This window comes from Homalodisca vitripennis, chromosome 4 (assembly GCF_021130785.1).
Source record: "Homalodisca vitripennis isolate AUS2020 chromosome 4, UT_GWSS_2.1, whole genome shotgun sequence".
In the NCBI taxonomy this organism is placed as follows: Eukaryota; Metazoa; Arthropoda; class Insecta; order Hemiptera; family Cicadellidae; genus Homalodisca; species Homalodisca vitripennis.
In genome coordinates this window covers 95,336,456-95,615,164 of record NC_060210.1, presented here as the reverse complement: position 1 = coordinate 95,615,164, position 278,709 = coordinate 95,336,456, and the positions used below count along the sequence as shown (strand labels likewise).

General features: G+C 35.1%; 1 protein-coding gene and 1 non-coding gene across 4 annotated transcripts; both read left to right on the top strand.

Annotated features, from left to right (window-relative positions):
• Window positions 1-39,390: 39,390 nt before the first annotated feature.
• LOC124359811 (mannosyl-oligosaccharide 1,2-alpha-mannosidase IA) lies at window positions 39,391-274,560 on the top strand. Of its 3 annotated transcripts, none has more exons than XM_046812859.1 (9): window positions 220,963-221,303; window positions 241,107-241,684; window positions 245,955-246,173; window positions 248,149-248,328; window positions 254,588-254,801; window positions 260,562-260,786; window positions 265,672-265,955; window positions 268,440-268,556; window positions 271,705-274,560. In XM_046812859.1, exons 2-9 carry the CDS (start codon window positions 241,124-241,126, stop codon window positions 271,828-271,830), a joined length of 1,926 nt encoding a protein of 641 aa, XP_046668815.1. In that variant the 5' UTR covers window positions 220,963-221,303; window positions 241,107-241,123; the 3' UTR covers window positions 271,831-274,560. The 3 variants fall into 3 exon arrangements, with proteins under 3 accessions (XP_046668814.1, XP_046668815.1, XP_046668813.1); XM_046812857.1 differs by lacking the exon at window positions 220,963-221,303 and adding an exon at window positions 238,914-239,201; XM_046812858.1 differs by lacking the exons at window positions 220,963-221,303; window positions 241,107-241,684 and adding an exon at window positions 39,391-40,093.
• Trnaa-cgc lies at window positions 75,602-75,673 on the top strand. The gene has a single exon. It is a non-coding gene; the product is annotated as a tRNA-Ala (tRNA).
• Window positions 274,561-278,709: the final 4,149 nt, after the last annotated feature.

Genomic DNA, 278,709 nt, shown 5'->3' with positions numbered 1-278,709 from the left:
GGCGGGAGGTGGTCGCCGCGGCGAGCAATATCTCTAAATCGGATTGGGACGAAGTAATGACCACCTGACAGGCTGTTAGGGTTTATGTGTTCGCTATAACCTGCCCAGTCCCAAGCCTACTCCGGGAACCAATTCGTTATAGTTTAACGTAGGTGAGTAAATGCCACCTTTATAGAGCTCGCTGATTTCCTTCATCTCTTAACTTCATATAGACTGTTGTAACGTAATGTTATGTTTCAAAACTTTTCTATGACATATTATATCTAAGACTTAGACATTTCGCAACTATTAAAAACTAACTACCTGTCATTTGCGGCTTCCACGCAATTTTATAAATCGAATTATACTGCTTAGTAAAATCACTTTTGTTGTAATATAAAGAGTTTTATAGAAATTTTCATACGTAAGTAAGCATACATTTGGTACATATTATTGCAGTGTTCATAGTTAAGAGGATCAGAGTTTAACCTGCATATTATATCATGTTTTGCACAAGTACGAGCATTTCTGCTAGAATCAATTACACAGTATTTGCCACGCCATAGCTGGGTTTGCCTTATTGGCCCGATCATAAAATGCAAATATATGTAGTTTCCAGAAACCTACTTTCGATAACTTTTAGCCCTTAACATACACTTTTGGTCTAAGAAATTTCCGGTACCATAGTTATTTGTCTTGTAGTTTTGATGAAAAAATATAATATACATACGTAGTACTAAGGAGTCTACTTTCTGCGTTTCAATTCAATTGCGGTGCTACACTTGTTTATCTTATTGCTCCGATAAAGAAACTACAATATAAGTATGCAGTTCTCTGAAATCTACTTCAGACAAAAAGTGCCTACTTTCTGCGTTTCAATTCAATTGCGGTGCTACACTTGTTTATCTTATTGCTCCGATAAAGAAACTACAATATAAGTATGCAGTTCTCTGAAATCTACTTCAGACAAAAAGTGCCTACTTTCTGCGTTTCAATTCAATTGCGGTGCTACACTTGTTTATCTTATTGCTCCGATAAAGAAACTACAATATAAGTATGCAGTTCTCTGAAATCTACTTCAGACAAAAAGTGCCTACTTTCTGCTCCTGTAATTTAAAAGATATTTCCAACACCATACTTGATTTTTAAACTTAAATCCCAACAGTATATAGGTGAAGGAATCATGATTTTTCCGGATATTTGCTATCGTTCAGTGAAACAAAAAATGTACTGGTTCAATCACTTCACTAGACGCTTTTTTATTTCATTTTGCGCTTCTAATAAACCTTCTTTGAGGTAACCATGAACGAGCATAGAGGGAAAATGTATTTTTAAAATATACTTTATATCGTATATAATTTTGAAACCATGCACATTAAGTTTTACAATACTCCTTGATACAAGTTTTTTAAGTCTAAAAAGAAGAAATACAGAAGCATAATTGAGTATTTGCCGGTCCTAGAAATGTTGACTGATTCTTCAAAGCATAAAATATTTTTTTTTATCTCATAATTCATTCTTCTAAATATTTCATGCACAAACGTTGTCAATCGATCTGACGAGCAAACGCACTATCGCAAGTTGATAAGGTTTTGCTATGAGAACGCATCTTATATTAATTCAAAATAATTAAAACGTCGGAGAGATGAGGTTCAAGTGGGAAGTTAGCGTGAGTACGTGACACTCAAAATCAACATGAGCGGATGCTAACCTTATTATGGTAGGTATAACAGGGACGGCACGGTGCGTCGCCCTCCATAATGTAGTTCGCTATGAAGTTTGATGAAGCCGGGGAAGTTGTGTGGTGTGGTTAAGTAAATTATTTTGTTTTAATTAACCTTTAGGGATTCAGAAATTAATTATGGAACATAGTCATCGGCAAGTGCCTGACTATTTATTCAACCGATTAAAACTTTCAAACTGCTGTATGTGAGTTCTAATTACATTACTGTTGTACACACTGTATTAAGTACTCCTTGTAGATATATAGACGTGCCATTATCATCGGTTAGTGACTTAAGTGCATTATATTGCACAATAGATTTTGAGTGCTGTGTAGATCAATATCATTACATTGTAACTTAACCTCAATATGTCTCACAACCTTTTGAATAGTCATTACGTCTATACTTCAATCGAATTATTTTACAGCTTTCCTTCAGTTTAGAAACTGAAAAATTAAAAGAATGTCACTTTTAGCACAGTCGACATAAAGTTAGATTGTCATGTGTGATTGTCATCGAATAGGAATCAAGGTATGTTTCGAAGGTATATAACTGTGTACAACATTAATGTAGATGTGAGTTAATTAACGTACAACTCTTTGTAAAATTTCGAAACTATAATTTTTTAATTACAATTGATTTGTAATTGATTTTTAACTCTAAAAGAGAAGAAAGAAAACACTATAGTATTTAAAACTCTTCTTTACTAATTGTTGTTCTAGTCTGTATTTATGTCTGTGTATGTTTTTTAACAAATAACTTTTTGATTCTACTTAAGATATTGCAATCTTCTGGAAGCCTACTAAATCTGTAACGATCAAATTCTCCACATAAATGTATTCCTTCAATATATATATATATATATATATATATATATATATATATATATATATATATATATATATATATATATATATATATATATACACAGGGTTATCATTAAAGAAAGGTGCGGTTTTAGTAATTCGTAGGAAGGTAGTAGGGAAATGTCTAGATACCAATATATCTCTGAAAGCCTCCAAGACAAAATTTTGTTTATAAGCTGTTCTAACCACATAATCAGAGTTCTTTTATTGCTGTTGCTGTGAATTTGTTGTGCGTTTTATTGTTGGCTGACTTAAAATCAGCAATTTTAGTTCAACGTGCGTTCCGACGTGAATTAGGAAGAGATCCACCACACAAAAATTACATTACACGGTGGCTTAAACAATTCGAAGAAACTGGATCAGTTAAGAAACAGAAATCAACTGGTAGACCAGGTGTACCAGACGAAACGGTTGAACTAATTAAACAACCGGCAATTTAGAAGTCCTGGGAAGTCTATTCCTCGTCGAAGCGTTGGATTAGGTATTCCAAAAACAACAGTTCACAAAATTTTACACCAAAACCTCAAATTACATGCTTATAGATTCCAGATACTGCAGAAATTAAAACCTAACGATGGTGTAAACCGATAAAATTTCACTGTTGAAATGTGAATTAGACAGGAAAGTGAAAACGAATCATTTTCAGATGATATAATTGTTACAGACGAAGCTACTTTCCATGTAAATGGATTTGTAAACAGACAAAATTCACGAGTATGGGGCTCTGAAAACCCCATGTAAGTTTTGGGAAAGAACGTGATTTGCCTAAAGTTAATGTTTGGTGTAATGAAATATCGCATAATTGGCCATTTCTTCTTTGCTGAAAAAACAATTAATTGAGTTGTGTATCTTGACAGGTTAACCAATTATTGCTTTCCTCATCTAGATAAACTCGAAAACATTCATCAACTTCATTTCCAACAAGATGGTGCTCGTCCACACATAAGTGCATTGGTCAAGGACGCTTTGAACGTAAGATTTGGAGATCGGTGGGAAGGCCGGCAAGGACCGATGCTGTGGCCTCCAAGGAGTCATCTTATGATTTTTTTTTTCTTGTGGGTTACATCACAAGCGTTGTTTATTCACAAAACATTCGCGACCTGAATCACTTAAAACACAGGAATAATGAAGCAATGACAACCATAACCGAAGAAATGTTAATAAATGTTTGGAGAGAAGTTGCGTACCGTTTGGACATTTTTCGAGCGACTAAGGGCGCACATATTGAAATTTATTAATTATGAATAAAAACACTGTTTTTGATGACAAATTAGATGAATAAACAACAATACCTGTAAGTATTCGGGTTTTCTTTAAACCATGTTTGAAATCGCCCCATTCTGTTATGATAACCCTGCGTATCAAACTCAGGTATTATTCTTAGTCATGGAGCTTTATGTTGAAAAATGTTGAAAAAAATTAGATGCTTCATACAGGAAGAATCAATAAGAACTTTACCGTGAGAATCAAAATATTTCAGTTCTGCTTGTTATTAGCTGTAATCCGTGGTTCATTATAAAGTCAGAACCGATTGCGCAATGCGCCTGCACAATCTGACATCCGTTCAAGATCAGTCGCGCTTGATTGTGTGCTTATACTGTTAAACATGTCGCTATGTTAATCATTACTCCCTCCGATTGTGAATTGCGCTCAGTAATTCGGTTTATAAATGCAAGAAAAGTTTGTCCCGCTGAAATTCACCGGCAGCTTGTTGAAGTTTATGGGGAGGGTGTAATGAATGATGAAAATGATGTAGCTTTTTAATGAAGGAAGGGTAAATGCTCATGACGAAGAAAGGGCTGGGTGACCTACTATCGTGAATGAAGACACATACAGACAATGAGAAAATTCGCCAAAACAGAGATTTCACTATTGACGAACTTCATCAGACATTTCCACAAGTTTCAAGATCTGTAGTTTATAATATTGTTACTGACACACTTTCTTACCAAAAAAATTTATGGGAGATGGATGCCGAAAATGTTAACAGAAGAACATAAAACAAACGTATGGCACATTCTTTGTCCTTTTCGGAGCGTTATCAGAAGGTTGGTGATATGTTCTCTTAAGTCACTGGATGAGGATTGCGTACTACGCCCCAGAGACTTTACGTCAATCCAGTGAGTTTTATCACCCATCTCTCCGACGAAGCTACGGAAATCCAAGTAAGAACATTCAACAGTGCAAATGGCCGCAGTTTTTACCGATTCAAATTTAATGTAATTTTGTTGAATAGGTTTAGATTAATGTTTTCCGATTAATTTTACTTTGTGCTGTTATGAATAAAAGTGTATTTAATCAAACATCCCTTCACTTTCTGTGTACTTTATTGATATCGTTCTATTCAAAATAAAATGTTCTACAAGTTATGTTAAAAAATTGTATATGTTTCTTTGTGAAAGTTATTGTAGCCCAAAGATGAAAAATGTGTTTTCCATTTTGCATTGGACAATGGTTTTCTCAAAAACTACTTATTTTACAGTTATAGAACCTGTTTTAACTTATCAGGTCAAAAGCCATAAGAAATTATTAAATTCGCCCTTTAATGTACCTTATCAGAATTTCAGGAATACATACTTCGTTTTACACGATGAGCTGAAATCTGAGCGAAATCTCTAACGAAGTATTTCAGTGCCCATGTTTATATACACTTTTCATTAAGTTTACATCTAGAATGAGCTCCCGAAGTTTCTGCAAATTTTTGAATTACCCTGAATATTAGAATGACGACCAGTCAGTCCGGAAGACGTGCCGGAAAGTCATTGTAGCCGTTGTGCGATAAGAAGGTTCAGTGCACTGGCGCCGCCTCTTATCTCGTCCCACATAAAGATTGGTTGATGCGCTCACGTGGTCAGACCTTACCTTGATACTACCTGAATTCGAGCACATACTGCGTTAGCCCTCCAATTACAATGGGCATTACATTGACTTATCAAAAAGGGGTAACGGTACATTTACACTTTAGCCTCGCCAGCAGGCAAAGAACAGGCCGTGGTGGCTTCCCGACACATATTCTTGTGTTTTTTCTTGTCTAAGGTCTGACTGGTTGCCATTATAAAATATTAGAGAAATTTGAAGTTAACTTAATAATTTTTCATAATTACCAAGAATTTTATAATAAAACAAAGAAAAATTGGTGGCGACAATGTTAGAAAAAATAAGAACAGAAACCAACATTAATTCGGTGTAGTATTAAATGAAAACCGATAACTCTTAATGCAGGACTTATGAAGTCTGACTCACAAATTTCACTAACACTGTATCACAAAATTTATTTACAATATTTATTATTGACGTAGTCTATTAAGTAACGTAGTACCGTAGTAGTGGTATGTTATATTAGGTACGTCTAATTGCTTGTTTGGGCACACATATTCGATGACAGCTAAGGACTATTTACACACTCACTGTATTTCAATAAAATAACTACAAACATTAAAAGAACGTCAAAAACTACGCCAAAGTAAAGAAATTGTTTGTTTGAAGCCAACTAAGACAGCTTAGAACCTCGAAATACAGCTTAGTACTTCAAATACAACATGTCAAACACGTCTATAACGCATTTGGTATTGACTATTAAAACGTCAATAAAATTCAAAATGCTATTAAACATATTTTAAAATATAGCATATGTCCAATAAAGTTGTCCGCTCCCAATACGTACAGGGAATTTGACAATATACTGGCCACTCATACGCTCACGCAGTTATTGGCAGTGAATAATATTGTCCGCCCGGACTAAAAGGGAAAACTCGTATCTGGTTTGCTTTCCGATATCAAATCAGACATTTTGTCCGCAAAAATATTATATCCCTATATAATAAATTTAAAGTTTCTGTAGGTGTCTTGAAGCTTTGTACCGCTACTACCTAGAAATCTTGCGAAATGTCAAGCAACATGTAACTGTTGTAGATTACAAACGTATTCTAAAACAAGTTATATGCAAGTAGTATATACATATTAATCAGTAGTAGTGTCTCGTAGCTAAGGTAGGAAGAGTTGATACAAAGCGGATGTTGAGTTTGCTCCAGTTCAACTTCCTCTTAATGCAGCATATGAAATTTGACATTGTCACAGACTTGACTTCTAGAATCTGGAGTCATGTTCATCTAAAGAGATCAAATAAGAAGTAAGTGAACTCACAATTCACAAGTATTTAAGAGCGAAATTACCATTTCGACCTAATAATATAATTCAAAATTTAAATTTAAATTAACCATAATATTCCAGATAACACCATCTACTTTTATATTTGTTCAAGTTGCATTTCATGATATTTTGTTGTGTTTAGCCATAAATTTTGCAAACGATCTTTTTATAAACACAATAATTGCATATAGCATTGCTATAGCATGAATTCAGAGTAAGAATTTTTTAAATTATTCTACTATATATTTTATTAATGTCAGCTGATGCTAAACATTTATTGTATTTACATTTTGTACAGTTTGTTTATCTCTAACACATTATAGAATATACCTTTTACAAAATTTACCCCCTACCTAGTACCTATATATATATATATATATATATATATATATATATATATATATATATATATATATGTCGTCAGAGGTTGAAGGATAGTCTACGATAGTGACTGCACATATTTAGCCAGCAGCAGAGAACACTACTTCAGTTTAACATCTCTTCACTGAAGATGACTCTCGACAGCGAGACTGAAATATTCTCAAAATTAATTATGTTTGCTGTTACCACTCTTTTATGCCAAACATGTGAATCAAACTCTTAGATTGTGATAACAGTTTATGAAGGGCTAACAATATTTACTAAATACGTGTTATTTTTCTGTAAAATTGATTTTTTGTGAGTTAATAAAGTTTTCGAAACATCTAGTAAAGACTAGCATGGACACAGCATGCCAAGATAATAATACACATTTTCAAGTTATAACACTGTCCTCTATAGTATTAGTAAATAAAAACTGCCTCGGAAGGGTCAGGTAATCTCTTCGCTCGTACGCACCTTCACACTCACGAGAGCAGTGAATTGGGGTTTTCTGTATTAGGTTATTCAGTAATACCTACAAACATAAGTAAGAAATACACTGTGACACTTCTAGTACATTATACTTTGTTTGGTATCATTCTTTTATTCATGGAGTTTACAACCTATAAATATATACCAACATTTACCCGCGGATTCGCCCTCAATTTTTCTCCATTACATTGCATCTAACATTTCAGTAACACTGAAACTGTTTTAGGCCGATGTGAAGAAACGCTAAAGTCGAAGTTCTTAGCTTTGTTAATGAAAACATTACGATACAATGCGATGGATTGAAAATTGGACGCAATATCTTTCAGCAATGTTATGTTATTCAAAAAATTGCACATTTGTAGGTTCGCACATAATTTTTTAGGCTTTGCAAGTGCATGAGCACTTCTGGTTCGAGTCAATTACATTTCCAACGGCAATGTTGGGTTGGCCTAGTTGCCACGGTCAAGAAATTCTGTCAAAAGTCTATAGCTATGGCCATTGTAATTTACTCTACCAGCGAAACGTCGTACTACTGGGGGATAGTAGCGGATTGAGTACGTTTTGTATCTACCATATAGGTATGCCTAAAGCTCGCCATAACCTCACCGCGACATCTAATTCGTAGTAGCGCCTGTACTCCTAAATAAACCATTATCCAAGTGTCGTCGGGCGCGGACTGTATTACTATTTGGTAAAAGAAACAGTTAAAAGAATAATTTTACTAACCCTTTTAATTTTCATACCTGGATAGTTTATTACACTGTGCTAACAGCGATTACAGAAAGATTAAAATAAAAGTTTTGTTACTATTACGCTTGCTCTATGCTTTTACACTATGAATATAAACAAATTGAAAATTGTGGTTAAATTAATGAAAGCATATGGTTATGATCTCATATAGCCAGAGATCAGTTTGTTTACAATTAATACTTCACAGCTTCAGTAACCAAGAAGGAATTTTTCGCTACTTAACAGACCAGTGGGGCGTAGTCCAGAGGGATTTTCGAAATAAGAATAGACCTATATTCATACCGAGACCGTTAGAATGTCCAAAAAAAAAGTAAGAAGACTGAGTAGAATAGCTTACTCGTGAAAGCAAAACAAACAAACAAACAAAGGCACTTTCGAATTTATAATATTACTAAGATTAGGATAATGACCACTTCAGGATAACATTACAAGTAACAAAGATCTGGGTTTGATTCCGGAAGTTGACTTGGTTACTAACAAGGAAATGCGGCCAGTTCTAATCACATGCAGTTGTGTGTGCGGTGTCTCGCGCGTGTGGGTGTGAAACTACCTGGATCTAACCGCAGTCCCTGTTTGCTAATACAATAGTCGAGCGTCTAACTTATTGGTTAATTAAATGTGAATCTCAGACCATGCCAAGTTATATGTCTTTTTGCATGACCTGATTGCAAAACCTAATCCTTGTCTGGTTATGATTCATACATGCTCTTAAAACTTCTTTTTTGTTTCATTGAACACCTCTCAAACTCCAGTAACAATATGAGACAACGTTTTGCAAATGAGATCAATCAGATTTTTACTTTCCTATTCAAGCTATTCAGAGGTTTCTTGTTCAACAACAGGCTCTACTGTCCAGGAGCCGAGATCCAATTAGAACTGTATAGGTGCACATCCTAAAATTGTTTTATATCGATAGAGAAATTTCCTCTAAGAAATAAATCTATTTTCAGCCGCTAGGAGATTGAAACAGCAGAGTGTCAAAATTGTTTAATTATTTGAAATGATTTTTTCATATTATATTTTTTTGCCTTTACACATTTAAAACCAACTATCAGACATATAATAAGTTTTAAACCAGCATTAACTAACAATAAACAGCCCTTAAAGTGGCAACTTTAAACCACTTTTATCTAGTTATCTGACGATGCTTTACCGATGATGACTCCTAGATTAGTTTTACTGCAGTGTGAAAGAGATAACTTCATATTGTTGTTATACACATTGTTTATCCGTTCATAACAAAATTTACTTCAAAACAAAAATGTTGGTGTGGTCTACTGTGGAATATTGCAACAATTATAACTTCAATAATTATTATGAATATTGCATGATTAACCATGATACATATCCACTCTAGTGTTTAAATAGTTATATATCATATCTCTCGTATAGATATCAACTATTCTAAATCCATATCTTCGCTTAAGCTCTTCATGTTCTGGGCGGAGACATGACAAACATTTCCCAAATAAACTGTTGACATTCTATCCATTTGACCTGGAAATGTGCTCTTAACATTGACAAACATTGCATGTACACTAGATGTTCCTTGTCGTAGAAGATGATAACATCAAGAATTATCTAACAACATTAAATATTGTTTTATATTTTATTGACACTTCCTTGTAGTGGACCATAAGATTTGTTTTTAATTTGAGTTATTTTCACAACTCAACAATAGGCTTGTTAAAAAAGGTTTAATCCAAAACAATTATAATAGTACTAAAAATAGCCTACACCTGCCACACCGCCACATAATGGATGGAAAAACCGCATAAAGAACTGTGTAGCTTTCTTCATTATCCTCCTGTAACAATTTTAACAGGAACCAAAGAAGCAATCAGTAAACAATAATAAATGACAATTTAAACTTAAATATGACTTACTGTTCGTCATAGATTATAATACAAAGATTACGCTACGCCACAATACAGGCATCGCTGGGGGTACTTTAAATCAAAATGTTAGGTTTATAGCTCACTTCTTTCTCGAAATGTCCTGCGAACAAATAGACAAGCAGGCGATCATACTGAAAGGAAACGATTACATCACCTCAGCAGAAAAAAAACTGAGTCAGCTTTCTAAGCTCCAATGGACATGCATCACTATAAAACTCATTCTTTTCTATTTATGCATAAGTGACGATACATTCATATTTTGTTCATTAACTTAGGATTCACAAAAGTCTATAAATAATAAAAGTTCCAGTGAGATAGGGAAATTTCAACAAATCTGAAATCAAGAGTGTGCTGAAATCAAGTGTTGTTTGCGATTTTTAAGTTTGACTTTCCACTCAATTATTTGTTTCTGTTTGAATAAACCTTTTACGTATTAATGGTTTTTTACTCAGTTTAATTACAAAATTATAAATTTACAGAATAACTGCGAATTTTTCGCATGCTATCTTGGTTAAACGTAAAACCAATGTAAAGATCTTTACTACCGTAACAATTAGCAAAGTCCCATAGAATGATAAATGCCATTATAGAATTCAGTATTGCCTAAATACAAAAAGAGCTTCATGGAAAAGCGAGTTTATAAGTCAGTTCGCGTTCGAGCTATTGCGTGTAAAGATAGACATATAGACGAGGAAATAAAACGTCTCCAGCTTCTCGAATGATATACTTTGCTAACGCTCAGTCAATAAAATACACTTGACAATTACTATTATAAATTTTGTTTCAATAAATAAAGTGTGTATACGATTTATAATCGTAAACAATCTATGCAACTTGGGGCGAATTATGAGCCGTAAAAACATTTTCAATCAACTAAACTTTATACTCCAGAGCTCTTAAAACTTATTAAGAAAGTTTGGCCTCGATAAAAGTGGTTTGCAGATATTAAATACAAATAAAAATAGACTCTCTACACATAAAAAGAATTTAAATTTAACCTTATTAAAATCTGCTTGTTGCATCAGTTGTAAAACATTAAAAGTTATATATTGAATATATATAAATATTGAAAGATTATTTAAGCAAACAAATTTAATAGGTGCATGAAAATGAAAATGAAACTATTTAAATAACTTTTATTTGTGTATACTGAACTATACATTTATGATATTATAAATTACATTATGTAAACAAACCTAGAGGAATTCCTCTGAGACTACATAATAACGTGAGTTGAAGGGAGATAGTACAGAAATCGATAGCCAATGTGTAATGTATGAGTACAAATCTAGTAAAATCGATATTCTAAACACGCTAAAGTCGGTCGGTTCAGTTAAACGTAATCAAATAGCCGTCTTTTTGGGATAACTGGCAAAAACGCCCACTCAAATGCGTGATAAAGATCACGCGCAGAATAAACGTTTCTCATGTTAAAAAGTGCACTGCTTTCTAATTAGTAAACTAAGCTGTAAAATAATTTAGCCACATTATGAGAATATGTACGAACCATAGTTAAATAAAACTGCGTTGCCACTGATGTGTGAATAAATGTCTTTGTTACATCTAAATGTGTAAGAGGAGGCTGAAGAATTCAGCTAGCTGGTTGGCTGCGTTTACTTAGCGTGTGTGCCCACTGATGTGTGAATAAATGTCTTTGTTACATCTAAATGTGTAAGAGGTGGCTGACGAATTCAGCTAGCTGGTTGGCTGCGTTTACTTAGCGTGTGTGCCCACTGATGTGTGAATAAATGTCTTTGTTACATCTAAATGTGTAAGAGGAGGCTGAAGAATTCAGCTAGCTGGTTGGCTGCGTTTACTTAGCGTGTGTGCCCACTGATGTGTGAATAAATGTCTTTGTTACATCTAAATGTGTAAGAGGTGGCTGACGAATTCAGCTAGCTGGTTGGCTGCGTTTACTTAGCGTGTGTGCCCACTGATGTGTGAATAAATGTCTTTGTTACATCTAAATGTGTAAGAGGAGGCTGAAGAATTCAGCTAACTGGTTGGCTGCGTTTACTTAGCGTGTGTGCCCACTGATGTGTGAATAAATGTCTTTGTTACATCTAAATGAGTAAGAGGTGGCTGACGAATTCAGCTAGCTGGTTGGCTGCGTTTACTTAGCGCGTGTGCCCACTGATGTGTGAATAAATGTCTTTGTTACATCTAAATGTGTAAGAGGAGGCTGAAGAATTCAGCTAGCTGGTTGGCTGCGTTTACTTAGCGTGTGTGCCCACTGACGTGTGAATTCATGTCTTTGTTACATCGATCGATATATATAGTTGGTGTGTGTATTCTTGTTTACATGAATGCCTTTCTACATCCAAACTTAAAGTCAAGATTCCGAATTCTGGTAGCTAGATGGCAGTGTTTACTTACTGTTTGTTAGAGCACTGAAGTAAACGTAAAATCACCTAGCTGAAACTTTAAAAAAAGCTTTGTTCCATCCATGCACAATTTTTACCCTATAGGTTAGTTCGAACATACAGACACGGAGGCAGAAGTGTAATTCTTCTAGCATCTCAAGTACTAGGCTTCGCTAAAGCTCAGCCAATGATGCTTCGTTTTTATCGCTGACTATTAATTTTGAGCTAAATGGCATTGGATATATTTGAATTAACAAACCTGTATATTAATAGTGGAAAAGATTATTATATCAACAATACATTTTAAACTAATTTATTCCAGAATAGTTAACTGATTACAAACATCTCGTTGAAAGAATAACAACAGAAATTTAAATGACTTCTTCTATCCCAATTTACTGGAAAATGTTTAATTTGAAAAGCCAAATTCGTTTAAAAAAATAACCAAAAATAAAGCTACACTGTTTATACAGCTAATTGTTCAGAGTGAGCGATACTCAAACACTGTTGCAAATTCTGCTTACATCAGGGAACGCTGACTAGGTACACATGTTCCACCGCTTCAATCGTGTAATACAAGTGTGCTGGAAAACAGTACCGGTACGTGTTCCAGTTTGCTCCTTTTATTGGCTCTTATTAATTTAAGTCTCTCTCATGGTTGGTTTGGAAACGTATGTATTTTTTTTATTTCCAAAGATACATACAGAGCATACTGAGAACAAAAATTTTAAATTGCAATTATATTACCTTTATACAAAGAAAATAGTAATCAAGTTTTATCATTCTACTTCCAAGAGAATCTCGCGTCTTATAGAAAGTGAATCGGTATGCTTTTCTGTGTACATTTTCAAGACATTGTTCACATTTACAGCGTTTAAAGAACGACAATATTCCTTATGATTCATTGATAGACGAAAAAAGCGTTGTATCATATTACAGTACAAATAATTGTGTTTTGAAAAAACTTCAAATTTTGCGGTGGGTAGCCAGTTGAAATGGAACAAAATCACGAGTTTACATTTAAAGTAAGAACGAGTTCGTCTTCAAGTGCTGTAAGATAATAATACAATACTCTAAATGTTACATGCATGTATATATCAGTTGTCATGGGACCGGCAAACGAACACAAGTAGGTAATACTAAATTGCACAGACATGTGCAACTCTTTCTGTTCCAAAAACGATGAAACTCAATCCCTGTAATTCAGTGATGGAATTGAGACAGTTACATATTGATATGAAATCTTAAATAATTTAAAACTACAAGACGTAAATTATATTTTCACTGTGGATGTTGGACAACATTACATATTGCACTGATATTCATTGATATAAATGCTGTTCTTGTACTTATCGATTCACCCTCCCCCCCCACGCATTATTAATAAGATCCCCGCACCAACCAGTGACACTTAAAGATGGGGAAAATAAGACCAAAGATTGATTCTTTAATTTAAAAAAAACTGTATTGTTTGCGTCTATTTGTTTTCAGAAAGATCGTCTGTCTATCTGACCTCAGGACTGCTCCAGTTATGAATGAGTTATAGATTACATATTTGTTACAGATTAGCGACGTTTGTTACGCATTACGTGGTGTAACGGCAATGGCCAATGTTATCTTATTCTTTAAAATTGATGAAAAATTGCGACACTACGTTCTACACTATGATAGAACACGCCGGGAAAGTGACGTATTTCTACCGAAGAATGAAAAGTTGTTAAAACGAAGAGCTGTCTACTGTTTTATTAAAAGCTCACTCACGTTCCCACGTCTATACAGGGTGAGTTTTAAAAAACCATGCCCTCCCCCTACTTTTTCCACATTTCTTCAGATATTTACTCCGGACTATAGCTGAATATTGTTGAGTAGCAACTACTTCATTTTTATTTGTTTATTTTTTGGTCGCCATCTTGGATCCGCCATAATAGAATTAGATATAATTTTTTAATGTAAAAGTGGTGTCGTCATAATGATTTCAATGTACTTTTTGTACTATACACGATCCGCAATCAGTTCCTTAATGTCTTTGTTCGTTTTTAAGATATTGGTACCTTTGGCAATAACAAAAAGGTTTTGATCAGCACTTATTCTACGGTGGCTACTTAAATCAAAATAATTATAACATACTAACTGTTTCCCATGGCTTCGCACGCTTTTCGTAAGCTTAGCCCCTGTATGAGCACTTCTGATTCAGTAAATTATATTTCCAACGCCGATGTAATTGCTTTGTTGCCACAATAAAGAAAATATGTCAAAAGTGTATATTTATAGCCATTGTATACATACATGTACTTTAGTATAGAGTGGTCTATCACTAAAGTTTTAAGTTCAACCAGAAAATTATTTTAAACATACATATACATAAGCTTAGCGACTACAATTAGTGTTTGGCTATTAATTATACGTAACTGTTACATAATTGCAGTTTTTAATGAGAATGCAATTTTAAAACTTTTATCTGTTGTTGTTTATCTGTAATATATATATATATAAACAGCCTTCATTTAAGAAGATGTTCATAGTTTCCTCCAACATCTTAACATTAATAAGCTATACTCTGTCCACAAAGACTGTCTTTAAAGTGCACCTTATAAAGTAAATTACTTAGTGCAAAAAATAACATTAAAACCACGTATCACATCACTGTTACATTAAAACGTTTGTATCTACCTAATTTAAATAATGCCGATCCAAGATTGCGACTGAAAATGTAACTCAGTCACAATTAAGTACTTGTCATTCATGATCAGCAGCAGGTTGAAGTCAAGTTCTGAAGAGATGTGAGAAAAGTAGGGCAAGACATTTAAACGTCATCCCGTATATGGAAACCTTATAGAAATGCCTCTTCACATAAGGAAAACACCAATCGATTTTTATTATTGCAGTTTCAAGAAAAGGAAACTTCTAAAGGAAATTATTCTTTGGAAATGGAAGTAATTAAAATTTCAAACTTTTCAAAAAGAAATATGTATTACTTTCAAGAAGATTATTAAGAGACATTAAAAAAAATAAATGTATCTAAACAATGGCCTCCAAATGTCTTTAAAAATATTATATGACCGCCATTTAGAACTATAATACATTATTATGTTTTTCTGAAGTTCCTTTTTAAATTGGGTCTTAATTGGACCAAATATTTTGCAAGGATTAAACGTGATACGGTAAAATAAACAAAATAGTACTGTCTATTCTTTATCAGACATTTCTTACTTATTTTGACCTTAAAAATCAAATGGTAAAATTATTAATAAACACTCTGTATAATGTACTTTTCGTATTTAGTTTTGTCAGATGATGAAATGTAAACAATCTTATTGACTAAAAAAACTCAAGATAAGTCACAAATAGAGATTTATCAATATTCAAATCATTCATATGTATAGTAGTGTTTTAAGCACAGAACCAATGGAACTGATTTAAGTTGTATTATAGACTATAGAATAAAAATTAAATTTCTGGCTTTTATTGTGCCCACCATCATAATGTATATTATTTTACCGGTATGAGAGTGAAACAGCTTTGGAGTTATTGTATTCATCTTACTATATGATCATCATAAACAAAAAAATACGTCATTGTCATATTATAGTATGATTTGTTTTCTATATATATGCCTTTTACTCAAAGTAATTTATGAAATTTACAGCACAAGATTTGTGAGCTTTTTTATTTAATTATTCCGTGCAAAATATGAGTAATTTTTGTCTCAATAAAAGATTATAGACTTTAGAAATGTATTTGAATTGACCTTTGACCTTTCCATGTATTTTTTCTGGATTGCCGTTTCTTATTTCAAGGGAAAATACGAACGCTTTATGTCCGATCGTATGAAACTGAAGTGCTCAGGATTCCGTGCGGCTAGTTAATAAATCTCGATTTGAAAACATTGGTTTTGAAAGGCTATCGATACTGACTATCTTTACTGCACAGGAATCTGTGATAGTTCAGTTGACAATAAACTATTCGAATACGGCTCACCTTACTACCCTCATATAAGTTATTTCGATCGTAATCCACTCATAATGCTGAATGCACTGATCACAAAGAGCTGTCGTCATATAGAGTACATACATGAGTTATTACGCACAGTTTGCAAGCATTTCTGCGCCTGGCAATATTAATATTACTGGTAAAACTTTCTACCTCATGGTGCTGTAGATAGATCGAGAGGAGTGCTACATCTGTTTGCATAGTGCATGAATAAAACATCAGCTTGGGTGAAGCTGATCCCCACATGTGTGGAGTAGAATAAATCCCCGGATGAGGATTACGCTTTAAAATTAAGAAAAGTAATACCAGGTATTCTCCGTGCTGTGTGAATGGTTCAGTTAAAACTTTTGCTCATCGCTTTACTTATTATACTTTAACAAGGAACGTAGCCTTGTAGTAAAGAATTTCTACAGTTGCGTTTGCATTTTCGATGGAGTATACTAGATGGTATACTTATATGGAGTGAGATGAGTATACTATAACGATTCTTTTATTTCAATGTTGTACAGAATAAAATATATTATAACTGTTATTAGTCATACGTAACAGAACACACGTCTCATTTCTGTGTTGTAATTTATTGTAAAGCAGTATAAACCCAAAGCATACACACATTTAGATTAGGACTATTGCATCTGTATGAGGGCAATACTGATAATACAAACCCTTTCAAACATTTTAGATAATAGATATGATATCACATTGTTAAATGCCATCTATATCTCAGAAACGACTGCCCTTCAAAGTTTCGAAAGGAAGTTGTTATATGTGTTATTTCTCATTTTGTATTGTAAAACAAAACGGGAAAGTGCTTTTAGTCTAAGACCTTGAGCCAATTTGCAGTTTATAAGCACAAAACCTTTTATTTATTTAAATCGAAATAGAATTTACTCCTAATAGAGTCTGGTTTTAGTGTGGTTCAAGAAAGGAAAAACGATGTTTGTATACGGTGTTTATTTGTTTATAAGTATTACGATGAACGCACATTCCATTTTACACAATAAACTATTACATTTTGTTATAAAAAATATAATTTAGTAAATTGATTTGTTTATTGTCTCGTGAAGTCTTCATGTGGTTGCCATGCACAGATTTAAAAGTATACAGATTTAAAAGTACACTGTAACTTCGAAGCAATAAAAGTGAATACGAGTAAGTTTGCAATGATCATTTCGAACTGTTTGCACAAAAACCAAGTCTAAATTTTAGAAAAACTTATTTATTATATTTAAACCTTATAATTACTTGCAAATAGTATATGTATTTAATATATTAAACTTTTGTGAAGTATTACATGTTTTTTAACATTGTAACCATTATGACTTTTGATGTCGCTATTGGGAAGGATTGATTTTCATATTAATAATATTATAAATGCGAAAATGCATTGTTTGTTTCTTTTTTCACGCTTTATCTTCTCAACCGATTGTTCTAAAATGTTATATGGAAATTCTTACGGTTCCTGATATGAATTCATATTTCGAAAATCCCTCTTGGCTATGCCCAACTGGTCTTTAAGGTACGGTATCGAAAAATCCCATCTCTAAAGTGGTGTAATATTAATTTAATGAACCTGTCAACTGTCAAATATAAATGTTTCAAGTGCTATGTGTAAACATTGTTTATCATTTTCAATTTGTCAACAATATAAATGAGTAAATTATCTAAACAAAACATAATTTATCACATAGTTTTAGCTTTTAGCGATTAGGTAAGTACTAATATACTTTAAAAATGTTCTAAAACATAAGTTCTAACTTCGAAGACTCCCTTTGAAGCAGTCGATAAGAACTACAGCCTACTAGATTAAATTTCGCTTGACTGTCCTTTTGAACTAATGTACCAATTCCAGTTTTAAATGTTCTAAAATATTAAAAACCCTATAATTTTAAGACTGATTACTATAAATACAAAGTCTGATATAAAACCCATCTTAGTTTCCTATTGACAGAAGTAGGCTTCTCTGATATGTGATGTATTTTCTTGATCGGGAAACAAAACAAAAACAACTATGGAACAAAACATACTAACAACAAAGTTAACGTATTTTCTTGATCGTGGCAACAAGACAAACCAGCAGTTGTCATAAACGTTCAACGTCTTCTAAATTGCGTGCAAAGCAGCGGGTAACTGCTAACTGTGCAGATATAAGAGACAATGTAGTCCTATTTTTATATGTATATTTAAACACTGTTATGAAACCTATCTAAGTTATCTTTTAACAAAAGTAGGCTTCTAACAAAAAGAGCTGTGTGTACATATGTATATGCATGTTTGTGACATCTTGTAACTACAACATAACCACATAACAACTAGGCCACATAAAATCTGCTAAAAATTACAGGATATTTATTGGTTGAGAGTTAGCGAAGACTATCTCTTGAAGGGCTGGACATTTGCATTTCTATCTGTATGTCTGTCCGGACAATATCAAGTACACGAATTGACCTGTTCATTGAAAATGTTGCATTAAACTTAATTTCTACAGGCAGCACTAAGTTCGATGATGGTGAGAACATTGTTACATTGGTCTTATGGATAACATATATATATATATACAATATATATATATATATATATATATATAATATATATATATATATATATACAGGGTGAGTTTTTTAAAGTGATCCAATAGCTAACTTTTTAATTACACGACTTAGCACCACACTTTAAATTTGGAACTTGCTCAATTTTAAGTTTCACTCAGGGATACACTTTCAAATTTTTTGAAGATGGCCGCCATTTTCCAATATGGCGGTCAACTTTAAAATCTCTTATGGAACACCCTGTATTTTATGTTGTTTTTAGATTCTACTCAACAAAATAATACATTTTTGCTTTTGAGAGTTTTTCAATATCTCTAATGGTTCAGGAGCTACGTGGACTGGAAGTTTTCATAATTTTTGCCAATATGGCGGCCAACTTTAAAATATTTTATGGAACACCCTGTATTTTATGTTGTTTTTATATTCTACACTACAAAATAAGACATTTTTGCATTTAAGAGTTTTTCTATATCTCTAATGGTTCAGGAGCTACGTGGACTGCAAGTTTTTATCATCAGTCCGAAAAAATCCGAAAACTTGCAGTCCACGTAGCTCCTGAACCATTAGAGATATAGAAAAACTCTAAAATGCAAAAATGTCTTATTTTGTAGTGTAGAATATAAAAACAACATAAAATACAGGGTGTTCCATAAAATATTTTAAAGTTGGCCGCCATATTGGCAAAAATTATGAAAACTTCCAGTCCACGTAGCTCCTGAACCATTAGAGATATTGAAAAACTCTCAAAAGCAAAAATGTATTATTTTGTTGAGTAGAATCTAAAAACAACATAAAATACAGGGTGTTCCATAAGAGATTTTAAAGTTGACCGCCATATTGGAAAATGGCGGCCATCTTCAAAAAATTTGAAAGTGTATCCCTGAGTGAACCTTAAAATTGAGCAAGTTCCAAATTTAAAGTGTGGTGCTAAGTCGTGTAATTAAAAAGTTAGCTATTGGATCACTTTAAAAAACTCACCCTGTATATATGAGTCGCCAAATGCCAAAACAAGCTAAATCCACTCTGCAAGTTTTTTAGATAAATGCCAAAAACTGATTGCTTTTCTCACATCCATTACATTTTTATGATTTTTGTTTAAAAAAAAAGGTTAAAAAATTAGTTATATTGTTTTAAAATTGCTAAAAAATGGTACAAAAGTTATAATTACTGCAGCCGATTAAATATATGGCATAGCTTGTTTTGGAACAGTAACTATAATTTAGCTGCTTTTGGAAACTTACTCTCCGCCATTTGCTTTTTAACTTTGGTTCCAAAACCAGTTAAATTGCGTTTACCATTCCAAAATAAGTTAAAAACAGAACCTTATATTATTAAATCCTTTTTTCTCAAAACATTGTAGCCTATATTGTTAGGTAAAGTTAGGTTAGGATTAATGAACACAATCGTATTCATTTTCAATACAAAACCATGAATTTATTTATCTACAGAGTTTATAAAATAAATGTGTCGTTTATTAAAAATATTTTCACTCAATCATAGGCTCATCCTCTTCATTTATTTCAAAATCATCATCATCATCTTCTTCGCCTTGATTGGTGGTAGGTAGCTGGAATAAGTCCTTGAAAAACTTCAACTTTGGCTCCCGTTGCCAGTCATTTCCATAGTGGAGATTTAGCAAGCATTTCACATCATTGATTTTTACTTGTTTCACTGGGTGTCCTTCTTGTATCACTCTCAAAACTGCATTGTCAAAATTTTTCCCCCTTTTCATTACTGACTTACTCTCGCCGATTTCAAATACATAGTTTGCTTCTCCTTGTACCAGGATGGAGTTTGGATTACTTTTACTTCTTGAAAAGATAAATTTCTTGGCCTTTTGAAATTGAAAATGCCATTGTCCTGGTTTTTTTAGAACAGCATCGGTTAGAGTTTTCCAATCACTCACAGGGCAATCCGTCCCAAGTTTCACAACAGTACAGTGCTTTTCAATTATTTCAGTGTACTCATTGGGATTGTTGATTACACTCAGATCTTGAAATTTCCTTTCAAGTACTCCAAACACTCTATCAGGGGGAATGAAAGAATGGCCGACTACCGGAAAGAGTAGTACAACTTTAGTAACATGTTTAGGTGCATCTTTCAGGAGCCAATGAGCAATCATACCGACAACAGTTGTGTTCTTGTTTTGGCCACCACAGCCGTCAGAGAAAAGTTTGACTGTGGTGACATTTTCCATGTTAGCGCTTGTTAACCTGTGGTAAACAGCAGATGCAATTTGACTGGACCCTTTTGCATACTGGTTTTCAGTCCAGAGGTAAGAAAAGGTGTTTTCTGAATTCAAGAGGACTTTAGAATGTCCCTCACAAATCACAAAATTATATAGATATAGCTGGCGCTTATAGTATGCGGCTTGGTCCGGTATTTTAGGAAGGACAAGATTTTTCTGACAATCATAGCTCAGAATAAGCTCTTTATCATTATTTTCTTGCAAAAGTTTGTAGAATTTGTCTGCACGGACTTTGTGGGCTTTTAGGTTTAGCTTTAGTGTTTCACGCTTGCCTGCATCTTTTTCTGTGGCTAGTTCACACTCAAGCCTTGTGCAGGTTGAACACTTATCAGTGTACGGAGCGTCAAAACCAATGTTAAAGTTCTCAGAAAAAACCAGCCTGAAAAAGTCATACTCACACTTTAATTCTTCAGTTGGATGCTGCTCAATATACATTTTCCACATTTTTGTAATGTTAAGCTCACTTGGAAGGTATTGCCTATGCTTGTTTTTCGCTCTGCAATAGTGTTTTTGTACTGGAATAAATGTTTTAATAAAATATTTGATGCTGTCTTTCTTTATATTATATTTATCAACTTGGCGTGCTCCTCCACGAGTCTCCAAAGGTACGACGCCTGTTTCCAGGTACTTTTTGCAAATCAATTGCACTCGGTTTTTACTCTCTTGCAAAATTGTAAGTAGTGCTGCCCGACATACTTTAACATTCTCAGTTTTGTTGTTCCTCATTTTAGGTAAGAAAAAGTCAGTACTTACATTTCTTTTTGATTTGATACCTTCTAGAAGACGAGTCCTTTTTGCTGAGGAAACAATGACGTGCTGAAGAATAAAATTCTTCTTTGATTGAAGGTCAGCGTCTTTATAGTATTGCTGATGTATCTTTCTAACATCCTGCAGGGAAAGTTCTGCGCAGCGGTACTTACTTTTGGCCGAATGTTTACAACTAGGCATCTGTGGAAATCCCTTCGGGCGGTGTCTAAAACAAAATAGGGATTATTAGTTCTCCTATACCTTTAAAAAAATACTAACCTGTAATAAAAACAAATTATAGATCGCAAACGTTGTCAAAAACTGTTGTAGTTAAGTTAGGGCCTAAGCTGAATTACTTTGATTTTGAAGCATTATTTGTACATATTACCAGTTTGCTTCGTTTTTTGGACCTTTTAAATGTGGAGTGTAAAAATAAACAGGACGATCTCCAGGCTCTAAGTGCGGAAGTGAAAGTGCTAGAGTCAAAACTCAATTTAGAGAAGGACGTAAGACAGGAGAAAAGGATACGTCTTTTCAGAATCCAGGACCAAGCAGCGCGTCAGAAATGCGTTCACTGAGCCAGCGCATTGAGACACTGCAGGCTTCTCTGAGACAGCGGGATCTGCACATCTCATCCATCACTGCCGAAAAAGACTCTTACAAAGCTTAAGTTAGATGACAGGTCTAATAGTATTAAGACTCTTAAGTTTGAAAATGAAAACAAAAATAAATGTATAGAGAATCTGAACCTAAAGTTTGATTTAGCAAAGAAAGAAATTTCTAATCTTAAACAAATGACAACTGATAAATGGTTAGATGATAATATCATCCATGATTATTTCTCATCTATGCAAAGTAGTGTAGGTGATATGGGTCAGTGCTTATTTGTCAGTCCCTCCGTGTCACATCTGATTAAAAAAGACAGTAACACTGGCTTTTGGATCTTTTAAAATCTCCATCTTATCAGGCATGCAATTATGTGTTTGTTGCTGTTAGTGATATCCTGGGTGAGGCTAATGGGGGGAATGGTTCTCACTGGTCTCTTGTTTTTTATTGACAAATCTAGACACCAGGCTTATCATCTAGATTCTCTAGTAACATTTAATGACCTTCCTGCTCTTACAACTGTTTACCAAACTTGAAAAATCCCACCTGAAAATTTGATTTCTGTTAGTTGCACTCAGCAAAACAATAGTTATGAATGTGGGATAAATGTAATCCTAAATGCAAAGTTCATTTTCAACTATTTTTGTTGTTCTCATGTACAAAAACCATTTCTCGAATGGTTTCCAATGATGGGTCGAGTTTGCCTGATGACTCTGTAAATAAAACTGATGTAGTTGATCTTCCTGTAAATAGAAAAATCTATCTGTCAAAGAGCTGATAGCTTTAGTGATAATGCCGAACAAATTGTAAGTCCTGTAATACTCAAGAAATCAGCAGAAAATTGCTGGAAGTTAGTTAAAACAAAAAAAAACTAAAACTAAAGGGAACGAAATAAAACTCAGCCGGTTGCAAAGCAGTCAGCTCGCTTTGAATGTAGTAATAAGTTTAGTAGTTTAGGTTCACAAGAACCACTTGATGTACAAGTTTCTTACATAAGAAATGTATCTGGAACATGGAAACAAAAATCTCAAAGTTCAATGTCAAAGCATAAAAAAATTTTCAAGAAAGACCATGTTTAAATTAATGCGCCACACTAAAACTCAGTCTGTGACTGAGAAAGAACAGGTAATGACTCCTATTACAATGACTAAAAATCAGTCTACTCTTCAAAGTGAGTTGTTGGTCGAAGATGTGAGTAACGGAAGTAACAAACTCTAGATTTAAATGAAAATGTGTTATTAATAGGTGACTCAATTATTCGATATGCAAGTGAAATAAGCTTTAAGAAGGGAGCAATAGTGGAACTTTGTCCGGGTGGCAAAATTAAGGATATAAAAGAGAAATTGTTGAAGTACACTGGTGAAAAAATTTCTGTCATATATTTTCATGTGGGAACAAACAATCTTAAAAGATGGTATAATGGAGGGTGCTGGCTATAACGGTGGCCATGGAAAGCGTGAGGCCCTCCATGACATGGCCGACCTTTTGTTCACCCACCAAAACCCATTTTCCTAATACTATGGTTTTTGTTAATAGCATATTAGTAAGGTCTGATATAACATATAGAGCTTTGTTTGATTTTAATGATCAGCTGGATGTCATGTGCAACAATTTTGGTGTAATGTTTGTTGAGGCAAATTGTTGGGTGAAGAAGCAACATCTTGCCAGAGATGGTAGGCATCTGAATAGCAAAGGTAGCCATCAGCTAGGAACTCTGTTTTCAGAAGTGTTTTCTGTTGCCTTCGGTCTTAAAAAGGGATATGACACTGTTAGTGTAATTCCTGGGCTTGGAGGAAAATGCCTCAAAAGAGCCAATTCTGCCCGAGGAGGTTCCTTGCAGTCCATCTGATATCACCCAAGGAGAACATTTTTTAGAGGATCTGTCTCAAATGACCCTACCACTGTAGCTGAGCACAGTTCACCTTGCCAAACTAAAGATAGTTCACCATAATGTTCAGGGTCTTTCAAGTAAGTTTTGACCATTTTCAAATGTTCATTGAATCTGAAGATCCAGACATAATTTGCCTTTCGGAACACCATTTAAGAGACTTTGAATTTGAAGTTGCATCTTTCTACGGATATAATGGCATCACAGCCTACTGTCGAAAAACTCTTCATAAGGGAGGTGTATGTATTTATAGTAAGTCTTCAATCAAATCTGAGGTAATAGATGTCTCACGTTTTTTGTCTGGAGGGCAGGTGCGAGCTTGCTGCTGCCAGGTTTCACCTTAGTAACACCTCATTTTTGATAATCACTGCTTATAAGCCACAGCCTTTTTTCGTCCTCAATACAGGAGCACGAGACATTTTACAGGTGTTTATTTATCAGAATGTCTGGAAAAATTATAAGTCCCAGATATCAGAACCATTGTTGTGGGCGACTTCAATGTCGACTTGTCTGTGTCTGATGGTAAAGTTGATGACTTGATTTACACCATGGCTTCTCATGACCTTAAAAATAAGGTAAAATCTTATACCAGGGAATTTAAAAACTCCAAGTCCCTGATTGACCATGTTTACACCGATCTCTCTGATGACGTTTGTAGTTGTTCCGTTTTAATTACTGCATTGTCCGATCACCATGCACTGGTGATCAGTGTCAAACTACCCACTTCAAGTGACTCAAGTCATCCTAAGTATTATCTCAAGCGATCGTTTTCTGATGATAATATCCGTATTTTCAAATATCTAATTGACAAGGAAACGTGGTCTAATGTTTTACGAGGCTGGACTATAAATGATAAAAATGCGTCTATTCCAATCTTCAATCTCCTTTTATTTTGAACAGGCTTTTCCTGAAAAGAAAGAAGAGTTCGCAAAGGTGCCTCACGCAGCAAAGTGTCCTTGAGTGATCACCAATTGAAACTTAGAGATATGGTTCTCCAGTGGTATTGCTTCACTAAAGATTTGGATTCTTCTGATCTGAGGAGAAAGCAATTACTTATCATTGAAGAGAGAATACAAGTCTTGTGTTAGGCTTGCTAAGTCATCTAAGGTGCTTGATGTTATACAAAAATCTTCTAATAAAGTCAAAACTATGTGGGAGATCGTTAATGAAAGTAGAGGGAAGAATCAGTCCCCATGTAATGTCCCCCGCACCGTCAAAGATGACAAGGGAGTTGATATCAGTGATCCAAAACTGGTCTCAAACATGTTTAACAAATTTTTTTATTGATGTGTCTAATAGTGCATCAACCTCATCCAGTATTCCTCATTCTTATGTGCAGCCTGGATTGTGTACATCTCTTCATTTTTCTTATCACCCAGTTACTAGGAGAGAGATAAACAGATATCATCAGGTCTTTTGAAGCCAAAGACGTCTTCTGGCTGCGACAGGATATCATCTAAATTGCTTATGTCATGTAGTGAATGTTTTGTTGACCCACTCGTTCACCTTATTAACTGTTCATTCGAAGGTGGAGTTTTCCCAGATTTGTTGAAGCTTTCTGTTGTGAAGCCCTTGCTTAAAAAAGGAAGAGTGGATGAACTCGATAATTTAGACCAATATCTATCACATCAACGTTTTCAAAGATATTTGAAAGGGCAGTCTTAAATAGATTATGGTCTTTTATTAATCACAACAGTATTTTGTTTGAGAATCAGTTTGGGTTTGTTAAAGGACGGTCAAACTGTCAATGCAATGTTTACGCTCATCAACAAAATAGTAAATGCCTTGGATAGAGGTAGGTCTGCTTCCGGTGTCTTTTTCGATCTTCGGAAGGCTTTCGATGTGGTTTCCCATGACATCATGTTGGAAAAGCTCGAAGGCATTGGAGTTCGAGGAGTGGCGAACCAATGGCTTTCATCTTATTTGAGGGATCGTCGACAGGCCGTAGAAGTGTCCTTCATCGATGCTGCAGGCACTGTGAGGCGATGCTACTCGGATGTGCTGAGGCGTTAAGGCGGGGGTGCCACAGGGCTCCATACTCGGCCCTCTTCTGTTTATTATATATGTAAAACGACCTCAGGAGTTGTAATGCGGAGGCCCAGTTGTGTTTGTTTGCAGACGACACGTCCATCGTAATGGAAAACCAATGTCGTGAGGCCATGAGGTTAGCACTTTTGTGGAGTCTAATAAGATTGTTCAATGGTTTAGGGAAAATGGTCTAGTGGTAAATGCTGCTAAAACCGCAATTGTTGAATTCGCAATCTCATCTAATAGCATTAATAAATCTCAGCGTTTGGGTCGATGATAAGGAAATCCTTTCTGAACAGCAAGTTAGGTTTTTGGGATTGTCTATAGACAGAAACCTGAATTTTTCATCCCACATCGATTATGTAGCACGTAAGCTTTGTTCTGGGAATCTTTGTGCTTCGTAGACTGGCACCTTTTAACAAACGCTGCGATCCTCTTAACAACCTACTACGCTCTAATTGTCCCTTATCTTTCGTATGCGGTGACAATCTGGGGATCGGAAAGTTGTCGTACAAAACGGCTTTTTGTCTTGCAGAAGAAGGCAGTGAGAATAGTAGCTGGCATCCGTCGAATGGAGACTTGCAGGCCTGTTTTTAAGGAACTTAAATTGCTTACCTTCCCAAGCATTTATGTTTTTCAGACCTTGATTTTCTTACAGCAGAACCATGGTGTTTTCCGGTCCCTTGTTCCTCAGTCGGGATACAGTCTTCGACAAAAACATAAACTGAATATTCCTTACCATTCCACTACTTTTTTTAAACATCACACCTTTTACAATGCCACGTCCCTTTTTAACGCTCTTCCTGATGCTCTTAGAGCTGAAAAGGATTTATTTTTGTTTTAAAAGAATGCTTAAAGCTTATCTTATTGAACACTGTTTCTATTCTGTAGATGACTACATTAATAGCAATACATAATTTATTTAGTCCTTCCTATGTATTTTGTTTCATATGTAAATTGTTCTCTACACATGATTGTACTAAGTTGACGCAAACCAATGCATTGTAATATGTTATATGGAATAAAGGATGTTTTGATTTGATTTGATTTGATTTGACTTTAGGCTGGTTGAGATTAAGTAGTTTAGTTGCGGTTATAGGTTAGTTTAGTTGAGGTTAGGTTAGCTTAGTTGAGGTTAGGTTATTTTAGTTCAAATGAGTGTTAAGATTAGGCTAGTTTAGTTTTCTTTACCAAATGTTGTTAACTTACCTAGCAACTTTTGCAACAGTTTTCTTCCATGCTCTTTCGTTTTTCTTCCTTTTCTTTGCCAAAGGGCCAGGCATCTCTTCTACCAACTCTACTTGTTCCACATTTTGTGGAGTTTCCACTGTTATGTCCATTATATTGACATTTTCTTGTTGAACAATTACAACTTCAGCATTTATAATATCAATACCAACGCCTTCACTACCTTCTAAAATACCTCCTGTATGTTCAGCCTCCATGTTTATGACACACAACAAATCAGGAGCTTTTAAAATAATGTTAAATAATTGAGTGCTATTGCTTCTTATAACACTATTTTAGCCTTTGAAATTTAAAATTAGCCAACAAAATAAACAATTAATTCAGAAGGAAAATGATCAGCAGTTCCCTATAGGAAAAGTCTTTTGGGATTTAACTTATTTTGACACAGAAACATGAAACATTGTAAGTTATTGTAGTTTGATATAGCTGGTTTTGGAACATTGTCATCTGTGCAGATATGACTGTTTTTGGAACCGAATGGCTATAGGATATAACTGATTTTGGAACAACCTTCACTTTTAAATATTAATTTTAAACAGTTTTTAACTGGTTTTGGAACATTTTGAAGTGACAAATCTGTAGCCTAGGTAATACAGAACTCAATGTCATCAATATCTCAACTTTTTTAAATTTTGGATTTAGCCTGTTTTGGCATTTGGCGACTCATATATATATATGTGTGTGTGGTGTGTGTGTGTGTGTGTGTGTGTGTGTGTGTGTGTGTGTGTGTGTGTGTGTGTGTGTGTGTGTGTGTGTGTGTGTGTGTGTGTGTGTGTGTGTGTCAACAAATAAACAGATATTCCTTGTATTCGGTAATAGATTGTCATGCCTATTGCATTTGTTTCCTGCTGGTTTTAAATTAATTTCGAAACAAAATGAGAGCCTGATTTCAGGGATTTTAATTTTACTTAGAGGAGAAGAGTATATCAGCAGTATTGTTTTATATTAATAAAATAGGTTTAAAACTAATTATACTTGAGAGTGCAACGAATTAATACATATTTTGTCCATAAGCAGAGCGAAAGGCAAGAACTATCTTAACCAAACCGTTCCTATTCAGCCATGAACGATCATTTTTCGACATTACCTGTTCTAAGGTTGTAAAGGAGAGTTAGACGAAAAGCTACGTACGGTAATGTGTGTCATTTTCTGTACTAACGTACTTACCACGATCAGTGTGTTACAAACGCATGTATTCGCGCACGCACGCACTTTCTGCATTCCTCTTTAATCGAAGAATAAACAATGAGTACAACGAGCAGTATATGGTCAATGAATGAAATAGGAGAATAATATATCGTATCTATTCGCTTTAACGCTTCTTAAAATTTAAAATAACAACATAAAAGTGTAAAATTAGATCCTCTGGGATATTTCATTTTGTTTGATGAGTCAAAGACTTTGAATTATTCAAGTCTAGAGATAAGTAAGATTAGTACTCTTCGCGTAAAAGTTGCAGGAAAGTTTGGAACTCGTAATCTGCAAAGCTCTTTATCGACTTTTTAGCTTGTTGAAATTAAATTTTCAGTTCCACTCGAAACGAAAAATGGATCTAATTTATTAATATTACTACCGATACGTTTAAATACCAACTGTATTATAATATTTATTAAGTGATGCGTTTTCTTTTTCAACACAATCCAAAAATATATCATATTTTTATGGCATTTGGAAATGTTCAAAACCTTAACAACCGCTGCAATCTGTGGTAATACCTGGAAGCATTACAGCCAGCCTGAACCTTTTATTAGTGGCTCCTATTAGTAGCCCACCTCTTAAGAGTGTTTGTATTATGTCCCAGCATTTTCCTAACTATTTTATATTTTCTATACACTTTCTAAATATTATAACTTACTTACTAACTAATTCAATTAGTGTCATCGTGTCGATTGTAAACGGTTTCCTAGAACCAACTTGATCAACAGCAATAACAGGACACCGTAAATTTTCACGTAATATTTCAGTACAATCGTCCAGATGTTTTTACGCGAATGAGTAACGCACACACATCTGGATATACGATTAGATTTTTATAAAATAGATTATATTATTGAGTTTTTGTTTGCCCTTTTAGTCGAAATAAAACCAGTTTATAATAATACTTTTGTTTTATTCAACAACCCTTCATTTCCAATTTTTCCTTCTTACTGTTTCCCTCCCCCTCCCCACCATGACAGTCCCAATCAACCCACGATCTTCTTCTGATCATGGCTGAAGATTAATTGATATCATGTACGAGGAGTTCAAAGTGTACGGAAAATAAAGTTTTAATGCTGGTTCCTACCAAAATCGCTTATTCCATTCCATTTTCATTTTAGCTACTTCTATGGTACTGTCATATTTCAAAAACACCTTGTTTTCCAGGATATATTCTGTATTAAGCATTAGAAGACGAGAACACGGTAAAATTGTATTACACCATCTTAAAGCATAAAAACAGGGAGGCTTTTTTTCTGAAACTGGCCTCTTCTCATGATCTACCGTGAAGTCAATAGGCCTCTCGTATATATTGTTACTTATTTTACTCTAAACTTAAAGTTATAGCCTACTTCGCCACTTTTTTGTGTAATAAACTTTCCTTTATTCCTATGTGAAATATTATATAGCTTTCAAAACGTATTTGTAAAGCGACAAAAATGTTATTAAATAATGGTGAAAACAAAGTGTAATTTAAGAAAAAAACATGATTTGTTTAAAAATAAAAATTTCTATTGGTTAAAGATGATTGGTGTAAGGAAACGTTCGCATTTTTGTCACTAATAATTGATATTTTCACTAATTGATATAATTGAAAAATTGTTAACAGTAACTTATGTTCACCTTTTATAGCATGGCTATAACTCAAGTTATTCTGAAAAACATTTATGTACTGAGAAACGCTTAAAAAATAAATGCATTTTATTTATTTATGATCTGTGAACCTGTTCTAGATTTATATATATATTTGTATATGCTTCATATATTTATGAAAGTAAATTAGTTTTACATTTAGAAGAAAACGCGTTATCTAGCCTACAGACACAGTCCGCTACAAAAGGTACATCGAAGTGCACTCACAGCGTCATCGTAAATGCTGTCACAAAATGTTTACCTTTGATAAGCGAGTGATAAACACACAAGCCATGTATTAAAAGCCAAGCATATTGATAGATGAATGATGGTAGAAAATGTTTTCTCTTGTTGCAATGTGTACAAAAATAGTTGATTTATTAGTAGTAAATAGCTAAACGTTTAGAAAGTTGATTAAAATCTAATTATCATGCATAAATATTATCATTGTATCCATGATTACATGATAAACGTTCTAGCGACAGTCTAGTATTGACGTCCTTGGTATGTCCTTCTGTGATTAAACATTTACCTGAAATGTATTGATACTGCGTCTAATATTCCATGATATCCAAACTATTGATCTAGAGAAAAAAATTACCAATTTGGACAGTTAGCTCTAACTTAACTAAAGAATAGGCCTAAATAATATAAAAAATATATATATAATATATATATATATATATATATATATATATATATATATATATATGTTTTAATACGATAAAATGAAATTTAAGAACATTACTGGGAAAACGTAAGCTTCTTAGTGATTATTGATAAAATATTGTTATAGATTACTATTCCCATGGAACAGGTATTGTTGAATATTAGTTAAATAAAGGACATTCACTCAACAGTAAAGTTCTATACGATTTTATGTAGGCCTTAAAACAGACTATAAAATGTGTAGGGCACGGCAGTAAAGCTGAAAGGAATTGTCATTGGGGGATAAACTACGCACGCTGTTCAAACTAATAAATCATAGAAGAAAATACATTCTCCATAGGTTTATTGAGATGTAAACAAACCACCAACCAGACCTACTGTACTCGAATTTAACAAGATAAAACTATTATGTACGGAACAATTAAAATAATCAATCTCCAGCTATGAAAATATTGAGTAGGATAAATTTTAAACATAATATATATTGCACAAGTTGCAGGCTTATGTCATATGAGAGTTAGTACATTATTTATTATAATGTGAAGCTAAAATCAATATTTTCTGTGATATTTACAGTCTCACCAATACCAGTGTGTCACCACCACTTTGATTTCAAGTGTTTCACTACCCGAATCACTTAATCTTTTCGTTGACATTTTCTAATATTATGAATATACTGTGTAAATGTAATTGTTTTAATTAGTTTTAGTGTACGTAAGCTATAGGCCTACTTTAGATTAAAATTTTACAATGCCGTATATGTTGTTCTGTTACTAGCATGAGAATGAAATAGTTCAGAGAAATGCCGCAAGAGTGTATCCTGCTCTTGATTGTGTACTACGAAAGCAGTACATTACAATCGTGATCGGTAATACAGTTTTTGTTTGAGCACAAGAGATCGAATTATTATGCTATCTATAGGCTAACTGCTTTATATTTTTTATAATTTCTGCAAAAAGTTGTTTTCCATGAGGGGATATAACTGTTAAAATATATCTCAATCTGATACAATCTTCTGTTGAAATATATATTGAAATTTAAAGTATTAAGCTGAAACAATGTAAATAATGAATTCAATTTAACTGTACCTATTGGACTTCCTTATCCCACATTATCCTACTGGTATGAGTATAGAACACCTCAGTAATGCGTGTTACTGTCTTTTAGTCATGATTTTCTCAATAATCTACAGGCACATGTGAGTTTAAGTTATAGTTCTAAATAAAGTTATATGTACTGTGTGTTGCAAATTTTAAGCACACTGAAGGGACCTTGGAAATTGTAAGAGAAACAGCTTATTTTACTATAGCTAAAAAGCTGGCCCGCACATTCACAATACTTGGCGCTATTGGATTTTTTAATAAATCACCAACAAAGATTCATATGCATAGAGTAACACGCAGTGTTGAAGTTGTTGGAGAATATGCATGCTATAAATATGTTATTAAACGCATTTTGTAAACTAAAAACTAATTATTCAAAACACTGAGATTCACGTTTACATTCCTATTAAAATAAAACATTTGAGCTATTTACTATTAATAGTAATATAGTAAATTATTAGTTGGATTCTTTTTTAGTTGGAATAAACTTAGTTTTGTTATAATTTAGTTAGGTTGTTAATTATTTTAATCCACACTCCAACGTTTAACAGTTCTAAACTACGCGCGCTGTACTAGTTCTACGACACTCCGCTTGGCGCTGCTTGCCGGTCACTAATAACGTGTGTTTCTAGTGTTACCCGCTAGGTGGTACATACAAGTATGCCCAGGGATTTCAAACTGGTACAACTTATAGCACTAAAATGTTTATATTAGCACTAGCTGACCTGGCAAACGCTGCTTTGCCATATACATTCTTATTAGTATGTGAGAATGTGGTGTATGAGTGAAAGAAGCATGGAGCGTTATATACGATGACGGAATATAAAAGTTACAAAACATTAAACATGCATATTTTCTCATTTAATATAATTGATTCTGTATAGATAATTATCATATATGATAATATTACTAATTACAACAACAACCCCTTAACGCAATGGATTCTACAATATTTTTTGCTAGCCAATCTTTAGGTAACGCTAACTGAACAGTTTGCTTACTCAAGAGCATGCCACATATAATTGCCCGTGTGAAAAGCAATACTTCACACGGATGCTTTTCTAAAACCTACGGTGCAAACCTGTATGAAGACTTCTGGTTCGTGTAAATTATATTTCCGACGCTAATGTTGAGTTCCCCTTCTTCCCAAGATCAAAATTTTAAAACTGGTTTATTTATGGTCATTGTAATTTACTTTGAAAGTATATTTTTCTATTGCTGATTTTGCCTCTTTTCTGACCAAAAAAATATATACATACACCGCTCTAATAACCCCACTTTTGTAAAAAGACAAATAATTTAGGTTTAATAACAATGTTTAAATGTAAAGTAAATATCAGACTACATTTTATTTTATATATCTACTCCTAGCAGTTACCCGCTACTTTGCAAGCAATTTAGTAGGCGTTACACGTGTATGACCACTACTGGTTTGAGTGAATTTTATTTACGACGCCAATGTTGAGTTTGCCTTGTTGCCACGATCAAGAAAATATGTTAAAGTTTATATTCATGGCTATTCTAATTTACTTTGTTAGATAGTAACACTATCTTTTAGATATTACTTAATAATGATTAAAATGCACAGCTAAAAGTACGTTAACAATGACACTACGCGATTGTTCTCTTTTTAACTGAAAAACATGGTTAATATTTTAGAACATTTAGAGATGGAATTAGTACATTAGTTCAAAAGCACAGTCCAGCGAATTTTCATCTGGCATAGTTCTCGCCGACTGCTTCAAAGGGAGTCTTCGGTGTCAAATTCTGACCATCTTATGTTTTGGGATATTTTGTGAAGTAGATAAACTCTAAAACGACGTTAAAAATATTTTCACTCATTATAAACAAATTTAAAATGATTAACAGTGTTTACACAGAACGGTTGATAACATTAGAACTACTCTTTTACTTAATATTTCAGAACTTTAGAGGTTGCTACTTTAAAGACCAGTGGAGCGTAGCCCGGAGGGATTTTAGAAATAAGAATATGCATATATTCATCTCAGGGACTTTAAGAATCTCTATGGCAAATTTCATCGCAGTCGTTTGAATAGTTTATGGTTGAATAAAAAGTCAAGTTAATTTTACAGACACACAATCATTCAAGTAACGTTTAATAGATAATAAAAATTACTTACTAATGGTAATTACTGTTCATATTTAAAAATTGAATGATAGAAGATTAAAATCTTTTTGTTGGCTGAGGTGTCCTGCGAGAAACAACAAAATTTAAAAAGTCGCAAGGTACACGTACATGTAATTTAGTATAAAGTGGTCTAAAATTCAAGCCTTATGTTGAACCATACATAATTTATTTTAAACACAAATATACATATTAATAGTGTTTGACTATATAACAAATGAACCTGTATTTGCATTTTCCAATATGCAGGCGTTTTGAAAAATGTGATCTTCTAAATTTAATTGGTGGATCACCCTGAACACTTCGGGGTATAAAAAATAGATTGTATCCGATTCTCAGAACTACTGAATATGCATATAAAATTTAATAAAAATTAGTAAAGCCGTTTCGGAGGAGTAAGGTAACTAACATTGTTGCACGAGAATGTTACATATAAGATAAGGATTCATAATTACTAAGTACCAAGTATGCTGAACCTAACAAATAAAAGTTAAAATTTTTATTAGGAAACCCAAATAAAACTTTCGGGAAATAGTGCAACTAGAATATTGGAATATTTGTTTCAATAAGACAGACACTGAGAAAGCGTTCCCTTAATTTACAAAAAAATATCAGTTTATAACAAACAAAAATGGTTAAATCACAAAATTAAAAATAACAGACAAGAACTTCAAAATACTTGTATTTTACAGGTTTATAGCCCATGAGAATGAAAGAATTTTATAAATTAAAGAAGTTTGAACATAAAACTTTATTGTTTGAGTAAAATCCGGCCATGATATTAACTCGATTGTTTCCAACCGCGGCCCTTTCAGGGTAACCTACAAAATTATCAATAATTAAAATTATAATCTTCGTCATCTAACCGCGAGGTGGGTGAATTGAAATTCAACGGAATATCATACACAATCTCCAAGAAATGTCTACAGAATTGCTTTATCAAGAACAACTCTGGTATATTAAAATATAAATCCGCTTCTTCCAGCAAACAGGCCAGTCTTACCACTTATCAATCTACATTTATGAAATTTGTCATTACTAATTAATATGTTGAATTCAATTCCTTTCATAAAATAAAGTTCTTTGGCTCTCTGGATACATTTATACTTCTCAAAAATAGTATTACAACTGATTTTTAACTTGTCTCCTATACTCGTCAAAGAATATTATTTTATCTATCCCCTATGTTTACTCTTTTGTTCAACTCCTGTATAATTCAGAGTGTTTTCACAACAGATTCGAAGATTATTAAAGCTATACTCGTTCTAAAAATATATAAATTTACATTTTTACAGCATCAGACTAATATCGATTGCTCCATTTTCTTTAATATTTAAGGAAAAATATGCTCCTGAAATCGTAAAATCTAATGTGCAATGTGCACCTATTTATTATAGCTCACTAATTTCGTTATTACTGTACTGTATTACCTTCTTAAAACCATTAATATAATATGTTCATCTCAATTTAGGTTTCATCATGATCTCTCCACAACCTTCGCGGTTTCTTTACTTCTTCGAAAAGCTGTTGCTTCCGTTAAGTCAAAATGAGCACGTTAAGTCAAGGCAGAAATATAGTATAGTTTCCTGAAGATTTTTTTTTTCAGAATTTCAAATAAGGTTTTTATGCGTATGTCTTTCGGATGGTCTTGGATCTTGGGCTGCGAGAGAATAGTTTTCGGCAGATAGTGTCAACACTCCCCTCATTATTAATTTATCAATGTGTTATTTATTTTTTATTTTATTTTCAATAAAGACAATGTATTTAAAACTCCAGGTGATTGTTAGAAAATAGAAACTAAAATCTTAAAATGTATAAACATTCAGTCCTTTACTTTGATTCTAAATAATATTAATTTAATTCTCTTGAAAAAAAAACCACTTCAAGGTTACTATTATTTAGGATCACCTCAAAATTTACTTGCTAATAACCCGTGTAAGAATATTATTATTATTACAAATGCCTTATTCCTGTAATCAGTATACACAATAACGTAATGTTCTTTTCTGTAAAATAAATACGTTTAAAGAATACAAACCTCAAGTCAAATATTGCTTAATAGACTACGATTTTTCCTTACTTTACTTAGGTTGTGTACATACAATTTTGCGAAGGTTTGATTATTATGTTACAAAATCAATTAAACATATCATTGTTTAACTTCCAACATATCGGCAGTTATTTTATTTCTGTAGGTATGTCAACTCTAAATTACTATTTGATAAACATCTAATTTGTTGTATGTCAAAGTTAGACAGTTTTGGTAGAAACTTGCCAAAAGATGTAACAGTAACAGCACTTGAAGTAATAGTTTTATATTAGTAAAATCGGAAAACTAAAGGGGTTGGAACTTTTATTTTATCGTTACAACTAATATTGTTGACAATTATTCTTAACAAAGGTCACTACACAACTAACGTCAACAACAACAACAGAGATAAGAACGATGTTAAGACTATTAATAACTAGTCGTTCAACATCGATAGGTCCTCATTGCCATTTACTCGTCGTGTCGTCCCGTCATCATTCTCGCTCAAAGCGAGTGTACAAAGTGTACAGATTTTATTGTATTACTCTATCCATACGGGTTTCACATGGACTCTTCATTCTCCAAAAAATACGAGACAGAAGTTTGTGTTGTGCTGTCTGTTAGCTGCTTCACATAAAATATCAAAACAAATAAAAGCGAAACTGAACTATGAACATGGTTTGATTACGAATATAATTTCAATCTAACGCAAGTTAAAATTTACATAAAATAATGTTAACTATGGAGGGGGATACAACCCGCATATCCCTCCAACTGGATACGTCTTTGATGGCTATCAACATAATATTCTGAGGACGATTTGAAGTTCTAGCCTGTAACCTTTTATCGCATTACGTTAGGCTCGGCTCAGATGATTATGTTAGAGTACGAAATGACATGTCCGAACCAAGAAACTGGTTCCTTGGGGTTACAATCAACGAAACATTATTGTAAAGAACAGACTTCTCAGAGGCTTAGACCTACTAGAGGCCATAAGCTCCAAAGGCCAGGAATGTCAGAGGTGGGGAGCTGCCAAAGAGGTACTAGAAGCTTATAGATCCCAGAAGGTCTGGACTTTGGAGTTTGTACAGAAGGGCTAAATTTGCCATAGGCCAGCAGGTTCTAGAGCAGCGGTTCCCAACACGTATTTCCCCATTAACACAATCCATATTAACTTAAATAATACAATTACATGGAGAATTAAGAATATGTCTGATAGTATTGACCTTCAGTCGTTGACAAATAAACCAAAGCCTCTCGTTTTCTATTCTCGTCGATGAGAGCAATGACGTTTCCAATTAATTGTGAAACTAATGCTGTTAGGTATTACAAGGCACTTGAATGGTAACAAGCTTAAGGTTACTGCTATGCTATCCCTCACTAAAAGATGTAAAAATAAGGACATTTAATACTATTTAATTTTTTGCTAAAATTTAATTGAGTGGGGAAAATTGTTGAGGCATTTGCGTTGAGGGCGGAAAATCTATCCTGCCGTTACAAAGGTTTCCGAGGTCACATCAAAGAAGTACCTACTCATATTGTTTGGAGGCATTACGTTATACGTACATAACATCTAGTTTCAAAACGCTTTTCTAATTCAATGAATGTTGGATTATTCTGCAAAAATAGTTAAATTTTATATAGTTCAGTGAAACAAAAACAAGTTTGTTTAAGTCGTTAAATAAAGATATGTCTGATAGTAATCCAACAAGTTTCTTTTTGGAAAAAGTTTTCTCAACATTACTAAGATGAGTAAGTATCTCATTAATGCAATGTCCATCGTGCAGTTTAAATTCCCTCGTGTAGGTGTATATTCAAAACTGTATTACGTAAATGAATATTTTTTATAAGATATTACTCCAATAGCTTTATGTTCCATTATACAAAAAGTAATTTTAATGGATTGATCTAAAAGATTTCTTAGAAATAGGAGGCAATGTTGTCTAGGCCATCGGTAAGATTCATTTATCAGGATATTCCAAAGCAAATATTAAAACGTTCACGACAGAAAAGACATTTACTGATTGAAACATTATACGCTAAAGCCCATTTTAGTAGGACAAACAGGGTTAGTCAAATTATCAGTATACCAGCAAAAGGTATGCCAGTATACCAAGAAAAACAACCTTTCTCCTCCAAGCTTACTGTAGCTTAGAACCAGGTTTATTAAATCGTTCGCTGGGTAAAATGTGGTGAAAGTACTCAGAGGTTTGAAAAATACTATCTTTTCCTTATTTATCATTTGTCTGCAAGATAAAATACGACCAGAAATGTCATGTTCTCTTATTACGTCTCCACAGAAGAAATAAATGTATGAGTTCGAGTATTCAGCGGAGTATAAGACACTTTGAAAATTTTAATTTTATTAGATTTATAGAAGGAATATAGGCAACAGAAGTTGTCCTCCGAGGAGTACTTATGTCCAGGAAGGTGAAATTGTTGACCAATCATAGTCTGAAGAATACAACTGTTTATCAAGGCTTTGAAAATTATAAGAAACCATTACTTCTAAAAACACATATTGAATTATATTTAAGTTTTTGTCACTAAAAGAATAAACATCATGTCAATATGTTTGGAACTTAATGTATTCCATTTGATATCTGGTAATTTTTATACAGTAACAAAGTTTCTCTTTCATAAAAATCATTAAAGACGTATGCTATTTGGTGTTGGTAAGTTGTCGTTCTGAAACCTCCCCACCACATAGCCAACATAACCAAGTGACAAAATATAATAGTCCAAAAAATGGCGTGAGTGTGATAGTACGTGGTAGGTGTGTGCTGATGTGTTTCTGTCATAATGGCAACAACAGGAATTTTGCCGTCTTATCAGCGGTTTTTAAATGGTGCTCCAGTACCCACATCAACTCGTAGATCCTTCAGACCTCGTGAAAAATATCTTATACTGTTAGTATTTTTGACGTTTGGTGTTGTATGTTTTGGTGCTTTCTTTTTCCTTCCTGAATTTAGGGGTGCAGGAACTGTAAATAGTGTTTATAAAGTTTACAGGCATATGCAGAAAGCAGGACCTGAACTTTTAATTCCGCCACCCCCTCATGGAGACGAAGCTAGTGAAACTCCCGGAAAACTAGCCCTTGGCCTTTTGAGACATAACATAGAAAGTCAGCAGGACCCTCACAGACTGGAAGATAGGGCCAGGCTCTTAGCCAAAATAGAAGAGGAAGACAGAAAAAATCAAAAGGTTTTAGAGAGACCTGATATTGCTGATTCATTGAACAAAGCAAGTGTTAGCTCATCAACAAAGACTGGAGAGTTCATGAAGCCTATGATAGAGAGTGTAGTTGATATGGCAGAGATAGCCCCTAAAATACAAACTGTGCCTCCCTTAGAGAGTGATCACTACCCTGTTATATATGGTGGAGAGGATAAAGATCCAACAGCTAGAATTCGCAGGGACAAAATAAAAGAGGTAAGTCTAACAAGCTAAGTTTATCTCTTATTAATACTAAGAGAGATGTTATTAGGGCTGCGATATAATAAGCATCCGACACTCGAATGGCCAGAATGATTTCCGATCAGTACTTTCACAATACTAGATCATGCCCTAAATCTTGCAACGTGATCAACGTTAAAGAAGTTGGACAATCTGGGACGGAATGTGAGGTCAGGAAAGTACCGATCATTGTGTGGGCTCTTTGGCGCCACCCTGCGCTTTTGGCAAAATAAGAAAACCATCCCCCGAGATAGCTCCCAAATGCAAGCTCAGGTCACGTGAGCGCTTTTTAACGTTATCTATATCTTGTTATATATTTATAATGGGTTTGTATGTATAAGCTAATAATAAATAGTACATAAGGACTTCGTAGTAACGAATAATTGTGTTGTAAAGTCAGATTTGAACTAAACTGTTTCATATTATTGATCACTCAAGCATTGGACGCTTATTATACTGCAGCTTCCATTAGTCTGATTAATTTTATGATTATCAACAGGCAGCAAATTGAATGTTGTTCTGAACATCTTTACTGTAATATTATGACACTGTGGGATAGTCTCTTTAGAAAACAATTGTTTTTTGCCAGGAGCATTGGACTTATTACCAAAGCTCACTCTTCTGCATTTTCCGATCAATATTTTCTCATGCTTTGATCACATTCGACCATATGGTGCAGAAAATACAGTGTCATAAATACACAAAACATAATTTAATGAAAATTCACTTTAAGGGTAGCCTAACCTAACTAAGTACAACGGACTTGCCCAAATGTCTACTGTCCAACTCAAGGACCATCTGACCTAGAACCTGAGAGTAATGTTTAGAACTTAACTGTTCTAACTAGTGCTAACATAATGAAAACTCATCCAACCTAGTTACTTGACTACCGGACCTACCTACCTAAGGACCAATTATTCTGGTGTACCTGAAGATTAACTGAAGTCTACCTAAGGGTCGATCAGACTATCCGAGAGCCCAACTGGCTTACCAAAGCCAAACACCATAATGTCCTAGTAGTATAGAAGTCCTATGTGCTTGAAAATACCAAGAGGATAACTGGAGGATTAGTGCAGAAAAATAGGGTGTCTAACCCTAAACAAAGAGAATAGGCTATTTAATTTATCCACTTATCATTATTTGTTTCTTTTTTGGTTTTTTTTTAAGAAAATGCTTAGGAAGTATGAGTTAAGAAAAGTCAGTAAACAAATACAGAAAGTCTAAAATAGTTAACAAACGTTGAAAAAGCTCAACTTCTCTAGTTGAATGCGCTGACATTCCGGTGTGATAACACATTCCAAATAGTCCATCAATGATTCGGAAGTATTCATGATCAAACCTCTCAGGATTTTAATATGTTTCTGATAAGTACTACATAACCTACTATTTGAAGAGATGGTTTTTCGTTCTTGTTATGTTGCTGCAGAGCAACATTAGCTGCTGCTGCAGCTCATGCTGTGGCTGATAAACATTACAAGTCAGCCAGTATTTAGTAATATATATATATATATATATATATATATATATATATATATATATATATATATATATATGAAACAGTAGGCTAGCCTAGATACGTACTGTGACAAACATTTAAAACAGGTACAAGAAGAAGTGCCTGAATACATGCATTGTATCAAAGGACAAGTTGTAACTAAGTTAGGCCTATAAGATTCACAAAAAATGTCACCAAACTATGTTCTTCTTCGGTCAAAGGAAACATAAATTAGAAATTTTGTGTCACTTTAGCTTAAATTTTACTTTTAACTGATAATGATTTAGTTTTGGTGCTTTGATGGGGACTGGCTTGCACACATGCTTTTAGATTAAGTTAATGTTGCTCAACAAAAGCCATGTACCCTATATGGCAAGCTGGTTTTGCTGTCATACTATGACCTTGAGTGTTCCACGTAAAACAATGTTGAACCTCATGTGCCTTTTACACCCTTATATTTGATAATAGCGTTATGGGTGATGTCTCATTTGAAAGATATAATTAAGGCATCCAAACGCCTTATTGGTACTTTTTTTTAAGTTTATTCCTATACTTTTGGAATATTAAAATGACGAAGTACAACAAAGTTTAAAATTAGTTTCTGAAGAACCCATAAAAATATTGGAAAAACTAAAAAAAGTTCAGATAGGTAATAATTATATGTTTAAATGAGACATCTTCCATTAGACTAATTGTACGAGTAGAAATATGGATGTAAAACTCCATGAGGTTTAAAATTGTTGTTATGGAGAAAAACTCAAGATTCAGCTGGCTCTTAATGATCAAAATTGTATAAATGGTCTTTTAAACAGAATTTAATTTCTCAATAAATCATGTGAAATAAAAGCATTTCTCTACTACATGCTGCTTTTTGTTAGTAATCTGAACTAAGTATGAACACCATACGATTACATCTTGATAAATAAAATCACGTAGGAATTACTCATATTTCAAAATATTGCTTCATTTAAGTAAGCAACATCACAAGCAAACTTCAATCTACAGAGTTGTAATTAAAAGACATTGTCGCGGTATTTTGTAATACTTAATTTTCAATCATTAAATACAACTGCACTGTAACTTAAACATGTCCTCAATTAATTTTACTTATTCCTCAAAGAGAGAATATTTAATACACCTTATTTAGTTTTGATTGGTTTAGATTTGTTTTACTTGTAATATATAAACAAATTTGACATAGGCCTAAGCTGAAAAATTTTACGTTTTTCTATATACTTGTGACACAATTATCCAATAATGTTCATGGGGTCTATTTCTGATATGCCTGCTATTAAACATCTACTGGTGTTGACATATCTAAAAACTGAGCACTGATATAAAAAACAAGACTTTGGACCAAAAAAATCGGCGTATTAATATTCTGTATATACCCTAGTTTTGTATTAAGAAAGGCTTTGGAAAATTCTGCCTGTTTAGTATACTCAACATATCTAAAAACTGAGCACTGATATAAAAAACAAGACTTTGGACCAAAAAAATCGGCGTATTAATATTCTGTATATACCCTAGTTTTGTATTAAGAAAGGCTTTGGAAAATTCTGCCTGTTTAGTATACTCAACATATTAAAAATTAAGTTGATGTTGTACATGTTGCCTACATCAATTTGATGAAGGAGCTGGCCTACCATTCTTCACATTATCTCTTAAGTTTAGTACTTACTGAGAACTTTTAAAAATAATTTTTAATGGTTGTAGTTAAAAAAATCAATAGTTACAAAATTCCCTCAACCTCATTGATTGAAAAGTCCTTTTTAAATTTACTAATGTGTAGTAATACATGGCATTTGAATTTTGATAGATTTTCTTAATGGTAGTAATTTATTTTTGGGTGTAAATATAAGAATATACTTAAATCTGAAAATCTTATTTATCCTCAAAATTACTGTTTGTGAAATTATTATTAATATTTTGTTAATGTATTGTTTGCAAGCCTAAGAAAAGAAAAGATCATAGTATTCACGGTTAAATTGTTAAATGGTAAAAAACTGCGCTTTTGCCATAAAACTCCTTAACTTAACATTACTGACCTTATAGTGTGCAACATTTCAAAACAATCAAACTCACTCCAAGTTTTTCCAGAATGTAAGCTGATTGTTTGGAATTGTACCAGGATAACTGTTGCTGGCGAGACCGGTAGAGTAATTCTAAAAGGAATCAACACACCACTCCAGAATTGAATGAAATTTGTTATGAAGGTAGTCCTATTATTAGGAAAAATGCCAATTTCTCCAAAATATTTCGAACACTTTCAAGTTACAACTATGTAAAGTTTCTCAAAATCCACAAAAAAACAGTAACCAACATGTTTTGAAATCAACATAGCTTTTCGACTAATTGAGCTTGAAAGATGGGAGTCGTGTCATTTTACTCAGTTTTATATGCTCTTCTTTTGCTTGATTAGGAAAAAAGCTATGGTGATTTTAAAATATGTTGGTTCCTAATCTATAAGAGGACTACCTTCATATCAAATTTTACCAAACTCTGAGGTGGTCATGTTTATACCCTGTGTTGATTTGATATGGAGTGATCCTGTACAGCAATATCCCAGAAACCTGTGCTGATTAAGTTAAGTTAAAGCCTGTATTAAATTATCCTATTTTAGCCCATTGTTGTATATTTATGTCACATAAACATGAGAGTACACCTTAGTAATGTCCTAATAGTTGATGTATTTTTTTGGACTTAGGAGATGGAATTTCATAAGAGTGAAACTTCCATTTGAAACATATGGAATATGGTTCACTGCACTTAGGTGAATGCAGTGTTAAGTTTATGGTAGAGAATGACAGTGTAAATAATCCGGAAAGTCTTTGCGAGGTTGTTTTAGACCTAAAGACTGAAGGATTTTACCCAGGCGTATATAATGTGAAATGTAAAGAAACACCTCATCTCAGCGAACAATTTGATCCTTATTCCTAAAACAATTCTGCAATGTACATTATATTATTGTATTGTGGGGATACTGAGGCCATTAAGTAACAAACTTATCGATTCTGGATTGGATCCAGAAGACATTATTCACCATCCTGTTAAGATTCCACAATATCTTAACAAGCCAGGAAGTTTATCCTACACTCTTGTGTTTGAAAGCTAACTAAATCTCTAATAATGATGCCATGGTATGACCCTTCTAAACTATACAATGACACAAGACTGCAAGTCAAAAGTGCACCCAAATATAGAGGCTATCATATACACTGGCTGTGGAACAGATGAAATAGTCTTCATACCTTGTATGTCCATTATTCCTTCAGATTATCAGTTCCAATTTAAAGGACTACAGTTTCCAGCACAACTCTGTTTTTTTGTAAATAAAATTTGTGTCAAAATTTTTCAGTACTTTTTGGACATCCCTGTATAGATTGTTTTGAATCACAATTTCCACCACCATCACCACTATTTTCTTTACTTACGCTTCCACCTCCTGTTTTAAGAGAAAAATTTTTCACCTTGATACGAATTCTCATATCGACTCGCAAAAATCAGACATGGACTTTGGGCCACAGGTAGCATGTTGTAAATATAAGAGAATAGCAACTTTAAATTCTGCAAAGAAGTGTAACTGACAAACCTCTATTTAGATACAGTACACAGAACTGTTAGAATACCTATTACTTAATTAAAAGCTGATAATGAGATCCATGTTTTTAAAAACCCAAAGCCAGCTATCTGCTATCGTTGATTGATTCAGATTAGTTCAGAATTTCATACCTTAACATCATATTAGAAAAAGCAACTTGTAAATTGATGTAAAGAATATTCATCCAACACAGAAAAGTTCCTGGATTTGAGGCACCAGTCAGACAGTTTTTAAAAATATGACATTTTTCATGTTTTACTTTTAACGTTAATTGTACTTTATTTATATTATTAATATTATTTTATATTATAACCTTTATATTCTTTTGTATACTTAAATTGTTCTTGGATGAACCTGAAACTCCATGTAGAGCCACTCAAAGTAATCATAGCAGAGGTAAACCCTAACATAATAGTTCCTACAGAACATATCAGTATTAGGGATTCAATGGTTCCTGATTATTCTTGCAAGGGTCTTCTGATTATCAAGAAGTGGTGTGATAATTCTGGCAGAAGAAGGGCTGGGGAGAAAAAGTTTAGATCTGCTGCAGTAAATCAGCTGATAGAGAGTATGAATGCAGTGTTTCAGTGTTGAAATTAAAAGCAGAGATATGTTTTTGACAGGTGTATTGCATACAAAATACCAAACTTTAAAAATAATGAATTTCTGGGCAAGCTAAGTAATTTATTTGAAATTCTACAATCTAAACACAATAATTTATTCATTGGGTGATTTTAACATTGGAACATTCTTCCACTTCAAAATGTTTTAATACGTCATGGAATACAACACCTAATAGACTTCCAACCAAACGAAAGTAACAGATAATTCTATAACTATATAACAAACAAATATAAGCAAACTGTTTGGGTGATCAGCAGCTTTGTCACTACAATAGTCAAATAGTGAATTACGTGGGACTCCACAATGTAAAAATAGTAGTGTATTGTTAAAAAAAATTATCACATAATGATGTTCTACCAGTTGTTAAAATATTTATTACAAAGGAAAGATTGAAGCTAATTCTATTGTGCATTAATACATTAAGAATTTTACATTAATTTCATGTATTACTTTGATTTGGTTTTAACAATAGTTAAAAAAACAAATTCAGAAATGATGGACTAAAAGATGAGTTAAACTCTGGGGAAAGAGATTTTACTATTTTATAAATAAGCAAAAGAAACATGCTTACAAGTACCAAACAATACATTCAAAATTTAAAATAAACAATACATATGCCTTCTAACTTACACAAGAAAATCTTTCAAAATAAAATTAAAATTCAACCAATGTTTGTAATACAGCTTGGGATTTGATCAATAAGGAACCAAGGAAAAAGAATAATACAATTGAAAATAACTAAACCATTGATATTGGTTGTGGGCAGACCAAATATTCTACTGATATCAATAATGTTTTTAACGAATACTTGTAAATGTTATTGATGACATTCTTAATAAGAACTTAGCAGACATGCACTAAATTGTAACCCTGATGTTCAAGATTCCTGGTGTAACTCCTGGTGAGTACTGATCAGGTGCCCTACTGTAACTGAAATAGAATTAGGAAAATATCATAGTATTCTTTAAAATAATTCTTCCATGTGGGTAATTATGTTCCAATAAAACTAATGAAATTTTCAAAAGTAGTATTGGTATCGGAAAACGAGTTCCATCTTATAATATAAACTCATAATTATTTTATATCCAGTATTGTCCACAAAAATTTAAAACTACCAAAGCAGTTTACAAAAAGGAAAAATTACAAAAGTTATAATTACTGCTCAATTGCAATCTTAAACTTACACTATCAAACATTTTTTTATAACCAAATTTCTGGTAGAATAAAAGAACATTTAGAACACTGTAATTTTTTTGATCAGGTACAATATGGATTCTGAAAAAAAGCATCCACAGGAAAAACAAAAAGACTAGTAAATGCTGAATTAAATTTAGAATCAAGTGACAAACAAGTTAAAATGTATTTTTATGAATGTATCGTTATGCTCAATAAACTATAGTATTTAGATATCAAAACGCAATTCCTTGAATTAGTTCAGGTCTTACTTTTCTGACAGACAAAAATTTGTTGAAATGTAATATAACTAATAATAAGTTTACAAAACTAATATATACAAAGTCAATAAAATATGGGGTCTCACTGGGATTTATATTGGTACCTTTGTTATTTACCTGTTGTATATAAGGCATGCCTAAAGTCTAAATTAACCTCAATTAAATGAAGTGTTAACTCTGTCTTTATGAAGATGGCTCAAATATTGTCAAATCAATAAAAACTTAAAATGAACCCGAAAGTGGCTGTTCGTACACAACTGTCAAGTCTTCAGCAATGTTTTATAGACAACGATTTGGTTATGAATGATAATAATATTATTTTTTAATAAAACAAAACAGACTGTTTTTGAATCATATATTTTTTTAGAGATAATGATAGTAGTACCCAATAACTTAGTTAATAAGATTTTTGGGTCTGAATTAAAATATTTTAAATTTCTTTGATGGGACAAACATCGAGTGCGTTGTAGGTAGGATTAACTACAGACTGTATGTTTTAAGACGTAGGTATGTATTCTTTTTCTGTGGTATTCGGTTTTTTAAGACTTCTATGCAAACATTCAATCCATATTTCATGTGATATCTCTACTACTTCTTCAAATTTCGGTAAAGTGTTTTAATTTTACAAAAAAGGGAAGTACAAATAATGTTAAATCTAAAGCAAGATACTTCGGTGGAACAGAACTCTTCAGATCTAAAATTTATTACACTTTATATATTTTATAATGTGTTATATTCCTAAAAACAACAATCTACATAACACAACGTACATTCACAATGAGTAACATACATACAGTTTAATACGAGTATTAAAAATACATTGTAACAATTCAACATAATCTTGAATTTTATCGTGAGAGCCATTATTGTTGTTGTGGTTTGTTATTAATTTTAATATTCTGACACTAGTCAATGTAGCCTACAGTATGTGCACAGATGAATAAGGATTATTTGTGTACTGTCTAATTGAGCAAAACTATATTGCATTTTTTATATAAAAGTGGATTTCATGAATAGTTGAGGTCTTTATAGTCCACCCATTAATAGGCAAAGAAGGCAGTATAAACTGTTTTTTCACCATCTAATAGTGTTATTCCAGATGCAGTGGCCAAAGCAATATATTTCGTGCTTCTAACCGTAGACAGAGACGTTTGTTAATGAGGAATGTTGTACCTGTGTAGCCAGGTGCATCCAGTAAAAATATTTTTTGTAGTACCAGACTCGCATTCTTGGGTTAGAAAAGTCTCCTCAGGAGATAATTTTATATTAAATAACTCTTTAATTTTGAATTATTTCCCTGCATGTATTCTCTGTTTTCAGAATTATCTTCATGTATTGTAGGTTTAGCCAGTTTAAGTAGTCTATAATCAGGTAAGCAGTAACTGAATCTTCAATAAGATTCTAGCACAGATTGTGTTCATCGTCCGTACTTAAATTTACATAGTTTTTTAAATTTTTTATTTACATGGAACATAATATTCTGAAAACTCTTATTTAATTTCGTCCCAAAGGTTTTGTGGGTTGGAAGTAATGTAAAACACTAAGATTACTAAAAAGAGTAAGTTGGAACGCCGAAAAGCTTACAACATCATTATATATATTATGTTTCTATTGTTTATCATCTATGAGTAAGGTCATGCAAGCATCATATTTTTTTTCCATGCTTGCGTCTGGTAAATACATAATATGAAGGAAATACCAAGTATAAAGGTAGAGTCATCAGTTTGACATCAGTAAAAACACCAGAAGGGATATTGCTGAACTAACAAGTTGGTCAGCAAAGTTATCTTTGTTGAAGTACACATTTGTTTCGAGCCACATGTGTTACTGTTGGATATCCATCATGAATAGTCAAACCTAATATTCTCCAAACTCCTTCTGAGGTGCTGATGTATCTCACAGTAGGCCTATCACATGTTTCAGACGCAATGCAAGAACTGTCTAATCACCTTTTGTAATACATTTACATGTGTACTTGTCTTTACAGAGTTTGCCATTTCAACATTGACGTTTGCTTTAAACGTACTAGCCAAAATTGTGATAGTCCTATCCATCTGTTCCACTTCTACTTTGTTATGATCCAAATGAATCTTGAACAAGAACTCATTCATTCGTCTTGAACTCTTCTTTAGTATGAGGACTACCCATCTTCTCCTTTTTGTTTCTCTTGGGCGAATGATCGAGGATATTTCTTTGTGCAGTTACCATCTTTCAAACATAGAGGACTTCTATTTAATCTTGCACAAGCCACAAGTCATATTAGCCGTAATATCATGATAAAGAAGAGGATCACATTGGGGATCTGGGATTACGCCGTAAACAGCTTTATCAGTCATATTGTTAATTTGATATACAATGTTTTAATACACAACAGAAGGTGTGTATATTTTGCAAACCACACTTTTGTTATTCAACAGTGAACATGTGACATCGCACTTTACCAAATATATGTCCTTTAATTAATAATTATGAAATACATTAATTCTTTAAATATTAAGTGAAATAGTCTTGCAGTTATACTGCGATACTGATAATATTTTTGTTCAGAATACATTTCTATTTGAATTTCTTTCAACTTAGGATTACATGTAAATGTAGTCTAATAAACAAATCTGACCTACAAAAATGTAATGGGATATATGATGAAGATAATTACATTTTTCAGTGTTTATTCTACCATATTTGTTTACCAAGAATCAGCTTAAGAGAGCACAGTAGTGAAGTACATAATTTTCTTCTCCATCTCAGTAAAAACTAAAACTCAGTAGAAGAAACAGTTTCTCTAAGAGGTTTCTTAGTTTATTTACTAGCTTTATAAGTTACAGGATCTATCTGTAGCATATCGAATACCCATCTTCACCATAGCAAAACATAGTGGTAGTGTAGAGCATCATAAGATCAGTGATATTCACAGATATGTTTGAGTTTGTTATCACTGCTTTCGATTACTGTATATCTCCTCTGGTAAACTACAGTCCAACAATAACCAAAAATTACCTTGCTGGTAGGGAGTGCATTGTAGTGTCCTTAATTTAACTTAGCTGAGTTTTGATCAGGATTATACTGGTGGATTATAATTTTATATTTAGAAAAAGTTTTATATTTGATGATTTTCAGTTTGGTGTTAATATTGGTATTGGTATAAGTATTGTGTTGGTATTTTTTTGGTGAACTTCTGGATGGTTGTTTTGACAACTGCTGGCTGCTACTTTTAGTTGATTCTTTTGTATATTGTAGTATAACTTTAACTTTTGTTTTGTTACAACTTGCAGATGCTGAAGTAGGCCTACCTATAGATATTATTGTTCTCATTAGCAGCAGTAGAGTTGTCACTTTAATTTGTTTTAGAGAAGAGTCTAGGACCCTACCTTAGTTCTAAAAGGACCATAGTGTATCCCATCACTTTCATTTAATGATATGTAAATATCGTGTTGCTCTACAAAGATCTCCATTATAACGTAATCTGTTAATAGGATTAATGTCAGATCTGTACTACTTAAAATTGAAATTGCCAGAAGCTTCAAAGCTTCAAATTAAAATGGAAAAAGTTATCCAACAGCTTTTAACTTACGTAATCCACCATAAGTATAAGGTTGGACCATGTCAGCAAAATATTGATATGCACTCCCGTGATTATTACCATTAACTTACTGTCATATGATATAATCTAAAATCTACTCCAAAGTTCAAAAACATAATTAGCAATAGTAATTCATACTTCTGCTGACGTCACCTCGGTCTGGTGTATAATGTAAGAAATCGAAGTACCACCTTTAATTTTAATTAATTTATGAGAGAAATCACCAGCATGTTTTGTTTGTCTATTCCTTCAAACTGTTGCATTTTCTACAATCTCCATAAATAAAATAAAAAAATATCCTTTAAACATTTTTTAGAAGCTAACTTTAAATGTTGTCGTCCGACAGGATCTGATTCACATAATCCACAATATTTTCTACAACCCTCATAAATAAAATTAAATATACCAGTAACACATTTTATACCCTTGTACTAAACCATTTTTTTTATATTGCACCTCATTCAAATTTCATATCATCAATATCATATATATGATTATCTTCCATGGTTATTGCTGGGTGCTGATGAATATTTCAGTCAGTATATCTCCTTGGAAATACATAGATAACCTTTATACATGTATAGTCTCATAAGTGTAGTTGAAAACAATATTTTAATACAAAGTGAAAGTAAAATGAAGAAAAATTGAGAAAACATACTCTAAATATATTTAAGTTGCCTTATTGTGTTGTCTATTATCTTACAATCCCAGCATATTTCAATACTCGTCGAAAGACAAAATAAACTGAATATATAACCGTATTACAACAAAATAAGAAATGTAACATTTTCAAACCACTGTTGCTTTTTATTAAATATACTGAAATAGTGAAATACGGTATTTGTTTTAAATTTTAGTTGTAAAGGAATCATGGGTGTAAGGAATTAAGGGGGGCTCAAGCCCTCCCCCTCAAAATTTTAAAAGACAAAGTTTGTTTAACATTAAAATTGCATCCAGTAGTTCGTTATAAACTAGAACACATAAGGTCCTAAAGCTTAACAATCCCCGCCCCCCCCCCTCCTGTCACAGCTCCGAGCCCATATCTGTGAGGGATATGTTATGCTTACTAAACACCCAGTGTGAAATAATTATTTTCTATATACACCACTGGACGTAACACTGTTAATACCAATTACGACACTCTGCTGTATTCACATAGTATCACGTTACTCATTAAATCTAAATAAAAAAATATTGAATCATTAGCCACATCACCTATTTACACCAATGTTACTTGTCATAAATATTATTCATATACTTGCATGGTCTCGGTATTGTTCCGACAGACCATCTCCATCACAAACGTAAAAGTGCCTTTGTTCACTGTACAGATTTAACATGACACTTCTCTGTAGGAAGTACAGTAATACACGAGTGAAACTTAATTTAATTTAAAGTTGTACAACTCCCAGTGATTCACCCACCTGATTACATATTCATGTCTGTATTTAATTTAAGAAGTCTTCATACTTTGTTACACGAAGCTCATTTCGCACGGACTGTAAAACACTCGACTGCGCGTTCATTAGGTATTCATTTTAAATGCACAAACTTTGTCGTCGTGTAGGAACGGGGAGAGACAAGTTTTTTGACAAACGATACAGTGTCGGTTTTATTATAGGGGTTGTCATAATAAACGGTGATGGTGACGCAAGCCAGTGTGATATGCAAGAATGTGAGTGTGGCTCGGCGATGGTCGGCCGTTAGCAATTATGATGTCCTGCCAGAGCCCACGTCTGATGTCTCGGCTAGATATGTCCACCGGTCCGACTACTGAAGGTTGCACCGCTCGGCTGGCTGAGCTCTGCGACTCTCAAACGTTCTGTAATAAGTCATTTCGATGAAACAATTTCAGGAGCTCGGCCGGTATGCTAGGCAGTTAACTTGCAACGGCCTGGCAGGATTCTATGAAATCAGACTCGGGCTTAAAGATCCAGTTCTGATAATGAGTTGATTGAAATTCAAGTCGGTGTAGAATTTTAATATCATTATTTGAACCTTGCATGTAATATCGTTACCCCATATCTTCAAACACATCTTAAATCTTAATGAATTCAGTTACAACATTTATTATTTATGAAATACGTTATGTCTAACAGAAATAGCCTGTGTGTATGTTGTGAAAATATTCTGGCACTAAACCAATATGCACGAACCATATTTGGACTTCATATTATTCCCATATATTTTATATGCGATAGGAGTAACTAGGCTTTATGCGAATTTTTATTATAATTTTACAATTTGGCATAGCTTATGCAGATTTTTAATGGAAGTATAGGTTATTTAAGACTTTAGTTTTTTAACGATGCTCATGAGGGATTCTCTTTGGCTTGTGCGAGTACAATGTCAAAAGTACTGAAAAAAGTGGTACGGTCTTAGAAAGCATTTCACCTGCGCATCTGTAAAGTTTTGAGTTCGACAGTAAAAATTGCTAAACTCGCGCGGAAGAGTTCTTGCGTGCGATATCACGACCAATGTCCTATAGTTGTTCGAGCCAACAGGCATATCTTGTTGGAGAACAGTGTCGCATAGTAAAATTTCAACTCTACATATTGCCGAGATATCTATATCGTGGGTGAATAAATTTTGCATTGATCCCCCGCAACAACCAGCAACAAGCAGCTGTCGCAGGTATTCATGACTAAAATTGCTTAACCTTTATCTCATCAGATAGTTATCACTAACAGCAACTAACAACAGTTAACTAGCAAGTTTGCTAGTTGTTTGGTAGTCACACACGATAGTGATCTCGACAATGCTTAGAATTAAAACTGTACTGTGCGACACTGCTCTCCATTTTTCGCGTTCAACTGTCCGACAGTGGTTGTGACAGCGCTCGCGAGAGCTTTTGCGCCCGTTTAGACTAGCAATGTTTGCTGCCGGACACAACACTTGCATTGTAACCGCAGCCTAGGCCGGAGGCCACCGCCCCTCGTGTTATTAAAGCGGTATGGTTTATATGCTATGTTTTGTAAACATTTTTCATTGTAAAGACTTCATATAAATCATAAACTTTTCACTTTTTCGTGTTAATTTATATTGTCAAAGACCGCGTTCGTACCGCGGACCATCCCTGTGCAAGTTATATACTTTGTTCTTCTCCATGGCCAGCCATACTTGTAAAGTAAAATTATCAAATTTCTTCGAGGTTGAGTGTTTCCGTGCGTGCGTGTTTATGTATTAATAAATTTGTGTTATGTCTAATTCTATTTATTTTGACAACGTCTTTGATTTTTAACACCTTCACTACGACACGAGTAATGCACCGACTTAAGTACAGCGGGAATAGTAATTTGTGCCCGCCGCAGTCAACGTGTGTTAACCACTTGACGACATGATTTGTAATGGACACCGCTCACGAACTATAAGTGTTTACAAAAAAATTAATTACGCCTTGAATTATTAACTTACTCTCAATCTCTGGTACCTATGTCGTTCTTCAAGAGACAACAAATTCTGTAGAAGATTTTACTTTTGGAATAATAATGAGTTAAAGTGGAGAAAACTTAAATTTTAAACATAAAACCGTGTTTTCTCAAAATGTTCCGTTATCGTCATACACAGTATGACACTAAATATTTTTCTTTTACTTAAATGCATGGATGAATACTTCAAAATCAATAAAAAATTATCTCCAAAGTAAAATAGTTTTATATTTTAATGTGACAGAAGTTTGAAGCGAGATGTTTAGCGTGGGAAAGAGGTTGCCGGGAAACGGCTCCGTCAGAGATCTTCCCTAGAAAAACATACTCTAGTCATCATTAAACGAATCAAGTTGGATTGGCGACGGAAATATACGTAACCAAATTTATTTAATTAATACTCTCTAACACTCACACGGAGATGACTTATGATTAAATGCTAACGTTTTAGAAATATTTAGCACCCCCCATGGCTTGATTAGTTACAGACAACTCAGTGTAACGTTTATCACTTAAGTTATGACACACGTGTTCTGTAGCAGAAACACTCAAGCAACATTCTTGGGTATCAAGTGATAAACGAGACAGACATCCAGAGATTTATAGTATACAAATGACTTATAATTAGCTTAAAGATACTATTATAAATTGTAAATTTTGCATTCTATGTGGAATCTAATTAAATAGCTTACAATTAATACAGTAAGCACACTTAACGTAAGCTCAACCCTATAGAAAAGGTAACAGTAACGTTAGTCTTACTGAAGTTCCTGTCCTAAAATGTCATGTTTCCACGTCCGGATGAAGGTTGGTAAATGTTTGTAAAAGAAATAAAAATATTTTCTCTGTATAACCCTTTTTATTTAATCATAGGTTCATTGAAAATATATCAGTACAATGATTAAGGTCTTTACAACGAACTAATCAGTAAATTGCATTCTTAAAATTTGGGTGACTATGCGGTTGATGAGTCTGTGATAGACTTGCATTTAGAGGGATCAGAAATAAACAAAAACCGTTTTGCAGTAATGATCTGTATTTATTTCTCTTGTACAATAATGAGCGCGTTATTTAATCTGGAACTGCCGGTAACATTCCTCTCATTGGCGGCGGAGTGTCTTTTGTACACTGAACTTTGCCTTGTATTTATTTTATCATCATCTTGATATAAAATAATTTATTGTATACCATTTTACTCAGGAATGTTGAAGGAACATTTCCTTTACAAATAGTAAGTATATATGTATTTTAAATGTAGTCACCGCACGTTTGAAAAATAAAAAAATCTGAATTCAAAGTTTCTGATCGAAGTTTACAAAAGATGGAACATTTAGTTTTGAGGAAAACAAAAATGAGTAAAAGATTAAATTTCTTACATGTTATTTTAAAATAAAAGAAAAACTTAAGTACAGATGGTCTAACCGCAACTTGTCAAAAAATTAAAACTTCAATGTTCTCGGGATCTATTTGGCATAGAACATATTATGTCCTAACATAATTATAAGTACCACTTTTACCTCAACCACTCAACCAGTGAAATCCAAAATCGTAAAAACTTGAATCTGTAGAGCTTTTCTTCGGTATTTACCGACCGGAAGTGATTTTTTTCTCGATAATTATATAGGTAGTCGAGTACAGTTTAATGATAACACAAAATCGTCGTCCTAACTCAATCAACAATACCACGTTTACCTCAATAACTGAAGTTCTAATCATTAGAGTTTTTCAGGTGTATTTTGTTTCCGACCGAAAGTGATTTTTTTAAATTTTCCCATAATTAGGCCCATATACTCGCCTACAGTGTAATACAAAAAATCGTCATTATAACTCATTCATAAATACCTCAATCAGTGAAATCCAAAGTAGCCGAATTTCTAATCAGTAGAGTTTTTCCGGTCGTTAGTTTGATCTGTACCCGAGCAACGCTCGAAAATTGCACTCCTTTTCTAAAGGGTTTTCGGCCGTCAGTGGCCAATGTCCCCGAAGGGTTATTTAATTTTCTCCACAGAATATAGTTGTGTCAATTATACGCTAGAGTGAAGCTCCGGTTTGTTCTTTTTCTTTCTTATCCAGTGAATCCAACATCACTTTGGTGTCTTCTACTCGGCCAGAATCGAACTTCGTAAAGTTTCTGTAGCTATACAAGAAAATTTGTGGTACTAGAGTTGCTGTGAGAGTTGAATTTGCCTATTACATCTTTCCACTTTCTATAAGGCGTAGTTACTAAAGCTCCATATTTTTGGTATTTACCTACCTTTTACCAGTGAACTCATTGGCAAATAACACACAAAACGTCCCCCGGATCCCACGGTTTCGGACCCCCCCCCCGAACGAAATTTCTGGCTACGCTACTGATGTGGAGCCCCAAGGAATTGGAGGGTAACAATTTGAGAATTTTAAATTTAAGTTACAATGGTTTTACTGACTATCTACAAATAAGCAAAAAACAATAATGCAGAAATTCCCCATACTAGGCGTAACGTTAACAGAATCTATGACTCATTAAACTACAAGTGTATAATCAATACATTGATACGTTTCACAATGTATCAATTGACTATAACCTAATTGTTACTGGATGGAAAATTTAAGTTGATAACTGAGCTAGGTGTGTCCCTATAGGAATATGTAATGTGAGAGCACTTAGAGATAACATGCCATGTGCCATGTGAGTGACTTTTTCTAAGTGTTTTAACTGGACTTTGCACATATAATTAGTTTATTGTTGATACCTCAGTATTACCTTATGGAATTTTTACTGTCGTAAAATCCTTCAAAATAAAAAATCACTATTAAGTACAAATAAAGTACACACCCAATGTAGTTTTTAATTCTTTATATATTCTTAGAGATGAATGGCACAATTACAAAACTACTATGCTACTATTTGAATTTTTATATGAATGTACAGTCATACACCCCTTCCCAATAACTTTCTGGGTTGAGTTTGGCTCAATAAGATCTCTTTTGTTTTTAATTAGTGTATTTTAAACTTTATCGTTTTCTTATATATATTATATATATATATATATATATATATATATATATATAATTTTTTTTGTTTCTTATATATATTCTTATATATATTATATATATGGATATAAGATAAAAACTATTTTCTAAAAATCGATTGCACTACTGTAACCAACCTACCAACCAAAGTAAGCCCATAAAATAAAATTTACTTACTGGTTGACTTTTTTTAAAATTTAGAAGTATATTTGGTATCCACCTTCTTGGATTTAGATTTAGGCCTAGCATTTTAAATATGAATAGGGTTGTGTTTACATTTTTGTCATTACTTCTTTTAATTTGACTTCAATTGTGCAAACTGAAATTTAATCTGTTTAAAACGTTATTAAAAAATTAAAATATTTATTAGTAATTTTATATTCACAGTTTACTAGTTAGGTTCCGTACCTACTGAATTGTATTATTTAGCCTAATAATGTTTAAATTGTTAAATATGTAAATATTACAGATTTGAGTTGTTATATGCCACATTGCTTTACAATTGGAACATGAAACTTGCGATAACAACATTTAAAATAGTAAGTAAGCTTCAAATCAAATATTAAACCCTAATTTATTTATTGTGTAACGCATTGTAGTGAAAGTTAATAATGTATTAGAATGTTCACTGCAATATTTATTTGATAAGAATTCTTGATAATAGGAATTACACTGATAACTTCAGTATATTCATAGCACTTTTCCTTATCACTTTGTTTTGTTTAATTTTCAACCCGTATTACAAGTGGTCATTTTTATCTCAAGTGACTCCATTTTTATCTTGTGTGACTTTTCAAATAATTTTAAAGTACTTCCTCATTATTTTCCTCCGTAGACTAATGGTTATAGTCTCGGCTCTCTAACTTAGAGATCACGGGTTCAAATCCCGGGGAGTGCCAGTCATGCGTACATATGATCAATATAGTGAAGAATAATAAAAACAGCGTATATCGAAGCCGGCATAGCTAACATTAAGGAGTAAAAGAGAGAAAAAAGTTCCTCATTAAACCTGTGTCGAGAGTCCGCTATAGAGAATGACCGTGAGTTTTACCCAATCAGAACAATTGTAAACACTTTTACGTTCTTAATTGTATTCTCACTTTAAAGACATAATTAATCCACATTCAAATATTTCATAGGTTTTGTTTGTAAAATGTGTACCCTTTGAATGTTCGATTAAATACAAAAACAGTTTTTCAGACATTTTTCTGAATAATCAAAAAGTGTATTGAGAACGTTGGGAAACGTAAGTTATTAATTATATTATAAATTAAACAATAATAAACCTTTGAATACTTTTGTATTTGTATTTTATTTGTACAATGTACATTTCGGATTCGAAGAATCCATTGCCAGGTGCTTGTAGGAACCTAAGGTTTATTATTGTTTACTTATATTATAAACTATCTAGGCTACATTTCTAATAGTATTAATTATATCCTTACAATGAGATACTGTTCAAACGCCTAAATGGAAAGCCGTAAAAGTGTTTGACATTGTTGTGTGGTGCTAAACTCAAGATGGCCGCCAGTTTCGTGTTAAAAAGTAATTTGGCACTACAGTTCCGAACAATAAGAACTTCAAATTAGAAAATTTCACTTTTGGTAATAATTCGCATTTATTTGTATCGTTGAACTCGAAATAAAAAAATAACTAAAAATCACATATTCAAATTTAAAACGTTAGCCTAAATCCAAGATATAAGATGATTGCCAAATTCAAAACCAGCCAAATTAAAAGTCAATTTTACTTTATAGACACTACTAAACTGATAATTATAAATTAGTAAGTTTTAATATCTTCCACATTTTATGGACACACTTTATACCCTGTCTTAAGTGAAAACATTTTTAAACCGGTATTGAGGTCTTTATTTCTTGCACAAGTTGAAAGCGTTGGTAGAATTTCTACTAACAAAATCACGCCTTTGTAACGTAAAATTCAATTAAACAAGGTTGACGTACACGACACCACGTGTCACGTAACAGGCATCCCTCACGTTGTATGAATAATCAGTCTATAGCTACATGTATAATACATGTAGTAATAATTACTGTCATGTGTTACAATATCATATGATTTTGTTCAGTTTGTTTACTGATTTATTTACTCTGCGACTTATTCGAAGCCGATAAGAACAATTTAAAAATGTTCACTTCTGATAAGTCCATGGAGTGAAATGTACCATCGAATTCGATATTATTATATAGCAATGAAGGTTGCAAAGATCAAGTCTACAGTTCAGTTCATTCTCAAGATTCTCTACGGACAGACAGACAGAAGTGATCTTTTTCCAGGCTCTCAAGTGATAGGCTTCGCTAACGCTCACCATTAATTTTACAGACAACTAATAAAATGTTCTTATATGCAGCCTACTTGAAAATTGTGGTGTGCGTTTGGTTAAATCTATTTGACTTCTACTATTTATAAACGCGTAATAGCGTAAATCGTTCAATTATTATGATCGTAATAATTGTATTGTTCTAAGACGTCTTGTCCTTGGAAAGATCGTACAGCAGTTTTGTATTAATTCCCTCACTATCCAACACAAAAGCTAAAAGAAACATTATATTGACTGTAAAACCCGTGTTTATTGTTGATATAGGAAATTTAAACAACTAAACGTTTCGTGTTAATACCACCCCGACGTCAAGTTTAACATAAACAACCCCATCTCTAAAAAATTAAGTACACAAAATAAACAGAGCTTCCTCAACCTATTTATTTATTCAGTCCTAAACCTGACTCTGTAGTCCTCTTGAAAACGGGTAACGCTCTTCACACTATAGAATCCGGCAAGAAACTGTAGGGTAAATTGTGACTCCGACTGTGTTAAATCTCTGAAACATGATCTCAGACGTGTGTTGAATAGTTATCAGTTTAGCGAAGGGAAGATGGCATTCCAGTGCCTAATGACATTGGGTTTTGTTGGAACAACCTCTATTAACTTCCATTATACGGATTATAAATGGACTCCACGGAACTTGTTTGAGGATTTGTTTTATCCGCTTCGTTCCTTTTTAACTCTGGAAGTAAAACTGGATTTAATCCTCATTTTATCGATAGTAATATCTCTTGGGTATTTTCCAGCAATTTAGCGGTGGCCTCCTCTCGTCGCTTCAATAGTCTGGCCCCCCAGTTGTATAATTCTAAAGAGTATTTATTACTTGTGTATCAGTCCTTTATTGTTGTGGCGGGAACGTAATTTTTATGTTATACAATTTAGCGGTTGCCTCCTCTCGTCGCTTCAATAGTCTGGCCCCCCAGTTGTATAATTCTAAAGAGTATTTATTACTTGTGTATCATTCCCTTATTGTTGTGGTGGGAACGTAATTGTTATGTTATAGAATATAGCGATGACCTCCTCTCGTTCTTTTGATTGTCTGCCCAGTCTTATCAGTCCTACAGACTATTTATTACTTGTGTATCAGTCCCTTATTGTTGTGGCAGGAACGTAATTGTTATGTTATACAATATAGCGATGACCTCCTCTCGTAGCTTCGATTGTGTGCCCCCTCCACCCGGTTGTATCAGTCCTACAGAGTATTTATTACTTATGTATCAGTCTATGTATTTTTTACAGTTTTGTTGTGTTGGGAACGTAACTGTTATGTTTTACAATATAGCGATGGCCTCTTCTAGTCAATGGTCTTCACTAGCCTCACTTCTAGCCTCCTTTGTATCACTCAGTCCTGCTGAGTATTATTTTACAAGTACTTAAGCATTAGTCCTAATAATTATAGTTTTCATGAGAGGAATTATGAATGTAATTCATAAAAACTGATCTAACTTATATTGTTGTTATTTTGCTTGCTATAAACATAATTCCTGAATCGAGTGTCTGAAATAACTATTGTATGGCTTATTTTACCAATATTTAAATGACATGCAGTCAGATTGCTGCCTCTTCAGTAACGTTTCAAACAGATTATATAAGTAGCCTAAATATAAGTTTCAGAGTAAAATCAATTCTGAATTGTCAGAATAAGTGTTGGAATTTCTGCCATCGGTGAAAGTTTTGTTCTTTTTCCTCTTGGAGAGAGGGGTGAAGTAAATGTTAACATGTAAATTCCATTGATTGAATTATTTATTAGTAGCCATTTAACAGATGTAATAAAGATGACATTCTTTGCACACTAAAGTATAGATTGTTTAGTGGTTATCATATCACTTACCATTTCAGATAGCGCTATATCTGCTAGATAAAATGCAAGATTAAACTGACTTCTTTGTTAGTAAAGTATAGTGTGTTTAATTTCGGGCACTTCCAATACATTACAGTAACCAAGTTTGTCATTAATATTACAGCACACCTACTACACACAGTAATATTACATAAGGCACTTCTAAGTTAAGTGGAATTAGGAAACATTCGCTTCTTTTGGAAGTAGAAAAAAGGCTAACATGTTACTATTGTAGTACTAATATTAATATTACATACAGTTAAGGGCAAACATAATGTAACGCATGTTCTTAATAATCAGCATACAATTAAACGGGGAGAATAACGAATAAAACTGGATCGTGTAGTGAATAGCGAACAAGGTTATTTATTAAACCATGCACGATTCAAAACGTCCTTTATGACTAAATTTAAGGTGATTTCTTAAACGTTTAATAAAAACTCTCTGTCAACGTTATTATTTATTCGAAATTGTCAGTATCGACTAACTCGTAAAAAAATATTTAAATATAAAATATTAATTCAACTTGTGATCTTGTTCGAGATTGGCCACATGTATTTTAATTGCATATTGAACTTTTTCTGGTGTTAGTTTTGTGATTTTAATCCATCCGAATGTGGATAGTAAAGTTGTGACTTAAAACATTGGATATGCTGCTGGAAGGGATCTAACATTTGTAAGTATTCAGGATTTCAAATGCCATTGTTACTTCCCTCTTGAATTACGTCATCAAAGTGAAATATATGTGGACTGTTGTTTGTGACAACCCTTTACACTATTATATAAACATTCATCTGTGGCTGAACGTGTATTGCAATTGTGTTCTTTACCAGTTCCAGGAATGATCGACATTTCATCATGTAAAATAAATGAGTTATATGAGTAAATTCCACTTATTTGCTGCGATGTTGTGTGCGGATGGTTTATAATTTTCTACGAACATCAACCGATCAAAGTATCTATTGATCTGATCCACTTTAACTTTACCAGCGGATTGAAATATTCTGTCTGGTCAGCCTTTGTGGTTTGTCCCCGCCGAACAACAATTATTATTTTAAATACTCGCATTCATTATTCGTGCTACAAGTTATTACAAATTTAGCCGAGCCGCAAACCGGCAACTGAACACTGTTTGTTAGTTATGTGTGCGCTAACTTATGACAGCAATTAAACTAAACCAACTGCGCTTTAGCGTTGATAAACATTCCACAAAGTTATAAGTGTTCTGTTACTAGCTGTCGGTATTTTATGACCAAACATTAGCGTGCAGCGGAACAAAGTTTCTTCGTCCGCTCAGTTTTAATGTTTGTCCGGTTTTGAGTTCTTAAACAAATACTTGGACTGGCTCCCAGGGACGCGGTTCGGTGTGCACTGTTACGTCCGTAACCCTCATTAGCATTCGTACCAAGTAACGTGGAAGTTGGGCAGCACTTCATCCGATAACGTGTCTTACACTGGTGGACAGGTTTTGGAAGGTTCTTTGTTAAGGTTACGTCCAAAATAAGTGTAAAGCATTTTACAGTGGGTGTGAATATGTCCTGGGGTTGGAGGGAGAGAATCAAATTTGAAGATCTTGATGAAACGTCAACGGTAATGTTAGAACACAATGTCAAATATCTGAACGGCAACCTAGGCAACAGAAAGAGTTCACCCGCATGTTATATACGTTTATTACATGTTTCGTTATTTAAGTACCTAGTTAGCAAAGTTTGTGGAGAGACACGGTGATATATTTTTGTGAGAGAGAGCGGAACGGATTCTTGATTAGTGTGGAGCTAACTCGGTTGTTAAGTCGAAGCAACCTAGGGTTATTTTCTCGAACAACTACAACACGACTAGCCGAGGTGCAGGTTCTGTAGGGATCTTTCCAATTTGTGTGCGCCGTGTGAGCTAAGGAAAATAAATTTAACTATGGTAACCGTCGTCCTTCATAACATTTTTTTCCTTTTTCTATATGTAATCAACGACATGTGATAGTATGTAACTAACATCTACCGATCCTCAGATATGTAATGTCCCCTTTATTGTATACTCCTTATTGAGGATCCAACATATTCTTTAATCCCTCTCTGGCACTTAATCTGGTGTCCTTCCGAACCAGCACCAATGGCCGGGCAGGCAAAGACATGATCGCTCAGCGGCCAACTATCCAAGCAGCAGCCACGCTCGACCTTGCTTGACTCGGTTATCTTGCGATAACTTCCGTAACCGCTACACATCGCCATTGGCTATTGTCTGTCTTTCCGCCAGTGAGATAATTCTTGATAAAAATATCGTACAAACTTGAAATCTGGTAAATTGGTTTTTCTTGATCGAAAGTGAACTCTGATGATTTTGTCGTTTCAATGTCAAAGCTGTTTTGCCGTAAGTTTGTTACAATAAAGACTTGTTTTTCAGTTTATTTTTAACGCTTAAAGAAAAGAAAATAACTGTTTGACAGCTGTTGAAAGTATACCCCTGTCAACCGTTGCCCAATCTGTGTTCGGCCCAGCTTGAAATTAGCGCTTTTGTTGATCCTTGTCATCTTTAATTAATGGCTTCGTTAATAAGCTAATTAATTCAGTATATTATCACGCATTGTTCCTCTCGCCGATGCCAGGGCTGTAATTTTTGGACGCCATTAAATGCAAAAGGTTGTTTAATTAAGGACGTTTTCGTAGGTACCAAAATAGTTGTTCAGAGAATAAATTACTGTGCGCGATGGTCGGTTTAGTTTATCGTGAATTAATCATTGCTGTGATTCTTCTTTTCAATATATTTCCTACTAAATTTCTGTCTCTGTAGCCACTGTTACTTGTATGAATTCTTTAAGTTCTGAACGTGATTTATAAATTATCTGAATGAGCAAATTGAAACAACCACTAACATTAAGGACAACCCAAACGGAACAATTTCAGTAACTAGGAACAGGGGTAGTGATGTTCAATACCTCGTTAATGGTGGATCCTAGGACTGGCCGTTGGATTGCGCTTTAAACAGGATTATTCTGGTGGTCTCACATTCCACAATGCGTTAAGTAATGGGGACAAAATCTGTTGCAATTACCCTACTTTTTTATACCAACCACATCAAAATAGTCCGACGACACTTGAGACAGTGTTGCCGTATTGCTGCTGACCACCAGCTGTTCGCGCTGTGACATGTCTATAGTTACTACTGTCTGTTCGATTTACACTTTGGGCAACACATGAATGAACTGAAACGTACATGCATTTGGTTTTGGTAACATCTAATAATGGTTGCTTATTGGAACAGACGTTGAGAAGGATCAGAAATGTTTTATACACGTAAAACTGGCAACAGTGTTTTGGAGAAATTATTTTTTATTTATACCTAGAAACGAATCTAATTTGATTTGTATTACTTTTTGATGAATCCACCACTATTTTCAAATGCAACTTTAATACCTATCCAAGATAGTCAATATTATGATTTATAAATGCATTCAAGTATTATTGTTTTACTTCAGTTCCACTAATACGACAAATTTTGTGTGTGTAAATGCTCAATTTGAAAATAATGCTCTCTACAAAAAATCGCCAAAGGCAGTTAGACAAGTGCACTTCGTACTCACGAGATATCTCGCATAACTAAATAAGCACGGTTTAAGAGTTTACGCTCTTCTAATGGATATATCTCAAGGTCGTTACAGTAAAGCCGGTTCTCTGTTGCCTCTGTGGTAATGTGTCTGTTCTCTTTCCAGTAGGTGTAATAATATAGTTCATATCGAAAATGTAATGAAATCTCTTGTACGTTTATAACTGGTTCTGACTCACGGGGTTTTTTACGAGGGGTTGACAAGGGATCGTACCCACACAGAAGTTTGAACATGTAATTCTAGATCTACATGAGAGAACATAATATAGACGCAGGTCCCGCCCTGTGGAATCGTGACGTCAGGAAACCTGGTGAAAAACTATGTGTGGACCTAGAGTTCAATAATCAGGGTTGAAAGTAGGATCGGTAGTCCACGGATATCGGCGTGGACTCACGGTCCCTTCCTGTAGAAACGTGACGTAAGGAAGCCTGGTGAAAATTAGGTGTGTACCTACAATCCTATAATCAGGGTTGAAAGTAAGATCGATAGTCCACGTGTCTGCGTGGTCAAATTTAGGCGTGGACCTACAACCGAAATTTCATCACTTTTTACCTATTGATTATTTATTTGAATTTGACAGATATATTTTTGATACGTTGGTAATTTCGTTTCTTATTAAAATGTGAGTGTTTTATAAATAAAGCGAACTAACAAAGTATTGAGTGATCTGTACTGTACTGTACGTGATGGTACGTGGTGGGCTTATCGTAGCTAGCTACAGAGTGGTGTTTTAGCGATAGCTTAGCCACCTCTGTCAGTTTATTGTCACTTCCTCATTCACAGTAATAGGTCATCTCGGCAAGTTTTTATGGTCCATTGACAGCGCCATAAGATAATAACTAATGGAAGTAAATAGTTATTTGGACTAAGCAAATAATGATTTACTACTATTTTTGGAAATACTAAATTTGTTTCCGTTATTCCAAACAAAGACATTAGGAAGTAACCATGATCAACAACTCGTGAAACAAAATTATGAAATTTTTAATTTGAAAAATGCTGGTCAACATCGTTGGACCCATTGTCAGAAAATATGCTTCATTTTCATTTGACTTAATTTACTTTGTACTTATGTAATTAGATTTGTATTACTTAACTTTCGTGAGTATTTAAATTTTTTGTTGGAACATCGCCAAACTGCTTGTTGGGTGAATTGATTACAATGTTATAATTTAATAAAACACGCTTTTCCAGTGTTTTAAACATGACGCGTGTAACAACAGAAACAGGACGCCAGAACTTGTCACTTAACATCCGTTCAGGCGTTTGCGTAACCAATCCTCACTATATGACTCGTTACTTGCTGATTGACAGTTAAATGGGGGATCCAACATTAAATCGGTGTTTTTTACGTTTTATTATTTCTTGGAGGACGTAGCACTTCAAAGGCTTTGTTTATTTGAAGTGGTCTTTATTTATTATGAAGGAGCCGATGTGTCATCCTGCGAAATTGTGTGTCGTCTATGGAAATCAATTTCCTCAACACAAGCTCGTACACTTCTTTGTTGGAGAACTGCAGAAGTTATCGACTAAGGAGTTGTTATCGTATGTAGTTGCAAACGAATTAATTTGACTTTATTTATTTTCTGTGTGTATTGAGCGGCTAGTCATACATCATTTGCTTTTGAGAGTCTAATTATAATTTGGATATTTTTTACCTATGAATGTGAATATTTGTTGCACTGGTAGGGATCAAGGATCAATGTTTCAGGCGGACATTTTGATTTCATCTCCATAAGTACAATGATATACAGCAAACACTTTACGTCCTTATTTTAGGTTGTAGAGTGGTGCAAGATGCATAATTTTCAAAATATGCTTAATATGCATCCAAATGCTTTTAGATTTTCGATATTTGTAATGAGTGTCAGAAAATTTCTTTCTGTGACCTTCTACTTTTGTATGGATATTCAAAAAGCGTACACTTGAAAAGAAAAACTAAAAGGTCGATTGTTACGTATTCATTATTTAAAGGAGAATATTTAAAATGAGACATCTCCGACTATAGTGAAGCGACTAAAAAATAGAAGCGTGAAAAAGTTTCGAATTTTTTTTATATGTTTAGGTGGTAAAACTGAAAATAGTTTTACTACAGCTGGTTCTTAAGATAGTCTGGGCTACAATTGCGCCCTATGATGCTTATACTGTTTAAAATGTTATCATTAAAGCCCGGCTCGGCGTGACGACGTGCAGCGGCGCGTACTGTCTGGGGATTATTCAATTTCTCCTTAGCAAACAAAAGTCAGTGGCCTTCGTGTGTACTTTGTGCCAAGTTTGGCAGAGCTCGGAAATTTCAATCATGTATGCGTCATATCATCCAATTTTTGAACACGTTTTTTAAAATTATAATACCTGTAATGTGTTAATTTCATTGTGGTTATTAAAAAAATTAATATAACGTTTTTAATCCATGATACCAACTGTAATAGTTAATCTTAGACCAGTTAATGGTTTCTTTCGAATTCACAATATTGTAGATCACATTTATTTATAACTTATCACCCAATAATAATTACTTATAAAAAATCTTTCAAAACTACTATTAGAACAAACAGTACAATAGTAGAATAGTAGTTCTGAACATGAATTGTTTATGGCTTCGTAGGTAGTTGTTATTGAGTGATAAGATAGTAATGAATGCCATATTTAAAAGCTCTGGCAAAGAGGCCTGTCGTGTTGTATAATACAATTTATTATAAAAACATAGATGCAGATAAAATGTGTTTATTGGTCAACAACATACAGGATCAGTTTTCACATTAGATTGTCGTAAAATTTAAAAATTGCTTTTTAATATATAGTATACTGTTTGAGATAGTTTACCTATTAAATGATGGCAACTAATACTGAAATTCTGGCCCAGGTTCTCTTGAAAGTGTGCAATATCCCTTCATAGCATTCCTGAAAGCATGTTGGTAACTTCTTGGGTATTTACCCAGTGTCCTGCACTGGATAATTTTGTTTTATGTATTGTTGACGAATTTCGTGTTAGAGTTCGTACTTTTAAAAAAAAACATTGCCTAACCGTTAACTACCTCTGACCGCTACTGTATCATGATCGAAACTTTTATCCGGAGAAAGTGGGGCCAATTCGTGAAACCATGAAACAGTTTGGTCCAAAACGACTGAACCACACCCTATACCTCTCACCAGTCTCTCCCAATTCCGTGATAATTGTTTTCTGGGGTTACCTGAAACTATAAACCAAAGACTATAAACATCTCTTAGAAACTCCAAAGAAATCAATTACTCAATTACTAAGAAATTACCAATGTTCTTATAGAAATTACACGGAGGTCTAGTGTATTGCGATCTTCTGACAGTCTGACAGCGTGTCAACATTGCCGACCGTCCTTAACCATGTAATTTTTATAAAAGTGAACTTAAATCTAAGAAATGATTTTATAAATTTTGAAGCTGATATGAAATAATATTTTATTTACCAATAAAAATATATAGTTATTCAACCGGGCCCCTACATTCTTTTGATACATCCGCATTAAACATTAGCGCACCAATATTATCTTGACAAAATTGTCACCAACTAAGTTTGGAATTGATTGAAACATTCCACATCACACTTTGGAAAATGTGGTATCTGTTGAGACTGTTGATTTATTACCCTCTATTACAGATACGAATAACTGTACAATTTTTACTAGCAGAACTATGTAGATCGGGTCGGAGATGTAGATTTTGGTATCTAGTAATGCAATGCAGAGTTTTTCGGATGAAATGAATTTTCATATAATATGTGTCAGAAAATCTCTCTTTTAGAGATTTTCTTTTTTAAGAAATTATTTTGTAAAGTGGAATTATCTATTTAAAAAGCTATGAAACAATTTTAACTTGTGCCATCTTGTATGAAATTACTTATAAATAATATATAATTTAAAATAGATTTAGTATTGTTAACACGGCTAGCAACATATAAGTTCATGAGATCTACTTATATAATATATCTACTCAACTTATATAGGTCTAAAGACACTGTGGTTCTTTAATATTATTATTAAGAATACAGTAGACTGTGTTTCATTTACTGTTTCGTTTTGTACTAAACATTGTTATTGTGCAGTAATTGGTAGTTTCACGCACATAATAGAGACACTAATAAATGTTTATTTACCAAACAATGAACATACAATTACGTGTATTATATGGAGTATAACAGTCGTCTACCTGAAGCACCTTTACATGCAATAGCAAAGCATAGGGATAGCGCTTAACAGAGGTAATACAGATCCTTTGACGGGAGAAATTAGATGCCATGTCAGCATAAAAACTTGGAATGTCTAGAAACGATTTTGTAATTTGTATTTGTTGGTATTATACGTATAGTTTGCAAGAAAGACACTTAAGTGAAACAGACAGAAGGGACAGGAAACGGAATTAGTTGCGAAATCACAGGGCACTGCAACTCACACTGCCGACCAAAGGTGGCAATCGGCTTTGATCGTTACTGACTTCTATCGGAGACCAGATTTTAAGTTGCATACTCTTAAAATCGTCCTGCAACCACCAGAAGTTGCAGTGGTTTTGAAGCGTTCTTTTAAACATTTCAGAGAAAAGTCGCCAATTTATGTTTGCAGCTCGGGTGTAAACGCGGCTACAACTGTGCTCTCTGAGACTCGTACATTGTCGAGCTCCAGGATCTGTATTACCTGTTGGTATTACGGCGTTCTCCACGAATCTCGAGATCCTGCGCTACAATCCGTCTGACATCAATCATCTAGCCTCAGCCGCGATGCGGTCTGTGATGAGTTTGTATTTGTAATACATGAGACTGTTCTGTCTGTTGCAGGTGAGTGACAGGTAGTGAGAGGTAGCGACTCCAGAACCGTGAGTTTCCCTTGTTCTTTATTACTTCTGTAACGAGCACAGTTTATGTGTGAACTGGTTCCAACTGGCCATAACGGGATCTCTGACGGATGCCGTGATCTTCACTATTCCGGACCTCTACATTGTCGAGATATCAGTAATAGCTATCAAATACCTTCTTCTCTAATTCCTGTGTCGGTTTATTACCTTCGTCTTGTTCCTCGGGTACCACTTTATGATGTAGGCCTTTAGTACTCGCCGTGTACGGATTAACATAATATACAAATTTTCAGAAACTAGGAAATCTTGTTTGAAGGATGGTGCTTTTACATTAGAAAATAACTGCAGCCCTGATAATTGTCTGGAAATCTGATATTCAAGATAACTGTTGATGGAACTGAGTCTCAGAAAGTTCAATAAATGATCCAGTTTTTAAAAGTGAATTTTTTAACCTGTACACGCTAACATGTAAACGCAAAGACGAGTACAATTTGTAAACAGTCGTTGGTTCAGTATACTTGTATACCAGTTAATTTACTTGTGTTCAAGGCAGTTCAGTCTGATTATGTGACAATGCTGTGTCAATTTGACTCATTGCACACGAGTAAGGACTTCATTTAGTATGTCTGTGGTGAAACGCGGACAAATTGAACTCAAAAACAATGTAGAAATGTGAAATTTATTGGTAAAAATATTCTTGTCCTACGTGTTTTAGAAGAGAACTGTGGGTTACAAAACTGTGTAACAATATTAATCGCAATCAAGGTACTCCATTTAGTTTAAAATGGTTATATTTTCACCAAAATAATTATGTTTAGTATTTAAATTTAAATAAATCAGTTGTTGAATGTGAACGAAATTCAGACCATAGGAAGAACATTTAAGAGGAATAATAAATTACATTTTCAAGAAAAATTATAAATATTAGATGTAAGTGTTAAAATTAAAATTGAAAACATGAAAGACCCTTGAGGAAATAATTCTTTTTGTTGATATTCAAACACATCATAAAATCCCCTTTTTTATTGCCAGTAACAAGATGCGTCTACAATAAGACACAATGATACCTGGAGCTCTGATTTTCTTTACTATCTCACGTTTGTTTTCTTACATAGTTATTGCCTAAAATAGGTACATTATGATCGATTGTACTCAGCGCTACACATTAGTCTATACAGTTACGATTTTGTTTGTAAATAGTGATACTGATGTGTTGTTATGCGATATACACCCCTTATTTCGGTTATAGTGAAGTAAGTTAGTTGTCATTTTTATTAAAATAATCTTTGTGGATATCAGGTAGCTACATTTTCAAGTTCCTTTTTGTAATACTTGTTTGCCAACGAGCGAAGGCTAGTTCGTCGTTTAACTATGATGTAACGTAATGCAACCGGATACATTATTGGTATATTACTCGTAATCGTGTGCCAATGCAGTTCAAGTTGTTCAAGCCTGTAGACATCGCTTCATAATGTCATTATATATTTCAGTATTTTATCTACTTTGGCTCTTGCGCATCTTGAGACATCTAATCAGACGTACACTACATATAATTTGGAGGCGTTTTTTAATTAATCGTTTTCACCAACTGTGGTAGCAATAAGCAGATAGTGTAATGTCTACATCCCAAATGAATACAATTGACTTTTTTAAACAAAATTAAATAGTCTTTTATCAGTCGGTTTATTGTCGATTTGACTGTCTGTGTGAATACAAGCGAAAAATATGTAAATCAAACAGATTAATTATTTTAAAAGGTAGAATTGTTTGAGTAAATCTTTGAGTTACCACATACTAGTTACATTACAGTTCAGTTTTTTATTTCTGTGTTTATACATATAAACTAAATTTACAAACAATAACTAAGTTTTTATGTCGGGAACAACCGGAAAGGTGCCTACCCGTTTTTGGCGCTTTCCAACCACTTTGCAACTTTGAATTATCCTACTCACACATTAGTGATCCGATTTAGACAAAATTTATATACAAGATATGTATAAGTGAACTATTATTGATTCTGTGATTTTATAGTTTTAGAATTATATAAATAAAAGTTGGTACAAAATTTCATAAACGTAGGCACTAGTCTCATTCCTCGCTGGTCTCATTATGGTGGTCACTATTCTGGACGTGTAATTTCTGTTAATCACTATTTAATATATGTAATGTTTGTCACATTTAATTGATCAGGTTTTGTTAATATGCCGCGGCCGGCGCCTGTTGGTTTAAACTCTCAGGCTGCCCAAGTTTGTTTTGAGAAAAACTAATTTGATCGTAGATTACGTTTTTAGGTGCCAAAACATTTAAACCAGAACTTTACATGTAACTCCCGTTATTGCAGCTCTATTAGTTAGTTTGTGGTTATCCTTTAAATTCGGGTATCTGTAGTTTTCAGAGAGGTGGCTACAGGTTCTGAGAGCATGTCAGACTCGCATCTAAATGTTTCTTATGTAGTAAAAATATGTTCGCATTATCATCCTAAATACGAGTAATTTATAAATAAATTTGTAAATCGATTTAAACGTTAGTGTTGTTTATTGTAAATGAATTATTCAACTGTACATTGTTCTGTATGAAGCGATTTGAATTTTTGTGGTGCAAGCGAAACGATTAAAAGAAAATAAATTAAAATTAATTTCCATGATTTATTCATTCCAGTCGCATTTTGGTGGTATCCTCGGCCCGACACCGCCCTGAACAAAGACGGTTTAATATTCTCGGTCATACTTTGAAGGGAAGTTTAAACAACAAGAAATATGAGCACAGTCGCCGGTAATCAAGCGATTTCTGGTTTTTATACACAAATACATTAAAAAAAAAAAAAAAAAAAAACCAGTAAATATCGTTCTACACAGGCAGGCATCTGTACAGACATAAACGTATGAATACAAATCAGTTTCTGTCTAAGGCGATCGGGACACAGGAATAGCGGTTAATGACTGACGAAATTTGCAATTGCGGGCGATAAATAACCGGTACGAGTCTGAGAGCGAGTCGGTATTCGTGCATAACAATGCTGGGGGGTGGGGCGCACCCGGGGTCCTCGTTGCGTTTTGGGGGCGATGTCACAGTGTGTGTGTGTTAGTATGCGCGCGTTGAATTATATGTGTATAATTAGCATCAGCAATATGCATTCAGACCAATGTACTATATATATATAAATACTACTACGCGCAAACTGGACTGTTAACATAGTTCCATGAAAATCGTGATCGGAGGTGGACAGATGTTTGTAATACACGAAAATAAAACCACATAATGAGTGAAAGAATATGCAGCGGAAATATTTTTTTCTAGATTAAAGATTCTATTCAAATCTCACAGAACGGTCCTCTCGCCGCGCTCCTTCCTATAGAACTTTTGGAAAATAAAGCTTAAAGAAGTCCTTAAATTTAAGCACGTAATACTGATTGACAAATTTAAGCACTGTTGAGTACGAGATAACGAGTCACTGTTACGTTTCATATAACTTGCTAAAGTTGATATCAAAGTTAAGGTACATCCAAGGTGTCATTGGGTGTAATTGAAAAATATTAATACATGTTGCAGACATAGAAACAATGCCCAAAAAATTCAGATCTTTGTAAGATTTGTGGTGATAAACCTTTAAGTATGTCAAAGAGTATGCAATTACTAAAACCAAATCTACCCCAGATGCCAATGCAAAAAAGACATTTAAAAAAGACCGTACTCAAAAAATTACAAAACATTGTGTCAAATTTTGTATGAGAATGTAAATCATTCAAATACAATTACAAATAATTTTGAATTAACCAACTTCACCAATTTCTTCAAGAAACTCCTCCACTCACCAAGGTTCTCAACAAGCGTCAAAATTAGTCCTTGAGATGTGTTAAATATAGCTTGAAAGTTATATGTTGTAGGCGCTAATGTTTGAAATGTATAGCGTATGATAAGATAGGTTAATCACGCGATACTGGCAAAGGCCAATTAATATTCAATCAATTTTCTAGCAAAATATAAGTTAGATATGTTTCAGTTAAATTAAATTTCCAGTATATTGAATTGAAGAACTCTATCATAGTAAATTAAATTCTTTAAAATGTAAATAAATATACAATGCTTTTTGCTTATCAAACCAATGTATCGTTGTTGAACTGAGCATTTTAATTAATTATATGGATATAAAACTAGGTCATGTTGTAATAAAGGAATTAATGTTTCAGAAGTAATAATCAAAATGTTATATATTGTTGACTTTGTACAATGTTCTGTGACATTAAGTGTGAATACCAAACTTTATGTCAATTTGATTTAAAACTTGTACACCCCTGAACTGTTTTATAAATAATACATAAGGTAAACAATTGAAACTATGCATTGGGATTTTATTATTTGGACTTTAATACAGAGTGGCCATAAACTACGCTATCAAACTCAAGCATATGAATAGTCAGGTCAAAATAAGTAAGAAATGTTGTGTAAGGTGTAGTTTTATCTTGCTGAGTTTACCGCCTGTCTGTCTGTTTGTGCTTTTAACAAATATATATTTCTAAAGTGTATACAGATTTTGTATTGCTCAAACGTTGCAAAAAATGTTGTTTATAATTTTTATACCCATTTAAAAATGTGTCGGAAACGTATCTCAGTCTTCAAAATGGCGGTTATTCATCTGTAATAACTCATAGGCGGGGATTTGATGAAATGTGTATTATGTAAAATATGGACATTTAGATCAACATTTTAATGTCAAGTTTATTTCGAACGACAATTGGTAAAGAAGGGGTAAAGGCTTTGGTTAGCACCATCTGCCACTTACGTAAACTAATCGACTAATTAATATGTTGGTTAACTACTGATTAATAATCGGCTGATTGTTACTTGTAACAGGAGAAGTAGGTCATCGTTGTCATTTTGATCACTGGTTACAAAATGTGTTTACATTATTATGAGTTGTAATCAAATGCCGCTTTTTAACCATACTATCCATCGGTTAACACACGTTTACTATTATATTTTGACTCTCATGAAATTAATGAATTTCTTAAGTAAAATAAAATAAGTTAAAACTGTTATTACTCACATTTTCAGCTGATTATTACTTCTTATAGCTAAATTACCAGCCAATATTGTTATTGATCTAATGAACAAATTGAAAATGTTAAAAGGCACTAGTAAAATTGTGTAAACAACTAATAGTGTGTTAAGAAATGGCATTTGGTTAAAAGCATAAAAACATATTTTGTAGGAAGTGTAGAGAACGACAATGATCTAGATTTTGAATTTTATACCTTTTTTCAATACAATATAATTTTTTCTAAAAAAGACAGACAACATAGTAAACTAAGCAAGATTCTTAGCTTAGTACGTTGGTTGACAAGTACGTTTGTCTCACGTACTTGACAAACCATATAATGAAGTATAGGGTAATTTATGGACACTGTGTGAATTGTTGCCAATACTCTCGAGTAGTAGCCTAGATAAATTAAAGTGTAGTCGTAATCACGAGGAGGAGGTAGGCCGCGTTTAAATAACTTTGAGTGGAAAATGTAAAAACTCAAAAGTTTAAAAGAACTATGATTGCTATTTATAAATCTGAGCTGAGAGAAACAAAAGATAAACTGAATGCGAGGTAGTAAACATGACAAATGTTAAAGGTACCAGACATAATATCATGTAGAACCCGTCTGCTAGGACCTGATCGTTGTACAACATCTGTCAGCCAAGGTGGGGATGTAACTCAGTGGTAGAGTGTCTGCTTCGCATGCTGAAAGTCCTGGGTTCAAATCCCAGCATCTCCATGTTTACTTTTTGCATCGTCTCATCACTTGTACAAGTATTGAATATTATTCTATAACAATTATATCACTGGGTTGTGAATAATCTTTTTGTAATTGCCTTTGAAATACCAATATAAAAAAAATTATGGTTGCCTGTAAAGTCGGTTTTACGGGCGAATATTTTACGTGACAACGTCTTTTTCTCGGTAGAATATTTATTGATATGAATATTATTAAATTGCACAATAGGAACAAAGAATTGAATGAAAATAAGAATTGCACAAATTTTAACTATAGAAATATATTTTGTTTACTAAAACATTGTACATAATTTGAAATTAATTAAAATTTGTTATTGTAAATGGTAAAGTTGAATAAAACATTTACTAAAATTGGAATTTGAAATTCTTGCTAAACACAGTTAAATTCAAACTCCGCGCGTGGTGATTGGTCGGTTTAGTTCGTTTGTTTGGTCGCACTGTTATGACAGGTTAGAGGTTATAATTTGTTATTTTAAATGTTTGACTAGAAATACGCGCTGTTTCTTCTCAATCGACTGATCAACATTTGTCAATAGTATGACATAACCTATAAACTCAGTTTCTCAACTTTTGTGTCAATCTAACAATTAATCAATCAATCATAGTTTACGATAATGAAATATCAGTGTACAATTATTTACCTTTATTGTTGTAGTTGTTGTAAATGACGAATCTAAGCACTCCACATTTTCACGAATAAACATAGTTATCTGCTTTATCCCGTGCGGCGGACCCACAGTTATCTGCTTTATCCCGTGCGGTCCTGTGCGGCGGACCCACTGGACGGGCATCGTAACGTTACCGGGCGTTACACTTTTTCATGAGTGACTCCGAGCCGCAACCTAATTTAAGACGTTGTCACGTCAAAAATTATAACTACTTTGTCACTGTGACACTTTTAAGTTGTAGTTAATAACAGATAATTAAAATTATCTGTTAATACAGATTTAAATTCTTTTGTACATTAGAAGAATGCTCCATGATTTAAAACACACTGGTGTGGTCAACATTAATAAAATGGTATTGGTTAGTATTACTTAATGAATATTTGCCTCATTAGTGTCCAATTTAAATAGATCTATAGCAAACAATGAATTAGATCAAGTTAATTTATTGACATAATACTATAACAAAATTCCAAGGTACCTAACTCTAAATTTTTTTAGCATTTTATAAGTTTTAGTGCCTAAATACATTCTTTATATGTCACTCGTAATTTCTTTTTCCCCTTCTTATGGTGTAGAACCCGACTATTTAAGTTTCAATTTTGAGTAATATTATTTATCTATGATGGTGCGCAGCCATTTATAACATTTTCTTTTAGTCCAAGATTGAAGATTAACAAATTCTTATTTTCAAACTAACTATTTTTTGATAACCATGTTGAGTGGAACTATCATTATTAAATTCAGCCTTTTAGCAGAAAAGTAAGCTGTCAGTAGTCAACAAGTGTTAAAATTATGTTTTTTGAGACATTGTATGACATAACTCTTATTCGATTGCTGCCCCTACACAAATACAGATCATAACAATGTTTTAATCATGACTGTTATCTAGTTATTACAGTTGATTTAATTTGTTATATAGCTATCTTGCTGATAGTATTTAAATTAGTGTTCTATTGCCTGTTTCATATGGTTGAATCCTTGTTCAGGGACAGTTTAAATTTCTTTAGTAGTTATGCCCGATGTAAGAGAACATCGCACTGGTTCGATGTATATATATATATTAATTGCAATTTCGAACTTCCAGTAGAAGGAAGATCTGTCTGGTATTTCCAAGTCCACGACATGGCGACGACGGGACGGTAGCATGGGAGCGCAGGCGACCTTGGCTGCCGGAGCGGAACCGACATTTCCTCCATCACAGTCCGGCCCGGTCAACAGTACAAGAACGCTCTTTGACTAGAATGATTTTAATTGCTCCAAGGAACCACCTGCCATCAACTTAAGACTAGTTAGATGTGGATGTTGAAGAATTATTCCGTAACATTTCGCTTATAGGCTAGAGGTGAATTTGAATTATTCGTAAGTGCTGCATAGTTTGATTTCCAAATGAATTAGAAAAACTGAACGTCGAAGAAAGTCGCGGATTCTGTGGTGAGGAGGGAAGGTGTAGGTTTCCCCCAAAATCGCCCGATAAACTCCCCTAGTCCGATATGTGTATTGTAGAGTGGAAAGGCGGGCAGCGCAACTGAAATTGTACATACTTTTTATTACAACTGAAATTGATTAGGTGATAATCCTGGAAGGAAACCACGACTGATATAGATTAGGAAAAGTAAATCTGCGTGTTAGTTGATGCCATCAATAGATATATAAATCTGCGCATATCTACCGGCACTTAATAGACAAAGACACATTTTTAGTACTTGAAAAAGTGTTCTGTAATTAGCGGTATAGCCATTTGAAGAATTTTCGGTCCTTGTTTCCAAACATACAGTACATACTTCGTTTCTATGTATACAACATCTATTTCGATGATATTGCATGTCCACTCTGTGGGATTTGGTTGAGCGTTAGTGATTACGTTGTAATTATGGTGGCCTTAAATATTTTTAATGATTTAAACAACTGAGTACCATCAGATTACATTTTAAAATGTGAATTCATAACACGTGAAACTGATGAAATGGCTTGAAATGTTGTTTGAAACCTAAGCGAAGCATCCAGGTTTGGCGTTTTCCTGAAATTTGCCCCTTCTCCAAACAAGTCAATTTTCTATGATGGTTATTTTTAAGTTCAGGCACCGTTCCTCTTGGAAGTGTTCAATTTTGGTTAAACTTAATCAAGATGTACCAAATTTGTAATACTACGTTGATGCGCTTTGATAGCAGTAATCGTGTAGAGCAATTTGTGAAGTAAACATTTGCAAAGTAATTTTAAATCTAAAGCTATATCTTATGACATCAATGGCTTTCCGCATTTTCATGACCCTTCTCTTCCAGTGGACAAGGTATAGAAAGAGTAACCGACGCAAAGTACATAAATTGAGTTTTAGATATGTTTTATATGCTACGTGTATAATTAATAAAGTTGTTTTCTGAAATAAAGTAAGTTGATTTCTTGTTTCACTGATCAATGGCAAATATCCGGAAAAATCCTGTTTCCTTCACAATCCTTCCATCGTCAAAAATAACCTTCAAACAAAGAATGTATAGTTAAGTTATTATAAAATTATTAATGTATTCTCATACTTTGAAATCCTCTTCTGTCTAATATAGAGACACAATGAATAAATCTATCAAGAATAAATGGAATTCCGTATCGGTCGTTTCATAAGTTGTTCTGTAAAATACTTTCTTACAGAGCGTTATACTGATCCGAAGTAAAAAAAGTATGAAGGGTTTTACAGTCGCGGAGATTGTTAGATATGATCCTGAACAGTTCAACACTGAGGATCACAAAATTTTAGCGTGAAGCCCGTATTAGTGTCCGGAAGTGTTGGTCAATTGGCTAATTTATACAGTCGTCATCAAAGCCCGCAATGTGGGTCAGGCTTAGTTTAGTCAGGCGGCATGCCTGTTACACTGCAAACAGAGCAATTTGTGTCTAAGGTGATGGTTGGTTGTGTGTCCTCTAGCCTCGACCTTGGCGGTCGTAGTTGTGTGGATCGCTCACAGAATGCAGCAACGTCGCGCGATGCGCCTCCTGCTTGTTGTGCTCGCAGCGTATTCGTCACTTGTCTTGTCGGCTAGTTTGGAAACTTTCCATCTCCATCAGTACAATAATTGTTTGTGTTTGTATAGTATATTTGGTCGAGAGCCTTTGCTTGATATTTTATATTTTTGTGCTTTTGAAGTAGTCATCTTTTTCATGACAGCAAAGAAAATGTTTAACACGAGGTGTCAGTTGTATGTTACCAATAAAACATACTTCGGCCATGCTCAATGTGAAGGAATAACCTGGCCAATACAATACAATTATCTACCAATGGACGTACAAATGCCTATCGTTTAGCGGTCAGTTACGATGTAGAAACGAATACACGTACCCGGACCAATGTACGCCAGAATACACGGTCTCCGTGTATTGCGAGATGCTTAGTTTGTATTCTCCACAGTTCCGCATCTGTATTGCAGACGTATGCTCGCGGCGCAGCCCGGCCATTGTGCCGTGTTTTGGCCCGTTTTTGTCCCCTAATTGCCAGCGTGTCTCGCCAGCAATGCCATTGTGTCTCAATTTGTTAATGTTCTACAAACATTCCCCCCGCGTGTCCTCGCCGGCTAAATACTTTTTTGCGGTCGCCGCTTTGTCCCCAGATCCTTATCCCCGGTATGTCGCCGCCGCCGCCGCGGTTTTTGGACCATTAGAGCCCGGGAACCACCTGTTGTCATGTCGTGGTGCACTCCTTTGTACCGGATCGCCGAGTTTAATTGCCGAGCGTCGGCTCGTTGTGCTCGTCTGCGCTCGTTCGAAGTTCGTTAAAAATATCTTGTGTTCCATAATACTATACAGATTTGAGTAGATAAGTGCATTGCGGCACCCACTGCACAAGTTGTATTGTAGAATGTGTTAACTGAGTTGCAGGAGAGAGATTGGGGTAGGTAACGCGCTGCGGCACCCTCCGTGTAAGTAGTGCTGCAGAATGTGTTCATTGAGGTGTAGGAAAGAGATTGGTGTAGTTAAATGTGTTATGGCACCCACCGTTTAAGTTGTGTTGCAGAATGTGTTTATTGAGGTGCAGTAAAGAGATTGGCGTACTTAAATGTGTTACAGCAACCACCGTTTAAGTTGTGTTGCAGAATGTGTTTATTGAGGTGCAGTAAAGAGGTGCAATAAAAAGATTGACTTTGTTAAATACGTTGAAGCACTCACTGTGTAAGTTGTGCTGCAAAATGTGTTCATTGAAATGCAGTAAAGAGATTTACGTACTTAAATACGGTAAGGCACCCACCGTGCAAGTACAGGATTGTTCACTGAGGTGCTGGAGCAACACGCTTATCTGAACTGTGCTACGCTTGCTGGCTAGGTGAAACTGGTTCTCAAGCGTAGCCTTGACATCAAGAGAGAGGCTGTAAAACATAAATATTGCATAATCAGTCTCCTGTGACCACATACTTTGACGATTTTAAGCGACAAAAAGCAACAATTGTGTGTACTTTTACATAGTTCTACAATATTAGGTATATTGGAAACAAAACAAAAAATGCGAAAAGTGTTCAGTGCATCCTCAAGCAGATGTCTAAAAAATCGATTATTGGATTTCCAGTATGTCGCTGGCAAAATTTGTCGGGGGCTACCTAAATCTACCTACCTCCATGACTCTCAATCCTATAATTTGTGTTAGGGACAAAACCACTGGTTTGGTGGTTCAGTTAGAAAGTGATGCGTCCTACAGAGAACTGAGCAAAGTCACAGTAGTTTACTTTACTTAGTCTTTCTCCTTAATCTTTCAAAATGGACCGCTTGGAAAGGCGGTGTATGATTACTGTGCAAAGTGCGGATATCAAATGCGAACAAATTCTCGATAAAAATGGAACGGTTCTATTAAACTTTACAGGAAAACAGCCCAAGCAAGGCCGGAACAGAGTGACGGGAATTTCAGGGCCGAGACGCTGAATAAAGGAGTAGGCCCAGTAATTGACAAAGCTGTATAATTATTCAAAGATAAGGAATCTTAATTGCCTAAATATAAATGGATGATAAAAAATTGTATCTGCTCTTTTTCGGCTGTAAATAGCTCACAATGAAAATCCTTCAAAATCAAATACTAAGAATAACTTAGATACTTATGCCAAGCGTATTTTACTTTCTGTTAAGTAAATAGAAACATCCTAGTACACTGAAGTCACAGTCAAATTAATTGTCGGTCTTGATATGAACATAGATTGTCCATTTATTGTCCTAAAATTTTCAATATGTTTTATCGTTTCCTTCTTATAAGGTTAACTTCTGAAATCGTTATTTGTTATAATATCTTTGTTTTGTTTATACCAATTTAGATCGTAATTAATTATAGTTTTGTAGTAATGTAATTGAAAACACTTTGAAAATAATGTAAAACATTTAGAATTGACTTGCGATTTTATTAAAAGAATATTTTATATAATTTGTGAGTTTAGTGCCATTAGTTAGAGTATACTGATTTTTTATTTTTTTCACAACAATATACAATATTTGTATATAGAATATTATTAAAGATTTAATTAGGGTGCCTAAAAGTGCTTAGATAACCTAAAGTTGGAGTTGGTTGTCTTAAGAAATCTAGAAGTCCCAAACTGTTTCCCAAGCAACCCGGATGTCATTAAGGTATTGATAAGTTTTTATACACATTCTCATACAAACTCCGGCCATTGAGCCTACTGGCCACATAACTGTGTAAACCTTGGTGTCTGTCGACAAAATGTAGTCAATCACAGGATAGGGTGTGTTCCTAGTTGATTATAAGATAAGGTATGTTACTAAACCTTGGAGGTCAGTCAGTCATCATAACCTAGTTGACAATAAGATAAGGTGTGTTATTAAACCTTGGAGGTTACTCATCATAACCAAGTTGGTCGTAAGATAAGGTGTGTTACTAAACCTTGAGGTCAGTCATCATAACCTAGTTGATCACAGAATAGGCGTATTAATGGCATATAGCTCTTTTTCTGTTATTTAAGTTTTTTTCTCTACGCTTCTTAATTTTTTCCTTAAATTGGTCCATTGTCCGGCAAAGAAAACCAAAGGTATATTCTTTTTATATTGTAAAAAATTAAGCCAATTGAAGACCTAGATTTTGCAGAACTCCTACACCCAAACTAAACCTTGGAGGTCATTCTTCATCACATAGTTAATAACAGGATGAGCCGTGCTACTAAACATTGGAAGTCAGTCGACATAACTTAGTCAACCACAGAAAAAGCTGTGTTACATCAAGAGCTGTAATAGCTTAGATACATAAAAATATTACTTTTGTTTAATGGTACACTAGAATACTTTTCAACCTATATTTATCTACTTTTGTAATGTGATTAAATGTTATACTTAATTAACAATAGAAAAAAAACATGAAAACGTATATTACAGGTGTTTTAAAAATTAGTTGTAGGGTAAAATAATGCTGAGAGTATGAAATAGCCAAAATCCTGAGAACTGACTAATAAATATTAAAACTTGTGAGTTACTATTTGTATTTAAGTCACCATACTAAAATACAAGGTACTAATGATTACGTAATCGAGTAGTGTGTATAAAAAAATTGTACTGTTATGGTGGTTAAATTCAACTCGTATTCGTTAAATGAGGCTTACAAAAGTAATTTCAGCCATTTTATATATTGTTGAAGTGACTATTTTGCATCGCGTCACGGGACGTTATGCATCACGCATGTTTGCTCGGTAGCCACTAGGGGCGGGACTGTCGCGGTCGTTTAAATGTCAATGCGGTTCTCCCACCGCCGTTCATTGGCTACCCAGACGTGCAAGTGAAAGGTTATTATCGCTCCTTGTTGAAATGACTACTTATAACATAATAACTACACTAACACAAATGGTCAACTACTGTTCATTGCAAACTGGAATCTTCCCATCAAAATTGAAAACAGCAAAAATCATTCTAATGTTCAAAAAGGACGATCCCTTGCTCATCAGCAACTACCGTCCGATATTAATTCTGCCAGTCTTGAGCAAAGTCTTTGAGAAAATCTTTCTTGAACAACTCAACCGTTTTCTGGAAAAATTTGAAATTCTCAGTTTCACTCAGTTTGGGTTAAGAGAAACAATTGTGTAGCAGATGCTGTAACAAACCTCATTGAGCAAGTTGTACATGGAACATTGCTGCACAAGTTGGAAAGGTGCGTTGTACGGGGTTTGCCTTTAAAATGGAACGAGTCTTATCTTTTTGACCGAGAACGGTGTGTGCAGATTTCGGACACCGTATCCTCAAAAGCAAAGATCACCCATCGATTACCACAGGGATCTATCCATGGTCCAGACTCAATATTGTTGATTGGTTCACATCATTTACGTAAATGGACTTCCAAGGTTTAGTAACACACCTTATATTATGATAAACTAGGTTATGATGACTGACTGACCTCCAAGGTTTAGTAACACACCTTATCTTATGATTAACTAGGTTTAATCCAAAATGATCAATCCAAAATGGAAAGGTGGTTCAGTATGCGGATGATACGACTCTCTGCGTCAAGGCCAAAATAGTTCAGGACCTGGAAACTATCACGTTTTCTGAACTGAATTCCTGCATTCAATATTCTCTTAAATAAACCTGAAAACAAACTAATCAAAATCAAATTTCCTAAAATTTGCATTGAGGAATCAAGATTCTGAAACAAAACCTTCAGTGTTTGTAGATGATGTTCTACTCCAGGAGACACAATCCACAAAATTCATTGGAATGTACTTAAATCGGGATCAGACTTGGGATAATCACGTTGACCACGCATGTGCAAAAATTGCATAGGGTATTTTTGCTCTTCGCAACTTGGCTCAATATTGCTCCATCGGAGTATTGAAGACGGCCTATTTTGGCCTAACCTATCTCCATCTAGGATATGGAATTTACTCTGTGGTAATTGTGCAAAACACAAATTGGAACGGGTCTTCAGACTCCAAAAAAGAGCTTTAAGAGTGATTTTGGGTTTGAGAGCCAGATAGTCGTGCAGAGATGGTTTTAGAGAACTAGGGTTGCTGACTTTGCCCTGTCTCTATATTCTCGAGGTGATCCTTTACTCCAGATCAGAGGTTCGAGGCGGGGATGTTCAACATCATGAGACTAGAGTCCAACAATACAGAACAAATGTTTTCAGAAATTTGCCTTCTCAAGTTGGTGTCGGACTAATCAACAGTCTCCCTGAAGGTGTTAAGCAACAAAAATGTAAAAAAAGAATTAAAAGCTTAGTTTAAAGCCATTTTGGTGTCAAAGGCATTTTACTTTGTTGACGAGTTTATGATGAATCGTTGGGACAATTAAGAGCACAACAATTCACAAAACCGTATATCCGGACCTGTAAACTGTAAGAGAGAAGTTAGAATGAGGTCATGTATGTTTGAGTGGGTCATTGTCAGCGAGAATGATTAAGTTAGATTAAGGACGGTTGTGATACAATGTTTACCTAACTGAAAAAAGCTAATTTTATGAATACTCTGACAATATGTAACTCTGAAGCTTTTAACAAGGGTAACAGCATCTGTAATATCCGTAATACTAAATTAAGACTAAAAGGAGTTACAAAGCCCAACATAATACAATGATGCTAAAATATGGAAATACTACCACCAACTAAGCGGTGATGGCCTGCAGTCGAGGTATAGTTAAAATATTTGTTGATGACTTCGCTAACATTACATACATGAAATATTGTTGTTTTAGGGAAATGAATCGAATTAATAAGTGGAATGAACAAAACCGTAAACGTTAGTGACATGAGTCATGTCCCATGATCTTCGTGTGCCGTACGGGGCCTGAGGCCCTGCCCCCGCCGGTCGTGCTATGCTCTGACCCGTGCACGTCGTGCGGGACGCTCTTCGTTCTCCTTAATTAATAGCGACTCTTCTTCAGCCATCTGTGCTTTTAATCACATCCTTTTTATCACTTGGTAGCCCGAAAAGGAATTTTAGTATTGTAACTAATCGGTATAGGTCGGAAGGACTGATAGGAAGGGCGGTAATACCCACAATTTTGACCTCTTAATGCACTCCCAAATGGGAATGGATGATCGGTGCATATAGTATTAGCAAATAGGGATTGCGGCATAGGGCCTCATCCGCAGTGACTATTTGCTAATACTATAGTCATATAAAGTCACAACTGTAGTGGTCATCTTGTTATAACTATAATAGAAAAAGTCATACAGCTGATGTGGATTTCCTTAAACAGCCAATAGGCTAGAGCCGGTACTCATTAATAACAATAACTGTGTATCCTGAGGTGACCGTCCATGGCTACATAGAGTACGTGATGAAATGCTCTATGCCTAAATGATTGTGCGTGTGTAAAAACCGATATTGTTAACTACGAAAATAATAACAATAATAATAATAATTGTATATTGCAGTCATATGATATACAGGATATTGTATTCCAAGCGTCATTATAATTAAAATATCAGATATCTGCTCTATATAAAAATAACCAATCCGTAATACATTTAAATATACTTTACATCTTGAGAAATTTTTGTGACGAAAAGCTGTTACATCTGTATTATGCACTAATTTACTCTAGATTACAGTACGGTATTGTATGCTGGGGAGCAGCTCCAAAAACTAAAACAGACGATATTAGAGTAACGCAAAACACTTTTATACGTTTAATCTTAAGGGAAAAAAGGCGACACTCTTCTTACTCTCTTTACCAACAATTAAAAACTTTTCCTATACAATATATTTTTATTTATAAAGTATGAAGATTATTTTTTATAAGAAGTGGAAATAGAAATAATATTGAACAACAAAAACAATACGTCACAAGAAGTTTGCCAAGAGGTCTTTTCCAAAAACCCAAAGTTAATAAACTAGCTTTCAGCCGTTCGTTTTCCTACATGGGTCCACATTTGTTTAATCAAATTCCAAATAAAATTAAAAAAAAATTAAAACTTAAATTCCTTTTGTAATGCTATAGCTAATTGGTTACTTAGTCAAACTGAACAGATAGATATCATACACAACAGATTAGTCTAAAATATTCTTAACTGAATTCTTTCTTTTTCTCATCTGCAAACTAAACTTCGTCCCCTTTATAAACAATTATTTTATTTTATTGTATTTCTCTTTAAATTAGTAACCAATATAACAAAACATTTTGTAGAATCTTGATATTTATTTTCATTAGTCTAAAAGGTCAAGATAGTATTTTCATTATATAAATTGTATTTTAAAAATAGATGATTTTAAAGACTTCAATATATTAGTCTTTTATGTATATTGAAACATTGTATCTAAATATAAGATTGACTAGAGTTTAAATTGATTAAGTTGTACTCTTATCAACGTTAATGTTTTTTATTTTCAGGTTAATTTTAGTTAAATGTAGTGAGAAAATGTTCAATATACCGCAGTGATTTGCACATCAAGTCCTTTTCAGAAAAACCGGATTGTTATCAGACCTTTCCTTGTCTATTGTTTAGTTTTATTTAACCACGCAACTTGTTAATGTGGTTAGATTATATTCCTTAATAATCTTGTTTGTAAAGTCTATATTGTTTCGGAATAAATCTCATTATCTCTCATCTTTCATTCACTCATTCTAAATACATTGATCAAGATTTTTTCACTTCTAATTGTCCTAGCGGCCCCATGATACGTTAGGAACTCGTCAACAAATTAAACACACCTAACACAAAAACAAATCTATTTTGATAAGATTTAAATTGATTGAAATTTTGATTTTTTTTGTAAATTTTAGAAAACCGGTTGGCTAATAAAATGTGACACCGATTTTTTAGGGCTATGCAAAAGCTACTGTTTTATTTTGTTGTAATAGAATTTTCTCCTACACCTTCTCCCCTCACTATTCTCAGAATCAATACGGAATCACTCGAAAATATAGACCTTGTAAATAAAGTAAGCCATCCGAAGTCCCTGAATGCATTTCTAAATTACTTCTCAAAATTTAATCTTGATAAGAGTATAATATAATTTTTTTTAGGCTTTCTTTAGAAATCTAAACATGCATAATACATATCGTTTGCAATAACTTACGCAGCGGTGAATTTCGTGGGATAAGGGAGCGTAATTAAACAAAAAACTCCATTATTAAGACTTAAAGCAAAGTTTTTAAAGATTCCGCGACCACCATCAGTTTAAACAATTATCTCTCATCACAGTCCAACTTGCCCTAGACAAAAATTGCGCAACCAACGTGTCACATACAACATTAATATGACTCTTCATGCGACCTTCATAAGTTCAGTGTCGAACAAATGCTCCCCCATTACAGTCGAACTAGCCACAGATAAAGCCACAACCACCGTGTACATACATCATAACGGTTGATGGGACCACCATGAGTTCAGTGTCGAACAACTGCTCCCTGACCAAAGTACACCCAGCAACAGATAAAACCCACAACCACCGTGTACATACATCATAACGGTTGATGGGACCACCATGAGTTCAGTGTCGAACAACTGCTCCCTGACCAAAGTACACCCAGCAACAGATAAAACCCACAACCACCGTGTACATACATCATAACGGTTGATGGGACCACCATGAGTTCAGTGTCGAACAACTGCTCCCTGACCAAAGTACACCCAGCAACAGATAAAACCCACAACCACCGTGTACATACAACATCATAACGGTTGATGGGACCACCTAAGTTCAGATTCGAACAGCTGCACCCTTACCACAGTATACCCAGGAACATATAAAGCCGCAACCACCGTGTACGTACCACATCATAACGGTTGATGGTACCACCATGAGTTCAGTGTCGAACAACTGCTCCCTGACCAAAGTACACCCAGAAACAGATAAAACCCACAACCACCGTGTACATACATCATAACGGTTGATGGGACCACCATGAGTTCAGTGTCGAACAACTGCTCCCTGACCAAAGTACACCCAGCAACAGATAAAACCCACAATCACCGTGTACATACAACATCATAACGGTTGATGGGACCACCTAAGTTCAGATTCAAACAGCTGCACCCTTACCACAGTATACCCAGGAACATATAAAGCAGCAACCACCGTGTACATACCACATCATAACGGTTGATGGTACCACCATGAGTTCAGTGTCGAACAAATGCTCCCTTACCACAGTACACCCAGCAACAGATAAAGCCGCAACCACCGTGTACATACATTATAACGGTTGATGGTACCACCATGAGTTCAGTGTCGAATAAATGCTCCCTTACCACAGTACACCCAGCAACAGATAAAGCCGCAACCACCGTGTACATATAACATCATAACGGCTGATGTTACCACCACGAGTTCTGTGTCGACCAACTGCTCCCTTATCACAGTACACCCAGCAACAGATAAAGCCGCAACCACCGTGTACATATAACATCATAACGGCTGATGTTACCACCACGAGTTCTGTGTCGACCAACTGCTCCCTTACCACAGTACACCCAGCAACAGATAAAGCCGCAACCACCGTGTACATATAACATCATAACGGCTGATGTTACCACCACGAGTTCTGTGTCGACCAACTGCTCCCTTATCACAGTACACCCAGCAACAGATAAAGCCTGCAACCACCGTGCACATACAACGTCATAACGGTTGATGGGACCACCACAAGTTTAGTGTCGACCAACTGCTCCCTTACCACAGTAAATCCAGCAACATATAAAGCCGCAACCACCGTGTACATACAACATCATAACGGTTGATGGTACCACCATGAGTTCAATGTCGACCAACTGCTCCCTTACTACAGTACACCCAGCAACAGATAAAGCCGCAACCACCGTGTACATATAACACCATAACGGTTGATGGGACCACCAAGAGTTTAGTGTCGAACAACTGCTCCTTTACCACAGTACACCCAGGAACAGATAAAGCCGCAACCACCGTGTTCGTACCACATCATAACGGTTGATGGTACCACCTTGAGTTTAGTGTCGAACAACTGCTCCCTTACCACAGCATACCCAGCAACTAATAAAGCCGCGATCACCCTGTCATAAATCATGAAGTTTGATGTGACCATTCAATGGCAAATCTGCAACACATAAGCGGCAGTCCTTGACACAGGACAACGAGCTCAGGACAGGATACCAAATGTCGCCTTCCTGTGCCAATTGTGTCACGATTGTCATCAGTTCAGCTGATGCGAGGCAGATTACTACTTTCGATTACGCAGCCACAAATCTTTATGCCTTGGTGACAATGTGATGCTTATTTTGTGTGTAAATTATTAACAGGAGCTGTTTTAAAGTCACCCATTAACAAAATGAATAAAAGCTGTTCACAATCAAAATTCATCCAAACAATATTGTCCAGATTGTTCTGAATAGATAAACAGCGTTTAATACGTTTGGAAACCATAATTTAGTTACAAACCCGCTATTGTAACTTTTAGTTGTAATCGTATATAAATATTATTATCCTTATAAATTTGTATACAGGTTGAAGACTGTAACTTTATCGATGTGGAAATAGATTTTACATGAATTCATCCTTAGTACCAGCGCTAAAATGATGTAATATCTGGTATTACGTATTTTTGGTAACTTTTTTTAAGTTTGGCCACTTACATTATTCGTATATAACTTTATATAAACGGAATTGACAATGAAAAGGTGATGTATCAAGGTCCCTAGACCATGATCTGCAAAAACCGTGAATTCTAACACATTGTAATTTTTGCTCTGATCGTAAACGTCACATGGTTCGGGGAGTACAGCTGGTATTTTATCACCTCCTTAAATTATCTGGAAGAAGGCTTGTCTGCCAATAAAGTGCGGTGGTGTCGCGGTCGCCGGGCGGGGCGAGGAGCGTTGACCCTCAGTCGTGCTGGGGCCCGCTCGGTATAACTCTGTGTCAATTAATATTAGTTTATACCTAGCCGCCAGATGGCGTCATAATACTTGCTCCAGCTCCGGGTAATTATTGCCATTAAAAGGCCGTATATCGCGGGTCAACCGGCCCTTGGGCTACACCGCGACTCTCGTTGACTGGCGATCACCCTTGTCTTAGTCCCTGAGATCGGTTTCACGCATAACTCGCTCTGTTTTAGTTTTGTTCTATACTTGATACTGCTTCACCATATGATTATTACATTTTAAGACGTTCATTTTAAGAATGTCTGCCTCCTCGGGATTACGCTTGCATGTTCCAGCGGGTTACAAGTGAAGGTAGTTTGAAATATAAGCAAAACATCATACTTGCCAAACAGTACGTTTTGTGACGATAAGGATACACTGGGATGACCTCTTATAATAGTGCGTGATAAGACCATAATCATTTGCACTATTGCAGCGTGTTAACGCGTTGAATGCGGCAGACGCCATAGTACACGAGCTGTGGTGTTGGACTACGTAAGTTCACTCGGTCTCAGGTGTTAACCTGACTGTTAGACGGTTACTGAACAGTAGTTTAACTACACGTATTACAGGTAGACAGTTATTATAAAGTAGTTTAAGGATGTGTAATTTGTAGTGTCATGACTACTACTGATACTTATGACTCAAATCATCGATAATAAACCGATCGGAAGCTGACAAGCAAAGTTTGTGGTCGGTACGATTTATTCTAGAGTAACAGCGGAAGAAAAGCTTACAGAGGATTACAAATGTATACGATACAAGCAGTGAAACAGAGAGTGGCAGCGTTCGCTCTGTGCAGACCGCGTTGCGATGAGGAGGGAGAGGAAGAAATCGGAGAAACAAAGCGAAAGCAGACGCTGTAAATCAATAATATTTTTATGCGACGTCGCAGGCATGAGTCTGGTACCTCCCCGCTCGCGAGACGGCAGCGGGCAGCGGCCGCGCGGACAATGGCGTACACGGTTTTTGTGCGGGGCGTCACAGATGAGGAGTGGCTTCGGCCTCACCATCAATAACGGGCGGTCCGCGGCTCTCAGTCGTCTCTCGTTTTCGGTAAATTCCCCGGGTAATTAAAGGAGGTAGCGGAATGCTGTTATGTCATGTCCAGGTGGCAAAAACCGGCGTCGTCCTATGGTCACGTCCTCGGCCTCTCCGCTTTGGCTTTGTCCGTTCGCGACATTACATCGTTACACCGGGCCGAGATCATGTGTCTGACCCGCCGCCCCTGTACATGACCGAGGAGATGCGTATTTGTTAAATAAAATGTTATTATTTTGGAATTAACGATAATTTGCTTTAAGTCTTGGAATGGAGAGGGCGGGGGGTTATGACCCCAATCTTCTGCTTATTACCATATTTGTCAAGTAATGATTTGAAATAGTATTTAACTCCAGAAGTGCTGTGCGAGTTATAATGCAATCGGGATCTCTATATCTCCATACTCATACTAGGTCTATGGGTAGTACACGACCTTGAATTACATCGCGCTATGGTCGTGTTGTTCCAGTGAGTCCTAACATTTATTTCCACACGCCTTCAGCGTGCTCCAGAGATAGGGAAAGGATCAGATGGGGCCATTCAATCATGTCTCTAAACGGAGATTAAATGAGGAACCCATACTTAAAAGTTTAGATATAATTAAACACTCCTGAGTTCAAGGGAAAATTACATTCTGTATCTTCTCTGTTTGTAAGACGAGATCGCTGATGTTCTCAAAGGTGGTTAAGGGGGGGGGGGGTGAGTGACTATCTTCATACTTCATAACCGCTGCCTGAACGATTGCATGAAACTACATGCAATAACCACGTTTACACTGTGCAACTTGCTAAACTTATTCTTTAAATTTGCCGTAACAAAAGTTTTGTTAAACGTGTTTAACAAAAAAATGTTTATAAACCAACTTCAGTAGTTTAAACGCGGCCATTCAACCAATGCGATCCGAGCGGCCATGTTGGTGACCGCGAGACAATAGGGACTACAACAGTTAAACACTAAGTCAACGTTAAGGCATTGTCGTTGAGAATGTTACGTGCTTTTATCTAAAACTAATTTCTCAAATAAGGTTGCGGAGCCTTATGAATACCGTACGTTATTAATTACTTAAAACCAAAATTGTCTTTCCGCTTTACGTGTTTTGGTTCCGATTATAACAATTACTTGAAATACAACCTTCTGTTATAAATACGTCCAGCTATAACAAAAAACTTACCAACTGCCATCTGTTGTGAAAGGAAATACAAATTTATGGTTGTTTGCAACGGGCCGGTATCATGTCGGTCTTGTCTCGGCTAATGTGAAAACGCCCACAGACAAACCTTAGTGAACCATAGTGAAAACAACTATTAGTGTTGTGCCTTACCGACATCAGAGTCTAAACTCGAGAGTTACTGGGAACTACTTTCCTATGACCGTCCGTATGAGTCGTCACCAAAAACTCGCATTACCTTTCTCCAAATCCCCTTAGTTTCCCTGGGTTTTTCATATAGATACATAATATGCTCTGATGTGTCGAACTCGATGAAGCGTGAGAGAAGAAAACAACACGACGGGAACTCCTTAATCAGCGCGGGCTCACCCAACTTTGCTAGTAAATCAGGTAAAGTACAAAGTTCAGATCCGCCGAGTTTCATTCTACTGTGGTGCTTATCTGAGATACCGCTACACGTGTATACAGACTACTGTGGGTCCTAAAATATTGATGCATACGAAGAACACAACATTTAAAAATATCTGTTTTTGATTCATCTTATTCTTACTTTACTCTATTTGATATTTACTAGGTGTTACAACATATACAAAGCGTTTCGCGAGTGGTTGGCACAACGCCTGATAATTGTGGTTGATACAAAGATATTTTGTCTTAAATGGACTTTTGTTTAAAAAAAGTAGCAATTCAAAAACGGTTGATGCGTATAACTTGAAACTTAAAAGTTATATACTAATCGTGTTTTTAATATTTTATACAGGGTGGGGTAGGAGAACTTGCTCATTTGAATTCCTTTCAGTTTATTGTGTTTCATAGATTGGACATAGTCTATGTGGAGCATGCGTTTGCTGTTGAAGCATATTTTTCAAACGAATGCCCAATCATTGCTATGCAATGTATGCAGTTTGAGTATCGCGCATTGTGATTGTGTTTCTGGCCGGCAGTCTATTTTTCTATGGGCAAACAACTTCAGAGAAACTGATGATTTGAAGAAAACTTAATTATCCCATGGGTTTTTAAATGTAATGAACAGATGGTTTCCGAGGATTCTCATCATTACATCCTCGTGATTCAAGAGTTTTTCTTGCCAACACTCAATGAGATGGATGTGGGATATGGAGTGCGTGCTTCAAGTGAGACGGTGTAACAGCACATACAGCACGAGTGTCAATGGTAGTTTTGCTGCGACACTTCCCAGGACATGATATCTCCATAAGGGTTTACCTGCATTGGCCAGCAAGGTCGCCTGATTAACCCCCTTGCGATTTTTTGTATGGGAGCCATCTCAAATCACTGGTTGACAATGATAGTCCCAGGACTGGCTGTAGAACATCGCTAACATGCGGGTAATATGCCGGAAAAATGTGAACGAAACTGAATCCGATCAGTGCAGTGCATTGACAACAATGGTCGCCATCTCAAATCACTGGTTGACAATGATAGTCCCAGGACTGGCTGTAGAACATCGCCAACATGCAGGTAATATGACGGAAAAATGTGAACGAAACTGAGTCCGATCAGCGTAGTCCATGGACAACAATGGTCGCCATCTCAAATCACTGGTTGACAATGATAGTCCCAGGACTGGCTGTAGAACATCGCCAACATGCGGGTAATATGCCGGAAAAATGTGAACGAAACTGAGTCCGATCAGCGCAGTGCATTGACAACAATGGATGCCATCTGCCTGATGCTATATTCAAAACTAAGTCAAAATAAAATTTAAATATATGTATTCTTTGCTTTCTTTTCAGTTTAATTAAACATTTCGTTTCATTTTAAACAAGCAAATTCCTCTGCCCCACCCTGTATCCAGGCAAAGTGTGTTTATGAAAAATAAATTATTAGTTTTAAATTACTTTCACGTTTACACATAATATAAAATTCTTTTTATTTTAAGAACATTTCATACATTACCACTAGCATAAACATAAACTACGAGGAAATTATGAACATTTGTGGGAAGGATAGCTAGTAAGGGTGTACAATATCTTTAAAATGCTGGCTAACATTTACTTTTTATTTTAAATTCGTAGCCTTTTAAAATAACTTCCTTAAAGGAAAATAGAAGAAAACTGTTTTTTATAAGTACGAAATACATAGAGAAAGAAATTTAGGCAGTTTTATAACCAGGCCTAAATACAAATTCCTGCAAAGTGAATAGTTACACTATGTAATGTTTGTAAATGGCGTTTTTATGAATAAAATAGACATTTCTCACAGAGATCTATGTACATACATATTGAAAACCTGGATCTTGTACCATTTTTACTTGGGTCTGATTTCAAGTAAGATATAACTTTATTTATAAAATGCCTACAACTACTCTTGGAATGATCAAAAATGTTTCATGTCGTCAGAGAAAGTGCTAAACTAACGTCTGTGATAGACAAAGTATTTGTGTTTGACACTCGTGTTCTGAGCCAAAGCCAGCCTCAGTGGTTTTGGTCGGTCGCCATCTAATGCATTCCCTTCGCGCACAAGTTTAGTCAGAGACAGAAGGTCATCGTTCGATACCTTCAAATACATACGATAACCATACTACAAGTTACAAATCTTCTGCCCTTATACTCTTTTTTTAATTTTTTTTTCCAAATAATAAAATAATTTTGTACTTTGTAATTATTACAGAAATTGATGTAAATATTTAGCTAAGAGAAAAGTTGTATACCAAACTGCCACAGATACAAAGATTGGCAAGCCTGCCACAAGTTACGTTTATTGTCACGCCATTCCATCAATTTGGCAGCGATCCCGGGTGGGTAAGGTCCGTATCTAATTCAATTGACTTTTTTATTGTCTGGCTACTATACTACCTCCAGATAGATGGTATTATTACAGTATCGTTTAAGCTGAAACCTGCAAAATGCTGACTCCATGACTCGGTTGAAATCTTGTTTGCGGTAGGTATTGTGCCGACTTTAACCCGTACTTAGTCACTAAGGTGTGTTACGTCATCTCTTCAAGTTTCTTCGAACTTTTGAAACCATCACAATGATGGATTTAACATTGTCCAATGTGACTGGGACCTCAATAATCTTGTAAGGACCTTTGCAGAACATATCAAATTATATGAATCAATGTTTTGTTTTGATTCAGCAAAATTTAAATTGAACCATAGAAGGAAATTGGCAAAGTATAAAGCAACTTTAAAAAATGTATTTGCTGTGTAATTAAATTTACCTTAAAAAAATTGGAGTTACCAGCGAATTGCAGCAAACCGTATTTATTTAAATGGAAAGAAAAACTAAAAAAGTATGCGTGAATTTAACCTCGACAAACGGTGAATTAAGTGCGGGTTAATTTAAATGTAATTAGATTTAAGGATTATCATACAAATAGTGGAGCAGTTCAACATGGACTTAAACTGTGTGTTGCAATATTTATCTGTATTTATCTTCGTCAAATTTGTATTAATAAAATAAACCGTTTCATTTTATCTCTTGAAAGTGCATAACATCGATTCTAGTCAATGTTAGTTTGTATTATAACGCTACGTTATATTGATCTATGTCCTCTGACATATTTCGTCACTGTAGTTCCTAAAGATGCGGGTTATCAGTGTTATATGTCAGACTGATTTCCGGGCTAACTGTACTTTGAATTCGTTAATAAGTTTCAAACGTACATATTTCCTTAACTAAATCAATGTGTTTGTGTGCCTGGAGTTGTGCCTGATGTTTATGAGCGTGCATAGTTATAAAGTGTTTCTCTAATACATGTTGAACAAACAAGGTACCGTAATCAAAACAAGAAGCACAATTTAACAATATAATATTACACAAATGAATAAAACCCTACTGAAATCAAAGTCAGATATTGTATTCCACGTAGTACATTCATTACTAGTTTACGAAAAAAAAATAATACAATAGTAGCTACCATAGTATTAATACAAATAAAGTGGGGTTGGATAGGTTGTAGTTTTTAATAGGAATCAGAACTGGAAAAACAATGCATACTTACTTACACAGAGTATTATAGTAACGTTAACAATGTGAGTTAAAAGTATGGATACAGTGTGTTTAGTTTTTGATGGATAAAGATGGAGGGATGGACTTCGGGACACCTTTCTAAGAAATATAAGTGAACCTTTTAGTTACTGTTACACAACTTTGCCCATTACTCCAAAATGGGATTTGGGAGAGGGGGTGGCTAAATATTTTAAAATGTAAAGACTCATTAAGTGACAACTCATTTCAAAGATCTTCATAATAGAAGAGGAGGAGTTGAAACTAAAGATTTGTATCTCAACCCAGTTTCGTCTATCGCAAAAGCAAATGTTAAAAATAAAAATTAAAGTAATATTGAAGATAATTTATATAAACACTGATATATTTTATATAAAGTTTTATCCATATATTTCCATATAAATGTATTTTAAACTAGTAACTTGACAGCTTCACTGCGGCAGCTCTATAATGATGTACATTGAGTAATCTTGAATACTCTGCACTGTGACGTAAGATGTCTGCCGCAGTCAACATGTTAAACTACTGCATAACTGTCTACATATACTACACGAAGTTTGTATGTGTAACAATTTACAAGGTAATGAGATCTGTGGTAGCAAGCTCGGAAAGCACAATCTAACTAACGTTTTGTTAAGTTCATATAATACATAGTAGTATTAAATAGGATGATCGTACTGAAGTTGTCTACAATTAAAAAAACAACTGTTTTTTAAACTTGAGACCTAAGCTCGAGCAGAATTACGAAAATTCAGTGCTACAAATAACTACCCAGCGTGTCTGAGAAATAGTTTTAAACTTGAGACGTAAGCTCGAGCAGGATTGGGACGTACGCTCAAGCAAGATCACGACAAGACAGATCACTACAAGAAGCTCACCAGCGTGTCTGAGAACTGGTTTTAAAAAGAATCGTTTGTGCAGTTGAACCGAGACGAAATACGATAAGGGTGGCCATATTTCAATCTTGTTTATCTACATCCGGAAGCGATCCCTGACGAGGACTATTGAAATAGAGACGAGACGTTGACACAGCGACGAGGACAGTGACACGATGATCACAAATCATGGCCTGCCACCCCGAATCTCATCTCGCGGCTCAACTGGTATAACAACCAGGCGTGATAAATCCTCTCCCTCTACCTTCTCACATGTCTTGGCATTGGTAAAGAAAACGATTATTATTACATTTTGTATTGTAGGATGATGTTGTATTCTAAAAATACAGTCACTTCTGGTCAATATCACGCAGTCGATACTCAGCCATACGGAGGGAGCAAATGCTGATAGGCAGCGTACAGATTTGTAGCTTACCGAATAAAAATACGAGTGATTAAATATTCCGACCAAACAACCGATATTGTTTCGTAAAGCTAGTAAATGCTGGTAAGCAGCAAACAGTTCTTTACCTTACTGAACCACAAGTCGAGTGATTTCTTGTATATTCAGGCCAGACATCCGATACTGTTCCCTAAAGCTGGCAATTCGCTGATAAGCAGCGAACAAGTTTGTAGCTTACTAAAACAAGAGTCGAATGATTTCTTGTACATTCTGACTTGTATTACTACTGTTGATATTTTATTTACAAAGTATTTTATTTTATAATTCTGATATCGCTTTGTATAAGCCCTCTATCGGTGTAGACCCTTATGTGACTCTTTTGATCCGAGATTATAGTGAGATTATAGTTGTTTTCTGTTTTATACAGTTTTTCAGATGTTATAAAGTAATCCATTGCTTGCTGTATTTAAAAAACATGGTGTATTGTTACTGTCTGTGTTCATTTTGGTTTTTAATGGTATACTTGTGGTTATATATATATATATATATATATACACAAGTTTGGAAAAGAATGGCTTAAAGATTCTATATTTACATTTTCACTTCAGTCTCAGTCTTTGGAAAGTTTTGTTAAGGTTGGTAAGGTTTATAAGTTTGTCTGCTAGTTCTCTAATTTGTATTAAAGACAGTGGATAAAAAAAGAGAAAGCAGATTATTTATGTTCATTATTACCCTTTCAGAAAGTTTTCAGGGTCGTTACATATTCCGTTTCAGAAGGAATTAAAAGTTCTGAAGTCTATTGAAATGAAATCTTGGGAATATCTTGATTTTAAGCTCTTTATATACAGAAATGCGCTCTTATTATTATTGAATGTCAAATAAAAATTTCAAGGATTTCTTTCTCAAATAAACCTCTGTAATTTTACAGTTGATGGTCATTACAAGAATGCACAAAAGGTTTCTGTGCACAAAGAAAACACTGGTTTGCTGTGATCAAACATGCGAAAGTACTTTTAAATTTCTTTATATAAAGTCAACAGTTTTCCGTTTATTTTTGTAGTAATTTGCTTAGGTTTACATACGTAAGGGTACTTGCAAAATAATATTAAAATTTTAAAATTTTTGACGATTAAACAGTTTTAGTTTGGATGATAAAACTTTAATTCGTTTGAAATCCATTTAGTACATATACATTTGATTTTGAACATTGTCTCATACCGTTCCTGAGAAACTCTGTTGAGGCATCGCAAGTAAATACATGTACACAAGTATGTAAGAGGGAGACAGCGACCATGTACAGAAGTATGTAAGAGGGAGACAGAGACCATGTACACAAGTATGTAAGAGGGAGACAGCGACCAGCTGCCCAGCTTATTCCTACTACCCATGTCGTCTTCAATAAGCATGGCATTTATTGTATCTGATAATACTGTCCAGTATTATCCTCCAATTAAGAGGATATGTTACGTTATTTACTTTTTTTAATAGTACGTGACTGTATAAAAATATATTTTTTACAACAGTTAGGTGAAGTAAATAAGTTGAGACGGCAATAAATTACGACATATGTTTCGTTTGTTATTGGTTGATCATTGAATGCAGACCTATTTTGCCCTGCAGTCTAATTCGGTTCTAATGAGACATGTTTGTCTAATTAGGTTCATCTTGTAGAGTAGTGTGCAGGTGGTTGATGCACACAGTGTTGGTTATGATTCCGGACTGTCACAAGCGCTCTGGTATGATTGTTGGTATGATTATTTTAATAAAGATTGTAGTTATGTGTTATGTTAAATATCTACCTGAGGAAGAGATCAGATAGACGTGGTGTTACTGATTTCCCTTGTATGTCATCACTGTTTAAAATATTAATAATTTTTATTTTCCTTACCTAATGGTAGTTGCGAAATTGTTTATTGTATTGCTCAAGAATCAGAAAGAAATAGTAAGAAACGAGTTGGTTTATCGTGAACCGTGAAGAATATGATCACTCTCATGATCGATGCAGCGATGAACAGGATGGGAAGGACCCACTCTTGCGGTACCGGTACCGTTCTAACCTGCCCCTCGAGCAGCAGATGTCGAGAGCTCCGTGGTGGTAGTGGAGCTCGCCGGTTCGCCAGCACGCGCCAGCAGGCGGTACTTTGTAACCTTAGCAGAACAATGGTGCCGACTGTGAACACCGCGTCTAGACGACCTGACCCACACTTAACCCCACAGTACATCATCCACCTTACACTGTGTACCATACACGTCTTCCTTCGCCCAGTCTCGCTTTGCCGCTTTGCGCTAACTTTACATTGGTATGGCGGAAAATGTCTAAAGCTTTGTTACGAAGGTGGGCGTTGTAAACATTAACAGCACAATGGTGCCGACTATGAACACCTCGTCTAGACGACCTGACCCACACTTAACCCCACAGTACATCAGTCATGGTATGCTCTACTTTACTGGTATACTGCAATTTTCAATTTCTAGGTAGTATTGATAGGTACAAGACTTTAGGATTCGTTTTGCTCTGCAGTTCACTTAGTTATGCAGGGAATGTGAAATTTGTCCAGCGAGGGGATTTTTGCTACAAATTCAACGAACTTTTAAAAAGTATTCAACTTTCAAAACCAAATAAGTCAATCGTTCACTCCTAATAAATGGTATAATGTCAAATTGTAATTCTGTGTCATTTGCGGATATCCAGAAAACTATTCTTTTGATGCGTCTTCCAGAGAATTCTCTCTAATCCATGGGATTAGATCTCCCAGGGTCGCGTAAAGGGGAATAAATGTCTGGGACGAGAGAATAGGGACAGGGGTGAGTTCTAGTTTGAAACTCCAGTACAAAGAATGTGATCTAGGTCAGTAATCCAAGCTCTAATCTGTGGTAGAATCCAGTTTGATTGAATAATCCTGCCCAAGTGTTTGTTGGATACGTTTACACTGGTCGCGCTCCTGCCGGATTCAGTAAGCCTCTGATTATGGTAATCAACAGCAGGGTCTAACAGGGGCCATCATAATATTATTGTCTGTACGAATCTGAATAGGTTGCTGTAACTTCCAACACGGATTGGTGCTATTCGAGAGGCGCAGTTGGCAATTTAAATTACCTGTACATTCTGAATTGATAGTGAAAATAATCTTTTGTAGTAATTTTTGCAGTTTATTTTACAATGTTGTTAGTTGGACGTCGCGGTACAAATATTGTTTCATAAAATTAGATTTCTACAGAACCTGGAAAAGTTGAAGCTGATTCGTACTGCCATAACATCGGTGAAGAAGTACATGATTGCACGAGTAGGAGATGAATTTTAGTATCGATGTGATATTGTCCGTATCGCAGATGGAGGACATATTGAAAATCTGTAATCTGAACTCGAGATGTTCGTAAATATGTGTTTAAAGTTTTATATTCACATGTTTTAAAGTATAATTAATTGCATTCGAAATACGTATGTATATTCTTTTTGAAACACCCTGTATATTATGGTGTCCTAGACTCGTTTTCACACTTCAGATATAAAACAAATATAGCAACAGTTTATTTCTGTTTGAATTTAAACTGCAAAATTAAATTTCTGCGTATAGAACTCTCTCGTGTGTTAGCAATTAAGAGGTTAGAAATGAATTTAAAAAATGTTCATAATCAAAATTTTGGAAAGAAACCATACATTTTTTTTTATAGTCTCGGTAAATGGAAAGTATTCAGATCCTTTCCAACATTGCGAATTTCCAAACCCCAGTTCAAATTCTTTAGTTAAAATTTGTTACTAACGATGGAAGAAGTGTTGTAAAGTAAACAAGAATTTGTTCGGATGTTTGCCAAAATCGAGGGATTACTAAAAATTAATAACACTACATTTCGAGATATGCAGTTTAGACTATTCCTCAAGTGCACACACGCAACTATAACCTAGGCTAAAATAAACATCTCATACTGAAATGCTGTGATAGTAAAGTCGGGAATCACTGCGAACCGTTATATGTCACCTCTAGGCACACTATCTCTGTGACATGCACTTGATAAAACATAGTAGCAGCACGGCACTCCACGTGTCATGTAAAATGCTTTGCTGAGTTGTATGTAAAATTTCAAGTATATAGATCATTACGAGTATATTACCGAGATATTCTGCGGATAAAGGGACAAACAGACATATAAAATAAGTATTACAACCCCCCAGACATACAGAAGAGAAATTCTACCAGCCTACTCAGTGACTAACTTCAGTGACGCTCAGTAAAATCTCATAGATAGACATGAACCTTCAGCGAACTCATTCTTATCTATGTACAAGTTAAGTTTAATAAAAGATTTAGTCTACAGGTGGAATAGCTCTCGAGATATCCGTCGTTTATTAGTTGGACTGCGTAAAGAGTCAGCCAAATTCCATAGAAGGACTTATCTATCATCAAACATGGTGTTGTCTAAATGGAAAAGAATAATACAAGTCCTTATCTCAATTATACCCAGAGCAAAAGAAACACACAGGCAGATTGAAAGACAGACAGAAGAAAATGTTTGACAGAATCTAAGGTAGCAAAAGCAAAATATACCTGTAAAGTTCCAGTTTGCAGGTCAAATCGTTCTCGAGAAATAACCCTCAGTTACAGGCTTTGCTAACGCTCACCCCAATTCCATGAAATGACATCATCGACCTCGATTTTTCTTACATACAAAATTCGTATATAGGTTCGTTAGAGGTATCGTGCGAAAAGATATACAGAAATAAACTTTTACAGCCTCTCGAGTGATATACTAACGCTGACGCTCAGCCTACGAAATTAATAAACTGAACTAGAGAATACATAATATGTGTAAGCAAAAAATAAACCACTACAATACATAATTTCAAGTTGATCATCGTTTCCGTAGTTTATTAGTTGTTCTCTCATAGTATCGACTTTAAAGAATAAATTACTAAATATGTAGTGTGTTTTATAGCCATTGTAGTAATGCCAATCAGTCTCATGTTTCTTCCGGGAAGCGGCAGTGTAGACCGCGCAGCCGTCCGTGAACGAAGTGTGTTCTCGCCGTAATCCGGCCATTTGGCGCGCAGCACGCGTAAAACCGTTCCCACTGCAGGCCGTCATAACTGTCAGTTCGGGTCTGGTATCTCAATTCTGTCTGCTCTCTCCTCCGGGGCTCTACAAGTATAGTGCTTATTGTCATCTCTTGAAGGAACAACAGATGAAAACTTTCAATTTTTTATCGCTGCTTGGAAGTTGACAAAACAGATTAAGCTGACATCACTACACTGGTCTGAGAGCTATTTTAAGAACGAATCCTTGTTACAATAAATCGATGTTAGATTACGAATTAATTTCTGTGAACCGTGGCAGATATCAGTAGGGTCTCTTATACCTCTAGAGGTATATACAGTTTTTTACTCGCATGAAATTTACAAAATGTTACTTGTCAGAACGCGTCGGTAAGAGTATTTTGTCTCATATTTTACGACTTTTCGATGGAGTGAAGGAACCCACATTGAATTTCGCAGGTTGTCTATTAGGGTTAGATATTGACAGTTGACGAACCAGTTGGTGTTCTTCCCAGGGCCGAAACTATTATTTATCTAAATTGTTCTATATATAGTTACCGTTTGTTTATTGGTTTTAGTTGTTTGCTTGTACAAATTGCTAATCTTTGTTGAAATATATTGTTGATTTTTATTACACTAAGTAGAAACTCGTAACTTATTTGATTATTTTACTCAGTATTTTCTAACCCGAATAGCTAGTAAATTTTAAAAGGAAACTGTGTATATATCAATGTTACAATTCTAAGGGTAATATTGATTTCGCTGGTGAGTTCAGTCAGTGGCCTTGTGTGGCGGATAATGTGGTTATTTTGGGATGACCGAGCCAGGCGGAACAGCTAGTAAATTTTAAAAGGAAACTGTGTATATATCAATGTTACAATTCTAAGGGTAATATTGATTTCGCTGGTTAGTTCAGTCAGTGGCCTTGTGTGGCGGATAATGTGGTTATTTTGGGATGACCGAGCCAGGCGGAACAGCTAGTAAATTTTAAAAGGAAACTGTGTATATATCAATGTTACAATTCTAAGGGTAATATTGATTTCGCTGGTTAGTTCAGTCAGTGGCCTTGTGTGGCGGATAATGTGGTTATTTTGGGATGACCGAGCCAGGCGGAACAGCTAGTAAATTTTAAAAGGAAACTGTGTATATATCAATGTTACAATTCTAAGGGTAATATTGATTTCGCTGGTTAGTTCAGTCAGTGGCCTTGTGTGGCGGATAATGTGGTTATTTTGGGATGACCGAGCCAGGCGGAACAGCTAGTAAATTTTAAAAGGAAACTGTGTATATATCAATGTTACAATTCTAAGGGTAATATTGATTTCGCTGGTTAGTTCAGTCAGTGGCCTTGTGTGGCGGATAATGCGGTTATCTTGGGATGACCGAGCCAGGCGGAACAGCTAGTAAATTTTAAAAGGAAACTGTGTATATATCAATGTTACAATTCTAAGGGTAATATTGATTTCGCTGGTTAGTTCAGTCAGTGGCCTTGTGTGGCGGATAATGCGGTTATTTTGGGATGACCGAGCCAGGCGGAACAGCTAGTAAATTTTAAAAGGAAACTGTGTATATATCAATGTTACAATTCTAAGGGTAATATTGATTTCGCTGGTTAGTTCAGTCAGTGGCCTTGTGTGGCGGATAATGCGGTTATCTTGGGATGACCGAGCCAGGCGGAACAGCTAGTAAATTTTAAAAGGAAACTGTGTATATATCAATGTTACAATTCTAAGGGTAATATTGATTTCGCTGGTTAGTTCAGTCAGTGGCCTTGTGTGGCGGATAATGTGGTTATTTTGGGATGACCGAGCCAGGCGGAACAGCTAGTAAATTTTAAAAGGAAACTGTGTATATATCAATGTTACAATTCTAAGGGTAATATTGATTTCGCTGGTTAGTTCAGTCAGTGGCCTTGTGTGGCGGATAATGCGGTTATCTTGGGATGACCGAGCCAGGCGGAACAGCTAGTAAATTTTAAAAGGAAACTGTGTATATATCAATGTTACAATTCTAAGGGTAATATTGATTTCGCTGGTTAGTTCAGTCAGTGGCCTTGTGTGGCGGATAATGCGGTTATCTTGGGATGACCGAGCCGGGCAGCGGGCAAAGCTACAGCTTTGTATTCAGTGTCAGAGGTGAGACAACTGTTCCACATTGTCCAGGAGTTGAAAGATAACACACCCTGGTTTCTCTTCAAATATATAGAGATTTCTTGGAAATAAATTGAACGTTAGCCACGCTAGTTTTGTCGGAGGTTGAAATAAGGGGCTATCACAAAGGTTAAACATTTGAAACAATAATTTTTTTCAGTTTAAAAATTATTCAAGCAAAAAATTATAGTTTCTTATTTTTTAACGATTTTTACCACCTCCGCCAAAACTAGTGCGATCGACGATCGATTTCTAACTGAAGTCTATCTCTATCGATTTAAAGAAAATCAGTTAGTGTGCTTAAACAATGCAAATTGGCTCTTGGCGCCTAGAATGGTGACCTCCTGCTACAAAAGCCAGTAATTAAGTTTTTTAATTTCCCTATATTAACGGTTTTTTACTCAAATGTTAAACTTACACGTTTTATAGGCAAGGGGCGTTCGTCATAAAAAATACAAGCTAGTAGGAAGTATGTTGTACAATCCTTTCCGAATTGGAAGTTTTCCTCGAATTATATAGAACGAGGAGTAATGAATTTCAATTAATTGAGCTGGTAGTGAAAAACAGTTACAAAACTAAAGTCATTGTGATAAATAATAAAAATAATAGAAAAAAATCATAGTGTGGTGATAGATAAAAGTTACAACCGTCCGTGTAGTCTCATATTTCTTGATCAGGTCTTCGCAATAGTGAGCCACATTTTATACACCAAATCAAAAGCCGTATGTTATCTTATTTACAAAACTAGTTAATTACTAGTCTTATCTTATCTCTCGTTATCATCTGTAGTTGCCCAAATCGTCAAAGGTTATCATTTTTATTGTAGCATTGTTATCGATTGCTCTGAAAGGTGGTACGTTAACAACTTGAGTTTGATTTATTACAAAGTTAGCTTTTTGCATACAATTTTTGGTCTTTTTTATATTTAATCTACGTGAATTTAATAATACTCTGCTACAATACAGTTGGATGTCATATGTTTTTTTTAATACGATAATTAAGTACGTAAATTAACCATGATATACAGCACACTGTTCCTACTACAGTACGAGTAAAGGATTGGTAGGACCTACGCCAACTGGTAGTGAGTACTGTTCATTGATTCTCACCCACTAGGTAATGAAAATTGGCCTTGATGTTAAATACAGTATTTGCTGGTCGTCAAGGACAACTACAGGACGTACAATAAATTCGCATTTGACAGGCTGCCGTTTTGATGAAAGGATTGAAATTTCACACGTCCAAATAATGATATCAATAACGTATACAGTACAAATTATATATTTAATTAATAACACTTGAAAATTTAATTTACTACAGTTGTTCCTGATGAATAAATTCTGGTATTCAACTAAAAAAATACAGGTGAACTTTCCGTAGGCAAGTAAAAATTTATGAATACCGAATTTTTACAATAAATACTTTTGTTGTAATCTTATATGATAGAGCTAGTTTTAAAATGAAATAATGATAAAGACGATAAAGTGTTAACAAAACTCTTGGCAGTGTATGGTGAGTGAGTAAGTCACATGACAGAACATAGCCACAGTCAGTATGATGTATTTAAATGGACAAATAGTAAGTAAAGGGTTAACATATCGATTGCAGAGAATGCAAAGAAAATTATAATCGTCTCGCAGTGAATGCATATTATAAGATGTACGTAATTTGTAAGTTTTATAAGAGTCATTATGCTGATACTGACGTCCATAGTCTGTCGTAACCATTAGTAATAGACGGAGATGATTTAAACGAGAAATCTGAGAACGGTTAACTTTTACTGTAGTTTTACAACTGCTGGAACAAGTTCTGATAGCGCCACGAGGCGAAGTTGAAATAAGTTGGCAGTCGCAGTCGCTGCTAGCGGTCGGGGGCGAGGCGGCCATTCGCATTATATCGTATCGCATTACCCGACCTGTGTACGACTGATCGGTGTCGTCTGTGCCTCACATCTCGTGTATTACATTACGTTATCGGCACCGGTGAGGGGTTGGATGGCAGTCTCCTAATATTCATCTGTAATGGCGGCCATCTTAATTTTATAACCATAAAAACTGAGTTTAAAACTATAATTATCACGCATCTAATAGATTTTTTAGTTTTTTGATATTTTTATGCGTTTTTCAGAAAATATCTCAAACTTACTATTACTTAAAATTGTTTAAATACTAAATAAGTATAACATTTACAAGATGAGCTAAAAAGTGTTTGGTTGCCTATATATTAATTACTAAAATCTTCAAAATGAGCCATCTCACACAAGCTTGGATGAAAAATAGAGTCGTAATAGTCGTTCGGGTGTAACATATTCTTGTGGTGAAAAGTGCAAGGTCATTTAACTACAACTTACTCTTAAACCGACAAGGATACTTACTGTAAGTTAAAATCAAATTGTCTCGTCTTAAGCGCAATGCCGGTTTAAGTAGATTTGAAAAATGTTTTGAAATATTTCCATAAGTGATGTCCGTCCAGCCCTAACATCAAGGCAAACCCTTCTTGAAATTGTCGGGATCGTTTCGTTGCTGCCTACGTTAATAAGCATGCGTTCAGTTGAGGAATTTTTATTACAGCTGGAATTCGTTTTGAAGGTATTCGCATTCACCGAGACGATCGCCATCATGAGAGTTAACTGGAATATATAAAGACAGATATCACGTTTACCGTCGTAATTTACGAGGCAAGAACATAAGCTCTTACTAAATGAATTATGAGGATTATTACATAATTCATTGAGAGAAAAACAGTGTTGTGGATTCAAATTGATTTATTGACGTCTTCAAGTTTTTCTCTACATTTTCTACACTTTGTACCTGTAATACGTTGTGTTAAAGAAAGAAGAGGCAAATACTCTAAATTCCGAAAGATATGAAGTAATGGATCTAGGTCCCCCGAAATTGTATCTGTGGATACGCCACTGGATATCGGAGAGAGGAACGAGCGCGGGTCAAAGTTCAAATCTAACGAACGAGCTCTCTTTCTTTTCTTCTGTTGACTTTTATTAGCTTTATTTGTACTGTGAAACTTGAGTTGTTTGTCTCACGGGCGTTTCTGCTGATATTATTTTTCACACTTATCTTTCTAATCCAATAGGATAATAATTTACAGCATTAGATAGATTGATGTGAAAATGTTAGATTAGAGATTAGATTTAACTCCAAATGTTTCCAAATCTAAGGGTTTTGTTTTATTCAGATGCTTGTTAAACATATTTGAAATTCCCTTCCTTGAAATACCTTTTCATTGTCATGATATTCGCCGTTATTCACCTGACGGTTAGATTTTAATTACCTATCGTTCATAATCTGTTTTTACACTTAATTGATACGTTTTGTAGCTAGCGTACACATTTTCCTGTGATGTCTTCGAACATAATAATGTAGCTCAGAACTTAAGACTAGTGAATAAATCCATTAATCATGCTATCGAAAAGTCATGTTAAGGTAACTGAAATGCATGAAAGATGAAGAGCTCATTTGGTGTCGTAGTGAACCACAATTAAATGCAAATCTAAATTTAGAACATTTTCCTTACATAATGGACCATCGGTAAAACGACTGATAAAAGTGGGAAATTAAAAGATTAATGTCAAAATTATATTCAACGCCGGCTTAAATATTGGATACTGTTGGAATAAAGGCACAATTCCACCTTGTGCTTCTGGAGGAAATAAAATAGGCTACATGTATGTAGTTGCGGGTCAACCTGCATGGGTCTAACGGTGGTAGTGGAAACGATAGGTACACGAAACTTGAGAATAGGGAACAATCAGCCATATCAGAACAAATGTACAAAACAAAACATGTATTAGAATTCGTCAAAATAAAAGTATTTGCAAAAAAATCTATATATCCAAGGATAATATGATAAATCTCAGAAATAAGCATTTACATTTCAATTACTTAAACAAAGGTAGTAACGTCAGTTACATATCACTTTCAAGCGAATAATAAGACAATCTATATTGATCTATGTTCATATTGGTCTTTAGTTAGCTAAATGTCGGCCAATCAAAAAATACCTGCCCCCACCCCTAATCATCTGTATAAGCTCACGTATTACTGGCAGTTTCAGTTTAATATATTTCGGCTAAAATACCATGACAATGACATAAGACAATGCACGCATTGTCTTTCATGAAAGAGTACGTTTTTCGTGTCAAGTCTAATCTTTTCGTCTACTTTTTGAAATTGATACTATCAATTTCCTGCCAACCTTATTTTCTTAACTGTTTTTGGTGGTGATAAATATGATTATGCCAATTTCGATTATTTCTCTACAGCTTCAACAAGTTATTGCACTTTCATTGAATAATAATTTTAAATACACTAAATGAAATACAATCAAAGGTTTAAATTGATCTCGCCATTTCAAAAATTTGTAGCCACTTTATGTAGACCACTTTTTAGGTAATTGTAAACTTACTAGTCAAATCAGTATAAACCATGTTTGTAGTAAACTCGTAAAGGGGCAAGGTATGAATTTACTTGGTAGTGTAAACTCAAGGCCAGTGTATTTGCCACATTACCATGACCTACTTCAGTATGTCTTGATAATTTTTCGATTCGTCATAGCTGTTGTAACGGTAAATTAAATATTTTCTGAGTGAACAAACGACGATAGCTCCACGTTCGTGTTTACAATAGCATCCGCTCTATTCAGTAACTGCAGTCGTTGCGTTGCATCTGCACGATGCGGCGCGGCTCGGCGTGCTGTAGAAGTGAGAGGGGAGTAGTTGTAGAGTAGTCGTTGTTTGTGCAGCACTTGACGACGAGTGAAGTTTTGTCAGTGGAGAATCTCGTGTAGTCAGAAACTGTTCTTCACAAAACAGACAAACATTTCCTGTGTGTTCTAACATGAATTGGGTTTTACGCTTTGCTTCTGCGAATTCTCATGGTCGTCTCTGATCATTACATCTCTTGGACATTACATGAGCGTGCACAATTGTAACAAAGTTCAGGTTAATATTTACAGAATAGAACTTTTTAATTCTGGTACAAGTACATTATTACACAGGTATAGTGTTGAAGATCCACCAGATATGTAAGATAAATATGTTTCTCATGTACGGATGCAAAATAATAATTAAAATCCTAATAAAAGAAATAAATTGTGGTAAAACCGGAAATGTATAATTTTTTCAAAGCCAAACAAATGTATATCTAATATTAGAAACTCAACAATGTTCAGTTTGTAATATGCACCGTAATAGGAATATTTTGAAATTAGCAGCACCTATTTATGGGAACGAAATTGAATTTTACACTGAATGATTTGTAGGTAATATTGATCATTGTCTTCCAAAAATCGGCAATTACGATCACGTTCCATATAAGTCAGTTAGCCTAACTGTGGACGAAAATAGAGTACATTTTAAGCTGTGGTATAGTCATGTGTTATCAAGTGGATATTAATTTCTGTGAATTCTCTGATTTCTATGTGGTTGATTGATTTTGGGACAAGATATTAGCGTATACCTGTCAGTGTGGTGTTTTATTTGAAAAAGAGGGTGAGAATGTTTGAGGGGGAAGGAGTAAGAGATGTGGAGAGAAAAGCAGAGGAAGATGGACAGACGAAGAAAGAGGAACGGAAAGACATGAAGGAGGAGACATGGAGGGTAAGGCAGAGGAAGATAAACATATGGAGATAGAGGAAGGGAACTGAAATATGGACAGAAAAGCATAGGGAAGTTATGTATGGAGAAAAAGGGAGGGGAGGACTTTGATGGACAGGGGCAAGTGAAAAGAGAAAGATAGTAATAGAGAGATAGTTAGATAGTAGATTGCATGATTTTTGTATTTCTGTAGAACGAAACTACCTCCGTGGTCGTGGTCGTTGCGAGCATCCAATAGAAGGCAAGCCTTTACAAAGCTAGCCCCATTATGACCGCAGAAATGGAGCTTGTCGTTGTAGGCTACGCGATACTGTGATCCGTTCCGAATTATCTTTAACCTTTCGCAAGCTCAATTCTGTCACGTGATCTAGTCAGTGTTTCAAGCATAATTATATTATATTATGTAAGCGTTATAATGTCTTCATTTTCCTCACTTGGATGATTTTCAAACCGTTAGAGGTGTGCTTAAGTAGAGTTTTAAAAGTTATAATTAGTCCAAACAAACAGTGGAGGTAATTGATGAACAAACAATACTTACTCATACATAAATTTAAACAAACCAAATTTAGTTAAGCAACAAATTTTTATCTTAATTTACGCGTGTTAATTGGTAGTAGTTAGTACGCAAGCATATATTCTATCTTATTAATTAACTGTATAAATGTAGGCCATCAACGATGAATACATAAATTAAAAATAGTACAAACATTTTGTGATTTTACATTTTTTATAACAAAATAATGTTGTTTTCTCAGTTTTGAGCCATATTTCTTTATGTACAGAAAGTCTGGGTAACATATTGTAACTTATATAATTTCCACTAGGATATAGTAATACTTAATATTTAAATTTAACGTAAGCTGAATATAATAGTTACAAAATTCTTGTAAGTTAAACATATATGTAACTAAGTTAACAACAAACTAATTATAAATGTTTGTTTGCAGGTATGCGGAAGAGTTATTAAAACGATTGAATTTTACGTAAGTCACTATTATTGTTTGACTATAACTACAGTTTCTGAAAGTGTCGTAATTATAGAGCAATGTATATGAATATGACTAGTTCAATCAAAATACTTGTTGTTTATATTTTGTATGCCTTTTTGTATTGATTACTCAGAAATTATTACTCAAGAGTAAAGCTAATTCATTCTTAATTATTTCCCTTTAAAATATTTTCCCTGCGGGCAGAAAAAACTTAAAAGCTTTTTGACAACTTCACATGGATTTAAAGGCTTAAGTAAGGTTATAGGGGAATTTTGTGGTTTTCTCCAAGTAGAAACAGCTGAAGATGAGTGTGATATTATATGTGTGTATTTATGTATATTATTTATAACTACAAACAATGAAGTTATAACTAACTTCGTACGATTGATACCATAGAAAATTACTTTTCTTGAGTAAAATTTCATATGAGAAATTGTGAGTTTTTAAATTATATAAAATAAAACACACTGCTAAAAGTATATATATTGCCTAGTTACCAAACGACTCTGCAATTTCTGATCGCCCCATTTGGAAAGAATGTTTCCTATAATTGTTTAACCTTTCATAGTTACGATTCATAAGTATTTTTACAGTTCTAGTACACTATTGAAAATGGCTACCATTTGGAATATTATATTACTATATCATATTATATTAATTAAAAAGAATCTAAATAATTAGATGATTTGAATATGATGGTTCGGACTATTCATGTGGAGGGCTTGCCACCTCTAAGTAGTAAGCGATGAAGAACCTAAATAGGTACGTGATCTACACCTGATGGTTCCGAATGCCGATATATGTATGGTTCAATACCGCCTTGTAGCAAGTTATGAAGAATTTAGATAGGTAGGTGATCTGATCTGTATCTGAAGGCACCGACTACTCATGTGGAGCTCTTCACCGCCACCGCCTTGTAGTAAGTGATGAAGAAACTTAGATAAGTAGATGATCTGCATGTGATGGCACCGACTACTCATGTGGAGCTCTTCACCGCCACCGCCTTGTAGTAATTGATGAAGAACTTAGATAAGTAGATGATCTGCATGTGATGGCACCGACTACTCATGTGGAGCTCTTCACCGCCACCGCCTTGTAGTAATTGATGAAGAACTTAGATAAGTAGATGATCTGCATGTGATGGCACCGACTACTCACGTGGAGCTCTTCATCGCCACCGAATTGTAGTAAGTGATGAAGAACCTAGATATGTAGATGATCTGCATGTGATGGCACCGACTACTCATGTGGATCTCTTCATCGCCACCGCCATGTAGTAAGTGATGAAGAACTTAGATAAGTAGATGATCTGCATGTGATGGCACCGACTACTCATGTGGAGCTCTTCACCGCCACCGCCTTGTAGTAAGTGATGAAGAACCTAGATATGTAGATGATCTGCATCTGATGGCACCGACTACTCATGTGGATCTCTTCATCGCCACCGCCTTGTAGTAAGTGATGAAGAACCTAGATATGTAGATGATCTGCATCTGATGGCACCGACTACTCATGTGGAGGCATTGCCACCGTCACTGCCGCACTATCTAAGGTCTGGCTAATGGCAATTCCTGGACATGCAGCTAATTGTTGACTCTCCATTACCACGGAATGTAACTGAGCCACTGCACCGGCCTCGCCTCTATTAAATGACTACATTGTCGTTTTTGCGTTGCGCGTTTGTCGGAAGGAATGAGTTCTAATCAGAAATATAAGAACGCTCGTCTAGGATTCATTTTAAAACTTTTTATATCCTTTTTGCTCATTCCCTCCTCCGCTATCTCTTATATTATACTGTGAACCCCACAGCGTTTAATCTAAAGATATTGAACTTTAGGGCTGTATGAGATAAAATACTATGCAAAAATGGGAATATTTAAATTCCCACCTGAGCATACGATTTAATTTACCGTATATTTACGATTATTTAGAGTAGGACCTCGTAATTGTTCACATTATAACATTGCTGTTATTGGAAAGCGAGTGAAATTATCTTAGATAACACGTTATTTCAAATTAAATCAAGCTCCTCTACTTCTTTCCTTAATGCCTCCATACTCGTGGTCCAAAATTAAAAGTATACGGTATTTAATACAAAATAAAATTTTGAAAAGTGTACTCGTCTTGTAATATTATATAACATATGTCCTTTTATTTTATTTTGAGTCTCTATTACGATTATAGTTATTTCTCACCCAATACACGTATATGAATATTCTTGTTGATTCCACAACATTTAGCTAGTTGTGTTTGCTTGCAATTAAATACTCTAACAAAAACTCGAATAAAACAAATTATCATCTCTAACCCACTTTTATATCGAGTAAAACATCGTTATAAAAGTACATGCATTGGTGATGTTATTGTTATTGCAGTACTTGAATATAGGCAATAAATATTACTTAAAGTAGAAATGAATGACTTCTCATCAATGAAAAGTATATATAAAATGGTGTTTCGTGACTGTTTGTTTATGAGGTAATTTCCTACAACGTTCTTATGAGTTCAAGACTTTTTTCTATTTATCCGTATATGAGTGTGTGTGATTTTTTTTCCTTGATCATGCATAACTTTTAGAAGTTTTCAATCACAGCGTTTTTATATACTTATTCGTATAATATTGGACATGGGTAGCAATGACAGGATTAATATAACTAGTTTCAAATTATTGGAAACATTTACGTTAATTATGTACACTTGTTTTTAACTGACCCTTTAAAACTACTGAAAGTATTATTTAGGTCTAAATCTGATTTTATTAACACAAGTAAACAATGAAGTGACACTATTGTAACGGGGCGTGTTTACGAGTTGTGGATTTTTTAAATAACACATTTAGACAGATAAACCCAAAAGCAAACAATTTGGGGCGCATGCGTTTAGAAACTGTTTTATTTATTTTTATGTAGGTAATAATCTTTTGAAGTTTTGTTCAATTAATACTGGATGACCGATATCTCTCTAAGTAAACAGTTCATCATCACGGTATGGTCATTCATACTATGCATAACACAGATTTCCCCGAGAATCATTAGATCAATGTAAACCCAGCCACTAGTTTACAGGTGGATTCCTCTTATAGCCCTAATACAACGTGGTTTAGTCATTCGTACCAACCACAGAAAAGAGAAAATGTTCAGAGGTTCCTAAGAAAAGCTGTTCACAGCTCAATCCGGTGACCAGACCAAGCCATTCCATTTGGCTATAAACTATTTCCGGAGAACTTGAGATGAAAACAACTATCTTTTCACATGTCATGGTTTCTTTTGCAATAGAATTATACAGTATTTATACATTGAATTCAACAATTACCTGCATAGCTTTGATAGTTACCAATTTAGTCGGTGCCATAGCATTCCCGATATATTTTAATAAATAATCATAGGTATATTTTAACCGAAAATTGTTTACTTCTGAGAATGAATAGATGCATAAAACAGAAGCACAGTATTGACAGCTGCTCTAGTCCAAGCGAGTGCAGCATTTTTCCGATATTCCATGTTAATAAAGATGGCTGGATGTAACAAATAAAGTGGTGCTCCTAGGGTTTGGCATATGGGGGTGAGAGTTCTAGTCTTTAGGTGTAGAAGAGAAATAGGTATTTGATATTGTATGGAGGTTACTCTGTTCCTATCTACTACCTGTTATTACGCGATATAAATAGGTTTAGATTAGGTCATCATAAATATGTTGCTACTAGTACCAAATTTAACCTTTACGAGCACTCACGTGTACCGAGCTTGAATTTGTAGTATCTCGAAGGATTGTTTCTTTTCCACCCTCGAAGTGCGGGTTGCCAGATCGTCTAATGTGATCTAACGTCGGAAAAGTACTGATTGGAAATGCCCCTGGCCATCAGCGTGGACTTCCGTAGCATCTTCAGCGCCACCCCGCTCTTCTAGTGAAAGCAGAGAAATATCCGTTGAGAAAATACCTAAATGCAAGCTCAGAAAACGTAGGCGTTTAACTTTTATTTAACACTTTTAACTTTTATTAAAAAAAATATATATTTATAATACGTACGTAAGTATTTACCCACTTAATATCGCATTACAACGAGTAGTAGATAGTTATCGAGGAAAGGCATTTGGCTGGTGTCACGACATCGTGGCCAGGCACTACAGAGTAAAGTGAGAAACACCGTTGTGTGGTTGCGAGCCACTCCGTTGTCCAAAAGCACGAGGTTCCCCGGACCCGAACCGCAAGTGCCGGACAGTTGTACCGCAATTGTTTTATAGCCGGATGCGGCGAGGCGAGACGAGACGAGGCGGACAGTGAAATATGAGAAAGTCACAAAAAAGCTGTCACAAATGAGAAACTGTGCCGTCGCGGCTTGATAGAATTAATTTAGGGTTTAGAAGAAGGAGTTGTTTACAATGGAGCTCTGAGATCACGGGTCGCGCGCCAGGGTGCCCGCTGTGTGGGCATAACACCTCGCTGTCCTCGTACATTCACATGGTCTGGCTCAGTGCACAGAGCTGGAACTTTGTGTGTTTTTTCTCACCCAGTGCGGAGCAGTGTGAACATAAACAAACATCATTTGCTGGCTATAAAGTGTAAGTGCTGTTGTGTAGGCGAGGGTGTGTACACTCTGTTGTTATCGTCTTTCACGGCTCGGTTTGAATTCTGCGTGAAAATTTAAACGATTTCTTCAAAGTGGTTTGTTTAAATTGAATTTAAACTAAGCACATTAAAAAAGTAGCACAAACAAATATATATATAAAAAAGGACAGAAAAATGTGTTTGTAAACCTTTTATCCGCGTCTTATTCAACCGCATAATGTCTCTAAATGTTCTGTACTGTTACATAACTATTTAATCGGGAAGCGTTTACCCTTTTATAATAAGCTAATTCAATTATAAGATGTTATAAACATTGTAAACTGAAAAAGAACCATTTACATGCTAACCAATGCTGATGCTGAATACTCTGACATAGTTATGAAATAGGTTTTTGATGTAGGATATATCTTTAATGTATAAAACCTTCTTAAGATATCTTGTCTGACAAAAGAAATAAACTAAAAAAATTTGTAAAACGGCATGAAAAAGTTTTTTTAATGGTTTATGAGCTAATGAAATTAGCTTTTGTGATGAAATATAATATGTAATAATTACATGTCATTCCCTTGTCATTTTTCATTTTCTGTAAAAAATGTTCAGATTTTTCATCTTTAGTCATTTTAGGTAGACCTACATACAAGATATTCTAAAATTTTATTTGATATGCTTACAATACTAGAAATTACATCTTGGAATTATCGGAAACATTTTGTACTCATGAAAATGATATGAGGATATTATATGTAATACAGTCGTAATGATGAAATAATGTACGCTGTTCGCTATAAGTTGTAGTTAGTTCCACAAGAACATTATGAGACTTTAAACAAACCACTTTAAACAAACGAATAGGTTTTTAGGCATTGCGTCGAAGAAAACTATTTCATTTTCGTTGTAGATTATTTAGCGTCCTCTTCAAACTGTACTTTTTGTATATATTAATATTGTGCTTGATTCTATTCACTCCGCCTAGGAACGTGTTAGACCTCGGAATCTGTGCAAAAATAACACCTTGCACCTTGCAGGCAATAATCTCTGTCTTCTAGAAGGATTAAGGAGTTTCACAATAAATGCCGCTAAATGTACTTACGTACACTTGCGGTTGTTGACCGGATGTCCATTTGGTCTCCGCCCCAAGGGCCATAATTATATTCCATTATTACTTACAATTTAAATGTACAGAAAGTTTGATTGGCTTCATAAACAACAATTGTGGAACAGACCTTGCGATAAAATAAAAGCGTAACAGTAGTCGTTTCCTCGTCACACTGAGGCGAGTCAGGACGTCATTGAATTATTTGCGTTCTCGCGTCACCGATCTCTGACCAGGAAAAGTCTGCAGGGCACTGACATGTCCGCTGGTGAGGAAATTGGAGGCGAGTCCTCGACCAGGGTTTGTAGCGAAACGAATGAATTGCACAGGATATTATAAACAGAAGTATGCGGAAGTCTTGTAATTACTCGACCGACCGTTCTCTTTGACGGATGTCCTCATTGAACAACCGTTTCCTGTACAAAAGTTGAATAATAAAGTTCACTATTTGGAATCAAAACAGCGCAGGTTTGTGGCTGTACTGCTAAGTCTCCACTCCTCTGAATCAAAGACTTAAATGGTTGGTTTTAGCTATAAGTTTTAAGAATTTAACGTGTATTCATTCATTATATAGTTATGCTTCGGTTGGTGTTACTTCTGATTCCGATCCAAGACAGTGCTATAACCTCTATATATCTTCCATTCTTCGCAAGATGTCCTAACTTGAGGACTAAAATGTGAAATGCAGCTGAGGCCTTAATATATGAAAAGTTGTATATACCGAGTTGTGCGTAGCTTAGAACAATACTTTTGATTTTTGTCTTGGTGACACCTGCCGCTACTTTTTGCCACCGTCCTAGAATTTATTTCAACATTCCGGTCAGTGATTTAGGGAGTACACTTGCCGTTGGTTCAGCTAGCCGGCTTCCGAAAAACAAACCTGTGGAATAGAGTTTTTAAATGTTGAGATGGAAAGTGAATTATTGACGCAAGCTACTGGACATGTCGTCGGGATCTGGTTTATGGTTTCATTTACCTTTAGCTTCTCTTGTTTAGTGATATGATTCGATTATGATCCGAGTTACGGCTACAAATTCTTTGGGGTGGCCCAAAGGTGAAATGGGTACCTATGTCACTCTCAGTTTTCCTCTTAGTAGTTAGTTATCCCGACGGATGTTGTTTTCTGTTTTATTGTTTCTACAAGATCACTTGGGATCGAATAAAAATAAAATAGACGGGCAATTAAGATACAAAGACTGAAAAGTCAGTTGATGTCAAAATTATGTTGTAATTAATATGTTGTATTATGTTTTAATTAATTTAATCTTACATGTATGATAGTGGGCTAACTTACTGACACCGCACTACATCTGGCAATCATCGAGTTTCATCCATTGCAGATAAATGCCTTTGCAAACTCCTCTTAGTGCTTTTCAAGGATTCCCGCTGTGAGATTTAAAGTTGTAAGGTCTTCACGCTCATGCTGGTTCAGGATAGAATGATGTTGATTGAGCTTAAAGTTTAAGTTCGTGATGTGCAAATCATTTGAATCGAACTTCGTCTCGAATGTGAACTTTGTACCGGTATCTCTTCTAAATCGCATTTGGCTTCATGGTTCGCATGGCTTCATCTAGAAGAAATGTGGCAACTTTCATTTTTACATGCAGAATGAAGGAACGAAAATATTTCACTCTCACTTTAAGTTTCAATAGAACTTTCAGTTTCGGGTCAATGTACAAATGAATCTCCCCTTCTGGATTCTCAGGTTTTACTTGATTTTGATGTCTGCCTTGAAATAAAGTTGTAGAGCTGTAGCTCCATGCATATTTGGACTCGTTGTGTTGATATATATTCATTTTACCTGATCTGAATTTAAGGTAGATTAAAGGAAACTAACTGATGCTGCTTGCTGTAATATATCCTAAAATATTTTATTTAAACATGTTACTTCTAGCTAACCTAGATAAAAAGTTGAAAAAAAAAACGACAGGATGTTGTCAATGGTAAAATTTTCAACTCTAAAAAAGGTTCTAGAACGCTAGAACAACGGATCTGCCTTGTAATACACGTGCCTTACCTACCATTTCAGTGTTTCAAGTACATTAGTGACGGATGTATTATTTGGAGGAATTACAGGATTTCTCATACTGGGTGTACATCTGAAATTTCAGTGTTTCAAGTACATTAGTGACGATATTATTTGAAGGAATTACAGGATTTCCCATACTGGGTGTACGTCTGAAACTGATGGGTATTTACTGTTATCGTTAAGAGGACTGATATCTGGACACTTCATCGAGTGTGAAATTCTGAAACTTAAATAATCAATTCAACACATTTCGATGGAAGTTCAATCAAATGTTGCTGCACAAATTACCGCCACAACGCCTTCGTGACTTCTGATGATGCAACGTGAGTGTCTTCACGTGACAGTAACTCTGAGCTCGGTTTTGACAACATAACACTCAGGATGTGGCGTTTAACCGTCGAAGGCGCTGAGTCTTTGCCTCTTGTGTTGTGATACAAATAGCCGGCCTACGGACGGACGTGACGGTTCTGTTTGGCTGCGACTGAGCGGGCGCAGGTCGTGACTCTGCGACAATGTGCTCAACGATCGCCGTCAGTAAACTAACAGCTCCGCGGGTGGTCCTGCCACCTACATGTTACATTGATCTTTCAGCATCAGGATTTTGCATTCCGTTCTATTTCTTAGCGACGTCGTGAGGCATTGTTGAAGAGGTACCTTTGCGGTATATCGACTGCTACATCTTGTAATGGCCTATGATCCGAGAACCAATTCGCATTGCATAGGTACACGACTTAGTTTTTCGTAAAATGTAGCCTATAAAGGAATTCCTCATAAGAAAGGAATCGATCGTAAGCTGCACTAGTTTTGTCAGGGTAAGAAATGGGACGGTTAAGAATAAAAGTAAACGATAAATCTTTTCTTGCACAATCTATTTTAGCATTACACGTATTAAACTAACCGTGAAACGAGCAAATTAATACTATATAGGCTGTCACCGGCCAAGATACAAGATAATGAGATTGTAAGTTGTCACTTTCCGCGAAATAGCCCGTTCTCATACAGTTGGCTGACGCCAAAAAAGCTTTATATCCGTCTTTGATGTGGTTTAAGTGTCTGTATCTATAAAATATATGATGGGAGAAAAATAATTGACGTTATTATCCCTTTCATGACACTCCTATTTCTACCCCCACCACACCAACGCGGCTGACGATTGATTTCTTTAAGAGAAATTACTGTATTGGTATTGATTTAAGGAAAACAAAATCTCCTTAGTTATACACGATGCGAATTGGCTATCGGCTTCTTGAAAAAGCTTGAAACGATTTTCTAGGATGATTATTGACATTTTTAAAAGTTTCGTCGTGAAAATTTGGGCTATAATAAGCTTTAAAGTGGTAAAATGGTAACCGAGTTCATTGAATGTTTGAATACCTAACAAAAGGCTAATAATTAATGCATTGAAGCGGGATCAGCACCGCCGCTGATCTGTCTCTGTTTGTGACAAAGATATATTTATAAATGTTGTAGGTTTATTGAACCTTTTAAGTTTTCTTTTAATAGCCTGTTAAAGTTAATGTCTAAATATTTCTGCATGCTTATTCTCAATTATTATTAAGTTATTTCGAGAACTAATTGCTTAATGACCTGTCTCTGGATTTAAAACACGTCTAAAGTATTCAAGATGCAGAGTTGTTTCTATCTCAGTTCTTCAAACAGAAGGAGAACTCGCATTAATTAATTGCTTTTGTGTAGCGCCCAAGTCGAACTCAGCCTTTTAGTGTAGAAAGGCTTTACTCGTTAAAAGGGAAAAAGTGTTTAGTGATGTTCTTTGTCTTAAAGTCTTTTTAAATTTTTGTTCTTTGTAGCTCTTAACAATTTTATCGATTGCATTCTTTTATGTTTGTGATTGATATTGTATGCATTCAAACTGCTTGTTGCTTAATCTTGAAGAATAAATATAAAAAGTTACAGGACAAGTTATTGTGTCCCAACCATTATTGTCAAGACGCACTATACTAAGTTTCCAAATCATTAATACCTTAGGTATTTTGTAATTGAGTTAATAATACACAGCGCAATTTTTTAAAACTTTATTGCTTTTTTAGAAGGGTACATACGTCACCGCAGTAGCGTATATGGCACATTATTTTAGAGCAGGGACTGGCACCCTGGGTGGTTTAGCACGTATAAAATGTCCTCAAACATTTGAGCTCAGGAAATAATTTTCATATATGATTCACATATAGATTACTTTTTAACGATCTAATATTAAAACCAAGAAACAAATAAAACTTGAAATAGTCGAGGCACGAATAAGTCTGTGATTTCCGTACATTAACCGCCTTCCATACCTTGTGATCATCAGTTACGCCACTACCAATAAACCTAAACAATTTTTTCAGTCGTAATAGACACATGATTGATAATAAACATACAAATGTTTTTTAACATTTGCAAATATCTTCCTGGCTACGAAGTGTGAACTGCATGCCACAAGCTATTGGTGTTTCGACCACGACGGTGAGGGTTCTTCAGTACACCGTATAATCAAGCTCGTCTGTCCCACATGCTGGAACATGACTGCGCGGTCAATGTTTATAGTCCAATATGGTTACACAGCTAGTTATGGCTCTAGCGGTAACGACATGGTATACTCCATTATACGGTTGTCTCGGTAATTTACTTTTTTATTACGATCATCCCGTCTCCTTTACGTATTCATGCCAGTCAAAATATATTGGTTAGAACTATACAGTTACGTTTAAACATGTCATTTGTTGTTATGTTCTTGTAGCCTGTTTGATTTGTTTAGTTGAATGTATAGTAATGTCTGTATCATGCGGAATGTTTCACCCTACAGCTCGATTGATACTGTGAACCGTCTCCCATTATGTGGATCATATTAATGGTTCTTTATATTACGACTTACATAATCTGACGTATTAGTTCCGTGAAATTTTAGTTTTTACTGATTAGTTCAAAATGATTTTGTTTATAAAGGTACATCAGTATCTTAAATGAGTGTTTGGCAGTCCCTTTGCAAAATTTGTCATCTAACTAAACGTTTTACGGAATAAATAGATTACTGATAACAAGATAACCTGGTTTGTGAAATTAAAGGTCTAGATTGGACTTAACTTCAAAACGCAAGAGATGTTCTCTAATTTAATAGTTACGGGGGTGGATTGTGCACCGACAAAGGACTCGCCCTAATGTCACGCGTGCTAGAGACAAGTACAGTAATAGGGTTTCGTAAACTACCGCGTCAGCACATCACGCTATTCGATATGTGCTTAGCACTCGTTTCAGTTATCCGTGCTGAGCATTAAAATTCTTAGGAGTTCTTCCTCATAATACCCATTACGCCGAAGCACACTTTGATAATAATGTGGTGTTGCCGTATTTACGACGTATAATTTGTAATTCGTATCCGCATCTACTCGTATACGTCGTTTATAGGACTACAACGAACGAGATGTGGTGATTGACAAGCTCCCTTCGATTGTTCTTGCGACGAACGACCACCCAAGCTCTCGAACATCCTTACATTGTATACCATTGTAATACGATACTCTCAGGGTGACGAGGGGATGGAGTATTGATGTCTAACAATTGTCAATCATTGCCGAGAATGTATACCAAAGCCTCGTGCACACTTACAGACTTGTCTACGGAAACATTATCTGCCAACTGTTTGGATACAAGTATTTGTGTTGCTGGAGACAAAATACAATGTGTCTGTTTTCCAATGAAATGGAAAAAACGAAGACAACATACAAGGTTTATGCGTACAAGATTACAAGTCTGCACGTGTGGACGTGTCTATTGATTAGAGACGGAAAGCAACACTCAAGAGCCCTGCCGTACTCTATATACACATTTCTGTGATACACAAATTATCAGCATTTATTAGTAATATATACACATTTTTCTGGCTGGTTTTACATTACTCTATAAAGAATTTAAGCGAACCGATTAAGCGAACAAATAATGACTGAATATTGTGTTTATGTGTAAAGGATATTCTAACATAAAGCTGACTAAAATATCACAATAGATGCTCGCTGTTATAGTGGTAGTTGTATTTGTATAAACTCTCTTGATTAATATTTTGTAATTGATCTGGCAAACTTACATAATTTTATTGGTGCGGGACATCTGTAAGCGGCCCGGTACGGTTTTAAAGTGCCCGGTAGGCGCTTTACGTAACTCAACTGTATAGAAATGCGAAGTGCGGTAATTATAGCTTCACAGAACGATTTGCGAAATGATATTTTTGGATATTTAAAAGGTGCATTGCTTACTGGTATTCGGATCACTGTTTACCAGGGATCTCAAAATTACAGCAAATCGCATTGTGACTGAAATTAAAACTCTGTGAGTCTATATTTATTTTTTTACCAACAGAGAATATTAGTATTTCAAATTCCGTAGGGTCCATTCTAGTAAAATTTCTCAAACCAGCACCATCTTATAATCTGAGGCCTTCAATACAGTTCCGGTTATAGTGCAAGCTGTCGTTACCATATCCTCTACCTCGGCCTCGGTAAGTTTGACAAAAGGTTCAATATTATAAAGCAACCTCAAGCATAAGCTACGTCCTCTTCAATCACAATTTCACACAAAGCCTGGCTTGTGTGGACGGAACACAAGTAGGATATATGTGTCGTAAACCTTGTCAGTCGACTGTCTAAGTGTAGACAAAACTTTACGTGATGATCTTTAACCGGATACGGTATTTATAAGAGTATGAAATGTGCCAATTGATTTTGTAATCAGTAGCACTGTTCAACACGTTATTGCGTGTCCATTACTCGTGAGCGGGTAGGATAGCCAGAGATGTACTCGGCGAGACCGGTCCGGGGAGTGTGTGATCATTGAGTAACCATAATACGTTTCTTTATGGTGTGATATACGAGTGAGATTATGAGAGTAGGAAATGTGCCAATGTATGTTTTAATCAGTAGCACTGTTTAACACGTTATTGCGTGTCCATTACTCGTGAGCGGGTAGGATAGCCAGAGATGTACTCGGCGAGACCGGACCGGGGAGTGTGTAATCATTGAGTAACAATAATACGTTTCTTTATGGTGTGATATACGGGTGAGATTATGAGAGTAGGAAATGTGCCAATGTATGTTTTCATCAGTAGCACTGTTTAACACGTTATTGCGTGTCCATTACTCGTGAGCGGGTAGAATAGCCAGAGATGTACTTGGCGAGACCGGACCGGGGAGTGTGTAATCATTGAGTAACCATAATACGTTTCTTTATGGTGTGATATACGGGTGAGATTATGAGAGTAGGAAATGTGCCAATGTATGTTTTAATCAGTAGCACTGTTTAACACGTTATTGCGTGTCCAGTACTCGTGAGCGGGTAGGATAGTCAGGTAGACCGGACCGGGGAGTGTGTGATGTACGGGTTCACATTGGCCAGCCTCTCGCCGGGCACGCACTGTGGATGGGGACGGACCCGGCCCACCGGTGCATTCGGTCGCGGCCTTGTCGTAAATTTACACTCGGGTATAAAATATGATGTGTAACCATAATAAAACGGCCCTGGCTAGATTTGCATTGGCATGGCGGTGTATTTCATGCACTGTCCACGTTCCGAATTCTTGCGTGCCATTGTGGACATTCCGTCGGCCCGCGCTGAGATCCTCGTTCCAATTGTGCGATCTAGCGTTTTACTGGCGTATAAACAAAATTGGTTTCTGGAATAGTGTTAATTATCGAGTCAAAAACAACTGAACCGCTGCTTGTATAATGCAAGAGATTTTTAAGTTCTTTTGCGTATCTAATAATGATAAAAGGTAACTACGATACAGTTAATACACTAAATTAAACAGTCCAATAGCACCTACAGATGGTAAAATACATAAATATGCTACTTAACATGTGTGGAATTTTTCACAATTTGTTTTGCTCAATGCTCTAAAAGAAATTATATTTTATTATGGCAACATGACGATTACATTATTTTACTACGCTGACGATTAACTTGATTCAAGTAAATTATGTGGGTATTGAATTGATCAAGGGATTTTATTATGACGTAGAATTTCGAACTTTAGGTGCTTAAGAATTTCATGAGCTATAGCTATAGTTCGATTCTCGTTCTGAATTGACTCCGACTTGAATATCATTCACTATCAGGCTGACCTGAAATAACAGGGCTGGTTCTCAACAAAAAATCACTTCTCCTGAATCATCCCACTAAGTACTGAACTATATCAGTTCAAGTATTTCGTACCGTTTATAAAAAAGGAATTAAAGGTGTTTCTGGTATGTTTTCAAAATAAACATTAATTTAATTTGTATATTTTTTAAGCTTTAAAGCTGAATTACAAGAAGGTGACTACGTTTTTGAGGAAAGTTTACTCACATTTTATCAGGGTGGCTTGGCAAGCGAGAAATCTGTAGCGAATTATTGAAATAACACTTTTAATTTGAAACATTTTCTCTCATTTTCTCTTCAGGCTTTGTCGTAAATAGGAAGTCTTGGCGTGTCTTGTGTCTACAGGGGGGGGGGGGGGTAAAGACAATCTTCATATAAATGTTACAAATATGTTTCCATAGGTTTTTCATGGGAATAATACACTATGTTGTAAATTGACCTCATTGAAAAAAAGAAAAAGATGAGAATATTTAAATTAACTTAATAAATTCAATATGAGGTTAGACTTTTCATTAAATTTCCGTATAATTATTTGTTTGTGCTAAATATGTGATTTAATTAAAGCAACGAAAATATAATGTAAGTTTTGTCAGAGTGAAAAACATCAGCAAGTTAATACATTACAAATTTCATCCATATTTAGTTAGACTTTTAAAAACTATTTCATTTTTTCTATGCGTAACATTAAAACTGATAGTGTTAATTTGTTTATTTATTGATTTCGTTAAATGGAGGAAGTTCAGTTTAGCGCCTGAAGATTCGAGAAGTTTAATCCTACACCTTAAAGTGTGAGTTGCCGAACTCGGTTTCAAGTTAGACTCGTCAAAGGAGCAACACGAGGTACAGTCCGATATTGCCGGTTGCCTGGATGGGGAAAGTTTTACAGGAGATTGGATCGGGTCGTGGTTCTCCTTTTAACAGATGGATTCCTTTGCAGAACTTGACGACGTAATAGTATTTCAGATTGGTGTTTTATCCCAGCCATCTGACGTGTTCGAGAGGAAATGTTGTGCCAAAGACATGGATTATCTTGCACTAATCATTTTGACGTTGTCGATTTTTCTTAACGTATTCATCGTGAATTCTAAAGTGGAAAACACAATTAACTACGAACTTGCAACGAGCCGCTATAGCGATCAATTTATTTAACTTTTATGGTAAGGTAACCGCATTAGAGGAAATCTCGAGGAAACGCGCAAAGGAAATTGTAAGGAGATTTGCAACAGAAAATGTATCCAACATATAATGTATAAACGAGTGCTATGATTGAGGTCTTCTTAAAATGTAATTATGTCATGTAATTCGTGTTTGCGATAGTTTATGAATATGTTTGTTACAGGGTATTACAGAAAATTGTTACATAAAATCTACGACTGGTGACCGGATTACCACGAACATTATTCGTGTTTATTAGGTTTCTTTTTTTAATGACACTAATCGTGTTAATACGCATAAACAATTGATTATAATCTGCGAATTGAGCTTATTACTATTACATTGTTCAAACAATTAAGCACGGTAATAAGTGTGAAGAACATGTGTTGCAAATGTAGTAATTAATATGTATCAATACTGATCAGCCTCAATTTAATAATTAAATTTGTTATTCCATGTAGGTTTTGTTTTGGTGTTCTAGCGTTTTTGGTGGAGATAATTAACAAGTGTCATAACATGAGTGGATTGTACGATTTTATTTAATTAGTCAGTAATTAATATGCTCGTGCCGACAGCTGTTTTGAAATCTGTTTTGCTTCAACACGGGTAGTTTAAAGACTGATTGCGTGGAGGCTAAGTTCATGTCGTCAGACTTAAAGATAGGAAAACACATTCATCCGTCCGTCATATAGAAAGAAAACTATTCATAGTTACAACATGGATAGTTCACTATTGGAAAAGGCTGATTGCTCTGGAACGTATGAAGTTCAGTCCAAGTTTGAAACTAACGTTCATGTCGTCAGACTTATAGCTCGATAGACTTCATAGCTAAGAAAACATTCAGACGTCGGAAAAGGCTGATAACGTATGAAGTTCAGTCCAAGTTTGAAACTAACAATCATGTCAGACTTATAGTTACATTTATCCTTCCGTCGTATAGTGTAGTACAAAATGTATAGTTCACTACTGGAAAAGGCTGATTGCGCTGGAACGTATGAAGTTCAGTCCAAGTTTGAAACTAACGTTCATGTCGTCAGACTTATAGCTAAGAGAATACATTCATCCGTCCGTCGTATAGAAAGAAAACCATTCATAGTTACAAAATGTATAGTTCACTACTGGAAAAGGCTGATTGCGCTGGAACGTATGAAGTTCAGTCCAAGTTTGAAACTAACGTTCATGTCGTCAGACTTATAGCTAAGAGAATACATTCATCCGTCCGTCGTATAGAAAGAAAACCATTCATAGTTACAAAATGTATAGTTCACTACTGGAAAAGGCTGATTGCGCTGGAACGTATGAAGTTCAGTCCAAGTTTGAAACTAACGTTCATGTCGTCAAGACTTATAGCTAAGAGGAGAATACATTCATCCGTCCGTCGTATAGAAAGAAAACCATTCATAGTTACAAAATGTATAGTTTACTACTGGAAAAGGCTGATTGCGCTGGAACGTATGAAGTTCAGTCCAAGTTTGAAACTAACGTTCATGTCGTCAGACTTATAGCTAAGAGAATACATTCATCCGTCCGTCGTATAGAAAGAAAACCATTCATAGTTACAAAATGGATAGTTCACTACTGGAAAAGGCTGATTGCGCTGGAACGTATGAAGTTCAGTCCAAGTTTGAAACTAACATTCATGTCGTCAAGACTTATAGCTAAGAGGAGAATACATTTATCCTTCCGTCGTATAGAAAGGAAAACCATTGATAGTTACAAAATGGATAGTTCACTACTGGAAAAGGCTGATTGCGCTGGAACGTATGAAGTTCAGTCCAAGTTTGAAACTAACATTCATGTCGTCAAGACTTATAGCTAAGAGGAGAATACATTTATCCTTCCGTCGTATAGAAAGGAAACCATTGATAGTTACAAAATGGATAGTTCACTACTGGAAAAGGCTGATTGCGCTGGTACGTATGAAGTTCAGTCCAAGTTTAAACTAACGTTCATGTCGTCAGACTTATAGCTAAGAGAATACATTCATCCGTCCGTCGTATAGAAAGAAAACCATTGATAGTTACAACATGGTTAGTTTACAACTGGAAAAGGCTGATTGCGCTGGAACGTATGAAGTTCAGTCCAAGTTTGAAACTAACGTTCATGTCGTCAGACTTATAGCTAAGAGGAGAATACATTCATCCGTCCGTCGTATAGAAAGGAAAACCATTGATAGTTACAACATGGTTAGTTTACAACTGGAAAAGGCTGATTGCGCTGGAACGTATGAAGTTCAGTCCAAGTTTGAAACTAACGTTCATGTCGTCAAGACTTATAGCTAAGGGGATAATAAATTTATCCTTCCGTCGTATAGAAAGGAAACCATTCATAGTTACAACATGGATAGTTCACTACTGGAAAAGGCTGATTGCGCTGGAACGTATGAAGTTCAGTCCAAGTTTGAAACTAACGTCAATTCGTCAGACTTGTAGCTAGATAAACGCATTCACAGCCTGTCTAACTGAAACACATACTTTCCAGTTTATGGTATTATTACGAAGTTTGAAGCTTTCATTATGAACTTACTCATCATTATTTCATTATATTATTCTGTTTTAAAGCGTATTTAGAGATTTTTTGATACTATGACTATTTTCGTCTATTTTATTTATTGAGATCCTACTATTCTAGAATTAAGCCATGAATTGAGAGTTTGATTCGGTAATTATTAAATACAGCATGATAGCGTTATTACATATTTATATAAACTATTTGTAATGTCCTTTTCTTGTATAAGTTACCCGGCAGCGTATGGAAGATATGTAGACCATAACAATAATTAATAACATTTTTAATACCAATGCATAAGAAACTAGAAAGAAGTATAATACTGACAGTCTTAAAAAATATATTTTACTGTGATAATGTATAGATACGTACAGTTAAAATTAAGTACTTGTAAGAATTGTTAAGATGACAACTAACTCCGTCTCTGTCTAAGAACCCACCAGCAGAGTTTACCAGCCAAATGCCAATACTGTAATCAGCTGGCGGGGCTTTTAAGGAAATTGTCTGTGAGCACGGAACGTACAGAAAAAGATGTTCGACCGTCATTGTGTAAAACGCAACAGTCTTTCTTAGACTGAAGAGGTTCGTTAGGTTTCTTTTTTATTAAAGTGGTCATTTAAAGGTAAAGAATAGTATTTTCGCTTTGTTGATTGAATGTATTACAGTTATTTTCACTAATTTTGAATTGCATTTGTGGCAGTCCGAGCCTTATATTTTTCATTTCAGTTTTCTGTCCTCTATAGAAGCTGTAGTGCTATAGAGAACTGTCAGTCTCTGGCGATGATGACATACTGAACCTGACAAGTAGCAACACAGTGCATCCGTTACCCGCACGAGTGCGATATAAGTTAAGCATAAAACAATGGATTAGGCATGTTGGAGTGGGTGGGGCTGATCAGTGTGGGGACGATAGAATAGACCACGTCCAAAACGCTACCCATATGTGCTGCGCTTGTGCAGTAGAGTAGTAATAGTGTGATTAATTATATTCTCGACCGAACTTATTATTTCACAGCTTTTTCATGAACAAGGTTGGAGTATGCCACACCACGCATCGCTGGGGCTCCATGTAAAACACCTAATCCATAGATAGATGTTTGTTATATAAACTAATATTATACGATTGTATTTGGTTTGTTTAGAAATTTATTAATTCTCAGACTTTTCTACCATGGTTACCTACAAGACCTAACGTTCGCTAACGCTTATCCAAATCCCATGGAATGACATGCACTATCATCTAGCTCGATGTTTCGTATATTAAAATAGAAGCTTCTTGAAAATGTTCAGTGTATAAGTCAGTGTGCATTATCTTGAGAACGAAAAGATAGATACTTTTGAATACAGGCAGGCAGAAGTGAGCATTTACTAGTCTTTGAATGATAGTCAAACGTCAGCAAAACATAAAAAAATAAAGAAAAATCTAAACTGTATTTGAATGAAGTTTTTGAGGTACATACAGTACAATGAGTTGTGTTCAAGTTTAATTTATTCAGTGTGTCTTTTAGTGCCTTGAGGTCATTATTTATTAAAAGTTTCAACGTTTGGTCAAATATCGTCCAGGTTTGAAATAGGATAAACTGTGTATCTATCAATTGACCAGTTTGGAGTCTTATTTTCCTCCTATGATATTTGTTTTGTATATGTTAGTAGAATTACGTTGAGTATACTCTAAACGGTATGTATGTAAAGAATTATTTCCAGTAAAAAATTAGTTAATATAAAATTGAATTTTAACATGGTATTATATTTTGCACGCGTTGCCTGTCAAAGTAACTTTACAAAGGAAATAGTAGGATGCATTATTCAATCATTCATTTGATGCTTTTTCAAATTTCCAGTCAATTATCGGTTGATCTTCATCATATTCGAATATCGGAACTACTAAATCGAACTATCGAGTACAGTAGCCTACAACAAGGCCGAGCTCCTGTGCTCGTTGTCGAAGCAAACAATGGCCCGGTTAGTCCGGTCCTTACCCTCGTTGTACTGAATGGGAGAAGTTTGCCGGGTCATTTCAGACCATATTAGATTGTTGAACAGCAAATGAGTTTGTGTTTGAGCACAGTTGAGATGCAATCCTTTTTTGAATTGAGATTTATACTCTGCTAGTTGTAGGTTTTAGCTTTTATAATGTAATAAATAGAGTATGAAGTATTTTTAACACTGAAGATGTCATCTCTTCAGACAACGAGTTGAAATATTAAGGTTTCAATAACTATTAATACTGTACGTAACAAATAGTTAAATAGACTACAGAAATATTGCCATAGGTGCGTTATTATTCACACTGGTAATACAACAAAAACATTCAATGACAACTATAGGTGTTACACAAACTATAATTGAACCAAGAAATTAATACAATAGGAAAATCAAGAAATATATATACGAATTAAATTTGAAATTATTGCATATTTTAAGACAGTATTCTTTGTAACATTGCCATATGTAATGGGTATTTCTCAGGTTGTTAACAACTTCCAGTGTTCTTGTGCTATCGGGAAATATCCACCAAACGCCATATTTGGACAAGGGAAAAATGAAAAAATAAAAAATAAGTACAAATTACTCTGGGTTTATGCTAACTTTCTTCATATCCTCATTACTTCCTCTCTAACTGAGAAATGGCGTTTATATATATCGTGAACTAAGTATATACTATAATAAGGTAACATAGGAACTATCGCGTCTGTCAAGTCTACGGTATCAAAGGACGTAATACGCATGTCGAGTACACAGTAAGAGAGCGACTGTCATGTCTGTCAAACCCATGGTATCAGACATTCTATCATACCTGTCGAGTCCGTGGTAATAGAGGAACTGTCCAATCTGTCAGGCCCGTGGTATCAGAGGATCTACACATATGCCTAGTCCATGGTAAGAGAGCAACCATGGTATCAGAGGATCTATCATGTTTGTCGAATCCATTGTGAGGTAGAAATTGCCATTTCTGTCAAGCTCATGGTATCAGACTATCATATCGGTCGAGTTCAAGGTAATATAAGGAAGGTCATGTCTGTCAGGCCCCTGGTATCAGAGGATCTACACGTTTGTCCGTGGCAAGATAGCTATTGCCATGTCTGGCAATGCCCATGGTATCAGAGAACATATAACGTACATTAAGTCCGTAGTAAGAGAACAAAAAATGATCTGTCTTTTATTCCTTTCATATAAAATGCAACACAATTGGTCTTGTCTCTTGGTTCCTATTAAAATTATTATAACTAGATATTCTTTAAATATTTTATTGTTATCACGTTTTTCACTATCTTAATTTATCTTAAAGAAAAGGTCAAACCTATCCAACATATTTCTAATTGTTCTCGAACACTACAGAACTGATACGTTAAGCTCTGATGAAAGTTTCAGCCATTGTAGTGGTGTCGTACCCTAGGCAAGACACGTACAGCAAGCTCTGCACAATCATGAATGTTGATGAAGTTGGTGGTACTTAATGTATGTATGTGAGTCAGACGCACACCACGTTCCACAACTACCCGTGTAGCACATAAACATGAACGTGGACGTACTGAAGTTAACAATAATTATCTATAAATAGGTAACACAGACTCTCCCTCTGCCTGAAGATTAATCGTGCATAAGTTAAATTGGAAAAAGTTTAATAAAGTTCCTGAGGTAGTAACAAAATTTAAAACTTTGAATTTAATTTACCGCCTTTTTAATTTACTGTTTTAATGTGACTTAGTTAATGTATAAATGATTTTTAAACGTATTTTGTTTATCCTGTGGATAAAGTTTGATCACACTGCAGAATTAGTATTTTGGTAGATATAATAAGAGTAATATTAGAATTGAGTAAGGAATACAAATAATAATTGAAAATAACAGGTTTTTCTAGTTTATGTTGTTCTATATGAATTAAATATGCGTAATTTGAGTCTAAAAGGTCTCCAACTTTGATAACGTCATATGACTGTACTACTTAATTTTATTTTATCATTTGTAACTTTATCCGTTTGCCTTCGTAAATGCGCTATTGTAGTAATTTTAGATATATCAATGTTTTTAAACTATATTCCGTCCGTATAGAGAAGCCGGATGGCGGGATAGGTGGCCGTACGTTCACAGATATACGCAAGCAAGCAGTTTCTTTCGCAATAGACACAGGACATACAGTCCATAACAATATAATATTTAATTTGTCATTGTACCGGTTAAATATTTATTAAAATAATATCTTGCACACCGTCAGCCGGTCATTGTTGTATAGTCGTTTTAGGGCCAAACGTGTTTTTTTTTGTAAATAACACAGTGATGGTGGTAATAGCATCGCGTTTCATCTTATTCCAATTGAAATCAATATAGTAAGTGTAAAGTTGAAGTATTGGAGGTATTAAAAAATTGGTATTGTTCGGTCGTGGTTCGTTATTATCGGCCTGCCGCGGGTTGTGTACGTTCGTCAACAAAGAATTTTCTTTATCCACCAACCGCCTTTCTTCTCGGATCGTATCTTTCTCTGGAATGATACTTGTATCAGTATATTCGTAGTACGATATTATCTCACAGTGATTAAAAGTCTTTAGAGAACGGGTAGGGGAAATAATACAAGTGGAGGGTTATTGTATTTTGTCTCATTGTAATATCTTTAACCCTCCAACTGGCAGTCATTTTTTCCTGTAGTGGCGGCATGTTTTCGAGCCTCGTGCAAGGGTTTTTTAAAAAATTTATTAAAAATATAAATTAAAAGTAATATATATAGAAGTATATATTTTTGTGTTCAGAATTAAACATATAATAATATTAGTATTTAAATTTGGCCTTAAAAAAATTTTTACAAACATTTTTTTTCCATGAAATTCAAAATTTACATTTTTTTTTTTATTTGGGGGGACCATACCTAGCAAACCAAGTTATAGTAAGAAAACTATAAAAGTGAGAGTACCATTGTGTGTCAAATTTATTCTAGTTTCAGAAACACATAATCATTATACAAATTTATGAAACTATAATAACACTATATAACAAAAAGCAGCGATGCGCATAAATTGTGAAAATAGGGTGTATATGTAAGAGTTTGCTAATAAAAGTTTTACTAATACAGTTTTACTTCAATACATGTTATATTGCATATTTTATTACTCAGAATGAAGTAAACTATACAGCAGTACTAAAAAAAATTCCATAACTTTTCTTTGAAGAGTCGAAAAAAGTTTCATTTTGTCATTACTCAAAACTTTTGCGAAAAATTTTCGAGAAATTTATTTATTCTAAAATAAATTTATTTGCACTACTGCAATATTTAACAATTCACCACACACTAAACACAACACTAAAACACAAATAAACCTACTAAAACTTACTAATAAACACGACTCGTCACATCAACAACTTAGACGGCATCGACAACATGTCGGTCACATCTTTTACGTTCCAAACTACGAACTTGGTACGTTGCAACTACAATACAAAGAGGAATAAAACTATAGTATTCCTTATGCTTTTTTTCCCCGAATCCAATGGTGCATGAATCGAATCGATACGTTGCCGGAATATACTGTTATGAGTGATTATGCAAGGGAATGTTTGTTTATCAAAATTTTGACGAACAACAATCCGCTAAGGGTTATGTTTATCAACATTTTGATAAACAACAGTTGGAGGGTTAATGATTCTCATGAATTTTAATAATAAAGTTGTCAACTATAACCTCAATAAAGTCGTACAGAACTAAAAGTTGAATTTGTTTAGGACAAATAATAAATTGGCATGTATTTGTGAAGAACGATTTGTTCCGTCAAATTTTGCAGGAAGGAATACTCAGTAAGAATAAGACAGAAAGATAAATTAAGGTGAAGAAGCTGGATGAGTTTTAATTTGGCGAACCAGACTGGTAGTCCCACTGTAACTGTAACGGTAGTGTGAACACTCATCCTTGGCCACCTACCAGCTGGGCTGTGACCAATAGTTATTTTATTGGAGTCCATTTGGATTTAAATTCAAAGATGTGGTGGAACAGTATTCTCGTAAAAAGGTGTGTTCCGAAGTTGATAGCGTGTGTAGATGTGAATCTGCATTGAAGATGTACAATATATAAATCGGTTATAACTGAGGTAGAGTGGATCGTAAATTGTGGCTTTTGTCTGCATCTCAGCATAATTACGTAGGATGATTTCTCCGTTGACTTTGATCATGGGTTAAATCATGAATACGATAAAACTATGAAATGGAAAACTGTCAATTTATTTGACGCAATTGAACAATATTTTATGAAAATTAGAATTTGATACCGTAGACAATCCCAATTTAAACATATTACTGAGGTTAGTTACAAATACTAGTAAACAGAATTCACTAGTGTTGCACTATATACAGTAAGTAGTAGTTTTAAAATTTGGCCGTAGGATAGAGCTGTGAACTGGGTTTCAATAATACTTCTGTGTTTTATGTTTTCTGTGGTACGTACAAGGCGTATTGTGTTGACTAGTATAATATTAGATTTAGCAGCCTATTGGTGTCAATATTCAATATTAACATCTTTTACATTTACAGTAGAACGGTAACTATGAAATAGATCGATTTCGGTTAATTAAAATGTTTTAATATTTGGATATGGTACGTATATTTTATTTATAAATTTAAATTTTGTGTGTACGAGTGTGTTCAGTCTCGATCTTTAATTTCGCCTAGTTCTCTCAATTTTCGGTTAAGCATGATTCTCTGTATTGATGCAGTGTACACATTTTGATTATTTAGTTTCATTTTTTTAAGACGAGTTAACATTAATTGAGAAAAATACATCTTAAAATTTGAGATTTTCAAGTTACCTTGTAATTGTGAAATAGTGGTTATTTTCTTCGAATAAATTTTTAAGTATGTGAGACAGTAAAAAAAAATTTTTTATTCGAATGATGGCAACTGAGCATCAGAAACCACGACAAGATTCCATTTCACTACGACGAATCGCCCTGATTTTATTAGATTTACACGTGTAGAAAATCAGCATGCTAGTAACTTAAGTATCTTTTACTTATAGCAAACCCATAGGATGTGCAGTGGACCGACATACCGGCACTCGTGCTACTGGCACGTGACTCTATATTACAGCTCAGTTAGATTCAACAAACAAATTGTCATTTGAGCGTGCACTGTTCAGTATGCACATGGTATCCGGTTCCGTTGTTACTTTGACAATGCAACGGCTGTAGTGACAGTATTCGCTCTATTGGTATAATTATTCTATATTTTAGTCCGTAATGCTGTTATAGTAGTTGCGCTAGCGTGTGTAATATAAAATTGTTTGGTGCAGTGGAGTAAGTTTGTGAAGGACAGTGTAGAGAAACGGTTTTGTGAAAGAACCGATGCTATTTGAAAAACTGTTGTGCCTCGAAAGCTTATTATGGAAATAACGTGCTTTAATGAAGAGCAGATTCTTGAGTGCCACTCTGTGATATTATGATTAGGGTGTAGGAACATTATAATAATGAGAAGTAACATAAATAATACCGTATCTAGTGTGATTGCATTTCTTCTGTTGTGTGGTCCTATGTGGATCAACTCCGAAATTGAATTACTACAGTATTGACTCAATAAATATATGGTAGTACTTCCAGTACTGTTCTACAGTCGGATAGAAACAGTTCTTTTGTAAGGGAACATGATTTTGCTGGCGATTTGCCATTGTTTGGTGAAACAAAGAAGTCAGTTACACAACGTTTCCAGATTAACAATTTGATCCATTTCTGAGATTAATAATAATCACCTGAAGAAGAAGTGTTATTACAAATCTCAAAAACGTAGTATTACCAATTTTTTGTATCATTGAACGATGGCAAATGTCCGGAGAAATCCTGTTTTCTTCGTAATACTTCCATTATTAAAAACAAACGTCAAATAAAGAAGTTTATTTGGATGCCATTAGTTAAAGATATGTTTACTTAGGTTAAAACGTTATTTGTAATTTTTTTCAATAAATCTATGCTACATTTTATTACTAGCAATCCCACATTCACCCGTCCACGGTGACTTGTTTTGACTTCATCCCGCCAACGAGTCTCCATGGAAGACAGTGTCCTAAACATTATAAAACTATCTTCAGAATCAGATTAAATAGGTTGGTTTACCATAACAACAGACCGATAATTGCAAACATGTGCATTCTTCATATTTAATATGGTTTAAAAATCACTATGTCTTATAAAAAATAAATATTACCATTATGTAGGCCTACTGATCAATTGAAATTTACGTAGTAATTCTGTACTAGTAAGAAGGATGTGCGGGGGCGTGTCTCAGAGCGGAAATGATTGTGCATATCGGGCTTGTGTGTGCGGTTATTCTTCAGATCTCAGTTTGTGGTTATTGTATAACAGCAAGTATAAAAGTTAATGGTGAATATCAGAGGAGTGGAAAAGGTGGAGAGCCGAAGTTTGCCCTGACAAAGAGAAGGAAAGACGCGCTGACGGGTTTTCTTATTTGTTCCTTTGTTTATTGTTTTACTGTTAAAGACCAATTCTATTGCTAAGCTTTTTACTAGCTCTCTCAAACAGCTTTAGCATATCTGTCTTTCAGGTCAAAGGTATAAAGAACATTGTATCTGGAAGAGATCTTTCAGGGATTTGGGGTTTTTGACAAAAGTTCTGTTGCACCGCAGTTTTCTGTGCGTGTACAATTTGATCTGCACATCGGCCAGCATTACTGCATCTTACAAGTAACACCCAAGTATTGCATTTAAAATATTTCCTTTCTCGTAAGTGAACTTAGTTAAAAATGAAAGGTTAATTAGTCTGAAGGATTTTTATGAGTGCAAAATCTTGCATTTGGATGCGATTTGTCTTGTCTATAGCGTGGGAACAGCATTATTCTATATAAAAGTCACAATTACTTTTTCAGATTGGGGTGGTACTAAAATAGTACTTACGTTAAGTGGCATATCCTCGTAACAGAAATAGGAAAGGGTTGCATTATTATTTACATATGTTACTTATTTAATTGTTATTTAAATGTTCGCTTAGGACAAGATAACTGGGTACACTTCTCATTGTCCTCATTGCCGACCTCTATCCAGATTCCACGTTACATCCACTATGAGAAGGGGTGGCTGCCTTATATCTCATGTATGCCTTCTTGTAATAATGGTTCTTGTACAGTTCCAGCCTTGTCCAGTCAAAGCTTCCAGGGATCATACTCAGTCTTGTTTAGGCTTCTCTTATCGCCGAATCCCACCCACTCAAACAACCATTCTCCGCACATTTACCGACCAAACCTTTTACCCCAATATATCTTCATATTTGCGGTTAGTGATGTGCTGCTTCTGGACATCCACGGTGGTGCTCAGATGCAAGTGATACATCGCTTTTTGCAGTACCCAGTGTAGGTTCAAACCTATCACTCAGCGTGAGTCTGTTGGATTTTTAAGAACCACTTTAAGCCTTATTCTGCCCGTCTTCAACAGGCCACTAGCTTAATTCGATGATCTCGTCATACAGATAATAAGAACTATCTATTTATATTAGAACTATCGTTTTTAACAACAAATGAAAAGAGTTTGACATTACTAATTCATCTTTTATTACAACTATTACAGTAGTATATTAAACCGTTCACAAAAATAACCAAATTCGACAAAATCTCTGGCAATTCTGTGAGAAGGAATCTTCAAGCTTGATTAGATAGTGACTTCGACATTTGGTTTCCGAACTAAGTTAGTTCCAAGTTAACCTCATCAAAGCACATAACACGTCGACGTGCGCAATCTTATATTACAGTCAACTAAATTGAAGAAGTTTTGAAGGAACTTTCGAGATTCCTTGTAATATGTTCTTATCACACGTGTGAAGATGTGGCAACCTAAGCTACGATGTGTTTCTCAATCCCAATCTGTCGAACTATGATTTAGTTCTCAGACACTAGTACACTTTTTATTGATGTTTTATATATTCCGTATCATTGCATTAGTTCTGTTAAATATTTTAATTTTATTAAAACCAAAGATATTTTTTAACATTCGTGGAATTGTTTTGATTAAATTTGTACTATTTACACACAAAAATATGTTCAAAAACAAAAACGTATTGGCTTCTCCATACAATTTCTATTTTTCTATTTCTATTGGTTTAATTATAATTTTGGTGAATTTCAGTCAATTGTTAATGTATTATAATGGTTAGACTGATTTTGATAAATTTGGGAAATATAAATCTTAATTTGTATATGCCAAATGACATTTTATATTGTTGGACCACTTAAAATTAGTAGTTTAAAGGAGGTATAATCTTGATTTTGAATTGAATCCGATGTTATCCAAAAACATCCGAATGTAAATATTTTAATAGTTATGCACTTTTGCGGATGTGGCTAGATAAAATTATGTGTGTGTAGGATCGAAGTTGTTGCCTTGTTTTGTGGCAACATTTAATCAATTCTTTTAATTTAGTAAAATAAGGAATGTGTTGGTTTTATAATGCTTATTAAATATGCTCTCTAATCGTATTCAAAACAGATTTGTTTAAATGTACGTACGGAATAAAAGAATGTTGTTGCGATTACTAATACGCTCTAGTTATGTAGACTACCATTTCCGAGATAGACTGTGAATGAATTCCATACTATACTGTTATACGGGCAAACCATTGAATATACAGAGCACCGGTTTATTATTCGATCGCAATGTTGATTGTAACATTGAACCGTGGTTCTCTGAGCTTCGTCCATTGTGTTGCGAGCCAAAATGTAAGTCTTTGAAGACTGTCCGTAGCGTTTTTGCTGAATCGAGTTTCTGCCCCGTCCTCCATATTTCATGAGAGGTCCGATCAATACTCGAACGATAAGTTATTTATAGAACGTTCTGTGAGTGTTTCTCTGAGTGTTGTTTGGCTATTCACCCTTTACACTATAATACACTGCACCGATTACCTGCACTTCACTATTTATATACATCCAGTCTTGCTGGTCTATCAAGTAGTAGAGTGCTTTTACACAGGTCGGCGTATGTCATTCTGTACTTATTAACAGAATCAGTGTCATAACAGAAATAACTATGCAAAGTGTATCACTGTAGAGGGTCAGCTGGCAGAGAGATAGAAGACAATCTCCAATGAGACCAAACGTTGAGTTCTTATCATGGTAAACGTCTTTTTTAAGCTAACACAATTCCTCAAACCCGAACTTCAAATGTTCAACCGATTCATAATGGCATATTAAAATTATATGGCACACTATTGGGGTTTATTGTGCTTAAAAGGTACATCAGTTAAGTTCAGAAAACCCCTCACTGGTGAGAAAAATGTTGTGAGCAGGCAGTTACTTTACACCTGCGTTGAGAACAGCCTAAGATGAAGATTAAGTTTTTAACGTAATCTAGATCACTTGGCACATTACACAAAAATAACGTTTGTGTAAAATGATTTATTTCGTGATTTTGTTTTGTTTTGATTTTAATAGTTTTAATTATATACAGTATAGTAATAAATGAGTTTTACAGTGGAAAATAGAATTTGTGCTTTGTACGGGGCTTGTAAATGAGTATCAATCCAGTAATATCGCACCAGAAACAACTGTTGTAGTGCCAAATACTAGTGGGATTATATTTATAACAGTTGGTCCTGTTCCATCGTCTCCAGCGGTTCGGGACAGATTTCTTGCGCATGGATTCGACATTTTAGGTGTAACGCGTGGAAAAATTTAAAAAAACAGTAGCAGTCGTGGGACTGCCGATAGAATTGAAAACGGAACTATTAAGTTGAGAGTAATTAAAACTATATGCAAAAATTATACAGATGTACTGCTACTATAACGTATTGTTGACGTGACTCACAAAATTATACTTATCTAAAAAGCGTCCAACGCGCACATAATACAGTCAGAAATAGTCGATGTATTAGTGAAAGTTTTATAATAAACATCGGTGATTCTGAGACCAGCGATAGTGAAGAGGATAGTGACGCCAGTGATGTGGAGGAACTCGCCGCTCCATTGTAAAAAAGTACTGTAGGTATTAAAGAATATTATTTTAATGCAAAAAAGTTCAATGCAATCATTATACTTGTTGTAATTGCTCAATATTAATAGTTAGTTAAACATAGAATACAAGTGAGTTAACACCGTTGTAAATAATACAGTTATTGCTACGGATAAAGTATATAATTGCAATAACAATTAAACCCACAATATTTTTAAGACTAATAAATTTGTTAAATTAACTTGGTTCTTTCGTAAAGGTATTTTTATTGCATAATAAACTAATTTATTGAGTTAATACGGTATCAGTGAGCCAATGCGCCAACTACAGTTCCGGCAGAAACGTTCACTCATCACTTCATACGCTACTACAGGCTAAACTAAACTTCCAATAAAAAAATGATAAATTTCAAAAAAAATATTCATCTATTTTCACACAACTTTCTCGCTGACAAATTTTGTCTGACCAAAAAATAAAAAAAATCCTCGCTTACTACTTTTTTCTTGTCATTGTAAACGCTATGTAAAATGTAAACAATAATCAAAATTACTTCGAAATTTTTTTAATATTTAAAAATGTAACCAATAGATTGCCAATATTAAGAGCTTTAATTTGACGCATCTTACAGAATTGTACGACATTGGCTTCACTTTTAAATCGCGAGAGGAAGCCGTAGAGGTCACTGATTTTTGCAGTCTGTTTTCATACTCCGCCGGGACAGTTTTAACACAGCGAGACTGACTTTTTCATGCAGGTTAGTAGTCCGCGGCCATGTCTACGGTTAAAATTTTAAAGGCAAATTAGAAAAAACCAGTACAGTTATAAAAAACTTACTAGACACCAATTAAATGAAAAATTACATTACAATTCCAACGGTACTTGTTTTATTGAATTCCGTCAATCCAAGTAAACACAACCACGTTAAAGGTAGGCTTGCACAAGCCTGGAACAACAACCAGTTTGTCTTTTGATAGGGGTCAGCTGTTTTACATAGAGTATTATCATTAGCATGTCGGTGACGCGAACCAAGGATTTTACCCTCTACCAAAACGCTCAACACGCCTAAAGAAGTTTTCACTTCAAAAAGTGTACATAAATTAATTTTCATTTCCTAATCTAGTGTGTAAACTCTGACTATTTTTAATGTTTGATTTCTCTGAATTTTCAGGGTATACATTTTTAAGTTCAAAATTATGTAATTTTGAAAAGGTGTGTGTGTATGTGTGTGTGTGTTCCATGAAAAATTTACAACTGTGCCTAAACCAATGTTGTCTTTAAAATATAACATTTATGATTTAGATATCAGAAGCTTGTTTTGAGAAACATATCCTGATTAGTTTTAAGTTTGTATGACTTATTATTTACCTGTGACGCATGTGCTATAATTTCTTGTTTGTACTATTAAAACGGAAAACTAAAGACTTTTCCACATGAAGTACTGCGGGTCATATATAACCAATAACACCTACCAATATCTTCGAATTCAGTTCCTCTGTTTTCTTTACCTAAGGACGGATACTCAAGCCTGATTAAAACACTAGTAACTAGTATAACAACTGTTGTTATACTCTGTTATTCTTATATGAGACATGTGCTTAGAGACGGAATAATATCAGTGTTAATAAATCTCAGTGATAAGTTGGTTGTATCAGAGTGAAAGGTTAAAGGTCAATTCCAGAGATGGACATCAAAGCAAGCGTACCAATTAAATGAATGTATGCCATTTATACAGAATGTCTTATCCATAGTAGCTTTTATTAACTGATACTACTATCGCTTAACTATCTGAGACCAGTTTATATTAAGGGGACTTGCACGGTCCATATGTTTGTTTACAATATAAAATAGGCAACTTTAGGTACCTTTTTCTAAAATAATAATAATATTAATATTATAAAAACATTACGTTTATTACACAGTTTTATATGTTGTTTGAGAAGACTGCTGATCTATTTTCACTATTAGGATTTAAAATTTTATAATTGAAAAACATAATGTTATGAAAAACCCTTTTTTTAAATTAATTTTCTTTATAATTACATTTTTACATGATACAATTGCTTAAAAAGAACAGTTTAGTCCAGTGTACTTATTGAATCTACATTAAAAATTTCAGCTTGATATCCTCAGTCTACCTTTTTAGAAAAATGTTCTTTTGTGTGTAAAAATTAGATTTTCGGAAACTCGTAAAACCCTTTTTATTTGTAAAAAATGAGGATAAAACACCACTTGCACTGTTAAAACCCTCTTGGAACATATTGGTCATCCTCATTGGTCACTGTCTCTCCAAAAATTTGCCTCCTTTTCTTTATTCGATTCTCTTTGGTCATTGATTCAGCTGCACGTTCAGCTTGGCGTACGCAGACTACATTAAACTTTGATCGTGTTCTTACCCAGATCACTCACTCCAAGTTGTGCAGCACTTTAACACTTCTTACATTACCATCATTACACACTATAACTGCATCCCTGACACCTAGCTCTAGAGTGTCTAGGCATACAAACATATTTTTAGGTACTCTGCTCCACATAATATTGTTGAAGGATGTGTAAACATTTTCGGAGCAAGCCAGAATCTGAGAAAGCTTGACGAACAGCTTTATGACAGTTATTATTGGTTCGGGGATAGATGGTTGTGATTTTAAGTCTTATTTCCAACTTTAGCTTTTCTGAATTTTCACCATGTTTCAGGAGGCGCAGTGCACTGTTGATGACATGGGTTGTTGTCTGTTGTAATCGACGAAAATATGAAGCCCTCACTGCATTCTTCATATCATCCAAGTTGTTGATGTTAACTCTAATTGGCTTGTCATAATAGCATTGTATTTTATCAATAATTTTGATTGTGAGCTTACCTGCTACTTCTATCGATTTACCATCGGATGGAGGCATGTTGCCTATTTTTGACTTCAGATTCAGTAACAGTTTGCCCATTTTTTTTCATTACATGACCACACACTCTAACCTTTCAATTTCCTTACCGTCGCGTCGTATAGACTACCTTCCTTTACTCTAAACAGTCAAGGCCTTTCAAATTAGTTTACAAAGAGCATAGTGACACTATAAGCGAACTACTAGAAAACCAGGAGAGTACAGATATAACTTAAAAATGTATCTTGGAGAAAAGAAGTGACATTTCTGTGCTAAAAATGATATTTTTGTGCCAAAAATGGTATTTTTATGTTCATTAAAAGTCCAAAAAATAAAAAAAAACTAAATAAAACAAAATTATTTGTATCAATATTGGTCCCCTTAAACGGTAAGTTCAACTGCTAACCTACGTTTTCGTGCCACCACATTGAACATAACTCGTTTTACGTCCTTTTTACTCCATATGTAAATTTTATAGATTTACTTTATTGTTATGCTGCAGTATTGTTGTCTTTGAATATTTATATACTGGTGAATGTTTCAGTAATAAAATCCCCTACACTTATAAATTTCTAGAGTAAGTCTTTATGTTTCCACATTCTTTAGTCCTTAGTCACATTTCAGACAGCTGCTGACTGGTTTGCGTACGTAAGGTGAGATGGCATTGAAAATTACGAATAACTTGAAAAAATGTACTTTTCCTTGTTAAAAATTGTTATTAAGGCCTTCCATTATAAAAAAATACAAATATTAAAAAAATTGCATATATTTCAATGAGGAAAATAATTCTGAAGTGGTTAGAGTGTACAAGTATTACTAAAATGGGTTCATTGCAATACAATCAAATTCAGTTTGCGCAACATCGAAGTTGTTTTCTCGATGAAATTTGCATATTTATGTAGTATTTCTATTTTTATTATAAAGGAAGATGGAAATGACAGTTTAAAACTAGAAAAATCCCAATTTTACAAGTTATTCGTCATTATTTCAGTGGGACCTCCCCTTAAAATACTAAATCATCTGTTATTGATGTATGTACATAAGCTGTTTTGCACAAAATCCTGACCTCAACATCAACATTGGGCCATAAAATTAAAGGTGCACATGTTACTGTAGCCATTTGTGTGTTGGCTGTAATATCGCGATGTGGTGCTCCGATGTCAGTCACAGATTTGCGACAGCTGTTACAGAACCACCCGCAGATACAACACTGTTCTTTGTTGTCGTGTATAACGTTTGAATAAATATCGGTCACTGATCCAATGGAACTGACACTTCTATCACTGTCGAAGTTTGCTCTTCTCACTCATCACCACAGGTTCTGGGTTTGAATCCTTATTTTCCGCACGTCAACAAATAACCATATGAGCCTAGCTTATATTAATGTGATAGGCGTGTCTAGTTGGAGCTTCTGGAAATCCACAAAAACATAGAAAAAGAACAATAAACGATCGAGCATATGATGAATTATCCAGCGAAACAAAGTCACATTTATATAATGGAAACCTACTAAACTACGGATAAGGAAATCTATAACACACTATGTTTTATAATATTATACAGCACAATGAGATGTATTTAGTATACAACATCTGTCTTTAAAGCGTAACAATATGTGGCAACAAACTGTTCCTCGCCTGTCTATTGTGTAACCCACGAATATAGGACGTCACAAGGCAACGAACTTTTACCTACATTGGCACTATGTGGTTCCGAGAAAACCTGGGAGTTCATAAATCTCGAAGGCCTACGTGAGTAGGCAGTAAAATAGTCGACTAATTATTCCTTATAGATCATTTAATGAGTTTGGTTGGCTGATGCGATCAACTATAAACATTCATACAGTTTTGACCATCCAAGACCAATATTTATATACACATATTCCAATATAAAGCAAATCTTCACATTCAATGTCAGTCATCTTTTATATGATAAACTGTAAAGACTTTTTACAATTCTTATCTTATGCAAGTAAACCATACGTTAAAAATAACGTCTTCCAAGGTTATGCATACTCATGCATGTTTATAATACTCTCTGCTTACGGTTATTGAAAAGTTAGTTTTGTATTTTCTAGAAGAACTCATGGAATAAAATAAAATACAAATCTGGCGCAATCTGTTGCACGTTTATTTGTGTCATGTAAATAAAAATAGTTTTCGAAAGCACGAGATCTCAACAGTCTTAGCAAGCAGTATATTCGAATATTCGGGTAGAAAAACGTACCAGAATTGTTGAGTACCTTTTTGTTGAAATAATTTTAAAATATCACATCCGGTGTGGGAGAAGCGAAGGTCAACTTATAATATAAGTAGACTACTAACATATTTCATCTAAATATCAACGCTTTAATAGGAAAATATGAGGATATCAACTATCAACATGAGAGTATATAGTTACGGACTACATGAACTATCTGTCCCCGGTAGACAGGTCTGTGTTGCGGAATGTACCCCACTTAGCATAAGGTACTCGGTCGCTTCTCGTTCCTCGTTATTCTGACAAATTGCTCGAGCCCATGCAACTTCCTGTGCTAAATCGTTCCTCTTGGTGGCTTTTGTGCTGGAACACGAGTACTTCCTGTAGACCAGATCGCTATATCAAAGTTTCTATCTCGAAAATTTCCGACGAATAACAAAAAAATCTTTTTATTCCTTAGTACAGGAATCTAGCTATATTGCGCGTAGTGTATCATTTCTCTAACAATAATGTTGCCAAAAACTATCCGGAATTGCTTTTATTTGTTCTCTTAGGACAATAAACTGAATAATTGCTCTTGAGTCTAAGCGGACCTTTGCGCTGCTTCTGGATTGAGAGGATACTTTGGATTGGCGACGTTGGGGAATGCTTTTAGGCATTCATCTCAGTCATGTCTTAGAAGAATCAGCCTGCGCTGAATCAACTTCTCCAGTTAAAAGCACTCCTTCATTGTAGGCTAGCAACAGCCTTTAACACATAGGGAGCCCCACGATCCCTGCAGTAGACTATACTTATCGATTAACCCTTGCACTAATATCTTGATATTTGCGGTTAGTTATGAACCGCTTCTGGACATCCACAGGGTTATCCAGATGTGACACCTGTTTTGCTGTACCCAATTAGGTTCAACTGGAAGGTATAAACCAGTCATAAGTGAACCTTCCTGAAATGAAAAGTTTTCTATTGTTCTTATTGTGTTCTACGTCATGAAGTATCGCCGTAGAATCACTATTTGTATTGTTCTCAGCGCTGTTCCAGTTCTGTAACTGCGTGGAATCGAGATTGGAAGCGACGGAGCGGCGCGGCGCGACTAAGAATGTGCAAGGCTGCAGGTTCATTGCCGTGAAATAGCACTGCAGTGTGGAAATCGCGTTTACCATAGCGGTCGCGGTTTTGAAAACAAGAAACTTACTTGTTTTGTCAGGAGAAGGTTGTTTTGCCAGCGAGCACTGTTAAAATATCCGTACACAATTATTTTGTTACTGTGCACAATATAAATAATTTTGAGCTTTGAGAAAAACTCCGAATTTACATTATCAGAAATAGTTTTTAAGTAATGGGGCGTATATTTCATTACTTACATTTTCATTTGAATTTTTCAAGATTGCTTCTTATTTTCGTTGTTTTCCATTTAAAATACTGAAGTAATTTTACCGCCTTACAAAAATCAACACTGCTGCCTTTCCGACAAGATTTGTTCACAAATTTTCCTCGAAAAGGTAAAGAGGCGCTCATGACAGCAGAGGTAACTGAGTTTTATCTTGCACACAGTGTTTGAAAACTAGGAATTTAAATTCTTCAGATTATTTCACAAAACAGTTTAAAAAAAATCCTTTGCACGTAAGAGACTGTTTATTCCTTTACTTACTTCTTTGCGACCCATCGCAATAGTCCCTAACACAGAAGTGTTGTAGTTACTAACAGCATAATAATACGTACAAGTAATATATGTTATCACAAAAACCTGCGATAAACAGTTTCGTAGGGACTACCATGTACTACTTGGTACTGTCAGCACACCAGTTCTTATTTGTCTCTGATACATTTCGTGAGGTCATCTTAAAGACCAGAAAAAGGGAATTCGCGGTGTATGGCTTAAGAAGTGCGAGAACAGCAGATTTAGTGTGTTGGGAGGGGAGGGGTGATCATGACAAACAGACTGTTAATCTGAACTATGCATCACAACCAGCCGGGTCCAAGGTGCCCAACATCGGTATAGGAGGTCGGCGACCCTCCCTGGAAGTGCATGCGTGACATCTATGCTTATTGTATGAATCAAAAATTTATATTATATGTATGTAACCCTGGTAGTGCGTTAGGGAGCATTATAACCTAACAAGCTACTACTCTGAACCGTTACTGTAATATCAATGTCAGTGTAAGTTGTTGACCGGTGGTACAGTCGTGGAACCATGAGCTGAATGGAATTCGGCCACCTGTCCCAACAGAGGAGCTCAACTATACAATACTATAGCAACAACAGGCAAGGTTATGGTCAGAGCCTATATTTGTACTGTTACCTTTGTATTTTTGAATCGCATTAACTAATACATGCATCTGCTCTTATATTTTATTTATTTATCTTGTTCACATTAAGAAAAAAACTGTTTCCTTTAAGAGCGTCAGCAGGTTTGTACACTCGGCTTTCGGGTCTAAAAATATTTGTTAAAACATTTTTATAATATTTTAATCGCATAGGCTACATTTTTATAGTCATAAGTTTTTAATCTCAACTCATAAGATTGGAAAAAATAGAAACAAAAGGTTTTCGTAATTCTAAGATTATAGATATTTAATGCAGTAATTAAAACAATTGTTAAAATAGCCTCACGGAAACCCCGTTGACATTTTTTACATCTCATTTAAAAATTCTTCATATTTCTTAGTAGTTTTGCTCAAATGCTGTATAAATAATATACAGCTTATCTATTAACATGAACTTACGTAGTATCTATCAAATGAATATTAATGGTCTATCGCATTGTTAATAATTTATTTATTGTACTTATTACTCTGAAAGTAAACGCATGTAATTTGACATGCAACACCAACTATGATTGGTAAGTCAATTAGGCGAAATAACAAAAAATGGCGAGGAGTCATGTTGTTCCAATTAGGCGATTCAAAATCGCATACTCTACATAAACTTTAAAAGTCAGAGGATTTATTACTTATTAAACTCGCAACGATCAACGAATTGCACAGTTAATTCAACGAGTAAATGCAACGAACTTTCCAAATTAACGAAGGGGCTTGTTCGTGGAAATTTAATATGCGCTTTAGTAGTGACCTTACAACCTGTGCCATGGCTGACATGTCATGTTATACGCTACTACTTGTGTCTTGTACACTCATAGTGCTAACAGGCAATGATAAAATGTTAACACCTCACGTGTCAGTTGGTGCACACTTCTCGCCTCCACCACCGGTCTCACACAACTACTCAAGCCAACCTGTGCCATAGCTGACATGTCATGTTATATGCTACTACTTGTGTCTTGTACACTCATAGTGCTAACAAGCAATGATAAAATGTAAACACCTCACGTGTCAGTTGATGCACACTTCTCGCCTCCACCACCGGTCTCACACCACTACTCAAGTCAACCTGTGGCATGGCTGACGTGTCATGTTATACGCTACTACTTGTGTCTTGTACACTCATAGTGCTAACAGGCAATGATAAAATGTAAACACCTCACGTGTCAGTTGGTGCACACTTCTCGCCTCCACCACCGGTCTCACACCACTACTCAAGCCAACTTGTGCCATGGCTGACATGTCATGTTATACGCTACTACTTGTGTCTTGTACACTCATAGTGCTAACAGGCAATGATAAAATGTAAACACCTCACGTGTCAGTTGGTGCACACTTCTCGCCTCCACCACCGGTCTCACACCACTGCTCAAGCCAACCTGTGCCATGGCTGACATGTTATGTTATACGCTACTACTTGTGTCTTGTACACTCATAGTGCTAACAGGCAATGATAAAATGTTAACACCTCACGTGTCAGTTGGTGCACACTTCTCGCCTCCACCACCGGTCTCACACAACTACTCAAGCCAACCTGTGCCATGGCTGACATGTCATGTTATATGCTACTACTTGTGTCTTGTACACTCATAGTGCTAACAGGCAATGATAAAATGTAAACACCTCACGTGTCAGTTGATGCACACTTCTCGCCTCCACCACCGGTCTCACACCACTACTCAAGTCAACCTGTGGCATGGCTGACGTGTCATGTTATACTCTACTACTTGTGTCTTGTACACTCATAGTGCTAACAGGCAATGATAAAATGTAAACACCTCACGTGTCAGTTGGTGCACACTTCTCGCCTCCACCACCGGTCTCACACCACTACTCAAGCCAACCCGTGGCATGGCTGACATGTCATGTTATATGCTACTACTTGTGTCTTGTACACTCATAGTGCTAACAGGCAATGATAAAATGTAAACACCTCACGTGTCAGTTGGTGCACACTTCTCGCCTCCACCAGCGGTCTCACACCACTACTCAAGTCAACCTGTGGCATGGCTGACATGTCATGTTATATGCTACTACTTGTGTCTTGTACACTCATAGTGATAACAGGCAATGATAAAATGTAAACACCTCACGTGTCAGTTGGTGCACACTTCTCGCCTCCACCACCGGTCTCACACCACTACTCAAGCCAACTTGTGCCATGGCTGACATGTCATGTTATACGCTACTACTTGTGTCTTGTACACTCATAGTGCTAACAGGCAATGATAAAATGTAAACACCTCTCGTGTCAGTTGGTGCACACTTCTCGCCTCCACCACCGGTCTCACACCACTACTCAAGCCAACCCGTGGCATGGCTGACATGTCATGTTATAGTCGTGTCTTGTATACTCATTGTGTTACTCAAGAAAAATGATTGATTGTTGGACTGCCATCTGACAACTGTTGAGTCCAAAAAGGTACTCTTCGTTTTTGGACCAAAATAAACCTTTGTGCCTTGTATAAAATATATTAGGACCTTTTTTAAGAATTATTACGAAGAAGGACAGCTGGGGCAGACAGAGGGGCATACCGACTGCCTTTTTTTTAGTTTAGCCCCAAACATCATTAGGGTTCTTTTTTTAACCAAGAGGAATGTTTGGACCAAGTTTCAAATGTCTAGAACTTTCTTTAAAAATCTGTACCTTAGAGGTTGTAACATGGTATTAAAAATTTCTCTTTTCGATTGGTTACTCTCAATTCTTACTATTAACCTTGCATTTTACGATCGACTCGATCTCTTAGTTGTAGTCTTCGCATGTGATTTTTAGACCGAATTGCTAAATCATAGTTTGACTTATCTCTGTTAACCATGGCAGTGTAACAAGAATAAATTGATAAGATGTAAAACTCTGCACTCCCATTCTTCGGAGATTGGCCTAATCGAATGGTACACCAGTATTCTTTGAAAGATCATCCCCAAATCTCAGTAAATATGCAAAAGATTCGTGTATTTGCTTGGAATGGGTGTAAACCGATCAGTGTTCAGTTGGACCTGGATGTTCAGTGGATTATAAGTACTGACGTTAAGCTTGCCGTGAATGGTTGTTACGCTGAGAGTCTGATATGATGAGGCGACCCGAACTGGCGGATGTAGGTGTTCAATCCAGAAAGTTCTTAGGAGCGATCTGCAGGTTAATTGGGTAGAACCCCCCGCACTTTTTTCCTTACAACGTGGTGACACATCGTTTCAGGATTTCTAGTGGGATGATTAGCTTACAGATTACTGGAACCATTTAAAACGCCGACTGACGGAAGAGAAATAAAATTAGCACCGCTTAGTGGTGACGAGTGGTTGGCGCTGGCTGCAGATTGAGGAAGGCTGAATGGGAGGAGATAATGACATAATAGCAGACATCTGACTCATGTTTTTGGTGGTGGGATTGGTGAGGGGGGGTTGGCTTTGGTAAGTGATGTTTAGAGGAAATGTTTTTGGAAGAATTGTGGTCAATTGGAGACTAAAACCCCTCAACAGTGTTAATAGAATCAATGTTAAACATACATGTTTTCTTATATTTTCAATTTACTAGAAAAGTTCTAGTTCCTGTAAGAAACAGAAGTAAATGTAGCCTATCGTTTATGGCATCAAATCCTATTCTCCAAATGTTATGAAGCTGAAGTAATGAGCCAACTTGTACTCATAAATATTATCACTTTGAGTCGGTTTATACTTAAGGAACTATTAAAACTATTATGTTTTTTTTTATTGGATATATTTAAAAAGCAATAATTTATAAGCTTAATTGTCTGGAACGATCCTACGTTTTGGAATTCGAACCAGTTTGTCCATTTAAATTGAGTAGCCATTTATTGGTGTTTTTTGTAAAGACCGACTGACTTATATTTTTGACCATTTTCATGACGATGTTATTTTTGGATTTAATAGTTTTGAACTTTTATTTTCCTCAAAGTAATTTATAAGCATTCATCAATTTCTAAAAATTTTTTATTTGTTAAATAGAAAAAAGCCCTCGCGTTTTTGTAAATGTTTACGCAAATATTTTCTAAATGAGACATATCTAATCATATTATTACCTATTATATATATATATATATATATATATATATATATATATATATATATATATATATATATATATATATATATATATATATATTCATTCTATTATATATTATTGTTATGTGTAACATTGTTCTTGTAGGGTAAAACCTGGGGTCGTTTCACTGAAGCACCTAATACCTGACAGTATACAGTGACTCAGAAATATATCTATTAATTGTAATGAACATGTTTTCTGTTTTACAATAGTTGGCCTACGCAACAAAAGTAAAAATATCGTAAATGGGATTGTTCTATTGAGTAGGCGAAAATTAAATTATGCAACATTCGATTGTAGTGAATCATAGTCAATTGTGACACGTATGATTCACGGTTCAAAATTTACAGCTGATATTTTCTGCCACACCATTGTATTAGATTCAATGTACATTCCACACGAAAAGAATATAAAAAAATACAACAAAACTACATATTGCGTTTTGAGTATCATCAATGTGTAATTTAGAAATAAAATGTTTGTACTTCAAAATTACGTATTACGTTTTCAGCGTCATTAATACAGTTCTACCGAAGTTAGTTTAAACTCCGTGTGAGTTTGTTGTGTCAATTAATATTTTCTCAGTAGTTAAATGTATCGGAGGTGTTTTACAAATCAGTAAAAAGTATTAGCTTAAACAATGCAAACTTAAAATAAGCGTTTTTCTTCGTTCAAATTAGGATCCCTAAAAAGTCATCCAGTAAGTGGGGGGGGGAGGCCATGGTGGCGGATGACCTGCTAGCCATACCCCCCTCCCCCGCCAATCCTATCAGCGGCGATAGTGGGCCCGCGGGGCTCGCCATCCGGAGTTCATTCATAAGCGCCGCCCCACTATAATTATGGCCAAGTATTTATTTTATAATATTATTTTATTGTGTCCAGCTGTGAGATGCGATCTCGCCTGCCCGCCTGCGCCTGGTGGCCGCCCCGCGCCGCGATGAATAAATATTCGGCGCTTGCAACTCTCGCAGTCACCGCTCACCTCGCGCTGCACCGTGCCGGGTGTCGTTACTTCAGTTTGGTAACATCGGTTGTAATACTTGTTTTTTAGTTTTCAAACCATTGTTCGACGGCCCTGTAACATACCTTTTGCCAATAACTAAAAAAATAAACATTACAAATTTAATTAGGAGGTGTTGTCAGAAATTATGGCTGTCTACAAATAAAGTCCTAAAAAACTGGTAAAGATTACTTTAGGAATTTGTATTAATTAGATATTTAAATATAGTACATATATGTAAAGTTATAAGGAAAAAACATTTTGTAGTAAACAACACTATGTCTGCCTCAATATAGTTCAGAAGAAGATGTAATTTCTTTAATTCATTAGTCATTCAAAACATGTAGCTCCGTGGAGTTTTAACGCGGTATACGTATACCTTATTAAATTAAAGTAACGTTTAAGCAGTTTTTGTTTGTAACTGGTTAATAAATAGGTCAAAGTTCCCACTTTAAATGGCTGCAATCGTAATGGAGCGATCAAGAAAAATATTACTCCTACTCTTTACGATACAGTTATTCTCCGGACGAGTACAGCATACACTACACTAATTAATCTCTAGTACATTCGGTTTTCGGTTTGGTTATGTTTTTAATTTCATAGTCACAGTACTTTCACAAAAAGCGTTCTTTAAATACAGGAAAATGTAACATTTAATTGTGATCGAGCCATAAGGCTCACGGATAGACTGAATATAAGTTTGTTTGATAAGGATATATAAAACATTATATATATATATATATATATATATATATATATATATATATGTAGCGTAAAATTTGCATAACGACTAAATCGGGTGACTGTTGCATTGAATATTTGAGATTTCATTCATTAAAGCTCTTATGAAAGTATTGTACCGAAATGTTGAAAGATATCACAACTTGTCCAGTGCGCAGTTATACGTATTTTAAACCCTCCAAGTGGCGGTAATTTTTTTCTGTAGTGGCGGCATGTTTTAGAGCCTCGTGCAAGGGTTTTTAAAAAAATTATTAAAATTATAAATTAAAAGTAATATAATATATAAAAGTATATATTTTTGTCTTCAGAATTAAACATATAATAATATTAGTATTTAAAGTTGGCCTTAAAAAAATTTTTACTAAAATTTTTTTTCCATGAAATTCAAAATTTACATTTTTTTTTTAATTTGGGGGGGGGACCATACCTAGCAAACCAAGTTATAGTAAGAAAACTATAAACGTGAGATAGCCATTTTGTGTCAAATTTATTCTAGTTTCAGAAAAACATAAGCATTATACAAATTTATGAAACTATAATAACGCTATATAACAAAAAGCAGCGATGCGCATAAATTGTGAAAAAAGGGTGTAAGAGTTTGCTAATAAAAGTTTTACTAATACAGTTTTATTTGAATACATGTTATATTCCATATTTTATTACTCAGAATGAAGTAAACTGTACAGCAGCAGTAAAATAAATTCCATAACTTTTTTTTAAGAGTCGAAAAAAGTTTCATTTTGTCATTACTCAAAACTTTTGCGGAAAATTTTCAAACAGCAAAGTATAAGTTTTTCAAAGCTTGTATTATATCCAAATTTATAAATCTATGGTTTACATTTGATGGGAAATTTTATATAGTTTTAGAAAACCATAAACTGTGTCTAAATATATTACATATATTTTGATTCCACAACTACATGTATTACTAAATAACAGTATATAGCCTACGCGACTAACAATGACCCTGGAATGGTCCAAACAGTTATCATACATAACCAAAGAAATTACGGTAAATATATATTTGGTTGTGAAAATTGTTATTTCAGAACTAAAAGAGTGCCTAAAATAACGTTTAGTGAGTGAAAAACAATAACAAACTACGTGAAATGAATTTTAGCCAAGTCATTTTGCAATAGCCTACACAGATTCGATAATTCATCAAACATATTTCAGTAAAAAGAAATTTATTTATTCTAAAATATATTTATTTGCACTACTGCAATATTTAACAACTCGCCACACACTAAACACAACACTAAAACACAAATAAAACAAAGGGGTCTCCTCCGCGCATTCACCGTGTTTATATTCGGTGCGTGACGTAAACAAACTCGGACTTTGCTAGTTTTGTGAAGGACATCATAAAGTGGCGTTGCTACTAGGTTATATACATTATAGCTATATAACTGGGCTCTGTAGCAGGGCTACCAGTTTACAAGTGCGCAACCTAGCTCCATTTGCTTGCTATATAGCCGAAATTAGATTTTCCATCGGTGGCCGGTAAAGATCAAAATTTTTTATGTAGCTCGACATACATGTATGCTACAAAACTCTGCAATGTAGCTGTGCAGCTACACAGTGTAAGGGTAGCTAAATATTCAATCTAAATTGCCGAATAATAAAATGAATATGTCCTTTAGGCTCTAAATTAAGTGGAAGATATTCAGTTTCATAACTTATTGACAGGTTTTATTTGTCAACACTGTTTCTACTGCATAATTGCAGTGTGCCAACTATTTCTATAGGAATAAGTAATAACCATATCTTCAGGTGCTGCGCGATTACAGGTCCGTGGATTATAGAATTTGTAAATCGTATCGATATTTCATCGTTCATACCTGCCCTGCATTCCTTTAAAACACTCTATGTTTCTTCTTAGTTTAACCTTTTACTGAAATACGCAACAACATCAGAAATGCTATAAATGTCATCCTTTTAACTCAATGACTGCTGGTTGTGGTGTGAAGGAACCTGTTTAAACTTCTCCCAAAACACCTTGAAGAAGAGAAGTGAATGAGGTAACCTTGGTCACTTTGGGGGAGATTATCAACTGGAACAATGGGACACCTGTACATGTATTAAAGTAACATTAAGTATTGAGAGTGAGATAACCTGGGTCACTTGGGAGAGATTATCAACTGGAGCAATGTGACACCTGTACATGTATTAAAGTAACATTATGTACTGACATATATTGTTTCAGATTCACGAATAAATTGTGTTTCGCTTTGACGATAGAAGTCCCACAATATCATTTGTTAGAATATCTATGTAGCATCATAACACAACAGCTGAATTGAAATGTATAAAAATTGTATACCCACCTTAGTTACAAGGAAAACATCGCATTCAATTGAAATATTGGAAGAGGGCTCGCTTTTATAAATCACGGTGAACGATCAAACAAATTGAAATTTTGCCGTTTATTTCCAATCAACTTCAAAAACAGTTTACGCCAGAACAAACAATAGTCCGTTGCTGTTTTCTCGAGATTGGCTTTAGTTTTAGCGGTTTGCTGTACTGCTTGACGACAATTGAAGTTTATAAATAATAATTCATGTATTATATTGTCTTATTTGATCAGTTAGCTAGTAACGTCTTGCGATGTGTATAGAAATAAACGTTGAAAGTTTTCACCAAACATATTTTTGACAAGAGTTTTAAAACATTGTACGTGTAACACAGATTTAATTTTAATAATTCATAGATTATAATCAGTCTTTCTTATATAGCTAAAATACTCTACATGTTTTATTCGTCAAAATTAAATGTTATTAGTGAGAAAAATACTCAGAGCGAATGAAATGTCTCCAAATGTTTTTCTCCGAGTCGACCTGGCGACTACGAAGGCCAGGTACAGTCGCTGCCGGCGAGGTCCACTGTCGACGTCGCCGACTGTACACGATGAAGATGCCCACCCTGATAACTGGACCAGTTCGAGCCATTTCTCTCCGACGCAATCAAATAATAAGCAGCTATTACTCATGGTTTCGGTAGTGTGCTTATCGCCGCCCGGCTCATTTGTCCCCTTAATAAGCGCATTTATCTAATTATTCCTGCTCGCCATTAGATTTTAGATTGGACTCGCGACCGTCGATACGTCTGCGCCGAGCGAGCATGTGTGCGGCCACTTCTGTCCGTCCGTCCGCTGGAGGATCTCGCTCACTCCAGATTTGATTGTAGATAGCTCTCAACGCCATATCTGATGTAATACTGTATTTATTGGTGTGGTAGTTGTAGTAATAAGGCCAAATGTATGCAAGGTAGACTCGAACTGTACCATGGACGTGTTTTCATTTTTATACTTCCATAAAAATAAAGTAAATAAAAAAGATAGTAAGTAACAGTGTATAAAACAAGTATCGTAACTACTGTATGATTTGTAGTTCTGCAAGAAGCAACAATTACTCTATGTACTGTGAAATTGTTTAAAACTCTAAGAACCTGCTAAAACTTGTTTTCTTTTCTATTTTGCACTAGTGTTTTATGCATTTTACTGTACAGTAGTGTAACTTCTGAACTGTAGTGTCACCACTTAATTAATGTCGATTTGTCTGTCAAACGGTAATCACATTCGTACTTATGTTCGTCTGTTTGTCCTTTGTATGTTCTGAAATCTGCTATGAGCTCTAAACAGTAGCTGGCTGTGTTTGCCTTGTAAGAGTGCTTTATGTCATGTTAATCGGCAATAATGTATGTCATCTTCACTCTTGTAATAGTGAGTGTTCAACAAATATTAGTCATAAAAAGAGTTTATTTCTTTTCATTAGTGTTATTCTGTAAGTGTTTTTTACTGTTTAAATTGTGCATAACATAACTTATTAATTATGCTTGAATAAATCTCTACAGCATTGCAAGTTTATTTTCCTCATTTCATTCTAATACACTTTGAAATTATCCTTGAGTTTTATTTACTATTATGAAAGTTCATTTATTACACATAAAAAAAAGATTATCACATCAAACAAGGTCTGTGTTTCTTGTTATCATACAAACCATGGGTCGTGTGTGTCACTTCAAGAAGTGAATATTAACCAAAATAAAATTTCAAGAGTTGTCCAAGTGACAACCAAAATAGCTGGAATAAGCTTGTATGTTTTATTATAAGTAGACTTATAAGTTGCCATAATATGATATAATAAACGCTATTGCAGTAAACGTATCGTTTAACCAGATCACAAATGTCTCACTGATATAAAATCTCTGGCTATAGTAAAGGTTGATAAAGCTATACTGAATTTGACAAAAATACTATGAAGTGACCTATTTGAGAGAAAAGAACTGAGGGACGAATTTTATCAGTATGAAAATCCAGATATACTATCCTGTACATCTCTACATTAAACAAGCTATACTATCCTGTACATCTCGATATTAAATGAGATGTTACGTGCATTTTTTGTTACTTTTATGTATAATCAGTAAGCACGGTGTTTTCATCATTAGATACATTTTACTTAAAAACGGTTCAAGCTATAGAGCTGAAATATGGACCACATCTGGATAGCACTAATAAAAAATGTCCTTTTTAAACCCAAAGTTCTAATTCTATAATAATAATATCTTTATTGCATTTAAACAATTTCTGACATTGTCGTGCAATCGTCAACTTTAACACATTTTGTATAAAAAACCATGTACACGTTTTCAATCAGTCAGACATACATTTTAAACAATCATACAGACACATCCATTCCGACATCAGATCCAGCTGTTGAATTTCGATTTTTAAATTTCCCAGCGGCTCATCATGAATTCTTCAACAGAGTAAAACGCTTTAGACACCAGAAGGCGCTTGAGACGAGTTTTAAATTGATTTGTGTTGTTTGAATTCTTCACACTTTCAGGGAGCCTGTTGATTAGTCTGACACCAATTTGTTTGCGGGAGGTGGTGAGACAACGTCAGTCTGTGTTGCTTTGTTCTGAAGTTGTCCCTGCCTCTTGTTTCATATTGGTGAACTTCCCTGCCACGAACCAAGACACACTTGGAGAAGCAGTACATGATCACCTCAGAAATATTGAGGCAGGGTAAAGTCAGCAATCCCAACTCCCTGAAAGATTCCTTGCACGACTCTCTAAAGTTTAACTTTCCAATTACTATGATACGTTATTCGTACATTTTATAACATTTTGTTAAAGATGGAGCTTATGTTGGTTTCTTATTGTAATCACTGTATTGAAATATTACAACAAACAATATTTAACACTTTTTATCTTGGGTGGCCTTTGACAGTAAGGCGATCTTCGTCAGACACTTCACAAAAATGTATTTCTGTCTATAAAAAGTTTTATTTTACAGTAAACAAGATAATTTCATTCTGGCTGAACACAGTATTTAAGAAGAGGGAAACAAAAAAAACAGTGAGTGTTTAAAAAAATTTCAGGTCTCCATTGGTAACGTATAACAGTGTACTTAGTCTAATAACTTTCAATTGATATTGAAATACTATTTTTCAACATAGTCACCATACAAATTTAGGCACTTATCATGGCATTACACTAGTTTTAAAATTCCGGCGGTATAACATTCTGCTGCCTGACACTTCAAACATGTAGTCACACCCTTCCACGCTATGTCGCAAGGCAGGCGTTCCTTCATTGCTGGAAACAGGTGGTAGTCGCTGGCTGCAAGGTCCGGGCTGTAAGGCGCTGTGGAAACACCTCTAACTTAAAAGCATCCAGGACTCGAGTCCGATTTGCCGCGTCTGGTCGATATCCAATCTTGCATGAACTTCATGGTAACCCAACATCTGCGTAACAATTTCGTGTAACAAACTCTTTGGAATTTGAGGAAAACTAAGTGAGAGTTCTGTTATTGTAAACCGGCGGTCTTCTTTAATTTTCTCATGGACTTTAGAGACAATTTCATCGGCCACATTTGTAATAGTTTGGCCATTTTTAAACCTATCGCACCACTGACGTACTCCACCTTCAATAATCAAATCGTTCCCATAAACTTCACAGAGTTGGCGATAAATTTCAATTGGTTTATTTTACTTAGCCTACAATTACCGACTTATTATTACTTATTACCGACCTTACTTCACAACTCACGGGGTTTTCAATTGCGCCTCACGTTTTAACTGCTATTGTAAAACAACAGGGAAGTAACAGTAACCTGAACCGTGAGTTTATAGGGGGACGGCTGTAAAGTGGTGGGGTGAGGCCATCGCGGCGCGGCGACGATGCTGTAATACAACGCGGTCTGCCACAATACTCGTACCTGAGGTATAAATCAGGAACTAGTCGTATGAAGAGGCATCTCTCTACAAGGCAGGTCAAGTAGATCGTCTGACCCATAGTTTATAGGTGGACGGCTGTAAAGTGGTGGGGTGAGGCCATCGCGGCGCGGCGACGATGCTGTAATACAACGCGGTCTGCCACAATACTCGTACCTGAGGTATAAATCAGGAACTAGTCGTATGAAGAGGCATCTCTCTACAAGGCAGGTCAAGTAGATCGTCTGACCCATAGTTTATAGGTGGACGGCTGTAAAGTGGTGGGGTGAGGCCATCGCGGCGCGGCGACGATGCTGTAATACAACGCGGTCTGCCACAATACTCGTACCTGAGGTATAAATCAGGAACTAGTCGTATGAAGAGGCATCTCTCTACAAGGCAGGTCAAGTAGATCGTCTGACCCATAGTTTATAGGTGGACGGCTGTAAAGTGGTGAGGTGAGTCCATCGCGGTGCGGCGACGATGCTGTAATACAACGCGCTCTGCCACAATACGCTATGTTTAGACGTCACGTTTTATTGCGTATAATGTTCGCCCTCCACGCGCCGCAATCTTCCTTGATGTTGTGGCGCGCATATTGAGCCTTTATGTTTTTGCCAGTACCAATTTGTTTTTAGCCGGAGTTCTAATAACATTAATCGGTGGTCGTTGTTTGAGCTTTCCGACCGTACGGGCGTCGATAAAGAGATGAGTCTATCGTCGCGAGTCGGGTCGCAAGTAGATCACAGGATCGTAGGAGATCGTGGGATCGAGAAACGAGGGGATCCTATCCCGGGAGTGTGTTATATACAGTTACTCTCGAAGTATAGTACTCTCAACAATATTTTAAAGCCCTGAAGTGATGTTTAGAGGAACGAGACTGAATGTGGCATAGGCGATAAATATAGCTTTAATATTTTTAAAATTTGAAATCAGTAAATCCAATTTAAATAAGGCTTATTTTACCTTCGAAATTAGAGCTCATTCAACGTAGTGTGTTCATTAATCGAGCGAAAGTTTGGTTGCCGCGAGCAGTTAGTGAAAGTTTTGGTTTTCCTACGTGTCTGAGTACTGTACAAAGTTAGTTATTAAGAGTTAAGATTTCTGTTCTCGTGCAGAAAGTATTTACTTCGTCTCTTTCGTATTTAATATGGACTTTAAACTATACACGTAAAAATGTGATTTGTATTTTTGTTGACAGAAGTATACTGGATTTTATTTGTAGTACCTATTTCGTTTTTTAACTATTTCATTGCTTTAAATAAAGGTAGTACGCTACGTTACGTATCGCATAACTGAGCAAAAATTCTAACCTATTGCTCATTTCATTCTCGAGATGTTCTTAGATAATCATGCCGAAAAGAAATTTTTACATCCTGCCGGAAGACAAAAGAGCTTTAATGACCCTCAGACAATTCTATGTTTGTACCTGCGCCATAGAACCCATTCTTGTCTATGTAGAAATGAAATTTAATGCAAAATTTAAAATCTACACATTAAAGCTTTCTTGGATATCTAGCCTCATGGTTTGATCATCATATTAAATTTGTGTTAATTAAGTAGGTTTCATACCATTGTCTATAAATAATAAAAACCCACACACCAAGTCATTAAAATATTAGTCTATGTGATATGTGTTTGGGTACGCTACATGTGTTAATTTATCACATGTTAAAATCTAGCATTTTTGTACTCAGTTTATTTATAAATTGGTTTAGTTTCTATTTCTCGTTGCCATTATGATTATCCAAAAGACCAATGTAACAATATTCGCTAACGCTCAGCTAAATCCCGCACATAGGAGACATGCACTATCATGAAACAGTGATGAAGCTATGAAATAATGTATTGATTTTTAAAATTGCGGGTTTTGGTTAACGCTATTAACTAAGACTGATGTAGTTAGTATCTGCATACTAGGGTTGGTAGAATCACTTAAGAACTGTGTTAGTATTCTCTCGTATTTCTGATTGTGTTGTAATTTCCCTAACCGAAATGTTTATAAATTTACCTGTAAAACTGATTATGTCGTAGAACATTTGTTATGGATTAAGTATTGCATCTAGAATGCTCGATATGCGCTACGTTATGTTAAGTAAAAACTTCGAAACTTGGGACGGCGATAGTGTTGGACCTGTGAAATAAGTTAAAATGTTCGATTTTACAAGTATAGTTTGAAGGTATTGAAGTGTATTAAAAGGTTTCAATCTTTTTTTGTAATACGTAACCGAAATAAAAACGTCATTTCCTTGAAAATAATATTGGCGTAATGGAAGTAAAATCTGGAAATTCTCACGAGGTGGTTTCCGGTATGCAGGTAGTTTCTAATAAATCCTAGATAAAATTAGTCCGCCAGCCGAACTTCTCCAATGTTTGAAAATAAGTATATATCAAATTGCAACTAAAAGGCATTAGGGAATTGAATTTGGTGTCACTGCATCAGGAGAAATATTTATGTGGGATCTGGACACTAACGAGAACGACTGCTAGCACTATGTTACACAGTGAGTGGCCGTTACCGGCTGGTGGCAGGGTGGTCGTCTCTGCAGCAGACTATGTTGAACCATAAACCCGTGGACCGGCGCAAATATATAATTGCAACAAAACATTACGGACAGAGACAACGAGTGGTAGGAGTCTCTGATGTGCTCCGAGTGTCGTAAAATTGTCAACCTTTATGTTGTTGGCACGTTGTGACATGATGGTACAGCTGTAAAACTTGGCTGTCCTTGGACTCCTCACGTGACACCCAACCTAGTGCAGTACGATTGTATCGAAGCAATTCTAAACGAATAAATGAAGAAAAGGAAAATTGTTCTAATCAAACCATTATTGTATATTGTATTGTCACCATTTTTATTTACAAGATTAAAAAAATTATATTTGTTTTGTTTTGTTTTTAGGAATCATATTAAAATGGAGTTGAATCGGAACAAGCAAAATTTCTGAGCGTTCTTCTGAAAGAGATTTGAATTATATCTTTCCGGCGTAATAACAATCAATGGTAAAAGAAAGAGAACACCATTGTTTGTGTGTGTTTAAATGTTAGCTTTTTTGTGTTAAATGTTTTTCGTTGTTATTTTGTATGAAAACAATTTTGAGAGTCATCCCGCTTATTTTTAATTTATACTCATAACATTATTGTTTACATTTTAATTATAAACAGTTTTTGAGTCTTTTTATATGCACTGATCACCTGTAATATAATCCTCGTAATATTTCACATATAACTGTAACAGTATAAACATTTGTAAGCACATATATTTTGGAAATGCATGTTTCGTTTAAAGTGTCGTATAAACCCAGGATTATTGTGCCGACTAGTAATCTACGTTCATCCCATATCACTATTAATTCTCTATTTAACACGTTTTTCTTGTTCAATTCATAACTGAAATAATACATGGGTTAATAATCAATAATAATGTAATAATATTAGTAATTCCTGAACTCAAACAATAAATTATGAAACAAATTCTTTCTTTATTTGTAATATGTTTCCTTACATCATAGCTAGCTAGTATACGTATCATATTAAGATTAATATTATAAATGTGTTTATTGTTAAGTCAAATATTTCACGTTTTTGGATTAAGTTATTTAATTAGAAACAATTTATGTATAAAACATTGTTAATATAAGAACATGGGATACAAATATTTTGCATTTATAAGCAATCCTGGGTCGGCAGAACCCTGACCCGAGTGAGTATACACCCGATAGTGTGGACCGTTCTGTCTGCAACAGAGTAGGTACAGCTTGCGGAGCGTCATGTAACGATAGCTGTGGACCGTTCTGCCTGCTACAGAGTAGGTACAGCTTGCGGAGCGTCATGTAACGATAGCTGTGGACCGTTCTGCCTGCTACAGAGTAGTTACAGCTTGCGGAGCATCATGTAACGATAGCTGTGGACCGTTCTGCCTGCTACAGAGTAGGTACAGCTTGCGGAGCATAATGTAACGATAGCTGTGGACCGTTCTGCCTGCTACAGAGTAGGTACAGCTTGCGGAGCATCATGTAACGATAGCTGTGGACCGTTCTGCCTGCTACAGAGTAGGTACAGCTTGCGGAGCATCATGTAACGATAGCTGTGGACCGTTCTGCCTGCTACAGAGTAGGTACAGCTTGCGGAGCATCATGTAACGATAGCTGTGGACCGTTCTGCCTGCTACAGAGTAGGTACAGCTTGCGGAGCATCATGTAACGATAGCTGTGGACCGTTCTGCCTGCTACAGAGTAGGTACAGCTTGCGGAGCATCATGTAACGATAGCTGTGGACCGTTCTGCCTGCTACAGAGTAGGTACAGCTTGCGGAGCATCATGTAACGATAGCTGTGGACCGTTCTGCCTGCTACAGAGTAGGTACAGCTTGCGGAGCATAATGTAACGATAGCTGTGGACCGTTCTGCCTGATACAGAGTAGGTACAGCTTGCGGAGCATAATGTAACGATAGCTGTGGACCGTTCTGCCTGCTACAGAGTAGGTACAGCTTGCGGAGCATCATGTAACGATAGCTGTGGACCGTTCTGCCTGCTACAGAGTAGGTACAGCTTGCGGAGCATAATGTAACGATAGCTGTGGACCGTTCTGCCTGATACAGAGTAGGTACAGCTTGCGGAGCATAATGTTACGATAGCTGTGGACCGTTCTGCCTGCTACAGAGTTGGTACAGCTTGCGGAGCGTGATGTAACAATAGTACGGACCGTTCTGCCTGCTACAGAGTAGGTACAGCTTGCGGAGCGTCATGTGAGGATAGTGCGGACCGTTCTGCCTGCTACAGAGTACGTATAGCTTGCGGACCATCATGTAACGATAGCTGTGGACCGTTCTGCCTGCTACAGAGTAGGTACAGCTTGCGGAGCATAATGTGTTGAGCATTCGACTGTGTTGACCATAATACACTTCTTGACAAACTTGAATCTCATGGCATTCGAGGTGTGCCCCTGCTGTGGATTAAATCATTTCTAAGCCATAGAACACAGACTGTCCAAATTACAAATCACCTTTCAAGTCCATTGAATTTGAGATATGGAGTTCCCCAAGGCTCCATCCTCAGTCCAATCCTTTTTCTGGTCTATGTCAATGACATCGAGTCATCACTTCTGTACGGGAATCTCGTGCAGTATGCTGATGACACGACTCTCTGTTTTAACGATAAATCAAAAGAAGTTTTGGAACAAAAAGCTTTTGTTGACCTTAACAATTGCGTCCAACACTTTCATAGCCTCAATCTCACAACAAATTCCACAAAATCTAATTTTCTGAATTTCGCCCTGCGACCAATGGACGTTGGGTGTGGGCCTTCCGTCATGCTGGGAGACTCCACATTTGAAGAAGTTTACTCCTCCAAATTCCTTGGTATATACCTTGATCGAGGTTTGACATGGAATGTTCACATTGATTCAGTTTGTTCAAAATTAGCATCTGGCGTTTATGTTTTAAGATCTTTAGCCAAATACTGCCCAAGTCAGGTTCTGATGGCGGCGTATTACGGCCTGATTTACCCACATCTTTCCTACGGAGTGATTTTGTGGGGAGCTTGTTCAAACAATCAAATTTTGAGAGTTTTCAGGCTTCAAAAGAAAGCGATTAGAACAATCGCCAACATTAACTTCAGAGAGTCGTGTAGACCAGCTTTCAAAAAATTGCAGCTGTTGACCCTGCCATGTCTCTATATCTTGGAGGCAGTTTTATTCTGTAAGTCAAAATGTGCCCTGACTAGGGGCCGTGACGTGCATGAATATGAAACGAGAGGCAGAGACAACTACCGTACTGGGCGACACAGAACGGTGGTTTATGAACACCTGCCCTCGCAGGCAGGTGTCCGTTTCATCAACAGTTTGCCGGATTCCATGAAAAACGTACAAACGCCCAAGGCGTTAAAAACTCGTCTGAAGCGCTTTTTAGCGTCTAAAGCATTCTATAGCGTCGACGAGTTTTTGAATTATAGTTGGGAGACCTCCAATCTAGAAGACTAACACTGGCGTTGGCAGTGGAGAGAATTGGCGAGTAAGTGGTATGGATGAATGTAACGATTGTATGTCTGAATGTGGTATTGTGAACGAATGTAAAAATTATAGATTTATTCGGTATGACTTTTGCCACATAATTGTAATATTATCAACGGCAATAAAAGACTTGACTTTGACTTTGACTTTTGACTTTATGTTACGATAGCTGTGGACCGTTCTGCCTGCTACAGAGTTGGTACAGCTTGCGGAGCGTCATGTAACAATAGTACGGACCGTTCTGCTTGCTACAGAGTAGGTACAGCTTGCGGAGCGTCATGTAAGGATAGTGCGGACCGTTCTGCCTGCTACAGAGTTGGTACAGCTTGCGGAGCGTCATGTAAGGATAGTGCGGACCGTTTTGCCTGCTACAGAGTAGGTATAGCTTGCGGAGCGTCATGTAACGATAGCTGTGGACCGTTCAGCCTGCTACAGAGTAGGTATAGCTTGCGGAGCGTCATGTAACAATAGTACAGACCGTTCTGCCTGCTACAGAGTAGGTACAGCTTGCGGAGCGTCATGTAAGGATAGTGCGGACCGTTTTGCCTGCTACAGAGTAGGTATAGCTTGCGGAGCGTCATGTAACGATAGTGCGGACCGTTCCACCTGCTACAGAGTAGGTACAGCTTGCGGAGCGTCATGTAAGGATAGTGCGGACCGTTCTGCCTGCTACAGAGTAGGTATAGCTTGCGGAGCGTCATGTAACGATAGTGCGGACCGTTCTGCCTGCTACAGAGTAGGTATAGCTTGCTGAGCGTCATGTAACAATAGTACGGACCGTTCTGCCTGCTACAGAGTAGGTACAGCTTGCGGAGCGTCATGTAACGATAGTACAGACCGTTCTGCCTGCTACAGAGTATGTACACCTTGGGGAGCGTCATGGAACGATAGTGCGGACCGTTTTGCCAGCTACAGAGTAGGTACAGCTTGCGGAGCATCATGTAAGTATAGTGCGGACCGTTCTGCCTGCTACATAGTAGGTACAGCTTGCGGAGCATCATGTAAGGATAGTGTGGACCGTTCTGCCTGCTACAGAGTATTTATAGCTTGCGGAGCATCATGTAAGGATAGTGCGGACCGTTCTGCCTGCTACAGAGTAGGTATAGCTTGCTGAGCGTCATGTAACAATAGTACGGACCGTTCTGCCTGCTACAGAGTAGGTACAGCTTGGGGAGCGTCATGTAACGATAGCTACAGACCGTTCTGCCTGCTACAGAGTATGTACACCTTGGGGAGCGTCATGGAACGATAGTGCGGACCGTTTTGCCAGCTACAGAGTAGGTACAGCTTGCGGAGCATCATGTAAGTATAGTGCGGACCGTTCTGCCTGCTACATAGTAGGTACACCTTGCGGAGCATCATGTAAGGATAGTGTGGACCGTTCTGCCTGCTACAGAGTATTTATAGCTTGCGGAGCATCATGTAAGGATAGTGCGGACCGTTCTGCCTGCTACAGAGTAGGTACAGCTTGCGGAGCTTCATGTAACGATAGCTGTGGACCGTTCGCCTGATACAGAGTAGGTACAGCTTGCGGAGCATAATGTTACGATAGCTGTGGACCGTTCTGCCTGCTACAGAGTTGGTACAGCTTGCGGAGCATCATGTAACGATAGATGTGGACCGTTCTGCCTGGTACAGAGTAGGTACACCTTGCGGAGCATCATGTAACGATAGTGTGGACCGTTCTGCCTGGTACAGAGTAGGTACACCTTGCGGAGCATCATGTAAGGATAGTGTGGACCGTTCTGCCTGCTACAGAGTAGGTATAGCTTGCGGAGCATCATGTAAGGATAGTGCGGACCGTTCTGCCTGCTACAGAGTAGGTACAGCTTGCGGAACATCATGCAACGATAGCTGTGGACCCAGATAGACCGAGGATAGATGTTATTGAGATATTATCACACCCAGTGACGAGTGAAACATCAGTAATTAAATTCGGTATAACGAACAGGAAAACGTAATTAAATTAATATTTGGACGACAGCATGTGGAGGTCACACATATAATTACGTATCATTTTCTCAGTTACGTATCATGTTCAATAACTTTCATAATAAGTGAATGTAAACTATACGCAACCAACCCATAAAGAAAATAACATAGACATGGAGTCTAAATCAAATATTCACCTGTTTACTGTCGGCTCGGTAGCTGTACGGTGTTGCGAGATCCTCTTTCAAGGTTCAGTTCTGGCAGAAGAGGATGCCGCTGTTTAGGTAAAATGTCAGACAAACCATAAATTGTGGGGTGGAGTGAGACGTTGACCACGGGCACCGCGGGAGACTACAACCCGAGTCTGGCCCTACCAGCGGCCGCTTGTCTCTCTGACAGGGCGTTGGCGAGGAGTAGAACCCGAGACTGCCGGCTCGTAAACCCTAGAACGTCGTGGTTGGCAACGAATGTGGATTGGCCAGGGGAAGGATACAACCACGTGCGATGTTTGTCACTTTTATCGGGTTTAATGAAATATGAAAAGGTTCGTGATGAACATATTTCCTCAAAGATATGACAGCTTTTTAAAGAATATGGGATTCAATTGCTCGACACACAAAATCTTGCAAGTGACGACGCCCCAAAAGGTTACCTTATCAGACTCATACATGTTACTTTACTGTAGATAAAACAAACAATACGGACACGTTAATACATTTTCACCTTTTGAACACAAAACATAATTAAGATTTATTGAGATGGCCAATGCATAGTGTTGAATTATTTATAGTTTATTGAATTAATGTTTTATGCATTTCGCGATGTAAGTGAATGTGTTTTTATATATTTCTTACTACGTAATTTTTTCTAAAAGATTATAGTGTTTTGTTTTATTGCTGGTGACAGTGCTGTATATAATCACCTGTTGGCATATAATAGACGATTAGTGCTTAAAGTTGAATCTTCAAAAGTCCTAATTCCAAACATACTCCTTCGTCTTAGACTTATATCGTGGTTCGGAATTCCCTGAAGTATTAATGTACTGTACTTAACGCAAAAAACAACACAAAGATTATTTATATAATTAGCTGTCTCTTTACCAAAAGCCGTCCATATGGAGTAGACATTTTTGAATGCCTTATTGTTGTCTACAATAATTTATGAGTAATTTCAGTAAATCCGAAATTCTCACTTTCCACCCCAAATTTGTATATAGCTTTTTTCACGGACGGACTTAAGCACACATTATGGCAGGGTTCACACAGTGGCGCGCACACACACACACACACACACACACACACACACACACACACACACACACACACACACACACACACACACACACACACACACCGGGATGTAGTCTTCACATACGCTGAAGGGTATGAAGGACCGCAGTCAGGGGCGAAGATAGAAGAGCATGTCAGCAGAACCCTCACTAATCCGGAGTGACAGAGCGGCTTAACGTTTTGATTCCGGCAACACCTGCTCTGCTCTCGTAGTCGGAATTATAAAGTCTATTTTTTTCTAGCTCGTAGTCACCACTCATCAGAGGTGTTCCGCTAAAGCGACTCGACTGCAGATGCTTCACTAATAAGGGAGTCCGCATAAAAAGTTAATTGGTGGAAAGGAATGTTGCGTGTTTCATAATTGATTTTGTCGGAGATAATGCATTCTGCATTTAATTATAATTTGAAATTTCTGTATTTGTTTTTTTTTTTTTTTTAGAATCACGAATATATGAGATGTGATGTTGCTCACCGCTAGGTGTGCTTTCTAGTCGAGAAGTCATTCAATTTTACAAATTTATGACATCTTACGTGATAAATAATTTGTTTTGTGCAACATGCAGAACTTAAGCGGACCGAACTGCTTGTAATATAAACTACGTAATTGACTGGTGCTGTCACGCCAGTATCTTCTTTTACAGTTTTTTTTCCATTTTTTTAGTTGAGAGAAGTATAGATATTCCACCTAGTCCTATAAGGACTTTTGTCCTGCTTCCTGAATGACAGAATATTCTGGTTGGCGTACGAGCCGCCTCCTGTCAAGATCCATGAGTAAGGATTTCGGGTATTAACCTCAGTCATGTCTCCTTGGAGAAAGGGAAGCCAGCTCTTTACCAGCCTCTAGTCAAAGCAGGCAAGGGTTGGCAAGACCTTGTGTTTAGGCTAGCAACAACCCTTAATACTTAACACAGCCCCACCAATCACCCCTACACAGTCATCCCCCGCAGTAGAATAGACTTATCGAATACTCTTGCACACCAATATCATTTATGGGTATTGATATGCCGCTACTGGAAATCCATATGGTTTCCCAGATTTAAGTGACACATCAGTCTTTGTTGTACCCAGTTTAGGCTGAACTGGAAGGTATAAGCCAACCAGAAGTGAATCATCTTGAAATTCTTTTAGAGTTCATAGCAATACCAACTCGATCGTTATAAGAACCGTTAGAGAACCGACTGAGCGTGATAAAAAAACTGTTTCCATGCATCCTCCACCAATGTAGTTGGAGTATTTTGCAAATTATTAGGAAATAGGTGGTTTTTTATAAAATTGAATTCCATTTCTAATTGGTTTCAATATTAACTGTACAATGTGTTCCATCACGTGCTTTGTAACAGAATAAAAGCTCTGCAGAATTTGTTCCTTGGTTTTATGATTTTTACTGTTAGTTAAATTTTATTTATTTATTGATATTTGTGAAGTTAATGGTAACCCATATACCTCCAACTACCGTTACGGTTGTATTTCCAAAGATTGTAACTCAGTCCGAAGTTCTTAAGAATAAATAAGCACGGGAGTGTAGATAAAAATAAATAATGCTATTTAATAAATTCTACCTCAATATCTCGTTGTAAAATCCCAAACTACGTTAAAAAACAGCAAGTAAACAATACATATACGAAATAACTCTTTAAAGTGCATTGATAGACATTGTCATGATTGATTAAACTTCCCTATGGGTGTCCTTGGTAGATTAAATCATGCCATTGTCGCAGACAGCAAGGGACCATGTGACCCAGTATAGCCGGCGACATTGTTCCGTCGTGCCCAGTGATGTCATAGCATACCGTTACCTCGGCCCGTCGCTCACGTGTGATACCATTCTCCTTTGTTGAATGTTGTCCCGCAGCGTACTCGCACAGTTTATCTTTGCCTTCAATAGATCCTAGCAGTCGCGTTTGGTCTACCCGCGGGAGACCTGATTCTGTTCAGTGAATCAAATCAACAATGAAATAAGTAGTTAATCAGTTTTCGGACGTTGTAAATGTATCCCATTATTTATTGGCGCACGTCAAAGTCAGAATGCTTAAACAGCCAACCGTATATAATCACATTTATAAATGTTTTCCATGCTCATAAATTCATAATATGTAAATAAGATTAATATCGGTCGGCATTTCTCGCCGAGTGCCTGCCTTTCATGGTGAATATACCAATCATTGTAAAGTTTTCAAAATCGAAATTCACTTTGCATTATTCACAACTAGCGTAAAATATTTTGCATTTGTCATAATTATATTAAATCCATGATGTCTAATTCTGTTATTGCTAAAAATACATTAACCTGTAAGCTAATTCATACAATTTTTAGAATTTGCTATATTCTTACGTTTGTGTGATTTCAGATACTATTTTAACTAGGCCTATTTAATGTATTTTTATTTTTCGGTTGGATTTGTATGGCATTAACAAGCAAACCTAAAACATATTCCCGAACGGAATTAAACGAGAGACATTACATTAGAGTACACGAAAGACATTATGATGAGGGTTTTGGTAAATTTAATACTATAAAACTTGATTTCATGTAACTCATTCGTACCTGTGAGATTAGTTGATAGATTAACACAGACACTAAGCACCAAGTGCGAACCAAAGTACTGGTGTCCTTGAGGATGTCAGTGCCTGTATAGTAAGTATTTCTGTATGCATTTCATTAGAACGTAGACAACTAGTATTATAATGCCCCTAATCTGGCATTCTAAGAGAAGCGTCTTGTTCTCTTCAAGTTGCTGCATCAGGAAACTCTTTGTTTAAAGTTGTGGCTATGATCGCTGCTCCAATAAGTTCTGAGTACAAATTAGCAACCATTCATCTGGGCGCATTATAGGAGCCTTATATACTTTGCTTATATATTAAGTTTTGATTTAGTTTGGGAAACTAACGTTTTATTCTGTTTGTTTCAGGTATGCGTCGAAATTGTTGTCCTAATGTTTGTAAGTAGTTAAAAGTAATTGATCCTTTCGTGTAGTTTGTAGATGAATTGTACCTTTGACGAAAAAACTTATTTGTTTCTGTTAACTGTGCAATATAATCAGCTTATAAAAAAGAAATAGTGTAAAAATGCTTTGTAGTTCAAACTTTGGTAATAGTAATTGATATGATTCCACTTTATATCTTTTCAGTATATATTTATTGTTCGGTCGATATCAGAAGTAAGACGTCTCGTCTGCGAAGAAGGCGTCGTTACTTGTCTTAAGGACATCGTTAGATAACACAAGTAGAGTGAGGGGGGACGTATCAAAGCTCGTTAGCAGTTTTGGAGTCGTTAACAAATGAATTTGATGGAGGATAACCATTCATGAAGCTCTTGCAGAATTGCTCGTCATTGTCACATCGAAGGCAATTTACAACAGATTTTGTAACGAAAAAAAAAACGTAAAACAAAAATATATCGAATAGACCAATGAGTCAATATTACTACTCGAGATTTGTACGACACATGTATACCAGTTTATCTCTATATAGTTTTTTTTTTACAGACAACATCATGAGATGTGGTTATCCAATCTATTATGTTAGTATAGTTTGGTTTCGTCCATTGATTTATAGATAACGTTTCTTTAACTATTGTAGTCAGTGTATTATTTAGGTGGGTGATTTTTGGAGCATTCGGTGGTGTAGGACGTGTTGCTGCAAGATTGTATGACTATTGGTCTGACATTTTTAGGGAGAGGTGACAATATTTGGATTGTGAGAGGTGAAATTTGGTATTAGAAACTGCCCCCTACAATATAGTAAAGACCAGGTTTTAATAGCGAGGTAATGACATTTTGCATTAATATCAACAGGAGAGAGCCAGACAAATATTATCGAGACCGGAACAATGAGTTTAAATCATGAGGGGTTAAAAATGTGCATTATTAACAACAGGAAAGAGGCAGAAAAATATTATCAAGACAGAAACAGCGAGTTTATATGACGAGGGGATGAAAATTGTCATTAGTACCAACATGAAAGAACCAGACAAATATTACTATGACCTGAATAACGAGTCTATATGACGAGGAGATGAAAATTGTCATTCATTAGTACCACCAGGAAAGAACCAGACAAATATTACTAAGACCGAAACAACGAGTTTATATGACGAGGGGATGAAAATTGTCATTATTACCAATAGGAAAGAACCAGACAAATATTACTAAGACCTGAATAACGAGTCTATATGACGAGGGGATGAAAATTGTCATTCATTAGTACCACCAGGAAAGAACCAGACAATATTACTAACAACGAGTTTTTATGTGGAGGGGATAAAATTTTGGATAAAATAGAAACAGGAAAAAAGTTGATAGTATTGTCAAGATCTGAGCCACAAGGTCATATTTGACGGTAAAGGCCATGAAGTTTATTTTAAGAAATAGAAATCAGCTGGTCGATTTATTCAAAGCCGGTACCACAATGCTAATGGATTAATTTTTACTCTAAGCAGTCCTAAAGTATTGCCAAGATTGGATCAATGTTGTATTTAAGCTGTAAGTAGCCCTGAACTGTGCCAAGACCGAAACCATAAGATCAACTTTAAAAGATAAATGAATTAAATCGTTTAGAAACTAAAAATAGGCTACTAATGCTGCTAAGAACGTCATTCCATACACATGCCAATAGCAGCCTACTAAAATGCTGCCGTCTTTTACATAAATACTATTTGTATTGTTTGATTTGTAAATCAGTTAATTGACAACAAAACTGCAATCCTGGCAACATGTGTGACGTTCCCGGAAAAATCAACATTGGAATAAATCCTCACATCACAATTTCCCTATCTGTTTAACAACGTCGCGGCGGTTACCAAGTCGTTTTATATTATTATATTCGTTCATACAATTGGATGTGGAATTACAAAACTAAACTGACTGTTCAAAATACTGTAGTCTGACTTGCTTAGAAGAGATCGTAAAATACATATTTAGATGGTGTGACCACTAAAGCTAAAGGACACAGTCGAAGGAAGTTAATAAATTATAAAGAGGTGCGGGAGATTTCCAGTGGAACTTCCACCAGAGCCGCTCATGTAATTATCAGGGAGCGTTTTACGTACGCACTCTGCAACACGAACTCACCTGGTCAGCGCTTGCCATATCCTAACTGTAGAGTTATTGCACTTGGAATTCACAGTTGTGAATTTTTAAATTGCTATGTAGTGGGAGTGGTAGGTTTACTTTACTGCTAGACAAATAAACGTTACTCCTTAACACAATAACTTGCCCTACTCAACAAAGAGGAATGTAGGAATGTTTGGACGCGCTAGACTATTAAAGATAAATATAGCTGTCTCAGATAATTTTGTGAGATAGTAGGCATAAAAACTGCCCAAGCAGTAAAACTATACCAAATGCTGCAGTCTACTACTTCCTCGATGTATATTGTGCAGCAAGCCAAACAGTTTATTCGTTAGCTATAAATAGAAAAAAACGATGAAATATGAATTAATGGCGGAAGTAGAAAGTAGGAATGAGAAAAATTGGCGGTGGACACTGCGTTAATTAGGATAGTGTGTAAATGGATAAACATCCGAATAATGAGGAGGATTGTTCCATGATCTGAAACTGTAACTTGGAACAGGTGATCACGTTAAAGCAGGGTAGAGTCAGATTATTATCTGTTAACTCGTATCTGGCTCCCTGTGGGGATTAGTAAGTAATGGGAATGCTCCTCGCTCCGGTTTTCCGCTTACTAATGCTGTTTGTAAGTATTAAAAACACAAATAGGCCTATACAAACTCTATAATCATTATATTGTTATTTGGTCATTAACGCGGTCTGAATCATTTCTTGTTTAAGGATTATCAATCTCTCTTAGACGAAGCTCAGAAACAACTAACTCGTCTTAAATACAGTACTTGCATCTTTTAGCTTTCTAAAAACTAGTGTTTCTTCTAAGGAAGTTATTTCATACAACTATTTATGAAATATTTAATGCTAAATCCGTTTGAAGTAATTAATTTTTATGTGTGGGATTTATTTGTTTGCCTGGTGACTATGGCCATAACTTGCCTTACTTATATTTATATCTCACGTCTACCGAGTCGCTTAACGTTTATGCAGCTTTATAAAGTCAAACGGGTTTACGCAGCTGTAGTGTTGAATAGAACAATTTCTGTGCAACTTTAAGAACCATGCCTGATGGTAGTTTTATCGTCCCTAGCAGGACAGGGCCGTAGGAATCCGGGCAGTTGTGTCGAAGATGGGCATAGTTGGGATGCTGCTGTCGGTAGTTTTAATAAGCACCATTACCGTCATCGCGTTAAACTTACAACTTGGAGATGAGCAAATGTCAAGGCTGGAATAGTTGGCGGGGTTGGCATACACAGGAGGTTGGATGGCCGGCTAAACTAGCGAGGCACTGAGTACGTTGGTAAGTTTTAGTCGTCACCTTCCTGGGGTCCACGTCGTAATTAGTTTGATGCTATTATCCAGCGCACCAACCCTTCTCCTGAGGACTTTCAGGTTTCGTCGTGTTAGTTCGTACTGATATGATATACACAGGAGATTGACTGGTCGGCTAGACTGACAAGAGACAGAGTATGTGGGTTAGTTGTACTCAGCTTTTCTGTGTATTCTGCATTTACACAGGAGGTTAGTGTATGTGCTATGGTTGTAGTCGGCACCTCCCCGGGGGTCCACGTCGTAATTAGTTTGATGCTATTATCCAGCGCACCAACCCTTCTCCTGAGGACTTTCAGGTTTTGTCGTGTTAGTTCGTACTGATATGATATACACAGGAGATTGACTGGTCGGCTAGACTGACAAGAGACAGAGTATGTGGGTTAGTTGTACTCAGCTTTTCTGTGTATTCTGCATTTACACAGTAGGTTAGTGTATGTGCTATGGTTGTAGTCGGCACCTCCCCGGGGGTCCACGTCGTAATTAGTTTGATGCTATTATCCAGCGCACCAACCCTTCTCCTGAGGACTTTCAGGTTTTGTCGTGTTAGTTCGTACTGATATGATATACACAGGAGATTGACTGGTCGGCTAGACTGACAAGAGACAGAGTATGTGGGTTAGTTGTACTCAGCTTTTCTGTGTATTCTGCATTTACACAGGAGGTTAGTGTATGTGCTATGGTTGTAGTCGGCACCTCCCCGGGGGTCCACGTCGTAATTAGTTTGATGCTATTATCCAGCGCACCAACCCTTCTCCTGAGGACTTTCAGGTTTCGTCGTGTTAGTTCGTACTGATATGATATACACAGGAGATTGACTGGTTGGCTAGACTGACAAGAGACAGAGTATATGGGTTAGTTGTACTCAGCCTTTCTGTGTATTCTGCATTTACACAGGAGGTTAGTGTGTGTGCTATGGTTGTAGTCGGCACCTCCCCGGGGGTCCACGTCGTAATTACAGCTCGGTACCAATATCCAGCTCACCCACCCTTCTCTTTCTCCTCAGGCGTCCTTGTTCATTCCGTGAGCCTCATTGTTCAATTTCAATTTGGAAATTCAGCTACCCAAATCTTTATTTTAATACAGATTATAATAAAATATTTAAAGTATTGTCTAATGTAATAAAACCACTATATCCAGGAGTAAAATAAAAAATAGTTTGTGTATCGTTATTTTCCACTAGGATTGCATTAGGCGTTTTGGCCGCTACGCGATTGAATCCCTTTATTAAACTTGCAACAAAATGTTCATATTGCACAGGTGGTATGATAGCAGGCATTTCAACGTAATTCACGTGTGAGGTTATTGGCGTGCTACCGTGTCAATTGCCTTTTAAAAGCGTTCTAACGACGCGAACAGCCGCATCAATTATTTGTTAACGACGTAACATACTGCGTCAATGATCTGTTAGAAGCGATATGATGACGCAAACTGCTACGTCATTAATTTATTAAAAGCTACTTTCGGCACGGCCTACCACGACAATCTGTTCAGACAGACCTTACGACGTGATCTGTCGCGTCATTGATCTGTTAAGAGTGATCTTTCGACGTGAAATACCGCGTCATTGTAGTAGTACGAATTATAGATTAGGCTTATACATTTTTAAAACCTCGTGTCGTCGCGACTGAAAGAGGGGCGCCTTTCCAGAAGAAAAATAAAGTAAACACATCTTTACACTTAACCTTGGAACCAACGCCTTAAAGATGACTTGTGAACCACCACCAACGGCTGGGCAGGCGGACCGCTTGCAAGGACAGGATCGCTCAGCGGTCACCCATCCAAGCATCAGCCACTCTCGACGTTCCTTGATCCGTTTATCTTCCGATAACCGTTGTACCCGCTACATTGCGCTATTAGCAGCAGACTAATTATTAATTACTATTAGAAGACTAATTATTTAACTTGATCCGCTACGTGACTTCCTCTGTCTAAACCTATCCAGGTAATTACCCTAATATACTATGATATGGTTTTTAACGTTTCCTAACTGCTACCCAACCCTGACACGACATCCGCCCTGGCAGCTTGCCTATAGTTACCAGGAATGAGCCTAGCAGAATCTGTCCTGGAGTATTCCATGCAGTAGGAGGCTCCCATTGTTAAGGTTATGACTAATTGGTCTGCCCAGCTGGCTATCTTGTTCATGGATAGTGATAAATTACACGCCAAATTCAAAACACTATTGTGGCACTAAATAATACAACAACTACAAATTCAATATTAAAGGTATGTAGTTAAATTAATTTAATGAAATCATTTCCATAATCAGCAATTTTAAAATAAAAAATATGCCCTTAACCGATCGATTATATACGTAGGACCTTAAAATATTTGCTAGGAAACATAAAATATTGTAAACTGCTGTAATATTTATATAAAAGGGAAATCTAATTGTATTTGGAAAACTTGAACTGTAATAATAACGAGCTTACCGAACTGTAAGTTTAACTACAAGGAAAACTTAACTTGTATAAAATACACAGAAAGAGATTACAAACTCCGAGATTTTAAAATGGGGGTATCCTTATGAGTCATTTAAATAATGGCGTGTAACTGTAATAACTAAATGGAAAGTTATCCCAGCAAAAGTTAACATCAATAATATTATTGCAATATACTACTTTTAATTGTAAGTGAAATAAATACAGTGTTGTTGGCTATTGGAAAGCGTGCTTCAGGTTGCTACCAGTCATCAATTAAAACTTTTTAACTTGGTTCTATAATTGGTAACTTGTATTGAAACAGTACTTAATTAAATATTGAAAGGGAACTTGTGCTGTTAATAATTAAATTAAATTGTTAAATGTTAAGTTATTTGAAATATACTTTATAGAAAAGTCAACAATTTAAAATTATTTAGGTTCAACTATTAATATTGATAATTAATATAATATAATCTGAGGCGAACGCCTTGAGCTACAAATATTTGGAACTTCGTGTTGTCGCGACCTGAAGAGGGGGCTATTTCCAGAGCACTATTGAGTCAACCATTTCCTCTAACCAAACTTAACCAGCTTTGATGATAATACTAATTTCGAACATTCTGTAGCTATCAACTTGGGCCTAGATGATGCTACCCGTCCTACTCTACACGACCCCGACACAATATTCTTGCCTATCATCTTTATGTATCGTAATATTCCATACGGTAGGAGGGTCCTATTGTTAAGGTTTCTCATTGGTCGGGCCAACTGGCTTTCTTGTTCATGGTTACTGACAATATGTAGCCACATATATAATATACTAGCAGTTACCCGTTTCGCACGCACTTCTATAGGCTTTGCACGTGTATGAGCACTTCTGGTTCGAGTGAATTATATTTCCGCCACCAATGTTGAGTTTGAAAATATGTAAAAGGGTGTATATTTGCGATCTTTGTAATTTACTCCGGTGTTAGTATTTTTTGTTCTGTAGTTGAATTTTATATTGTATCCCGATCAAGAAAACGTACACTGGTCTGAGAAGCCTACTTCCGTCAAAATAAAATATATGGTTGTGCTGTCATATAACAATGTTTACACTAGTATTTGTTTGCTGTATAACAACTTTAAAGACCAAGATGGGATTTTTCGCAACTTTTGAGACCAGTGGGGCGTAGTCCGGAAGGATTTTCTTAATAGGAATAGACCTATATGTAAACCAAGGACCCTAAGAATGTCAATGCAAAATTTCAGTACAATCGGCCCAGTAATTTTTACGTGATTGAGTAACACACGCACGAACCGATATACACCACTAGATTATTATATAATCTAGAATAGATTTATATACCGAGTTGTGCCCTCGTGAGTCAGGTGACTGCGACTAGTCCATAAATCAGCGTGTATGTCAGTCGAGCCGAGTACCCCTAGTTGCGCTGCCAGCCAGCCTGTCGTGTATATACAACACACAGCCAGGTACAATAAGTGATAGTTTACACGAGCAGTGAGCAGTGGTAGTACAGCAGCGATGTCCCGTACTTGTGTGGGACCCCTGGGTGGTCCTGTAATCGCCGACCATCTCTTGCTTTATGTCCACCCGACACTTTCGCACTGCCGACTTCATCACGCCTCCCCCCTCCCTCCACACACAGTTCCTGCACCGACTCCACGCCGCTGTCCCAAAAGTCGTGCCAATCGCTTATACGCGTGTATTTGGGAGGTTTTAAAATTATAGCTCCATTGTGAGCGGAAATAGTGTTCGATTTAGTTTGTTTCGTAATTTTCATTCTTGACACTCATAACTTGGGTATGTAGGCTTGTATATATAGTATGAACAATTTCGACTTCTTCAAAATCGTAACAAATAAAATATCACTTCCGGCTCAGTCGGAAGAAAGGTTGATTGCACATGGCGCTGTCATCTCGAAATGTCCAATAGAAGATGCATTATTAGATCAGATCGCAGATGTTCGATTCGCACAACACTGATGGGATAATAACCTCAATGTTGGCATGTTAATATAATTACAGGTAAAACATACTCCTGATATCATTATATTTTTATATATGATATAATCGTAACACTATCAAATATGAAGAAAGTCTATAACCTTGGAATCATACTTGACAAATATTGTTACAACTACGTAAATGTTTATGTAAAAACTTGAACTTGATTTATTTACAAAATATCTGAAATTATGGTTGTATACCTGTTACTAATAACGGTTTAATAGTTGTTATCATAATTTTAAATTACTATAATTTTAAACCTGAAATTTTTTGATAAATAGGTAGAAGAAATAAATGTGTTTATGGAATAACTTGCAGTTTTATGATAAATCAATATTGATTTACCTTAAAAAATACTTTAAAAGAACTTTGTCCAACTTAGAATGACCGCGAATTTTAAACTTGTTATTGTTACGCAATTGGAACAAAACATTAATGTAAATGTTTGTTCCAATTCCTAGAATTCTTAGAAACCTAAGAATTCTAAAACACTTTTATTTTTCGATATAATATATAATAATTTACATATAACCATTGCTTTTCCTAATTTTGATTGGCCGCCATCTTAATGTCTTAAGAGATATTGAAAAAAGTGAAAAATAACAATAGTTTAGAACTACGTAGTATTTTGTAATATATATATCGGTTTTGGGTGTACGTTGGGTATTAGTTGTGTTAAAATGTTTGTTTAAATGCAAACTTACCATCATTTAAGACTGGCTTACGAACTCATACATCCCATGTCCCAAGTTTAGTCTTTATGTATGGTAGTTATCGTGTTCACAATAATTCCCGCAATGTTTTATGTTAGGTAAAACTCGGTACGGCCGCTATTTGGAAATCATACGTGATTCAAAATACACGTTGGAACAAACATCAATGTAAATATTTGTAACGAACAAGACGTGAATAAAGGACAAGATGACCACTAAGGCTAAGAGAGCTGTTAGAGGTCAATTTAACAACTCGCCTATCGTCTCTAGTGTGAAAACGTGAGGGAATTAAAAGGGGTTTTTAGTGCAAATACAAGCGACTTTCATATCATTCCTATAACCAATTCTTATTCCTTTTCCCGTTAATTTCACGTATGTTGTTGGCAAAGTAAAATATTTTGTGTACAAACTGTTACCGTATATAAATTATTTCGGTAGCCATCTAGCCGCAAGTAACTGTTTTGCGTTAAATGGCAATAAATAAAGAGCAAGAGGCGAGGCAAAACTGTTAAAAGAGCAATAAACGAATTGTTCGATTTCGCCGTCGCGAACTAAAAGTTGCCAACTGGCGTAATTAGCTGCTAGCGGTCGGTTAGTCTGCCAGAACTTTTGAGTTCTTATCACTTTCATACTCTCCATCCCCCCGAGTCGTATTAAACCACATCACCCGCCACTGAGGTTGCCAACTGACGTAATTAGCTGCTAGCGGTCGGTTAGTCTGCCAGAACTTTTGAGTTCTTATCACTTTCATACTCTCCATCCCCCCGAGTCGTATTAAACCACATCACCCGCCACTGAGGTTGCCAACTGACGTAATTAGCTGCTAGCGGTCGGTTAGTCTGCCAGAACTTTTGAGTTCTTATCACTTTCATACTCTCCATCCCCCCGAGTCGTATTAAACCACATCACCCGCCACTGAGGTTGCCAACTGGCGTAATTAGCTGCTAGCGGTCGGTTAGTCTGCCAGAACTTTTGAGTTTTTATCACTTTCATTTTATCACTAACTGAATGCACACAGAGCTACTATTAAACAGTCTTAAATTATAGGTAGGATCACATTCAATGGCTATGTATTCAACATTACTAATTTCTGAGGAGATGATGTTTTATTAGCACCGGTTTCCAACAGTTAGTAGAGCGCGTAAAGCCTCATACCTGCACTCGTGATGTATTCTACCCCAGTTCAACAGTACGGAACATTTTTACGCTGGACTGCTACGGAAACGGTGGGAAACATTGACTTGCATCAGTAAATCAGTCCGGAACACAGGCTAGTGGTTGTATCGAGCAACGAGCATTGAGTACGGAGTAAGGCCCTGTGTACATTGCGTCAGGGAAGTGGAGCGAGTAACTAATTCCGCCCGTCGTGTCGTATCGTGTCGCTCGGGTTCGCACGATAAATTCTGCCTACGCTTGCACCCACGTTCCTGGCTGGAGTATATAGAATCTTTGTATTATCTAGTTATTAATTCTGGTAATGTTACACTCTGATTGATTTGTTTATATACAACGATTGACAATGTCGCTTTGAGCATATAAAACTGTAGTGGAGAAATTAAACGTGATAATTTTAAACAAATATGATAACAGTGATGCAGCAAAGTTTTATAAACCTCAATACTGCAAGTTAGGTATATTGTCCTCAGCCGTCTGCTTGCTTCTCGTCTTTATAGTCATTAATGAATACCATATCTATAGATCTATATATTCTTTATATCTCACATCCTTCCCAATTCTGGCTGGCCCTCTACGTCTTCAAGCCTCTGGCCATGTTTAATCGCAGCATGTATCTGGTACCCTCAATTCATTAATCTTTTCCGTTTCTGGTCCGCTGGTTACTCAAGTGTCTACGCAATAGTTGGTCCCACCACATTATAATCGAGATCTCCGATTCTGGCGAAAACTAGTGCGGAAGATAAGATTTCTCAGAGGCCGCTGAGTTGGTGGCGGATAGAGCGAGAGACATGATGATGGCCCCTCGTTGATGCTCCGTGAAATCTCGTGTTATAACATAACGTTTCACTTTAACGACTTTGCTGGGTGTACCGAGGCGTCATATAATGAAACGAGAGTATTTGCTGTTACTTCATTGACCATGGTGTATCCCAGAGCCTCGGCGACCAGGTGAGTGATTCCGATAATGACATTTTGGGATACCGACTACAATCAATGGTGTTTGGCTATTTAATAGTCAGTCTAATAAATGGCCTACCACAACAGCCTAGTTGAGAGCTAATTCAACGTGGTGCTCACTTGAAAACGGTTTGTGTTATCCGAAGAAATATTTAATATTTCTTCACCAATTAATTTCAGATTACTCACATGGAATGTACGATTATAATTAATGGCCTACCACAACAGCCTAGTTGAGAGCTAATTCAACGTGGTGCTCACTTGAAAACGGTTTGTGTTATCCGAAGAAATATTTAATATTTCTTCACCAATTAATTTCAGATTACTCACCTGGAATGTACGATTATAATTAATGGCCTACCACAACAGCCTAGTTGAGAGCTAATTCAACGTGGTGGTCACTTGAAAACGGTTTGTGTTATCCGAAGAAATATTTAATATTTCTTCACCAATTAATTTCAGATTACTCACCTGGAGTGTACGATTATAATTAATGGCCTACCACAACAGCCTAGTTGAGAGCTAATTCAACGTGGTGCTTACTTGAAAACGGTTTGTGTTATCCGAAGAAATATTTAATATTTCTTCACCAATTAATTTCAGATTACTCACCTGGAATGTACGATTATAATTAATGGCCTACCACAACAGCCTAGTTGAGAGCTAATTCAACGTGGTGGTCACTTGAAAACGGTTTGTGTTATCCGAAGAAATATTTAATATTTCTTCACCAATTAATTTCAGATTACTCACCTGGAATGTACGATTATAATTAATGGTCGATATTTGAGTTCCAAGAATATCAGTGATTTTGTGGACTTCCCACCGTCAAGTAAGGTTTTAAGGATATCAGGGTTGCTTGAGAAGTTCTCAACATACAAGGCAGACTTCCATTGAGAACTGGACTGCGGAAGGACTGTTCAATAAGGTTTCAATTACAATGCTGCGACTCTTAGGCGTGTTTAGTGACATGCGGGGTCTTTGACGCCTCTGTTGGAGGCTACTGATTTTGGGCCCATTTTCACCGAGATCTGGATGACAAAACGTCGCGTTTCTGGCAGCAGATTGTGATGATGCCTGCATTATAGTAACACATGGCGTGTATAAATTTGACCAAGTTAAGGATCTATATACTTTTAAAGTAACTATTTGTAACTACAAATGTTGATTAATTGAAGTCGTTGGTAACTTTGCGAGGTTACAGGTAACTTACAAAGATAAAAAGGAATAGATTAGGTTAGTACAAGACAATATTAATTTGTAACATGATCAATTGTTCTTTCATATATTGTGTAAAACTGTTTGATTTTCAGTCCCAAAGGGTGTCTTGCGAAATTGCTTCATTCGTTAGTGAACATTCCGTTAGTAGAAATATATTCAATGAGGCGAACTAATCGACGAATGGCACTGAAAGGCAAATGAATCTCCTAATTCCCCGCTCTCGAGGAGTGAAAAGGCTTAGACCGGTGAATGACGAGAGCTGTTTACTGGAAGCAGAGGCGGGCATTCATGGGGCTTTGAGTAATCCTTTCTGTCTCACAGTTCAAGGAAACTCATTCATTAAATAAACATTTCTAATTAGAAAAAATAAAAAAAATCTCTGCATATGTGTAACATTATGAGTTATGTACAGTACTTTAAAACTAATATGTGCAATTACATATATCAAAATGTTTTGGCAACAATGAATACTACATATATTTGTAAATTTTCTTTTATATAGTTACAATTATTATCGTATTATTCAAGAAAATCTCTGAAGGGAAACCAACCAGCGTTTTTACAAGTAACTTATAAGGGATATGTCACTGACTAGTGTAAAGAATAACCATATCCGTATAGCAAGAGGATGGAGTTACACAAGTTTACAGTAGAGTTACAGTGAATTTCAAACCCTTGTAGATGGCTGAAGGGCTTTCTGTCACTTTTCACTCGCAGGGAGTCATGGGATCCCAAGGGAAATGCTATTTTCTGTTTAAGTCTCCCACAAGCCACTTCCTTTGCAAGGATCCTGACACTTGGTGAACGTTTCCAGTTCGTAAAGTAATGTAACTTTGTACATAACAATATTATAAAAAATATCTAATACGAGATACAGGGTAACTGGTGTTTTGGAAGCAGTGGTGCACCTAGATTTTTCATGAAAATGCTTATTTGGTGATCATTTACATAATCTTTGTATTTGTCACTGATATATATATATATATATATATATATATATATATATATATGCCATTTCTTTGTAAGGCTAAAAATATATATATATATATTTTTTTTTCAGTAATAGTACGAAATTCAATTCATTTATTTAATAACATGGTTGAATTCAAAACTAACTCTATTTGATCTCCATTGTTTGGAAAACGGCTGCTTATGCGTCTGGAAACTGGATACAGTCTGATATAATTAAATTATCGGTTTAGAAAATATAAGCTGGTGTCTGCCCATCCTTTTACCCAATCTATTATGAATCTAACTGTACACAAACAACGTTCACTGATTAAAAGGAATGTGCTTCCTATGTGTATGCATGTATTATAGTAGATTGGGTTAATTTTTATTACTCTGTGGCAGACTCAATGTTTGCAAACCAACAAAGTTGTTTTTTTTTTTATCTGAAATAGAATACAACAATACGCAATAGAATAGTATTGCGTCACACCACGTGTTGCATAGCAGGATCGTGGAGGTTGTTTGCATAATTTCAATTCATTTTTGAGATGCCCTGCGGCAAGTTAGACGGACAGACAACCACACAGAGAAGATATTTTTATATCACGCCGGCATATAAAAGAGAAATTGTGTTACTGAGCGATAATCTTCAATGAGTTCGTTTATAAGGTACTACATGCGGACATACAGACAGAAATGATTTTTTTCTAGCCTCTAGAGTAATAGACTTAATAGACTTCCAGGTTTTGTTAGAGAGGGCTTCTTAGCCCTAACTTCGCCTGGTAAAATAAGACATTATTTACTTTTACTTTTACTTTTACTTTACTTTACTTTTACTTCGCTAACGCTCAGCCAAAAAGTTTTGATATTAGCTTAAATTAGCATAATAATATAATAGACCAAGTAAATAATATCACAAAAGTCATAGTACTCGTAATATACAATGTGCCGTAATGTGATCGGTCTGCATGTGAATAAATATAAGTGACGCGGTGATTGAACGGTAACACAATATTGCTTCTAATTTCAATACGGTAATTTTGCTCGACATAGATTTTCAATAATTCCCTCCCCAAAATGTATTCCAAATGGATATAGAATGAGTATTGGATATAGAAGAAGGGATAACCTGTATATTGTTACTGTACGATACTTGATTGTTAATTACATTGAGTTACCGTTCACAAAGTGAGACGCCGCTATTTCTTATAAATCATTTAATATATATGTTGGAACATTTCCGTTTTATGAAGACATTTGGATTTGTTATTGGAATCACCGTCGTGATTTGGCTGTACAAAAAAGAATTCCCAATAAGTTTGTCCTATAACTTGATTTTCATATTATTCTCTATTTATAACTACTTATTGCAATTCAATTTGAAATGACTAGTATCTAATAATTATTAAAGAGGATATATACAAATTGGTTGGTATAACAGAATAATTCATAGGAGAGGTTAAATAGTTATAGAGCTTTGCCATTCTTTAAGTTGGCATCATTTGGATAAGTTTTTATAAGCTGGTGAGTCAACATTGTTGTGTTGATAACTTCAAAAGTAAGTTTCAGTGATGGGTCCACATAAAATTCCAAAAACCTTTTAAACAACGTTCTCTAAAAAAACTAGCTAATAAACTATAGGTTGACGAACTTAAATGGTGAAAGTTCATGAACTCTGGAAATGTACACATTGGTAGACACTCCAAAAGTGTGAAGAGTCGGTGACTAACAAACCCTTTTGATTTCAACTCTTTCTTGCTCGCTGAAGTTATAGGTGTTTTTGATCATCTCGAAGAATAGTGTAGGCTACATTGAACACCCCATTGTCTTGGATGTGCGCCTGTTCGCGAGTGAAATAGACGGTGCCGCCAACTTCGTCTAAACAAAATGACCCAAAGTTCGAAATAGAGCCATACAATAAAACTATTAGTAATTATTTTATCTGCGTAGTTTTTACTCGGTTCATCCACGCTCAAGACACAATTAGTGTTTTTCATTGACTCAGGTACGCTCCTACATGTCTCGAGACGCACTAAATAATAAAGACAAGTCGCTCGTGAGTCACTTATAACAAGCCTTGTGTAAACAGCTACTAGCCGGTAAGTCAACAAGTGGCTCTAATAAGTGACAAGTGACGTGAACAATCCTCGTGTATTTACACCTCTAAATGTTTTAATGGCTTCTAAAAATGAATATTCCTCAATATAATACTGGTTCGTACACTGGTTTAACATAGTGCAGTTGGTGGTGGTTATCTTCTACAATTACCTTATCGACATCAGTTTTTGTTACTTTTTAATATGTAGTATTAAAAATTTACCATCGCTTTTGAGATTAAAACGGATGTCGTAAAGACGAATTTACCCAAAAATAGTAATTCAAAAATAGCAACTTCAATCATTTTAAATTTTGAAATATATCACAAAAGAATTTTTAATACGATTGCAGATAAATTGAGGCATATTTCAGAAAGACGAAATAAACTGTAATAATAATTATAATATCGAAGGTAACAGACCTCGCCAGAAGTCCTCATATCAGTTTACACAATCGGATGATCTATACTATGTAGATGTAATCTATATTTCTCGCTAACAATTGGTATATTGGAACAGAGGATACTGTTAGCTTCATTAGATATTTTATTAAACTATTGTTTTTTCTGTTTTTTCTCTTTTTCCGACGTTATAATCATCTAATATATCATTAAGAATGTACATCTTGTCATATATTTCAGTATAAAACATTTAGCTTGATACAGTACATTAACTTTAGTGAATTACCCAAATTGGCTTTGAGTTAGCTGAAGAAATAGTTTCAACTCTTAAAGTTAACTTCCCTGAATATAGGAACACAAGAGTTGTGATAATTTGACAAGGATTTATGAACATTTAAAGGAGAAAGTTATAATAGTTTTGTAACCAGCAGTAACGAGCATGATGATAATGATAAAACTTTCCAAGTAAATACATGGATTTCTTTTGAACGATTTTGAAGATTTTCAACTTGGAATGAAACATGACTTGGAATCTATTTCTTGTAGTATGGTTAAAATAGTTGTTTCTATTTTTCCCTTCTGTTTGTGAAAAAAAGATGTGACAAAAATATGTCTTTAATAATAAATGAAACCAACCAGAAATAGATAATAACACCTTCAATTATATCCACGCCTTTGTCTCTAAGAATAATCTAACATAAAAATTACGTAATGAACAATATATCTAAACAGTTAAAATTTAATATACTGTGTGCTAAATTCGTAATTTACAAGCAGGATTATGTTTGATTCTATGAAGGGTGACTCAACTTAGACTGTGATTCAAGTGAGTTAATGCTTCTTTAAGTGACTCAATAAGACGATGACATGTCTTCAACGAATTATGTGTACATTTACTGTTCAATTTGACAGTTAATTGTTACTTGGTATTTTACTATACTATAATCGCCTTGCAAATTACATATTTAGTGTTGTTGCCATTATCCTCTTGTAAACACGGTTTATTGTTTTAAAGATTGTTAGATAATGTAACTTATAATGATTAAATCTTAAATTAGGCTAGTGTGATTTGTATTCGAGCTGTGACTTTCGTTTGCCCTCCTTGTGAGGTACGAGAATGTTATAGAACAATTTCTAGGAATAGTGTAATGTATGGTATTATGTCTAACTGAATTTAGTGCACTGGTATTTAGCACATCTACTCATAGTTTTGTATATAATTATGGACACGGCATTTTAGTATTTAATCTCTAGTAAAAGTGTACATAGGTAGTACAGTATAAATGTAATTAAAATCGAAACAAGGTAATATTGTTATAGTTGTAGATCCAAGTTGATTAATCCAGAAACGTAAACGAATGAGGTGGATTTTATTTACGCTACTGGGTAATCTAAGTAACTTAAGCTTCCGGCACTGAAAGTTTCCATGTATACCTAAACCTCCCCAACCCCAACACAGTCCAGCCCAGGCTGTGTAAAGTGTGAGGCCGCCACAAACCCCCCGAGCCGGCGGAAACTGTAATTAGAACGGAGGACCCAGTGTTTGCTCGTGAATCCAGCATTATTGGCTGAAGGAAAACACTAGACCTTGTAAGACCTACAAATTCCCGGAGTCCAGTTTTATCAAGCGTGATGCAGACTTTAGCTTCAGCTAGTAGCCATAGAACAGGCCATAGAACAGTATGATTATAAACAATTGCACAATGTAGGGGTACGCCACACCGTGTAATGCGTAACAGGTAACATTGAGGTTGTATGCAAAATTGCATGTCTGTACCTTATCTCATTTTAGAGATGTCATGCGAACAGATGGACAAACAGACAATCTTACAGAATGAGCATTATAGATCCCCGGGCGAACAACAACAATCCCAATTTTTATACCAGTTTATGGCCAAGGAATATTGTAGATTAAACTATTTACACTTAATGAATTAATTTAGCAAGCCGCGGGAGTGACGAATGCCGAATTAAAACATTGCTTTATCACTGATTCTCTTGCCAAAGAGCAAATAAATAGGCTGCGTATTAAGAAATGGAGGGAACAGTGTAAGAATTTTAATAACCGATATCGTGTCGATATAAAATATGAAATCGTTATATGTTAAACACAATCAGTGTTCAGTTACGTTTTTCATTATACTTCAAATTAATATTTATAAAGCCTATATTATGAAGTCTATTTGTAACAGATACATGCATAATTGGAATAGGGAACCGCGTAAATATTGTGGAAACTGTTATGGAATGTTAGTAGTTTCATATTGCGTGCATCATGGACCACTGTAGCCCTATCTGCAGACTGACATTCACGGTCCACCGCTTGAATGAGTCTCATCCTGTCTAGATGATGGACACCAGTGCGTGCATGCGTTAGCTAAGCCTATCACTCTAGGCTGGACAAATTTCATATCATTATGTACGGCCGCCACGCATGATAGAATATCTGACCCATGGACTTGAAATTTTGAATGAAGCTTTATTTCTATATAGCCAACACCGAGTTTGATTATGGTGATTGTCACTCCATGGATTTTGCCTGAGCGTTAGCGAACGTTTCACATTGGCCTTAACAATTTTTGTTTGTAATTATGATGACAACGAGAAAATCACGAAATAAATAAATTTGTAAACAAATTGATTACAATTATATTATGAACCTTATTAACAAAAAACATATTAATACATGTAGCCTAATTACCCCCAACACATCTTGTGGAGACTTTGTTGTGGTGTTTTGCTATGAGACCCAACGTAGCCAATCAGTCAATAGATTGTTGTTGTTCGCCCGGGGATCTATAATGCTCATTGTGTAAGATTGTCTGTTTGTCCATCTGTTCGCATGACATCTCTAAAATGAGATAAGGTATAGACATGCAATTTTGCATACAACCTCAATGTTACCTGTTACGCATCACACGGTGTGGCGTACCCCTACATTGTGCAATTGTTTATAATCATACTGTTCTATGGCCTCGTAAATCTTTACATTGCTATATTCTTCCTGTGTTGCCATTTATGGATGTTGTTAGAATTTAGAATGCAGTACAGTTCTAGGCGAAACAAAATATAGCATTATTATACTGGCTATAAAACAGACGTTTTCCAGAAAGGGGAGAGGAGATTATACCCCACTGGTGGTACTATTTTCTTAATGCGATAAGCATGGCAGGACCTGCACTACAAATTTGTAGCTCCAGTAAAACGATTGCGGAAGATTGATGCACTGTGACATAATTATGATTAGCCAAATATGTCATTTATCCTAATTGTTCAACAAATTCTAGAGAGATCGTCAGTTTGTATCAGTACTATCATTAATTTACAGTGCTATTTCAGACTACCTGAACTGAACTGGAAAGAGTTAAATATTGTAAAGAATATTTTTTTCTATTGACAAATGTTTTCTAAGAGAGATTCCTGCGAAACTCGACGCGATTGCAAAGAACGATGAAAAATACCAGAAAGCCTGGACTGGGGGATTTCTTCACGCCCGAGGACAGGATCAGGTCGCGTGTGTATATTTCGTGGGGTCCCACTGGCTCGACCTTGGCAGAAGTATCAATGGAGCTATTGTTGTCGCCCGCTGCCTAGCCAGTCAAGTGTCAGACGTTGGGTGTGGGGCCTATTCGCGGCGCAGTAGGCTTGTGGAGGTCCTCTGTCCTGAGTTTTTGTCATTACACGTCATCCTATTTTAACAGAACAATAATAACTGATAGCGGACAATTTTTATCCCACCGATTTTACAGGTCAATCCAAATTAAGCAGTAGTCAATACATGTAACATTTTGTCAATTACACAGTTTTTACGCCGGGGTCCGTCGAGATTTGGAGCAGGAATGGGGAAATGTTCCAATGTATTACGAATGCCAGAACGGTCGATGGCGTCGAGCACATATGGGACGGTGAGATCTTTACAAAATTTCTCACTGATGTTTCCCTCTGGTGACGATGGATAATACGGTATTTTGTGGGAGATATGAACTCATATTGGGTAAACAGAACTGCCGAGTTTACTGTAATGGCTAACTATCCAATAGAGTAGTACTATGTGAGATTCCTAGTCGTTTAAAGTGAATTCTCTTCATACGAGTGGTTTCACATTTATGTGGTACACTTTTTTCCACAAGTTAAGCTATAAACGTTTTGCTTCATAGTCAGTAGGACTTCTTACCTTGAAGCCCACTTTAACTTTAACACAGAGTATCTTCTTTAAAAAAAATCAAGTTTAAGAATACCCAAGTACACCCTGTGTAAATTCTTGTTATTTTCATCGAAATTTACATTGTTGTCCATTATCTATTAACAATAATGCCTCTTAATGACATGTTTTATACCTTCCTTCCATTTATTGAAATTTCATTTCAATGGTTAACGCAGATTTCCCAATAGTTGTAAATTAAGGTGCTTCCAAGATAAAATATTTGTGAGAAGGGGTGATTCTAGTGTATTGTCTTTTCTTGCTCTCAATATATTGCAAAGTTTTATTAAATAAGAACAGATTTATAACCCCAATTTCGCCTCAAATGAAGAGCATTTCCTCATACATTTGGTCGTAGTTGATATGGATGTCCCTGAAGCATTGTTTCAATAAACAAAATAATGAATAAACTAAAAAGCCCAAGAGTTTTTCATTTTTTGCTTTGTATCCTTGGAAACTTAAAACAAAACAAAGATTATGCACACAACATATTTGGTTCAATAACCAATGCCGTAAGTTAAATATATTTCCTAATTTATATCCAAATCAAAATTAACTCTAAATCTCGTTCATCAAAATCTGCTCTATTATAAGGCTTAAGAAAGTATGGCTAACAGAAGAGATCCAAACATTGGAATCAATTGAGAGAACAATGTTAGTACATATCTTAAAAATTATTCATGAACTACTCATTTTGAGATTACATCCCATTGAATTAGATATATTTCAAGCAGAAACTTTTGATATTGTCAGTGATACGATTCATAATGTTTTTACTAAACAATTATCAAAGATTGTAAGGCTTTGTAATGTCAATAAAAATAATATGTCCTTTTTCTGATTCCGAATTACCTTACTCCGATAATAACCAGACAAATAATAATCAGTTTGTTCTTAATCTTTCTAACGAATCGATGACATATTGTGAGTTAAACTTGTTGAGCAAAGGCCTAAATTTTTCAATATCAAATGGACACTTTTCATGCGTGGAATATAGGTATGCCAACAGATTCAGCTGCAAATCTATTACCTCCCTGAACAGCAAGCAAGACTATTACCGGGCTTTGATCCGACAAAACACTGGAAAAGTCAAATAGACCCAAAAGCAACCTTACTTTCACAGAGATTAGTGCTCTTAAATCGCTAAGAAATGATGAATCCATAGTAATTCTTCCTGCTGATAAGGGTAAAAGTTACAGTTATCTTGGACAAGGAAGAGTATGATAGTAAAAATTAATAAAAATTAGTTAACTGTGATGAATATACTTCAATAAATAAGGATCCTACAGTAAAAATTGAGAAAATTATAAAACAGACACTAAAAAACCATGAAAATTAACTAGGAAAACCTCTTATTGTAAAATTAAGCCCTCAATATTCAAAGCCACCACATTTGTATGGATACCGAAAATTCACAAAGATTTAATTCCTCTTAGACCAATAGTAAGTTCCATTGACTTTCCTGTATCAAAGTTATCAAAATTTTTGTTACCTAATTATTAGTCCATTATTTGGACAAGCTAATTCTTACATCAAGAATTCAGAAGATTTTATCAATAAAATAAAAAATATTAATATTGATTACAATGATATTATGGTCAGCTAACGACGTAAATAGTCTGTTTACAAATGTACCTGTCTCTGAGCTTTGTGTCTGATTAAGACAACGACTTTCTAACGATAACAACTTCAGTATGAGAACAACATTATCTATTAACTGTGTAATGGAACTTCTTACTGTATGTGTTAGCCACAACTATTTTCAGTTAAAAGATAGATTTTTACAATCAAGTATCCGGTTTACCTATGGGTGGTGTTCTCAGCCCAATAATTAGCAACATATTTATGGACCACTTTGAAGACATTGCTTTTGAAAATTGGAGTATTAAACCCAAAATTTGGTTACGGTATGTTGATGATGTCTTCTTTTGTGTATGGGAAAATAAAATTAACATCCAAGACGAATTTTTAAAACACATCAATTCAATTAGACCATCGATAAAATTCACTATTGAAAATGAGGTTAACAGTGAAATTCCATTTCTTGATATTTTGATAACAAAAACAAAAGAAAAACACAATTAAAACAACATTATTTTACAAGAAGACTTTCAGTGGACAGTACCTTAATTATAATTCAAATCATCCTCAACATGTAAAAATTGGATTAGTACAAAGTTTGTTCCAGAAGATTAATCATTTGATAACTGATAACGAAGATAAAATTTTAGGAGAAAAATTATACTACAGAACTTTTGATTAAAAACAACTTACCCTCCGTCAATTATTGAACGAGCTAAGGCTAAAAACAAAATTTGCAAGCAAATTACCAAAAAAGACAATCCTAAATATCTCACTACCATAACTATTCCTTATGTAAAAGGAACATCAGAAAAAATTCGTAAGATAAATTATAAATTTAACATCCGCACTGTTTTTAAGTCCGAAAATAATATAAGAAGCTATTTAACAAAATTAAAACCGAAAAACAAACATCAAGAAACCAAGAATGTGATATATAAAATTGACTGTGGTTGCAACAAGACGTATATCGGCCAAACATCAAGACCTGTGGAAATTAGGGTAAAAGAACATATTTATAATTATAAAAAAGAAAACGTTGAAAAATCTAAAACTAGTTGAACATGCAGTAAAAGAAAACCATCATATAAATTTTGAATCGTCTAATGTAGTGTTTAAAGAATCTTCCTGGACTAAAAGAAATAAAATTGAAAGTGCGTGTATGACAGTTTTAAAAGATAATTGTATTTCCCAACCTTCCGTAAATTTCAGTGATATTTTTATACCATTAGTAAAAAAAAATCCATTCCAAAATTATGAATTGCAAAACCATATTTTTCTACATAATTATTTTATAATTTATAAGTTTTGGTCTTTACAGTTAGTTTTAAATTTTATTCTTTTTATCCATATGTTTATTCTATTTTACACATATGTTGTTTTCTGTAAACAATGTAAAAACTGATGATGCCTTAACCGGCGAAAGCGCTATTTTTAATAAATTTATTGTGGAAGTATCTAAGAAATGTCTTTTCCATTAAAAAGCCCAAGCTGAAATCCTACTTTTCTATGGATGTACCTTCTATGGATGTGCCGGACATGGACTACAACTGTGCATGGCCTGTGATGTGATAAACGAATTTCCCTGAGTCATCATGCCTTGGGGTCTCAGAAGGTCCTCTCTTCTCCCTCGCACACAACCCTCGCCCTTCTGGCTCACCTTCGGCCCACTCGAGGGTCAAGGGCTTCTCCCATTGAGGCCACCCTTCCCGTCGGCTTTGTCTGACAACTTCTTTCCTCTCCCTTGAGCAACCCTTCGCTCATCGGGAGATCCGGGAATCTGTAGAAGTGTATATTGATAATCACGTCACTTTCCTAATCCCTCTACCCTTCAATATCCAGACTGTTGCTAGACAACTCTCCCTCCACAATCTCATTAGAGTTATGGTGTGTTATAATGATTACGTTGTAGTGAAACGACCTGGATTTGACATCATAAGAACTACTCAAAGGTTGGCGTACTTTTAAAATGTTTTCTCGACAAAAAATCTAAAAGTGAAAATAGTTTGGATGCCTAGCCTACAAAATGTTATCTCTGGAATGAGACATATCCATGGTTCTACGACTAAATATGGGCTCGTAAAAGTTATACAGTTGAAAATTGCTCATAGGGCTAACATTTATTTTATGGGTCTTAAACGCACATTTTAACAATGAAAACTCAATTTTAAAATGTTTCGTTACTAACCATTATTAGGCATGTACTTTGTATTGTACGGAGGCCAATACGCCGCTATCTACTACTTGTTATTACGCCATGTAAGTAGGTTTAGAGTAAGTAGGTTATTATAAATATGTTACTGTTATTACGCGATGTAAGTAGGTTATTATAAATATGTTACTGTTATTACGCGATATAAGTAGGTTTAGAGTAAGTAGGTTATTATAAATATGTTACCTGAAGTACTAAAATTTAAGTTAACCTTAACGAGCGCTCATCTAATCCTGAATTTGGGTACCATCTCAAGGGATATTTTTCTTTTCTCGCCAGAAGTGCGGGGTTGCGCCGAAGGCGCGTACTGATGGTCAGGGGCATTTATTTCAACGTGATCTGACGTCGGGAAAGTACTAATCCGAAATGCCGCTTGCCATAAGTCCGAGCTACAGTGCCCCTTCGGCGCGACCCCGCATTTTTGACGTGAAAAGAAAAACATCGCTGGAGGAGGAGAAAAACAGTACCTACATTCAAGCTCAGATCACGTGAGCGCTCGTATAGTTAACTTAATTTTTTGTTTATAATACGTACATATGTATTTACCTACTTACACAGCCTAGTAACAAATTAGTAGCTAGTAGCAGTGTGGCCTCCGGATAATACAAATGTCCACATTACAACATTCTTCTTGTGTAGTGTTATTCTTGATTTAAAATTCTTGCCTTTATATTCACAGTGCAGTGTTAAATTTACGCTGTGTGCCCAACGAGGAAATGGGGTAAAACCGGGAGCATCAACTACACGCACCCTCTCCCTTTTCACGCTCCGATGAGAATCCGAGCTCCGGAAACGTGTTTCCCCGGGCGTCGCTCCAGACTTGGTGTGCTCAGATTTCCGTTTCTTAATTAATTAGTCAACAACATATACGGGCCTTACATACAGACTTGTAAGCTACTGTATTTTGTGAGCCCCAAAGTGTGAGTGAAGTACGAAAACCCTCTCCGTAGGTGTACGACAACTCCAGTTACATAATTACAGTTAAAGTAAATGTTTGACGCAGTTTGAATGACGTGAATCGGTATTCCCCGTGTGATTCTGACCGTAGTGAAACCTGTCTTGCGGTGCAATGCTGTCACATAACTCGTAGTGAATTCAGTAGTGAACAGTACTCACACTGCGTGATAATGATGTCCGGCCTCACTGGTGATTTTTAAATAGGCGTTGATAAATAGTAGAATTGTACAAAGTTTTAGGTTTGGCTCTTTGGTTTATACAAAGTAATCTTTTGCAATAACTCATTGACAAGTGTTTTGTTTTCAAATTCCAATCTCCTCCCTTCTTCCCTTTTTTCTGCTATTTTCGGGGAATGTTTAAAATGGAGTATGTGACAAAAGGTTTGTCTCCATGTCCACCATTGTCAACAAGGCATTACTACATTTGTGCCGTACCAATTAATAAATCGTTGATTGAATTCACAAATACATTCTAACATTAATTTTACACTAGAGAATAGAACAATATTTCAGTATTTTTACCGTAAATATATATGATTTATTTAACCTATGAGAGTAATATCTGGCCGTGTTTGTAAAAATGAATGCTTAGCTACGAAACTGCGAGATAGCAACAACCCTCTCACGCTTGGTATTTTAGATGTAAAAATTTCTTTAAATGTCATAAAAGTCCAAGGTTTTTGCCAGAACGCTTTATTCCGCGTGCTCTTTCTATTTAAATGTCTCACAAAAGTTTCCCTTTTGACAATCAACCAAATTTTCAAGTAAGATAAGATAATTAAATTGTTATTTTGATATGAAGATACTAATAAACGTTCTTATTCTATCTTTAACCGTTGTCATATTGGCGAGGAACAATGCCCGTATGTTATCCCTGTTTACAATGTCACATGCGCTACGCAGAGCACGATTCTAAACATGAAATTGAATCAGATATGTTCAGTAGTTATTTTTCTTATATAACCGTTTCTTTTGTACGTAACATAACACATATCTATAAAATATTCAACTATATGTTTTGAAATTTATCATATTTAAAATTCATGGGTATTGGAAGACCAGATGGCCTTATGATCTAAGGCGTCGGATCTGTGTTTGATATAGCGCAAGTTTTTACGATTTGTCTGTTTCCGATGCAATTTTATAATAGTTTCTGTCGACCTTGTTCCGAACCGACTGCATGTTCTGTTTGATTAGATTCTCGAAAAGGCCAAATGGCCTATGAGGATGGGTAGAATAAGGCTAAAAAAGGGAATTGGCCTTCCATAAAAAATAATAAAAAGGAGTGCATCTCATTATCTGTTCATTGCGTAAAGTTTTCTTGAACTTAATTGCCGTCATGTACAACAATAATAAGCTCATCGTTGTAATTATTTTTCCAATTGCTTACTGCATTTTCTTTTTCATTTATTTCGTATGCCAGCAATCTAAAATAATGTTTATATTAAACACCATTAATTTGATATCTTTGTAATGTTAATTGTATATTAATTGAGTTTTTGTAATGAAATAGCCAAAAGGCAACATAATTCGATGTGCGGTTCTGTCCAGACAAGCCTAGTGGTTTCACCACGGGAAAGTAATTCACCTAAAGTCAAGTTGCACTGTTGCCAACAGTTGCAATCCTTGCAAGTTTTCCTTGTAGCCCGTGATCAGCATGATCTCCATGGTACAATATTTATTGCCAAAGTTTTTCATCGTTCACGGCAACGAGTGTTTTGTTTATAATACGTCTCTCTTCTACTTGCAACCCACTGTATGTGTTATTGGCCTTTTTTCTTAATCGATTCGTGAGGAATTGCGCACATAAAGATCGTTAGTTGTACTGATATGTGTATGTGCCCGATAGTTAATTGTGCACTGGTGACTCCATATTCCACCAGTTAACTTAAAAATCAGTATTTAATCCCATGCAGGACTCGATCGTTCTACTTATTACAATAAATTACACAAGACGATCTACCTTCAAGAACAGACTTTTTATTTTCGTTTCTGATCTATGAACAAAAAATTGCAGATAGAAAAACATATCTGCAATAAATGACTGTTATGCATTTTTAAACACTGTTTTACCTGTTAAACCCTCGCCTGTTCCCTATGCAGAAAGAGAGAATAGAAAAATCAAGCACCGACGCTGTTTATTGTGGTATAACATGTAGTAAATATACTCGTACAAAGCCACACAGTTAATAAAAATTACATTACCTCCAATTAATTATTGGAAGATAGTAATGTTTTATCGTGAGTGTTTTTTTATCGAGCAATTACAACAGCAGAGATAACGTGTTTTCCCAAGTCAACTCGATAAAGTTACATCCAGTCTGCAGTAACTTTGCAATTTTCCATGTCGAGAGCTTTCCTGGTAAGATCGATGTTGCTCGCCCGGTTGATTGATCATTACAGTAGTGCAAACTGTTTTTGGTTAGGTAAGTTTTTGAAATTTCACAGTCGTTTTTAGGTTTCATATCAAGATAATTCCCCTGAAGACTAAACAAGTATTAAACTTTGTTTATGACTACTCGAGGAATAGACATTTTAAAGTAGGAATTGTGGGGAATTAGGTTGAATGAAAACGGATGAAATAATAATAATGAATATATCCAGTCTGCAGTAACTTTGCAATTTTCCTTGTCGAGAGCTTTCCTGGTAAAATCGATGTTGCGTGCCCGGCTGATTGATCATTAGAGTAGTATAAACCGTTTTGGTAAGGTAAATCTTTGAAATTTCACAGTCGTTTTTTTTTGTTTCATTTCTAGATAATTCTCCTGAAAACCGAAAAAGTATTAAACATTGTTTTCGACTCTACAAGGAATAGGCATTTTAAAGTAGGAATTGTGGGGAATTAGGTTGAATGAAAACGGATGAAATAATAATAATGAATACATCCAGTCTGCAGTAACTTTGCAATTATCCTTGTCGAGAGCTTTCTTGGTAAAATCGATGTTGCTCGCCCGGCTGATTGATCATTACAGTAGTGTAAACTGTTTTGGTAAGGTAATTTTTTGAAAATTCACATTCGTTTTTAAACTTTATTTCAAGATAATTCTCCTGAAAACCGAAAAAGTATTAAACATTGTTTTCGACTCTACGAGGAATAGCAGTTTTAAAGTAGAAATTTGGGATATAGGTCTAAGGAAGAACGTTTGAAATAATAATAATAATAATAATGGGTATAGAGCTATGTATAGAGATGTGAGAAGGACTGGCATGGGTGTTTTTAATGGTTTATGACTTGAATTTAGGAGGTTAAGTTAAAACGGGGAATTGTTAGAGTGGGCTGGCGGTTTGGAGCCGAGTCATTGCGACTGCTGCGTTGTGTGAGTGTAATATTGGAGAAATCGACGACACACGTACGGGCACCGGCATGTGACAGTGTGACTGCAGTGTGCCGTGGTTATAAGTTGACGCGATATACGTACAATACGGCACGGAGAGCGGCGCTGTACATACACACCCACATCCGGATCCGGGAGGCTGCATTCAATCCAACTCAGTTCGTGAATAAAATGATGATGCACGGCTATTAATTATTTAAATAAAAGCAACAGTGTTCTGTACGTTTGTTGTGTTGTTGAACACTATCAGTCTATCTGATAACTCACCCTCGCTCGTTCTGGCAGTAAATAATTACACGACATTCTAACATATTAATGTCTACGTTACTTGTTACTGCAGCGTTAGTGTGAGAGAAATGTGGACTGGTTTGCAGTGTATCCGAGTTAGTTCTCTTACCGGTCTGTGTTGATTGGTTCAGTCCTGGTACCTACTATATTTGCAACCTTGAAATGGCCATAAATTGTCTATTAATAGAGTCGTGGCAATTTTCCTCGTACAACTAAAACACCTCTTTCTGGCTTAAAATGACTCGCTCTTTGTCGTTTTTAACGTATATGTGGTGTTATATGTTGAACCTGGTTAATTAGCTTACTCCGGCTATTGTATGTGCATTAGTTTTACTGAAGCCATCTATTGCATATTAGACCTGAAAATCTTCAGCCTAACTCAGTAATATCTTCTTTGCTAATACTAACTAATGCTAATAATGGATGTTCAATATTGTTTTCTGTTTGAATCCTTAAGTTCCTATCTAGCAAATGTACCAAAATTCGAAATTATGTTTTATTTGAAAACTAACAATTAATCCAAATTTGTCTGAATGTCAAAACTTAAATTTACATTTTAGAAATTTGTTATCGGGTGTTTCTTTATTTGTATCTTATTTTTACACAGTGTTATTTCTGTACTTGAAAATGTTTAATATGACACAATATAGTACAGGTACAATACAATGCTTACAAAATAGCAAAATTTAAATGTCACATTTTGTTGTTTTTGAGTGCTTGTCTATCTCTTGGTCTCAAACCACAAGGTCTTCGTCTGAAATTCTCTGTTTTTGCTTTACAATTGGTTTCCTTAAGTTAAATAGTACTAGAGATATAATATATACACGCACACACAGGGTGCCCACGAGTAACCCGACAAACTTCTCAGATTGCACGCGATTGTGCATAAATTGTCAAGGAAATTATTTTGAACACCACACAGATATTGCATTTTCTGTATTATTTTCCGTATGTGTTGATTTAAGTAAGTATTAACTTTTTAAACTTTGTGTTTGTTTGTTATTAGCCTATTTTACATTATTCTCTACGAAATTAAATTCTCGAAAACGTTTGTTTATAAAGTTTGCGTGTTTATTACACAGTTAATGAAGTTAATGTACTAATCTAAAGAAAGCATGTTTTTCGAGACATAGTTTTGCATATTTTGTCTGATATCTCAGGTGGATAGTCTAACAGGTCTGGGACGTATTTTATTCAATTTTTCAGTTAATTTTACATAAAATACAATACATTTGAACAACTATGTTTACGCCATAAAACATCAGTTTCACTGTATTTCCGCGCTTTCCTATAAAAACTGACTAAATCTTTCGCTAGCCGTAGCTCGGTAACAAAGTGTTTCCGGACATTTGTTTATATGGACAGTTTTCATTATTTTTATGAGAGTAAACCACCTGGAGTAGTTTGTAGGGTTACTCGTGGAACACCCTGTACACACACAGGGTGTTCACAAACTACTGCGGCTGATAATACAGATCATTTCAAACAAATAATGTAATATAAATAAATGCTATGTAATGAAATGTCTCGTTTAGCTAGTAGCCGCCATTTTTTTATAAAAAGTAATATCTTAAGAACTACGATAAGGATGTGATATTCTTTAATATTAACAAAATGTCGTCGTTTTATAGTCAAATAACAAAACGATCTGTATAGTTATATAGAATCCACAAGATACGAACTATTTAGCACTTTTTATTACAATTCCAACGAAATCCGTCAACATATAAGCGAGCACGACAACTTCACTGGTACGCTTGCACAAGCCGGGAGCAACAAACACGTCACAGTTGACAGGTATAAGCTATTTGTTACTGCCGGCTTGTGCAATCGTACCTATAAAGTGATGTTACTCGCTTATACGCTGAAGGATTTTGCTGCTAAAGGTACCGTTGGATTTTTAATAAAAATTGCTAATGTTTGGTATTTTGTGCATTTTTATTAACTATACAGATCTTTTTATTATTTGACTATAAACATTTTCAGTTTTAACTTATGTGTACTATCAGCCGCAGAAGTTTGTTACGCCCTTTTCTAAACATCCCGTATACATAACAACTACACATCCATAAGTGACTAACAATTAAGTTGCAGTATTAGCAAATAGGGATTGCGGCTGGGTCCAGGTAATTCACACCCACACACTCGCAGACCCCCCCACACACAACTGCAGGCGATTAGGACCGGCTGCATTTCCGCCCCATTTCTTATTTAGTGCACTCCCCCAACCGGTAATTGTTTACTTTAGCCCCTTCACTATGTTTGTTGTATTTTCAAAGAGAAAATGCTTTAACAGTAATAACAAGAAACACACAACAAATGAGATTTTTCCTTTCCTTTGTAATCTGTTTCCAATAATGATAATAATGCATAATTTAATTTATGTTCTGGTTGTGTTCATTGTGTTCTCCATGTTTATTTGTTTAATTTTTTACATTTAGGCTTAGTTGATTATTTTATGTATAGTTAAGATTTTTTATTAAGATTTTTTATTAATTTAGTTGTGTTTATCACGAACTTCATGTAGAGTAAAAATAAATAAGTTTTACTAAAATATTACTGTACTGTTTGTAAAGCTGCTAGTTTTCTGTTAATTTTATGATATTTATTACTCCAAACAGGCTTTGCCTTGGAGTTTTTCTCTTTATTTCTCATAGTGATAGTGTTATAGTAGTTTTAGTTGCATATGTATGTATTGTTTATGTGTAAGTAAATGTAATGTTTTTTGGTTAGTTTGTAAAATTTTATAAAAATCGTATCTGTAATTTTTATTTGTGAGAAATAAAGTTTCTTTCTTTCTTTCTTTCTTTAGATTACAATTTAGTTTTAGAAAGTTTTTAAATCTTGTACAAGGCACTACGCTGAGCGGGGAGCGGGTTAACAGTAATGCACTCGTCCATCAACACGGCCTACATCAGCAGCGATGACCCAAAAACATCTCCGAGATAGTACCGATCAGTAAAATATACAATTCTAAAAGGCTAATCACTAATGTGTATTAAGTATTACAAACTAACCATATTTAACCCACCTAAACCAACAAGACTGCAGTGTATCCTCGGCTATAGAAAAATGACCACCACATTATTTGTTCAGTCAAGAAAAGGAACGTGTCAATGGAATAATATCGAACCAACAATTACACAGTGCTAGTACGTCATTCAAACACAATTAAAAAACTGAATATACATCTCACTACACATATTTTCCAATATTCTAGATATACTATCACACAAACAAAACACAACTCTCTTACAAAATGCAACGCAGCAAAATCTGATTAATCACGAAACGAGAAAATATAACTTAATTGCGAGATACGCAAATACGAAGCGTATTGGTAAACAAGGTCGAGAGAACAGAAATGAACTACAATCAAATTTCACCATACAGGTAAAAACTGTTGCAAAAAGTGATGAAAAGTACTGAAAAGCTATTAAAATTTTCCTCGTATGCGGTTTGTCTGACGTCTAAACTGTATAGGAATACAGCTGTGTTATTTGGGGTACTGTCTTAATTTCAACCATATTATCACTTATCGTGCAATTATGGATTAAGACATCCTAAAAAAACATGCTATTTTAAGAAATTGCTAAAAGTGGTTTTAGATCGTTTTAGCTAACTTGGATTACATAAAGACAATCCACGCAATCAAACCGAGATTTTTGTACCGTAATTTATTATGTTATCCTAGTGATTAGTATGCATAGATATCAACTAGAACAATTATACTAATTACTTATAATAAATATTAATTGTCGTTCTTCCAGCTGTTTATGGACTTAAACAGGTCCTTTAAAGCTGTTAAAGATTGTATAAACCTTAAACAGTTTCGTATTCTATTTATATAATTATATGTATTTGAATTTAATATATTTATTATTTTTATTAATAAAATAAAAAAATGTTATAGATTTCATATGTAGATTTAAAGGGATTATTGCCTTTCGTGTTCATGGAATTGCTGCCATGTAAATAACAATAATTAGTAACAATTAATTGGGACATTTTTTTTTAAGTCTACATTTACGAAATGTTTTACCTCCGCTACTATTTCGCCGTTAATAAGTGCAGCACGAAGTACTCTTATATTAAAAACTGTTTCTACGAAAAGGAATAATGTGCAATAACAAGCAATTTGTCTATGTTACCTATACACACTGTTTAACTAGAATATTTATCTGGATAAAAAGAGATCCGCGAATGATATAACCAGTGTCATTAAACAAACACTTCCATGCGTCATCAGCGCGTTTTCTGAGTAATTTATTAAGTAAATTCTAGAGAAATGACATAAATAATTATGTTTGGATTACGCATTGCTGCTAGTTGTAAAATGTTGTAACACATGATCTCATTGATCTTAAAAAGATACAGTTTCAGTCAGTGCAGCTCAATTACTAAGATAATAAATAATTTATCTGCGATTTTAACAACGTAAATAGAAATACAAATTTTTCATCGGCAAGAACAGCTGGACCAACGTGGCTATTTTTATTGTTTTAAAAGGTCGCATTAGTTCAAATTAATGTTTTTTGGGAGAAAATTGGAAAAGTCTTGGAGTTTCTAATGAAACAGGAAATTCCTCGCGTTTTGAGAGTTACTTCTGTACTGTAAACAGCAATAACAATGTATATTATTATCTGTCTTGTGGTATATATGCGCCATTTAATGCATTATGGATATTATTTTAACATTGCTATAACATTCAGTTGAATTAACAAAATTTGGGAATAAGTTTGCACGTAAGTTTCACATAATTGGGATTTCTGGACATTGTGCACGGAATATATACTGTAGCTTAAGGAATAAAAAAGATTGACCGGGCACTAACATGATCCAACGAGCCATTTGTCGTTACTGCCATATTTGAGGAATTAGCGAACGCAGCGAGACCGTGACCATCGCAAATATAATCGAGGGGGTACTTAATCAGGATATGGACATGTTCAAGGAGCTGAATAAGGATTTCTCCCCCCCCCCTATTCTAATGGGTGCGTTGATTTAGCATCCCCTTTCGTGACGTCAAATTCACGTTAGGAAAGAGAAGGGGCAATGTCTAGAGGGTGCTACATCAGGCGCACCTTAGGAGTTTCAGAATATCCTTCAACGTGAAACTTAGGTGCCAGGCTGATTCCAGCCCTCTGCGTTCGTGATTGCGGTGAAGAGGAGGGGGGGGGGTACATGCGTGCGAGGTGACCACTTGTCTCTTCAGCCGCTGCAACTCCTATTTGCGAATACTATAGTGAGGTAACTGTTGTATGTGTGTAAATGTAAAAGGGTTGATAATTATAATTGACTGATTTTTTTTTTGACAAAAGTGTCTGGGTTAGTAAATTATTTTATTTGTCTAAAATGCACCGGCTGACTTAAGTCCATAAAGTTCTTTTTTGGCAGTGTCACAATATCATCATAGATATATTACACCTCGTTTTACAGTGCGAAGGAACCCTGACCTACTATATTTTAAGGTTATTTTACTCGAAGACGCTTAGAATTGTTTAATTTCAATATTCGGCTCGGCGATGCCTTCAATTTTGCGTCGACATTTTTGCAGCACGACCCGGCGTTGTTGTGGCCGCTTTCGAACTGAAGGAGCAGTCCGAATTTTATTTCAGATAGTAAACCGGCCGGCCGGGGATAGTATTGGACGTGTACATTCGATAATGTTTCTTATAAAATAGAATTTCATTGTTACTGTTATTTATTCCGTACCTGTTCACTTTCACTGTTTTTACTACCAAATATTGTTCACTATTTTTAACGTGTAGTTTTTATAGAAACATTTTTTTTTACAGTTCTGATCTAATAATTTTAAAGAAGTAAATAAAAGAGAGCTGCAGCACACGTGTCTGCGAGTCTAAGACAATAATGGGCTAGTCTAGATTAATCCTGATTTCATCTAATAATTATCTAATTTTAAATTAAACTTACCACGCTAGTTGCTATCTATGTCAACAAACTCTGGAATGATGATTTTTGGAGCATTTGGAAAGAATTTAAATTTGATACTACTAATAATGATACACATTTTTTTTTTAAAATTAATTTTTATTTTGTGCGAGGCCGTTTTAAACCGACTATTTCATCTTCAGGTAAAACCACAAATAAATATTTACGTGTTTTACTATAATAAGTATTAATATAACACATGGTAAAGGATGTGGTTAGCAGTATAGAAATATGGCTAGCCAGTAGTCTATCAAATATTCAAATAGAGTTACATTTTAATTTTCATTATACATTCAAATGAGAGTAGAATCTGATTTTTAATTGGCCCATATCCATTATTTATAAGTTTTCTTGATTTTTGTGAATATAAAATGTTACCCATGCATTCAAGCGTGTTGTATTTGTAACTTTTCTTTTTTCAATAATCGTAAATTTTTATCGCAAATTATGTGTTCTCAGATTAAATGCGGTGTTTCGCTACAGTTCTGTGGTATGGCAATAACTTTTATTCCGGACATAAATGAAAATTTCTTTCGTTTACATTGCAAAGTACCTACGTTTACAGCGCAGAATTTTGTATATTTTTAAATAATTCATTGATATTTTTTTTCTTGCACATATTTCACATGAGATTGTATCCAAATGTTTTTGCGGATGGAAATATTTAATGTTACGAGCTCGGTATCAAAGCCAGGGCAGAGAGGACGGACGACTGTGAGAAAAGCTGTACGTTTACATGTTTCAAATCACGTTTATTTTCACGGAGGAAAATTCGAGTTTTGGTTCGGAGTGAGTGCTTCCTGGGCAAAGCGATCGGAGTTGTCTGCATCCAGCACCGAGACTGAAACACCTGGTATCTGTTTGTCGATAGTTGTACTGTAAGGTTAGAATATCGTAAAACCGCTGAGTCACAAGGTTGGCATAATCTGGACGTCGATTTTGAAGTCACCATTGAGTATAAACGTCAATGATTTGAAATTGAAAAATTGTTGAAGTATTAAAAAAAATAGTGCTACACCCAGTTGCGGTCCGTAGACTCGATGTTGATATCTGTTGGGAAGTTAGGACAGAGAGGACGGGTAACTCTGAGACAAGCGAACTCTGCCCTGGCGCGGATTGCCTCCGTGCGGTCGGTAGACTCGATGTTGATATCTGTTGGGAAGTCAGGACAGAGAAGACGGGTGACTCTAAGACAAGCGAACTCTGCCCTGGCGCGGATTGCCTCCGTGCGGTCCGTAAACTCGATGTTGATATCTGTTGGGAAGTTAGGACAGAGAGGACGGGTAACTCTGAGACAAGCGACCACCGCCCCGGCGCGGCTTGGCTCCGTGCGGTCCGTAGACTCGATGTTATATCTGTTGGGAAGTTAGTACAGAGAGGACGGGTGACTCTGAGACAAGCGACCACTGCCCCGGCGCGGTTTGGCTCCGTGCGGTCCGTAGACTCGATGTTGATATCGGTGGCGATACGCGGCCGGGTTTATTTAATCAATAATTACATCGGGTATTATTTAGAGTGTTGGCTGATAGCCTTGTGGGTACGGGAGACCTTGGCTGGCGCGGCATGGCAGCGGTGGAGCTGTTCTGTCGTGGTTTTATATGTAGCGCTGCTAAACTTATATCATCAGTAAAGGTGTTAAAAGCCTTTGGATATCTTGATTTTTAGTAACTTGCAGTGTTGTCTCAAATTTGCGTAGTATTTTTCAACTGTTTAACACATGGATTTCGGGAGAGTTGGCTAGTAACCATTTACTAGTTATCCTTTAATTAATATACTCCTATTATTCCTGGATGTAGTTCTGAAACATTGGAATTATTTCATCATCTTCTGGTAGTGTTAAAATCGACCAATATGGTGCTGAATGATTCGATTCCCCATCTTATTTATAAAAACAACCATTTACACATTCTGCCTCATATACAAGTTTAATTACGCTGATATTTGTTGTCATTGTCATGAATGTTTTTTCCATGTCATGAGTAGATAAAAAAACTGTTTACTCGACCATTACCTCTTATCGTCGGTGGGGGAGTAGGAAGGGAAAGATAAATCGACCTCATATTTTTAGTATTACGTGCTAAAGATTCAAACTTGCGAAGAATGTGGACCACATTTTCGAAGTGTGGGCTTTTACTGACAAAACATGTTCTTCTACTTCATGTTTCTTCGTTCGATGTGTGGACATTGAAGCTACCTAAAACTTTCATCCCACGTAGGTCTACTGTGTTAATCGGTTAGCGTGAACTAACCAGCCTGTTAAATTGTCATTATTTTGACTTGGCGTATCACTGGAAACTTCTCTGATTTAAGTTGCAGATGTAATAAAATTCACAAAACTTAAAAACATGTTAGGTATATTGGACAGTTAATAGTTCAGATAAAATTTGTTACTGATTTTGTGACTGACTTCATGTCAATTTGCATTACATTACATACACAGACAAGTTATAATTATATACAGAAGTTTATATCCAAATAATGAAATGTGAGAGTTTTAACTACAGTTATCCTTTTATAGCTTCTAAGTATCACGTTTCGACAACCCAGCCCGCCCGCCTCTCCGTTACACGTGTGGATACTGGACGTTTGCTATCGGAAAGTTGATCCGATCTCAATGTTGAGTGTGAGTAGATGATGCCGTGTAATCACTCTAGAATCAATCAATAGTTGTGTACTTAATATGAGTGCTTAAAACCAAAGATTCACGAAACTTACTACTTGATTTAGTGCTAATATAATTAGTTGAATTAAGGCCTTGTCGGAAGGTGTCATTATTTTTTTTCTTAGTCGGTTGGGAGGCTCTCCAGAAAGAACCCTTCCCTAACTACGCTACTAGCATGAAGGACGTGTACTGTCGTAACAATCACTAGTGCCTCATAACGTAGAAGACAAGTGAACGTACTCCGCCTAACCCCCCAAAGCAGCAGTTGGATTACTTACCCGTAGAATGGGATATCGTACAAAGTGAAATGGTTTACGTGAACGTTGATGTATTGGGAAAAACTCAAAAGCCATTTAAGTACATCTAGCTGTGTTTAATGTGATGCTACCAAGATTGTGTTTGGAAAGTAAGTTATTTATTTAAACATATATTTATTTCTGATAACTTCCCTCAATACAGAAAACGTAGAAACCATTTTTTAATCAAACCCAATTAAAAGCGGCAGAAAATACAAATGTGAAATGTTAACAGGATGTGTTTAAGTTACAGCTCCAGGGAGTGACTTTTGATTCATTTGTGGAATATTATTTGTATTATTATTTGATTTCAATATAATTTCCTTAACAAAATTTAAGTTTTGTAAACCAAAAATACCACCTCTTGAAGCGTTATTTCTGTACATGCTGTAAACATTTCACATTTTGTCTTCGGCTTTTTTTGTTTTTCCCTGATAAAAAGGTCTAAATATTCTACCTTAATACCAGAAATTTCATGTAGAGTGATAAAGGAATAGTTTTTATTTTTCCCTATCCGGGAAGTTATCCTAACGACCTATGAATTTTACAAAATTATATTTTGTAAACCCAAAATCGAATGAAAAAAATAGTAATTATAAAACTGTGTTTTGTTGTTTTCTGCGTTCTTTTTGACAAAACGAAAGTTGATAGCAAAAGTTTTAATAACTACCTAAATATTTCGTACGGACTCCTGGAAACTGGGATATGTTACTAGATTACGCGTCACACACATGGCACAGTGCATTCTCGTGGAAATCATGCCTTAGAGGGCCAGTCCGATTTCCGATTCGTTAAAAGTGCAAATTCACCAAACAAGGTCGTAGCGGTACATTTTCCGCATCGGACATAGTGAGCCTTCCAACAATACGTCCAACAATGGTTCCAGTTTATTGCTATTGTGTGTTTGTATTTGTGTTTGTGATACCGAGAACTAGAGCAGCTCACGTAATACTGTATAGCTGTCGCAGTGTAAGTGTGCGGTCACCCACACAATAACGTCTTGAGCGTAGGTTGTTACAAACGTTGTTCACTAGATGGTGCATTTCTTTTATTCTTGTTGGAAAATAAGTTGATTTATTGCAACGAACTATTTGTCACTTTTTCAAGTACAGCCATTCTTTTGTTGCGGACGTGACAGTTACACACCTTCTCATTAGAATAAAAATTAAAGTTTTTTTTTTTTCTATAAATATTTAATACCAAGCAGATAGACAAATGTGTATACAATTTTCATCCTGAATATAAAATACATAACATTATTTGTTTTTAATGCCATATCTAATAGAGTTGGTGTTACGGACGTGACGTGAAAAGCACCTAGGTTCTGACATAGTATGACAACTGTTTTAAAGTCTGTTAATTATTTGAGAAATATGCAATTTAAAATTATCTGTGATAGTCTTAAGAAAATTTCCTACTGGGAAACATTAATGTCTAATCAGAAAACATTGGAAATAAAAAATAAAAAAATGTAAACATTGTTACGGACGTGACTGGGGTTTGTTATACGGACGTGACAATAAAGTAAAATTTCTCATTAAAAAACCATTTATTTTGACACAATGCACACTTTAACATATATTATATTGTAATAATATAATTAATAATAATAATAATCATGTAATATATGTGTGTGAGGGCTAAAATCGCCATGGGCGAGAGAAAAAAATCACCGTTGAGTGGTGAAAAAACTTTACCTGATCTAAAACCTGAATAAATGTAAAAAAATTACAAGAAGAATATTACTGACTAGTCAGTAACAATAAAATAATAATAATAAATAAAATAATGACTAAATTGTCTTAGTGACAGAGCTTGACAAAAGTCCAAGTCCTAAACTTTTACAGAGCAACATCATTTTTAAACTGGTAAAGAATTCTACCTCCCTTGGTAATTATATCAGTTTAGGCAAAATGCCAACGATCTGGTCACAAGATATAAAGCTTATGTCATTTTCATTAGGCTTAAACGTAGATTTGCCTCCATAAGGTTCCATAAACATAACTTCAATTTCACGATCAGGCTGTGTACTTCTCCTTGAGTTACTGCCACAAAATTCAAAGTCTTTTTACCCGTGGTAAATGAGACGACAAGGTACACATCCAGCTTCAATTCATCAAATGTGTATGGAGCAGGTTTCGTTGTATTTTCTTCTTCTTCTTTAGAGCTGTCCTCAGAGTCAGTATACACATCCTTAAACCTATAGAAGCGGTCATGATCTTTTGTTAGAGTCATTGAACTAGAAGGGTTGTCTTCTTCTTCACTTGAAGGTTCATCACTTAAAGATTCTTCTACAATTGGAACTTTTAACATCAAATCAACCGATGTCTTACCAATGAGCATGTAGTTATCGTCATACCCCTGAAAGTGATGCATAGATTGTATTTTAGGTACTCAATCAGGTTGTCCCATCTTTTAGTGAGGAGTGTTGCAACTGAATCTACTTCAGCCTGTGGGACAAATAAAATGACAGTCTCTTTGCACTTTACTTTGGCTGTCTCATAAAAATCATAAGGCGTGCTCACAAAACATTGCCTCCCTTGAACTTCCCTCCAGACAGTTCTCTTGACAGAACCTCCCACCTCCATCAACTGCCCCTTTGCCGTGCCCCGAAGCAAAAAAATTCCACTCCAACGTAACTCCAAAATCTTTCTCAGCGTAGCAGACAATTGCGACATTATACCGGCTCTTAAATTGGCCTGCACAGTTGTCTGAAAAAACAATCAACTTATTTACTTGTGGAACTACTTCCTTAAATTTAAACTATAATTGCCTTCATAAAAGCAAACACTGAGTTTTTGCTGTGTTTCAAGTCATCACTTATGACAGCAAAACTGTATACTTTGTCATTGTGCCAAATACAACAGGTAAATATTGTAGTTTGGTTATGAGCCCAGTGAGCGCTTTGAATTTCATCCTGTTGGATGATCGAATAATTTTCTGCAAAGTCTACTTGCATTACAGCACTTTTGGGGTTCTTGGTCAAAGATTTTTTACACTTCTCAAAGTATTGTGCCTGTACTCTTTTAAATATATGTGTGCGTCTTAAATGCAGCTAGTTGACTGTTTAATGTTAAAACCATCCTCTTCAACGTTGGTAGTATTTTCTACCAACTTAGGTCTATTATTTACTGTTTTCCACTCCTTCCACTTGAGCCTTTTATTCATATCAACATCAGAACTCAGCAGAGTCTCTAATTTTTTTGAATACAGTTCTCGCATTCATTTGTCATACAGGTCACTGATTCTGTATCACAACAAACTGACCCTAAAAGCTCATTATGAGTTTTTGGGAATGCAGGATGAAATTTAGATATTGGTTCAATCAAGAACGAGAAGTTGGCGTGTTTAATGCAAACACATACTGTATGGGGCATCTCACTTAAGGGCAGGATGTGTTTAGGCCGCAAGCTATAAAACTTAGATTTTGAAATCTTCTCGTCTGGATGCGAACTTTTAAACTGTTCATAAGCCTCTCTAATTCCCATAAACCATATGGCGCGAATTTGGATCAGGCCCCGTTTCCCAGTAAGAGGGTCCTTTAACAGATTTGATATCCCTTTTTTCCTGGAGCCTGACGGCTAATCTCATCATTGTTAAAAAATTCAATCACGCTCTGTTTGCACTCTTCTGATAGTTGTCTTGATCCAGATTTTCTTGTTTTAAAAATAATTTTTAACTATCTCAGGACCAAGGTTTTCATACATTAAACGCTTAAAAAACTGCACGTTTTTTTGACGGACTCTTAGGAAACAAAGCTTTTACCTTCTTCACAGCCTTTCCTAGGGTTCTTGGACTTTTGTAAGAGCCAAGATCAGACCCAGAGACTTCAACATTAACATTTTTCTTTCTCAACCTGCAACGACGCTGTCTTTCCCTATCTTTTTCCCTTTTTAGGAGTAAAAGTTTATTATCACCATGTAAAATCTTCTTTTTCCTTAGCTCTGACGGCTCTCTTACGCAACTTATCTTTCTCAAGATGCTCTTGCCACTTAGTTGGATTTTCCTTCTTCTTCGCTCTGCATTTGGCAACACGATCTCTACTCGACATTTTCTGGAAAAAATAAAACAGGTTATATTAGTTTAAATAACCACTCCAAAAAACTATAAGTTTAAGACTATAACATAACTAGAAAATGTAACCTCTTTGTAATCAGTAGGCCTAAGCGGTGATCACATCTGCCCACTTCATCCAGTTGCGGTTGTGGGTATGTCCAGTAACTCAGTAACTGGCGAATAGGAATGCCCAATGAAGACAAGTGAAGGTTTAACCTTTACTGTTGTTTAGAATCCATTAAAATTACAAATACTGTAGGCTATCTAAGGGTTTGATATCACCACTCACCCACAACCTTTAATTATATTGGCATATTTACTCAAACGAAGTTTAATGTTTAGCACACATTTTTTTAAGGTTGGAAACACAAGGCACCATGTAAGCCTAGGCTACTGAAATCACTGCAAGGTACAAAAACAAACTTCAAGTAGGCCTATAGGTTTTAAAAGCACACACAAGCTGTTAAACACTGCCTTTTCCATATCAGACAAGATAGTATCGTGTTTAACAGTACGAGATGTCACGTCTGTAACACTTATTTTTTGTCGAAAATATTTTTATTCATTCACATAAAGACTACCAATTAATTAAAAAAGGTACACTCCTAACTTTTATAAAATTTCATGTTGATTAACCAACTATTACAATTGGTATTTAAACTTTTAGTAGTTTTTTGTTACGGACGTGACATCAAGAATTGATTTTTGTATTAGTTAAAAAAACCAGCAAAAACTTACCAAATCAAAATGAAAATTTCCCCAGTTGAAGAGAAAACTTCAATCTTCTTGAACATAACCTCAATTTGTTTGGAGGGAAACTATTAACAATGTATCAGCTGTCCAAAAAAAAACATATGTTTGGTTACATCTAGCCAGTAAGAAAGCTACAACTTCAAAGCTAAAGAAAATGACAAAATAATTTTTTTTAATGCAAAATATTATCAGTTCTACTTTTATTAGATGTTTTGAAAGGCTTTATTAACGGTTATATTAGGAAATTCAGTAATTAATTTTTATACCCTTAGGTGTATGTTTGAAAAGAATGGGCTGAGTACTAAAATGATGACAACCCAAGGACACTTTTTCAGTATTTCTGTTGATATATTTAGCCGTCCCCGAGTAATGTTTGATTTTATATTTCGAAATCTTTTTAATTTACCATGTTTTAGTTTTAAAATGTGCGATTTTGTTAACTTTATACTAATGTGTATGTGTTATTTTCAGGTTTGTGTGGAGTGCAAACTGTAGACTAGAGTTATACGGTAAGCCATAGTTATAAGCCCTCGTGGCCATGTACTCTAGTCATTTTATTCTGCCATTCTGACTTTTTACAATGTCCTTTGATGAAACATGATTTTCCTTTGAAATATCTTCAATATTTACCGTTATTTAGTTGTATTTTATATATTATATATTTTCTTAACCTTGTTACTCGTTATTGGTTAATATAAGTTACATCTGATGTTCTTAGAACTAAATTTTTGGCGGATTAATAAGCTAATTGGCACGCGTATTAATTTTTTTCTCTCGTGAACTTGGTAGCTGCCGTTTCTGCTGCCGAGTAACATCTCGCGCGCCTTGTCCGTAAATAAAATTTCTCTGAGTTTGTTTTTAAACTATGAGTACAACTTCTAATTTACTAATCTTTACTTTTTCCGACTACAGCTGCAGTGTCGAGACAAGATGTTGACGCCCGCGCTCGTGAGTCGATATCAACGTAAAGGGAAGACAATTTTAAAGTTTTAAATAATTATTAATTTTGTATGCAAAATTCCCATTTATTTGAACCATTAGGCCCACGCCCACGATATCATTTAGTTTTTTATCACTCTATTTGGCAGCAACGTAGCAATACATTATTTTATTTTTAACATCTCGAAGTGGTGCTTTTATGTTTATTTGCCATAATTAAACATATAAGTAAACTTTGAAAATCGAATATTCATTACTTCGACCTCAGCGGTATCCAACCCCATGTGTTTCATCCATTCGGTACAAATGTTCGATTAAATTTACTTTGCAAAAATTTAAAACATCTTAATGTATGCCTGAAGAAAGACCTGAAGATTTCTAAGTGTGTATATCATCATTCGCCAAACCAATATTTCGATTTTATAGCAGTCGTTATATTTAAACTTGGCAGTGTTGTTTTTCTTAAATAAATCAAATTACGTGGTATGTTATTAACGCGTGAGTGTATTCGGTACTAAACAGTAGTATGCTCAGTGTTCTAGCAAACCGCACAGCGTATTATGTTGACTCCTGCAGCACAACTAGCTCTCGTCAAAGAATCTAATGAACTTAGCAAATAGTTATGTTAAATTATGATGGAACTGCATTCACGTGCTCGTTTTCTTACAGTCATATCGTTTATACCGGATAAGGCAAAAGTATGGATACCGTACAAACATTTAAACGACTGCACGCAGCAGTCGTTTCGTATATTTTTTTCGTATATTTCGTATATTTTATAACTCCGTAAGTTATAATACTGCACTTTCTGTAGTACCATAAAAATTTTGCTCCTACCACAAAACTTCCGTGAGGGTTCCTGAATTTCTTGAAATGTGCTACTCGTAATTTCAAAGTCATTATATAGAATCAACAGCAAAAAACAGAAGTTTTTGTCTCGACACAGTAAACAATTCTGAAATTAAAATTGATCTTTGTTGGAAATATAATTGTTTGTAAACAAATGAGTGGAAAAAATTAAACCTTAAAATGTTCATATATTTATTTCCATTAAGCATGCCTAATACAAATTACCCTTCATGCAAATGATGAGAAATATTTATTGTGAAAATCTGAAATGTATTTGAAAGAGCTAATTAACTTAAACTTCATCTATTGGAACGCTTTATTGTAAACGGATTTCGTATATTTTATACATACTTGTAGCCCAATGTGTAATTCTGTTTCAAGTAAGTTAATTGGTGTACAGCATATGGTAAGCCTGTGTAAAGTTTTGTTGTCATCGGACTTGGGTCTCCTTGAAGTGATCACAGAGGCGATATGACGTCACTGAGACGATTGTGGTGACAGCTACAGTTAGCACAAGACGCAGACATCCGCCTGTCCGTTACCGTCAAGTTTAGCCGCTACGCTGATTAGAACCAATACGCTGAAATGTTGCGTAACTCTTGAGTTGATGCCCTCTCCGGCCTGGACCTTGCACCGGGCCGCACGCGCCGCCGCGCTGTCTGTATTAGCATCGCATTAGTATCTTGGCACATTCCTCGTGGATTTCTCAAAACTGACACAAATAACTCAGATAATTGATAAGTTTCGAAACAAATTTCTTTGAATTAGATTCTAATTATGGTTTGTTGTTGGTAAATCGGACTATTTCTCAATCGTGTTCTTTTGCAGCTATGGAAATATTATTGACTATGAATGTGTGACGTCGGGAAAATTGTCAGGATAAAGGTCTAAAAAGATCTGACATTAATTTGGTCGAAGGATTGAAGGTTTAAAGGGTTAATATATCAATAAGTAAGTAGGCAACTAATAACTCACTGTTGAAGAATATTGATTGAATTTTAAAAATATGTTATTTATAGTTTTTTTTTAAATAATACGTGTTTCTTTCCTGTGGTAATCAGTACTTTCGGTTTATCTTTATGTGTTTTCGATTTGAAAGTGTACGAGTTTGGTGAAATTCGTTCAATATTCAAAAGACGTATTTAATATTTTATTCAGTTTTTTATCATTATGCTTTTATAGTGCTACGCCTGTCTGTTTGCACAAAACCGTGGTCCACCAGTTAGTTAGCAAGTGGCAAACGTACATAAATTCACAATGAAAATTAAATGTACTTCGAGATTAAGCTTTGTTTCGGATATTAAATACTAATATGCTTTTTGTAATTTAATCATTAGTCTGTTCTACAATTTTAGTGAGCACATATCTTCTACACCCCATATTCGCGAATAGTGAAGTTCAAACGTACAGAACCTACACGCAAATCGAGGGCGAGGCGGCGATCTGAGGTAGCATTCTTTACCGTTAACACCGTCAGTGTTGCAGCCATGATGTTCTCCGCCATTCTGTCTGAGATAGTTCTCGTTTGTCACTCTGGAGTATTTTCAACCAAGAATCTCTAATCTAGTGTGGACTGGTTACCCTACTTTCAGATTATATCTCTGTTCTTCTACCCTGCAAGTTTTTAGGAGTTTTGACTTTCTGGATGGTTCATTTGATACGTCTGGATAGTAAATGGCCAATCATCAGTTGGCATCAGATCTTCCATGGTGTTCTGCATCCAGTTAACATCTCTAGTAGAATGAGGTTATTCCTAGCCTTTATTTCAGAATTCTCCCAACACAGCTGCTTCTTGACGTTCTCTATACTAACCTTTCCAGATATTATTCGAATTTTAACTTCTTTTATGCATAATTAAATAAGAAGTAATATAATTTGCAACGATGAATATTTTTACCTCTTTTAAACAATCTCTCCAGTAATGTTGAAGTAAACATTGTAACTTCATCATGCTTGATCATTAAAAAAGAATACATATTTTCAATAATTGTTAAATCCGACAAAGGCAGTTTCCAAAATTTTGAAATGGTCTTCATTTCGCTGTATGCAAATTTAGATATCTCAGTTAAGTAGCGGAACGGAAATGTGAAATACAAGTGAGAGATCTGACTTTGGCCCAAGGGGTGGCCATGAGACATGCAAGGTTGTTAACATTTCAGTGTTGGAGATGTTCTCGGCGGGTCATCAGTTAGACAATGTACAGTGTAAAGAAGTGAGAGCCAACGGAGTGTACAAACAAACCGACAGTCCATTAGGTGCGGGGGTGTCTCTGGTGGGGAGAGGGGGGCGTTGATAACACGCTACGGCTCGTTCCCTCCCCTGTATTTCGCTCCTGCTGCCTGAAATATCGTTCAGGCTGAACATTTAAAATGTCCGCTTTCGAACCGTTATGTATGTGAAAATAAATGTCACAATTGAAGAGGAGGGGCGCTACCTTAGATATGTGTAGGAATCTTAATATCGGAAAGAATATGCTTCACCAAAGTGTTGCCATATGTCGAAATTGCTATACGATGATAACAGTATATATGGTTGTTTTAATTTTTGGCATAATAATAATAACCATAATAGGCGAAAACGTGGTTGTAATTGTTTCTAGATTTTTGTAAGATGTTAAATTTTGTGAGATACTACAGTACGTTAAGTATAAAATTCTGCTAGATTTTCTGTGTTAATTCTAACACAATTTGAGTGAAAATATAGACAATATTATTCGTATCGCATAGGTCATCGGCATAATTTACTTGACCCATGTATTAATAACGCATAAAACATAATTCATGGAAGTAAGTCGACCCCAAATATATGTAGTGTGTCACAATCTGCTTTTTTCATCATGAGATATATTTACGAATCGGAGATAAGGTTAGCAAGTTCTCTCCGCTAATAATTCTCTAAAAGGATATTATAACTCAAAATGTTCTACATGTATAAATGGTAGCTCATAAATGTATTCTAAATTACAAACTAATCAACTTCATACTATGAACATTTACTTTTTTTATTAAATCATTCATATGAAACTAAATGTTTATTTATCACAGTTTTATAACGGAATGTTTTAAAAACAATGGGCTGTATTATCCAAGGAAAGAAAATATAAATTTTCAAAGACACACATAGGTTAAATTAGTAGTGTAGTACGTCTCTTATAACTGTCTTTTTCATTCATTCAACTAACGTACGTTCATTCTAAATTCATCTTCCAAGGACCGCAAAAACCGCGGTCGTAACATATTATATATGCATTAAAAATAATGTTTTAATATCAAAACATATATGAGTACATTATTATAATTATTTCCTACAGAGAGAGTGTTTTAACCTGTACTGTATTATGTTTTGGGCTGTAGTGTATCATCCCAAAATCTCTCCATACGTTCACTGCACTGTTTTTACGTTCGACTGATAATTGATTCTACATATGACGGTGCAGCGTCTGGAATCTGATGCTGTCACTGAAATATGTCTTATGTCGAAACATTATAGATCGACATAAAACTGTTATATCTCTCATGTCAAAACTACATAAAGATCTTCGCCGCCGGCTATTTTTGGATCTCTTCACACGAATATCTCTCCATATTCCAACAGTCAAGTCTGTGACAGCATGTCAGATCCAGACGCTGCAGTAAGATGCAGGTGAACTTGAGCAAAATCCAACATTCACACATTTGATTCTAGTTTTATTTTTCCGTTTTATATACCACCATATATATTTCTTAATAATGTTTGAATTTAACTCGGTTTTTTTATGTCATCATCTGTAATTTTAGATGTTAATTGTCTTCTGTTTCTTTTATTCATTCACACATATGAAAGATATACATATTTTACTTATTTTTATTGAGATGATTAGATTTAATCGAAATGTTTCTAATATATGTTCTCATTTGTCGTACGTAGTTATTTAGAAACGGTTTATTAGTTTCTAAAATTGCGTGGTGATTTTGAAGTGTAACAAACAATCGTCTCGGCGACGCGACGATCAGATAAACCGTATGTTTAAGTAAATTGGGCGGAGAAGCTCCACCACACATTTCAATTATTCTAGGTCTTCGCGCGGTCCGACGACAGGATACTCTTTTAATTAAACAGAAAAAGAATGGTTTCCACATTCTCGGGGAAGCGCTGGAAGCGCTCTCTGGTGTAATTAAACCCAGGATAAACACGCCCGAGCTGAGTTGTTTTTGGAAATTTAATCGTATTCCTTGAATTCTTCCTCATGCTGTCTTTCCTTTTTTAATGCGCGGGTATGTGATTTTTATAGCTTTTCTGTAAATTTCCGGTTAATAATTTACACTTTCTTAAAAAACTGAAATAGTATACTACTTCTGCTTGATGACGTATTAATACGAGTTAATTGCGTACTGAGAACATTGAATGTAACGTACGATCTTCTATTTTCAATCCATTTCCACAAATGCGCAACACCGAGTAGTAAATGCATGCCTTACAACTTATTAACCTAAGAAATAATTGTACATAAGTGGAGTTTAGAAACTCTAAATCTTATTTATTACATTTCAGAATCTTTATTTGAGAGGTTGATATGTTTGTTTAATCATAAGCGTAATCCAAAGAAAACTTATGGAAGACCTTGGACATTAAAACGATATAATATGGTACTTGGATACACTTGGCTTAGTCTGTGGACGTTACTCATTTCAATAAAGGGATGCCAGGTGAATAAATCCGATAGGTCTAATATTACAGTACACGACCAGCACGTCTTTACTGGGTTCCTTGTATATCTTGTCCGACCTAAATAGCACAGAGAGATGTCCCACTGGCTACGGCACGTGTAGACTTACAATTCGGCAGAATCTGCGCCCGAGGGCGTATAATGGTGCAATCTCGGCCTACTGTGTTATCGTCGCCAGGCTAGACGTCACGCCCCATTCTCCACTGTGAACCGTTTACAGATCCGAATTGTTGTTTTCTTCGAGGCTCTTTGAGCCCACGGACCTCATCGTCACCACGTCGTTATGTCGGCCTAATGCGTGCACAGGAAAACAATAAGAGAAGCACTGTGGGGAAAGTCGATGAAGGCCAGAACCTGTAATGGTTCTGATCAGAGTGATGCTTAGACTGTTTGTCGGTGGATCGATTCTCCCTGAACTGCACATGCTATCTTTGTCCATTTAGAACTAATATATCTCTTATAATCTATGTTACACCATCGTGTAAATCTATATTGCACCATCGTGTAAAACATAGAGTGGAGGTTATTTAGAGAGAATTTTCTGGGAATGGGAGATTGTTTGCGTATCAAAGGGAGATTTCGTTATTATGGTTACCTGATAAGATAGCTCGTGCCCTATGTGGCCTTGAGCTAGCTGAGGGCAGAGCGGGGGTAATGATAGAACAAGGGCACGAGCCCGGCTAGAGTTAGTAGTGTGTGGTCCACCACTGCCACCGCACCTCGATTCGCAACAGCGCCGCACTACCGTACAGTATAATCTAGCCATAGTTTGTCTCCACTACTTTACCCGTATTGTTTCTTAGTAATACACAATCATGTCAATTTAGATTTCAAATAATTATGTTCTAGTTTGATTGACTAAATTATTATAAAAGTGCATGTTTTTTAAGCATACGTAATTTTGTTAGCGCTGTTTGGAAACTTGTTCAAAGTTTACGTTAAAAGCCAGATTTTAGTTTTATTTTTACAACCATAATACAATATGTTCAAAAATTCCCATTTTGCTATAAAATGCTCACAAAAAAGATACGTCTAAATTATGATGTAAATAAAATGAAAAAAATATCATATAATAATCGTGTTTGCAGGTGGTTTAACGTTTACTAACACACCAAGTTTCTGATCCAGTATGAAATTTCACATGTAAGTGGAATTGGTTCGGCAGCTAAGATTAATTAACTTTTCTAATTAAAACATCAAAAGAGGAACTGGCAAAGGGAGAGAGGTAAATGTGCTATCCTGAAACACGTCTTGTTTATAACTCCTTTTTAGATTTATTTCTGGACTTGACAGAAATGCTCAAACATTTTTTGGATAGACTTTTACAAGGATACTAAGTTTTATATATATATCACTTCGTCTGGAGTTTTATTATATTTTTTATTGCTTTTGTCACTTTTATAGTCTTTACATAACTATTCCAATGGCGTAAATTACTTCGAAGAAAATTCAACTCTGAACTTTAAGGAAAGTAATTAAGCTCCGTAAAACCATGATGTAAATAGTAATTATCATGTTTTACCACAAGGCAAAACCATAATTTTAAAACTAAACAAACACATACTGTTATGTACTTCGTTCTAACACTCATTGCTACCTCATCATTTTGAACATCAAGCAATAACCCTATATACAGTTTTATATCGTTCAATTCCATAAATAATTATTCTTTCAAATTGAACATTCAGATTAGAAAATGTCACTGATATTCTTCCTAGATTTTGATTATTCGTTTTGATATTTAGTGTGATCTAAAGTGTTATTATGATTGTTAATGTTCATAACTAATGTTGTGAATGTTAAAGTACACATTATATACATTAGTGTACTTTAATTTAGTTACTACTCATATTTATTTGTAGTACCTAGCAATTCTTCGAGTGTTTATGCAATGAATAAGCAGTTTAAAATTTAAGATAGGAGAACACTCTATATAAATTTAATATCAGATTACCTTAATCTTTCTTTTAAAATTCTATATTTTATGGTCAGTTTATGAAAGCAAATATAAAGAATATAGGAAAGTATCGTTTGCTAATCTGATAGGCATTTTAAGTGATTTCATCTACCATAAGAAATACTTGTTTCAGTAACCTTGACGTTCCATCTTTCCCTTCAAGATCTGCTAATGTTCCTTCAGATCTATGTGTACAATTCAAAAGACTAATTTAAGACCTGTCACGTTATGAGTTGTGCCTATTGCGTTGTCTATGGAGTGGCAGCTGTCAACGTTAAATCCTGTAAGAAACTTTGACATACGGCAACTTCCTTTTGTGTTAGTGACGTTGAATCTTGGTTAGGGCCTACATCTAATCTAGCTCTGGGCCCTACAACATCTCGATTTGATATAAAATATATCTGTACTCAGCAATGATAATTATTATAAATATTACTTACTTTCAATCAATGTATTATAGATTATTATACATAGTGTCCCGTAACTATCTGGACAAAAGTATATACATACATCAAAATATGGGTCTCCGGTGCTTAGTTTCCCCTCTGAATGTATTTTTCCAGAACAATTAATATTTTAAAAAGTAGTAAATTAAATTCAACCATATTTACCAACTTTTCAAAGTAGTCAAGTATCTGGGCGTAATCCTGGATGAGAAGTTGACAATGGCTCTTGGGTCCTGCAAGAGACTCTTTGGACTTAAATGGGTTTGAAAGCCAAAATGATTTATTGGATATATGAAACCATTAAAAAACCAATGGTCACATATGCTGCATAAGTGTGATGGCCGAAAGTAGAACAAAAAAAAAACAGCTACCAAGAGGCTACAGAGTCTTCAAAGGCTAGCTTGCGTAAGCATCACAGGAGCGATGAGCTCCTGTCGAACCCTGGCACTTGGAAGTAGTACTGGGATACACTCCAGTGGGGCAGAAGGTGATGAGGACAGCCGCTCTAAGCGCAATGAAGCTTCTATGTACAGAGGTAACAAAGACTATCTCCTCAGAACATGAAAATAACCCAGGAATTTCCTGAGGCTGAAATGCTAACCAACGTGTCAGAAGCAATCGTTTGACAAATCATATACAGTCTCTAATGAAGAAAGATAGAAATGGATTAAAAAGGAGGCCTATCCTAAAAAAGGAGTCCATACGTTTTACACAGATGGTTCACGCCCTGACTCCAGAGCGGGATTGGGAATTTACGGACCAGGAGTTAACTTAGCAGTGCCCCTGGGAAAACACGCCACGGTCTTCCAAGCGGGAGTCATGGAAATATAATCATGCGCCAGAAGACTCATACAAGTAAGGCAAAGAGGGGAAAAATACCTAATACTTTCTGACTGCCAGACTGCACTGAAGGCACTTGAAAGCTAGTCTTTTGATTCGAAAGCATTCTGGGAATACAAGAATGCTCTGGTAGCACTGGCTATGAAAAATAGAGTAACACTCGGTTGGATGCCGGGCCATGGTGGTAATGAAAAAGCAGATACCATCGCTAAAAAGGGAGCGGAGTCCAGTATGGTGGGGCCAGAGCCAGGTTGCGGGATAGCTTTCTCCTACAGCAAAACTCTTGTAAACGATTTGGAAAAGAGGACAAAATACTTTAATTGTAGTAGGGCCTCAGGATTTAGGCAATCAAAAACGTGTATCTCTCCTTGTGCCAAAGGGTGGGCATCTTTCCTATATCAGAGTAAGGAGGATATAAGAATGGACTCGCCTTCGGCCCCAGGCCCCCATGATGTACGCTTGCAGATTCGGATTTAAGAGAGATTTGGTGATTAGTAAAAATTCGGACAAGAGGTCATCCCAGTAATTCCCAGGGGGGATTTTAATGTTAACAAGGGGTTAAGACATCAGGGGGTTATTTGGTCATACCAGGAACTTCCCTAGGGGGGGGGGGGTTAAGAGATTTGGTGATTTGTAAAATTCGGACATGAGGTCATCCCAGGAAATTCCCTGGGGGGTTAATGTTACCAGGGGTTAAGACATCAGGGGGTTATCTGTTCATACCAGTACTTCCCTAGGGGGGGGGGGTTAAGAGATTTGGTGATTGGTAAAAATTCGGACATGAGGTCATCCCAGGATATTCCCTGAGGGGGGTTTATCCTAGCTTAAACTTAAACACTTTATTAAATAGCCATTAATAGGATTTACCAGGGGTTAAGACATCAGGGGGTTATTTGGTCATACCAGGAACTTCCCTAGGGGGGGGGATTAAGAGATTTGGTGATTGGTAAAATTCGGACATGAGGTCATCCCAGGAAATTCCCTGGGGGGGGGGGTTTAATGTTACAAGGGGTTAAGACAATCAGGGAGTTTATCTGGTCATACAACGAACTTCCCTAGGGGAGGGGGTTAAGAGATTGGGTGATTAGTAAAATTCGGACATGAGGTCATCCCAGGAAATTCCCTGGGGGGATTAATGTTACCAGGGGTTAAAACATCAGGGGGTTATTTGGTCATACTAGGAACTTCCCAAGGGGGTTATGAGATTTGGTGATTGGTAAAATTCGAATATGAGGTCGTGCCAGGAAATTCCCTGGGGGGGTTTAATGTTACCGGGGTTAATTCAGACATAGGTTTCCAAATTTCATGTATCCGTTTCAAGAATTGTACGGGTCGTAATGCTTCGCTAACGCTCAGCCAATTGATGTGTAGTATATAATATTAATCAATAGATATCATAGAACAGTTAAGTTATGTGTTTGCGAAATTAGAAGACAAGAAGAATTTGATGGTAACTAAAGTCTGAGATTATGTTTGTATATCATAGTTTTAATTTTCTGGATTTACCCAAACTTTTGACTTTGAGAGCGTTTTAAACGGCTTAACCGTTAGAGATACGACAAAATGGTGACTGGACCTTTTCTTGTATAAAATTTAAAATTTGAAGGAGGATTGTGCTGTCGGATTTTATCTACGACCTCTGGTTTAGGCAGTAAAGAGCTTGGGAGAAAAGACTGCACTAGCCAGCTATAGTGAATTAATTAGTGTAAACAAAATTAAAACTAACCGCTGTAGATCTCGCTGTTTCCTAAATCCCATTGAAAATTTGTTTTGAGCTGCGACCAACGGTTCGGCCGCTATCGAGCCTGGAAGTAAATGATTAAGTGAAAATTGCGAAAATTTTACACATAATTGCGTTTTGCGGCCAAACCAATAGAGATAGAGCAAAAATGCACTTGACCTTTCTTGTAGATCACTTCATTCCCGACTAACGATTTTCTCTCAGATCCGAGCTAGCTCTAACGGTTCGCCCGCTATCGGGCTTCAAAGAAAAGCCTGCAAGGGCCAAAAATGGCAACTTTGCGAATTTTTTTGAGGGGTTTAAAAGTAAAAAAATCCGAGTTTCAGACTTTTTCCCCGGAGGTTTGAAGGTAAAAGCTACGTCCGTGCAAAATTTCGTGTTTCCAGCACTTCTAGAAGTGGGTTAGAATTTTCGTATACCCTATCAGTGAGTTACAAATGCGGCTGTATATATAGGAGATAACCAAGCTAGCTAGCACTGAGCTCGAATGATGATAAAAGAATTGTTCTATAAAATAAGATTGATACAGTACCGTATGGTTATAAAAAATAAACAAAATCTGATATATTATATGAATTAAATAAACTGTTTAAAAAAATTAAAAATAACCTTTGCTAACGCTCAGCCAATTCGCGATGTGCTCTATTAGCCACTTATACTAGTCACTGGTTTACGAAGTAATACAAATTCAATCTGGAAACTGTTATTAATTGTACCAATTCTATTCGGAAAAAAATAAAAAACCCCTAAAATTGCCAATTCACAAAAAAGATTTTGCCATTGAGAGCGTATAACAGGCTTACGGAAAGGTATACAACAAAAAAGCTACTTGAACCTTTTTTGTAGATCCTATTAATGGCTATTTAATAAAGTGTTTAAGTTTAAGCTAGGAATAAACGGGTCAACCGATATCGTCTCCAGTAAAAACATTTTCACGTCAAAATTACAAAATATTATCATTTATTGGCCAAACCGATAGAGATAGGGCAAAAAGTCAATGAACCTTTTTTGTAGATCGTCTTATTTTGTATTAAAATCCGCTTTTTAATTTACCCTAACTTTGAATTTTTCTGCTGATATAGAAGCAAGAAACAAAATTCTGAAGTAAAACTAGAAAAAGTGACACATTTAAACGCGTTTTCCGGCCAAACCATTAAGGATAGGGCAAAATGTTTACTGGACCTTTTTTGTAGATCGCGCTGTTTCCTAAATCCCATTGAAAATTTGTTTTGGAGCTGCGACCAACGGTTCGGCCGCTATCGAGCCTGGAAGGTAAATGATTAAGTGAAAATTGCGAAAATTTTAACACATAATTGCGTTTTTGCGGCCAAACCAATAGAGATAGAGCAAAAATGCACTTGACCTTTCTTGTAGATCACTTCATTCCCGACTAACGATTTTCTCTCAGATCCGAGCTAGCTCTAACGGTTCGCCCGCTATCGGGCTTCAAAGAAAAGCCTGCAAGGGCCAAAAATGGCAACTTTGCGAATTTTTTATGAGGGGTTTAAAAGTAAAAAAATCCGGGTTTCAGACTTTTCCCGGAGGTTTGAAGGTAAAAGCTACGTCCGTGCAAAATTTCGTGTTTTCCAGCACTTCTAGAAGTGGGTTAGAATTTCGTATACCCTATCAGTGAGTTACAAATGCGGCTGTATATATAGGAGATAATAGGGGTGCTAACAGGACATGGCTCCCTTAGAAGACACCTCATGAAGGAATGCAGACTCTACGGAGAAGCGGAGAAATCAGCGGAGGATATATGGCTAAACTGTCCTGCCATATCTAAAATTCGGAAAATATTCCAAGGGGCATATCTCCTCAGCCCTAAAGACATCAGAGAACGAGCCCCCAAACCTGATGGGCTTCTGTAAAATTCTCATATTATCAGGATACAATATTATAAGAAAAGGAGGCGCAAAGCTCCTTTTAGGACTACGTGCGTGGACAGTTGTCTCTTTACCTCAGGAAAAAACCAAATTTAGGTCAAATGTTTATGGTACTAAAGCCAGTCAGTTCAAAAAATGTCATGGCATTATCTTTATCATTTACAAAATTGCGGTCCTTAAAAGTTTTGCTTTAATTTTATTTTAAACCAGCAACTTTTTGCAAAAGAATTACAAGAATCGAATTTAACACGAATCAAATGACATAAAAGTTATTGAAATAGAATAATAAATAAATTAGTTATTGCAGATTTGCTAAGACAAGGCACTGTCCATATTGAGGTCCTCAGCTAATAGCCCACGACCTTCAACACGATTGCATTTAAATCGAACAATCATTGATCGTCGAACAAGTTCGATAACGGGTCGTTTTCTTTGATAACTGCAGCTGCTTCAGCCAATTAAGTAACTAAGAAAGAAAGCGTCGTGTTGGAACCACATGATTTCTCGGACAAGAAGATGGTATACATATTTGTATTGTTGGCTATTCACTGACGATTTCTGTATACGTTATGTCTTTTTAAATGCAGACGGACGGGACATTAAGCATTATAGACCATACGATGAAATGTGTTAATCAAAAACTTATATATAAGGAACTATGTATAAGGAAGGTAGGATTATACTAAGATTTCTTGCGCTAGATTTGATGTTTCTACAAAATGGAATTGCAACTACACAACACAATCAGTACTTACTGCGTTACCTTTTATAATATCAAAACAATATATAATTTATTGCTTTCATGGCATATAAATAAATAACATTTTTACAGTAGCATAACTAATTTGAATAATTGTTTTGATTTTATCTCAGTGGTTGTGCACGCTTAGGCTACGCTTTATAAGAAATGTTTTAATAATTGAGGCTATGTTAAACGCATTAATACTGATCGAGCAAGACTGAGGAAACTGGACTGATCTTTCACAACTTTCAATGGCAGCACCTTAAAATGGCGTATGCCATAAAAAGAGGTATCGACTCCGTCAGAACTTTAGGCCCATAACAAAAACCTTACTCTCCTAATATTTTAACGCCCCTAATTATAATTACCTCTTTAATGCAAATATCAATCCTGTTTTTCAATGCTGCTATTGATTACCGAGTAAAAATCTAAAACTGTTCGTACTACATAGTTTAAAATAAATGTGTACACTTTAAAAATCAAAATCTTTAAGCGTGTATATTAATTATTTCCTTAAAGTCCAACAAATTTTATTGCTCTGAAGATTGATAATAAGGACGTACAAGTACTTAATTTTTTACTGATTAGAGTATTTTTATGCTTATCCGGTTGATGTCATGAATACCATCAAATTTCCTGCTTTGTTGGTAGCCAAAATCAAACATATAAAAAAAGCAAAACTTTTCCTTTGATATGTGTCGACTGAAAATATGGTGATTGTCAACACGGAGGCCGATTGTTGTTCGTCAAGATTTGTTCTTGTGTGGAATGGACATTACCTACAGATTTACTTAACACAGCTCTATGAAGGACGTGCGCAGCTAAGTTTAAACCGCATGAGTGTAGTACTGTTGTTAACTTACAAAACATTTAACTGTTGATCAATCTACCCTTTAGTGAACAGAATAATTAGTTCAAACTGTTCTTAAAACTGGACAATTTAGTCTTTATACGTGCTATTATTTATAGGATGATAATAAAAACTTAATTTTAATCATCAAACGTGTACAGTGAAATCAAACTTATTTAGAAAATCTTTCAAAATTAAAAAAATACTCAGCGATAATACTTCTAAGAGGCTTCTGGGATAGAGGTAGAGAAACTAAATTCAATTTCAGGAATAAATGGCAATATTGGTTTTTTGTGCATCTTGCTCAGCAAAATCACCGTTTCTAAGAACTCCACTTTGCTGGAGGTTTACCGGACCGGCCCAGTATGGAGTGGACCGGCCCGATATAGTAATAATATTGAGTTTGCACCAGAGCGATTTCCCTCGGGTGTTTGCTAAACATTTCATATTGCACTATACGAGTGACACATAATGTTTAGCGCGTTCTATCTTAATATTGTGTTCTGATTCAGTTGTTTAACACATTGTGCTTTCAAAATTGTATTGCTCGTTTGCAGTTCCTCAAATAGAGTCTAAAGTTTTCGGTTCGCAGCATTCAAATATTATTAATGTCCGTTATTTTTAAAATTAAAAATATATTCTAATGTTGTTTTGCTCGCTTATTACTGACCTAAAAAAACAAGGTCTTACAGCATTATTTGTTCTATTTTACAATTTGAGCATCTCTTCATTTCATAAAAATTACTTTGTACGTATCTGGAATGCTTCTGAAAATATTACTGACAAGTTACGATTTAATGCGACAATTAATGAACTATCAAGGAAGAAACGCGTTTTATGAAACTCAAGTGTTAAGAATGATTCTGCAGATTAAAACAGTACGAAACAATATTGGGTCTCGTGACCGCAGAAGCTCTTGTAAAGAATGACGACATTCGCGAGGAGATCTGCAACGGAAAATTAAATCAAAAATGTTCTCATTTCCTTCTTGGCATCTGAACAGTCATTAAGATGTTCATGGTGACACATTCTGGGTGTTGTAACAAGGTCGATGTACGTTCGTTCTCTGTTTAAAGGCTTTATCTTAAAGTCTGAAATTATAAATGTTTGATTCCATCAAAATTAATTAATTTTAGTGCTATGAATCCAAATATTTTCATGCGTTATAAGGATTTTGGACTTTAATAATAAGAAAAACGGGTTACTTAGCTGTTGAAGTAGCCCGATATCGAAATTCTAATACTTTGAACTGAAGTGATAAGGTTCCAGAATCTGTTGAGCATCCTTAGTTATCAGACTACAATATCGTGCACAACCATAGCGCTGTAGTTGAAATCAAGATTTTTGTATTGTTAATTTTGTATTGTGACGCGTAACAACAGGCTTCACTGAAGTTCAATGCCAAATTACATGTATATAGGTCATTTCATTATTGACAGGTAAAACGTCAGACAATCAGTCATACGGAAAAGACATTTGTACTTGCCCAAGCAAACAAAAGAGAAGTTGTGTCAGTGTACTGAGTGATACGCTATAATGACGCTCAGCCGAATTTCATGGTTGGACATGCACCATCATGGAACTCATTCTCGTCTATGTAGGAATGCAGTTTCATGCAAAGTTTAAAGTCTACATATGAAACCATTCCTGAGATATCACGCCTCGCCACGCCACATGATTTATTCATATGTTTTATCAAATTTGACTTCATATCAATGTTTACGTATAAAGGACTACAAACGTCACTATACATTTAAATGTTGTGTGTGTTGGTTTAATTAGACTGGGATAGTATTAAAATGTCACATGTTAAAATCTCTTATGAGTACTGTATACAGATTTTGTTTACGAATGCATTTATTCTGATGTGTTCTCGTTGCCTTGTGAAGATCCATAAGACCAGTGTAAAAATATTTGCTAACTCCAATTGAGTGATACGTGCCATAGTCAAAATCAGTGTTCTTCATGTAGAAATGTAGCTTCGTGCACAGTTTCAAGTCAATAGGTCGGTTCGTCTTCGAGATATCGGCGGACAGACATACATATATACAGACAGAAAGAAATTTTTAGTAAGATCTTCGCTGACGCTCAGACAATCGTGATTAAAAAACTGTGTTTAATTATAGTTTCAAGGAAAGATCGTCATACTTATTTTTCTTACACTCCATTTTACTGTTCTCTTTCTGAAACAGCATGGCTTCTAAGGGCATTGTGTACCAGAGGACTGTCTCACACTGGTGTTAGAACACCCACTTGGGAATATATTTCTTGTCAATTAATATCCTTTTTTTCGGATATTAACTACTAGAGCAGCCTGCACCAAAGTAATATGTATGATGGTGGCTGTTGTGCTTCAATCCTCCCTTTACACCACGCGCCAACCACTGTTGCCAATTTTACGTGTATGAACATTTTCAGATTTAACTCAACATCTGTTATAATAAAGAAAGGCCATTATATTTTACCACAGGCACATTTGCGTACGTTTGAATTCTTTAATCTGTTTTACAGATACCTGTGAATCAAAGAAACAGTAGTGACCATGTCGTCATAGCGGGAACAGCTGGTGGTCAGTGGCGATATGGCAACGCCGAGTGAAATGCCATCGGACTATTTTAGTGCGGCCTGCTCTAATCAGAGTAGATGCTTGTTTCCCAAAAGCGTGTTAACTACAGAACAAATGTGCCCGCTTCGCGGTACCAACATTCTAGCGGTCGGTCTCGGCCCCTCAAAACGTATATAAACATAACTTGAGGCTTGCGGTGCTTAAGGTTTTTTCTTGCGTGGATATTATACTCTGGCTCCTTTTACTTACTTACAAATTGATTGTCATTCACGAAGATATAATTTCGATTTGATACCACACACTAGCATGTTGTAAATATTTCATTCTTCGACATATTGGGCATCGGCCTTTTGGCTAAGATCAAAGTGTAAAGTGTAGTGTAGTATTTTAACTTTTCGAGCTGTTTGAGCTGCACGTTTCCTAATTAGTTACGTTAATACGCATACACATGTAATAGTGTGAATTTTAAAATGAAAGTTTTCAAAGGTATTCTTATCTTATAAGTTCAATTCTCATTTTGGTTTTTTTAACTCAGAGACGGTATTAAAATATTACATTAATTAATAACGTTTTGTAGACTTTATAAATTTTTATGAAATGCGACACACCAACAAATACGTTTACCAAATTTGTGCAGTTCCGTTTTTTAATCGGTATAATAGCAGTTTAAACGTTTTCACATACTTTTCTTGTAGGAAATGTGGAACATTTTGGCCAATATCCAATATTATTTTTATTCAAGTCCTTATGAGCACTTCAAACTGAACTAATGTACACAATTTCAAGTTTAAAATGTCAGAAATAAATACTCAGTCTTTATATTAGTCAGCCAGGGAAAATGCTTTTTAAAAGTAGATACATTAAGTAAGACGTTTATCGCCATTCCCTACCTTCCTCCAATCTATGAAACAAAAATTTGACATTTTTTACCTCCCCTCAGCGAAAACGTTAATGAATGGGAAGCACCTGGTTTCGCGTAAATGACAGCGGGTCTGGCAAATATAATCCTCTCGACGTGAAGCCGACCCTCAATGGAAGTAACAACCTGAGGAAGGCAAGGCCCGGGATGTGATCAATGAAGAGGTGGTTCCGGCCCAGTCGCCCCGTGACCATTCAGCGCTCGCAGGTCCATTATAGCTTGAAATGATGCATTACCGGGTGAATGGTGAATGAATGGGATAGGACTCTTTATCGCCTGCGGGAACCGCGGCCTAGCCCGTCCGGCCCGGACACCACTACACCTGAGTCCGTACTATTCAACAGTTAATCAGAAACACGGTTGCTAATATTTGACTAGTCTACAGCCAGATAGTTGCTATTATTTGATTTCGTCCCTTTTTCTTGAGGCTACGTGTATAATTTATTCTAAAAAACATCGTGTTTTATTTTTTCTCTGTAAAAATTTTATTTGAGAATACAATGTGTTCTACATTTATAAATGTACCCTACACCATAAAAAATGGTTAAAGTGAAAATTGAAACGGGAAGTCCCTCTTAACCTTAAGAAAGAGATATTGTACAGAAAACAATATTACACTGTGTGTCCTATTTCGCTTCTTTCGCTCTTGTCATACATTTGTTGTAAACATCAAGGCACTTTAATATAAAATGTGTTAGTTACAGACAGTGATCATCATCAGTATTCAGTTATAGACAGTGGATATCAGCATTCAGTCTGCTAGTCTATATGAACCTAGTGGACCAAGGTCGAGGTTCATGTTCCAATGGTTCTAAAGTGATAGTCTAAAAATACTGGAAAAATACATTTCTTTTCAATAAAAAAAAAACATTTCTTTTCAATAATAAAAAACATTTCTTTTCAATAAAAAAAAAAAAAGAGACATGGTTGATTGTTCACAACCAGTATTATTTTCATACATGACTTATGTAAATGAGTTTTAAATTTAACAAAGTACAAATTGAGTGTTCTACAGGCTAAATCTGACTATGTACACCTATTTTGTTAAACCAGTCAATGAAAAGCTATTACAAAACCACTCTTCAAGTATTTTTAACATTAGTAACATTGTAACAAAGATTACATAAAGACTTTAAAAAAGGGAATTCACTGTAAAAAGTCAAAACAATAGAAGAATGTAAATATATATATATATCAGGGTGATTCATGAAGTTCTCCCCCTACTTCTAACAGCACATTGTACTAGTAAAAATAATGAAAAAATGTTATATAAACATAGGTCCGAAAACACTGTCGTTAGCGAGTTACAGCTAGCGAAAGATTTCGCCTGAATTCCTGGGTAAAGAGTAAAATAAAGTCATACTGAACTTTTGGAAAGGTTAATTAAGTAAGAAATATCGTGGATTCTTATGTATTTTTACCTGATAAAGCTAATAAAATAGGTTTCAGAACTGTACCTGTAGTAGTTTTTGAGGGATTCAGGGTTAAATGCAAAAAATTGGGGCACAAAACAATGTTTTTTTAAGTTTGATGTAAAATAACTTTGTTAAATTGGTAATAAATACATAAAATCAACAGACATTAATTGTAGAGAATTTAATTCTGAGAAAATTGATATAATCAAAGTCTAAAATAAAACAGAAATAAGTACCAAAAAATCGATTTTATTCAGTATAATACATTACTAGTTTTAAGCAAAATTAATCAGGTTGGGCCAACCGTACGCACCTTTTTAATAATAGATGTTCGAAAATGAGGCCATCATTATCAATACATTTTGCAGCACGTTTGTGTATTGCTTTTGTTGCGTTTCTTAATTTTTCAGGACTTCCCTGTAATCTGCACAGCCGAATCCATAATACGGGCAATTAATTCATCACGAGAATTCACTTTTGTCTTGTATACAATGTCTTTCATCCATCCCCAGATGCAATAATCCAATGGAGATAGATCTGGTGATCTTGGTGGCCAAGGGTGAGGCCCTCCACGACCAATCCAGTGTCCAGGAAATTGATGATTTAAGTAAGCAGAAACGGCACGTGAAAAGTGGTGAGGTGCTCCGTCATGCTGGAAGTACAAATTTTGTCTGAGATGTAAAGGAACATTCTCTAACTCTTCGGCAACTCTTCTTGGAAGGAAATGCAAATAGAACTCAGCATTTAGGCGTCCAGGTAATATGAAAGGTCCAATCAGCCGATTATGCAAAAGGCCACACCAGACATTTGACGCTAAATCGGTGTTGAAAGTTCTGTCCACTACCTCATGTGGATTTTCTTCTGCCCATGAGTGTTCATTGTGCAAGTTATTGACACCATCCCGAGTGAATTGTGCCTCATCCGTAAAACAAAATATGCTTGTAGAGTTGATTATTAATATTCAAAAAGTTGCAAAACTCCAAGCGAAGCGGACCATCCCCTAGCTGTAGATGTTGAACCTTTTGTTTATGAAACAGATAAAATTTGTTTCGATTAAGTGACCTCCACACCGGTGACGTGCGAAACTCCTATCCGCCTAGAAATACGTCGTGTACTTACACCTGGACTGCGATGAACAGCATTAATAACAATATCATCATCAAGTTGGACAGCTCGTTCATAATTGGTTCTAGTACTTGGTAGTGATCCTGTTTCCCGAAGAGTACGAAAAGTTTTCCTGAAATTGTTTTGGTATCTGGAATCCTCCTATTAGGGTAACGTATTTCATATTCTTCTACAGCAGCTCTAGCATTACCATTACAGTAACCCAAAATAAAAACCATATCAGCGTATTCCTCTGATGTAAATAAGTAAGGCATTTTTTCGCTGAATAAACAATCGAATTATAACTCACAGAAAAATTGCATTTAATAACACGATTCACAGAACCCGATCTCCTGCTGTAGCTTGCAAAACACCACTAATACACAGTTCTAACGTAACAGTACAGAATACCATTGTTGATCAGCTGTTATTCGTGCGTTACCAACTTAGAAATTAATAAAACAAAAAACTGCATTTCAATGATTAGTAAACAATAATGGGAAAATGTTTGCTTCATTTATTTTCGAACATTTGATGTAAATTTTATTTAAAAAAAAATACAACGTAATAAAACATGATATTTTTATTTACAAACAAATTTATTTAACAATCTTGTTTTTCTCAATTTGTCTCATCATTAAGGAACAAACATTTTGTTTTTGTTTTATTTTAACTAAATACCGTACGGTATTTCTTTACAGCAAGTAATGTATTATACTGAATAAAATCGATTTTTTTGGTACTTATTTCTGTTTTATTTTTAGACTTTGATTATATCAATTTTCTCAGAATTAAAATTCTCTACAATTAATGTCTGTTGATTTTATGTATTTATTACCAATTTAACAAAGTTATTTTTACATCAAACTTAAAAAAACATTGTTTTGTGCCCCAATTTTTGCATTTAACCCTGAATCCCTCAAAAACTACTACAGGTACAGTTCTGAAACCTATTTTATTTAGCTTTATCAGGTAAAAATACATAAGAATCCACGATATTTCTTACTTAATTAACCTTTCCAAAAGTTCAGTATGACTTTATTTTACTCTTTACCCAGGAATTCAGGTGAAATCTTTCGCTAGCTGTAACTCGCTAACGAAGCGTTTTTGGACCTATGTTTATATAACATTTTTTCATTATTTTTACTAGTACAATGTGCTGTAGAAGTGGGGGGAGAACTTCATGAATCACCCTGTATATATATGTACATTAAGGTTTATATTGATGACCTTAAATTGTCTTGTAGGTCCTGGTCTTATAACAAAACCAGTTTTAACTGCAAAGAACTATGATAAAAAGCATGGCATCATTTTGCACTAGTGATTTCTTATCGTAGGATGTGTTATCATTTGACATGGTTTTGGCTGCACCCACTTTTCATGATAACACATTTTTGCTTGTGGTAAAATAAATAAGCAAATAAAAAACCACCCAACAAATTATAAACTCTAAAGGAAGCATATCACTATTTTAGATTTGTTATAAAAGAATGTGCATTTTGTAAATAAATGTAACTAAAAATAACATTCACTTTTTTAAAAAATAATAAGAGCCAATCCAATAAAAAAGTCAAAACAATCATAAACTTACAACAGGTTTAGTTGCTACTGAGTTTTAATAAATAGACATGAATTAAAAATTGATATTGTGTTGGTTTATTGCATTTGTTACTCTTGTAAAACATTCATAAAAACCCACTATCCAATTGTAAGAAAAATCAAATTATTTTATTAGTTATGTCCTGGTAGGAACCTTTCTAATCTACCTTAGTTGTAATGTGTAAATGAAAACAATGATCTATCTATGTGTATATATATATATATATATATATATATATATATATATATATATATATATATGTATCATCGCAATTGACCACTGTATTTAACGCATCTCTCAAGGGTCAAAACCTTTTTGACTACTACTATAGACACCTTTTGAATAGATTTTAATAAAAACTGGAATGGACATACCGGCCTTTGAGTTTTGAGTCTTGAGTCGAGGGTTTTATAAACAATATTAGGCTAGGTGCCTTGTAGTTGGATTGATTTTACCCTATTTCAAGAATATACAATGGGTAATTCTGTGGATCACCCAAAATCAAAATGTTCATTCAAGATGGTTTGTTTAAAATATCAATCTAAATCTATGTACTGTATTTTAAATATTAACAGTCTGTATCATTACTTCTTTTGCCACTTTAATTATTTATGTTCTGAATTTGGTAAATGAGTGTGATCAGTGACAAGAACAATAACCTAACATTAACTATATACAGTCTGGGTACAACCTGACAATTTTTAACTACCCAATTTGTTAAAAACTACATTTGCTGGTTTTGAATCTGCGTTTTTGGTAAAAACACTAAGTCTCAAAATTTTAGAAATGACTTTTGGTTACAGAAAGAATTTATGAGTATGTACATCAACTGTCAAAACCTCGTTATAATGTTCCTTCATTTCAAATTTAATATTGTAAATGTACGAGTACAATTACCCCATTACAATAATTATGATTTTGTCAGTTACAAGTTTTAAAATGGCTAGGAGGTATTTTAGGCATTTGATGTCTGATAGAAATGCAAAATTATCCTCAAGCAATTAGGATACAAATAAATTTTAACAATAAAATATTAAAACAGTACTGTATTTTAAATTGAATATCGTAGTAGCTACTTGTATAACAATTTTGTGCTGTATAATGGATTAGTAATTGTGTAAATCTATGTATGTTATACTCCTATAATGTAAAATCAATTAGGTAATTGTTTGACTTTTGAATAAAATTTCCATCCTTTCTGGTGTCCATGTTTTAGAAGCATGCCTTAGTAAAGTATTTACATTCACTACAGAATCAATTTATTTTATAAGATTTTGTGTGTGCTGCTTTTCAATGATTGGATGGATTATGTGAAGCCTACATAGTTACTACATACAATACCTTTCTAGCTGTAATGTACTGTAACACATGCGTTTGACAGTAACTACTCCACACAAGTAATAAATAAATGATACTTATCCTATTATTTGTGAAATAAAAAAAAAAAAAAACAGATAGAGGAAGACATTGATGAACAAATAGGAATAGAAATGGTAGGTGTTTATGTTACTGACTGACCGTTAGTAAAGCCTATCTCTCAAGGAGGTGGATAATTTTCATTTCTGTCTTTTCTGCACAATATGTCAAGAACAAACTGACGTATAAACTTGAAATTTTTCAAAAAGTTTCATTTTTCTAAGCAACATTAGGTTGTATGATGGTGCCTGTCCCTCCGTTGGCGATAATTTTTCCGTTGGTCTTATGGTCTTAGTGAGATGAAACCGTTTCATTTACATAAAAACTTTCATAAATTGTTATATTTTAATAAATATTTTCATATTAATTAGAATTATACTACTACAACAATTAAGATTTTTCCAATACCTACCACTGCCCAGTGGTCTTTGGAGGTTTCAGCAGCTAGCTAGGGAGCTCTACGATAACACTGTTATAGCCATAAATAGCTACTTTCCCAATATATTGGCTCTAAAATAAAAGGCTTGCAGCATCTCAAATGACATTTAACAATTTCATATTAAACGCTTTCATAAGATTTTATTTAATTCCATTTTAGCATTATAAATATTTCACAAAATGATTTACTGGCTTTGAAGATATTCGGCTATTAAAAAAACACATATTATGTAGAAAAAGCTTCCAAAATAGAAAAGCATTCTTACTTACCAACAATGGCAGTGTTCGTAATGTATCCTGTTCAGCCACAAACATACTGCTGTAGTAGATGTCCCTTCCCTGCTGTTTAAACAAGTGCTACCCTACTATCAGAACATTTTATGGCTCTCATGGAACTTACATTATTTGTACTATGATAAAGAACTCGGCCACGAGGTGTGCAGTTCTGGTGCGAACATGGCCGAGTGAACTCCACCCCCGACTTCTCAAGATTTCTTACCTTAGAAGTTGAGGTGGACTGGTGTGTAGTTTAAGATCAAGATGAGGACGTTTTACATGTTGTTCTCGCAGATAGTACACTCTCTGAGTCAGTTCAGTGTTCCTTGTTGTACAGTTCGATTCCAGTACGTTAGCACTAATGATATTTGGGCCTCATTGTCCGTGTTCGGAACCCTTTACAGATACTTAATACATTTGCCGATATGCTGCATGCGGAGGAGATGTAGAAGTATGAAACCATCTGTCTAATGTATTATTTAACCATGTTTTTGGATAATTGATAAGAACTTACATCTATAAAATCTGAAGAAGTATGAAATTAAAATTGAATTATCAGTGGTTTGTACTGTACATACTTGATATGTCCCTGACCATGTAAATATATGAAAGGCTTCATTATGAAACCAATTTTAATATCATTTTTGAAAGATTTAAAACAGTGATTGCATTACTACATTTTTTTAAAGACGGAGTCGTTGACTTATAATCTTTATAATCATGCAAACCTCATAATCTAGTAACATTAAAAATCTTTATAGGTTCTATGATATTTTTTGATCCAACCTGTGTTTTTTTTTAAGTACTTTTTTAGTAAATATACAAGGTTTCTCTTTTATTAACGTAAATGATATATCTGAGGTTAAAAAAGCCTATAAAAGTACCTGAAGGAGGTAATGGGTGGTGCTGCAGTCCACACAGCTAAGATCATACAACTTAGTCAAACTAAGTCGAGGCTACTAATTTCAACCACTTGAAAGTAATGTTTAAAATTCTATTTAATACAAATTCTCTTTTTCTTCTGGAGTAGGCGTCACATATTTATTTATTTTGTAAAGAGAGAAATATAAAAAACACTTAAAAATATTTTAAATTTATTTTAATAAATTGGCAAATAAATCACTGTATACGTAGTACAATGTTATGAAATAATGTTTGTTTACCCTGTACAACTACAATTTATGGTCAAGATTAACGTGTAAAGTTATAAAAATAAGAAAAACTAAATGTACCAGAGAGCTAAAGGTCCACTGAAGATGAATTTTGAATCGTTGTACTGCCCTTTTTCAATTATACTTTTTTAAATCTCTAAATATCCACTGAAAACACAAATATTAAAGTATCATTTTTTCTCAGAGGTGCATCATATAAAATTAAAACAAAACTTATAACTGCAATTATACCAAACATAACTAGTGTCACAACCAATAATTCTAAAGGATATTACAAACAATCAAACCTTTCTTTTCACTTCTTAACATCCGTCTAGGTAAGTGAGAAATTGTATGACACTGATAATCTTATATGCTTTACGATAACAAAGTAAGCTTAGTTTTAACTTTAGTTTTTGATGATTTTTTCTTCCCAATATATGGCTTATGTTCTTGGATGATAGTTTAAAGTTTAGTTAAATTGTTTTAATGAAAACTTTCAGTCATTATCTTTTTAGAGAACGGCGAGAAAACTGTTTTCCATCAGTGGTTAAGAATAGAATGTTTTGAATCATTAATGTTAAGAATTTATAACTAAAATCGGTAAACATTTTTCTAAACCTTATTTTGTATTAATAATTTTGTTGAATATATTGTCCAGCAAATACAAGAAACTTGCTATCTACTGATTTCAAAAGTTTGCTAATAGTGCTAGGTTCAAAAGTCAAGTTTTTAGTAATAATTAGATTAAAGCTTTGAATACGCAGAAGGTCATTGTGTGATAAGTTTACCTAAAATGTATTAATTGAAAGGAATCCTAGAGATTACTATTAATATTAGTATTTTATTAATTTTGCTGTGACAAGTTGCCCATCAAGACAAGACAGGATACCACATTTCTCACCCCTTTTATAAATTTTATATACTTTCATTCTTAAAGTGTAAAGTAATTTTCTTTCATTAAATAAATTTAAACCATCAATGACTCAATAACCATTTATAACCATACAAATTATTAAAACATGTATCATTCAAAACTCAGATTTCTCTTCCTTCAGATCTTTATACTCGTATTTCTTACTTTAATCTACTTCAAAGAGAAATTTGAATTAGATTAGAGATAGAAAGACAGCATTCCATAAGGAGGATGCAACAGGAGGTGGTGGTGGTGAGCAGTTGAGATCCTTAGTTCCCAATATCCACAGGTGTGTTCAAGCACGTGATGGCTCTCCGGTTCGGCTCAGTGTTAGTGTTACTAGTACTGTTACTGCTGGTAATGGTAAATTCATATCGACTGCCGGACCTAGGACAGCCTCTGGAGTACATCTCTTCTGAGAATGTGTTATCACTGCCAAGATCACTGGTACGACGACTATCAGCATCAACATCGACCCGTTCACCAGACCTGATGGTAAAGCTACCAATAGTAAATCCAGTACCAGATCCACTGACACAAAGACCAGTACTAACTCCGGTACTAGATCCACTGACACAAAAACCAATACTGACTCCGGTACCAGATTTGCTAACACAACCACCAGCATTAACTTCGGTACCAAGTCTGGCGACACATCTACCAACCCTAACTCCAATACTAGATCCGCTGTCACAGCCACCGCCACTAACACTAGTACCAGATGCACTGACAAGACCAGCGAGAACAGTGGCAACCACGAGATTCACAACCAGTGCCAACCGCCTCCCCGCCCAGTGGTACCAGATCAATGACACCACTGTCGGCCTGGATGAACAGACTATTTCCCGCAGAAACGTTGTCAAACAGGTAACTAATTGTCTGTAGTAACATCAGTAATGATGTTAAACAACCAAGTCTCTGGCATATGTAACTAGTGTTTATTAAAACTATAATTCAAAGCGTCAGATAAATGGTTGTTTTAAAAAAGTCCTACTTTTAAATAACTGGTATAACGAAGGGCAAAACCTGGCTGTGACCTTGCACAGCCATGAAATTCTCCTATGAATTTAGTAATATGACAATAATGTTCCCAAACATTTCTATTAAAGTCGTCATCACCATATTGTTATGTTAATTGTTATGAAAAACACCAATGAAACATATTTTAGCACTTTTTATTAATGTTTCTTGTTACAATTTGAAATATCATAATTTTTCCTTTGTCATCAAATTAAACTAAGGACTCCAGACCTAACATGGGATTTTTTTCCATACATGACAACTGTTTTTAGCAATTTGCTTACTACAGATCTGTTTTGTCTTTATATTGTCCACCTCATTTTTAAAAATGTCTTCAACAAATATGTTAAAACTTTTTATGAATTCTGAATGTACCGACACAGTTGAATGGTTTTGATTTTGTGCATGCTTTATCGCACTCAGTCTCTAGCCCATTTCAATGGTATCAGTGACATTTTCAGAAAATATTATATCAGTAACATTTTCAGAAAATATTATATCAGTAACATTTTCAGAAAATATTATATCAGTAACATTTTCAGAAAATATTATATCAGTAACATTAAAAAAATTATATCAATAACATTTCAAAAATATTATATCAATAAAATTTTGATGAATATTATATCAATAACATGCATGTTTTACACACAGAAACCAGCAAGAGGTGGGAATTTTTACATCAAAGATTAAGTTGAGTTGTTGGTTCAAGAAAAGCAAATGTGTAAAGAAATTTTTGTCACCAAATTTAACATCTATTTAAAATAAACAAACACCTATAAGTAATAATCTGTGAACCTGAGTTTTGCACTTATGTTCCCAAAAAAGAAAAAAGAAGCAGTGGTAAAGAAATAACATTTTAATAAAAATGCTATTGTTTTCAAATATTAGGTAATTATAAGGAATGTCCATCTATCAGGAGTATGTGTAGTGTTGCTGGTGATAGGAAGTGTTTGCCGTACACATTAATCTATAGTATTTTCCTAATTAAAAAAGATATTCTACATGCCACATCCTCCTAATTTATTCTGTGTGAGATTCTCTTTATTTAATACTGTATGAGAAATGCATATTCCAGAACTTTACAGTTTTTAAATTATGAAAACAAATATGTGTAACATAAATTCATTACATAAGATGTACAACAAAATTTAAAAGTTCATTTGCCTCATACATTATGTTATACTATATTACACTTCCAAATATTTGGGAACATGATTCGTATTGATTACTGATAAAAACTTCTATAAAGCATTCAAAATTGGTCATCCGAAATAAATCTGTGGTATTTTAATGGCTAAGAAATTTATCCCAAGATTCTCTACTTGAATATGGTGGTTTTCATACACAAAATAAATATTGATAAATAATTACAATATTACACTTGCACATTCTCTAGCGCAAGCACTTAATAAATAAATCTAAATATTATAAATAAAAATGATATAATACATTTAGGATACAAAAATATCAAATTTGTTTTAATTTTATATACAACTAAATCCGTATGTGCAGTATATTTTCTGGTATGTACTAACTATTTTCTGACAATTTCTCTTTAAAAACTTAGAAACAAAAAATTTTACCAAGTAATTTGACAGTACTCATAAGTTTTTATAAATGAATACAATCATTATCTTTAATATTTAAAAATTTTACAAAGATTCATCGGGTCATTTTTGTTTAAGAGTGTTTGTATATTAAATAACACATTTCCAGGTGTACACTTTAGGAACGTTTTGGATTTTTGATGAATATCTCCTTACATTACTTTCATTTGAATGGAATCACAAGTCCAACATATTTTTGTAGTTTGCTCATGATAGGTGTTGGTAGCTTTTGGAAGCACACAGTTTGAAGTCGTCCCTGAGGGGAATATTCATGATTGTAGGGAGGGGGGTGGTAAAAGCGTAGAAGGAGACATAGGGGAGGCAGGGTATCTGCATGTTTATGTATTAGTCAAGTCTTGCATGAGAACGAGAAGTGGTACCTCGGTACCGTTGACGATCACAGTTAAATTGCTGTACATAAACTGCTTTAAATCTCTTCATGAAGTGTTTTTAACGCATTCATTTTATCAATTCTTCAAAGAAGAAAAAACATAACCTATTTTAGTGTTAAACAATATCATACACCACTGAATAGCAACAACAGCAGTATACACACAGTTTATTCATATGTAATGTTTTATGTTATTAATAAAGAACATAAAACATTTGTGTTTTATGTTATCATAAAGCTATTTCAGTATAACACAATGTCACATACCACTGACTAGCAACAACACCAGTTACATACACACAGTTTATACATATGTAATGTTTTATGTTATTAATAAAGAACATAAAACATTTGTGTTTTATGTTATCATAAAGCTATTTCAGTATAACACAATGTCACTTACCACTGACTAGCAACAACACCAGTTACATACACACAGTTTATACATATGTAATGTTTTATTTTATTAATAAATAAACATCATGAAGCTACTAAAATATTATTGTAATTAAAGACAGATGGCAATTTAAAGAATAACTTACCTTGTTTTTCATAAATATCTTCTTAACAGGAATGCAAAATAAAATCTAGTTACAGTTTATAAGGTTATTTAACGGTAATTATGCAAGTGGTAAATGGATGTTGAAGTGGCTTGGAAGCTTCCTTTCCATTACTGTTACAGGATATTGTGGGACTTGGCAATCTAAGCTTGCTCCTGAGGGAAAACTTGATTTAGTTGAGTCTGTCATAATTATGGGAAATTACATTCATAGTAAATGTATCGTAAAAGTAATTAACAACCCATGTTGGACAACTTTAATGTTCTATGTTTGCAGTTTTTATATTATTCAGTTACAGAATCAAATTAAAGTAACTAGTACTGTATCTAAGAAGTGTGCTACAAACAAAATTCTTCTTTTTCATGCTTTTTCAAGTACGCTATGGGAGTATTGTGTTTGCAGATTTAGGGTCTTATAAAATTTTAAAAATTGTCACTATAACATTCCAGAACTTTCTCGTTCCATCGAAAAAAATGTTAAAGTTTATAACATTGTCTCCGAAAACTTTTTCATTTTTAATAGATTTCGAAAGTTTGGAAATGTGTAGTAGGCCTACACTTTAAGCTAATTGGCAAGTTCTTTAGTATTTTTTTAAAAATGATTTACTATTATACATTGCTTCCAGTACAAATAAATAATATCTTGTATACTCATTTTGGAAGTGCATCTGTTTTAATCTTAATTTAACTAACATTTTATGAACATATTGGTTTCGTACCATTCTAATATAAAACCTGTGAAAAATTGAATTGTTTGTTATGTATTAATGAGGAAGGGATCTTTTGTTGTGGCCGCATAAACTGGATGGGTTAACAGTTTTGAAACTTGTTTTCAATTTTTATCTCATTTAGTGTGTTGTATGCATTGTGGTATATAATTCAAACATTTTATAATGGTAATATGTACAATGTAAGCCTAAATTTTGATTTTTTTCAGCACACAAAGGTTGGTAGATTTTCAGGGACATTTGCATTGCTTGTATTTATTATGTACAAGCTCAGCCAAACAAAAATCTAGTTTTAAATTTTTTGTCCTCCAAGGAAGGGTAGCACTTTTAAATAATATTAAAGAGTATGTACCTTCCCTTTCTTTCAAGGTGCAATTTTTAATTATTATCCTACATAGGGTTTTAGTGATTTTAAAAGACATAATCTGATTGGAGTGTTTCAAATCCTTATATTTAGGTTTTGCTTAGTTTATATAAATCTGAATTAATAAAAATTGTTTGCTACTTCGTCCTATCTGATTAAGCTATTTATAATATCAACATAAATATAAAGATTTATAACTGTTGGAGCAAGCGTGGCTATAATTCTTGTTCTGTAAATCTTTATCTGACAATGTCCTTATAATGCTGCATGTAACGTATACTTCACAGGGTTGTTGAATTGTTTAAATGTTTGACAGGAATTGTTTAGTTTAAGTGCACGATGTTCTGTATTTGATGTGTAATTCATGAGGTTTGTGTGGTGTAAAAACTTGTAATCATCTCTAATGATGTTGTCAGCATGATTCAAAATGTTGCTCTTGTAATGACAATGGGCATTATGTTGTAGATGATGAAACACTCGTGGGACAACTATGTGCGCTATGCTTGGGGCAAGAACGAGCTGCGTCCGGTGAGCAAGCGAGGACACTCCGGCAGCATCTTCGGCTCTGCATCACTAGGAGCCACCATCATGGACGGGTTGGACACCCTGTACATCATGGGACTTATGGACGAGTTCAAGCAGGGCCGAGACTGGATCGCCGACAACTACAGCCTAGACCAGCTGGTACGTTAGGAATTTACAGCATTTTCAAGTCCTAGTGCAATAAGAAATCTTCATGAAACCTTTTCTTAGTCTAAACGACAATAGCTATCAGTACTATTGTAAGCTCTTCTTTAGCTACGTACATGGTTGCATTATAAAAAGTAACAGTCCAAAAAATATAATCTTGCAGTCTTTAAGAATAAGGATGGAGTTTATTGTAAAACATTTATTATAAGAAAATGTTTACTGAAAGAATGATTGTGTAAAATATCTCTGATTTTTAGAGTTGTCCACAACTACTAAAGTTTCTGAACACATTGAAATAGTATAAATTTGTCCAATAAACTAAATTTAAAATGTTCTGTTTTATTTTATAATGTTACTTTTGTCAGCTATCAGATGTGAAAAAACAAATCATTTTACAGAGGTACAACATCCATATTTATATAATTATGTGATTTAATTGCTTATCTTGACTTTCCATTATTACTGAAACAGTTTTAAGTGTACATCTTAGCCAAATCAAGGGTTAATATTTTTAGTACTTCATACCTAATTTTTTTTTTTACTGAGTTTTCTTTAAAGATAACCGAAATAATAAGTATATTAGTTTAATCCACAGAGGATCTTACTGTTAATTATTATACTGTAGTTATTTATTACCATGTAAAGGCATTCTACAACACTGAACATTCATGTATTTAAATTCTTTGCTAGTCTAATTTTCCTCCATGATTGTTTCAAAATGTTAAAGTTTATTTGATTTGGTTTATTAGAGGCACATGTTTATTCAGCGGCAATAAATTTTCTAAAATTCATTGCTGGCACGCCTCACAGAAACTAAGTTTCTTGTTTTAATCTTTCATGTGTAAAATCTTTTATGCTTCTAAAGCAGGTTTAAATAGTGCTTCACATATTTCATAGCTAAATATTAATATTGAGAACCACCTACTCAACTCATAATCTACTACATTACTTTAGTTTAAATATTCAAATTATATATAGTTAAATAAAAACTTAGTTCATTTTATAAGCTTGGGTGTGAACTAATGTAAACTAATCTAATGAATGAAAAAGAAGAACGTAAGGCAAAATGATTAAACATTATAAGTAATTATTCGTTGATTATTGTCAATATATGCTCTTTGATCAGAAAATCTTAGATTTTTGCGCTTTAATCAATGTAACTCATACGTACAGGATTATACAAACTAACAACGATACACTACTTCAATTTGTATCACTTTATGTTAGTGTTCTTATTGATGAACAGACTCATATTAACAAGTTTACTCTCTAATTTTGCTTCAATAATTTTTAATTTAACCGAACATGAACTATCTAAGATTATTTTGTTACTGATCGATTTCCTTTAGGTATAATTAATTTAATGTGTATTAAAGTTTTCATATGTTTTACTCGATTTAAATTTTAAAATGCCATACTATATTACAGAGTGTGGATTTGTCAGTTTTGAAGACTAAATATCGGATTTGTGGGGTGGATGCTGACGTGCTTTGCTCTGAAGGGAGATGCCATGTACCAGCACAAAGCAGAGCACATGGCCCCCAAACTGCGGCCAGCATTCCAGACACAAACAGGCACCTCTTATGTAAAATGCAAACTTTATATTACAGGTTGTGGATTTGTCGGTTTGTGAGACTAACATCCAATTCGTGGGAGGGCTGCTGACGTGCTTAGCCTACGGGAGATGTCATGTTCAAGTACAAAGCAGAGCACACGGCCCACAAACTGCTGCGAGCATTCCAGACACAAACAGGCACCTCTTATGTAAATTGCAAACTTTGTATTACAGGTTGTAGATTTGTCAGTTTTTGAGACTAACATCCAATTCGTGGGAGGGCTGTTGACGTGTTTCACCCTGACGGGACATATCATGTTGCGGGACAAAACAGACCATACGTCCAGAAACTGCTGCCAGAATTCCAGACACAAACAGGCATCCTTTATTTAAAATGCAAACTTTTTATTACAGAGTGTGGATTTGTCAGTTTTTGAGACTAACATCCGATTCGTGGGAGGGCTGCTGACATGTTTCGCTTTGACGGGAGATGTGATGTTCCGGGACAAAGCAGAGCATACAGCCCAGAAACTGCTGCCAGCATTCCAGACACAAACAGGCATCCCTAATGCTCTAATAAACACCAAGACTGGGGTAAGTACCTATGGTCGGCAGTACACTGAGATATTACAGGGTAATGATAGAAATTGATATGTTGGACATCTTTGACGTCACTTCTTTTGAGGGTAATTTGTCAATCCAGTCAGTGTAGTTGAGGTGTAGCCACACAAACTCATGTTTGGTTGTCTGAGTTTAAAATTTCTAATACATCTTTATTCACGAAGGTAGACTTTCTGTGATCAAAGACACTAAGTCAAGGCAACTAAATGATATAGCATCTTGAACTAGATCTGTATTTTTAAAATTGTCCTAAAGCTCCATAAATCTTGCTTTTTGTGTTTCTCCCATGGTGTGTAGAGAAAAAGTAGGCAAAAGCAAGTATTGTGTAAAAATCTTGTTTATTTTTGAAATATTTTTACCAAACTAATTAAGTGGATTCTATGAACTGTTTTTATACTGTCTACTATGCATTTCTTTCGGTACATTGTATATCCATCTGTATCAAAATATTTGGAAAAAATCAATGTTTTGTTACAAATAGTTGCTTTTTAGTTTCAATATGTTGCATTAAACAAAAACTTTTGTTAACACCAAAAAAGTTATAATTGTGAAAAATAAATTTTTTAAATCTAAACAATAGCTTTTTTTATTCTATGTATAATTAGTTTAAGAATGGACCAGTTAAATTCAGAATATTACACTTTTATTATACTAACTACTATATGAATATAGATAGAATACTGTATACTGACTGTGAGATAATTGTATAGTAATACAATAAGTATGTTAAATACTTATTTGTGTAAACTTAGCTAAATTTTGTCTTCTAAATATTTACAACCAGAATATCTTGGAATACGAAACTAAAATGATTATTAAATTGTTATTAAATCAAGTATATTAAAAATATTTAAATCTTCCATAAAGCTGGCTTCATGATTAAAGATAAATAAAAACTGACTAACCAAAATCTCAATTCAGATTGTATTAATAGTACTGTAGAATAAATAAAAAAATAAAAATACATCACATGTCAATATCACTATATTGGATAAACTGGCCTATCTTTCAAAATTTGATTTAATGTATATATAAAAATCTTTAATAAACATCATCCAAATTCTAAATTTACTGATCATATCAATAATGGCCACACATATATCAACATTGAAAATTATATAGAAATTTGTAAAAGTAAATTAATATTAACACATTAAACAACAAATATATATATATATATATATATATATATATAATTTTAATAAACATTGAATCACAAAAAGTACTTGCACCGCCGGGACTCGAACTCGGATCTCTCACTTGCCGGGTGAATGTGCTACCATTACACCACAGAGCCCTCACTTTTTATGATTCAATTATTTTGTACTTGGCCGTATCTGTCACATATGTGTTTAAATAACCAAACTAACATATGATCGGAAGACCAAATACCTGTCAAATGACTTTTATTTACGTTAAATTTGTATAAATGGCAATATCCTTATTTAATTTCAATAAACATTGAATCACAAAAAGTACTTGCTCCGCCGGGACTCGAACCCGGATCTCTCACTTGCCCCACATATATATATATATATATATATATATATATATATATATATATATATATATATATATATATATATATATATATATATATGACCAAATATTATGTATTGATAAATTTTAAAATTAAAACATATATTAAACCATATAAATCCAAGAACTAGACAATTTTACAAGTCATGTACAAGTTTCTGGAGTTACCTGCTGCCTGAATATTGGAACTATGGGCTCATTTAAGTTGAAGTAACATAGTGCTAGCCACAAAGATAGTTTTTAACACTTATTAATTTTTTTGTTATGTTTTTGTTTATAGTGTTTTACCTATAATACCTGATTGTGATCTTTGACATAGAAATGTACACAGTACCAATATTAAAAATAATTTTAAAATTGCTAATGGTTTATAAATTAGTCAAAACTTTGCTTCCATAGCGAGATCTCACAATAACACAAGTTACCTCGATCCCAATATTTATAAACAAATTAAAAGCAACAATCATGCAACAAGAGCCTTCCTTATTCTAGGGAACCAACTATAGTGTTGTGGAAGAAAGCAACAGAAACACAAAATCACGAAAGCTAGTTAAAGATTGATGTTGAAGGCTTCTCTGTACGTCGTCGTGACGGATGGGGTCAATCTATCAGTCCCTCTGTTGTAAGCCCCGGATCTGTACAGAACCTGTACTACATATCGCCTCCGTACTTTATACCACCATGTGTTACGGTCCCTTTAGAGTGCATTTAGAGAGAAATTACTATAAAAGATGTACTCATTTGATTTATTCTTTTCTTTTTTGATGTTCAATACTTCTATCATATACTTCAATTAATGATACAATTATAAAAATTAAATCTGTTTACAACACTAAATACAAATTTTTATGATTGTTATATTTTATAGTAAATTAGTTTATAACCGTTATTTTATTCACTATTAAACAAGTTTATTTTTAAATCCTACAGTTCTTCATAGAGGCTCATGGAAATGAAAAGATTTAAATTTGGTTGCTTTTATAATTAAATCTATAGTATATCAATGTATTTAAAACATTCATTACTTTGATAATAAATCAGAAATACCTATCATTACTTCACTATTACCCCATTAAAAAATGTATCAGTTTTCAAGTTTTCAAACCTCCCTCCCCCTCCCACTAGAGTGACAGACTGAGTAATCTGCTAACACTCAGTTTATAATTTAAATATCTTTGGTTTTTTATATAAAATTTAGAAAATTGTATCATTCTTGTATATTTTTTATACTAAGTGACTTTCATGGAAATTAACTTTATAGTTATATCAATCGCCATATTGAACTTCTTTTAAGATAATTTTTTTGGAGGCATGATATATTTTCCATGGAATAAAAGTTAGTCTAAGATGTTATTAAACAAAATATGCACACATGAAATAAACTATATATAATAAAAAAAAATCATTAATTTTTCTTATAAATTAACCTCACGGACAGAACAAAATTGACTAAAGAATAAGGGTTTGATTCAATACCAACCATCAGTAATATCAATCAACATATGTTCTAAAAATGCATAATATTGCCAATATTATTGTTCTTATGATAATCAAAGAGCCATTTTTGGCTGAATATTTATCAAGGAAAACTTAGTAATATTCGAATGTAGGCCAAAAATAATTTTCTTTAATATTTCAAATATTTGTCTACTAATCTGTGTTGTCACTTAAAAGTTAAATTAAATATCCATCCAATTTTAAAACAGGAGCAGATATCACTATCCACAATAATAATAGTCATTGAGACATATACAGTGTCAGAATGTTGTTTCCCTCTATTGTTGTCCTGCATGTTTAGCAGAGGGAGGCTGGGAGAATGATCCTCACAGTTCATTGTGCCAAGAGAGGATACAAAGAAACAGGAACTAGGAGGATACAAAGCCCTGATTTCACCCCTCACCAAAATAATAAACCTATCACTTGCTCAAGGGCATTTTCCATCAGCTCTTAAACAAAGTAAGGTATATCCAAAGCTAAAAAGCGGCAGCCTCTTAGAAGCTACTAACTACAGGCCCATATCGTTGATCCCAACTTGCTCAAAGGTAATCGAGAAAGTAGTTTTGAAAAGATTAATGGACCACTGTGAACGGCACCATCTTTTGACAGACAAACAACACGGTTTTATCAAGGGAAAATCCACAACATCTGCCATTATCCAACTTGCAGAATTCATTGTTGATAACCTGGAAAGAAAAAACATGGTCACTGGCATTATGCTAGATTTTAGCAAAGCCTTCGACTGCCTAGGACATGAATTGATCACACACAAACTTGAACAACTTGGAGTCAAGGGGCATGCTAAAGAGTGGTTTAAGAGCTATCTAGCGGGAAGAAGCCAGACAGTTGAAATTCAATACACTCAAAAAACATACTTACATACAGTAAGATCAGAGCCCCTGCCTATCAACAGAGGAGTACCCCAGGGATCGGTGCTGGGACCAGTCCTGTTCATTCTCATGACCAACGACATGCCACAATACTTGGGCACACATTGTGCCCCTCTGATGTATGCGGACGACACAACACTTTTAGTGGCCGAATCATCACCTAACAACTTGGCAATCAACTCCTACACTGCACTCAACATGGCTTATCAATACTGTCATGAAAACGATTTAGTAGTCAACACAGGAAAAACAAAACAACTAGCTTTTGGAAGGAGGCATGAAGACATTCCTGCACTGCCTGATGTGTCAATGGAAAGTCACACTAAATTCCTTGGCATGACAATTGATAGCAACTTATCATGGGACAATCACGTTGACACACTTTCCAAAAAGCTGAATTCTTGCTTATACGTCTTGAAAAGAATAAAGCATGCCAGTGATGATGCAACTACAAAAATCGCCTACCATGCGTTAGTTGAGTCCCACATAAGGTATGGCCTTACAGTTTGGGGAGGCACAAGTGCAGGTAACTTGAAAAAAATCCTGATACTACAGAAAAGAGCAGTCAGGATCATGTCCAGCCTTGGTCCAAGTGAAAGCTGTAGGGAAGCCTTCCCCCACCATGGCGTGATAACGATTATCGGCTTATATATCATAGAAGTTATAGTCCACGCTGATAGGGAGCAATTGCAACGAGGCCGCGATCTCCACACTTACAACACCCGCCACGCTTCCAATTTCCACCTGCCCCTACACCACTCCGCCCTGTTCGAGAGGAAACCATCCTACATAGGTAGAAAACTCTTCAATCATCTTCCAGACGACTTACGAAAGCTTCAAGGAAAGAGACTGAAGACTGCGCTGACCAGGTGGCTCTCCCACCGGCCTTTCTACTCCATGGATGAGTTCCTTAATTGGAAAAGAGAAGAACAGAACTTTTAATAAAAACTAACTATGTAAAACTTGACACCATTGCATTTCTTGATGACTTGTGAATAAAGAGTTTGTCTATTGTCTATTGTCTATTGTTATACTCCCTCCCCTCTGTTGTCCTCCCCGTTCATGAACATGTGTAGTTCATTGTGCCAAAGAGGACACAAAGAAACAGGAACTTTGTTATACTCCCTCCCCTCTGTTGTCCTCCCTGGGCATGAACATGTGTAGTTCATTTTGCCAAAACAGGTTACAATGAATCAGGTGCACTGTTACTTTTCCTCGCTCTCTGTTCTCCCCGGTCAAGAACATGTGTAGTTCATTGTGCCAAGAGTGGTCACAGTGAAGCTGTTACACTGTTACACTCCCACGTGGTGTGTTTCAAGCTGCTGTTTCTCATAAAATAGAAATAATGCCATCACTGTTTGATACAAGCAAATCACGAACAATTGACATAATCAGATAAAGTGTAAGTGGCACTGCCTTCATAAGACTTCAGATCAGCTTATTGATTATCTCAGCATTGTTGATCACCTATCTTCAGCTATACAAGGTGTAAATTAAGTCCTGATACACCTGGATGTATTCCAAAGTGATTGAGTTATAAGTGTACAACCTTCACCTTACTTATTAAAATAATATTTGGGATTTTTTGGAGGGTAAAAAAATTTCACCCCCTTTTCAAAGGTAGAAGGGGATAACTTTACATTTACAAACTGCAACTCCTATCGTGCGACATGTCATTTTAAAGGTCTATTTAATAGAAACATAATGACACGAAGAAAACACTTATACACCATTTCTAGCAAAAGTTATGGGCAAAAGTTGCATTGTGATTGTGGTTTGTCTTTAGGATTAATTGTAAGACATAGCCTTATGGCCCCAAATTCACCCTCTTGTACATTATGAATATAATACAAATAAAGTCATTTGATTGTGATTATGATTATTATGATTTATAAAAAGGTATGCAATCTAGAAAAATTTATTATAATGTGATTTATCACGAATTGTCTAATATGTTTGCTACTTTCATGATGACTTTTTAGACAGTAGACAGTATAGACCAAGCAATGCATTAACACTCCACATGTTTACTCTCCAAACACGAGGGACCCACATTTGCACCAGTGTACTCTGGAACTGTCATGTCAGATATTAACTATGATCTGCTTTTTTCATATTGTTGCAATCACAGGGCTGTTTATTGTATATATGAAATGGATTGTCTTTAGAATATTAATCTATGGACCGTTGCCTTTTGTAATGTTTTATCAAACTAGTTGAACATGTATTTCAAGGTAGCAAACGTGTTAGAAAGACGAACTTGGCTAATATTTTACCATTGTTTGTTGACACCTTGTGGTTTACAGTCAAGCAAGAACTACGGCTGGGCTAGTGGAGGGGCCAGTATCCTGTCAGAGTTCGGCACCCTGTCACTGGAGTTTGGTTACCTCTCTGACGTCACAGGTAACAGTGTGTACCGTGACAAAGTTGATCACATCCGGCAGGTCATCAAGGGTTTGGAGAAACCGCGAGGTCTCTACCCCAACTACCTCAATCCGAAGACTGGGAAGTGGGGACAACGTGAGTGTCTATTTCTCTCTTTAGTTGTCAAACAGTGCATTGCTTCTATGTTAGATTCATTATAAAACAGTATGATTTTGCACTAAAAAATCTTAATGTTGTCCATTTTGTTCCTGATCAGCTGACAGCCACTTATCTGAGTGTAAGATTTTCACTTGGGAATAAAGTATAAACTGTGTTGCAATTTTAATAAATTCAAAAAGTAAGATTATATTTTGATACCAATTGTTTATTATTTGTATTCATTATAGAGTGCCTTATAGGAAAATTGTGAAAATAAGTGATAAATAATATTAGTATTAACAACAGATAATCATATTTTTAACAATTCATAAGTACTGGGACACTAAAATCTTAACCCTTCCACACGGAATTTATCTTTCAATTTTGACTCATAACGCGTAATTAACTTTAATTCTTTTTATATCTTACCAACTCATTTTTTTTAGTTATTGGTGGCTATTAGGAATAAAAAATAATACAGTACCGGTATCTCAAAATAATCAGACCCCTATATTTTTATTTTTTTTAACCCCAAAACGATCAAAATCATCATCGTCAGGATTCGCAATTGCATAGAACAATATAGGTCTATAACGACACAACAAATAAAGTAATAACAACAAAATAAAAAGATAATATAATGCTAAATACAACAGGAACACGAACAGTAAATAAGGAAATATTGCAAAACAGTGTTAAACACTAAAATATGCTGTGCCGGGATATATCTGTTTACCGCGTAATGGTTCGCCGCAGACTGTGGCTAAATCACGCCACGAGGGACAAAGCCACGCCCTCCCACCTCTGCGACGCGCCAATGAGGTTCAAACTGTAACATCTGCTTTTCGGAACAAGTATTCAACACTTCCTTGAACTCTAGCAGATTCCACGGCAACTACAATCTATTAAATAACACAAAATAGACTTTGAAGGATATATCCGTTTACCGCGTTTCGGTCAAAATTAGGCCTAACGGATATATCCGTTTGCTGCGTGGGAAGGGTTAAGTTTCTGTTACTAAATATGTATGGATTTGAGAAGATTTCCTATATGTAACGAAGTTTTAAACATTATACTTATGTTAAAAGCGGTGTCTCAGACAGGTGAATGACACCTAACGTTCTGTTCTGTCTTAAGAGCATGCAATCAATTTTGGGTTTGTAAATATTTTTTAACAATTTTATAGCCTGTAAATGTAACTTCCCTGAATACAGAAGAAGTAGTACAAATATTTTTTGATCACTCGTAAGAAATTACAAGTTTTTAATGTAGAAAATTTAGCAATGTTCTAGATCCCAGATAAATATGTGATTAATTGAAAAGTATAATTTCTTTGAGTCACAAATGAATCAACTTAATTAAGTGAACTTTACTTATAAAACCAATTATTGTGATCAAATATAGGCTTATCAGACCTACCTCTGACTGCACCAAACTCAAATTGAGCTGAACTCTTCTAGTGGAAGAATTGAGCCCTATACAAGCTCCTCTCAGCTGAGTGCAATTCTACAACATTAGGAAACTCATATTGTCATAATAAAGGTATTTTATACCTATCTAAAAATATTTAAACAAAAAGGGAAATTGAGATGCCATAACCATTGAAAATAACGATGATAAGTAAGTGGTCACTCAAGCTTAAATTAATTGAATATTTACCAACCCAAGCAAGTAGAAATCATGTACCTAGTAAACTTTTGTTCCCGACATATTGCATTTATTATCCAGAGTAAATGATAAAAGGACAGATTGGAAATAAGTGCTGGACAGAACTGATAACTTAAAAGTGCTGACATTGTGCTACGCAATGTCAGTGAGCTGCCAAATAGTGCCATATGTGAGGTTATTTCGATTTTTCCAGCAAATTACATAATATCTATAATTTATAATATTTTCAATATATTTTATTAAGTAATGAACTAGTAAAACAACACTGCATGTCATCTTTATTTTTTTCATCTTAAAACTGATCTGTCAAAGTAATTGTTTTGACTTTCCACATCTTTTAGGGATTTTTAGCGGGTAAAAACAACATATTTTTTGTTCCTGTGCTTTTTTCTAAAAACATAAATATGCAAGTTCTGTATATTTTTTATTTATATAACTTTTTCTTTATTTTTTATATTTTTGAGATTGTTTATGAAAGTGCTAAGTGTGAAAAGAGTAAATAACAGTTAAATCTTTTCAACATGGTACAGGAAGTCATTGTCATGATTTTCTTACTCTGTAGCTCTTGCTGAAAAAACTTTATGTATATAGTATATATATATATATATATATATATATATATATATATATATATATAATGTTTAAGTTTGTTAATTAGTTTTTGCTTATTATTTATTTTCAACATATGCTGTAGCACTACAAGTGAATATAGTCAGCGCTTTGAGAGGGTTAAAGGACATGGCTGAGGGTCGGATATTATAACATTACCAATCTCTCACACTTGTAAGGCGTCTCAGCCATTTTAGACTAAGCCAGTGTCAGACTACGAGCTACCAACTGTTGAGATATTATGGACAGGTTAAAAAAGCAGATTCAAGTTTTTCGATCAGAACCTTTTTTCATACACCTGTTTTAATCACAGTGGGATCCATGATAGATTTGATAATCTACACTATAGGAATCTACACACCAAGACATTTAATTTAAGTATGTAGTTGTAGTTGTGGTTGAATAACAGAATGAGCTCCATTAATCCATCTACTTGCTATCCATTGAACCATTTTCTTGACTTTGTAAACTTTTTATGTTGATGTTAATAAATATTTCACTACGCATTATTCATAATACAACAACAGTTTATTTGTAAAATTTTTATTTATAATAATTTATGAGTTAATAAATGTATATTAATTGTTTGTTTCAATCACAAAATGATACAATATTTTGATTCATTAAAATGTAGAATTATAAATTAAGGTTTGTGTGAAAAGTACAGGCCCTGTACAATAAATATCGAGACTGGTTCCAAAAATCAAAATTTATTATAGATATCATTACAATTACTTAATAATCTTAAAAATACATTCCTCCTGCATCGATACACTTAGTTCTGCATGTCTACCACTCATCAAAAGTCTGCTGAAAGTCGCTTTCCGGAATACTTTTGAGAACTTTTGTCATCGTCTCTTGAACTGCCTCGATGAAGTCAAACCGATGTCCAAGTCATTCGTGGAACCAGGAATAAGTGTGGTGGAACCAGGTCTGGGATGTAGGGGTTGAACTTTGCCACACCAAATTTCGCCAGAAGCTACGCCGTAACACGGCACATTGTTACAGTGAAGTTTCCAATTCTTCACAATGGCTGGTCGCATGTGCATTAAGTGTTTTCACAGGCTTGTCAGTTGTAAAATGCAGCATTTAAGATTGTTGTAATAGGCACAGAACTCCTTGTGAACAATGCAACAATAAACATTTAGCATAGTTTTGATTTTATATTTTGACATCAGGGTTTTTTTTGGACACTGGGACCCCTGCTTGTGCCATTCTGAATTTTTACGTTTTGTCTCTGGGTCGTACTGGAACACCTACGATTCATCGCCGGTAATAACATTGTTGAGAAAATCTTCCTGGACACAGTGCAAAATTTCTTGCAAAATTTCCTCCCGCAACAGTTCTTGATCCTTACTCAATACTTTCGGCAACAGCTTTGTGTACACTTTCCCCATAGCAAAATCCTCTGTTTCAATGGTGTGAACAGTTCCAACTGAAAGGCTGGTCTCCTCACTAAGAGCAATGGTTAAATATCTGTCAGAGCCAAAACTGTTTTCTTTTTGTCCACCTGAGCATTGGTTCGAACGGTCGTTGGGCGTCCGACTCAGTGATCGTCTTCGACAATCTCCCAGGCCTACCTTAAACATTTTGTGCTACTTGTGCAGCTTAAGGCATCATCGCTATAAGCCTGTTTAACAAGTTCAAGGGTCTCGGATGCGGATTTCCCGAGTTTAAAGCAAAACTTCATAGTGTAGCGTTGCTCGGCGATCCGTTTCGTGTTGATGCGATGACACCATAATATCACCTGTCTCAATGCATGCCTGTAGGTGACTGAATAAAGTGTGCCTGAGTGGTGGAGGAGCCCTCTACCACTCTGTTGAGAATACAGCAAACAACTCCCGATACTTATAGAACAGATCTTGTATCCAACCTCAAGATGGGTAGTGGCAACGTGATCTCATGATCTCATTCAAAATAATCCTCTTTACATTCAACTGTTTTCTTCTATCGTTCACACTTTCAGTAATAGGTCTTTCACTAAATTTTACCTATGTCTCATTTATCTTGTCATCTTGTTCTTGTCGTAAGTGTTTTGGATTCTGGGAAGAAGAACAAAAACACAGTGCTTTGTGAGGACTGTATAACTGGATTAAGTTGTTTTGAGTTATGTTTTATGCCCAAATTAATGTTGAAGTGCTCGAGATCAAGTTTCAACAGTGTAGGTGATTTTACCTTAAGACTGCAAGATAGTAATTCATTGACGGTTTTTTTCTGAGCACACTCAACAATACTTGTCTAGTAAAAAAATATGATCATTACTTCAACATTTCTTGCTTATTTTTTTAAGTCTGTGCTCTTGAAAGTTTCACTGTCAATACTAACTACTTTTTAGTTTCCAGTTTGTTGCTAGAAATCTATATTATATATATATATATATATATATATATATATATATATATATATATTGAATATGTAATTATTTTCTTAGTTTTGTCTAGCTAAATAAAGATTTTCCTTTAATCCAATCCATTAACCATTATAATCGTCTGTCAGTAAATTAGTTGTGTCTCTTTATGTCAGTACTTTCAATTTTAACTCTGGACAGTTATGAAGGTTTTTGGAGATTTTGTCTTCTAGAACTTCTAGAATTCTTCTCTGAATTTGGCCATTTTTTAAATTTGAAACAATTTTCATTCAAATATTTCACACATTCTTTGTTTAGTATGTTTTGTCGTTGGGGAATAGTGGCTTAGCTAAGGGAGAAGATGAGAGGGATAGAATTCCTTAAAGCCCTAAACAAATTTTAACACATATGTTTAACAGCTATCCAACTTCGTGAAGTAGAGCAGTTAGATCTTTTACCTCAAAATACGCCTATCTAATTTATTTAAATTAAAATTTATTCCAAACTCCACCCCTTGTTTTGTGCTCTTCAATTAGATTCTTCCCCCTTCAAAGTCATGTCCTTATTACCCCAATGTTGTGGGATTTAAGGTAGCAAGACATGTGATTAAAATAATGAGTAGGGGTGGAGCACTGATACTCTTTAGTAGTAATGACCAGAATTGCAATGTATGATTGGAGATTGAATACTTTCCATACCAACCTAACATTGCTTGCTCCTATCACTTTTTAAAAACACACTTCGCACATTTTATAAATATTTCAGTTGATTGAGGTTATATACAGCAGATCAGAATTAAAAAAGGTTCATGCAACTTTTAAACTTGTTTTGGGAAGGTGTCCTTAAATATGACAATTCTAATTTCTGAGAATGATGTGGTTAAAATTGTTTGAAGCTGACAAACCAATCACAAAAGGTGAAACGCAATGTTGCTTATAGCTTTAAGTTGAGCTGCCTTGAATTGGTTCTTTTTCATATTTATTAAATCAATCAATCACTGTGTTCTTCTAATTTACTTCTCAACTTTAACAATCTTACAAATTAAAATAAATTGTTCTTTTCACCTGATTTGTAAATGTTTATATACAGTTTATTTAGTCACTAAACTTGAAAATTTTGATTATTCTATTCAGACCACATGTCAATGGGAGCGCTGGGAGACAGTTTCTTTGAATATCTGCTGAAGGAGTGGCTGCGCAGCGGGCGTGAGGACCAAGAGGCGCGGCAGATGTATGACGAGGCAATGCAAGCTATCATGACTCATATGCTACGAACCTCCGCTGGTGGTCTCATGTACTTCTCCGACCTGAAGTTCGACCGACTCGAGCACAAGATGGACCATCTTGCCTGCTTCTCTGGTATTATTCTTTTAGTTGTTATAAAACATGGCAAAGGACATATAAAGGCTCACTTTGTCCACTTATAACATAATTAAGGTTTTATTTTTGAGGAAACCAAATGATTAGCAATATTGGACATTAATATAAGTAGACATTATGAGATGGTAATACAAGTGGATTAATAATGGCTGCCTAATATGATACACTGTTTTATTCAGCTATGATGTTTTACGGAATAATTCAGTACTTAAAGTAGTATTCTAGAGCCATATCAATATTTTTTGCCATTGCTGATAGTTCTATCTCCAGAGTGAAGGGCCATTGCTAAATTAAACACAACATCCTTGTTAAAGATTTCCAGTTTAATAATTGTATTGATAATGTCCCTGTAATATTGTAAACTAATTAAAGAAGTAATTCATTGAAGGGGAAATAGATCCTCTTGCATTTGACAGCACTCTTTGTGAAAGTGGCAAATCTGGCATTCTTTGCGTTTCTACCTTGTCAATAGCATATTGTTTTTAGCTGTGAGGTATTGTTTATTTATCGGAATTTAAATCCTATTTTTATTATTTTTTTAATTTGGTTTACTGAAATTTATCTTAGGAAAATCAAACTAAGTACTTAGATACTACATCTGTTACATCATTCTTCAAAAACTTCATACCTTCAGCACAATGTCAATCCTGTTCTTGAATATATTTCCTCTTATTTTATAAAAACAAATTATAGGATTATTTCAGACTTTCATAATGATACTATGGGCTATCTATGTGAAATTTCAAGTTCATAGGTAATAGACTCAATAGTTTTTTGGCTGTCCATGAATTTTATTCAATACGATTGACAGTATGCTTTTATTCGGAATTTTTCAACATTTCTGTCACCTACAAGCAATGTTTTTGTGTTTAAAGATTTATTCAGTCATTGAAATGGGGTCTCCTGACGAAGTTGTTTAATTCTTATTCTTCAGTAAAAATTCCATTTTGAATGTGTGTTAGATAGATTGCACAAGCCTAAAATGTACAGTGTTAACTTAACAGGCTTAGAATTCAATTCAGTGAATATTATCATTTTTTTGATGGTGTAATAAGAGATGCTATCCGGTTTTATGAGTACAGCAGCATGTCAGTTGCATTTTTACAGACCTAATAAGAAATCATTTGGAGAAGAAAATGGTGGGTTTGTGACCACAGGTCGTGGCTAGTGTTGAGCATTACAAAAATTAGAATTAAGCCACTGCTCTAACATTCACTGCCTCGGTTTATTCTATGAACAAATCTCACACACACAACCCGATTGGTCATCAGATTACATAGGTTGAAACATAAATGTGATGATACAAGGTCACATCAAAACCTCGACTGATCTAACTGCGTTTACTGTGGCAAAAAGTTGTGTAATTGTTGTGTCCGACAGTAAAAATCGCTAGTCTAAACAGGTGCAAGAGCACTTGCAAGCACCCGCAACCAGTGTCGGGAAGGTGTTTGCAAGAACTGGAGAGCAATATCGACCATTAAAATTTTAATTATAAACATTGCCGATACATCACTGTTGTGTGTGTACAGACTTCTTATTGACTCTCGCAACAACCAGCGGTAGAATTGTAGCGAGTACTTGCGACAGTTATCGCAAGTAAAATTCCTTATCTTGTTCACATTATGGAACAATAGTTGTGTAAATTCTTTCATTACTTTGCTTGCCAGTATAAACAAAGCATAGGTGGCTAGCCGGTCAAGTCTACCTACCACACACACTTGAGTTTTTGTCGTCAGAGTGAAATTGGCTGTTGGGAATTCCACCAGCTATTCATCCGCACAACTTCCCTGCACATGTAATGGTCGGTCGGACGTGTATGAGGAGTCTTATTTCGTAGTATATGACTATATGAAACATGTTGTGACTTGAACCACATCTTGTTGTGTGTTTCATGTACTTTTTAGTTGTGTTGTGATAGGAGAATTCTATCCTTGCATTATCTTTAAGGCAAACATAAAATATTAATAATTAGCCAAACAAAATAGCCAGTAATTAATAACTTTAATTGTGCTCATATTGTGGGGTTAATTGTGGAAGGTAATGTCCTGTACTGGTGTCCACTTATTCTTCTACAGATCACAAATTAACCACATTTCTTTAACTTCTGTCGCAGATAACTTCCCGATGCATTCTTCATATATTGGCCAACAGTGTGAAATTTTTGTGGGACTGTAACCAGGGCTATATCCAATGATGAGAATTTTTTTTTTAAAGCATGGAGTATGCATGAATTTTGGGCTCCAAGAAAACATGAATAGATTATGTGTTAATCTTTATAAAGTTCCTGGAAATTTTACTACGGACTGGTCAATTCCGATACTCGATACCGTGGCTCTTTCACTCTATTTCAATACTAACGGGAGTACATAAAATAATCTTGGAGAATCAGAGATACAATATTACAACTAGTGATGTGTGGAAGCTGAATCTGGAATCCAAATAAATCTATTCACAGATGACAGCTGATCAGCAGTATGTAAATTACCGATTGCTAACACAGTTTTGTACTTTCTGTACGAAGAAATGTAGATAGATAACCAAATTAACTCATTACTGGAGTTTACTCAATAATTCAATTCAAATCAAAAAATTTTATTCAACAAAAAAATTTTGTTAACATTTTATCATTCCCCATGTGCACTCGCACGTGCAGGGTTATTATAATTTAATTGTATAATTGTGGTTATTATTAGTTTACTCAATAATATTTAGCTATAATTCATATTTTTTATATTTATTTTGGCACATTGTGGAGAGTCCGCTGCGTCTATTCATGAACAACAACTGATCCTCAGTACTCAAATTACAGATCGCTAATACATGTTTTTGTATTTATTTGCTTAAAAACAAATTAAAAACACACAGTAATAAAATAACGAGATATATAAATAATATTTCAATGGAATTTTGTATTTCGTATATATATATATATATTTGCCAACGCTAGCGTGTCGGATTTATATTATTTATAAGCAGAAAGTTGAGAATATGACATGTAGTTTAAAAAAAATTTTTCCTGAAACTCTGCGGACTCCTTTGTGATAGCGTAGTATTTGTACGCTTGTTTCTCTCAAAATGTCAAACAAAGTTAAAAGTATAGTTTAAATCGTGATTGCGTAGCGATAGATCGCAGCCTGCCTCATGAAAGTGCTATGTTGGTTCTCTTTATTTTTTTCCAAACATCACATAAAGGAAAATTATTAGATGCACAATGTTATCTTATGTTATGATGAATGCTAGAATGTACAAGTATTTCCTGAAATGATCATGTCCAGTAATGTGAGAAATTGCTTGTTTTAAATAGTCGCTACTCAGCTTTATCAGCCAGTTGGTGGAATGTTGGTATGTTTAATGAATTTCTTACCAAATTTTGCCCAAGGAGGAGCCTACAATGATGTGCTTGTCTCTAAGCAATTTCTCAGTGACTTGGTAATCAGTTCTTATAATAAGCTAGTACAAAACAGGTTCTGTATTCATTGCTGTTTAAATGGACATGACCAAAAACCCAACTAGGATGTACTGACTTATGACTAGCTAGATTGGATCAATTTCAATGCAGTCCTTTATCAGCTTCAAAGTGAATTCTGTCACGTTAAGGGGACTTGGACAAAAAAAATTATTTTTAACATATATTTTTTTATTTTTTTTTATTGTAGTTTGACATTTTCGGAATACAATGATATTAATATTATCACTCACAAAAATTTCTAAAGGCTTCAAATAAATTTTTGAAGTTGCCTCTGCAACGCCATTGACGGCTGTATCCAGTGTTGAGCTTTCTTATAGTGCTGATTTTACTGATTTATTATTTACTTACTCTTAGGTTTTGTTTCTCTACGACCTTAGCAGTTTTGACAGATGTCTGCTTGTTTTGTTATTGTCAATTGTGTGTAACCTAGCAACTTTGTTGTTCTGACAATATTTTGTTATTATTGGAAGTTGACTCAGTGTTTATAGACTTTTATTTCAAAGTGATCTTTGATAATATAATGACTAGACCTAAAGGAATCTTTAAAAAACGTACCAATAAAGGTAATAGGTTTTATAAAAGGTTACCTTCAGTTTCACCAGATGAAGACTCAACAGTTAGGCCTCGGCCTACTACTCCAAAAGTTGTAGTGCCACCCAGTTCTTCTGAGAAGAAATTAGGTAGTAGTGATGACCAAGGAAAGTCGAGTGAAGAAAAGAAGGAGAGCTCTTGGAGAGGAAGAGGAGAATGATGAACATTATGTTCCTGGAGGGTTTTAGAGCTCAAGTATCGTGAAAATATACTTTTTATCTAAATTTTTTGGTTTCTTGCGTTTTCCCGAAAATTTTGATTTTTCACACACATGACCCGTTTTCTCTGAAAGTACTAAAGATAACAAGCTGAAATTTTTTAGAGGATGTTTAGTACTTATCTATGATGCTACTGATCTACAAAGAAACAATTATAACAAGTATTGACTTATTAGGCCTCATTTTACTGAAAAATAGTCTATATTTCAGGGTTATTTTGAACTCGCTGGATAAAAAAAATCATAACTTGGCAAAACAGAATTATAAGTTCATAAAAGTAGATCAGTAGCTTTGTATAGGACCACATAGTAAGTGATAAAAATATCAGGTTGGTATCTTTATTACTTGCTAAGATAATGGGACACAAAAGTACCTAATTTAACATGGGTTTATATGGAGCGTTCAAGTCCCCTTAAAGTCTACAAATACTGCCTGGTTGTATGATAGAATAGAGTGCATTAATTGATGTAATGCTTAACCATACTTAAACGTAGAGACTTAGTCATCTAAGACTTGACTTGACAAACAAAGGTCTTATTCTAAACTTGACAATAGTTATCTCTGAATCTAATTATTTGACTGACAGGTGGCCTGTTGGCACTGGGAGCCCATACACTACAGAGTCCACAGAGTGCTAGGTACATGGAGGTGGCCGAAGGTATTACCAATACCTGTCACGAGTCTTATGATCGCACGGCCACAAAGCTAGGGCCTGAGAGCTTCCGGTTCACTGAAGTCGTGGAAGCCAAGGCCATCCGCACCGCTGACAAGTACTACATCCTGCGGCCTGAAGTCATAGAGTCCTACTTCTATATGTGGAGAGTCACCAAGGACCCCAAGTATCGCGAGTGGGGCTGGGAAGCTGTTCAGGTCAGTGGTTTATAAATAGTGCAATAGTGGACATGTAAATGTAGTCAGATGGATTTGTAGCTTACATTAATGATGTCATGTAAAGATCAATATAATAAGTATACATCCAAACGCCTTTTGATTTTATTTTTGTAAAATGTATACTTTTTCATTAGTACAAGGTTTTAGATTTTGTTCTAAATAACCTATATAATACATTTTTCAAACTACAAAGCGATTGGATGTGTTATGTCTGATAAGCGATTATATGATAATTATGTCTTTAAAATGAGACAACTCCCACAATTCTATTACTAAAAATTCTATTACTGGAAGAAATAATTACTAGACTATGAAATGTCAGATAATATTTTAAAAGAGTTGTGTACTTTTTTGCATACGAGGTGTGTCCAAAAAGTATCCGACCTTGACGTCTAGCATGAACTGACGTTACTCGGCGACAATCTGGTCCCCTTCAAAGTACTCCCCTCCACAAGCCACTACCTTATTCCAATGCTCCTCCCACTTCCGGAAACACTCCTTAAATTCATTTTGCGGAATGGCTAACAGGTCCTTCGCATTTTTTTTTTTATTTGTTCAACATCGTCAAATCTTTTTCCTTTCAAAGGAATTTTTAATTTCGGAAATAGCCAGAAGTCACAAAGAGCTATGTCAGGACTGTAGGGAGGCTGTCGTAGTTGGTTGATGTCGTGTTTGACCAAAAAGACACCTTGAATAAGATTTGAGGAATGAGCTGGCGCGTTGTCATGGTGCAGGATCCAGTCACGGCATCACAGTTCAGGTCGTTTCCTTCGCACTGCATCTCGTAGCCACCTTAGGACCTCAAGATAATACTCCTTATTCACTGTCTGGCCTCTTTGAGCATATTCGTGATGAAAAACGCCTTCCTGGTCAAAAACAAACTGTCAGCATTGTCTTGACATTGCTTTGACTTTGTTTCAGGGTTTCGTAGCCATAAACCCATGACTCATCACCATAATAACTTTTTTAAATAGCTCTGGGTCACTTTTTATCAAATCCAGATTGTCCTGTGTGATTTCAAGTCGACAGTTCTTTTGGTCTTCTGTCAGCAGCCAAGGAACAAATTTTGCCAAAACACGGTTCATTTTTAAATCTTCGTGTAAAATGTTACAAACTGACGATTTTGGTATTCCTAAATCTTCTTCCAGCTCTCGGACAGTCAATCGACGGTCTTCATTAATTGCTGCACAAACACGTTCAACATTTTCAGCGTTTCTGGCCGTTGAAGGCCTGCCAGATCGGTCATCACTCTCCACTGAAATGCGGCCATTTTTAAATTGTCTAAACCACTCTTTTATTTGTCTATCGCCCATAGACACGTCACCATAAACTTTCCGTATCATAGTAATCGTCTCTGATGCTGAGTGGCCAAGTTTTTGGCAAAATTTAATACCATTGCGCTGCTCAACACGTTCAGTTATATTGAAATGCGACGCACACACAGCAGTACTGTACGGAACAGAGCGCTGTGACTCACTGAGTGACTGGATCATATTCAATGCCTAATATGGGAAGGAGTAGGCTCGCCCCTCCCCTCCAATAACCGGTTCGATCCGGTTGGTTACACCACGGCCGCCTACTGGTCAGCGGTCGGATACTTTTTGGACAGATCTCGTATAGATGAAGAGTTGGTTTAATAATCGTCTTGAAAGTGCTATTGCAGGGCAGGAATCTGCTTTACCTCGCTCGTAAATGAAATCACGTCCTGCATTAGGTCATTTTCTAGAGAAGTAATGAAATGTACTATTTATATTCTTGTATGAGTAGAATGATGTACAGTTGGAGCATTGGTGTTTGTTAAAATAAGGTTTTAAAAAACATGAAGTCACTACAGGTAGTGTGTTGTGCACTACTTTAAAGGTTAAATGATGAGCTTTTGTGTTTTGTAAGTACAGATAAACTATTTTTATTTTACATGAGCTGTTTCCTGTCACAATTATCATACCTAAACATGGTAATATTTTGAGTTAAATGACAAAAGCAAATTTTGTAGAAATATGCATGTTTATTGGAAAGGCAGTAAGTAAAACCTTTGCACCTAGAAACCTTGTTTTTGGTTGGTATTTTAAAAGCAATGTTCTTTTATTTTCATGCTTTGGACAGTGGATTTGGATTTCTTTGTTTGCAAGTGTAATTCAGGTTTCGCATGAATTTCTTTTATATTTTTGTTTATTATCCATCCTAGAAAATGTAACACCAATGATAAAAAACCACAGGAGTCTTAAAGGTTAATGCTGAACAATTTATAAAAGTGATATTTTTAAGGCCCGAAATCAAATTTTCATCCTTTATTATAGTCTGCTGAATTGACATAAAATCAGAGAAGTTTTGGCATTCCTGTAATAACGCTCATTTTTCAATTTTACAATTTAGCTAAACCAGAATAGTAAATAAACCGCTAAAGAGATTTTTTGTTTAAAATAAAATACATAAATCATCTAAACAAACTTCCTTCTTGCACAGGCATTGCAGAAACACTGCTGGACTCCAGGTGGATACAGTGGAATCAAGAACGTGTACATGGAAGACTCCCAGAAAGATGACGTCCAGCAGAGTTTCTTCTTAGCAGAAACATTGAAGGTGTGTTAATTGTACTGTCAGATATGTAGTAATTGTATATTGGTAATTCGTGGATTATAGACCATCACAATTATGTCCTTTAGTATTTTAATTCGTAAACCTACCAGCAAATATAGGTGGTTGATGTGCAAAAAAGGCCAGGTTAATACCAGTAATTGTCAGTATGACATTACAATTTTGTGACTCAATTAATAACAATATTTCATTTTTTTATCCTTTACTTTGCATTGTTTGTGCAAAAAGTATCCAACCTCTAGAAAAAGGTTATTTATTTATCTAGATTTTTTAACTAGTGATCCACTTCAAAATGCGCCTTGAGATTACAAACACTAATTCAAGCACTTCTGCCAGTTTTGGAAGCAAATCTTGAAGGCCTGTTTCAGAATGGCCTTCAGATGAGCTGTTGCTTTTTTTATTACAATTCATAATAGAGTTGGTCAGTTTTTGTTAGCATTAGGGAGAGTAGAGGTCTAGAGAATGACTATGAATACGTAGTGCTTTTGTGTCCTCATCATCAGTGCAAGTAACTTTGAGGTTAGTGACAACAACACAGAGAACGTACTACGGGTGTCGGTTTAAGCAATGATCCAGATATTATCATTGTGTATGAGCCACTTGCTCTAAGTTTAGACTAGCGTCACCTCACCTCCATTGGAACCTTGCTTGTCTGCTTCTGTTATATGTGAATGATTATCCTCTTAATTTTATTTCCATCAACATGACATGTTTCCCTACATAATTTTTCCACATTTCTCCCTAAAGCATTCTCAATTGAACACAATAAAAAAAAGTTGTTTTATCTTGCAATATTCAATTTATTCGTCACCTATAATAAATTAAAGCTAACCGAACCAAAATAATGATTAACTATAGAGTAGTAAACTTAACCCTACAACTGGCAGTCGCCTGATTATCAGTCGATATTAATGTTTCTGTAGTGGCAGTCGCCTGAAAATCAGTCGATTTGACACGTGCCCGTTTGACATCTGTTATAATCAATACACGAACTAAACTGCAATTATTCATATACCACTGGAATCAGAAATAGTTGCTGATTTGATCGATGTATTTTGTTTTGTTTTGTATGCCATGATTTAAGTATGACATATTGAAAACGAGAGTTGTTTGTAAACAGTCGGCCATTGTTGTATTGTTACCCGGTCGCGTTATTCTTGTCCATCTAAAACGTAAGTTTATTACATGAAATAAGTGTTTTTATGTAATAAGTGTGTTTATTTATGCGTATAAATTTTCGTATATTGTGTTTTATCAGTTTGTTTTGTCATGTTATGAAGAAATATATGTGAAAAAATATATTAGTGAGATTTTGTGTTCTAGGCTATGTGCAGTGTTGTGATAGTTTTAGTTAGCTTTAGGATCATTTTCATATGCGATGATCATGATATAAAGCTTCTTTATTTATTTTCATATGCTTACTTTTAATGTATTTTATGAATTTTTCGAGTAATAATTAAGGTTTTTGATGAATTTTTGTAACACAGTCGTATCCATAGCAACGAATTTAGCTGTATTGTACTATCTTCAGATTAGAGTATTTCATAATTGTTTTAATTAAAAAAAGTGTAGTAAACTATACATTTTCTAAAACTATAAAAAAATTTTCAACATTTTGGGTATTTTGGAAATATTTTTTTTCACACAATACGTCTTTTATAGGTGCACCCCCACCACTTGTACATACCTTTTTTATTTTTTGAAAACAAACTTAGTAAAAAAAGTGATAAATTTCTTATATTTTTGGGTTTTTATTTCCACGAATAAAAAGTAAATTTTCTTGTGAAAACAATGATATATAATACATATGGGTTTATAATCAAATTATATTTAAAAAAAATAAAAACTAATACTACTGCAAAACACCTCAAAATGGCCTGCCACTTGAGGAAATTTCAACTGCCAGCTCGAGGGTTAATAGCAGAATGTGTTGTAGCGAAATAGTTACTTAAACACTATCTCCCAGAGAAAACATATTGTTCACTTATGACACTAGGTACCATTATGTTTGCAGGAAATAATAGGGCTCACTTTCATATCCAATTCACATTAAATCTATAGAAACAATTTGCATAAAAGGTGTAGTTTTCTTTTTCTACTACAGTAGTAGAGTAGATTTAATTACAGTACTCTCCTGTCGGTTACATTGATTGCGTAACTCATTTTTGATCATGTGGACTCTTCAGTAAATTGTAAGTTTCCAGAAGTATCATATGAAATGTTAGGTTGTCTTTGAACTTGCAATTAATTTTGTATACTGATGATGAAAAATAACCTTTAAAATTATGTGCCATTCATCGAAGTTCTCTGTAAAAACCTAGTATGTCCTCCTCCACGGACTTCCTCCTCTATGTTGAAAGGAAATACACTCAATCGAAAAGGTAGGGGTAAACTGTGTATAACTATAAAATAGACTTCAACTTTTTATCTGTACCTATTTAAAGAAATACAGGTGGTCCCATACTTTTTTAATGTTTGTACTAAGGTAGAGTACACTGTATATGTAAGTAGTCCTAACCAATGCAGCAAGAGTTAGGTAATTAATACCTTAGTTTAATTTCAACATGAGCTTCATCAAATTTTTAATTTTTATATTATTTTTGTATAGTATTTAAAATATAAGATGTAAATTTGGGAATGAAGAAAAACTTTTTTGAATTTTAATTAGGATTTACAATATTTTTAAATCTCTGTAAAAACTCTGTGGCCCAAAGTTTTTGGCAGAAGAAATAAATTATTTCCTTTATATTCTTTTATATTTATTCATAGCAAAAATATTTTGAAGCTCAGATCAAATTAATACAAAAATTAAAACCTATATTTAAGCTGGTTATTTGATCCCATTTGTCTTAATACATATTTATCTCAATCTTATTATTTTACCTTAATTACATAGTCTCAAAGAAAGGTGTGCAATATTTTAAGTTTTGCCGCTCAAGTGTTCTTGTGGATGTGAGTATGATATTTTTAGTTTACTAAAAAAACTTGATTTATATTATGTGATTCACAATCAAACTCATGGAATTTAGGAAGAATTCAAATATCAGGTATGCCAATAATTATATTCAACTAATACATTTTGTGATGATGCATGCTGTCAAAATTGTCCTCTAAAACTTGGGTCCTGTTTCAGTACCTGTACTTGCTGTTTAGTGACGACAGCCTCCTCTCTCTGGACGAGTGGGTGTTTAACACGGAGGGTCATCCCGTGCCCATCAAAGGCATGAACCCGTACTATCGCGCTGCTCCCCACACGTAATGACCTCTCTCCTAGCCATGTACAGTTTAGTGCGCCGCATTTGTTATTTTGGATATCAGTTGTTTTTATAAATAAATGCTTGTTTATATGTAATGTAGCATCTCAAGCTGTGAATAACGATGTTTATGTTTGTAAATAAGGTTGTTTTTAATTTTAAATTCTGTGATTTTGATAGGATTTTTAATTTTTCATAATATTCTTCTGTACTATTGACTGTACATTCCTATAGATTATACGATTGTCTCATAACGGACAAAAGGGTGAATAGCAAAAAAAGTTGATAGAATTTTTGTCTCTTTTTGTTGTCTCCAGTTGTTATATCTAAAAATATGAATGTTCTGTGTTATATAAAGATATGGTTATAATGCGGTAAACCCATGTGAAGTTAATAATGTTTACTAGTAAATTATCTAAATTGTAGTTGTATCAAGCACACGTATTATATAAATTTTAAAATAAAAATATGATTTCTCTGTTCATGGAATATACTAATGGTTTTACAACAACAACACATCTTACAAAAATGTGATTGTTTTCACAATATACTATAAGTATTTTTTCAATACTGTTATTTTAGTAATATATACAATTGATTTCAGAAGTGTTCCATAGACATTTATATAAACTATAATTATAACTATGTAAATACAACTTGCACTGTAAATAAGACAAACTACTTACTTGTGAAAGATTGGTATTGTATATAGTAAGTAAGTACGAGGGTTTCTGAGTGTTGTGTTACTTACAACGTCATTTCTGTATTAGTTTATAATTCACTTGTTATTCTTAATAATTCATCTTGGTTTATGAGGGATATTATTCATGCACGTTGTAATTAGTTTTATTTATTTGTAAAGTGTATTTATTGCTGTAGTGAAATTATTTATTAAAATTAACTTTTAGCGATTTTAATAAGAGCGGCATTGAAGCAGTTTAGATCAGACAGAAGCAGTACAGACATAATATACCAATATGACCAATATGAGTTTCAAATTAGGGTATTGTTCTTTAATAAGGCTGCTAAACTAAAATTATTTGTTATTGAATGCACACTTTTCCTAAGTTAATTGAAGGATGAAGGATGATTAGGCAGCATAATAACGTGGGAATTTATTATCATTATATTAAAAATATTAAGGACATTTTATGGCAAAGTATGAGAATTATTCAAATATAAATAGGATTTTCATTTACCTGCTTGCACGTAAATATAGAGTTATGTTGACGATTGTTGTGGAAAAAGGGGTTGTGTGTTGTAATTAAACCATGATTTACTTATTCGTGTTATTTATGTTTGGTGGCTAAGAAATCACCATATTGTGAATGATTGTGTATAACTGACGTGGCTCTGTAATTATCTGCAACTGAAGGACATTTGAAGCCAAGTGTAGTTAGTTAATTAACTATTAATTTTGCCACTAAAACTCAAAAAGATATAGAAAGACTCCAAATGAAAAACATGATTGTTTTCTGAACCCTTTTTTGTGGAACCAACAGTTATTCATTGATTATAGTATAATTGTAGTAGGCTATCATCCAAAAAATTTTGATTTTTGTTACACTCTCATTCTTGTGTAAGCTTCTTTATAGGTATTAATTTAAACATCAGGTTCATTACAGTTTACAAACATCATGTTTACACTATACAAAGCAGATAAATCCATCAGCCATGTATATAATGTGGCATTTACTTTCATCTTTGCTATTGCAGTTGAGTTCAGTCGTTTGTTATGGTTACTAAATTATCTTTTACTGTTTGTTACACTAGAGGATATTTATAATTTATATATGCTGTAACTGTTTTGTAAATTTTTATGGCACAGGAAGTATTTAATGTTTAGTATGTGAAACATGTGTTATTGGGCAATATAATACTTATTAAAATCATCCAAATTACCTTTTTTCCCAAATTTGTACATGTTTTTGAATGTCTATGCCTATTTTGCTTCCATACATTCCTAAAAACCTGTATATTTTAGTTGAAAACGTGTTTTTCAAAACGTAAAGATAATTTTAAAAATGTTTCACTGCGGATTTTAGAGTTTTATTTTACTTAAAGCATTGGAACAGTGTATGTCCCCTATTAGATGGAGAAGGCACTAGTGTTACAAAAATAATAAAAGTATTAAATTTTGTTGGTGAATTTCTCTTAGTAATAAATTTGTGAACATTTCAGATTTATATTTGAATAGCCCTCATTTTGCAGGTAAATGAGTTGTCTTAATTAAAAGTTTTATAGTTTGAGCTGCTGTATTATTTGGTTGGGTAATGTATTGGTTGTCGTATTTTTATGATTACCAATATATATTTTGCACAATGTTTGAGTTCCAATGCCACTCTTATAAAGCTTAATTTCCAAAGAACTTTTATTTTCCCTTGTCACTTACTCTTCCAACTGAAGTGTTCCATTTAGAAATATAATTTCAAGAATGCTGTTTTCATTTTAAGCTTACATTTGTATAATACTGGTCCTAAACCCTTATTAGTCGGTTTTTTTAAAGTTTTACATTTTTAATATATTTTTATTGTAGTAATAAATAAAGTAGTCAATTACTGTATGGTTTGAGTACCGTAAGTTGTTTTGAGAGTGGATTTTATAGTACTGAAAAGCTCAACTGTATATTATAGGGTTTAATATACTAAAGTCACTGTGTGTACCAGTTGGATATTTTAGGCTAAGACTGTATAATTATGGACCTTGTGTAAAAATACAGAGATTTGTTAATAATATTTATTTTTATTCAGTATCCCAGTACCCTCAGACCCAGTATGAAACACTGTTAGGTAGAGGTAATATAGACATTACAGAGTAGATTCTTTGTTTTCAATTTGCTATTGATGATGGATGATTTGAAAGGATAACAAGATTTTGAACATTTGCCATTGTTATATGTCACAAAAATAGAACACTACAATTTCTAGAATTACAGTCTATCTTTCTTCATCAGGTGTTAACAAACTTTGAGGCATTATATTCAGCATTCAGAAAAATTAAAAATCTAATAAATATTTAGCGATAATTTCAGTTTTTTGACACTGATGAGAAGAATGGATTTAATTCTAAAAAATTAGTTTTCTATTTTTGTAACATACAACAATAACAAATGTCCGAAATCCTATGTGCATTCCAATGAAAAGGAAATATAGCATCCAATCCTTTTAAAGACTAGATAGATAGTGGGATTTAAAAGACTTTAAAAGATTTTAAAGACTTTTAAAGATTCTTGGATAGTGGGCCTAATCAAAGGGCCATTATATTCTTTGTTTTAACAAAAACCCAGATATTTCCACCATAAAGAATTCAATAAAATAATTTGTAATACCCAAAAATAACTCAAAATGGCACTTTTGTGGGGTTTGGTTTTGGAAGATTTTGGAATGTATAGTTAATTTAACCCTCCATCGGGCGCTAAACGGAGTTTTCCTCCGTGTATTTTTTACTATTAAAAATAGTACTACTTTTCTGATGTTGGCAGTCGTGTCCCGCAGTGTACTTCACGAGCATCTTTCGGGGAAGCGAAACAATAGCCTCCCGCTTATCTTTGTAAAAATCTGTCAGTATGAGGTCTACTTCCGTGCGAGACTGGACGATTCCTCCGTGAGCGCCCGATGTCGTGTTTGTAGTGCTTGGACGAAATCTCCGTGAGCGCCTTATAGGGTTTAGTTTTTATGGAGTAATAATCCGTGTGCGCCTAAATGTCTGACCTGTGATGGTTTCTTTTTAAGTTTTACAATATATTTTATTTGAATTTTGTGAAATGGAGAATGAAGACGAGAGACTTGTCAGTACAGTACCCGTGTGCTAGGGAACATTTCAGTACTGTTTATGGAGTGAACATTGTCGTTATAAGAACCAGAAGGAAAATGTTTTGAAACTTTGTGTAGTGTTAAAAAATTTTTAGTAAAGAATAAATTTTGATTTTAGAATAATAATTGACATTACAATTGTATAATATCTCAAGAATTGAAGTAAGTTGTTTTTGTAAGAAGTTAAAAACTAAGTTAATTTCCATATATTCTTGCAGAAGGTTAAACATTTTTACAATTAATTGCATTATTCCTTAAAATAAATCATGTTGTTACTATACAATAACATTTTTTTAAATTTCGAAATTCTTATTTGGAAAACTCATTACATAAGAGAGTAATTTTTATTTAAATTCTAAAAATGAATATATTACATTGTAATTAAATCAGTATGAATATTTAAACAAATAAAAACAGTTTAAAAAACGACTATAATATCCATTATGCACTAACCTGGAGGAAACCTCCGTGAGCGCCTGATGGTGTTTCTAATTTTAAGCGCCCGATGGAGGGTTAAGCAATACTCATTTTGAAGGTCTTTATTCACTGGTCACTTTGAAAAGTGTTAATGTATTTCGCTTCATGTATACAAAGTGATCCGAAATGTCAAAGTTGTACCGTTTCAAAGATTCTTTCCTGTTACCTGGTTAAAAGTTTTAGCAAATCCAAAAATTTCCCCAAGGGTACCAAAGAAGTACCATTTCTACAAATATGTTATAGTTGTCACACATTTCAGCACATTTCCAATTTTTAAAATAATTCAAATTGCAAGGTACAACTTTAATTACACCTTTCAATAGCTCTCTTAAAAATTAAAATATTTTGTATTTAAAGTTTGTCTTTATCTTGGGTGGTTGAGAGTTGGCACACAAATACTAGTTTTTTGTGAAACCATACAACTTTTACATTTTGGACCAATGTTTATTTTTTACTTTATCTAAATGTAGCCTTGTTTTAAGTTGAATAAAACCATTTCAGTTTGATTCAAACTTTAATCCATTTCATAACAATCATTCTGTATACAAGAAGTGAAATAAATTAATACTTTTTCATAATGATCAGTGAATAGGGACCTAGTGAAAATCTTTTAAAAATAACCCTCAACTTCTCCTAATAAACATTAAAACCATTAAAATTAAACATTATTTTCCCGAATTCTTTAGGGTTGAACATACATCACAGACGGGTTGTCTGCCTCACTCTGTACAGGGACAATTCATTCCATAGTGTAAACAGTGAACAAGACGAATCTATGGAATACTTTATTTTAGAATGTCTACTCCTGCCTAACGGCTGTTTAGACATCTTTGGTTCTCTTGATGAGAATATGGGACAAAAAAAGAATATTTATTGGTTAACTCAAGAAGAACAGTGGTTTGTAGTACTACTGAAACTTCAATCTACTAGGGTTTTGTTACGTACTTCCGATGTACACAAGATACTTGAGAAAAAAGTGCTTGACTATAGGCCTTTACGAAAAATGGCCTATAACTACAGTAACTAAATTAATTATTACGGGTACGGTTATTTTCAAAAAGTTACAAAAAATATAATTCTTACACTAAATGTTTTTGAAATTTGGCCAAATTTAGAGAATTATATACACTGCAAAACAATAAGTAAATTAATAACCTATTTACATTTTTTTATTTTTGAAAAGCTATGGAACTTAATTTTGTTATTATGGATACAATTATTTTTAAGAATGAACAAAAAATATCATTTTTTACACCAATATTTCCAAAATATACAAAAAATTAGCATTGTATAGTTTAAAACAAAACTTTAACAAGCTATAACAATACCCATGATATATCACTAATTTTCAAAATAGCTAGATGAAGATTGTCTTTCTGGTAATATTTATTAGACCACTGTTGCCAAAACAGAAAAACAAATTTCACCATTAAAATCAGTGATTCTTTTTATTTGACATGGTACATAAATAGTGGTGGTAGTATTGATATATGTACTATTTGAACTGTCAAAACACATGCATGTCAGATCGACATTGTAATGTCGATTGTTAGTTTGAGGGTTAATGTAAATTTAAAATGTGTTTAAATATGATTCCCTATACATAAATATTGTTTTTAAAATTACTCTTAAGTACTACAAAAAAGTTGTTTTTATTATCTCTTAGGACAAGAAGCTTATAAATTGCATTAAGTCCTATAAGAACCTTAGCGCTGCTTCCTGAGTGATAGGATATTTTGGGTGGGTAAGGTTGGGGGTAGGGGCTGTCTCCTATCGAGATCCATGAGAAAGAATTAGGGCACCAATCTCAAAGTCTTTCCCCCCCCAGAAGAAGGGGAGGTTAGATCTGAACCAGCTCCTCCAGTCAAAGCAGGCAGGGAGTGGCACACCCTTGTTGAGGCTAGCAAGAACCTCTCATTCTTAGGGAATGAGCACCATCACCTACAACAGTCATCTCCTGCAGTAGACTAGACCTATCGAATTACCCTTGCACCCCAGAATCTGGACATTTGCGGTTAATGATGTACCGCTACTGGACATCTATAAGGTTGCCCAGATTGAAGTGAAACATCGGTTTTTGCTGTTCCTAGTAGTAGGTTCAACTGGTAGGTATAAACCAGCCAGAAGTAATCCCTGCTGGGTAAAAAAAATTCTGTTAAAATGCTTAGAATGAGATGTTAAGGATTGCTCTCGAGTAGTCATTCACCTGTTTCAACGAACCATTGTTTCTACTTTTTGCATATTGTCGTTTGATTTTTAGGTTAATGGATTGTCCCGAACGCTGCTCATCTTTAACTGACTTGTTCCCACTTTTTAAATCGTATCATATCACTTGTATACAGTCTTTAGAGTTTACCATATTATTGTCATACACAGATTTTAACATTTCCTGAGCTTAAAGAAGCCAAAGGGCTTTCTTTTACAACTTAAAACAAAAACTTAATGTTAATACATTGTTTCAAAGTCCATGATGCGCAAAGACATGATAAACACAACCCCATTCTAGCGGCTCTGACAGTCGACTGACAAGCTCCAGTGTATTGAAACTTGTCACTGCCTGTCTCAACAGTTACGCTACTAGGAAAATTAAATCAT

Bases quoted from the DNA above. Each gene is read 5' to 3' on its own strand.
- LOC124359811 (XM_046812857.1), top strand. From the start codon at position 239,015: ATGAGGACGTTTTACATGTTGTTCTCGCAGATAGTACACTCTCTGAGT. The intron at 260,787-265,671 runs GTATTATTCTTT...TTTGACTGACAG, and splicing joins CCATCTTGCCTGCTTCTCTG to GTGGCCTGTTGGCACTGGGA. The intron at 268,557-271,704 runs GTGTGTTAATTG...GTCCTGTTTCAG, and splicing joins TCTTAGCAGAAACATTGAAG to TACCTGTACTTGCTGTTTAG.